General features: G+C 44.4%; 1 protein-coding gene across 1 annotated transcript; it reads right to left on the reverse strand.

The window, feature by feature from the left end:
* Nucleotides 1-44,774: 44,774 nt before the first annotated feature.
* On the reverse strand, nt 44,775-162,243 carry KLHL29 (kelch like family member 29). Its single transcript, XM_044289270.1, has 7 exons — nt 162,232-162,243; nt 160,688-160,886; nt 158,776-158,958; nt 154,106-154,286; nt 116,921-117,114; nt 58,335-58,479; nt 44,775-49,251 (listed from the first exon to the last, which is right to left on the reverse strand). Exons 1-7 carry the CDS (start codon nt 162,241-162,243, stop codon nt 49,068-49,070), a joined length of 1,098 nt encoding a protein of 365 aa, XP_044145205.1. The 3' UTR covers nt 44,775-49,067.
* Nucleotides 162,244-206,685: the final 44,442 nt, after the last annotated feature.

A 206,685-nucleotide genomic window follows, 5' to 3' on the forward strand; every position in this document is an offset into this window, starting at 1 on the left:
GCTCTCCTCCGCTCTATAATGTGAAGACTCCACCTTGCTGTCGACCCCAGGCATCAGATCTATCGATCAGTCTGTGTCCTTGGGGCAGTCGGTGTCTGGAGCTGCCAGACCTTTCCTCGATGGTTTCTGGCAAGGAAAATGGTTCAGAAGTTTTTTGTTTTTTTTTTTTGTTTTTTTCAGTTTCCCTACCAAGATACTTGGTGCTGGAGGCGATTGGCAGATCGGTAGACCCGTTCCATAGAACTAACATGCCTGTTAATAGCATTGGGATGTCCAGCAGATACTTCATCATCAGACTTTACATCTGTGTTATCTTCTTGTTTATTAGACCTGGCAATGCCCAGTTTTGAGTCTTTTGGCTTTTGAGATGCTTGGCGCTATAGTCTGACACCAGTGTTGTAACGGTGCTATTTCTAGTATGTCCCAGTTAAATTTTTTTATGCCTCTCAACCAGAAACACAGGGAGCAGATCCTTCTAGTATCTGACCCAACAACTACGCATGGTGCCCGACCCTTCAATATGCAATGGGGGGGGGGGTGGGGGGAGAAATGTCCATCTCGTATCGACTGATGATGGCCAGACTCACTCATAGGCTCCACGTGACCATATTGTTGGCCATCGCTGATATATTGTGGCCTACAGGCCATTTTAGAGTAAACCGAAGAAAATACATGGTTGTCCTAGCTATTACTCATATTTTTTTTTTTGTTTTAAATTGTTAAGGGGTTCTTAACATGAAAAACAAGTTACTCATGGATCCCCACTTTTTAGTTTCCTGCTTCTGATCTCTTCTTCCTAGTCCCTCTTGACATAGAAATTACCGATTGAGGCCTATCCCATTTCCTGTGTCAAGACAGACCAGTAATGCAGCCTAAGGCCCCTTGCACACAACCATATGCCCTCTGAAACATACGGTCTATGAGCAGGCCATATGTCCCGGAGGGCCCGCGGTGCTATTGTCCCACACTCATGTGATCCTATGAGTGCGGGACAATAGCCCCGCGGGCGGCCCGACGTGCACAGCATCATTGTAATCTATGATGCTGTGTACTTCCATGCGCACGATCAATACCGCTCCGGGACATATGGCCTGCTCATAGACCCTATGTCTCGGAGGGTATACGGTCGTGTGCAAGAGGCCTAAGATTGTAGTTTGTTTTTGTCGCACAACTAAGTCTGTCGCGCTACAGCTGCTCTCCAAGGAAATATATTGGGGCAAATTTAGTAACGTGATTTGGTACTAGAACGTGTCGTAACGTGCCAGAATGTGGCGCATCATGTTGTGTTAACATTTAGACCTATTTATGAAGCAAATGTGCCAAAAAGAAAAATCCACTTCGTCTAGCTTCCTGTTCTAGTTTTCTTTCCTGACAAGGGGGCATGGCATAAGATACGACATGCGCCAAAATGATGGCGCGTAGTAGCCAACCAACACAGTGTGTACCCCTGCACCAAATTTCATTGATTAACTACTCTGGCACCATCTGGTTGTATGCCACTGCGGACTGTCGCTTAGTAGTAGCCCAGGGCTAAGCGTTTATACACACGTGCAGTTTTTGGCACACTTGTTTTTTTTTCTTTTTAATTGCAGTAAAAAAAAAATTGTGCATGAATAAAATCTAATTTGATATGGGCCCAGTCTGATGCAGGGGGGTTGTACAAGATGGCACAGGTCTTCTTCAACTGAAGACCAAGCTGCAACGGAGGATGGACAATTCGCCTGGAGACTTGGCAGTACTTAAAGGGCTATTCCCATCTAAGCCATTCACTGCTGAAACCGGAATGCCGTCCTACGCGGTGGCCAAGGTTACGGGAGCGGCTGATCGGACTTGTGCTCGCTGTTTCTGTAGCTCTATACTTAGTTTTCCCGATAGCCCGATCTCATTATGGGAGAATACACTTCTAGCCCTTCTGTTCACATCGCAGCATTTTATTTGGTGTTATCCTAAACTGATGACAATGCAACGTTATACCTGTAGCATATTTATTTGCTTATATGACTGCATCAAATTTTTTTTAGTTTTTCTCATACCTCCACCCCTCTATTCATTCTTTTAAACAAGCCTGGCTGATTGAATTAACAATTTTTTGTAATAAAAACAAAACAAAAAACTGTCTGCTTCTGTAGTGAGAGGAGGTTACTTCAAAACCTCATTGTGTCATGATTTTTATTTTTATTTTTCCTGTATAGTCTCAGAGGTACAAACTTTCTATGGTTCGTTAAACATATTTTAATTTTTTTCTGCTGACTACGCTCAACCTGTACTTTACACCCAGTTCAGTTTTTATTTAAATCTTTTTTTTTTTTTTGTATTGAAAAAAATAAATAAATAAAATTGAAAAAAAGCTGCTGTTTATATTATGGGGTAGGTTTAGTTATGTTACTCTCCCCACCATTTTGATTACCGTAATAAAAAAAAAAATATATATATATAGCACATTTGCGCCATGTTGGGTAAAGTGCGCCAGTCACCTACACGCAAGGTAGCCATTTTTTGTATGGCAGAACTTTTTTTGGGCTTCTGCTCGGCAACTTTAAATCGTTCCTTGTGTAAAAAGAATGACTGGGCAATCATTCTAAATTTCTATAATATAGGTATGTATGCTGAACTTTTATAGCGACCGGGATCGGTGCGTTATTTGTGTGGGATTTTTTTTTCTTTTTTTTTTTTTCTTTCTTTTCAACATTGGAGGTATTAAGGGTCTTTGTTTCTCCTATCTTTGTAAGCAGGCCACGGTTTGGTAAATTTGTATATAAGAGGTTTATTTTGTATTTTGTAGTGTATTGTATTTTCCCCATACTTTTTTTTTATTTTATTTTTTTGCATTTTATGCACCAGTAAAGTTTTTGAATTTTCAGAAAGTAGTGTTTACTTGTATACAGAGTTGGCTGTGAAATGATACCTACTGCGTGTTTCTCTCCAAACCAATCTGAAATTCGCCGTCCCAGGTAGCAGGTTCCTGATGCTGTAAAGAAACGAGAAGCCGCTCAGAGTCTCTCGTTCTCAGCTAAAGCGCTCAGTGGACCGTAACTTTTCCAAGAGACTAAAATCCATAGCGATTCGTTATTTTACAAGAGCTCTGTCACCCCCTACCACTGAGAGCACGGGTTATTCTGTGCAACCAGCGAGATTATTAAATCAATGACCTCATCCCTAACAAAGCACCATGGGAATTGAGGCTAAGATGTCAGGCCGGCTTTTTCTTCACAGCTTAATTCCGAAAATGCAGTAGAAACTGCTTTTGAATTTCAACATTTTGCTAAGTTTTATGGCAAATTTAATAACGACCGCGTGAATGCTTGGCGATCTCCAACGTAGTTATTACTTCTGTTTAGTGTATTTTCATTTTTTTGCTTCGTGACCTAATTTTACAGCATCGGTTGATCAGAATTTACAAATACTTAGGCTTTACCTGCCACCTCTTGACCTTGAGTGACCTAATGCAGTCCTGTTTCACACAGTCATACTTATTCTCAATCTCCTAGCATCTCCTGCTGGTTCAGGGTCTGTACCCTTCTTGTGGTGTGTTGGAGTATGTAGGATTAAGCTGCACATGGCGTGTTCGTCTGTTGTCCTGAGTGACAACAGGGACATCTTGTACCATGCAGGGCACCTAGGAAAGGTCAGCCTAGTGGAAACCAGCTGGATGCTGAACATCGCTTTGGCTGTGACTGGAGAAGAGCACGTGGTTCATGAGGAAAGCAAAGGATTTGCGAACCTTTTGAAAACTATATGTAGATTTATATTTTGTGAAAAATAAAAAAGGTTTTTGAGAGAGGACCTTGACTTTAACAGCAGGTGGCCAGTTTCATCAATATTAGTCATTTTTCATCTTGGCGTTCACTGCAACAGGATTTCACGAGGGAGGACAATTATCTCTGCAGTACTACTTGCAATGAAGCGGAGCTGCAGGCTACCGAACTGGAGAGAAGCACCTGGGTTTTCAGATACTGGTATCATTCTGCCAGGTTATGTGACACACATGATGATCCTGAAGTATATGGTTAACCTTTTGGTTACCTTACAAGTCTACATCACTACCTACTTCTCATTGACCTCTCAAGATATGATCTGGGAAAAACTCATTGATCGCAACTCTTTGTAAAGTATGTCTTCATCAGTGGTGGCTTTCCTTTGTTTGTTGACTTGCCATACTTCCTCAGGACCAGCAATGTTTTTTTTTTTTTTTTTTCCCCCCCCCCCCCCCAAAGAACTTGAGTTTTTAGTATGGAGCTTGACGTTGACCAAGCTCTAGTTATTAAAGGAACACTGCAGACAAAACGGATATGCTGGTAGGAGCAGAAGGGGTGGAGCATAACACAAGGAGTTTCTTGTGTTTGATCTCCTTTGTCATGCTCCTTCCCATTTTAATCCCCTGCACATCCAAGGTGGTCCTTAAAGGTGACCCAAACCTTTGCTGAAACCGCAACCGTGCAGCCTGGCTTCTCGGAGTGTTCTGCACCTTCAGGTTTTATCGGATCTGCTCGTCTTTTCCACCAGTTGAAGGTATACGGGATCCCTACTCTACACGCTGGAAGAGCTGAGCAGAGCCGATGAAACCTGAAGGTGCTGACCAGTCCAAGAATTTCTGCTCCACCATTGTAGTTAGAAACAAAGGTTTTAGTCCCTTTTTAAATTGTCTCCAAAATTGAAATTTTTTGAGGTTTTATTTTTTTTTTGCCATCAAGTGTTGCTTGCTTCATAAAATGTAGAATCTGTTTAACCCTGTGGTGACCTCAGAGTATCATAGATATCTCACAAGAAGCCCTGCTCTTTGTGATTTTCTTGGTGCTATCGCATAGCTAATGTTATATCAAGATTGCCAAATTGGCTATGTAACCCAAGGTTTCTGATGCCCAAACTGTTTGATCTGAGGAAGTGTAATTTGTCAATGGCCATATGTATCGTAACTAACCTCTATGGCTTCTATGGGGCCTAGCTCTGGTTGGCCCTATCCCTTTTTCATCTTGGGTAGTGTGAACTTACTTGTACATGGTATTTTCTAGCAGTTGGCAAAAGTGAATCTGGAACTGGTCAAGGGTGACACGGGTTAAAAGAACTGAGAACGGGGCTGAGGTGTACAGCTTTACTGGGATGATGGGCAGTGCATTGGATGCATTGCTAGTCTTCTCTGTACACTTACCTACTAGGACTTTACCAAGTGTCATTATTATTTTCCATGATGTTGCTGTCTACTTACAACATACCACGCTGTGTATATAGTTGTGTCCTCCTTTTATGCTTGAATACTATCTCTGGTTACTTGATTTTTTTATTTTATTTTTATTCCCCCCTTTCCCCCATATTGCCAGTGTTTTCTAGGTTACTCTTTGTGTTTTTACTATGTTTGCAATAGCCTGTCTGTTGGAATCTTGGAAGCTTGGCTCCGGAGCTTGACATCCTTTTTTTTTTATCGTGATCACAACATAAGCTTGAATTTGTTGGGAATATCCCTGTACACTTTTGCCGTTGTTACTTTTTATTATATTACTGTGCATATAGTTCTCATTAACCAAGACATATTTTCTGGATTCTGTAGGGTTTTTATCCAAAATGGTATTTAATGTTGGTTTTTTTTTTGTTTTTTTTTTCTGACTTATTTTCTATTAGTTTTTGAAGTAAGTTATTTAACAAAATAAAAAAAAGTTTGTTTTTTTGGGAAGAAATTTACTGTAATTTGTAAGATAACTGCTGTGACATACTTGAATAAAGATGAATTGGGGATTGTGTGTTTTTACTGCTTGTGGATGTCACCAGAACAATTCCTTGCTGGGTTTATAAATGCCGAAAGGGGTTGGCCACTGTAGAATTACTTTCCACTATATAGTGGGAGGTAGGGGAAAAAAAGTTTCCTAATATACTTTTTTTTTTTTTTTTATAAATCTGAATGGTAATGGTTTTATGAGGGCTCCCCTCCAGCCAGTTCGTCCATGGCTGCACGTGACATGGAGGAGCTTTAGAGAAAACTCGTCCATGGCTTTATTCTAACTGCACATGCGCTGCTTTTTCCTAATAAGAGCAGCGCATGCCCAGACTGGTGCGCTCCTTGCTCTGACAGGAATAAGCTGGTGGAAGAGACAGTCTGAGCAGGGACCATGCCAGTGGCAGACAGGGCATGCACTGCTCTTAGTAAGATAAGCAGCGCATGTGCAGTTAGAATAATGCCATGGGCAAGCTTTTTCTAAAGCTCCTCCATGTTGTGTGTAGCCATGGATGAACTGGCTGCACGCAGAGCGGGGCTGAGGGGCTCGGGGCTCGTTATAAAACCATTACCATTCGTATTTTATTTAATAAAGTATATTAGGAAATTATTAAAAAAAATTTTTTAACCCTACTTCCCACTATAAAGTGGAAAGTACTTATAGTGGCCAACCCCTTTTAAAGGGGTTTAAGTTATGGTCTGGCTGATTTTTATTTAAAGAGGTTATCCCATGAATTAATGTAAAAAATAAATAAAAAAAAAATGAAAATCGGACAATATATAGTACATGACATCTCTTTCTAACAAAGCTAGAGCGAGCCCTGTACCTCACATGGATCCAGAGATCTCCACATTTATTGCTATAATCAATCTGACAGATTAAGGGGTGTGTCTTTTCTGCTGTAGGTAAGGGGGCGTGTCTGTGTTCTCCCTATCACAGCTCAGGAGGAAGTTGAAGGATGAAACTGAGCATGTGCGGCCTTCTTAATTTGCCGGTCAAAGAAAAAAGAGCAAGTGGCGCTCTACCGATACATTTTACGGAATAACTCAGTGGCTATGCTAAATTACATGCAATTACAAAACTATTCAGACCTGGGTGCTGGTTTGAAAACTGTAGAATATTTTTCATGGGACAACACATTTAAGCTGGAGCAGCGCTGCAGTGACGAGAGATCAAATATGATGTTGGCAGTTCTCTGTAGCTCTGGTGCCGACTTCCGGAGGTAGAGCAACATAGAACAGTGGATAGTTGAAGGTGCATGGTGTTCGACCCCTGCCGATCGGCTAGTAATGGCCTAGCCCAGTGATGGCTAACCTTGGCACTCCAGCTGTGGTAAAATGACAACTCCCAAGATGCTCCCCTTGCTTGGCTGCTCTCAGAACTCTGTAGAAATAAATGGAGCATGCTGGGAGTCGTAGTTTCACCACAGCTGGAGTGCCAAGGTTAGCCATCACTGGCCTAGCCTAAGCATTAGCCATATCTTAAAAAAAAAAAAAAAGGCCCTTTAAGATAAATGTACATAAAGAAGCTGTGTGTATTTTGACCTCCCCACTGCGCAGCTGTTTTTGGCACCAGAAGAAACCTCAGTCCACATTGTAATGGCTGTGTCGGGGTACTACAGCAGTCAGGTGTATGGGAGCTGAGCCGCAGTACGCAGTGGACCGAGCCTTTTACGTCTGGCTCCATCCAATGTGTTGTTTCCCGTGCTAGCAATTCCCGCAAAGCTGCTTGGATGGGGTGGCAGGTGCTTCAGACCCTGACCGATCTGATATTCATGACCTGTAGGATAGATCATTAGTATCCAGAAACTGGAAAACCCCTTTAGGCTCTTCCTACATTACCCCTGCTTTAAGATAATTGGCTGTGTGCCCCTCCTGGTGAATTCTTCAGACAGTTAACCATGGACAACCATTAGAAGACCTAGGACGCCTGCTTGTTGGATTTGGGTCTGATTTGATGAGATGTTAAGACATCCAATCAAGCAAATGTATATGATAGACATTTAAAGGGGTTGTCTGTTTTTTTTTTATACACTATTGATGACCTATCCTCAGAATAGGAGATCAGTATCAGATCGGGGGTCTAACTCCTGGAACCCCTGCCGATCAGCTGTTTGAAGAGAAAGCAGTGAGCTTCTGTAATTACAAGTATTGCGTCCCCATTCACTTCCATGGGAAGGGTCCTTCCTCTTTTTGCCCTTGAACAGACAGAGCCAGTTTTAAAAGTGCAATATTTAAAGGGCATCTGTCAGCAGATCTGTAGCTATGACACTGGCTGACCTGTTACATGTGCACTTGGCAGCTGAAAGGCATCTGTGTTGGTCCCGTGTTCATATGTGCCCGCATTGCTGAGAAAACTGAAGCTTTAATATATGCAAATGAGTCTCTAGGAGCAACGGGGGCGTTGCCGTTACACCTAGAGGCTCTGCTCTCTCTGCAACTACAGTGCACTCTGACAGCGCCATATGTGCTGATATTTTAACTGCTGGGCCCTGTCAATCAAAGTGGAGAGGGCGCCCCAGTTTCAGAGAAGGTTGAGCCTCTAGGTGTAATGGCAACGCCCCCGTTGCTCCTAGAGACTCATTTGCATATATTATAACTTTATTTTTCTCAGCAATGCGGACACATATGAACATGGGTCCAACACAGATGTCTTCAGCTGCCAAGCTCGCATGTAACAGGTCAGCCAGTGTCATAGGGACAAATCTGCTGACAGATGCCCTTTAAATATTTCATTTTTAAAACTGGCCTCTAGAGCAGTCAGTCGCCTGCCTAAGCTTGTTTGCTGCTGCTCAATTTTTAGCTTTTCTGTATAGATTGGGACAAAGGTCTAGATAACAGACAGCATAATAACATTATTACCGAAATACACAAACACAAGGCTCAACATGCAGGGGTGCACCGAGTCTTTCTTCTGCCTAAGGCAAAAGGTGAAGTGGCGCTCCCCTTTCCTTCCCCTCTGGCCTTAGATTTTAGACTTTGCCTTGCAAAACCAACTGTGTAGAAAATTTGGATTTTGTTGTAAATTTTAAGACTTGTCAAACTTCCACTATGTGTATTATCTTTTGTGGTTATTAGTGAAGGCGTTAAGGGGGTCATTTATGAAAATATCCGTCAATTTTTGGCATATATCTGTTGTAGATTCGGTCGCAAAGGGGATTTGCGGCCAAATCTGCAACGTCTCCATCTATGCCACGTACACCAGTTAAGGGGGGTGGCGCGTGGAATGGGGTCGGGCCGTCTCATTTATAATTTTCTACACCTGTTTTAGGTGTAGAAAATGATCTAAATCTACATCGGCAAAGGAGCTGGTGTAGATTTAGGCTGGCGGAGGATGCGCCTAATGAGTTTCACCTGTATACACAATGGCAAAACATGGCCAACAAGATAAGGTGCTCATGTAACTATGTTTAGGCACAGTGCCTTTAAGGGGATGTATATACTGTGCTCAACTATTGATGATGTGGAAAGTTGGGCACAACTACAGTAAGCGCTTCAAGTGCGGAGGCAAAGGTTGGTGTAGCCCAGGGATCAACAACCTCTGGCACTCCAGCTGTTCTGAAACTACAACTCGCAGAATCCTCCTTCCACTTCTGTAGGAGTTACATGAACAGCTGAGTAAGATTGCATGCTGGGAGTTGTAGTTCTACAGAAGCTGGAGCACCGAAGGTTGCTGATTAGTGTTGAGCGAACTTCTGTTTTAAGTTCGGCGTCTAAAGTTTGGCTTCCGGTTAGCGGAGAATCCCGATATGGATTCCGAATTCCGTTGTGGTCCGTGGTAGCGGAATCAATAATCGGCCATTATTGATTCCGCTACCACGGACCACAACGGTATTCGGAATCCATATCGGGATTCTCCGCTAACCGGAAGCCGAACTTTAGACGCCGAACTTAAAACAGAAGTTCGCTCAACACTATTGCTGATCCCTGGTGTAGCCGATCCGATCTGGGTCTCCAGGGGCAGGTTCCAGCCAACCACTGTATCAAAGGAATGCAGAAGAAGAACAAACAGTGGACTACTTGAGTCTCATTTTTGGATAATGGCATATATATACAGAACAACAGCAGATACGAAGATCTACACTCTGTGTACAGGACAAGAGAAGTAGTACTGTGCAGTGTCCATATACAGTACCTTGAAACAGTATTCATACCCATTGAACTTGTACACATATTTTCTCATTGCACCCTCAAAATTAAATACATTCTATTTGGATTTTATATGATCGACTAACGCAAAGTAGCAAGTATGTGTGAAAAGAAAATTATACATGGACATAAAGAGAAATTATGGAAATGATGAATAAAATCAGGAAAGTGTGTCATGCATTTGTAGAAGTGTGGAGTTAATGACTAATCGTGGACAGATTTGCCCACCTGACCTGTGGTTCTCTGCATCTCCTCTAGAGTGACCATGGGACTCTTGGCTGCTTCCCTAATTAGGCCCCTTTCACACGAGCGAGTATTCCGTGCGGGTGCAATGCGTGAAGTGAATGCATTGCACCCGCACTGAATCCTGACCCATTCATTTCTATGGGGCTGTGCACATGAACGGTGATTTTCACGCATCACTTGTGCGTTGCGTGAAAATCGCAGCATGCTCCTCTTTGTGCGTTTTTCACGCAACGCAGGCCCCATAGAAGTGATTGGGGTTGCGTGAAAATCGCAAGCAAGTGCGGATGCGGCGCGATTTTTACACACTGTTGCTAGGAGACGATCGGGATGGAGACCCGATCATTATTATTTTCCCCTCACCTGTGACTGCACCCTGTGCGACTCAGGACAGGAAGCCTGAGAAGATAAAAAGGACACACCTCCACCTAACACCAGTTCAGGTTTCCTGTCCTCCGGATGGGAGATCCTGAGAAGCAGCGCAGCTCGCTGCAGAAGACATACCTCGAAATAAGCACCAGAGCTGGGGAAGGTCTGTGGCTAGTGCCGTGGGAAGTCCTATCCCTGGGGAGCGGTAGTTCTGTGGCCGTGCCGAAAGCCGCTCCCCACAAGTCTGCATGCACTCTCTCCGGTCCTGCGGGGAGCCGCTGTGGCCGTGTTCAGGCGGCTCCCCACGCTCTTCCCAATTCCAAGATGGCATCCGTGCGCATATGGGCATGCGCGGGGCCGTCTTTTCAGAGATGTTGGGGGCGGGGCTTTAAACTATAAATGCGGCGGCAGGTTCAGGCAGCCAGCGGGGGCACATTTTTGGATGTGCTGGTGTAGCGATCCTGCTTACAAGCATGTCGGAGCCTACAGATGGACGCGCTGAACTCCAGGAACCCTTGAGGCCTGCAAGTCCGGTACTGGTCTGAGGACGGGGAAAAGCAAAAACTTTCAATGGGTGAGAGCATTCCTTTTATTTACTAATGTGGTGTTTCATATGATTGATTTTAGATCCCTAAGCCACCTAAAAAGTAGTCTTCCAAGACAAAACACAGAGTGTGCGGAATGTAAAACGTCCCTATCTGCATCTTATCAGAAATCGTTATGCTCAGCGTGTATAGATAAACTGGTAGCAGAGCAATCCCAGACCCTTACTAGATCCATGAAGTCTATAATCAAGGCATCCTTCAAGGCATTCAGTAAAAGCCGTGCCAGGTCCCCAGATAAACCAGGGAGAGACACAGAGTACGACAGTATAGAGATGGACTCATCCGACGATGACGGAGAATTCGGACAGTTATTTGCTAGTAATTCGGACTCCTCGGACGAAGATTATTCAGGGAGATCCTTCTTTTCCCCTGAGGATACGCAGCCGTTACTAAAAGTAGTCAGAGCAACTATGCAGTTGGAAGACATTAAGCAGACCAGATCAGTTGCGGACCAGGCCTTCCAGGCATTAGGCCCTAAAAAGCATATGGTTTTTCTTATTCATGAAAACATGCAGGCGATTATTAAAAGAGAATGGAAAAATCCTGACGGGAAATTCTTCTTACCCTCCTCGGTGAAAAGGAAATATCCTTATGAGGAAAAAGTCTCCTCCAGCTGGGATAGGGCCCCTACGGCAGATGCTCCAGTCGCTAAGATAGCAAAGAGATCTGCCCTCCCCTTTGATGATCTGGGTTGTCTTTTGGACCCGTTAGATAAGAAAGCAGACATATATCTAAGATGGGCGTGGGAAACTTCTGCTACTTGTCTTAGACCCGCAGTTGCAGCCACTTGGGTATCCCGGTCCCTGAGACTATGGATTGAACAGCTAGAGGCACATCTTAAAGAGAAAAAGCCTAGAGAAGAAATCTTAGCTTCTCTTCCCACCTTCGCTAAAGCGGCGGATTTTTTTAACTGATGCATCTACGGATGCTATGCGCTTTGCCGCCAAATCCTCAGCTATGACAAATGCGGCAAGAAGAGCCATTTGGCTTAGATCATGGAAGGGTGACCAGGGGTCTAAGGCCAGACCCTGTGCCCTTCTGTGTGAGGGCGATAGGTTGTTTGGGTCCTCTCTAGATGACATCTTGGAGAAGGCATCCGACAAGAAAAGAGGATTTCCTGTCCCTCAGAAGAACCCCTTTTTTTTCGTAAACCCCAGCAGGGTTTTAGAAGACAGAGGGATAGGTTTCAAAGAAAAACTAGCGGCTTCCTTTTTAAATCCCAGGATAACAAACCAAAGGACAAGCAATGATGCCAATCTCCAGGTTGGGGGAAGACTCTCTGCTTTTCTCCTGGCTTGGTCGAACGTCACCCAAAACAAGTGGGTTTTGGGAGTGATAGCAGAGGGATTCAGGTTGGAGTTCCGCTCCTATCCCTAAGTTTTTTTTATCCGCACTCCAACTCCGAAGGATCCTCTAAAGTCCACAGTTTTAGAGGCAGAGGTTCAGTTATTATTGGACAAAGGAGTTGTTTGCCAAGTTCCAAAGAAGGAGGAGGGCAAGGGGTTTTACTCTCCACTCTTTTTAATAAAAAAAAAACAATGGGTCCTTTCGGATGATTCTGAACCTGAAGCGTCTGAACAAATTCCTGAGATACAAGAAGTTCCGGATGGAAACTATAAAGACGACTATAGACCTGTTATACAAAGATTGCTGGATGGCAAGTATAGACCTAGAGGATGCCTATTATCACATCCCAATTCACTCTTCCTCCCAAAAGTAAGGGGCTGTTCAAGTAAGGGGCCAACTTCTGCACCTGCAATACAGGGCCCTCCTGTTTGGGGTCTCTCAAGCCCCGAGAATTTTCACCAAGGTTGTGGCGGAGATGGTGGCATTCCTTCGATTGTCTGGGGTAGTAGTAGTACCCTATCTGGACGATTTTTTGTTCGTAGCCCAGACAAGGGAGCAGTTACAGACAGAGCTTGTCCTGGTGTGCTCTCTGTTGAAGGATCTGGGGTGGAAGATGAATCAGGAGAAGTCTTGTCTAACCCCTTCTCAAATTTGCACCTTTTTAGGAATGCAGCTAGATTCTACGGCTCAGAAGACATTCCTCCCTCAGAAGAAAGTATCCTCAACAATAGAACATGTTTGGTTCCTTTTCCGATGTTCCATCAGAGAGGCGATGGCAGTACTGGGGCACCTGATGGATACAATTCCCGCCGTACCATTTGCGCAGATCCACACAAGACCGTTACAGTCGGATATCTTAAAGAATTGGAATGGTCTCCCACAAACACTAGAGGAAAAATTTCATCTGTCCTCCAGAGCAAGGTGTTCTCTTCTGTGGTGGACGTCCGAGAAGAACCTTTCGGCAGGAATGCCTTGGTCGTTCACAGAGCCCATACTGATAACGACAGACGCCAGTCCGTGGGGTTGGGGAGCTTACTCAGATGGAAAATACTGGCAGGGAAGATGGGATTTAAGAACCCGGTACTGCACGTCAAATTACAAGGAGCTCAAAGCAGTAGAAAGAGTCCTAAAGGTGGCAGTTCCAGATGTCTCAAACAGAAAGTTGGTCTTTTACTCGGACAATTCAACGACAGTGGCCTATATAAATCATCAGGGCGGAACAAAGGTACTATCCCTAATCTTCCTCTGCCAGGAGATTTTCAAAATAGCAGAAGACAGAAACCTGGTCTCGTCCGCAATACATCTGAAGAGGAAAGAGAACACTGTGGCCGACTTTCTAAGCCGAGTAGAACTCAGTCAGGCAGAGTGGAGTCTGAACGAGGAGATTTTTTCCCAGATTGTGACAAAGTTTGGGACCCCAACTATAGACCTCTTTACCACTCGAAAAAACAGGAAGACAGAGAGATTCTTCTCCCTAAACTACACAGAGAATCCTACAGCGGTAGACAGTCTGGCTCAGGATTGGAGCCAGGAACTCGGCTATGCCTTCCCACCTATTTCCCTAATTCCACAGGTTCTGAAGAAAGTACGGAGGGAAGGAGCCACCATAATCATGGTAGCCCCAAAGTGGCCCAAGAGAGTCTGGTACTCCACCCTCTTAAGTCTAGCCAGAAGCCCCCCCTGGGTGATCCCTCCAAGGAAGGATCTCCTTTCCCAGGGGCCCGTATGGCATCCCAATCCGGGGATTCTTCAATTGGCAGTATGGAGATTGACAGGGACATCTGGTTGAGGAGAGGGCTTTCTAGCAAAGTTGTTTCCACCCTTCTAGGCAGTAAAAAAACTACCATTAAGGTAAGAAGAAAATGAATAGCGTTGCGGCACTCACCAGGATAAAAAATCTTTATTGTGGCTTCCTTAGAAGAAGATACATGTGGGTCCAGAGGCGGATACACTGTTGCGGGCGGCGACGGCCGTTTCGCGCGTGGGGTCGCGCTTCCTCAGGCCGCTGAATACGTCATGACGCTAGTGCGTTTTATATAGAGGCAGACAGGGCACGGCCGGCGCCGTCATCCACAGCTGTTCGCCCCTGGAAGTAATGACGTCTAAAAACAAGCGCACAGCAGTGACATAGTAAGTACCAACAAGGTAGTAGCACAAATACATGATTCAATGTGTTGATCTGCATGCATCTCCACATGACGGGGGGTGCACGCAGAAGTCCGGATACTTGAAGAGGACACGTATTAAGACAACATGTATTATGTATCCCTACGCTAGGAGAGAGGGGGCGCACATTATAAGTATGGAAATCCATACATTACATAAATAGAGGGATCGAACATTGCATCACAAACATGGGATAGGAATAAAAAGAAATATAGAGATGAAGGCCAACTCGTAACTGAGCATAGAGGAACAAGGACATAAGAACATATATATCAACTTATGATGCGGGTTGTTGTTTACAGGAAGACAGACATGTCATTTCTGTCATTCATGCCTGCTGGGCCCATTGCGCCTGTCTGAATGATCCACCTTGCCTCCCTCTGCAGGAGTAGACGATGCCGGTCCCCTCCACGAGGGATAGGACGGACATGTTCCACCCCCGCAAAGGAGAGGCAACGTGGTTGAGCATTATGGGACGGCCCGAATATGATCAATAAGGCGGGGGCTAGCCTCTTCCTGATCTGATGGACCCAACATGCTCGCGTATCCGTTCAAAAAGGGGACGTATGGTTTTACCCACATAGAAACGTCCACACGGGCAGAAGATCACGTAAACAACATAAGGGGTGCGGCAATTGATGAAATCTCGCACAGTGTGCGTGATGCCTCCAAAAATTAAGTACTTGCTGCATATATTGAGTGTACAAAACGAGCAGTGACCGCATTTAAAGTTGCCCTTAGGTTTAGCTAACCACGTCTCGTTCTTAGGTGTGGAAAACACACTATTGACGAGTTTATCTTTTAAAGTAGGGCATCTCTTAAATGCGATCAGGGGTTTTTCGCTAGTTACACTGTCCAGGGAGGAATCCCCCTTTAGAAGGTCCCAATTCTGATTGATCACTTGCTTAACCATGTCTGCCGCTGCACTGTATTGAAAAGAAAATGCAAAACGCGAAGGCGCAGAATTGACTGTTCTCTCTCTAAGTAGGGAGGCACGATCCAACTTAGCCGCCCTACGCATGGCTGTTGAGACATCATTCGACGGATAGCCCCTATCCAGAAGTCTCCTACGGAGTTCCAATGCCTGTTTAAAGAAACTTTCATCCGTATCATTAATCCTACGGAGACGAATGAATTGACCGTAAGGAACAGCACGCTTGACCGAGGTAGGATGAAAACTGGTCTGGTGGAGGAGGGAGTTGGTGGCAGTGGATTTACGATGGCCACTAGTGTGTATAGTGCCATCTTTAACGGTAACTTGTACATCTAGAAAATCTAGGGATTCACTGCCAAATTTGGCAGTGAACCTCATGTTCATCCGATTGAGTGTATTTAAATATTCTACAAAAGCCCAACACAACTCCTCACTCCCCCGCCAGACCATAAAAATATCATCCACGTACCTCAGGAGAAGGTGGATATGGCATAGATAGGGATTATCCGTCGAAAAAATGTATGTCTCTTCAAATACCGCCAGGTACAGGTTTGCAAATGTGCACGAAACCGGGGTGCCCATTGCAGTACCTAGTACCTGGCGGTACCAGAGGCCATCAAATTGGAAAACGTTATTGCTCAAGACTAGGTCTAAAGCTTCAAGAACAAAATCAATAAACATAACACTTTTGTCAGTTTTTTGTAGGACCGTATTAATCGCCCGGAGGCCTAAATCGTGCGGAATACGGGTATACAAGCTCTCGACATCGAGAGAGACCAGGTGAAAGTCCTCCTGCCACTCAAGATGATTAAGTGCGCGGAGGAAGTCACCTGTGTCTTTTAGGTAAGTGGGGGTGCTACCTAGCAATGGCCTCAAGAGCCAGTCCACGTAGCCAGAAAGGGGTTCCATCACTGAACCGATCCCCGCAATGATGGGACGGCCGGGGGGTCGGGTCAGTGATTTATGTACTTTCGGTAGAAAATACCATGTGGGGGTAATGGGGAACATTGGTATTAAGCGATCTACCATGTTTTTAGGAAGGAATCCTTTAAGAATATAGCGGTTAATAAAGGCATATAATTTTGATGATATGTCAGGTATTGGATTTCCCTTCAATTTAGAATAAACTGAACAATCGCTCAAATGCCGAAACGCCTCCTCCTGGTAAAACTCCCTAGGCATCAGGACCACATTCCCTCCCTTGTCGGCCGGCTTAATGACCATACTGGTCTGTTTTTTCAGCCACAAAAGAGCCTGAGATTCCTCTATCGAAAGATTGGAGGGTGCTGCCGGATACACCAGCGCACGAATATCTTTTAACACTCTTTTGTGAAAAAGGTCTATGGGAGGAAGGAAGGTGGACCTGACGCCCCCTGTGTACTTGTTCAAATGGCCCCCAGTGGCCACTGGTTCATCAAAACCAGTGTCGGATAAAAAGTGTATGCACTGCAATTTCTTCCTCAGTGAATCTACCCGACAGATGGAAGTCGGTAAGGGACATGGTTGCTGGAACCTCTCCCTGTAAAGGGTTAATGCCTGCAAGAGGAGGTTTCAGCAAACATTTTTTTGAGATATAGCTTACGAATAGATAGAAAAAGATCAATCTCAAAATCAAGAAGGTTGAACTGCCCTGGTAGGCTGTATCCCAGCCCTCGATTGAGGAGTGGGATACAGCCCGGTGGCAGTTCAGAGCCCGTAAGATTGATGACAATATTATGAATCGGTGCATCATTGAGCAATTCAGTCTCTTTTATTGTCGCCAAGTCACTTGACGCCTCCTCCGTGTAGACTTTCGGGTCTCTCTTGCTGCTCCTGGAATGTCGGCCACGCCCCCTTCTCGTCCTTTTTCTAAAGGGGCTGTCTCTTCGCCCGAATTCCCTTCATTGCCCTCGGATAAACTGGATTCGGAGTCAGTGGCCCAGAAGTTGTTACGGCCTCTGCGAGGTGTGCGTTTAGGGCGGATCTTTCTTTTGCTCCAATCAAATACGCGATCTTGGTCATAATCTGTTTTGTCACGGATAAATTTGTCCTTTTTACGGTCCTTGACCTCTGCTTGTGTGGCTAATAATTTTTTATTTAATCTCCTCGCAAATCCTGCCATCTGTGATTCTAGGAGCCGTTTCTGAAGCTCCTCCCGTGCTTTAGCTAGCTCCTCTATAACCACCGCATATTCCCGTTGATCACGGGCTAAGACAAGCTCCATGAGCTCCATAGAAAAACGCTGGTGTGCAGCTTTCCACTCCCCTGTGAATTGGGGGTCATCTTCATATTGGACAATGTCCTTAAACAGACGCAAGCCCCTGGGGACTCGTCCGCTTTCTTTGTATGACTTGAAAGATTCAATCGTCCAAAAAAGTCTTACTTCTTTGTCCGCTAGTTGAAATATTCTGGTTTCCAGATTCTTTGTGCTAATAGCGAGTACGTAGTCCTGCTGGTCGCAAATAGCAAAAAAAGTATCCGCCCCTTCGCGACCCTGGATAAGACCACATGCAGTGTCCAATGTAGAAGGTAAAGCCGGATCAGCGGTTAGGGTGGTATCGGCGTGCTCTGCCATCATGTGTATAGTGGTACAATTAATGCGAGAAGAGAAGAAGAAAAAAACTACAACAGCCAGAAAGTATAATAGGGTTTGGAATGTCTTTTCTTCCTTTCTAGGTTCTAGCCCTGATCCATTTAGTCCTCCAGAAATCCCTAAGATTTTAGACTTTTTACAAGCAGGTTTAGACAAAGGACTCAAGGCCTCCACCTTAAAAGTACAGGTGTCTGCTTTGAGCTACTTTTTTGACTTCCAATTAGCAATTCACCCGTGGGTCAAACGTTTCCTTTCTGCCGCTGCCAGTATCCGTCCTTCTGTAAGACCTCTTTCCCCTCCTTGGGACCTGAACAAGGTCTTGACAGCCCTAACCGATAAACCCTTTGAGCCCTTATTGGAGATCCCAATTGACATCTTGTCCATTAAAATGGCTTTCCTCCTGGCTATTACCTCTGCTAGGAGGATCTCGGAGATCCAGGCCTTCTCTGCATATCCACCTTATACTGTCATCCAGGATAACCAAATAGTTATCAGGCCCCTGCCTTCTTTCCTTCCCAAGGTTGTCTCTGATTTTCACAGGAGCCAGGACATTGTGTTTACCTTCCTTTTTTCCTAACCCCTCCAATAGCACGGAAGAAAGGTTTCATTGCCTGGATGTTAAGAGATGCTTGTTGGTCTACCTTAATGTTACGGCTCCTTGGAGAAAAGACGAGAACCTCCTGGTCCAGTATTTAGGAGGGAATAGGGGGGAAAAAAGCATCCTGCGGGGTTATTGCTAGATGGGTGAAGAAGGCCATAGCTAGGGCTTATATTTCCTTGGGTCTCCCCCCTCCTTCAGGTTTCGGGGCCCATTTTACTAGGGCAGTGTCTACTTCGTGGGCTGAAAGAGCTGATGTGTCTTTAGCTCAGATTTGCAGGGTGGCTACCTGGAGCTCCCCCATACCTTTCTCAAACATTACAGATTGCAGCTCCATTCTGATGCCTTTTTTGGGGAAAAAGTCCTTCAGGCTGTGGCCCCCCCCCCCCCCCCTAGGTTCTACTTTATAGTTTATCTCGCACAGGGTGCCTTCATGGGTGAGGGGAAAACAACATTGCTTACCGGTAATCGTTTTTCTCGATACCCATTGTCACTTCTCCCCGGAGAACAATTTATTTCTTCCACTGGTGTTAGGTGGAGGTGTGTCCTTTTTATCTTCTCAGGTTTCCTGTCCTGATGGGCACAGGGTGCCGTCATGGGTATCGAGAAAAACGATTACAGGTAAACAATGTTGTTTTCCCTTATAACATGGTTATAAGGGAAAATAATAGCATTGTGAATACAGAATGCATAGTAAAATAGCGCTGGAGGGGTTAAAAAATAAAAAAATAATTTAACTCACCTTAATCCACTTGCTCGCGCAACCCGGCATCTCCTTCTGTCTTGATCTTAGCTTTGTGTAGCAACAAGGACCTTTTGGTGACGTCACAGTCATCACATGATCTTTTACCATGGTCCTGTTGCTACAAAAAGCTAAGATGAAGACAGAAGGAGAGGCCGGCTACGCGAGCAAGTGGACTAAGGTGATTTAGCGCTATTTTACTATGCATTCTGTATTCAGAATGCTATTATTTTCCCTTAGAACCATGTTATAAGGGAAAATAATACAATCTACAGAACACCGATCCCAAGCCCGAAGAAGTTCGGGTTTGGGTACCAAACACATGTGATTTTTCTCACGCGAGTGCAAAACGCATTACAATGTTTTGCACTCGCGCGGGTGTTCTTGCAACGCACCCGCACATTTTCCCGCAACGCCCGTGTAAAAGGGGCCTTAGTACCTGGGCTGTCAGTTTAGGTGGATGGCCATGTCTTGGTAGTTTTGCAGTTCTGCCATACTCCTTCCATTTTTAGATGATGGATTGAACAGTGCTTTGCGAGATGTTCAGAGTTTATATTTTTTTTAAGCTTAAGAGAGCACCAAACATGGGACATTCAAAGGTGGAAGAAAGTTTTATTCTCTGATGAGAATTTTTTTTACCTTGATGGTCCTGATGGTTTCCAACGTTACTGGCATGACAAGCAGATCCCACCTGAGATGTTTTCTACGCACCACAGTGGAGGGGGCACCATAATGGTCTGGTCTTGGGTGCTTTTTCCTTCAGTGGAACAATGGAGCTTCAGGAAGTGCAGGGGCGTCAAACGGCCGCTGGCTATGTCCAGATGTTGCAGAGAGCATTCCTCATGACTGAGGGCCCTCATCTGAGTGGGTTTTCAACAGGACAACGTTACAGTACACAATGCCCGCAGGACAAGGGACTTCTTCCAGGAGGATAACATCACTCTTTTGGCCCATCCTGCATGTTCCCTGATCTAAATCCAATTGAGAACCTTTGGGGATGGATGGCAAGGGAAGTTTACAAAAATGGACAACAGTTCCAGACAGTAGATGGCCTTCGTGCGGCCGTCTTCACCACTTGGAGAAATGTTCCCACTCACCTCATGGAAACGCTTGTATCAAGCATGCCGAAACAATTTTTTTTAAGTGATCAACAATAACAGCGGAGCTACTCATTACTGAGTTCATGTTTGGAAGTTGGATTTCTGTTTTAGGGGGGGGGGTTAGTTTTTTGTTTTTTTTTGGAGATGTGGTCCTAAACTTTTGATCAGCTGAAAAACAGCCTGTTTCAGTTTATTTGGTGTCTTTATTAAATTGAATGCTCAAAAAATGTTTAGTCTCACTCCCATTTCTTCTTGTTGCATGTTGCAGCTCTACTTGGATCCTTGTTAAGATCCAGCCATGCTAAATATGATTTTTTGCCATTTTTCAAGTAGTCTTAAACTTTTGATCAGGACTGTATAACGTATTATGATAGAAGTCTGAGATATACCAATACTGGATAACCAGTAAAAAAAAAACGTACGTAAAGCAACTAGAATGAAAAAAAAAATATAAATACAAAAATATGAGTAACTGTTTCGCAACAACCAGTTTATATAGTGTTACAAACAAAAGCTACTGGTTCCCATAGGTGAGTGAGAGGGAGCAAATCTGACAATAGGGGATCTGTAGGAAATCAAATCCCAGATCGAGAATGTGATAGCTAAGGCAACCACACTGATAAGAACATTTGATCTGGAGCAATCATCCCAATTACAGAGCCCTTTAAATCTACACAGTTGGTCCACCTTATAGCTCCATTGCTTGGGGAGTCAGACCCCCTCCACCGCAGACAAATGAGTAGCTTAGCTGCTTGAATGAGCCAAACTGCCAGACATCTTTTGGAAGGTAAAAAGTGAGCTGTAGGGAGCCACAGTAAAATTCTTTGTGGTTAAAGAGAGATGGAGATATTACAAATAGTGTTACTTTCTTTGACTTCCCAGAATTTCGTGATCTTAGAGCAAGTAAACCAAATATGGAGATAACAGCCGACTTCTCCCCCTCATCTCCAGCAACTATCAGAGTCACATAAATTTGCTCTTTTAAGAAATCCAGGTGTGCAGTACCATCTGGTTAAAAGCTTAAAGGCTATAAAATACTCCAAAAAATATATATACGACAGTTATCCTTTAAATATTTAGGACTTATTGTAGTTAATCAAAAGTTGGAGATGTCGCTAAATCTATCAGAAACCCGAAGAAGCTCTGGAAGAACCTCTGTCGGATTGGTGATAAACGCAACCAAATCATCTGCAAAACAAGCTGTCGACTGGCAGAAGACACCCACTTGGCTTTTGATTACGGGAGAGGTCCGAATAATTTGAATGAGCGTTTTCATTACTAAAATAAATAGTGCAGGAGAAAGGGGACAGCCCTGCCTGGCCCCGTGCTAGGATTGGAATAAAGGGAAAGAATGGCTGAGATAAAAGGGGTGGGAAATCTAAATTTCTCAAACACTGCTCTAACATAATCCCAAGAGATCCTATCAAATGCCTTCTTGGCATCTGTGCCTAGAAGGATCAAAGGGATATTATGTTTTTTAGCAAAACAATTAGCATTAATTAATCTGTTAAATCTTCCCTCCAGAGATTGCGCCGGACAGAAGGGAGTTACAGACATCTAGGCAGCAGTATGTCTTTGAATTTTTTATAACATGTAATCGGAAAACCATCCGGTCCCGGGCTCTTACCAGAAGGAATGGAATCGAGAATCTTAGGCTGGGTTCACATCACGTTTTTTCATCTGTTTAATGCATTAAAAAAAGTATACGTTAACGGATGCCTCAGACTGATGACATACAGTAGCATCTGTTCACCATAGAACGTGGTGTACTACGTTTTTGTATCCCTTTCCCCCCCCGATGTACTGTATATGAGTAAATAGGGCAGTGAGTCCCCTTCTAGCCTCCTCGGACAGAACTCAAGTTCTCAAGGAAGGGTAAAATGACATGCATCTTAGGAGGCGAAGTGTGGCAGGAGATATCTGACGCTAAGTTATACAAGGAATGGTAGAAATCTTGAAATTTCTCAGCAACTTGTTTGCTGGCAATTACCTTGAGTCTGTAATTTTGGAGATAATTGTCTTTTCTTTTTGCCTTCTCAGGGACTCAATCAGTAGTTTAGAGCCTCTGTCACATAGTGGTTATAGCTGCAAAGACGTAAAGCTTTGGCAGCTTTAATATTAATCACAGAGTACCTTCCCCAGTATAAAACGTAGCCTTTACTGATGATCCTTAAAAAGCAATTAACAATGAGGCTGGGCAAGACAAGGAAGGAAAATTGACTCACACTTTCCCTATCAAACTATAGGCCCTGCCTAGCAAAACAGAATGGCCGCCCCGATAGGAGTAATCCCGTGTCAGGAACATCCTGATAAGGCCCTATATGTCCCTGACAAGGGATAAATACTGCCACCAGAGAAGAGACCTAGTATGACTACAGTCCAATAGTAACGTTATAAGTCAATGTATGTATCAGAAAATAAAGTTACAACAAAAATAATAGCACATAATAAATATATGCTCCCAAGTAAACCAGTAGTGTCCAGGTTTTGATCACTAGTGGAAAAAAGGAGCACATACCATATGTCCCAGGAATACAAACTTTGTCCCGACTATTTTCTCTGAACTCTGAACCGTCCTCTGGGGTCAGTTCATTAGGGGACCACATATAACAAAAATACTCCCCCCCTCCCCCAAAAAAAAAAATGAAATGGAGGCAAAAATATGTGTGTGAATTAGAGAGCATCATGGACAGAGACCAGACTTTCCATCAAGATGGCACCTCTGCACCACCAATGCTCCTGTGCTAGGCAGGGCCTATAGTTTGATAGGGCAAGTGTGAGGGTGAGTCAATTTTCCTTTCCTTGTCCTGCCCAGCCTCATTGTTAATTGCTTTTTAAGGTCACAAATTGGGTGATTTTATTGATCATCAGTAAAGGTTAGGTTTTACGCTGGTGATTACATTATAATTAAGTTATATTAGTAACTACCTGACATCTGATGTCTATCTATCAGAACTGCGAAAAAGCCTTAATATTAAGTAGATCTCTAAGTTGGTTCATGAGAGATACAAGTTAATTTTACAATGCGACTGATATAATTTACGTTTATTTTCAATGGCAAAAGTGAGTTTTAAGGCTATGTACACCTTTGGGGGCAATTTTTTTAATTATTGAATTGTACTCATTTTGAGCTAAAAATACATTTTTAAATTGGTCTTTATTAAAAATATGGAATCCTTTTTTCTGTACAGAGTTGAGATGCTCTAGTAGCACCCTTTGGATTTTCTGTCTTTTCCATCAGACCAGGAGCTGACGGGCTCCTTATCTCTGCTCTCTGACCTCATAAACACTCATTAAAGCGCAATCCTTATCTTACTGATAAGAATGTGGCTTAAATAAGTGTTTATGATCTCTTAGTAATTTAGAGATAGGGTTTATTAGGAGACAACACAAAGTGAAAATGAAAGTACCGTTAACCCTTTGTGATAGAACGGTTCAATATTTTTAATAAAGGCCAATTGAAAAAATTATTTTTAGCCAAAAATGAGTAACATGTAATCATAAAAAAATTGCCTCCGAAAGATGTACATTTTAACTGCCGTTCACTATCCCTTTTCTGGGCAGAACTGTTATTAACCACTTTAACCCCGCTAGCTGAAACCCCCTTAATGACCAGAGCACTTTTTACACTTCTGCACTACACTACTTTCACCGTTTATCGCTCGGTCATGCAACTTACCACCCAAATGAATTTTACCTCCTTTTCTTCTCACTAATAGAGCTTTCATTTGGTGGTATTTCATTGCTGCTGACATTTTTACTTTTTTTGTTATTAATCGAAATTTAACGATTTTTTTGCAAAAAAATTTCATTTTTCACTTTCAACTGTAATATTTTGCAAAAAAAACGACATCCATATATAAATTTTTCGCTAAATTTATTGTTCTACATGTTTTTGATTAAAAAAAAAATGGTTTGGGTAAAAGTTATAGCGTTTACAAACTATGGTACAAAAATGTGAATTTCCGCTTTTTGAAGTAGCTCTGACTTTCTGAGCACCTGTCATGTTTCCTGAGGTTCTACAATGCCCAGACAGTAGAAAAACCCCACAAATGACCCCATTTCGGAAAGTAGACACACTAAGGTATTCGCTGATGGGCATAGTGAGTTCATAGAACTTTTTATTTTTTGTCACAAGTTAGCGGAAAATGATGATTTTTTTATTTATTTTTTTCTTACAAAGTCTCCTATTCCACTAACTTGCGACAAAAAAAAAATTCTAGGAACTCGCCATGCCCCTCACGGAATACCTTGGGGTGTCTTCTTTCCAAAATGGGGTCACTTGTGGCGTAGTTATACTGCCCTGGCAATTTAGGGGCCCAAATGTGTGAGAAGAACTTTGCAATCAAAATCTGTAAAAAATGACCGGTGAAATCCGAAAGGTGCACTTTGGAATGTGGGTCCCTTTGCCCACCTAGGCTGCAAAAAAGTGTGACACATCTGGTATCGCCGTACTCAGGAGAAGTTGGGGAATGTGTTTTGGGGTGTCATTTTACATATACCCATGCTGGGTGAGAGAAATATCTTGGCAAAAGACAACTTTTCCCATTTTTTTATACAAAGTTGGCATTTGACCAAGGTATTTATCTCACCCAGCATGGGTATATGTAAAATGACACCCCAAAACACATTCCCCAACTTCTCCTGAGTACGGCGATACCAGATGTGTGACACTTTTTTGCAGCCTAGATGCGCAAAGGTGCCCAAATTCCTTTTAGGAGTGCATTTTTTGACATTTGGATCCCAGACTACTTCTCAAGCTTTCGGGCCCCTAACATGCCAGGGCAGTATAAATACCCCACATGTGACCCCATTTTGGAAAGAAGACACCCCAAGGTATTCCGTGAGGGGCATGGCGAGTTCCTAGAATTTTTATTTTTTTTGGCACAAGTTATGGACTCAATATGCCCCTCACGGAATACCTTGGGGTGTCTTCTTTCCGAAATGGGGTCACATGTGGGGTATTTATACTGCCGTGGCATTTTAGTGCCCTAAAGCGTGAGAAGAAGTCTGGAATATAAATGTCTAAAAAATGTTACGCATTTGGATTCCGTGAGGGGTATGGTGAGTTCATGTGAGATTTTATTTTTTGACACAAGTTAGTGGAATATGAGACTTGGTAAGAAAAAACAAAAACAAACAAAAAATTTCCACTAACTTGGGCCCAAAAAAAGTCTGAATGGAGCCTTACAGGGGGGGTGATCAATGACAGGGGGGGGTGATCAATGACAGGGGGGTGATCAGGGAGTCTATATGGGGTGATCACCCCCCTGTCATTGATCACCCCCCTGTAAGGCTCCATTCAGACGTCCGCATGTGTTTTGCGGATCCGATCCATGTATCAGTGGATCCGTAAAAATCATATGGACGTCTGAATGGAGCCTTACAGGGGGGTGATCAATGACGGAGGTGATCAGGGAGTCTATATGCGTGATCACCCCCTTGTCATTGATCACCCCCCTGTAAGGCTCCATTCAGACGTCCGCATGTGTTTTGCGGATCCGATCCATGTATCAGTGGATCCGTAAAAATCATACGGACGTCTGAATGGAGCCTTACAGGGGGGTGATCAATGACGGAGGTGATCAGGGAGTCTATATGCGTGATCACCCCCTTGTCATTGATCACCCCCCTGTAGGGCTCCATTCAGACGTCCGCATGTGTTTTGCGGATCCGATCCATGTATCCGTGGATCCGTAAAAATCATACGGACCTCTGAATGGAGCCTTACAGGGGGGTGATCAATGACAGGGGGGTGATCAGGGAGTCTATATGGGGTGATCAGTGGTTCATAAAGGGTTAATAAGTGACGGGGGGGTGTAGTGTAGTGTAGTGTGGTGCTTGGTGCTACTTATTACAGAGCTGCCTGTGTCCTCTGGTGGTCGATCCAAACAAAAGGGACCACCAGAGGACCAGGTAGCAGGTATATTAGACGCTGTTATCAAAACAGCGTCTAATATACCTGTTAGGGGTAAAAAAAATCACATCTCCAGCCTGCCAGCGAGCGATCGCCGCTGGCAGGCTGGAGATCCACTCGCTTACCTTCCGATCCTGTGAACGCGCGCGCCTGTGTGCGCGCGTTCACAGGAAATCTCGCGTCTCGCGAGATGACGCATATATGCGTGACTGTGCGCAGCGCTGCCACCTCCGGACTGCAGATCTGCGTTAGGCGGTCCGGAGGTGGTTAATGAAGATCAGGAGATTTATTGAATTCAAAGAACTCCTATAGGAAAAGACGTATTTTCTGAATTACCTTAGGGGTACATGCACACGTTCAGGATTTATGTGCGGACAATCCGCACTGAAATCTGCAGGTGTATGCAGGGAAATCCGTGGGGTCAATTTGCATCAATTGGTTTAATGGAGAAAATCCGGTCAGGAAAAATAAAATAAATTGACATTCTGTCAATTTAAAAATCCAGACTGCATGTCAAAATCCACACGGAAGAAATCTGTATCATGTGTATGAGAATTTCACACTCTCATACAATACAATGTACATCACCTACGGTGCGGATTATCCGCACGCAATCCTGAACGCGTGCATTTACCCTAAGGTCTTGCATCACAGTTTCATTCAAAGACCACATGGCATTATATGGCTTGAGCACTTGATCAGAGAGATCAACTCCTCCCATATACCAATAGTAGTCGACGATACAATCGGGCTTGAGGTCCATTGCCGCGGTACCTCGCACAGGGACAGGGGTGGTGCTGTTACCGTAGATTGTGGACAGTACAAGGACATCCCTCTTGTCCTCATACCTGAGCTGCAACAGGTTTCCAGTTGTAAGGGCACGGATCGCACCCCTGGAGATAGGTACCTGGAGGGGGAGGGTAGGGAGGCCGCGTTGAGTTTTTCGCACGGTCCCACAAGCGAACGTGGATCTGGCGGCAAGGGATTGGAACAAGGGGATACTAGTATAAAAGTTATCCAAGTATAGGTGGTAACCCTTATCTAGCAGTGGGTGCATAAGGTCCCACACAAGTTTCCCGCTAACATTCTGGGGGTTGAATACGGGAATCTCGACCCTCGCACACACGAAACTTGTTAGTGTACCCTGAGGTACTCTCACAAAGTTTGTATAGCTTCACACCATACCTCACCCGCTTTGAGGGAACATACTGGCGGAAAATGAGTCTCCCTTTGAACGGAATGAGAGACTCATCAACCGCGACCTCCCTTCCAGGTACATAGCCCTGTACAAATTTGGCCCCAAAGTGATCGATGACCGGCCGTGTCTTATACAGACTGTCATGGGCAGGATCACCTCGGGGGGACATGCTGCATTATCTGAATAATGCAGACATTTCCGAATGGCCTCAAACCTGGAGCGTGTCATGGCCGTACTATAGAGTGGGGTCTGGTAGAGGACGTCCCCACTCCAGTAATGCCTGACACTAGGTTTCTTGACTAGGCCCATATGCAGCACGAGGCCCCAAAATGTCCTCATCTCGGCTGCACTGACCGGAGTCCAGCCACCGGGCCTAGCCAAAAAGGGGTGCTGGGGCACAGATCGGGTCCTGGTGGGCAAGGGGCACAGAAGGGGTGATGCTGGCACAGATCGACGACGACGTGCAGGCAGAGCTCCAAGACACAAAAGGAGGAGGAGGAAGAGGAGGAGGAGGAGAGGAGCGCTGGCAACATTTGAATCTCCCGCCGGCCCACCCACCAACCAATCAACCAGAGGCGATCCTGAGAGGTGATGTCACCATCACCTCTCAGGATCACAGGATGGTGATTGGTGGGGTAAAATCACACCACCGATCACCATCCTTTTCCGGGTTATCAGGTCACCAGAGACCCGAATAACCCGGAAACGCAGAAAGCCGCAGGACTGAATTGACCTGCGGTTTTTTGCGATCGCGGACATGGGGGGGAGGGTCACAGGACCCCCCCGACGCATCTAGCCAAGGTGCCTGCTCAATGATTTGAGCAGGCACCGGGTTCCGATCACCACCCGCCGGACGGCGATGATCGGAACCATACATGACGTACCGGTACGTCATGTGTCCTGAAGAGGTTAAGAGTACCCATCAAGGAATCAGCAAGGGTATGACAATGGGCTGAAATATGGTAGCTACACTTTCCCCTTTGAACAGAATACACATTGAAAAATGAATAAAAAAGTCAAATAGTTTAGCAACTGTGACCATCACTGATAACATTTCAAGTGCTTTGGCCTCAACAGGCCTCCAATGGAACAAAAACAGTAAAATTACTGGTAACTAGTGAAAGGGCTAAGCTCGGCATAGTAGAAGAAACATCAAACCTGACACATGGCAGGAGGGTAGAGATATAGGTATGTAAACAAGTGACAGCTTAATGAAGTAGTGTCCAAATTAATTCTCCTCGGGATGGAATTTCCTGTCCTCTTTTTGCTTTTGGCTCTTTTTCCAGGCCCGACTTGTTCCCACGTCACAATTGGAGCAATAGAACGGAGATCAGCAACGTCTTGGATTTCCGCCCAATCAGAAATCTGCATAACTGATTCGTCCAATTTCCATTATGCAGGAGTGAACTCCCCTACATAACGGGAACGGGACGGATCCGTTTTGCAGCCCATAGACTTCTATTATGACGGAATGAAGAACGGAATACCTCTAAAGGCATTCCGTTATGCATTCCGTCATAGAATTGCGCTATGGTCCGTGGTAACGGAATCCATAATGCAATTCACCTTTTACCAGTAAACGAAGCGTGAAGACCCCACTTACTGTATATTTATTTCTTACTGTTGCTAAAGTCCTGATTATCGAGTGTTCGGTGAATACAGGAAGAATTTCTACACGCCGATTATAATTCTTGTATAACTAAGCAAAGGCGATTTATTGCACCTGCATAGAGCCATTCAGTCTATTAAAATTCCAGCTAATTTCTGCCCTACACAGCAAAAGAGTCCCAATTTCCTCAGAGGTTTTTATGCTAATAGAATAAAAGTGAAGACGGTAAATCACTGCAGGACAAATATGAGATGTCACTTTTCCCCTGGTTCGTCCACCGCCCTCCGCACTCGCTGTCTGCTTTCTGCTGCTGCAAGGCTCTTTTATTGCTGTGCCTGGCTGACACTCAAACTCAACACTATGGCGTACAAGATTGAAGATTTTCATGCGTAGAGCTCTAGGAAGGGCTCGAGGACAAGCCCTACAAGAGGAAATTATGAATATGTAAATTTCTGTAATGTTCCCTTAATGGGATATTAAGTTCAATTTGTAACCATTCAAAGTGCTTGAATTTCCCATCTCTGGTTGGAGTGGAGAATGTAGTTAGTAGGTGACCTATTAGTAACATAGTTTATAAGGCTGAAAAAAGACATCTGTCCATCCAGTTCGGCCTGTCATCCTGCAAGGTGATCCAGAGGAAGGCAAAAAAAAAACTGTGAGGTATAAGCCAATTTTCCTCACCTTAGGAAAAAAATTCCTTCCCGACTCCAATCAGGCAATCAGAATAAATCCCTGGATCAACGATATCTCTCTAGTAGCTATAGCCTGTAATATTATTACACTCCAGAAGTACATCCAGGCCCCTCCTGAATTCCTTTATTGTACTCACCATCACCACCTCCTCAGGCAGAGAGCTCCATAGTCTCACTGCTCTTACCGTAAAGAATCCTCTTCTATGTTTGTGTACAAACCTTCTTTCCTCCAGACGCAGAGGATGTCCCCTCGTCACAGTCACCGTCCTGGGGATAAATAGATGATGGGATAGATCTCTGTCCTGACCCCTCATATATTTATACATAGTAATTAGATCTCCCCTCAGTCATCTTTTTTCTAAAGTGAATAACCCTAATTTTGATCATCTTTCTGGGACCTGTAGTCCACCCATTCCAGTTATTACTTTAGTTGCCCTCTTCTGAACCCTCTCCAGCTCTGCTATGTCTGCCTTGTTCACAGGAGCCTAGAACTGTACACAGTACTCCATGTGTGGTCTGACTAGTGATTTGTAAAGTGGCAGGACTCTTTTGACGCAACCCAATATCTTATTGGTTTTGGCAGCAGCTGCCAGCGGATGAGAGCAGTGAGGGATAAACCCTGGTGAAAATGTAGGTTATTACATAAACTGTGAGGGTGGATGAGATACCAGTGGTGACTAACAGGAGGATCATATTAATCATGTCAATGCAAGTCTATGGGGAGGAGTAAGCAGGAGCTGAGGAGACAGGCACAGACACAGAGACTCTACACAGCTACATAGGAAGGTTATAGCTAGGGATGAGCGAATCGACTTCGGATAAAACATACGAAGTCGATTCGCATAAAACTTTGTTTTAATACTGGACAGAGCCGAAGCTCCATACAATTTTAGAGTGTATTGGCTCAGATGAGCTGAAGTTATTTTGGGTGCAATGCATTTTGACTTGCTTCCGGATGCAATGCGTTTTTCACTGAAGCCCCATTCATTTCTATGGAGCCAGGGCTGCGTGAAAAACGCAGACTATAGAACATGCTGCGTTTTTCACGGAACGCAGAACTGATGCGTGAAAAAAAACACTCGTGTACACAGACCCATTGAAATTAATGGGTCTGGATTCAGTGCAGGTGCTATGCGTTCACGTCACGCATTGCACCCGCGTGGAAAACTCGCTCGTGTGAAAGGGGCCTTAGAGTAATTTTATGCTAGAAAACAGTTTGGGGTAATTGGATAGGTAAAGGTATGTGGGATTTTTAGGGATGGTCACCCCGAAACAGGACATACTACTCTCTCGCCACTTAAAACGAAAAGTATGGGACATTAATCTCTCTAGGACAATGGAAATATTCAGTCCCATAACTTCAGACTTGCATGCAGCTTTGATGTGTAGACTGAGACAGAGTCAACAGAGTCACCTCATCATTATTAGAGGGTGTGGTATTTAAAGAGGTTGTTCACCTTTTATGATTTCTTTTTATAGACCACCTCCCCTTCCAGCTTGGTCGGATATGCAGTAGTGATCATACTAAACTGAGTCACTTAGTTTCGGTTCCATTGCTGCCCCACCATCTCTCGGGGCTCCCCATATCAACATTCATTTTGATGCAGGGCATGTGACCACTGCAGTCAATCAATGACAGCAGTGATGATGTGTCCCCCATGTGGCATGTGATCCAGTGATGTGCCACATGGGTGATACGTGACCACTGCACCTAATAAGTAGCGTCAATGCTCACATGCCCTACATCAAAACGTGAAAAGTGAAGAGCTGGCGTGGCATCATGGGAGCTGAAATCCAGTGGTGGGTATCAGGTAAGTATGATCACCTACACAGGTCTGGCCAAGCTGATGGGTCTGTAAAAAAATAAAAATAAATCATAAAGGTAAACAATCCCTTTAATGACAGCTCTGTTGTACTGCTAGACATTTTAAAAAAGCAGGGTGGAAACACTTTGTGCTAAAGAAAGACTCTGTGTACAACTCCCTGAGCGCCAGAGGACGGGCAATACCCCTTCTCTTTTGGAGCACTATATTAGCTTATTTTCCAGCCACTATCTCCCATTCATTTGAGCTTTCATAAAGCGCACGCTCCCTGCTGCTCATTCTAGACATTACAGGGAGAAGCTGCATGCCTCCAATATAGCTGCCGGGGAAGTTTAAAAAAAACACATATTATTAATTACAATTTGTGATATAATATTCTGAAGCATTCCATTTAAAAGGAATCTGTCATCAGTTTTATGGTGTCCTATTTGAGGCAAGTATAAGCTGAAGACAGATACCCCGTGCAAAACACTGGGTCACTTGAATTGAAGCAGTCATTTTGCTAAAATCTGTATTGATCAGCTTCAGTGCAAGCCGAGTACTGAAGTCCACTCAATATACTTCACGCGCTTCGGAGTCCACACATTAGTGAGCTCCCGACTCTTACCCCCCACCACTGATGGCTATAGGAAGAGAGCTGTCAATCAGCAGTGGGGGATGGGTAGTGCCAGGAGCTCATGAATATGAGGGCCCCCTAGCGCTTGCAGTGTATTGAGCGGACTCTGCTCGCATTGGAGCTCAATACTGATTCTGGCAAAACGACCCATCTTTCTGCTGAGTATCTATCAGCCGTTTTGAACATGCTAGATAGGGTCTGGGGAGTTTAGGACAAACATACCCTTTCTCGTGTTTTTTTTTAAAATCAGGAGTAGCATGAATATGAGTTTTTTTCCTGCCAGGTTCTGCTTCTGCAAGTGCCTAGGAGGCGGAGCTATACTGTAAAGTGCTCTCTGCTCTGAGTGACAGCAGAGGGGAGGGGGTGTGAAGCAGCTCAGTGCATAGTGCACTTTACAGTGAAGCTCCACCTCCTGAAAACTTGCCGGAGCAGAATCGGGCAGAATAAAATTCTTGCTACTCCTTATGAGAAAAGCTCCATAAAAGTTATGTTTGTACTGCTCGCCACAGGCTCTAACTAGTGCTGTCAGCAGTTTAGCACGGTCTAGGACAGATTCCATTTCAGATTTTTTTTTAAACTGAATTTTTATTCAATTATTCAAAATAAGTAGTATATGAACAAATGCTATCGTTTTCATAAAAAGTAACAGCGCGATTCTCATTTCTTTAATGATTTTATCTTGAAGACAGAATTTGGTGTAAACACACAATCTGCTCTGGTCAGCTGCATCTAGGGGCCCTTGATGTGTAATTGACCCTCTAAGAGCCAAAACTGGCCTGTAATGACGCTGCCGGCAATGTAGCAGCCGTGTGAACTTTATAACTGGCCCTGCGCTGATCAAAGTTCAAAGCCCTGGACCTGTCTCACCGAGTTGATGTCTGAGGTACTCAAGTATTTTTCTGCTGTAGCTTTCATCATAAATTCAGACTTCCTATATGATGAACCTGTGAACTTTTATCTTTGAGGTCGAAAAATGGTTAAACTTTAATCTCCTCTAATATTTATTGTCTGGAACTTAAGAATCAAAAAGAGGAAATATGATTTATTGTAGCAACTTGCGGATCCTCTCGCCGGTCCAAGTTCTGATATAGTAATGGGCCCCAATAGTCATTTATTATTATTATTTATTATTAAAGCGCCATTCATTCCATAGCGCTGTATATATGAAAAGGGTTGCACATACATTTACGGTCATTTAAACACCTTTTGGGGACAATGACTTTTTTTAATTTACAGTTTTCTTATTTAATTTTTTTTTTGCAGTTTATTGTATGGTATTTTCTATTTTATTATTATGTTTTTATTGTTATTTTTTTTTTAAACTTATTTTTTAAGATATATTTGCCACATATGTTCCCCAAGAAGTCATTAAAAGAGGCTCTGAGAGACACTGACACTTTTTTTTTCTTTTGTTTGCATTTTATAATATTTATTTTTCTATTATTTTTTAACTTTTTTTTTACTACACTTTTGCCACATATGTCCCCCAAGAGCTCATTGAACACTGACACTTTTTTCTGTATTTTGCACTATTTTCACTGTAACTGAGACATCCAAAGGAGCCCCAGTTACAAGAGAAAACAGACACTTTTGGGGGTTTTGTACAAAGCAGAGCTGATCAGGGTCTGCTTAGACCCTGCAGCTCTGCTCTTTCCTCATAAGGCAATCACATGATTGGCATGGCTTCTTCTTCTAAGGAGGAGACAGAAGTGGTAATAAACAGCTTCTGTATTCTCCTTGGGTCCCGGGCTGTCATCGATAGTGGGGGACCTGACCTGCTCCTGCGGCTCTCTGGTCAGAAACACAGCCGACGGTGCAATAAGCTGTGTTTCTGTACAGCAGGATGGGGGCCATTTCTTGTAGGATGATTGCAAATAACCAATTAGATCTCATTGATAATCTGTCTTGTGTGTACAACTAAATCAAATGTTATCAGTGAAAGTGAATTTGTTCTGTATAGATGGAGGCTGGTCCTCAGAATCACATTCCTTGTTCGGTCCAAGGAACCTCAGTTCAATAGGATCTTAATATCTTACATGGCAGATTGCTTTGAATTCAGGGTTGAACATCCCAGAACCACTATAGGAAATGAGAAACCTGCTCCTATGTGTAGATGCTAGTCAGGGTTGGACTGTCCCACCAGAGTACCAGAGGATCCTCTCTGAAGCCATAGTGGACATCAAAGGTCCAGGAGAAAATCCCATTTGGAGCCACTAGGGTCTATCAAAACATTAGACATTATTGATGCCGTCCGGATTTGGCCCAGATAATTTCCTCTGGTAGTCCTGAAGAACCCTAGTTGCCTGTACAATAGCAGGAGTCCAAGCACCCTTAATCTGCAACAGGACTAAGCATGTGTGACCACCGACACTGTACACATGAGATGGACAGTCTGAGAGATAGGCGCGTAGCTTATAGAGAAAGCAGGGGAAGCGGCTGCTTTGGAGCCCGACCTCAGAAGGGGCTCAACCAGGATTAGGACTAAAATATTTTGTCAGGATCCCCCTCAACAGTATTATACACTGACTTTATATACAGTAACAGTATATACAATGACAGGCTGATCGGGTCCCAGTGTTTAGGAATGCCAAAGTGGTATGTTGTAACCCTAATAGTTTGTGTCACGGTGCTCCTACCTGGATACTATAACCCCCCCAGGGTTAGGCTCCATAGCAACAAAGGAGTTGTAGTTGGAGTAAGTAGAGTCCAGACTTGGTGAAGTTTAACGGTTTTTACTTGAATAAATTTGCAATAAACTTGTGTCATCCAAACAATGCTTGATCTTTCTCTTGGCTCCAGCAGGCTAAGGGTGAACTGGCAGGTAAACTTAAATACTTTGCTTTATCTCTCTGCTGCTGTGCTATTCTCAGTCTTCAGTCTGGTTCCTCTCAGCTTCAGTTACTGTTTCTTAAGAAAGTGAGGTATCCTGTGACCCGTTTTGCTGAATAGGGGTCTTTGGCTCCGTTTTGCGTCTCAGAGGTACGAAGTCCTTTTATATATCAAGAATGGGCTGCTCTCTGAGCTACTTTCCCAAAGCTCCTGCAGCAGTGAGGGGGAACGTTCCCTCACCACACCATGCTACTTTGCTCTCATACTTCAACTCTCAACTCCACTTCTCAACTTCTCCACTCTCGACTCATCTATAGCTTCCTCCAAACCCTACCTTGGTGGGAAACAGGACTAGCTCACCTCTGCCTAAAAGAGGGAGAATGGAATGGTAAGTTCCATTCAATCTAAAGGTACTCTCTGCCAGATACACTGTCACCTGCTGGACAACCAAGCACATTATATGTAGTAACCTACTGTATAAGGCACAGTATCAGAGGACCTGGAAATAGATACACAGATGAGATTTTCTGCTAGCCATTAGACACAGTAGCTAGGTGTAAGAATGGTAGTGCCCTCTCTGGGATACTACACATGCAGTATATATGTGAAGAAAATTGATGGAGCGGCTGCCGGGACTGGTCTGGGAGTTGCAGAGAGAGCTGAGCCTCTAGGTGTAATGGTAACGCCCCCGTTTCTCCTGAAGGCTCAATTGCATATATTAAAACTTTTTTTCTCAGCAATGAGGACACATATGAACATGGGACCAACACAGATGCCTTTAGCTGCCAAGTGCACATGTAACAGGTCAGCCAGTGTCATAGGTACAAATTCGCTGGCAGATGCCCTTTAAAAATGTTGCACTGCAAAATTGAGGTAATATAGTAAACAGAAAAGGGAGACATCTGACTCGGCCAGTGCTGAGTATATCAGGAAGAACCGGCACACTTATCAGGTATAGAGGAGGAGAATATTCATTTTTAAAAGACAAAGAGAAGATTAAAGACCCAAAAAACGAATGCTTATGGAGTAATTGTGATATATACGTAATATACTGGCTATCTACAGCCACTAGAAGGAGCTTAAAGGATAACTGTCACACTTAGACCCTAATTTCAATTTTCATATATGTAGTTACTAATACCATGATATTCCAGAATCAGTTACTATTAGACTGACTTACCCCATATTTAATAAGATTCAGCCCTTAGCAACCAGTCTGCATAAAACTGCAATTTCACTATTCAGTTAAGATGGCCACCACTGCCCTCACCCTGAGGCTAATCCCGCCTGCCCTCACTAGCCAGTAACAATAGCCCCCCAAAAGGGTCAGTAACCAGAGCCCTCCCCCTAAAGGGTTAATCTCCTGCAGCACAAAGGGGTCCTCTTACCACATGTTGCTTTCATTTATACACTGAGCAGACGGCAGATCTCCCTTCCCTGGTCTGCGCTGCTTCAACTCTGCCTTCTCCAGCTCTGCTGAGTGAGGGAGCGTCTGCCAAGCGCAGGGACAGGGAGAAGTGCACACAGCCCAGGCACTGTTATCAGCTGCTGGGGAGGACCTGGCTTTAGTCATTTACACACAGTCCCTGGCTGTCAGTAATCTGACCTTGCACGCTGCGTGCTTCTGCGTCCTCCGTCCTTCAACACATAGACGGACCATGCCTAGCAACACATAGACGGACCATGCCTAGCAACCCTATTTTAAGCACAGGTAAAAGTAGGCAGTACAGGGAACAAAACTGTGGAATTAACGGGTAATTGAATATACAGTGAAAAGTTGAAATAGGGCCACCAAGGAGATATTAATCACCACAATCCAATACTCAAAAAAAAAAAAAAGATGACAGTTATACTTTAAAAGCGCAGTGCATATAATCAAACTCAATGATAAGAAAGTATGCAGTAAGCTCCCTCTAGTGGTGGCTGTAAGTAGCCCATATTGTCTCTTTTGTATTTATGCCAGGAATTTGGAGCTTTAAATAAGAAAAATAGAGCTCTGACTGCTATAAAAACATATTAATAATTTCTCCGCACAGAACTGTGACCCTAAAAGGCACTTGATATTAAAAAGTGCAGCTTCACTGGAGGTTATGTCTCCACATTTAGTTCCTGCTACAGCGGGCAGGATGTCAGATGCTTTCGCTTATTAGTCGTTATGGGCAACAGCAGTGATTTCCACTATAATCCAGCAGAAATCTTGTTCTTGTCCTGCAGTTATTTCTCCTTCCCACAGGATCCACAGGACAATCTGATTTTATCAATTCATAGGATAGCAAGATGAGTGATGGAGATGCAGCTGAGGTGTGTATTATGAGGTTCTGCAGCAGCTGAGGTGTGTATTAGGAGGTTCTGCAGCGGATGAGGTGTGTATTATGAGGTTCTACAGCAGCTGAGGTGTGTATTATGAGGTTCTGCAGCAGCTGAGGTGTGTATTATCAGGTTATGCAGCACCTGAGGTGTGTAGTATGAGGTTCTACAGCAGCTGAGGTGTGTATTACCAGGTTATCCAGCACCTGAGGTGTGTATTATAAGGTTCTGCAGCAGCTGAGGTGTGTATTAGGAGGTTCTACAGCAGCTGAGGTGTGTATTATGAGGTTCTGCAGCACCTGAGGTGTGTATTAGAAGGTTCTGCAGCAGCTGAGGTGTATTATGAGGTTCTGCAGTAACTGAAGTGTGCATCATGATGTTTTGCACCAGCTGAAGTGTATTATGAGGTTCTGCAGCAGCTGAGATGTGTATTATGAGGTTCCGCAGCAGCTGAGATGTGTATCATGATGTTCTGCAGCAGCTGAAGTGTATTGTGAGGTTCTGCAGCAGCTGAGATATGTATTATGAGGTTCTGCAGCAGCTGAGATATGTATTATGAGGTTCTGCAGCAGCTGAGATGTGTATTATGAGGTTCTGCTGCAGCTGAGATGTGATCATGATGTTCTGCAGCAGCTGGGGTGTGTATTATGAGGTTCTGCAGCAGCTGAGATGTGATCATGATGTTCTACACAGTTGTGTTACCCTAACACTTCCACTGCAGCTGCTTCAGAACTTAAAGGGGTATTCCCATCTTAATGATCACTGTTAAATCTGTTAATGATTTGACAGTGATCATTTTTCTAAATACATTTTATTACCGAATTCCCACCCTTTTTCAGAAAATAAGTCCCCTTTTACCTGATGTTGTCTTTTGTCTCACCTGGTCACGGCCACCTCTCCTGTTGAATCCCGCCGGGCTGCGCTTGCGCAGAAGACCGAAGATTCTCTCCCGGCCGGGCAATGTCCTGAACGCGCAAGCCGCCACGCATGCACCATGTTGACTTCTTTCTGGCCAGTATAGTACAGAGCTGCGAACGCGCACGCCAGCTCTGTACTATACAGGCCAGGAATAAGTCACCATGGCGCATGCGCGGCGTGCATGCGCGTTCAGGACATTGCGTGGCCCGGCCGGGAGAAAAACTTCAGTCTTCTGCGCAAGCGCGGCCCGGCCGGGAGAAGACGTCACTCAAGCCTAGCCGAATCCAGGAAGTGGACGTTGCGCTGGACGAAGGTAAGTATTAAAACAGAAGATGGGAATACACCTTTAAGACAGTCACTTACAGGAGTGGGAACGTCCTGCAGAACTGATCTGCAATAGATTGCTCCTGTGGTTAGAGATAATCGGTGTAGTAACGCTCGTCTCTGCATAATTGCCAGGTTCTTAGATCAGAATGTGATGTTCATATAGGTTTGCATTATATACTGTGCATAGTCACCAGGTAGGTATGTACATTTATCTCCTTGATGTTGTAGTTAGGTTGTGTCTTATGCAGCAATTTTATGGCATCAAAAATGAGTTATAATTTACAACTTTTCACATTTCCCAGCTCGTGAAAAAAAAAAAAAGGTTGGGCGATATGTGGGCGGGCGTATCAGTAGGGTGTGTGACCTGGCAGATTCTCGGAGTTCAACCTCATAGCTGCTGCACATTTGATTTTCTGGAGCACAGAGTAGCAAAGGGTGCGCCAAATTTATGAAGAGGCGCCTCCTAGTAGATTTGGCGCATCTCACTCTGAGGGCTCATGCACACGAACGTATTTTCTTTCCATGTCCGTTCCATTTTTTTTTTTTGCGGAATGTATGCGGAACCATTCACTTCAATGGGTCTAGGGAAAAAAACGGAAATTACTCCGTGTGCATTCCTTTTCCGTATGCCCATATTTCCATTCAGCAAAAAAATAGAACATGTCCTATTATTGTCTGCATTACGGACAAGGATAGTACTGTTCTATGAAGGGCCAGCTGTTCCGTTACGCAAAATACGGAATGCACACGGATGTCATCTGTATTTTTTGCGGATCCGTTTTTTGTGGACTGCAAAATACATACAGTCGTATGCATGAGCCCTGACGCGTATGAGATGCCAGTCTTAGTGAATCTGCCCTTATCACTGACTGTGTATCCCGGCCCCGGCTGTAAGGCTTTCATTTATTTCTCCTGTACTCGCCCTCCACATAAATGCTTCTTTCTATTCATTCTTGGACGGTCTGGGCAAGTTCACAGAAATATTAGTGTGAAAATGCGTTTGTCTGGATGCACTTTGCAAATTCCAGCCGTGCTTTCACATTTCCCGGAACAGTGACATATCATGCGGCCTTGATCTGCGACCTTATAATAAGTGCTGCACTGCATTTCCTACATTATTACATGAAGTGCTATTAAAAGCAGGTTATATCCATTCATGGGGGTCTCATGGTGAGAGTGGTCCCAGCACTGAACTGCTTCCAGTCAGAGCATTTTCCTGCAGTCGCCACTAGGAGGAGCTCAATGAATAGAGAATTTAAATGGGTTTTCCAAGTATTTTATACTGATGAACTATCCTCAGAATAGATCATCAGTATCTGATCAGTGGGGGTCCGACTCCCGGGACCCCCACTCATCAACAGTTTGAGGAGGCCACGTCATTGCAGCCTTCTTGCAGCTTAAAAAAGCACAGCGCCATCCACTGGATACTGGCTGTGCTTGGTATTGCAGCTCAGCCCCGTTCTCTTGATTGAGGTGCCTAGACCACAAGACCAATGAACGCAATGACAGAGCTGCCTTCGCAAACAGACGATCGGCAGGGCCTCCACCAAACATATACAAATGGAAAAATTGTGTAAAAAATGGTGTAAAAAGTGTAAATATTATTTTTTATTTTATTTGATAGATTATTAGAGCTAGGCATGTATACCCGAATACCTAAATATCTGTAATTACCTTATAATAACAGCTTTCATTAATGTCCCCTGTCGCTTAAAAGACTGTTGCTATGGCTTGTCTGTCTTCCCTTTAGTGTATGGAGATAAAATTTAAAAAAGTGCTGGGGGGCTTGCCCAAGGATAGTGAATAGTTTAATAAAAAACTAACAAACAAACATGTAATATTGGCTTCCTGTTGCCACCGGTAGGGGAAGCTCAGTGCTATAAGAATTCATACAGTTACCTTTAAGTTCAATACAAACTGGAAAAATCTTAGCATTGAGCTCCTCCTAGTGACGGCTGCAGGGAAATACAGTGGATTTATGTCAGTTTCAGAATTATTTCAGCCTTGGGCCCCCTCTCAGAATTGGTGTGGTCTGCATGATGGGAATGCCACTGCTTAACAGCCAAACGGCCTGCCTTTATGGTGGGTATGTCTTTGATCTTAGGCAACAACTGGTGTAAAGTAGAGCTGGTCTAGTTGCCCATAGCAACCAATCAGATTCCACCTTTCATTTTCCAAAGGAGCTGTGAAAAATGAAAGGTGGAATCTGATTGGTTGCTATGGGCAACTTAACCAGTTCCACTTTACACCCGTTTGATAAATCTCCCCCTATGTGGTTCAGAACCACTGCAGTCTATGGGGTTATTCACACAAACATTTGGCCAGGGAATAGCAGCCATCAAAAACATGACATGTCCTATTTTTGGCCTTTTCACTGCCAGATGAACCCCACTGAAATCAATGGGACGATTTTAACGGCTGCTTAGACCGGAGTGCACCTGTCTAAAGGCCATTAAAAAGGGTGAATTTTTTTTTTTTGCCTTTTAAGGGTTAAAATAAAAAAAATGACCTCATCCACTTGCATGTGCCCAGACAGTTGCTCTTTACTTGATGCAGAAGGAGCTGCACTCCCAGCGTGATCGCTGGAAGTGTATGACAACGTCATCACGCAGGAAGTGCAGGTCCTTCTGCATCACGTGAAGAACGACTGTCCCTGCGCGTGAAAGTGAATGAAGTAATGTTTTTATTTTTTTGGCATACTATGGGGGACATACTATGGGCCACTAAGGAGGCCATTATTAATGCTGGGGGCCACTATGGGGAACATTATTACTGCTGAGCACCACAATGGGGGACATTATTACTGCCGGGGGACATTATGTATTCTGCAGGGGTTGGGATTTAAATAAAAAAAAAAAAAGCCAGTGAAAATCATCTATTTTTTATGGCCATTAAAAACAGCCAGAAAATGGATGCAACAATGGTTGAAAAATGACTATGAAAAACTGACGGTGTGTGTCGCATGAATGTAGCCTTAGTCCTACTTGTCTCGAGGAGCATATTAGATGTGCAGTTATGAATCAGGGTTCTGTAGGTCCATACCCGATGTTCTCTGTTAGTTCCTCAAGTTAGTACAAGAAAAGAATCCCCTGCTCAGATGCTTTAATTTAGCTTAATATAAATACATATTGATTAAAAAACAGACCCAATGCAAAATCTGTAACAGCCCTCCCCACTTACCATGTGCCATTTAGGACTCATCAGGCACCAGAGCTGGGGGTGGAACCCCCTATGTTAACACCTCTGGACCCTCTTTTAACGCCTCTGGATTTAAAGGTTATGTACACATTTGAGGGCATTTTTGGTTAACTATTGCAATGTACTCATTTTGAGCTAAAAAAAAAATCTTTTTTTTCAATTGGTCTTTATAAAAAATGTTGAGCCCCTTTCTCTGTATAGCCTTGAGATTCTCTAATAGCAGGATCTGAATTTTTTACTGTTTCCGGTCACCTCTGCTTTCTGACCTTCTAAACACTCATTATAGCTCAGTTCTTATGTGGCTTAAAGGGAACCTGTCACCCAAAAATCGCCTATTAAGCTGTTTACAGTACCTTATAGTGCTGTATACTCGGTTCTTGATGCACTTTTTGTTCGTTTTCCCGCATGTCTGCTCATTCAGAAATCGTAGTTATATTCAGCTGCTGCCCCGTGCTGCAAGTCAGGCTTGAAGTCACGGGGGCAGCGGCCTCGGCGTCTTACATGGCCCTCTCCCCGCCCCCTGCCTCTGTTACTGACAGCCGAACTCCGAATCCGGGACCGCGCTCAACGGCCGCATGCGCAGTAAAGGGCGGCAGGAGCGCGGTCCCGGCTGCCGCGCGTACTACGCGCCGTCTTACTTTCGCCGCACTGCGCATGCGCCCGACATCCTGTATCAAACGCGCCCGCGCCCGGCATCTGGGCGCGGGCGCGTTTGATACAGGATGTCGGGCGCATGCGCAGTGCGGCGAAAGTAAGACGGCGCGTAGTACGCGCGGCAGCCGGGACCGCGCTCCTGCCGCCCTTTACTGCGCATGCGGCCGTTGAGCGCGGTCCCGGATTCGGAGTTCGGCTGTCAGTAACAGAGGCAGGGGGCGGGGAGAGGGCCATGTAAGACGCCGAGGCCGCTGCCCCCGTGACTTCAAGCCTGACTTGCAGCACGGGGCAGCAGCTGAATATAACTACGATTTCTGAATGGGCAGACATGCGGGAAAACGAACAAAAAGTGCATCAAGAACCGAGTATACAGCACTATAAGGTACTGTAAACAGCTTAATAGGCGATTTTTGGGTGACAGGTTCCCTTTAAATAAGTGTTTATAACCTCTTAGTAATTTAGAGATAATGTTTATAAGATGACTGGCACAAAGTGAAAGTCACTGTTAAAGAGGAAGGATGCTGTAAAGGTCAAAGTTAAGGGGGTGGGCTGCTGTGGAGGTCCAATTTTAAGGGATGGGGCACTGTGGGGGGGTCAGTGTTAAAGGGTGGGGGGCTGTGGAGGTCACTGTTAAGGGGGTGGGGTGTTGTAGATGTCACTGTTATAGTGGATAGATTAAATATACCTGGGTCCTTCAGCTAGTTTTTTTTAATAAAGACCAATTGAAGAAATGATTTTTAGCCCAAAATGAGTAAAATGCATTTATTTAAAAAAATTTGCCCCGGAAGGTATACATCGCCTTTAAGAATCGATAAGAAGCCAGGTAACGCTCTTTTCCTTTCTGGGATTTGCGTCCCCACATATCCCATGGCTGAACTTGATGGACTTGCGTGTTTTTTCAACCCTATTAACTATGTGAGGAACAGCAGGCAGCTGAGTTGCATTACCATACACTGCCTGTGGACAAGGGTGGCACTATTTCTGGGGGGGAAAAAAATGCATAAATCCCTTTTAAAACACAGAAAGGAAAGTGACCATTCAGAAAAGGAACATGCTCAGCCAGGAAATAAAGGAGACTATGGGACGTCAGTCTAGATCTATAAATATATTTATTATAATATAACAAGATCTTAACCAGTAACATAAACTATGTACAGTACCATTACAGATAACCCTGTTTGTCTATTATTCACAGAAATCGATTTGCTTCGATGTGTGTGTGTGATGCTGACCGGCATTATGTGTGAGTCCATTCTCGTATGCTAGCACCTCCTTTGGAGGTAAGACACACTAACTGTGAGAAATGAAACATCCTGCACCAGGCAGATTGAAGCTCGTTCTCCTGGTGGAAAAGAAGGATGCAGAAGGTACATAATAACATTGTGCTTTTTGTTCTCCTTCCATAGATAGAACGGATAGTACAAGAAAAAAAACCGCCTGAAATTCAATTCTGTCATCCTATAAATGCATTTTGCAGAGACGTAAAGCAGCAGAGGACATTTTATGAAACATTTTTTTTTCTGAACCAATGTTCATGAGAATTCAGCCTGAAAAATGATTTCAGTCCTTTCTAACATCCATCAGGCACTGATTTTTGCCTTGTTCACACTAACGCATTTTAGGTTCTAATCTCCTGCCAATTTTTTCTAAACCTATATTGTGAAGAGAAAGGAGTGAAAAACAAATAAAACATTTGTCGTGCTTTAAAAAAAATAAACCAAACAATTCTGAAAAAAAAAAAGAATTGATGGAAACAAGGACCCGAAATGCGTTGATATGAAAGAGCCCTTATTGTGAGTTAACAGGCTACATTCTTGCGGATATTGGTCCAGGTCACATATTCGTGACACCTGCAGGCTGTATACACTGAACACTTCTTCTGTACACAACATATCTCCATGCACAACATGATGGATTTTTCTTTACTTATTAGTGGAAAAAAACATCAAAAAGTTCATGATTATTCTGGTTTGAAATTATTTTAGTTCTTTAAAAAATAATTTTCCGAACTGTTTTAGTTTTTTTTTGTTCAAATGATAAAGATTTATGCCATTAAGCGTTTTTCATGCGTCCAAAATATTCAGTATAAACGTAAATTATGGGTACACTGGAAATGCACTTTTTTTTTTTTTGGTATTTTTAAAATATTTTCAAGGATGATGAAATAAAATTAGCTAAAATATTAATGCAGATGTTCCAAAAAAAGGGATAAACTTTCATAAAATGTAAAATAGACCATAATTTTCCCCCAAACAACAATAATAAGGATAATAATAAAAACATTATTTTGAGATGATTAAATACAGCAATAAAAATATCCCCCAAAAAACTTCCTCAGAATATATTAATAGAATATGTAATAATGATTTGTATCATTTATATTAATTAAACTTTTTTTTTACCATTATCTTTTAGCCTTTATCGATTTAAATTAAAACAAACAAAAAAAAAATCGTATTTGATTTTAAAATAAAACGTTTGGACCAATAATACATGCACAGGATTTTTTAAATATCTATTCCGACCATCCGAAACTCCATAGGATTTCCCATATATCTGGACTCCAGTGGTCTTGACAGAAATGTGGTTGCGCCTGTTGTAAGGAGGTGTATTTTTTATCCACAGGGGTGGAGCTTAATTCTGTCTATATTATATCCAAGGCAAAAAGAAGAAAATATACACAAAAAAAGCAAAAACAGATGATTTATGTGATAGGGTTCATGAAAATGTACATAGATTGTACTGAAATTCTACTGGTTTACAAATGTCTTCAAGGATTTTTCCATGAGCAGTTGGCGATACTGTTGAAAACATTGAGCTAGTCTTGTTAAATCCTTCAAAAACTCACTTTGATACGAAACATTTTAATTATAAATATAATATATATGCAGTCTTTATATATATATTTACTAGCACAGTAGCAGAAAAATCAATTTCATTAAGACCTGCAGGAAGACTAATATTTTACTGTAAATCTGTGGTCTAACCAGTTATTTATTTTTCTCTTTCTAATATAAAAAAAAGGGGGGAAAAAAACACACAAAAGACCCAGAAAACAGTTTGTCATAATATTGAAATTGGATTTTGAAAAATGATTAGATTATTTTTTCTCACTTCTTGTGATCATGGCTATAGCTTGCAATGCTTACCCCCAGACCTGCTGCAGAAATATTTTTGAAAGAGGAGGCAATTTGTGACCTGAAGCAATGTTCTCTGAAAAATGACCTATGAATTCAGATGAGCAAGTTAGAGGGGTTGTCATGTATAGTTTTTTTTTTTGTATTTTAGCCGAAGGGGTTAAAAAAAATAAGCGATCCTCATTGATCCTATGCCACTACCGCCCCAATATTTACCGGCTTCCCACTGGTCTCCACAGATTGACTAACAGGAAATGCTTGCTCAGCCAATCAGACCCGCCTCAGTCAGTGATTGGCTGAGCAGGCATCTCTTGCCATTTCCTGTTTGTCAAGGCGGGACTAGGAAGTGGAGACCAGCAGGGACCCATTAAGCAGCGGATATAAAATAATATATATTATATAAAATGTAATTTAAAAAAAAACTTTACATTCCCCAAAAATTTTTAGCCTATGAAGCTTTATGGATATGGCTGCAGATTACAAAATGGCTGCCTAAAAAATTCAAAATGCAATATTCTGTTTATTAGCACAAGGGGGACCGGAGCAGGAGCTAAAGAGGTTCTGAAGAAGACAAAATATTACAAAAATACTACAGATAACAGTCTATGCTTAAAGGGGAGGAGCCATGTGTTCTAAATGAAACCAGGTGTTTTGCATGCTGTGCGGTTTATAGCTTCAGTGGTATCTGTGGTCTGCTGGTGTTTGGTTCTCTGCTGAGTTCCTGCCATAACTACTGGAAAGTTAAGTGTTTCCTTTCCCTTTTGCATTTTGTTTTGGTTTATCTGTGTGTTGCTTTTCCCCTGCCCTTTGTTGTAGGCCTGAGCGCGACTCCTGGTCGTCCTTCTTTTCTGGAGGAACAGGTAGTCTCTGTCCTGTCACTATCGCCAGGGTCTTATAGGGTGAGTTAGGACTCTAGGTACTCCTGCGTATGAATTCACCTACCTTTGGGGTCTGTTCATACTGATAGCCAGTCAGGACTGTGACTAGGGATTTGACTAGGAGGTGTCCTCCTTTCTTCCCTAGCTTTCAGGTCTTGTTCCTTGTTCCCTCTCCTTCTTCGTCTAATGTGGTGTCTCCCTCCCACACATGGGCGTGGTTTACATTAGCCCACCCACTTTTGGCCCAGGACAGCCTTAATTTGCTGAGAATGTCTCTGAAAATCAGGGACAGTTGGCAGCTATGTTTTTAGATGATGGTTTCTCTGCTGCTGTGGGCCATTACAGCTGAATGTATGGATTCCCACCTGTCGACATGTTGATAAAACATGATCTACTTCACTTTAGATGAATATCCTTGAAGTACAGCGCGGATCTTAAAGGAGCCATCCCAACTATACAGCAGTGAGCAGCCACACAATTTCCCTGCAGCGGCCACTGCAGGAGGAATGTAGTATTACAGGACATCCATTCAAATGAATGATCAGTCATGTAAAAGAGGGCCACAGTGAGTCCTCCACTGATAGATTACCCTCTATGGCATCCATAAAATAGGCCCTAAGGGGGACAAATCCTTAAAGGGGGTTATTGGATTTTTTAATTTTAATTTCATGTCACCCCACCCTTGATTAGAGTAACAACTTTTTCATTGCTTAACGGGACAGCACTGTGCTCCCGGCCAATAATATGGTTCTGGCACTTCCGGGACCACATGGCGCACACTGTGCACAGCTAGCACTGTGGCAAGAGATTCCTTCTGTGGGTTGTAACCATGATAGGATCACGTGCACAATGTACGACACGTGATTCCCGGAAATGCGGGGAGAATATAGTTAAAACGGGAGTGCAACGCTAGCCCGGCAAGCAACTTTTAATAGGTACCAATATAAAAAGTGTTACTCTAATGAAGGGAAGGTCGGGAAGGGCATGGAATTAAAAAAATGGATAACTCATTTAATACTCCACAGTGTCTGAAAGATTTCCCGTCATCATTTGCTCTTGACTTGATTAAATGACCATGTTATTGGGCCAGCAAACAGGCCACCGCTAGCTAAGCAATTATTTGGCTTCAGCCTTGAGGCCCCCTACTAGTCATAGTCTGAAGGCTCCTAAAAACAGGAGGGACCTCCAGGAACCTCCAAGAAAGCAGCGCTAACTGGATCAGCGCTAACTGGAAATGAGCGCTAACTGGAATGCTGCAGCCCTGGCACCAATATGTGCTCTGAGGGGGCCACGATGCATCACGGGAATGGGTGTGGCTATGCAGCAAAGGGGTGTGGTTTCCAAAAGAGGGTGTGCCTTTGTCAGGCGGCTGGATGAACACATGGTATTTTAACAAAGAGCCACAATACATGCCCGACCGCTTATCAGATGCAGGAACATTAGTATTGGACAGGTGAAAAACAGTGGCGTAGCTATAAGAGAAGCGGCTGCTTTGGGGCCCAAACTCAAAAGGGGTCCACCCAGGTGGATGACTAATAGATTTTTTTGTCAGGGCCCCCCTCATTAGGACCTAGTCTGAGAGGGCGATCTTGACTAGCCACAGGAGTGGGGGTTGCATGAGAAGAGGGGGTTGAGAAGAAGTTGCTGGGGGGTCTGTTACAAAATTTGCTATAGGGACCAATCATTTCTAGTTACGCCACTGGTGAAAACCAAACCTTTCCGATGAGGTCAAAGTGAAACCGTCTTCAGGTATCGTAGAACTACCTTTTCCAGAGACAACTTTCTACTCATGGATGCTGAGAGTTGTAGTTCCACATAATTTCAGAATTTTGACAAACTGTTTTTTTTTCTTCCTCCTGTGTGGCTAACGTTCCATGTAAGAATAACCTAAAAAATAATACGGCTTCTTTCGAAATTCTCTGTGATGAGATGCTTAGCTGTACCGAATAGTCATCTAAAAAATCCCAGCCTTACACCTAAAAGTAAAATACAGATCCTCATCCGCTGCCCCGCCCGATCCCTATCTCAACTGAACCCATGTAAAAAATATGGGACTCTATTGCACCTAGGGTGACAACAAGCGTCACTACGCCACCTAGTGACACATTTGCCAAGTTCACATACATATTATACATAGTTTGGAGATCAAGCGCTCCGGCATCACCCAAAGGTGAGGATGATCTTCTACATTCAATGTAGACTTTATTGAAAATCCGTAGACAAAAATGAAAAAACATAAAAACAAAAATCTTCTTTTTATCCTTTTTTTCACTCCTTCTTATGAAATCAAAGGGTTAAAGCCGCTGAAGTGAAGAAGAGGACTAACCGCTTTATCTCTGGCATGGGAAGGGTTAAAACCAAACCAATAAGAGAAAAAAAAATTAAGAAGTTCAAACATGTCCACCCGTCACCTCAGTTCATCGATCTCCCGCCTGTCAACCACTTTGAATGTATTTCTTTATCGCTACACATCCATGGCGGAAGAGTGGGCAAGGCATGTTGGGTAATAATGTCCATGTGTTCGATTTGGGGTCGTAATATTCCATGTTCCCAAGAGCTGGTCCTTCACTGCTGACGATGCCGCCTGTTGCATATATCTTCCCGTCCACGACCACGGCGCTGAAAGAAGAAATAATATACCGCTCAGCCAAAAATATCCCAGATAAAGCTGCCGACATCCATCTTTAATCTTACAATTAACTGGTCAGTGTATAACTAGACTCCAATCCCATCCAAAGCTGCATCCAAAATGGTGCTGGTCTTTTCTTAGTTCCCAGGCTTTGTTACTGGAAATCAGCTGTACACACTACATTACAATACAGGACGCCAGAGTACAGTACATGAGACAGATAGAAAGTTAGATAGGTAGATAGATATCAGATAGATACATAGATAGGTAGATAATAGATATATCTATTAGATAGATAATATGGTAGACAATGAGATAGATAGAATGATAGAAAATTCTCAACTTACAAATTTGACTGCTATATTTGGTCAAACATATAAGTGACTTAAGGGTAAGTTACAGAAATTGTTCTTCAATTTAAAAAAATCTAGAGCGCTGTATTTTTGCAGCACAAAATGGCGCCTGCACTATACATTACAAATAGACAGGCGCCATATTGACCACATATAGAAGTCACATATTTACCACATATAGCAATTTCTTAGTTGAGAATGTTATATATTTAGTTTTTTCATAAAAAATAGAGAAAAAAGCGTCACTCACCGAATCTTCACAAATCGTAGCTTTATTTCGGGTTGAAACATAGCGGATGCGGGTCACAATTGCAGCAAAGTAAGGCCTTACTTTGCTGCAAATGTGACCCGCATCCGCTATGTTTTAACCCAAAATAAAGCTACGATTTGTGAAGATTCGGTGAGTGACGCTTTTTTCCTCTATTTTTTATGCGATTATTGGTCTGCTGGTTCTGACTGAGCACCCCCTGTTTCACTGCATGGTTGCTGAGAGAAGTGTTGCTGACATTGGACTGCCGGCTGTGATTTCTTTTTGTTGTATATTTAGTGTTTATTTGGCATTAATGGCAGCCAAGCTCATCCCAGAGGGGTCCAGAGAGGGGTTCACCCAGCTTTCACTGTCCCTGCCTCTTTCTTCGCAACTGTCCCTACCTTTGTCCCTTTCTTAGCCTCAGATCTTCCCCCACCTCCATCAGCCTCAGATCAGCCTCCTTCAGACCCCCCCTCAGATCAGCCCCAGACCTCAAATCAGACATTCAAAAAAATAAAAAAATAAACTTACCTCTCCAGCTCCGGACAACGCTGCCTCTTAGCAGATTCACTTACCCTCCTTGGTCTTCTTCCCGCAGCGCTGTACTGTGACCTGACAGCGCACAGTGTCAGGTCATAGTGCGCGTCTACGTGTCAGGACATAGCGTAGGGCCGGAAGAAGACCAGGGAAGGTAAGTACAGCAAGCAATGCGCCATTCTTACCTTCCTGTGCCTCCTGCATGCTGATGACCACTTCCATAATGGAAGCGGTCATTAACATTTTCTGGCAGGGGGCCACATGAAATGGTCCCGCGGGCTGTATTCCCCACCCCTGCTGTAGATAGATCCTGTAGATGGATAGATAATGTGATAGATAGATAGATACAGTCATGTGAAAAAATTAGGACACCCTTTGAAAGCATGTGGTTTTTTGTAACATTTTTAATAAAAGGTTATTTCATCTCCGTTTCAACAATACAGAGAGATTAAAGTAATCCGACTAAACAAAGAAAACTGAAGAAAAGTCTTTTCAAGATCTTCTGTAAATGTCATTCTACAAAAATGCCTATTCTAACTAAGGAAAAAGATAGGACACCCTTGCCCCTAATAGCGAGTGTTACCTCCTTTGGCTGAAATAACTGCAGTGAGACGGTTCTTGTAGCCATCTACCAGTCTTCAACATCGGTCTGAGGAAATTTTACCCCACTCCTCAATGCAGAACTTTTTCAGCTGTGAGATGTTGGAGGGGTTTCTTGCACGTACAGCCCTTTTCAAGTCACCCCACAGCATCTCAATGGGATTCAAATCTGGACTTTGACTTGGCCATTCCAGGACTCTCCATTTCTTCTTTTTCAGCCAATCTTTGGTTGATTTACTAGTATGTTTTGGGTCATTGTCATGTTGCATGGTCCAGTTCCGCTTCAGCTTTAATTTTCTAACTGATGGTCTCACATGTTCTTCAAGCACCTTCTGATACACAGTAGAATTCATCGTGGATTCTATGATGGTGAGCTGACCAGGTCCTGCTGCAGCAAAGCAGCCCCAAACCATGACACTTCCACCTCCATGCTTCACAGTTGGTATGAGGTTCTTTTCTTGGAATGCTGTGTTTGGTTTACGCCAAACATGTCCTCTGCTGTTGTGTCCAAATAATTCAATTTTGGACTCATCTGTCCAAAGAACATTATTCCAGAAGTCCTGGTCTTTGTCAACTTTATCTCTGGCAAATGTCAGTCTGGCCTCGATGTTTCTCTTGGAAAGCAAAGGTTTCCTCCTTGCACACCTCCCATGCAAGTTAAACTTGTACAGTCTCTTTCTGATTGTAGAGGCATGTACTTCTACATCAACAGTAGCCAGAGCCTGCTGTAGTTCTCGAGATGACACTTTAGGGTTTTTGGAGACCTCTTTTAGCATCTTGCGGTCTGCTCTTGGGGTGAACTTGCTGGGGCGACCAGTCCTGGGCATGTTGGCAGTTGTTTTGAAAGCCCTCCACTTGTAGACTATCTTCCGGACAGTGGAATGGCTGATTTCAAAATCTTTTGAGATCTTTTTAAATCCCTTCCCAGACTCATAGGCTGCTACAATCTTTTTTCTGAAGTCCTCTGACAGCTCTTTTGCTCTCACCATGGTGCTCACTCTCACTTCAACAGTCAGGAGCACACCAAACTAAATGTCTGAGGTTTAAATAGGGCAAGCCTCATTCAACATGCAGAGTAACGATCTACTAATTATGTGCACCTGGTGTGATATACCCGTGTGAGATCTGAGCCAATTTAAGAGGGAATACATGTGAGGGTGTCCTATCTTTTTCCTCAGTTAGAATAGGCATTTTTGTAGAATGACATTTACAGAAGATCTTGAAAAGACTTTTCTTCAGTTTTCTTTGTTTAGTTGGATTACTTTAATCTCTCTGTATTGTTGAAACGGAGATGAAATAACCTTTTATTAAAAATGTTACAAAAAACCACATGCTTTCAAAGGGTGTCCTAATTTTTTCACATGACTGTAGATAGATAATGTGATAGGTAATGAGATACTGTAGATAGATTAGATAGATAAATAGATAGTGTGGGGACTCGCTCTGGTAGACAGAATTAGCGGACGCAGTAAAGAGGCAACAACAAGTTCTTTGGATAAAACAGTTCAGTGTTTTATTCACACTTTAGGCAAGTGACAAAACAAGCAGTCATAAACAAGTAAAAAGTCACCTTGCGGTGTTAGTGGTAATTCACACCATGCGGCAATTCTGCCTCAAAGAGTCCTTGAGCATAGCAGCACCAACTTGTTTTCACGCCAAACAGGTAGCAAGCCTTAAAATCCGGTCCGGTATTTGACCTCACCTCCCCAGCCCAGCAGCACATGCTGGAAGGAAAATACCTGTTTTCAACCTCTCACTGTGTCACATACACCCCCCCCTCCCTTTGTTCAACCCCGAGGTGGCGAACACACGCCAGACAGTGTACCCGGGATAGGGCATCCACGTTTCCCTGTAACCGGCCTGCCCTGTGTTCCACCAAAGTTTTGTAGGGAGAGAAACCATCGGGTTACCCGGGCATTTCTGTCCTTGGCCTGGCTCATCCACTTGAGAGTGGAGTGGTCAGTCACCAGGCGGAATTTTCTCCCCAATAAATAATAGCAAAGAGATTCTAGTGCCCACTTGATGGCCAGGCACTCTCTCTCTCCACTATACTATACCAGGTCTTGGATAGGGTGAGCTTACAGCTGAGGAAGACAACGGGATGCGCCTCCCCATTGACTTCCTGAGACAGTACAGCACCGAGGCCTACTTCGGAGGCATCGTTCTGTACTATATACTCCTTTTTGAAGTCAGGCGTCACCAAAACGGGGGACCCACACAGCGCCGCCTTCAAAGCAGAGAAAGCCTATTCCGACCGATCATCCCAGCGAACCATCGTTGACTTGTGTCCCTTCAAAAGTCCTGTCAAGGGCGCGGCTAGAGTAGCAAAGTGGGGAACAAACCTCATGTAATAACCCACCATTCTCAGGAATTACTTTATTTACCTAGTGGTGGCAAGTCGGGGCCAATTCCGTATCGCCTCTATTTTGTTTACTTGGGGTTTAATCACTCTGCACCCAATGACATACCCCAGGTACTTAGTCTCTTCTAACCCTATCGCACATTTTTTGGGGTTAGCTCTTAGGCCAGCTTTCCGAAGGGAGTCCACTACAGCCTGCACTTTGGGTAGGTGACTTTCCCAGTCGGTACTGTGGATGACAATATAGTCCAGGTAAGCCGAAGCGTACCGACGATGTGGACGAAGGGGCACCTTGCAGACCAAAGGGTAAGACCTTATATTGATACAGTCCCTCAGGCGTGATGAAGGCAGCTTTCTCTTTGGCAGCTGCACCTCCTCCGATATGGCTTGTCGCCGAGCCTCGAGTACCCGGTATGGTTTTAATCTGACTTTTGCCTGAAGTTTAGTGACAATGTCATGCTGGATTATGGAAGTGCGTCCAGGGAGGTCCGAGAACACATCTGTGTTCCGACTAACGAACTCCCTGGCCTCCTGAGTGTGTTTAAAGGAGAGGCTGTCAGCAATTTTTACTGTGGCAGCCGCCTTTCTTGCATCAGACAGAGGGGCCGGTACCTCTTCTCATCGAAAACCCGGCCGCGGGCTGTCTTCTGTACAGGTTTCCCTATCTTTCCACAGTTTGAGTAAATTCACATGGTACACCTGCTCTAACTTTCGACGCCCTGGCTGGTGTACCTTGTAGTTTAAATCTCCAATTTTCTCGAGTACCTCGTAGGGCCCCTGCCACCTAGCCAGGAACTTACTGTCCACGGTCGGCACCAGAACCAAAACCCGATCACCCGGGTTAAAGATCCGGACCTGAGCCTGCCGATTATAGACCCGACTCTCGGCTTGCTGAGCTGCCTCCATTTGCCTCCTAACAAGAGGCAACACTGTCTCTATCTGATCTTGCATCTGGGTAATGTACTCAATGACACTTTTATGTGGAGTGGGTTGTTGTTCCCACACCTCTTTGGCCACGTCCAAGAGACCGCGAGGGTGGCTGCCATATAGCAGTTCGAAGGGCGAGAACCCAGTAGAGGGGTACCTCTCGCACTGCGAACATGAGATAGGGCAGAAAGAGGTCCCAGTCCTTCCCATCTTCAGACACTAACTTTTTCAACATATTTTTTAATGTTTGGTTAAACCTTTCTACCAGACTGTCCGTTTGCGGATGGTAAACGGACATCCGTAGTTGTTTTATGTGCAGCAACTTACAGAGTTCCCTCATCACCTTGGACATAAAAGGTGTCCCTTGGTCGGTCAGAACCTCTTTAGGTAGTCCTACTCGGGAAAACATCTCCATTAACTCCTTACCTATGAGTTTGGCTGAGGTATGTCGCAGTGTCACCACCTCCGGGTACCGAGTGGCTAAGTCTAGAATGACTAAGATGTGTTGATGCCCTCTGGCGGACTTCGGTACTGGGCCTATGAGGTCCATAGCTATTCGGTCAAACGGTACTTCGACAATAGTGAGAGGTACTAGGGGACTACGGAAATGTGGCTGGGGGCTAGTTATCTGGCAGGTCGGGCAAGACTTACTAAACTCTTCCACTTCTTTGAATATGCTTGGCCAGTAAAACCGCTGTAGAATACGATCCTGAGTTTTCTGCAGCCCCAGGTGACCCCCGAGAACGTGTTGGTGGGCTAGATCTAACACAAGCTTGCGATAAACCTTGGAGACTACCAACTGTTCAATAGGCTCACCCCGTAGTTGGTTCACCCGATACAACATGAACTGATGAACCACAAAACGGGGCAACACTGTCTCTGCCCCAGGTTGTAATGGTTCACCATCTTCTATTAACACATTTTCCCAGGCGTGGGATAGGTTGGGTCCCGACGTTGGGCGGTACCAAAATTATCCCTGGAGACATTGAGGTCTGCCAATTCAGGACCCGGCGGCAAGTCCTCCATGTCTCCCACCATCACACTTAGCGGGATTGTCTCCCCCTCTTCCACCAAAGTGGCGGTCACCCCTACCTCTGGCCCTTCAGTCTCAGGTTCCCAGGGTTCTGGTCTCCCCCTGACCCGGGCCTCTCTGCTAGGGTTACCCCTGTCTTATGGGTATCAGTCACTCTCATAGCAGGCCACAGTGCCAGGAAGCCCGGGAAGTCTATCCCTATTATGAGTTCAGCCACCTCGTGGGTTCATCTACCAGCCACCGTGGTTAGTGACACCAGCGCGGTGGGGTAGTCTTTTAAGTCTCCGTGGATGCACATCACCCCGACTTTCCGGCCAGTATACTCAGTGGACCGCACCAGGGTAGCCCTTACTAGGGTCACCAGACTCCCTGAGTCCAGCAGAACCTCCGCCGGAGTGTCTCCCACTTCCACCTAGCACAAGTGATCTAGAGACTCTGGGGTACCTGTTGCACAAAGTCTCCTGGCATATAGCGACTGATGGTAGCCATAGTTAGTGTCCATGGGCTCAAACCGATGGGGACAGTCAGCCCTTACATGGCCAGGCTCCTGACACCGCCAGCACACTATCGGAGCCAGGTCCACCGTTGGTACATCCCGGGCGGGTTTTATCGGCTCAAATCTCCGGGCCTGGGGTGGAGATTTCCGGGGTTTGCCGACCCCCCTCCCGACAGAACCCTCCTTTAGATTCCTGGTAGCGTCATAGCATTTAACCAGGTCCACCATCTCAAGGGCATTGCCAGAAGACACCGAACTGATCCAGTGCTGGAGAGGGTATGGCAAAGCCCTCCAGAACATATCAGCTAACAGACGATCCAGCATACCAGTGGGACTCAGCACGTCAAGCTGTAGCCATTTTTGCAGGAGGTGAAGTTATAATACTGGGGTCTTGCAGGCTCAGCTGGGTTGTACCCCCACTGATGCACCCGCTGGGCCCGGACCAACACATTCACCCCCAGTCTTGCCAGAATCTCACCTGACTTATTTGACTTTCTGGTAGTCGGCAGCTTGATCGTCTGGCAAGTCGAAATACACCCGCTGGGAATAGGATGCCAGGAACGGTGCGACGACCTCAGCCTATTGGTCATGGAGTAGCTTTTCCCTGATGGTCACTTTCTCGTACATCGCCAGGTAGGCTTCGATGTCGTCTGCGGGGGTCATCTTAGGAATCGCAGCACGGATTGCTTTCCGGGCATCGTGGACGCTCGGGGTTGCTTTTGCTGTCTGCAAAGCCATCACGTGTTGTAGCAGCAACTGGTTAGTCTCCTGCTGCTGCTTATTAGCCTCGCATTGCTGCAGGTTTGTCTCTCGCTGCTGCAGGTTAGCATCCATGAGGGCCTTCACAACAGCCTCCATTTTGTCATGGGGCACTGGTTGTAATAGAGCTGGTTTAATGTACGACATACAACCGTGGCTGAAAAATGCAGAAACCAAAAATATTGGCGTTCATGCCAGCCTCACTGCTCTTGCCTGCATCCTCCACCAATTGTGGGGACTCGCTCTGGTAGACATGATTAGCAAACGCAGTATAGAGGCAACAACAAGTTCTTTGGATCAAAAAGTTCAGTGTTTTATTCACACTTTAGGCAAATGACAAAACAAGCAGTCATATTCAAACAGTCACCTTGCGGTTGTTGGTGGTAATTCACACCATGCAGCAATTCTGCCTCAAAGAGCCCTTGAGCATAGCAGCACCAACCTGTTTTCACGCCAAACAGGTAGTAAGCCTTCATCCAGACCCAAGGCTCCCAGATCCCAATGCAAAGACCTTGCTTCTGAGCCCAGCTGCCTATTTAAGGACAGCCAGGTGCTGCCAAAACCAGGACCGGCACTTAAAATCCGGTCCGGTATTTGATCTCATCTGGCTGTAAATCAGCCCAGCAGCACATGCTGGGAGGAAAATACCTGTTTTCCCAGACCAAACCTCTCAATGTGTCACAATAGATAGATAGATAGATAGATAGATACTGTAGATAGATAGATAATGTGATAGATAATTTGATAGATAGTAGATAGATAGGAGATAGACAGATAGATAGATAATGTGATAGATAGATATTGATATATACACTGCAGAAAGATAGGTGACATAGGTGATGTAGATCATTAGCGATGATATAGATAATAATAAAGTTCTGGAAAGTTTGGACTAGAACATATCTCCGGCCTTTGTGTCCTGACGTTTCCTTGTTCTTGCAGAAGTCGGAGAATTCTCCGCAGTTCTGGGCTTTGGGGACCCCGGTTGCTGCTAACGAGTGTTTCTAGTTCATCATGCAGGAGATAAATTTGGCTGTCAATCTGGCATGAGAGCAGAGCATGCTGGGAAGCATGCCGCCGAGCGGCGTATACATTATCACATAAAATGAGGTGTAGCTTCAGATGGGGAAGTCACAGGGGGCCGCGCTGACAATGATTTCTACATGTCAGACAAGCATCCGTGACACGTAAACACATCCGACTCCCCAGCATGCCCGGTACCGGTGCCGGCGCCATCAGCACGCGCGGCGCCCTCCATTTATCTCGCCGATATTCCATTAAGGAGAGGAGAATGATATGATAAATATTTAGAGAAAACACTGTCTTGTAAATTATCAGGAGAGCAGCTGCGTATCCACGTGCAGCTGGCGCCGCACAACAGCAGCAGATGGAGCCTGTCACTCACACTGATTGATGGCTCGCGGGAAGTTTACCGGAGAAGCGTGGAGCAGGACAATATCTGACCAATCAGTAGATACACCGCGGTATATATCGTGGACTGACAACCTCTCAGGGAGCTACACTAGAGCACCCCCGTGGTCTCCAACCTGTGCCTCTTCACCTGTTGTAAAACTACAACCCCCAGCATGCTGGAGATCCATAGGATGTACTGTATATATTCACTGTCTAATGAAAAGTTATACAAATGTGTAATGTACTCTGCGTATCAACTCCTCATAGTGGTCAAAATCTCTGCTTGCTGTCATTGAAAGGGATCTATCATGTTCACACAGCTTTTATACACGTCAATATTTGTCACCTGCAGAACTGCCTTGAGTGGTTCATGTTGGGTCCGGCCTTGATGTTTCCCTTCTCGGGGTCGTAGATCGTAGTTGCTCTAGCGTAAGCTCCTCCCAGAATGAAGATGAAGCCGTTCAGAGTGACCGCCGGGGCGTACTTGTTATCTGTGAGCGAAAACAAAACTTACTACTGTGATCTTGCCATTAATTGAAATATCCCAAATACCATGAAGATACATTTCAGCCACACCAAAGGGAGCGTTAAACAGCACAACAAATTCAGCTCCAACTGTTGCATTAAAGCGGTGGCACAGAACTGCAGTGAATATGGTTGAGTTGCAATATATTAGGCCTAGTTCACACGAACGTATGGCTTTTATAGTTTTTTGCGGTCCGTTTTTCCCGGATCAGTTGTTCCGTTTTTGAGTTCCGTTGTGTTTCCGTTTTTCCGTTTCTGTTCCGTTTTTCCGTTTCATTTTTCCGTATGGCATATACAGTATACAGTAATTACATAGAAAAAATTGGGCTGGGCATACCATTTTCCATAGATGGTTCAGCAAAAACGGAACAGATACGGAAGACATACGAATGCATTTCCGTATGTATTCCGTTTTTTTTTTGCAGACCCATTGACTTTAATGGAGCCACGGAACGTGATTTGCGGCCAAATATAGGACATGTTCTATAGTTCAACGGAACGGAAATACGTAAACGGAATGCATACGGAACACATTCAGTTTTTTTTGCGGAACCATTGAAATGAATGGTTCCGTATACGGAACACAAAAAAACGGCCCATACACTCGCAAAAAAAACGTTTGTGTGAACTAGGCCTTAACCTGTGGACAGGTGTGGCGCTGTCTCATCCTGAACATCCTACATTCCCTGTGATCAGCAATAAGATCTATCACTTAAAAATGTGTTCTCAATGCCAAGAACCCCCTGGTGAAATAAATGAAAGTACTCCCAACAAGGCTATGATCATACATGTGCTGAACATATTAAAAGTCCAGCATGAGAGCCCCCTTGACATGTATCCCTTGGTACACCTAAAACCAAGCTGTCTCAGACAGTCCAGCAACACAACAGGACTTATGGTTAAAGGGGATGTCCACTTTGCAGAGTCTCTTTGTGTTACAAAGGTCCTCTGATGATAAAGTAATCGCTGGAATCTCGGCAATCATTTATAATCTGATGGACGACCTGCCAGCAAGTGTTTCATTTCCCTGCAGTGCCTCCACAGGAGATAAAAGGCATTGCACAGTTCCCATTGAAGCTCAGAGTTCTCTACTGGAGATAACACAAGTGAGCATCTTGCAGGTGTCATGACTAGGGTTGGCATGACTCCATCACTCCGTTAACCACCTGCGGTGTTCCACTGCTAAAGGGGTTAAAATGTGTTTTGGTGCAAATTCTGAATGTATGCTGCAGAAGGAGACAGACCATTAGAAACTGTTGCTAGGTGGGGCTGTGTCACCCTTCCCATAGGGAGGACTAAGGGAGAGTTCACATCACCGTTATTTGTCCGTTTTTCTGATCCGTCAGAAGAACGGAAAAATAAAGAAAAAACAGATCCTGTTGCACATTTGGCATTTGTTTGAGCCATTTCCATCTGAGATCAGTTTTTTTAGACGGAAAAAAGTCCTGCATGCAAAAATACAGTCGTGTGAATGGGGCCTTAGGGCAAATTGTAGATCCGCAAAACATTGATACCGACCGCATGCGTTCTGCATTTTATGGAACAAAACAGCTGGCCCCTAATAGACCAGTCCTATCCTTGTCAGTAATGAGGAGAATTATAGGACATGTTAAATTTTTTTGCGGAATGGATCTTTTTGCAGAGAAGATGTCCTGACTGGTACTGACTCAGGGGGACAAATACTGTAGGTCAGGGTACTGCAACCACCAGCTGCTTTACAACCTGTTCCACTGGTGGCACAACCAGTGGGAATAGCATGAAAATTACTGAAAGCACATTTCTCGAAGGCTCTCACCCCTACAATAGGCCCCCAAAGCATCATCCAAGTTCTTCTTACAAAGACAGTGTCCCTAACATCACCAACCATAGACACTTAAAACAAGCGTGGGCCGTTTTTGGTCCAGACCTCAACAGTATAGCTTGGCTCCTCCTCACAACTTTAACCAGTCCTCTTTCATTTTATTAAATTCTCACCCCTCCTACTTCTAAGATCTCCTTCTCACCCCCTTAATGGCCACCAGCAGTCTGACCTAGAATGTGAGCAGGACTGGTTGCCTCCACTTGCAGAACTGCCTAGGTGAGTGCCTCACTACACTGCTCTATTATAGATGGTAACCATGAAATCCTGCCTGTGATATGCCACAAAGGCTGAGCAGCCTGACAGGAACACTCACCAATGTGCCAGAGTGTAGTGAGGACCCCTCACTCCCCTAGACAGCTCTACAAGTGGAAGCAGCCAGTCCTGATCACCTTTAATTAAGGAGAAGTTGCTTTCAGCCATTTCAAATCACTCCTGGAGAACCCCTTTAAGGGCTCATGCACACAAATGTATTTTCTTTCCATGTCAGCTTCGTATTTTTTGCTGACCTTATGCGGAACCATTCATTTCAATGGGTCCGCAAAAAAAATGGAAGTTAATCCGTGTGCTTTCTGTTTCCGTATGTCCGTATTTCTGTTCTGCAAAAAAATAGAACATGTCCTAGTATTTTCCGCATTACGGACAAGGATAGTACTGTTCTATCAGGGGCCAGCTGTTCCGTTCCGCAAAATATGGAATGCACACGGATGTCATCCGTATTTTTTGCAGATATTTTTTTGCGGACCGCAAAATGCATACAGTCGTGTGCACGAGCCCTATCTGTGCAGCTCAGTGGTCACCACTTTTGTCTTGCAGTGCAGTGCTGGGACCCTGGGTTTGAATCTAAGGCCAAAATCTGCATAGACTTCGTATGTTCTCGTCGTTTTTGCATGGATTTCCTCAAGGTTCTCCAATTTCCTCCTGCATTAGAAGACCATACTGATGAGGAATGTAGACTGTGGGCCGCACTAGGGACAGGGACGTACAGCACTGTGGAGTATGTTGGTGCTATAGAAATTGATAAAATAATTCCCTTATTCATGTATGGGCCTATAAGGCTGCATCCAGTCCATATCTCTCTAAGAACATTCAATAGGATGGAGGCGCGAGATACCTCCGAGTCATTGAAGGATATGGGCTCACACCAGACGTCTGCTCTAAACCATAGTTACATATACAGTATAGGCTGAGAGACTTCAAGAGGCAATCACCCCCGTAGTAAAGCGAGAGGGCCCTGATATCATGCAGAGTGCAACTTCTCTTTGAAGAAGAAGAAAGGCCGTTCAAGTCTCGGGAGAATCTACTTTTCATTGTACAGTATTTTGCCGGGGTCAGACAGAGCAGCGCTCCCAGCAGCTTTCTATTCCATCCACGTCGTGGATTTCTGATCTACACTGTACCACATAGAAGGACGGAAATGAGGATTTGTAATTCTCCCCCACGCTTCCAGCTCCGCTCCTTTTCCACACATTTAAATTTCATCTGTCCTCAATTCCACGCTACAAATCTGCTCTGATCTCTGACACGTTCATCTCTGGTTGTAGAGTAGAGCGCAGAGCATAGAGCGTCTCTTCTCTGAAGTCTCAACCTATTGTATGTGACTAAGCGGAGCCTGGGCTGGAGTTATCAAGATCTCATTATACAAGAAGCGGCATTAGTGGCCCACACACGAGCCGCGATGAACCAGGCCCTTATTATTCCACGGTAATGACTCATTAAGACTCTTTATTTCATTTTCCTCCTCGCCCGCCATGTTTGCATAATGGGATTTCTTCCATTTCTACCTTCTGTGATAATTCCTATGACATCAAGGATCATGCGGTCGCTTTTATTCAATGAATGTCTAATCTGGAGAGAAATTTCACCCAGAAGTGAAGAAAATATACACCCTCGAATCTCCAATTTCCTCCCAGATTCGGTTATAGAAAGAACCAAAATCCCTCCCCATAATATACAGCACAGATATTACATAACCAGTGCAGGGAGGAGGGCTAGGCAAAGTGGGCAGCTGCCTAGGGCAAAGAGGAGAGGCATGTAGGGGTTTTTTCGGAGGCTTTAATATTGATGGCCTATCCTCAGGAAAGGGTCAGACACTTCCTAAGCCAGTGGTGTCACATTAATTAATGGACCTGAGATGTAATACCAAACACAGTATAATGTACGGCGCTGTGCTTGATAAGCTATGAGGAGGCCGTGATGCTCCGGTGGGCACCGTGGTCTCCTTTAAACAGCTGATTGGTGGTGGTTGTCTGGAGTTAGACCTCCAGCAATCAGATATTCAAGACCTATCTGAGGATAGGTCATCAATACTGAACTCTTAGAAAACCCCAGTCAAGTGACGAGCTGGCAGACCAAACTACAGATAGGTTGGCGAGGAGAGAAACTAGAAGTATGTGTGGGGGGCTTTATGAAACCCCAGCCTCTGACAAAGGAAGTACCAATCCTACCACTGTTAGATGCACACGTATATTCTGATAGTAAAGCACTGTGGAATATGTTGGCGCTATATAAATAAAGATTAATATTATTATACACCAACCAGCCATAACATCAAAACCACTTTCCTAATATTGTGTTAGTCCTCCTCTTACCACCAAAGCAGATCTTACCCGCCAACGCATGGAGTCTACAAAATCTCAGAAGGTGTCATGTGGTATCTGGCAGAAAATCCTCTAAGTCTAGTAAGTTGCGATTTACGGCCTCCATGATTGGAATTGTTTTTCCAACACGTCCCACAGATGCCGTCTTGGAGATGCTCCAACCAAGTTTGGCCCATGTCAAAGTTGCTCAGATACTTACACTTGCCCAATGTTTCCTGCTTCCAACACATCAACTTCAAGAACTAACCGGTCATCTGCCTCCTAATATATCTCACCCCATGACAGGTGCCATTGACATGGGAACGAGATAATCCATGTTATTCACTTCACCTCTCAGTGGTTTTAATGTTATGGCTGATTTGTGTTTGTTAGCTTCTCGACTTAAGGCAAGTGTATTATTAAGTCAAGCACCATCTGACTTCATGTCTGGGGTCTAGCATTTCTGTAGATGTTGTTCGATGTCTGAAGAGTTTTACAAGTTCTATCTACCCAGTGTCAGTACCAGAGGATCCTCTGGTGGACCCAAGCTCTTACACCAGAGTGGGACCCAAAGGTCCAGGAGAAAAAAAAGCTGGCTTTGGAGCAAATAACTTGGCACTAGAGTCTATTTCTTTGAATTAATACCTATTTTACTTTATTGATGATATGGGGGTTGGGCCCCGAGAATAATTTCCTCTGGTGGGCCCAAGAAACCGCAGTCAAACCCTTCTGTATCTACCATACAAAGACTGCTTCTTTCTGCTGCAAAGACTTGTTTTAGGTTCCTCCTAATCAGGCGATTAACTGTTTGAAGAGGACGCTGCCCTCCTCACAGTAAACCAAACAGCGCCGTACATTGTCTAGTGGCTGTTCTTGGTATTGCAGCTCAATCCCATTCACTTGTAATTGATAGGCGTAAAATTACATGCAGAGGTAGAGGCCGCAGCGCTGTGGACCCTTCCAACAACCGATCGGCGGGGGAACCGAACCGATCAGATACTGATGATATTTAACTCCCAGAAATCTCTTTAAGGCCTCTTGCCTATGAATGTAAGGCCTCCGTTGCCCGTGCTGCGGACCGCAAAATGCAGATTGCAGACCCATTCACTTGAATAGGGGTCCGCGATCCATCCGTTCCGCAGAAAGATAGAACAGGTTTTATTTTTTTGTGCAACGGAAGCATGGAACGGAACACCACAGAAGCACTCCGTAGTGTTCCCGTGGGGTTCCGTTCCGCACCGCATCTCCGGATTTGCGGACCCAATGCGTGATGCGAAATGCACACGGCTGGTGACCCGTGTATTGCGGAACCGTCGTATGCGGTCCGCAGCACGGGCACGGAGCCCTTACGTTTGTGGGCAAAAGGCCTAAATCTTTAAAAAAGTCTAACATATATTATAAGATCCATCAAACAAATGAGTATTTTTTTAGCGAAGTTGCATTTTAAGTTTTAATTACCCATCTATGTTTCTCGTCGTCAGCCCTCTGGGCTCAGTCACGGGTTTTGCTGACCACCAGCACGCGCTGAATGTCACCGTGAGGAGACTTTTACTTACACTTTGCTTCCATTATTAAGGTTACTGGGAGCTGATCAAACACCCGGTATGACGGCATAGTAATTTCACTCTATTCCCACCGGGGCTATATTTACTGACCCTGATACGGAGAATGCTGCTTAACAAACACTTTGCTGCCTGCCCGCGCGCTGTAACTCCTGACTAATTAATGCTGTTAAGTAAAGCATTCCCTGTAAGGAGCACATTTAGAGGGCATCGTTTTACTGCATTTCAATTATAAAGACGGTAAGAGTCCATCCATGGGGTGTTCAGACTATGGAGAAGACCTCAGCGGACACAGAGACACTTCTGCTGACGGCCTGTGTCTACCTGTTGAGGCTCATCAGTGCAATATAGGAAACAGGCTGCGGAGTCAGAGCCATATAAAGGGGTGCCATGTCTAACAGGGTGCTACATAAGCAAAAGGAGGATCGAGATGCTCCGCTTATGGTGCAGGACCGTGTTAACTTGGACATATTTGCTTGAGCTGATTCTCTTGTTCTCAACACTCAGTAGCCAAGAGGATAGGATCATCCTTTTGACCTGGGCCCTCTCTCTTAAAGGGGTTACCCCATGAATAATGTAAAACATGAAGTCATATAGGACACGGCAAGCTCTTTCTAACAAACTTAGAACCAGACATGTACCACACATGGATCCAGAGATCTCCACATTCATTGCTTCACTTGCTCTACTAGATTTATTTCAAGCTGGCAGTTCAGGGGGGGTGTCCCTTCTAGGGGAGCGTGTCCTTTCTGCTACAGCTGATGGCAGTTGAAAGATGGAACCGAGCATGTGCTTCCCTTTTAGTGAGCTGGACAAAGACTTCAGTGAAGTTGGTGTTGAGGGGATAGCGCAGGAGTGTTTGGGTGATGGACCCTTTTTGGGTATTGACCCTTTTACGATTTAGGTTTGTCGGTATTTATTAGCCAGTTGCACCTAGTTAATAGAGTTATCCCATAATAAACCAGACATAATCTAGTATATAAAAACATCCCAACATTTCCTTGGTTGAACTTGATGGACTTATGTCTTTTTTAAACTATATTGACTATGTAACTATTAAAAGGGTTGGCCCATCACAGACAATGGGGGCAAATCGCTAGGATATGTCCCCATTGTCTGACAGGTGCAGGTCCCACCTCTGGGGCCCGCACCTACGCCAAGAACGGAGCGGGGAGAGCGCTGGTTGCAGGACCCCAGGTTTCACAGGGTCCGGCCACCGCAAAACGCTCTACCCATACAAGTGAACGGGGGCGCACTTTGCTTGCGCGGCCACCGCTCCCATTCATTTCTATGGGGCTGATGGAAATAGTCGGCTATTTTCGGCAGCCCCATAGACAAGAATGGAGGACGGCTGCGCATACGCAGTGCGACCTCCACCACCTTTTTCCGCTCCGTTCTCTGTGTAGGTGAAGGGACCCACACCTATCAGACAATGGGGGCATATCCTAGCGATAACCCCATTGTCTGTGATGGGAAAACCCCTTTAACTATCTTTCAGCCCTGTACCTCACATGGATCCAGAGATCGCCCCATTCATTGCTCCAATTGTTCTGCTAGATTTATTTCAAGATGTCAGATTAGGGGACGTGTCCTTTTTTCAGAGGGTGTGTCCTTTCTGCTGCAGCTGGTCGCAGTTGAAGGATGGAACTAAGCATGTGCTTCCATCTCAGAGAGTGGACCAGAGAATTTTGAAAAAGAGCAAACAGCAGGTGGCGCTATACAGATAGATAACTCAGTAGCGATAATACATTTTTAATTACATGCAATTACAAAAGTATTCAGATTCAGGGGCTGGATTAAAAAATGTTGACTATTTTTCATGGTAGTCACATGGGCTACTTCTATGTAATTTATGCTCCTGATGACTATAAAAAAAAATAAAACTGTTCTTGTTTGGCCACTATGTTTTTGGGCATAGTTCACTGGCAGGAAAACTGAGGGGGGATGTGGACGCACCACCAGAAGACCAACTGTTTCTGCACCAAAGGATGACCGCTTGTTATCGGCCATATTGGCAAAGTTCCCCATTGGTATAATAGAAAAAAGCATAGACAGCTATTTCCTAATATACAAGGAGAAGTCAGATTCCTTTTAGCGCAGGATTGGGCACTGGCTTTTTATGATTGATGCGCCATTGCAGAATACAGGCTGCTGTAACAGGGTGTCTATATTCTGGTGACATGCTGACGGCTTCATGCTGCTTCTGCCTTCTGCATTTGGGCCCAGAAGCTTCATATTACGCATATTTATACAGACAGTGCCCCTCAATGTATCACATGCAGCACCCTGATGTCTATGAGGTGCCAATGTGTGGTGATTGTCACGCCCCCCTTTACTGCACGCACATGTAAGGCGACTTTCACACTCGCGTTTTGGCTTTCCATTTGTGAGATCCGCCCTGGGTCCAAAACGGTTCAGTTTTGCCCTAATGCATTCTGAATGGAAAAGGATCCGCTCAGAATGCATCAGTTTACCTCCGATCAGTCACTATTCCGCGCTGCCTGCATCGTTTTTCTGTCCGCTTTACGAAACTGAGCCAAACGGATCCGTCCTGGCACACAATGTAAGTCAATGGGGACTTATCAGTTTTCTTTGACACAATCTGGCACAATAGAAAACGGATCCGTCTCCCGTTGACTTTCAATGGAGTTCATGACGGATCTGTCTTGGCTATGTTACAGATAATACAAACGGATCCGTTCATGACGGATGCGTGCGGTTGTAATATTGTAACGGATCCGTTTTTGCAGATCCATGATGGATCCGCCCAAAACGCGAGTGTGAAAGTAGCCTTACATACGATGCATGGATTGTGGATATTTCTTTTCTTAGATACAATGTAAACAGTTTGTCGGAAGTTTAATTAGTGCCACATGTTGTTATATGGCAGATTACTGACTAATATCTTACCCCAGGGATTAATTACGAGGCTCTACACAAAACGCATGAATATTTCAATATACATAAAAAAGAAGAAATGTCCACGAACAGCTGCGGAGCTTTGGATCTGCTTTGCTGTTGTGCAGGATGGACCAAGGAAACTAAGGCTCTGCTCACAGCATGGGTGTGCCGTATGACAGATGTATGTACTGCTATTGTAAAAAAAAGTATAACTTTAAAGGCTATGGACACCTTCAGGGCATTGTTTATGATGGCAGTTTAATCGTTTTGCGCTATAAATCATTTTTCCCATTGGTCTGCATTAAAAATGTTCAGCGATTTCTCAGGGGTTAAAAAATCAGTCTCTTTGCAAGCTGTCAGTTTTCTTTTTTCTTTGAATCCCGTCATCTGACAGCTCATGTGTAGCTCTTACCTCATAAACACTCATTATAGCTCATAAGAATATGGCTTAAATAAGTGTAAAGCAGGAGTGTGGATGCAGGAGCCGGCGAATGGCCGAGACAATAAGTCTTCCTGCCATAGACGTGCTCAATACCTTACTGTTTGAGTCCACGATACCTTGTTGTTTGAGCCTTGTGGGTTCTAGACCTTCTAAGGCTACTTTCACACTAGTGTTGTTACTGGATCCGGCAGGGTTCAGCAAAAACGCTTCCGTTACTGATAATACAACCATCTGCATCCGTTATGAATGGATCTGGTTGTATTATCTGTAACATGGCCAAGACGGATCCGTCATGAACTCCATTAAAAGTCAATGGAGGACGGATCCGTTTTCTATTGTGGCAGATTGTGTCAGAGAAAACGGATCCGTCCCCAATCACTTGCATTGGGGATCATGCCGGATCAGTCTTGCTCGGCATCCCAGGACGGAAAGCAAACTACAACATGTTGCGGGTTTACTCTCCGGTCTGGGAACGCAACTAAATGGAACAGAATGCATTTTGGAGCATTCCGTTCTGTTACGTTTTGTCCCCACTAACAATGAATGAAGACAAAACTAAGTGTTTTTTTCCGGTATTGAGACCCTATGACGGATCTCAGTACCAGAAAACTAAAATGCTAGTGTGAAAGCACCCTTAGATGTCTGGTCTCTTATCTTCAGGGGTATTCTTAGCAGTGTTGCTTCCTTGGCAGTCTCAAAGACAGAGGTCCTATAGCCTGGCCCGTGCAGGAGTTATCAGCACACACGTCTCTCCTGTAGCTTCTCCTCAGACTAGACGACACTAACTCCTCACCAAGGGGCGAAACCAGTCCATCCCCCTGGTAACCTAAACACAGTCTGCCAATACTTTAGCTACCGAGTTCACATAAACACAATAAATCACAAGAGTTACCTTAAAAACATTGCTTTAACTCTTTTAGCTTTAGTTAACCCTTTGCAGTAGTCTTCGGGGTGCATCATATTCTATTGATCATCTAGTCAGGATACCCAACTCTAACTCTAGTTATGTGTAATCCATCTCCGCTCTTGTGTCTGAACTTACGATTTCCAGACTATCAGACGGAGTCACAGTGCCCTGATGGCGGGAAATGCTGAGGTCAGGTAGAAAAGCGCCAGATCAGACGGAGGAGTCGTTGGCGGAGTACTCGAGAAACGAATTGTCCAGTGACGTCCACAGTACTAGAGTGATGGCGGACTTTCAGATTTCCTATTCCAGTTGACATCTAGCCAGGATGTCCAATAATCTAGAAGAATTTCATATCTTGACTCATAGGGAGTCACTTCCAATAGGTGGCGCTGGAGAGATACATCTTACACCATATTATGCGTAATCTGGTGCTTTTATGTCTGACCTTAGGATTTCCGGACTATCAGATGCTTAGTTCTGATAAATGCTAAGTTCAGACATAAAAGCGCCAGATCAGATGGATTAGACATTGGTTGAGTGCTCGAAAAGTTCTGACTGTACAGTGACGTCCAAAATACCAGTCTGCCATCCCACAATCAGATTCCTTAGTCTGTTGCACAGTCCATCCAGTAATCCGGTAAATGAAATATTCGTGTACTCAGGGTTTCCGGACTACCAGAGGCATCTGATAGTCCACAAATGCTCAGGTGAGAAATAAAAGTGCCGTACCAGATAGATTGCACCCTGACGTCCATGATACATGTGGGATGGCGGACTATCAGATTCCTTAGTCTGTTGCACAGTCTGCCAGACCATCCAGTAATCCGGTAAATTACATATTGATGTACTCAGGGTTTCCGGACTTCCAGAGGCATCCGATAGTCCAGAAATGCTCAGGTCAGATAAAAGTGCCAGATCAGACATTGATGGAGTGCTCAAAAAGTTCTGATTGACCAGCGATGTCCATACACTAGTACCGGTGTGATGGCGGACTGTCGTCAGGAGCTTCAGTCCAGTAATATAGATGCTGTGCCTATGTCTATCCTATCTACTCTGGTTCTATTATGTCTGACCTTAGCCTTTCCGTACTATCAGATGCTGTAGTATTGGAATTCTTCTGAAATTAGGTGTAGTAGTCATCATTTTACCTACAGTGAGTGCCGCCAACCTCCCAAAACCTGATACGGCAGAAAATCTTCATCTGAGAGGACGGTTTGGGTGGAACAGTTATCCCATTTCACGCTTTTAGGAAACCACTGAGCGAAAAATTGCCAGGAATTAATATCTATTTTCTGTCCTAACAGTAGATGGCCCTGTAAGCCAGGCATAGAGCGGCGGACATCAGGACAGGGGTGCCGTGTGCCCGCTGTAGAGACAGATTTCACATGGACGTCTCCTTATTAAGGGGACATCTCACAGGCTGCGCGGCGCCATCCTCAATGATCACTGACAACGAGGGGCGTAGAAACGACATAAAACCTGATTTCTCTCTTCTGTCCCATACACAGAAATCCAATAGTCACATAAAGAGAGATCTAGAGCCAAGAATGTATTCAATTTATAGCGCTAAGGTATGCTGCAGCGCTGGATAACGGATACGTACGCTGAGCTCACAAGCAGCTAATATTCCTAGCTTGTAAGGCCAAATTCACACCTAGTATGGTCAACACTAAAGGAAGCTCCCCCTAGTGGTGGCAGCGGGCAGTCCGAATTATATAATGTATCTCGAGATGTGATGCGTTAAGGACATTGTGGTTTTGGGAAGCCTCCTTTAAGGGCGGAGTTCTAAAATATTATGGGCGTGCCCTTAGATTATAACAGACATGTATTGCCATGTATAGTTGTATCCGTACCACACATAATATTCTGTCACATGAGCTTTCCCATGCCGGGCACATATCAGCTAATTGATGGCGCCTGGAGCAATAACATTAGTAGCCCCAGATATCAAAGAGCGCTCGCATCCCTGGCGCACCGCCATCCCTGGCACTCTACCCTGCCTTCCTCCATGCCATGTCTCATTATGTTAAACAGCAAGATGCGCCGTGCATTATTTATCTAAACACCGCGCCGACAAAAAGCTGTTACACACCGCATCGCGAAATAATGTCATACTGCGCTCTAATATATTACCCGTACTATACGCAATTTAAAGGGGAGCTCTCGACACTGGTGAAATATCACATTGGCAGATGTGCAAGTTTTCTCTGTCACACTAATGGTTAATTTTTTTCTATTGGCTGTGTCCATCTATAGGGGTGATTAATTTTTTTTATCTCAATAGGCTAAGCTAATACTTAGAGGGGTATTCAATGATATCCACTGATTTCAGCAGAAGTTGTGCCCAATGACAAACACTGCTCTGCTACACAGCAGTAATGGTAACGTGTCCCAAACCTACATATCCTGCAGTTGGCTGTTCTGGAAAAAGGATTCTGACGACTCGCTTTATCTGAAGCCGAAACAATCTCTGCAGCAGGGAGCAGGCGCGGGGAGAAGGACAATAGATGTCAGGATGCCAGCGCCCTGAGAACAAAGTGTATATTATCTCCACACACACATGGAGCAGAACCTCAAAATAATCTGAAATTAAAGGCCACAATTCTGTGCCGGAGTTCTGTAATACACTGACAAATAAGATAAAGGTCAAATTCTGTCTGTCCACAGCCACCACTAGGGGGAGCTCAGGAGCTCACTGAACATGGATTAATACGCAGCCAGTCGATTTTGTGCCAAAGGTAGCATCAGAAGCCATCAGAGGGAAGCAGGACAATATTTCACAAACTAGAGGGGGTCCGGAGCTGTCTTTGCTACAGAATAGGTGGACTCAGGGGTGGACTTTACTACCACACAAACCAAGAAAGTGCTTGAAAAAATGACTAAAGGGGCAGCTGCACAGAGGCCCAAGGAAGGAGGGGGCCCTTCCCAGCTACAGAACAGGCCCTACTGCTAAACTGGCCTAGCAGTCCAATGGGGACGGAGCTACCTGGTGTGACGGGCTGCCCTCAGGCGTAATCAAATTTGACACTCCACAGACTCTGAAAAAAAACTACATCTGCAATCTAATGTAGTTACAGTCTCACCTGCTTCCTTTCTCTTACTGCTTTGTGTCAGTCTTTACTGTAGTTCTAACATACTATTCCTTACAGAAATTTTTGGATGACCAGAGGTACAAATCCCCTCCAGGACAGGGCAATGCTGCAGTGCAAGGAAGTAAAATCAGACTTCAGCCTTGACGTACATGAGTACAGGGAGGATATCATGTGCATTATGGCACAAATGTGCACCAAATGAGGCCAGGCCTCTTTTTCTACTACTATAGTGTCAGTCTGTACTGCAGCTCTTTCATTCTATTCTCAAATATAAAACTATGATGGCCAGAGGTACAGATGGGATTGTGCATTGGATTGTGCTGGCACAGTGATTACATGGTAGGACGAGTCGTCACAAAGCAATCATCTGAATACGGTGAGGACGTCATGTGCAGAAAAATGAATGGAGCAAATGAAGCTGCTTGTGGTCCCTGAATCCCTGAGCGTGGTGTGCACAGCGCTCAACATCTCTGAAGGTCAGGAGACAAGTCGGCCGCTTCATTAATCACAGGCCTGGAGACGCCACTCTCTGATTCTGAGATTTCTTAGGAACAATGGGATCTGATAACAACTAATTCAGTCCCTGCAAAGGATAGATGGAGAAGAAAGGCCTGAGAGGCCGCCGGCGAGAGGCACTGTGATATATACCGCATCCATGTCCACTAGAGAGGCCCTCTGATATATACCGCATCCATGTCCACTAGAGAGGCCCTCTGATATATACCGCATCCATGTCCACTAGAGAGGCCCGCTGATATATACCGCATCCATGTCCACTAGAGAGGCCCTCTGATATATACCGCATCCATGTCCACTAGAGAGGCCATCTGATATATACCGCATCCATGTCCACTAGAGAGGCCTTCTGATATATACCGCATCCATGTCCACTAGAGAGGCCCGCTGATATATACCGCATCCATGTCCACTAGAGAGGCCCTCTGATATATACCGCATTCATGTCCACTAGAGAGGCCCTCTGATATATACCGCATCCATGTCCACTAGAGAGGCCCTTTGATATATACCGCATCCATGTCCACTAGAGAGGCCCTCTGATATATACCGCATCCATGTCCACTAGAGAGGCCCTCTGATATATACCGCATCCATGTCCACTAGAGAGGCCCTCTGATATATACCGCATCCATGTCCACTAGAGAGGCCCTCTGATATATACCGCATCCATGTCCACTAGAGAGGCCCTCTGATATATACCGCATCCATGTCCACTAGAGAGGCCCTCTGATATATACCGCATCCATGTCCACTAGAGAGGCCCTCTGATATATACCGCATCCATGTCCACTAAGAAACTTCTAAAATGGCATCTGACAGTCCAGAAATTCTGATAGTCTGGCAACCATTTACAAAAAGTCAACCCGCCACTGACTTCTGACGCTGGAGCTACTGCAGAACAGCTTATCGTCAGGGGGCGCCGGACCACCAGTCTGAGGATAGGCCATCCATAGTAAAATCCAAGAATAGACCTTTAACGTGGCATTTGTGGTACACTATAAGACATTTAGCTCGTCAGGTGATTGTTAAGACCCTTGGACGGTGCAAAAGGGTCTTAACGGTGCTGCCATAGATAGTTTTGTGTTCTATATTTTTTTTACCACCTTTTTTTTTATAGGATATGTAACTTTCTCTGTAGAGCAGTATGGGAAAATACAAAAAAATAAAAACTTAAAAACACACTGGCACTTGTGCTTTTTCAAGCAGGGCAAAAAAAACAACAACAACAAAAAAGCCAGTAGATGTCTATGGGAGAAAAACACCAGCCTTGAGGGAAAAAACCCATAAATACCACATTTACCATAGTCAAAAATACTACTCTAAAACACCAGATTTCAAGGGTCAAAAATACCACTGTAAAAAAAACAGTTTTTCTCCTAGTTTATACGCAGCAACAACAAAAAATTAGCAAAAAAAGGCACCGTTGTCCGAGTTGTATATACTCACCCGTTTTTTCCTCTACCTCTTCCTGCGCTGTGCTCTGGTCCTCACGGCTGCAGCAGTGAAATTCTCTGCACCCAGGTCACCACTGCAGCCAATCACTGGCCTCAGCAGAGATGTCCTGGTCAGACAAGACCTTCAGGCCTCATTCACACAAGCGAGTTTTCCGTCGGGGAGCGATGCGTGAAGCAAACGCATATGGGCTGACTCCTGACCCATTCATTTTAATGGCACATGAGTTTGTCATACATCATTTCTGTGTTCGAAAAAAATCGCAACATGTTCTATATTCAGTGTTTTTTACGCGGCCCTGGTCCCATAGAAGTAAATGGGGCTTGCGTGAAAAACGGAAGACGTCTGGATAAAGTGCTTTTTTTTACTGATGGTTGCTAGGAGATGTAGATTGTTATTCTTCAGGATTTTTCACACACATGAAAAACGCATACAAAAACAGATTAGACCCGCACAGAAAAAACTGAAACGCAACGCAATCGCAGGCAAAACTGACTGAACCTGCGTGCAAAACCATCAGTTTTTTTCTTGAACAGATCCTGACACAATCTGCATAACTCGTGTGAAAGAGGCCTTAAAGGGGTTGTCTCATCTCGTCGTTACTAAGGCGAGATGAGACACAGTCCCGACCACCTACCGGATGGGGAAACGGCACAGCCTTAGGAATGGTGAGATGAGACAACCACTTTAAGATCTCGGCAAAGGTAATACTGTATGTCACAACTTTTTTCACTTTGTTTTTTATTTGCCCAAAAAATGGTCTGAACAGTCACACTGCTTAGATCCAGATTGCATTAAATTATCAAATAATTTATAATTTGGGGTCTAATACGCAGGTACAAACCAAGCAGGACCTTTCGGGAACATCAAAACTTTCTTTGTGGAAGAGTTATTAATTTATGAATTATTGATCAAAAATAGAGACGTGTAAGGAGCAAAGTCACGGGTTGTCTCATCAAAAGAGGCATGTTATTGGTGGTAGTCACCAAGGACATGGAGACTGAGCTTATCTTTAGCCTATGAAGGCGTCCATTTTGGGGGTGGGTGAGAAAGGTTGGTTTATCCGGTTGAAGGGCCACCAAAGCTGGGTTGTTGGAGCCTAAGCCCAAACCTGGTCGGTAGGATTGCTGGAACCTAATTAGTCACTGGTGGCTTGGTGGCCGAGGAGGTTGTGACCTGAGGCCTGCCTGTACCTGGTGGGTTGGCCCATGAAAATGAGCACAAGTGAAGTTGGCGTTAGGGGGATAGTGCAGGAGTGTTTGGAGGATGGACCTTTATTGGGTATTGAGTCTTTTAAATCCGTTGGGATTTGGGAGACAGCTGCACCTAGTTAATTTGGTTGTAGTTGAGGTATTTTGGGGCAATGTGAAGCTAAAACTGCTCCGCAGGGGTGGGCTCTGTGTAATAGCAGACATCCTAGATCAGTGATGACGAACCTTTTATAGACCGAGTGCCAAAACTGCAACCCAAAACACACCTATTTATTGCAAAGTGCCAACATGGCAATTTAACCTGAATACTACAGTCGAGTATAGTATATCCTCCATGTAGTATAATAACCTGAATACTACAGTCCAGTATATCTTCCATGTAGTATAATAGCCTGCCTACATTCAGTGCACTGCCTGGGCTGTTCATAGTGCACCCTGCGCTGATAAATGGCAGGATAAGTCTAAGGCATACTGGCACACCATAAACTTTTTCCAGGGTGCGGGTGCCAACAAAGAGGGCTCTGAGTGCCGCCTCTGGCACCCGTGCCATAGGTTCGCCACCACTGTCCTAGATCATTGTTCTAGTCTATTCCATACCAGTTAAACTATAATGCCACGTAGTGTGATAGACCTGTCAAGCTTTGTACCCACTGCGTATTTTGATACCGCCAAGCTTGCTAAGAAGTGGTAAAGTAAGAATTGTGTTGTTTCTTCTGCCTGCCTGGGCTTGTGTCCTTATTTAAAGGGGAACATTTGGAACATGATCTCTGACACATCAGAAGACATCAGTATTTTCCCATCACTGCATAATTTTCAGCCTACCACTATTCTGTACATATCTGTCAGTTCTATAAATTAAACTGCAAATTCACAGAGGTGCCTGGGATTTGGAGTTAATGAGGCAGCCCTGGGTGGCACAGGAAGCAGGTGAAGCTCGAGAAGCAGCCACACGTAATTAAACAACATTGTGTTTGCTGCTTATCTTAAGAAATAAACAGGTTTCTCCTCAATATGTAGATCACGACCAGTTAATATCATGCCTAAATGGTGTCCCTGCAGCTGAAAAACCCAAGAACTGTAAATCCCTGTAATGAGCTGATCTATGTTCACACCTAGCAGGAGACAGAAGCCGTTTGGAGCTGGTGGTATGTGGATGAGCGGGTTGCCTTCGGCTGCCACCTACTGAGATGTAAAAATCTGCCTTCTCTTCACTTTCATTATGTGCTTTGATTTCTCTCATACTTGTTTTTCATGTGTAGAGGGAAGTTAGACATAAGCCACTACAGGAAAAGCTGTTGTGGGTACAGAACCATAGCAGAAGACATCTGCTCCTCAGTGCTTCATTGTAGATATGGAAGTAGGACAGGAAAAGTATGAACACCATAGTACTTAAGTGTTGGAGACTATTTTCGAAGAGAGAAGCTTTTTAGTATTCTGGACTGAGAAAACCCTGCCTATTGGAAAAGATGGTTATGCACGAAAGGAAAATGATGGAGTATGGCCAGCATTGAGATGGACAGAGACAATCACAGGCACAGGACATATGTGGCAAGAGCGGGAGAGGTGCTTATAGGGTAGTAGTTACTTAGTGAATTGGTTTAGAAAGAGGTAATGATTATGCTCACCAGGGGCGTAGCTATAGGGGGTGCAGAGGTAGCAGTCGCTACCGGGCCTAGGAGCCTGAGGGGGCCCAAAGACCCTTGTGCCATATAAGAGGACACTAGTATTATAGAAAGTACATGCTGGTCAAGTTACACCTCTGGCTGAAGGGAAGGGGTTAGGTCAAGAATTTGGATTGAGGGGGGTGTCGTTTCAATTTTTGCCTCAGGTGGCACAAAGGCTATGTGTTTCCCTGTCCCTTGCCACAAAGTACTGAGGGAAGGGGGGCCCAAGCTGAACTCTTGCATCAGGGCCCATGAGCCTTTAGCGACGCCCCTGATGCTCACCTTTTCGTATTGTGCAAGCATAGGCACAACACTAGTGTAGGCATATGTTTAAATCGTGGTCGGTGCTGCCGGTATCGTTTGCTCCTCACTTGTGGAGTTGCCAGTCCTCCTGGAGGAGTGATGAGAGACAATAAAGGGGTGTGGAGTATTGGTGGTCCACCGTTTTCGATACCTCCTGGCGCAATAACACAACCTCAAATGGTTGGAGACAATTCTTTTTATTTACATATACGTGAGAAATACGCGCTATGCAAGTGTGAGCGCGCGCGGCCGGCGTTTCTTGTCCGCAGCGTCAGCGTGATCACTGGCTTCAGACGCAGGAGAACGCAAGCCAGTGGTCACGCTTCGCCCCCGACCTCACCAGCATCAGGTATTACTCTATTTAGGCACATTATCCAGCGGCACAAATATTATATTACCTCAAAAGAAACACCGGGGGTGCGCGCACACTTGAAATGGCTGGCGCATGCGCAGTGTGAACAAAGCTGCCGGCTGACTGCGGGAGATGGGATCGCGCAGTAACATGGAGCGCACCGGGCATGCGTGAGACTTGCGCTATTCCAGCCTCTAGGCAGGATGTCAATCAAAGTAAAGAGGACGGGTAAGGGGCGGACCTTTTTTTTTACTTGAAGCGGGGAGGCCGTTGCCTCCTTGACTTTAAGCTGACTCTGAAGATAGCGAGAAGGGTGATTAAAAATGCGTTTTTTTTACAGTATGCAGCTACTGATGGAAGAATGAAAAACATCATTGTGAACACACTGGGGGCTACTGTAAGGTAATGATATCGGTTTTATATGTGTTTTGGAGGTGATAGGTTCCCTTTAAGTGCAAGCTCCAGCACACACCAAGGCTGGAGGACAACCGACTCCAGCCTGCCAGCCACAGACAATATAAACACCAAGTGGCCACCCAGCCAAGAAGTTAAAACCTCAGACAGGGAAGGAACTAAGATATAAGGGGCAGTGCACACATATGCAGACATACCGACACGTTACCCCTGGCAACAGCATGCACGGCTAACGTGTCACTGCGTACAGCAACAAAACTGTGACAACACCCCTCTATAGACACAGGACATGGCATTGAGAGGTGTCATCTTCAGGAGCATGGATCCACTATAGCACTACGGCTCAACCATGGCACGGAGTCTAGGGTGGCCATAAACATTAGACAACAGTTGGTTGTGAATGTTCCTTTCATAGACATGACCATACACATTCTAGTCCATTACAGTTGTTCAAACTGGCCATCCACATTCAATGACGGAACATATTTCGTCTGACTATCGGACGAAACACGGCCGACTTCTTTTCAAGCGATAATGCTCTTCGAATGGTCTGCTAAAATGATCATTTGTTGGTAAATTTCAACCCAATGAACGTTCATTTTGGTTGAAATCATCAGTTTTGTTCAACTGTAGACTAATTTGTATGGCCAACTTAAGGGATTTTGCAATCTTCACCTTAAAAAAAAACTTCTCACAAGGGTATGGACTTTGTTTATTAATCGCCAAGTTTTGTTACTGGAGTAGTCTAAAATAACAACTGGTCATGACTTTCAACTGGTATTACCAAAGTGAGGTACCAGAATTGATAAACATAAGCGAGGTTACATCTGAGTTCTAGTCAAGTCAAATCCAAAAACGCAAATGACTTCATAAATTGTCCGGAACCATAGAACCTGAGGCAAAGTTTGGCATTTTTAAGCAGGGTTATATAATCAAAAGTGATCAGCCACGGCATTGCTCCTTTGAAGATGACCTATCCTGTTCATGTCCTCATAGAACTTAAACAGGCAACATACCTTTTGTCACTCTGGCTTTTTGATTTTTAGCATAGCCTTCCCCGTTTGGTGAATTGCATTGCAGTTTTAGTGCCCAAAATCAGTTATTTGGCAAGTGGATGATCTTCACTGCCCATCTGACAATTTACTGCTATTGGATGCAGAAACTAACAGCACTGGATGGAGGCAGAACATGGGAGGCTACAAGAAAAATTTGTTTGATGTCTATGGGAATGTAAACACATTAAAAGGGGTCAGCTGGCCTTTTACTATTAAAAAAAAAAAAAAAGGCTCCCATTGTGTAAATAAAAAAAAAAAAGAGCCAATACTCACCTTTCTGATCCTCTGTTGCTCCTGACCTTTGTGATATTTTATGGTCCCCTACCAGGGTCTGCTTCCCTCTCCCTCTCAACACACAGGAAACAACTGCTCAGCCAATCACTTTTCGTAGTGGTTACCTCATTTAGCCAGTGATTGGCTGAGCGAGAAGGGTCAGGAAGCAGAGACTAGTTGAAGACCATGAATTGTCAGAACAGGAGAAGAGGGGAATCGGTAAGGTAAGGTAGAAGACTACAATTAACACATGTTGTTCTGGAAGACTAGAACCAATTTTCCTAATGTATCCTAGAATAACCCAATGTTTCTTCAAATTCAGCTGTCGATAGGAACTCATTGAACCCGCTTACACACGGAGGCATACAAAAATTGCTATCAATACCGAATGTATTTTTACCGAGTAAGAACATTTATTTTTTCTGAATAAGCGGGGAAAAAACTTTTTTTTATCAGATACAGTAGCTCTAAATCCCAGATGAAGAGTTTCATAAGCAGAGACTCGAGCTGCACAGATATGCCCTAGAGGCAGGTAACAAAGAAAGCAGCCAAAAAGGCTTTTTTATTAGATACAATAACATCTCCAGGTCCCCAATGTTTATCTCCTAACTCAATTTTTCCCCTCTACTTCTCATTTTCTTATTACACATCCTGCCGCAGTTTTCCCACAATCAAATTGTTCTTATTATTTTTCTAAGCCAGGGCGGGGGAGTCTGGACAATAGGCCTGTTTGCTAATACTACTTAAGGCCAGAAGGTACGTTGAATGAGAATGTAAACGTAAAGAGCTCATACGTCTTAAAAAACTCCTAGGTTCGGCTTTTATGAAAGTTTACCGTTATTACTGCTTTAACTTTTATTCTCATCTGACAAGGGATTTCACAGGCGCAAATTCTTGCAATGCAATTAAAATGTATTTCTTTTGCATAAGGACGTGGTGTTCACTGGGGAGAGTTGGTCGTCTGTCCTTCAAAGTCTAATGCAGTTTTTGCAAGGTCATAAAAGACCCATGTTCTCCGGAGAGTGCCAAAGTCTATCTCCCTAATGAGCTGAGAATTATGGGATGATTTCCCTTAAAAAAGATAATATAGTTCCATTGTTGGGACTGTTAAATTAGCTTCTGAAGACAATTAACCATTTTTCATACAGAAAAGAATATTATCAACTACTGTAATTACTGTATTCCCCCTGGTAGAGCTGAAGGGTAGAGTGGCAATGCGGGCCAAGAACACCCTCAAGAACAACTCATATCATACGTATAGTATACTGTCCAAGGAACTCAGGATATAGTGTCAAAAATGGACAAAAAATGGCAGAGATATTAAACCGAAATGTATGCCACATCATAGTCAAGAAGATCATCATCTTCAAGCAACCACCAATGATCGTCAACTTGAAGGCTCTACAATAATCTGACCTGACAATAATTATCTGTTGCTGACCTCACAATTGACTCAGAATATTCAAATGGAGGATTAGGCTTTGTCTTCCCCAAACTTATAAAATCGAATAGACAACTGGATTTACATACAATGCCTATAAGGCCACCATGGTAAAAAAAAAAAAAAAAAACATACGCCGCATATGTTTTTTTGTGTGGTGGCCAGCTATATGGGAATACGAAGCAGTCATGCCAACGCTAATCAGCCTCGAGTTTTACAAAAGGAATTTTTTTTCGCCATTTGTCATGGTCATAGGGGTTTGTGGACTGGTACTGAGCATGTGGCAGGCCCATTTCCCACGCTAATCGACAACACCAAATGTAGTGTAAACATAACTTTGTAAATACCCTGGATTACCAAACATTTAACAGTGTTCACCAGATGACATTACCTGGGCCCAGTGTTGCTCACAACCCAAGGCCCTCTTGATAAACGCCAATTACCACATAAGCTCAGTGAAGGAGGAGATAAGATATCCTGGAGGAAACCAAGGTGAACACAGGGAGAACATATAAGCTCATTGTAGCGCTGTTGCTCTAATTTCCACTTTACACCTACCTAGAGGGGTTCTCCAGGATTTACATATTGATGACCGATGCTCAGGACAGGTCATCAATATGAGATGGGTGGCGGTCTGACTCCTGGAACCCCCACCGATCAGCTGTATGAAGAGGCCATTGCACTCTGTGAGAGCTTAGGCCTCTTTCTAGGCCATGTGATGCAACGGTCATCAGTCACATGGTCTAGGGGCAGGTCAACAACATTCAAGTGAATGGGGTTAAGCTGCAATACTAAGCACAGTCACTATACAATGTACAATGGTGTGCTTGGTAGGCTGCGAGGAGGCCATGATGCTCAAGGGAGAGCTGTGGCCTACTCAAATAGCTCATTGGCGTGGTTGCCAAGTGTCAGACCCCTGCCGATCTCATATTGATGTCCTATCCTGAGGACAAGTCATCAACATGTAAATCCTCGAGCACCCCATTAAACTTAATTTTTTTATTTATTTGTTCCTGCCGCCTTGATATTCCCTGGCACACCCATATGATCTTTGGCTGGTGCCCCTATAACAGTGACATTTACTATGATCATCACAGTGTCCTAATGGCAATGAAAGATACCCTGCCACATAATAGTGCCTCCATGTAAAAAACAAACAAACACACACAAACACCTTCCTTTCTGCTGCATAGAGATGTAATACAGTTTCATATTTGTCACAGACTATATGTTACCCCCATCTGGTTAAACAAATGTGGATTAAGAGATACCTCCAAGTGCCCTCGATGTGATACTGTAGGTGCGGATTATCTGCACATGTCCAGAACTTAGAGAATATTGGAACGGTATTAATAAATTCCTTATTCATAAACTATAAATACGGATTCCTCTTGACCCACAATTGTTTCTATTGAATGATATTTCTACAATAGGTAGCCATAAACATCAAAAAATGTTGTTTGCATGCTGGGAGTTGTAGTTTCACAGCAGCTGGAGTGCTGAAGGTTGCTGACCCCTTATCTAAACCGAGAACCTTCGACCAGCTCAGTGAGGCAGGTAAAATATAAGGAAAAGAACAAACAGCAGGTGGCGCTATACAGATACATTTTGTTGAATAGCTCAGCGACTATACGAAATTTGCTAAATTTTATAATTGCATAATTACATATACTTTAATTACACGCAATTATAAATGTATCCAGGTGGTGGTTTGAAAAATGTAATATATGTTTCGTGACACAACCCTTTTAAATCAAAACTCAGGCCCTACGTTCAGGCAAGGAAAGAAAATTGTCTGCTTTTCCAACACCGGTGACATAAGACCCTGCCTAGGAGCCGGCGTACGCAGAGGTAAAGACCTGACATTACGTTATTAACCTTCATTTTTTTCCTTTTCCACTGGCTCAAAACGTTACTAAATATTTACTGCCTGCTAACGCGGCTGAATGGCCAAACACGCGTGAGGTATACGGTTTTACAGCCATAACGTCTCGGAATATTTTGTCTTCCTATTGGAGATTTTACCTTTTACAAGTTCGAGGCATGCAGTCCTTTATTGCCTTAATTTCTCCAAGTAGGGTTAACCGGGCAGACAGCATTGCTACCAGTCATCCGCCAGCAATAGGTTTGCATTGGATAAAGTAAATAAATGGATCTTTCTGACACCCTAAGTGATGTTCTGTCAGGTGCTGCTTCCATACACAGTACTTTTCATTACCGCCTGCTCCTGCTGCAGTCCGCTAATCAGCAGTCTGCCTCTCGGCGCACGTCCGCGCACTGCGGAGATGCAACGTGACTCGGTCAAGAGTGAGAAATCTGTAAAAGGCATTCTGCTAAAACAGGCCCACCCCGAGGGTGTTAATATTGTCTTCAATGGGTTCATTACACTTTTAATACCTTAAGCTCTGATTGAGCATGTAGTGCTGACATATAATTAGCCTGCCAATACTCCTCGGTGCCTCTCAGATGGAATCAGCAGGTTTGAGTCCAGGACTGCTACGCTCTGAAAATAGCTGCCTGCAGAAAATAACGCAGAATATTTCACATAGGACGAGGCGGCGGTGTACATGGAAGAGAGGGGCCCATAGCGAAAATCTAAATTGCCCCAGAATAAGGTGATACTCCTTTTATTCCCTACATGCAGTCTCCCGTCCCGTAGGAGCCCCATGGCCTGCTTCTATGATACCTGCACTCATTCCCATGGTTCACAAAATTAGGCTACTTTCACGCTTGCGTTGTCATTCCTCTGCCAGATTTCAATACCGAAAAAAAACAAAAAACGTTTCTGTTTAGTCCTCATGCATTCTGAATGGAAAGAGATCCGTTCAGGATGCATCAGGATGACGTATTATTTTTTATTTTTTCATTTTTATGACTGGACATAAAACCGCTGCAAGCGGAAAGCGAGAAAAACCGCGGATCCGGCACAGAAAACAATGTAAGTCAATGGTCACGGATCGTTTTTTTTTTTAGGAGCCTAATTTTAGGAGCCAAAAAAAAACTGATCTGTCACTAAATACATAGAAAGTCAAAGGATCCTTTGGTTTCACGCAACCGCATCCTAGCGGAACAGATGCTTCCTGATGTGCAACATCAAAACGGATCCGTTTAATTCCAGTATTGATATCCGTCAGATGGCGCAAGTGTGAAAGTAGCCTTAGGCCTCTTTGACACGGGCGTGAGTTTTTTTGCCCGGATAAGAGCCGGGTGCGTTGCGGGAAAATGCGCGATTTTTTCTGCGCAAGTGCAAAACATTGTCATGCGTTTTGCACTCGCGTGAGAAAAATCGCGCATGTTTGGTACCCAAACCCGAACTTCTTCATAGAAGTTCGGGCTTGGGATTGATGTTCTGAAGATTGTATTATTTTCCCTTATAACATGGTTATAAGGGAAAATACTAGCATTCTGAATACAGAATGCATAGTAAACCAGCGCTAGAGGGGTTAAAAAAAAATAAAAAATAATTTAACTCACCTTAGTCCACTTGCTCGCGAAGCTGGCATCTCCTTGTGTCTCCGCTGCTGATGAACAGGACCTGGGGTGAGCTGCTCCATTAAATACAGGTTAAGGACCTTCGATGACGTCACTCCGGTCATCACATGGTACGTCACATGATCTTTTACCATGGTGATTCACCATGGTAAAAGACCATGTGATGACCGGAGTGACATCATCGAAGGTCCTTAAGCTCTATTTAATGGAGCAGCTCACCCCAGGTCCTGTTCATCAGCAGCGGAGACACAAGGAGATGCCAGCTTCGCGAGCAAGTGGACTAAGGTGAGTTAATTTTTTTATTTTTTTTTTAACCCCTCTAGCGCTGGTTTACTATGCATTCTGTATTCATAATGCTATTATTTTCCCTTATAACCATGTTATAAGGGAAAATAATAATGATCGGGTCTCCATCCCGATGGTCTCCTAGCAACCATGCGTGCAAATCGCACGGCATCCGTACTTGCTTGCGGATGCCATCCGATTTTCACACACCCCATTCACTTCTATGGGGCCTGCGTCACGTCAAAATCGGAAAATATAGAGCATGCTGCGATTTCAACTGAACGCACAAGTGATGCGTTAAAAACATCGCTCATGTGCACAGCCCCATAGAAATGAATGGGTCAGGATTTAGTGCGGGTGCCATACGTTCGCCGCACGGATCGCACCCGCACGGAAAACTCGCCCGTGTGAAAGGGGCCTTAGAGGTCAGTAACTTGCGCCCTTGCAGTTGGAGCACTGTGTATTCAGTTCATATTAGGCTTGAGTACTGCGGGGACAATTGATCTGATGTGATTTTGTTCTAGTCTATAGTATACAATAAATGGTTCAGTACGGTTACACTGACAATCAAACTTGTGGACGAATGAAGTTTTTTTCAGCTCGTAAATAAGCTGCACTAAGGGCTCAAAATGCGTTTTATGCTGCGTTTCAAGTTCAGACATCAACCCCTACCTATCAATAAGTGATAGACAGCCCCCTATGTACAGTAACATCATAAACAAAGAAAACACTGACAATCAAACCAGTGGACGAATGACGTTTTTCAGCTCGTAAATAGGCTGCACTTAGGGCTCAAAATGCGTCTCATGCTGCATTTCAAGTTCAGACATCATCCCCAACCTATTAATAAGTCATAGACAGCCCCCTATGTACAGTAATATCATGAATAAAGAGAACACTGTCAATCTAACTGGTGGAAGAATGTAGTTCTTCAGCTCATAAATAAGATGGACTCAGGGCTTGAAATGCATCTCATGCTGCGTTTCAAGTTCAGACATCATCCCATACCTTTCAATAAGTGATAGCCAGCCCCCTATGTACAGTGATATCATGAACAAACAGAACACTGTCAATCTAACTGGTGGAAGAATGAAGTTATTCAGCCTATAAATAAGATGGACTCAGGGCTTGAAATGCGTCTACTTGCCAATAGGGTTAAGAGGGTCACTGTACTTTTACACAATTTCATTTCATTAAGTAGAGAATAGTGTAACTAGCAAATTTCTAAATCACTTCATTTAAAAATTCTGCCTGCTTTCATCTGAAAAAAAAAGCTGTAAAGTCATGGCCACTGACATAGAAGACGGCAGAGGCACCAGCGACAGGCGTGACAGAGCTAGCTGAAATACTGAGCCTTATAAAAGAACTGCTTCTACACTGCAAGAAAGTTTAGACCAGCACATCCAAAGTCACAGGTGAACATCCATAAAGCTAACATGCAAACAGCAAACAAAATATGGCAGCACACTGTTATACATGCAAACACTAGAACTAGGATTTAGAGATTATTCTGGATTACAATGGTACTCCCATCTGCCCAGGGCTTCTGAGCAGAATATAAATATAGCTGGTTCCTACAATGGCCTGAACATTGTAGGCTTAGGTTAGGCCCAGGAGAGGCAGTTCTGTTAGTATTAGGTACCCATCTGAAGAAGCCACCTTGACACCGGTAGATGGGCCTGACACTCGTTTGATCAACAATGTGCGCAAAAAGCTTCAATTTTTCATTATTACTATTGTAATCCAAAATAATCTATAATCCCTAGTTCTATTGTTTGCATGTATAACAGTGTGCTGCCATATTTTGCTTGCTCCTACACAGCTTCTGTGCGTCACAGGAGCCTCCTGTGTGTCTGTGTGATTTATCCCTTCTTATCTGTTCTCTGAGCTCCGGAGCTGAAAACATAGTGAGAAGTAAGGGAAAGGATGTCACAGCAGTACAATGCTGACAGAACTCAAAGATGAATGACTCCCCCTGCTTCTGAGTGAAATGCATCTAGCTGTGCAGCTGAAACAGAGAATACTATGGCTGAAAAAGGCTTTAGAGAAGCCCAAAAAAGATCCACTTCTTCACAGTTATGATTGTGCAAGGAAGTACAGCCATGATGTAAGCTGTTTATGAAAACTCAGGTTACGCTTTAAAGGGGTTTTCCGGGTTCAGAGCTGATCCTGGACATACCCATTAGTGATGGACGAACATCTGCCGGGACAGTTCGCGAACGCGATCGCGCGGACACAATCAAATGTTCACGAACCACAAGTTCGCTGCGGGTCCCATTCATTTTAATGGCAGGCGAACCTGAAAAACCTTCAGCTCATATTTGCAGCCAAGAAATAATTACTAGCAGTGCACAAATAGTCCCACAACATGGACAGTGACATACCAGATGTATTATTCCAATTTGCGATCTCCATTCAATATTTTTTTCAATGCGAAATATCGGCAATATAATTTTCGCGTACGCGCATGCACAAATGCACTATACAGTACCCAAATGCACGATAAAGAAAGTGTATTGGTATGTAACACCCCGCTTGAGTCATTTATTTTATTTTTTTTGGGGGGGGGGGGGGGGACTGGTCTATCAGACCAGTAGAAATGATTTGTTCCAATAACGCTTGTCCCTCTATATACCTGCAGTATCGCAGCAGAACCGCACACAACTGCCGCACAATACAAATGGACTATAATATACTTTCTAACATAGAAAGCATATTATAACATTGTACACAGAAGGCAATCCATTAGAATATACATAAAGATAAAACGTAACCTTTAATAATGTTACTATGAGGGTCCATTCACAGGTCTGTAAGTGTTTTGCGGATTCGCAAAACACAGACACCGGCAATGTGCATTCCGCAATTTGCGGACCGCACATCGCCGCCACTATAATAGAAAATGCCTAATCTTGTCTGCAATTGCGGACAAGAATAGGGCATGTTCTATTTTTTTGCGGAAACGGAAGCACGGATGCGGAAGTGCGGATCTGCAAATGCTGATGCGGACAGCACATTCCGGCCCTATTGAAAATGAATGGGTATGCACCCGTTCTGCAAAATTGCGGAATGGATGCGGACCCATTTTGCGGACGTGTGAATGGAAAAGATATCCCTCAAAATTAAAATAAATTTAATTATTAAAGTTAAGCAAAAAGCATAGATGTGGTCGGCAATAACAAGTGCTCGGCGGCACCAAATCAGAAACCATATGTCCTACCACAATCCGGGGGGTTCCAGTGCACATCCATGAATCCCGGAGCGAAAGCAAAAAGACATCCATCCCTGGGCTAGATGATGATGTGGTATTGAAGGACAGGGTGGGCAAAGAACTGTCCCTGATATTGCCCTACAGGGGGGTGCTATTCTGGCCCTGATAGACTAACCACAGACCACCCGCCCTGATGAGAGCGACCCCGTCCGGAACCTTACCCTATATAAAAATGGCCCTAGTAAGCCCCTAGCCCCTAGGCCCCTGACATCCAGGTGATCACTATATAGATCTATGTGTTTTTGACTCATTATAAAAGTATATTATAAGTATATCGCACCCCTCTGTGTATCACACCTATCGATAGCACACCTATACTAGTGCTTAAAAGGACTTTTGTGGCCCTATTAGCTAGCGTTTGGTGTCCCTAACAGCCTGTCCCTGCTCCACACAGAAACCTCTCCCTACACTGGCAAAACACTGAATGTAAAATGGTGGCCAGATCTGGTTTATTTATAAGGTAGGGGGTACGTCCATGTGCTTAAATGTCTCAATTGGCTGTCCTGTACCACCTGATGGATGTGTCATGGGTCAAAGTTCTTCACAATGTAAAAGAATATGGCGGGCGCGAATATCTCCATATGTTCTCATGTTCGGCAAATCGCGAAAATGCAAAGTTCGCCGCGAAACGACCGCCGGGCGAACCATAAGGCCATCTCTAATGCCCATAATTTCACCCAGGCAGCACCCCTGATGTTAGCATCGGAGCATCTCATGCTCCGATGCGCTCCCTTGCCCTGTGCAAGGGATCTTTTGTTTACAATAACACACTGCCGGGCAGAAGCTTTCGCCCAGCAGTGTGTTCGGTGACGTCACCGGCTCTGATAGGCGTGCTTTAGTGCTGCCCTAGCCGTTTTATGGCTAGGGCAGCGCTAAACCCCGCTCATCAGTGCCAGTGACATCATCGGGCTTCCTGGCAGCCCCATGGAGAGCGGTTCGTCACCGGAACTCCTGAAAATGCTAAATCACGCAGGGCAAGGGAGAGCTTCGATGCTCAAGTCAGGGGGGCTTCCTGGGTGAAAATCGAGGTATGTCCGGGTTCAGCTCTGAACCCAGACAACCCCTTTAAGTGTTACACTATAAATTGCTGTCTATCTCATATCTATTGTTACAATGGCATTTCACTTGTTGCCATTGGTCCATGCGCTGGCGCCAGCTTTTTGTGGGTTTGATTTTGGGCCATTGTGTTAAATGGTGGTTCATGCTTCCACTGATGGTGTGTCTTTGCGTCAGCTTCTTATGGGTGTGAATTTTGGCCAGTACTGCTAGGGTTAACCTTCCTTGACCTGTGTGCATGCCTGTTTGTATAATGAGTTCATTTTCCCTGCTATATTTTTCCTGAGTTGTATGTCCTGCACCTAGTGGTGCAACACGTTCTATTTGTATCTGTTCAGATTCTGTCTGCTTGTCTGAATTCTAACCTAAGTTCTGTTTGCCATCCCCCAGTGTCTGTTCCATGGATGAGTAAGTACTTTGTTTGCCTGACCTTGTCTGGTTCAGTCTATGTTTGCCTTGGATTCATGTACTCTCTCAGCCTGTTCTCTGCCTGGTTCTTTCTGTGTGCTTTTCCTGTGCCTCTGATGTATTGCTCTGAACCATGTGTGTGAGCTGTCGAGTACACTGGGACTATTTCTAGAGGTAGTGGCCTGGTGACTCCCCTGCAGTGAAGTCCAGATCCCTGTATAGGGGTTAAAAGGTGAATACCAGAGGACTACTGGAATAATGCCCTCAGGACTAGCCCAAAGTCAAACCAGTTAGTTGGCACAGTGGTTCCACAACCATGGCCCTTAACATCTATCTATCTATCTATCTATGGTGGGCAGGCCTCAGGAATCAGAACATGTGGACTTGCACAGATGATGAAGTATTTACTACGCATATTATGGTGGAGGCATAATTCTCCGAACTGGACAGATCCTCTCCTCAGACTTTCCCGGGAGATGTGGCCTTCAGGTTTATTATCTGATCTTTTTATTTATATAGTAAGTCCAATATCATTCCGAGTGTTGCAGGTAGGAAGCCATCTCCCAAAGCAATAACTGGCTTAAATGGATTACCAAGTGTTTAAAATATTGAGCTCTGCTCCATCGTGATGTTGTAATAGCAAATATGGATTATTTGTGATTACCGGCACATTGCCTGGTTACTAAACGGAATGAAAGGGAATTTAGTCGGCAGCAAAATATCAGCTTGTTTCTGCAAGGGCCGAGGTGACAGGATTCACAATATTCCTCTTCTAGTACACGGATGCAATCCGAATACACACACGCTTCTCTAGTGTGGGCTGTCACATAGTCACCGGTGGTTCATAATATTCCCAGTGACCGCTAACAGTGGAAAAGTGGAGAATCCCATAACACATCTGTGTAGAAAGGCAGTGTAATGTACACTACGTGCAGAATTATTAGGCAAATGAGTATTTTGACCACATCATCCTCTTTATGCATGTTGTCTTACTCCAAGCTGTATAGGCTCGAAAGCCTACTACCAATTAAGCATATTAGGTGATGTGCATCTCTGTAATGAGAAGGGGTGTGGTCTAATGACATCAACACCCTATATCAGGTGTGCATAATTATTAGGCAACTTCCTTTCCTTTGGCAAAATGGGTCAAAAGAAGGACTTGACAGGCTCAGAAAAGTCAAAAATAGTGAGATATCTTGCAGAGGGATGCAGCACTCTTAAAATTGCAAAGCTTCTGAAGCGTGATCATTGAACAATCAAGCGTTTCATTCAAAATAGTCAAAAGGGTCGCAAGAAGCGTGTGGAAAAACCAAGGCGCAAAATAACTGCCCACACTGCCAAGATGCCACTTGCCACCAGTTTGGCCATATTTCAGAGCTGCAACATCACTGGAGTGCCCAAAAGCACAAGGTGTGCAATACTCAGAGACATGGCCAAGGTAAGAAAGGCTGAAAGACGACCACCACTGAACAAGACACACAAGCTGAAACGTCAAGACTGGGCCAAGAAATATCTCAAGACTGATTTTTTTAAGGTTTTATGGACTGATGAAATGAGAGTGAGTCTTGATGGGCCAGATGGCTGGATTGGTAAAGGGCAGAGAGCTCCAGTCCGACTCAGACGCCAGCAAGGTGGAGGTGGAGTACTGGTTTGGGCTGGTATCATCAAAGATGAGCTTGTGGGGCCTTTTTGGGTTGAGGATGGAGTCAAGCTCAACTCCCAGTCCTACTGCCAGTTTCTGGAAGACACCTTCTTCAAGCAGTGGTACAGGAAGAAGTCTGCAAGGTAAGAAAAACATGATTTTCATGCAGGACAATGCTCCATCACACGCGTCCAAGTACTCCACAACGTGGCTGGCAAGAAAGGGTATAAAAGAAGAAAATCTAATGACATGGCCTCCTTGTTCACCTGATCTGAACCCCATTGAGAACCTGTGGTCCATCATCAAATGTGAGATTTACAAGGAGGGAAAACAGTACACCTCTCTGAACAGTGTCTGGGAGGCTGTGGTTGCTGCTGCACGCAATGTTGATGGTCAACAGATCAAAACACTGACAGAATCCATGGATGGCAGGCTTTTGAGTGTCCTTGCAAAGAAAGGTGGCTATATTGGTCACTGATTTGTTTTTGTTTTGTTTTTGAATGTCAGAAATGTATATTTGTGAATGTTGAGATGTTATATTGGTTTCACTGGTAAAAATAAATAATTGAAATGGGTATATATTTGTTTTTTGTTAAGTTGCCTAATAATTATGTACAGTAATAGTCACCTGCACACACAGATATCCCCCTAAAAAACTAAAAACAAACTAAAAACTACTTCCAAAAATATTCAGCTTTGATATTAATGAGTTTTTTGGGTTCATTGAGAACATGGTTGTTGTTCAATAATAAAATTAATCCTCAAAAATACAACTTGCCTAATAATGCTGCACTCCCTGTATAGCGGACAGGACATCCTGTTGCCACTCTGATAAATGCAGCCACATGCGTTGAAATGGTAGTCACCCAGACAGGAAGTCAAGTGGTTTCTAGGCAACATGAAATATGCATCTATCTATAACAGGTATAATTGGCCAAATAGAATTTGTATCATTTTGACAGAAGAGTGCTGGATTAATGGAGGCCATATGGGGCATGTACCATGGGATCTAGAAGGCCTCTAACTCCCATCTTAGACATCTGGCATCTTTATTGATATGGGTAGTATATATACTGCTCACATTTTGGGATCCCAAACCCTATGGAATCTCATATCAACGTATATAATCTATCTGTCCATCTATCTATCTATTTATCTGTCTGTCTATCTGTCAATATCTATCTATCAATCATATCCTTCAGTCTTTAAAAAAGTGATCTGCAAAGACAAAAGCAAGTCTTCAAAATCTAATATCTTCCCTGGAAATTCAGAGCAGTCAGCGGTCAATACAACTAAATTAGACTCCATTTTCCAATAATCTACTGTGTTTGTGACTTTGTAATATGTATTAATCAGTCTAGAAGGTTATGTCCCTGCCCTTCCGGGTCACGCTCGGATACCTCCAGGGCTCATGGTGCTGAATTAATGAGGGTAAACTTCCCTGCACAATGACAAACAATTAAAGCATGAAAAACTCAAGATCTTTTTAGATCTAATTTTTTATAAAGCTTAAACCCCATCACATTCACATCACGTCCACCTCTTGGCCACCCTCTATAAGCCAGGGACACTAACAAAGCACAACTTTCCCTCTGTTGAACCTGTTCTGTCTATGTATTATATGGTCGGCAATTCTTTTAAAAGGGTTGGCCACTTCTTAGCATTTTTTCCTAAATGCTCCTTGTAACGAAACGCCTAGCACCCCGACCGGGTACCTCCGTCGATAGATGCTCCTAGTGCTTTCCGAGGACTCCAAGCACTCCACTTGACACCGTACGCACTGCAGACCCCACGAACCGCCGAAGCTTGGTTGAGGTCTCACCGTCTCCTACCCACCCTGGACCTACGACAAGGCTCCTGGCTCCAGTGGGTGAACCTCTTCTAAATCCCGAGAGCAGGAACAGCTCTTAAAAGAGCTAGTAGTTATGCCAGGGGAGTATAGCAAATCTTTAGCGTATAGCAATCCCCCAGTTTTGATCAGTTATCCAAACACCAGTCTCAACATGATGAAGGATAAAACAGGAACTCACTGTACTTGCACGTACAGCCTCCTTTTATTCACAAACCACAAACATAGTATTGCCCACAGGGTTTTGAAATACAATCAATATATTACAACACATACAATGTAAGTACAGCAACCAATTGTTCACGCCCCTAGGAGACCAGAAGGGAGACTGCGACATAGGACAGATATGTAGCAATTCAGGATACAGACACAACACATCCCCACAATGCATCATGGTTTCCTCCTCTCTGCCCTGGAGACACCCGAGGAGCAATCCAATTATCTCTTAGGACAAAGGGAAATCGCCAATACACATGTAGAGACAACAGGACAGAAATCACCATTTAAACACACAATGGGACAATGGCACAATAGAAACACACCCAGCATATTCCTCCCCTCTGTCTAGGAGACAATTGAGTCAATTTCTGTATCACCCAACTATCTCCTAAGCTGAAAAGTTACACCTCTCATAAATTGCCACAACTTTGTGAGCCTACTTTGTACATACACATAACCCACATCAACCCAACCAGTATAACTTGGGGACAAACCCATCCAAAATTCACTTGAATAGGTTCAGGGGTTTTAAAAGTTAGTAAAAGTATCTGAAAGGGCCGTAATCCTGGGGCAGGAGGCTGGCAAACAGCCCCCTCCAAAACACTGTGGCGAGGTTTGTTTCGCCACACACTCCTGAACTACATAATGTGGCATTGGAAGCTGTCCAGAGGCATTTCTCACACCTCATCACTGGTCAGAAGGCCCCTGGTTGTCCATCCATGACTGATGTAAACAGTACAAAAGAGGATGCAGCCACGGAATGCTAGGAAAGCGGTCACGTTAGAAAATTTGACGTTTGTCACCATCTTGGTTGCTATGGTTTGGGTTGAGCATCTCTGTACTGTTTACATGAGCCATGGATGGGCAGCCTGGGATCTTCTGACCAGCGATAAGCTGTGAGAAATGCCTCTGTACAGCTAACAGTACAACATTATGTAGTTTAGGTGAATTCAGGAAAAATGTTAAGAAGTTAGATACATCTTAACTCCTCTGAAGTTAACCCATAGCAATTTGCTAGTGACTGTGACGTCTTTCAAATGAAAAAGACCTGTCATGGTAAAATAACCTCTTTGAGGGACAGCTATGTGATATGGAGATCCAATAGCCTTGAAGACCTAGAAGGTCTCCACCATCCAGCCTCCCAGCCCTGGCAGGGTCTTCCACGTTACACAGCATTTTCATGCATGGGGGAGGATCCATAGAGTGAACTTGATGATTGAGGTGGTCCCACAGATGCTCAATTGGGTTCAAGTCTGGGGAAATAGGAGGCCAGGGTAGTACTTCAACGTTTTGGTCATCCTCTTCCAACCGATGTCGGACATTTCTAGCTTTGTGATAGGTTGCACGTATGGGAAGACAATCAGCATGTATGGGTATAGGTGATCTGCAATAATGAATTTATACCCAAATCGGTTAAGAGTGCCTTCCACATCGATGAGTGAGCCCAAAGGATGCCCCAAAAAACATTTGCCAGATCATAAAGTTGCCACCACCAGCTTGTGTTCTTCCAGGAATATTTGCAGGGTGTTTGTTCTCTGATGTTTCTCGCCAACTTCCATCCTTTCAATGTAGCAGAAAACGTGACTCATCGGAAAAGGCCTTTGAAAATTCAAGCCTTTTCTGCTGATGCAACTTTTTTAGCAGAGGAGCAGTGACTATCTGTCTGCTTCGGAGCCCCAAATTCCATAGGGTTTGCTGAACTGTTTTTTTTAGACAAATCTGGTCGCCTCCTGGATCTTTTTGGCGGTGCGCTCGTACACTACAGCATGTCAGTCCACCCTTGCTCAACTTCATAACCGACATTCACATCTAACATCAATAGCACATAGTGCTCTGCAGTTTCCATTTTACTTATTCACAATGGTGCCATTTGTCCACTCATGATACACGTTCACCACAGCAGCAGAGAACAGTTCACATACTGCCACCCTTGGCCCAAAAGTTAATAATCATCCCTTTTTACAACTCTGATAAATCGTCCCTTTACCCATGACAGCAACAAGGGATATGTGTGCAGACAGCCTATCACACACCTTTTATACCCACCAAGCCAGCTCATCACACCTTATATACCCACCAAACCAGCTCACCACACTTCCTTCATGAGCTACAAACTGCCGACGTTCAAAGTAGGAAGTGGTCAGAATAATGGGACTTGACTGAGTAAATAGGGGCGGTGTACTTACTGTTCACATCTGAGACCCCCATCAGTACATTGATTGCTGTTCGGTGAGCCTATCCAGCGTAGAAAAGATGGAGAAGTGGCAGCAATATATTCATGGATTTCCCTTTTGGAGTGTAAGGGGGTCACTGTTCATAAATCCAGAATGCCATGTGCGTGCCCAGTCACCTCTCCTACTGTACACGTGATAGTGGTTTAGGTGGGGTCCAGGTCCTAGAGGTGAGATTGGACCCAACCCTACTCTGACCCTGAGTGGAAGCTTTACTATATTTACAGGGGTATTTCCAACACTGACATTTACTACCACCTCTGTGACACACCGATGTAAAGGAGCCCCCCCCCCCGACTGACCTAGTGGGCATTCTCTAGCCATTCCCACTTCTTTGGGAGTGCTCCATATAAGTGCATGAGGGCAGTCATGCATATGTGCGGCCATCTCTCCATTCCTTCTGTACCTGGCTGGTGAGGTGGGTTTTAGGTTGGGGATCCCAATCTACAAACTGAGTTGGTGTTGGCCCCTGAGGTGGGACCCACATCTATCAGACATATCCTGTGGAGATGAGAACCAGAACTAATGAGCATTAGAAACGGACTTTACTAATTGAGTGTATGTAAGGTGACGGTAAGAAGCTGCATTTTTCTCAACAGAGAAAGAAACCAGTTAATGGAGCAGAATACTAGAGAGCGTTCTTTCTTTTAGCGCATCTGGTGAGACTAACCATCATGTTACAGGAGACCCCCTGGCATGTCACTATGTCTGGGCAGACCACCTGCCGCTTCTGCTTGTCTGACGAAACCCAATACAATCAGAGAGAACATTCTGTACACGAGAAGTTACCTTATCGAGATAAACATGCAGTATAAAGCTTAAATGCTTCTCAAAAGGTGGAAACACAGACCTCATGATAACTACTATCAAAGTCACGAACCTAATCAGCTTAAAGGGGCACTTCCATCACCGAATGCCCCCTTCCCATCTACCATATCGAGCCTCACTGTTCCTGGAACTTGTGATATGCTTAAACAGTACTGCTCGCTGTGCTATACTGTATCTGTAACTCCCATAGTAGCTAAATTCTCATATATAGGAGCAGTATTATAGTAGTTACATTCTGGTACATAGGAGCAGTATTATAGTAGTTATATTCTTGTATATAGGAGCAGTATTATAGTAGTTATATTCTTGTACATAGGAGGCAGTATTATAGTAGTTATATTCTAGTACATAGGAGCAGTATTATAGTAGTTATATTCTTGTACATAGGAGGCAGTATTATAGTAGTTATATTCTTGTACATAGGAGCAGTATTATAGTAGTTATATTTTTGTACATAGGAGGCAGTAGTATAGTAGTTATATTCTTGTACATAGGAGCAGTATTATAGTAGTTATATTCTTGTATATAGGAGCAGTATTATAGTAGTTATATTCTTGTATATAGGAGCAGTATTATAGTAGTTATATTCTTGTACATAGGAGGCAGTATTATAGTAGTTATATTCTAGTACATAGGAGCAGTATTATAGTAGTTATATTCTTGTACATAGGAGCAGTATTATAGTAGTTATATTCTTGTACATAGGAGCAGTATTATAGTAGTTATATTCTTGTACATAGGAGGCAGTATTATAGTAGTTATATTCTTGTACATAGGAGCAGTATTATAGTAGTTATATTTTTGTACATAGGAGGCAGTAGTATAGTAGTTATATTCTTGTACATAGGGGCAGTATTATAGTAGTTATATTTTTGTACATAGGAGCAGTATTATAGTAGTTATATTCTTGTACATAGGAGACATTATTATAGTAGTTATATTCTTGTACACAGGAGCAGTATTATAGTAGTTATATTCTTGTACATAGGAGGCAGTATTATAGTAGTTATATTCTTGTACATAGGAGGCAGTATTATAGTAGTTATATTCTTGTACACAGGAGCAGTATTATAGTAGTTATATTCTTGTACATAGGAGGCAGTATTATAGTAGTTATATTCTTGTACACAGGAGCAGTATTATAGTTGTGGTAGGGGCTGAGGTGTACATTGGCGTGGAGTCGGGAGGGATGCCTATCACCCTCCGAGATCTATCTGGCTGAACTGTGCCTGGAGCCAGTGCGGGGTAGGCCTGAATAAGTGGGCCACCCAAGAGAGTGGAATGAAAGAAGAAGGGTCGGGAGGGTGGGGCATGAAGCAACCGTCCTCAGGGTGAGGACGCGTGAGAAATATATAGTCAGCAGCCCCGCCCACAAATACAGGCTGTAACCAGCCTTAATACTTGTGGTAGGGGCTGAGGTGTACATTGGCGTGGAGTCGGGAGGGATGCCTATCACCCTCCGAGATCTATCTGGCTGAACTGTGCCTGGAGCCAGTGCGGGGTAGGCCTGAATAAGTGGGCAAGAAGAGTACCCACGCTGTAGGAGGGAAATGGTTAATCGGGCCGACCGACGTGGGAGGTAACAAGGGCCTGAGTGATTCAGGCCGGAGCTGGGCTGATAAATGACCTGAGCGATTCGGGAAGGCACAGGGTAGTTAGAGCCGTGACGGGTCAGGAGACGGCGGAAGAGCAAGCTTGGGTGGTCCAGGATGAGAGAGGCAACGTGGGCCTGGGCGATCCAGGATGAGAGAGGCAACGTGGGCCTGGGCGACCAAGGATGACTGAAGTAGAGCGGGTCTGGGTGATCCAGGATGACAGAGACCGAGCGAGCCTGGGCGATCCAGGAGGATAGAGGGAGAGCGAGCCTGGGCGATCCAGCATGACCGAGGTAGGGCGAGACTAGGGGATCCTAGACGACGGAGGCAGAACGAGCCTGGGTGAACCAGGATGACAGAGTGGCAGAGTGACAGAGTGCCAGAGTGAGCCCGGGCGGCAGAGCGAGCCTGGGCGATCCAGGATGGCAGGAGGCAGACCGAGCCTGGGCGATCCAGGATGACAGGAGCAGGGCGAGCCTGGGCGATCCAGGATGACAGGAGCAGGGCGAGCCTGGGCGATCCAGGATGACAGGAGCAGGGCGAGCCTGGGCGATCCAGGATGACAGGAGCAGGGCGAGCCTGGGCGATCCAGGATGACAGGAGCAGGGCGAGCCTGGGCGATCCAGGATGACAGGAGCAGGGCGAGCCTGGGCGATCCAGGATGACAGGAGCAGGGCGAGCCTGGGCGATCCAGGATGACAGGAGCAGGGCGAGCCTGGGCGATCCAGGATGACAGGAGCAGGGCGAGCCTGGGCGATCCAGGATGACAGGAGCAGGGCGAGCCTGGGCGATCCAGGATGACAGGAGCAGGGCGAGCCTGGGCGATCCAGGATGACAGGAGCAGGGCGAGCCTGGGCGATCCAGGATGACAGGAGCAGGGCGAGCCTGGGCGATCCAGGATGACAGGAGCAGAGCGAGCCTGGGCGATCCAGGATGACAGGAGCAGAGCGAGCCTGGGCGATCCAGGATGACAGGAGCAGAGCGAGCCTGGGCGATCCAGGATGACAGGAGCAGAGCGAGCCTGGGCGATCCAGGATGACAGGAGCAAAGCGAGCCTGGGCGATCCAGGATGACAGGAGCAGAGCGAGCCTGGGCGATCCAGGATGACAGGAGCGGAGCGAGCCTGGGCGATCCAGAATGACAGGAGCAGAGCGAGCCTGGGCGATCCAGGATGACAGGAGCAGAGCGAGCCTGGGCGATCCAGGAAGACAGGAGCAGAGTGAGCCTGGGCGATCCAGGACGACAGGGAAGACAGACAAAGGACGTATGCATGATACCTGAAGAATCCGGGAAGCTGATGAGCAGCTACCTCTGAACGGGAGGACTGAACCGCAGCCCTGTTTGTTATAAGAAAAGATTGCCCAAAATGGTACGTTAGGAAGCCGGAAAAAGGCACAGCAACAAAACCCCACGACTAAACAACATCCATGGAGTTAGCTACCCCGGAGGGGATGACCTGTGTTACATCTGGCAGCAGCAGTGGGAGGTGCAGTTTCTGGTTCCAGTCGAGGAGGCAAAGAACGATTGTGCAGCGATTGAAAGGCACTTGTGGGACTAGGGGTCCACTGTAGGTTCGAACCTACTTAACCTGGGCCAGCAGTAGCACAGACGATTGGAACCAGAACCGCAGTTCCAGACCCCGCAGCAGCGTCCGCGAGGCAGCACCTTAAAGATCACCCCGGTGTCCGGTCTGTCCGCTGCGTTCCTAAAGCTTCTTTTCTCTTCCCCCTTTTTTTTTTTTTTTTTGTTTACCGGAATGGAGAAACAGGCCGGCCAGCCCCGTGCCAGCCAACCAAGGCTTCTCGGCTGGAATGTCCTGCAAAACAAATGAAAAATAGAAAACAATACATGCAATTATACCTAATTACAGTTGTGGATGCCCCCAGGTCCGGTGTACTAAAGAAGAACTTGTACCACTTAGATTTAATATTGTCATTAATCTTAAACATCGCCTTAGGAGAGCAGGGAAGAGCAGGAAGATACAGGACCGGAGGACCGGGCGGGGAGCAAGGAAGGGTGACAGGGGCAGGATGGCCTGGGCGAACCGGGATGACAGAGGCAGAACGGGCCTGGGCGATCCAGGATGACAGAGGCAGAAAGAGCCTGGGCGATCCAGGAAAACTAAGGATGATGAGGGAGAGCAAGATAAGAAGCATGGAAAAACAGACAAAACATGTGTGCGTGATACCTGAAGAAATTCCGGAAGCTGAGCCGCTACTTGGCTGAAACGGGAAGACCGGATATTAGACGGTACTGCAGCCCTGTAAAGAGGAGGCTCCCCCCGCCTGTTCATGATGGAAAAACTTATCAGCACTCAAGTATGGGCAATAAGCAATGATCAGCACCCAGGTGCAACACGGCGGTGCCACACGCATGTGCACAGAAGGGGCGGCGCGGGACAGTTCGCGCCAACCCTGAGCGTGGGAGGGCGGCACTACAGCGGTGCCACACGCAGCGCCCAGGAGGGTGGCAGACACAGCCGCCAACACGTGTGCACAGGAGGGCAGTTACCATTCATATAAATAAAGTGCTAGTGCAATCACATATAAAGACACGGTACAATCAGTGCATATACAAAGTGCTATCCTGTCCACAAAGTAGCGTCACAGAGCCAGATTAACGACCCTGGACCCTACGGACACTATCAAGCACACTACTTTCTAAATTATCGTACAATCAGCAAAAGCTAGGGCGGTAGACATACGGCGGATGCACAGGTGCAGGAGGCGGCATGGCGGGTGTCGCAGACATGCGCACAGGAGAGCGGCCGAACCCGGCCGAGCCGTAAAAACGTGGTGTAATGCACCTGCCTGCTGGTCGCACAAAATCAAGCAGAGACTTTTTTTTTTTTTTTTAACATTTCCATCTTGGGGCATATGCACTTCATGGCTAGCTGGTTGATTAAACCGAATATGGCGCCAAAGACAGTGTTGAAACGTCACTTCCGGTCCGCGTGTGTCCATGCGTTCCAACGTGGAACGCAAACCGGAAGTGAGGACTGAAACTAGAGGACCAAGGGGACGTTAGCACTCTGATCCACGAGGACATGGAAAATGTAAGACACCTTTTGTATGACTGATGTTTTCGCTTGTGATTATTCTGCTGAAGGACGCAAGCTTGACCGCCGGCAGGTTTTACTTACGCACGTACGTTAACCGGCGGCCGTGGAGTGACGTCACCCCCAGAACTCCGCCCACTGGAACGCAAGTGGCAGAGCTACGGGGAAAAAGGCATCCGTAGACCTAAAATAAAGGAGACCTAAAATAAAGGATAAAGGGTAAAAATAAATAAACGATACATCTGCTAACTGAGTGAGGGATCCGGTGCGCGCCCCACGCTGGAACGCCCGCTGGGCAGGTGACCGAGGGCCCGGGCCCGGCTGGATTCCGGCGCGCGCTCCAAGCTGGAACGCACGCCGAACACATGACCGGAAGCCCAGGCCCGGCCGAGAAGCTCCGGCGCACGCCCCCCGCCGGAACGCACGCCGGCCCGGGACAGCGCCCAACCCAGAGGACGGGTGGGACCCAGGGAGGAGGAGTACGTAACCGTCGCTCGGAGGAGCCCCGGAAGTGACGCGCTGCGAACCGGAAGTGACGGCCGGACCATGGAAGCTGCATGAAGCAACCGTCCTCAGGGTGAGGACGCGTGAGAAATATATAGTCAGCAGCCCCGCCCACAAATACAGGCTGTAACCAGCCTTAATACTAGTTATATTCTTGTACATAGGAGGTAATTTTTATTTGTATAAAACAAACATAAATACAAAGATACTTTCTCATCATAATAAATCAAAGATCATTTAGTATCAGGCTACTTTCACACTCGCGTTTTGTGCGGATCCGTCATGGACGAATCCGTTCCGATAATACAACCGTCTGCATCCGTTCAGAACGGATCAGTATGTATTATCTTTAACATAGCCAAGACAGATCCGTCTTGAACACCATTGAAAGTCAATGGAGGACGGATCCGTTTTCTATTGTGCCAGATTGTGCCAGTGAAAACGGATACGTTTGGCTCTGTTTCATCAGACGGACACCAAAACGCTGCAAGCAGCGTTTTGGTGTCCGTCTCCAAAGCGGAATGGAGACTGAATTGATGAAAACTTAGGCATTCTGAGCGGATCCTTTTCCATTCAGAATGCATTAGAATGCAAACCGTGAACGGATCTCACAAACAGAAAGCCAAAACGCGAGTGTGAAAGTAGACTAAATCATACATGTTCATAAGAAAGTAAAATGTATATTAACTGTAACTTAAAAGTACATTTTAGCTAAAGCAGGAAAAGAAAAAAAATATATAAAAAAAGTCAAATAAAATAAGAAAGCAAACACAGTCACATCATACAACTGAACCGTCAGTCTAGATGGACGTTCCTCCATAGTTTTATATTTTCCCCTTTTTTCCTGACCTCTAATGACCGGATCCACCTGAGTTCTGACATGGTGAGGGTTATAGCTGTGGTATGATGGAATGGCTCGCTGTGGATGGACATTTGGGTTCTGGTTTGCCAGTGGTAATATTTGATGACGGTGATTATCAGATACGTGGTCCCCCTGTCGATGTTATTCACATGAGATGTCACCCCATAAAGGATTTCTGGGTATTTTAGGGACTGTAATGACGGGATTTTGCGCCTGGCGGCTATGTCATGCCAGATTTTCCGTCCACCCCAGCACTCTGAGATAAAATGAAGCATAGTCTCCTGCTGACCACCTAAGGTACACATGCGATCTGACACACTAAGAAATTTTAGATTCCTCCTGACAAACAGTTTTCCCTGCAATGAGAGCCAGATGATATCATAGAATTTAGGGGGCAGCCTCAGTCCATTAAGAAGCCTCAGACTCGTTAGCTGTAAACAATAGAAAGTCCTACATACTCTGGAGTATAGATCTTTCCTGGTTTTACTCTCAATGAAAGACTTGTCTATACCCCATTTCTTCAGACATCTTATACCATAGTCCAGGTATTGGGGGAGGTAGTCACGAGTCAATCGGCCCCTCTTGAGACTGCAGCCTCCCATCCAAGATTCTGCAAAAGGCAATATCCAATCCCTGATACTATTCACCCACATGGGACTGTTGTTTGAGTCCAGGTCACCAAAATTAGCTTTAAGAAACATGGAGTCAAAGAAAACCCTTGGATTTAACATATCCAGCCCACCCTCTCTCCTCTGTAGGTAGGTAATCCCTCTTTTTACTGAGTTCAACCTGTTCCCCATAACAGCTGGAAGAATAGGCTAAAGAGCCTAGCCGAAGAAAGATTCTGGCAAAGGAAAGACGACAGAGATGTACAAGAAGACAGGGACCAGGTAAGTCTTCAACATAGCAACCCTCTCTCTATAGGTCAGCCTCCAGTTCTTCCATCGCTGAACCTTTACATTTCTGGCATCCAAATTTTCCTCCCAATTTAGTTTGGCATTATCTTCCCTATAAAATTTAACCCCAAGGATTTTAATATGGATGGAGGTCTTCGCAAACTGTGGCAGATCAAAATTAGGGTCAGTATCCAATGTCCAGAAAGCTTGACTCTTCTCAAGGTTGACCAGAGACCCCGAGGCCTCTGAGTAACTTCTAATGGCAGCAGATAACACCTCCACCTCACGAGGTTCAGATATCACCACAGTCACATCATCCGTGTAGGCAACAACATCCAGGGGCAAGCAGTGGGGGACCGTCACCCCCTGAAAATCACATTGCTGCAGTGATCTCAGGAACGGGTCTAAGGCAAACACATACAGCAGTGGACTCAACGGGCAACCCTACCTCACCCCTGCCTCAACCCTGAACGCGTCACCCTGCCAACCATTGATCAAAGGAAAGCTCTCTGCCTCTCTATACAAAGTTTTCAGCCAATCTACAAATTGTCCCGGAATACCGTACTTTGATAAAGTGGCCCATAGATACTCATGGTCTACTCTGTCAAAGACTTTAGCCTGGTCCAGACCTACAACATACCTCCCACACTTTAGACCTCTCAAACATCTCCCTTATTGAGATGACTGCTCCAGAGATGTTCCGCCCTGTAACTGTGCCAAACTGACAGCCTGCCAACAGTGCCCAGGACAAACAAACTAACCCAGAGAACAGAATTTTTGCCAAAATCTTCCTGTCGACATTCAAGAAGTCAATCGGCCTCCAGTTCTTGATGTCACTAGGCTCTTTCCCTTTAGAAATCAGAACTAACGAGGACACCCTCATGGATGGAGGCATCAGGTGGTTTTCTAGACAATTTCTGTACACATGGTGCCTTCTTTAGATGTAATTTATCAATGGCCACTTTAACCTCCTCCACAGTCAATTCTTCTGTTAAAGGAGAAAAGTCCAAATCTCTAGTATCAGGCCCTGAGTTGCTTCCAAGAATTGGGTCACTTTTTTCTTATCCATAGCCTTCCTCTGAAACAAGTCAGTATAGTACGATCTCACCACCCCCAGGATAGGATACCCTACCGAGATTCTTGTAAAACACCCTGGGCGTGAGTGAGAGGCTCCCGGCAATTCTTAAAGGGCTCAGGAGCCTCGAAGGACCCATAATCCTGTTCAGCTACTAGGGAGGTGTACCTGCTGTGCTGATACTGCCTTATCTCAGATTTCAGCCGGTCAATCCTTTGTTGGTCATCCCCAGCCGCCGAATAGAGTGACTCCAATTCTTTGCGCAGTCTCAGATACTGGCCATATTTACTCTTTCCCTTCTTAATTGACAGTCTCTGTAAGAGGGCCCGGATCTCCTCCTTGACATCCTTCCACCAGTCAGCCATGTTATCATAGAAATCCACTCCGTCAAGTTTTTTCTGAAAGAAAGAGTGAATGTATTCCTGGACAGAGCTATCATCTAAAAGACTAGAATTCAGTTTCCATAGCGCTCTACCAAGATCTGGATGCTTAGTGGCACCCAAACAAAAGTACAAGGCCAAATGATCAGAATAAGGGACTGTTTTGTCCCTTCTTTCACTGATGGCTTCAGTAGGAATCACCAGAGCCAGATCTATCCTACTACTGCGTCCTGCACCGGTGTAAGTGAATTTTGGACTCCTACCACCCTGTACAAAAACATCAGACAGGCCGGCCTGCAGAATAATATTGTTTAGGACCTTACAGTGCCTAGTAAGGGGTCTACCACTAGGCCTGTCACTGGTTGTGGTGGTGACATTAAAGTCTCCAACCATGATAACAGGAATAGATGTGAATAAGTATAGCTTAACATCATTAAAATACTAAGTCCTTTCGCTCACTGTCTCTTGCCCATAGATGGTAATAAGCCAGTCTTCTACCTCGGATGGTAATCTCTAGCAGCAGGCACCTTCCCATCGAGACCTCCATTAGTCTATGTAAAATTACATCACGGGTGTTAAACAGGATAGTAACCCCGGCATAAGGCTCCACAGACATCGGCCAAAAGGACGGACCAGACTGCCATTCTCGCTTTGCCTTTCATGTGAGAACTAAGGTGTTTAAGTGTGTCTCCTGTAAGAAAAAACCATTGGCCTTGAGGTAACAGGTGTTCGTTGACGGCATGTTTGGTCTTTCTAGCTCTTATGCTATTGACATTACTGGTGACCACTTTAAGATGGAAGTCTGCCATCAGGAGAAGAAGAAATATAACCCCATCATCATAAATCAGAGTCAGAGTTGTCTTGCTGACTACCAGTTTCCATATCCCATACAGACTGTGACTCGGCATGAAGAGGTCTCCTTTTTGTGGGAGGATCCCCTCCTGGGTCGTCATCACATTCCGCCATCATACGCTTAAGCTCTCTCTCTCTTTCTGCCTCTCCATCTGACTCGGACAGCACACTTTATCTGTTGGTTGTTACAGTTACATCAGCCTGTCTGTCCACTCTCATTTCAGAGGGTTTTTGGACGGTGGTCCATGCACCCTCAGGCCTGCGGCTGGACTTATCTTTTTTTCGTTTTTAAGGAATTTATTTTTCCCAGTGGTGGGTGCTGGGGCAGAGACAGACACTGGATGCTCTACAGGCTGCTCCACAACCTCCATGTCCCCCTCGTGTTACCTGCCTGCAGGTGGTCCGGCACAGTACCACTCATGTGTGGGGTCTCTGATACTGTGTACAATGACCCTGACAACAGCGCTTCCTCCTACTGCTCCTCATCTGGGACATCTGTCCCTTCCACCAAGTGCTCATCAGGGAGATCTCTACAGATGTTATGCCACGCTTCAGGACAGCCTCTATGGGGGTGACCGATCTTACCTCACAGGTTACACCTTATGTTTTGGCAGGTGGCACTCACATGGCCGATGTCCCTGCACAGGCTGCACTTCATCATGGTGCAGACATTCGCTACGTGACCCAATTTCCCACACTTAAAGCATAGCCTGGCATAGAAACAAACACCTTTATCCCTGCCAATAAAGAAGGAATTAGGAAGGTGATGGGTGATGTTCTGGTGCTGGTGTAATGTAACCAGGACCCTCCACCCCCCAGATTCCATCCTCATCCCTGGTTTTGGTCAGGTTTGACTTGAGGTCACACCTCCTTAGCCAGATAATAATATCCTGAGGGGGGACAGACTCATCCCAGAAAATGATGGTAACATTTACAGTGTCAGGCTTAGAGATGGGAATAAAGCTGAACTTATTCTACCCCTCAGTATCTCTGACCCGGTTGTAGAGAGCCCAGAACCGGTCTAGATCAGACATGAGCTTGAAGCTAATATCATAGCCCTGTCTGCCAGGATGTTAGTTGGCAGGAAGCCCATCTGGGTACACAACATGTCTCTGACCACACACCTTCTGTCAGGTAGATCTTCTTTTGCCCCTTTATGTCTGAACCTTCTCTTAAAGGCCTGGTCTGTATATCTGGTGTTAGAGGGAAATTATGGAGAACCCCGACTCCAAGCATTCCCAGATGTCTGACCAGTTCTGGTGTCCTGTGGGGGGCGATGTGTGGGCTGCTGACCGCCCGTATTATGGGGCTCTGCTGCCTGTTGTGTAACTAAATCGGGGAACTCTTCAGCCTGAGACTGCACTTCCCCCTCCCCACCATCAATACCAGGGTTCTCTATGTTACCAGCTGCCATAGATGACTCCTCAGCTGGGACCTTATCACTCACAGAGACATCAGCAATATCAGCAGCATTACAGTCCTCAGTATTAACCCCCTGCACATCACAGTCCTGAGCGTCCTGCTCATATACACCCTGAGGTGCTGCTACAGTGCTACCTGCAGGTGTCAGTCCACGGTTCTCATGCAGTGGACTGCCACCTGGGAATTGTGGTGTCTGCACTGCCACTTCACTGCTGTTATCAGGTAAGAGTCCACAGTTTTTATTTTGTGCAGAACTTACTGCTGGGATTTGTAGTACCTCACCGGGGGCTGATGCAGGACTTGGCTCTTGTTGCTCAGATGTTCTTTTCTTGTACAACTCTCTCTCTCCTCAAAAGGAAGAGTTGCTGGCTGTAATATGTGTCATATGTGGGACTGCAGGGTTTCAGACCTAGATGTTGATGTAGTCTCAGAGTTCTTGTCTTTCTCAAACCTCTGCTGGTTCCTGTATGTCTCTCCCACTGGTCCAAATTTCTCCAAGACAGAGTCTATCTCCTGCACATTGTCAGCAAGTTCCTTGGCCAATGAGTCCAGCTTCTTGTCCAGTAAGGCCTGCTTTCCTGGGTTTGCAGCCTTCAGTTTGTATGTGCAGACTATCTGTTTTTGCAGGTACAGTTTTTGTTTTTTCAGTGTCTCCATTTTCCTAACCAGTGCTGGGATCTGATCAGCCAGGTGGAGCTCAGGTAATTGCTCTGGAGGCCTCTGATTGCTGCTGGGGAGTTTTGCATGGTGTTTGCTTGCAGTACAGGTTCCTGTAGGTACATTCTCTCCATTCTTTCCTGGCACAAGACTGCATTTTTGGTGCCTAACCTTGCGGTCCCTGGAGTTTTGCGGCTGCTGTCGCTGCTCTTGGGTCACAATCTCCTGATGGGCAACTGGATCTTGGATGTGTAGCATAGACGGCACTGGTAGCACCTTGAGGTCTTCCTCCATTACTGCCTTTGATTTCCTTCACAGCTTGCATGCCCCCAGACCTTCTGCGTTCAGATTCTATCACCACACGCTGCTGCGGATTCTCTTGGATGGTTTGCTTTTTCCTCTGCCTTCCTGGGGATGGAGGTGGATTGTCCACCTGAGGCCGGTAATGGAGACTGTCTCACCTCCTGCACACTCTGCATGGTTCTTCCTTCTGGACTCTCCAACAGTTTGGTCTTGCACACAGGTGACCCTTCATTCACACTGGCAGGTGATTTCACCAGGCTCTTACTTCTTGCATCTTCTGGTCTTACACTGGAACTGTTACTGCTGACATACTTTCTATCCATAGAAACTTTGGAATTTACATCCCCTGATTGAGTTGTCTGGGTATTGTTTCACAGATTTGGCCTAGAAGCATGGGTCTTGCTTGGAGAGCTTCCCCTCCCGGGGTGGCCCCTCCCTGGGCTTTCTCCAGGCATCCAAAGACTCAGGAGAGCTACTAACACACAACCTCTCAGCAAGGAGGCCGTATTATAGTACAACCAGACCGAATTTTGTCCCTATAGGGCCCTCAGGATACTGAACAAAAATGTAACATACGGTCAATTAACCAAAAATTCCTCTTAGGGGTCCTATTGTTTATATTAAAACTACAAACTTTATTAGTGAATAATTAAAATACTACTCTGAGAAAACAATACTATTGAGTGGTTTAAGGAGACAGCTGAGGGCTAGGATATCTTCACTGTCTATCTGAAGTGGTCTCTGTTACTAGGCTATACACTCTGTTTAAAGGGTAGGTGGTCTACCAATTACTCTATAGCTATTGCTAGCAGTGTATTGATTAACAGGTGCTAGATACTGTTGATCTACTTGAAAGATAATGGCACTACTCCTCAACCTATTTGAGTGTATAGCCTAGTAACAGAGACCACTTCAGATAGACAATGAACATATACTAGCCCTCAGCTGTCTCCTGATTGTTTTAAACCACTCAATAGTATTGTTTTCTCCGAGTAGTATTTTAATTATTCACTAATAAAGTTTGCAGTTTGAATTTAAACAATAGGACCCCTAAGAGGAATTTTTGGTCAATTGACCGTATGTTTAATACATTGAAGCAGTATTATAGTAGTTATATTCTTGTACATAGGAGCAGTATTATAGTAGTTATATTCTTGTATATAGGAGCATTATTATAGTAGTTATATTCTTGTACATAGGAGCATATTATAGTAGTTATATTCTTGTACATAGGAGGCAGTATTATAGTAGTTATAGTCTTGTACATAGGAGGCAGTATTATAGTAGTTATATTCTTGTACATAGGAGGCAGTATTATAGTAGTTATATTCTTGTACATAGGAGCAGTATTATAGTAGTTATATTGTACATAGGAGGCAGTATTATAGTAGTTATATTCTTGTACATAGGAGCAGTATTATAGTAGTTATATTCTTGTACATAGGAGCAGTATAATAGTAGTTATATTCTGGTACATAGGAGCAGTATTATAGTAGTTATATTCTTGTACATAGGAGGCAGTATTATAATAGTTATATTCTTGTACATAGGAGCAGTATTATAGTAGTTATATTCTTGTACATAGGAGGCAGTATTATAGTAGTTATATTCTTGTACATAGGAGCAGTATTATAGTAGTTATATTCTTGTACATAGGAGCAGTATAATAGTAGTTATATTCTGGTACATAGGAGCAGTATTATAGTAGTTATATTCTTGTACATAGGAGGCAGTATTATAGTAGTTATATTCTGGTACATAGGAGCAGGATAATAGTAGTTATATTCTGGTACATAGGAGCAGTATTATAGTAGTTATATTCTGGTACATAGGAGGCAGTATTATAGTAGTTATATTCTTGTACATAGGAGCAGTATTATAGTAGTTATATTCTGGTACAGAGGAGCAGTATTATAGTAGTTATATTCTGGTACAGAGGAGCAGTATTATAGTAGTTATATTCTTGTACAGAGGAGCAGTATTATAGTAGTTATATTCTGGTACAGAGGAGCAGTATTATGGTAGTTATATTCTTGTACAGAGGAGCAGTATTATAGTAGTTATATTCTGGTACAGAGGAGCAGTATTATAGTAGTTATATTCTGGTACATAGGAGGCAGTATTATAGTAGTTATATTCTTGTACATAGAAGTAGTATTATAGTAGTTATATTCTTGTACATAGGAGCAGTATTATAGTAGTTATATTCTTGTACATAGGAGCAGTATAATAGTAGTTATATTCTTGTATATAGGAGGCAGTATTATAGTAGTTATATTCTTGTACATAGAAGTAGTATTATAGTAGTTATATTCTTGTACATAGGAGCAGTATAATAGTAGTTATATTCTTGTACATAGGAGCAGTATTATAGTAGTTATATTCTTGTACATAGGAGCAGTATTATAGTAGTTATATTCTTGTACATAGGGGCAGTATTATAGTAGTTATATTCTTGTACATAGGAGCAGTATTATAGTAGTTATATTCTTGTACATAGGAGGCAGTATTATAGTAGTTATATTCTTATACATAGGAGCAGTATTATAGTAGTTATATTCTTGTACATAGGAGGCAGTATTATGGTAGTTATATTCTTGTACATAGGATGCATTATTGTACTAGTTATATCCTTGTACATAGGAGCAGTATTATAGTAGTTATATTCTTGTACATAGGAGCAGTATTATAGTAGTTATATTCTTATACATAGGAGCAGTATTATAGTAGTTATATTCTTATACATAGGAGCAGTATTATAGAAGTTATATTCTGGTACACAGGAGGCAGTATTATAATAGCTGTATTCTTGTACATGGGGGTTCTGGGGACCTGGACTTTGAAGTCAAGACTCTTCCCCCATAAATGTAACTGGTATTTAGATGAAGCATAAAGGACTCAGTTTACAGATATTTCAGATTTTGGGAAGTTTTGGAGCATGTACATGAAAATGGTTACTGTTTAATAGAATTCACAAAGGTCAAATCGAAGTTTAATTACAAGATAACAATAACTGGCTTCTGGATTTTTTTTTTCTTTTTGATGGATTAGCATATTTCCCTCCGACGGCGAACCAGCAAGGATCCTACATTTGCATATTTCCGGCTCCAGATAATGACCTATGCCAAATCCAGCTGTGCACAAAGCCTTTATCAGCAGCCGTCACACATTAAGTCCGGGTTACCTGGGTGCTGCTATGTTCTGCTCAGACATTGTGATATCAAGGCATGGATGCCCTGGGAGCCCCAGTAAGTGACAGATGCAGGATGGAGATAATGACTGCACTCCATTGTCTTTCTGCCTGATAGTAAATTATAGATCACTATAAAGTCTCCCTGTGGTTTGTGCTGTTTACTCGACATGGATTCACATTTCTTATTAGGAATCTGGGCAATAATTTTATAACAAGGGCTCTGCATTCTAACATTTGGTGGTCTCTCTAATATTCACCAGTCCCTCTATCATAAAGAGGTCTTCCGGGGCCAATATATTGATGGTCTATCCTGTGGATATGAGATTGTTGGGGGTCTGATACCTGGCACCCCCTCCCCTTGGTCCAATCAGCAGTGAGCGGTACCAACAGGTTCTAGTTGTAAACAGTGCAAGTAGCTGGAATACCACAGCACCATACACTGTGTAGTGGCCATTTTGGGTATTGCACCACCCATTCTAAAAGGGGTTATCCAGAAATTGATGATCATCACCTATCCTAAGGTTAGGTCATCATTAGAGATGTGCGAATTTCAGGTTATGAAATTCGTTCACACTTCGTTTACTGGTAAAAGGTGAATTGTGTTATGGATTTCATTACCACGGACCATAACGCAATTCTATGACGGAATGTATAACGGAATGTATTCCGTCATAATAGAAGTTTATGGGCTGCAAAATGGATCCGTCCCGTTTCCGCAGAGGAGTCCTCTAAAGGCATTACGTTATGCATTTCGTCATAGAATAGCGTTATGGTCCGTGGTAAGGGAATTCATAATGCGATTCACCTTTTACCAGTAAACGAAGCGTGAACAAATTTCAAAATATGAAATTCGCTCATCTCTAGTCATCATTATCACATTGGCGGGGGTTCGAGTCCCGGCACCCCCACCGATCAACCATTTCAGAGAGCTGTCACACTTACCGTAGCGCTGGTGATTGCAGCCGGCTCCCGTACATCTTATTATGGCAATGCTTAGTTATTGCAGTTCAGCCCCATTGACTTAAATAGGGTTGATCTGTAGCCAGGCCATGTGAGCGATGTACGGTGACGTCACATGGCCTAGGAAGAGGGCCGACCTCTTCTAACAGCTGATCGGCAGGTGTTGGACCCTTGCCGATCTGATGACTAGGGGATAGGTCATCAATATAAATTCCCGGATGACTCTTTTAAATAAGAGCATAGACTGCAGTACCAGAGAATGGCCACTACACAGTGTATGGAGCTGTTCCGGGTCCGCACACTATTTACTTCTGAAATCTTCAGCTGTCGCTAACAGCTATTCGGTGGGGGTGCCGGGTGTCGTACCCCATCAGTATCAAAAGGATGAGATATGGTTTATCTAAACCAGACAACCTTGGATTGGAAATAGTGTAATTCAGCAAGCCCCATCATTATTTCCCTTGGAAGCAAAAATTGTGGACCATCCAGACTGCCCCCACACACATAAGATGATCAACTATCCCATACAGTCTCAGTGAATACACTAACTACTTGTATAAGAGCAGCTGTTCTGGCACACAAATCCCTAAACAACGGACTTCTCTACGATATCCATAGGACAGGAGAGCGTCTTTTGCAATTTTGAGTCCATTTTGTAAAAATAAGACATTTTGCCATATACTTATTTTGTGGCCCACCACTTTTGTTATTCTATCAAGATAGTGACCACAGTGATGACACATCAAATGACTACGATAGCCAATCAGTAGTGATGTTTTGTCTACAGTGACGTCACTGCTGCAGCGATCACCTGACACTACTATAATTTGGATTCTATATTTAAAGGGATTTTTCCATCTCAGAGATTGGTGGCACATCCTAGCAATATGCCACCAATGTCTGAGATGTGTATAAGTTCTTTTAGTGCACTTTTGAAATGCACTTCTCATGTCCATTTACTCCTCGCTGCTCTGGATACTTTTCCTTTGTGCACTATGTCTTTATTATTATTAAGAATATAGGCAATCATTCACTGGGCTGTAGGTTTGCCGCCTTACATTTGCTTTAAATTACCTTCAATTACTCATGTACCAATCTGATTTCTATCATCCAAATTTGGGCTCCTGGGATCCGCATTCATTTTGAAGGCCATGCATTGTTTTCATGCATAATGTTTCTCATGTATTTACAATAAAGCCGATTTTTTTTAACCATTTTGAGCATTTTCTGAAAGCTGTAAGGCATTTCCTGATCCTGAATGTTTTTTTTTTGTGGTTCCATATCGGAACAAACCTGACAAAACACATTATCTCCGTTCTCGTCGATCTCGCTGCGCCTTTGTTATGGAAATCTTTAAGTGCTTTTTTGGTTCCAGGTAAAAGGAATACAGAAGACTGTTTGCAGGTTGATTAACAAAACGTCCCCACTGTGACTTGTCTTACACTGAGCGCATCGCGGGACGGTCGAGCGCTGATTGTATTGCGGCAATGCCCTGGAGGATAATGTCTCATTAGGACACCACTGGCTTCTGTTCTGCTATTCAGGACAGGACATGCACAATGGCTCGCTGCAGAAAAGGGTTCACGCACTTACAACAAACGCCAAAGTCATTATCCGCAGGGGCTTATACTTCAATCCAATGCGCTCTCCGGACTGTGGTGTGTATAGATATGTAGATATAGCTCCATCTATAAGTATACATAGTCACACGGCTATAATAATTACTCATTCTGCAAATGGCTGGTTTTCCGGCTGCATGTAAATAAAGAGTAATCACTGTAAAATGGAAATTCTGTAACTTGTATCAATGTATCGTATTTTTCGCATCATAAGACGCACCTGATGATAAGACGCACCTAGGTTTTTGTGGAGGAAATTAAGAAATTAAAATATTTTAAACCAAATGGTGTGCTTTTGGTGGGTTTTGAACTAATGAGAGGTCTGTGGATGGCGCACTGTTATGGGGGATCTATGGATGACACTGTAGAGGACACTTATAGGGACATCTGTAGAGTACACTTATAGGGGGATCTGTAGAGGACACTTATAGGGACATCTGTAGAGTACACTTATAGGGGGATCTGTAGAGGACACTTATAGGGACATCTGTAGAGTACACTTATAGGGGGATCTGTAGAGGACACTTATAGGGACATCTGTAGAGTACACTTATAGGGGGATCTGTAGAGGACACTTATAGGGACATCTGTAGAGTACACTTATAGGGGGATCTGTAGAGGACACTTATAGGGACATCTGTAGAGGACACTTATAGGGACATCTGTAGAGTACACTTATAGGGACATCTGTAGGGTACACTTATAGGGGGATCTGTAGAGGACACTTATAGGGGGATCTGTAGAGGACACTTATAGGGGGATCTGTAGAGGACATTTATAGGGACATCTGTAGAGGACACTTATAGGGACATCTGTAGAGTACACTTATAGGGGGATCTGTAGAGGACACTTATAGGGACATCTGTAGAGGACACTTATAGGGACATCTGTAGAGTACACTTATAGGGGGATCTGTAGAGTACACTTATAGGGACATCTGTAGAGTACACTTATAGGGGGATCTGTAGAGGACACTTATAGGGACATCTGTAGAGGACACTTATAGGGACATCTGTAGAGTACACTTATAGGGGGATCTGTAGAGTACACTTATAGGGGGATCTGTAGAGTACACTTATAGGGACATCTGTAGAGTACACTTATAGGGGGATCTGTAGAGTACACTTATAGGGGGATCTGTAGAGTACACTTATAGGGGGATCTGTAGAGTACACTTATAGGGACATCTGTAGAGGACACTTATAGGGGGATCTGTAGAGGACACTTATAGGGGATCTGTAGAGGACACTTATAGGGACATCTGTAGAGGACACTTATAGGGGGATCTGTAGAGTACACTTATAGGGGGATCTGTAGAGGACACTTATAGGGGGATCTGTAGAGGACACTTATAGGGGGATCTGTGGAGGATACTTATAGGGGGATCTGTGGAGGACACTGTTATGGGGATCTGTGGAGGACACTGTTATGGGGATCTGTGGGGGACACTGTTATGGGGATCTGTGGAGGATAGTGTTATTGGGGGATCTGTGGAGGACACTGTTGTGGGGATCTGTGGAGGACAGTTTTATAGGGGGATCTGTGGAGGACACTTATTGGGGGATCTGTGGATGACTCTGTTATGGGGGTATCTGACCCCATTACATTGGGACCCAGTTATAGCATTAATGAAGAGGGCGGGGCCGGAGCGTGACTGAGTGACGTGTGCTGCGTGCGTAGCGAGTACTGCAGAGAAGAGATTACTGCTAGTTTAGCAAAGCAGAACTGCTAGGGGCTGCTGCATACACTTTATATGTGATGGCTGCTCTGACCGGGCCCCGCTACTACCCTGATAGCGCCCCTGTTTACATGTCACTGGCCCATCGCAGGCCGCTATGCCTATGTAGCACAACACAGCCTTTGATGTGTTGGCCATGTAATACTGCTCTATTTGCTTTATAAGATGCACAGCCACTTTCCCCCCTTTTGGGGGAGAAAAAGTGCGTCTTATAAAGTGAAAAATACGGTATATCCTTTCCCCCTATTTTCAATATATTTGCTTGCTGACCGTAAATAGGAACATTCTTGTGTGCATCCAGAGCTTGAATCCCTATACAGACCTAACACTTCCTATAGCTGACAGTGTTACAATTAGGCCTCAATAGGTAAATTGTGGATCCGCAAAACACGGATCCCAGCCGCGTACATGCTACCATCTTTTTTCAAACTCTTCTCTGCAACCCGGCCAAGAATAGGACATGTTCTATCTTTATTGCGAGGCCGCGAAACGGACATATAGATGTGGACAGCACACGGTATGCTGGCCGCATCTATTCTGGTCCAGTTGAAATGATTGGGTCTGCATCCGATCTACAAAAAATGCAGATCCGACGTGGACCGAAAATACGGCCATGCACATGAGGCCTTAGGCAATCCTCTGTGAGCTAAATAGCCTACACTCTTGACTGATACATTTTAACTGCACTGATACATTGTAGCAAATTCCCTGCACCCTGGTTTGGTAACGCTGGAGAGCTTTGGAGAGGGCATTAAAATAAGGGATGAAGCCCATAAGCAGGGGTAAATTGGATATTGAATCTACATAGAAAAATCCCAGTGGGTTGGTCAGCAGCTCCCTCCCTGAAATTGCTCAGTAGCTTAGGACCAGGCTGTCACTGAAGACCCCTAAGGCCACATGACCGTGTCCATACTGCGGTCCACAGATCCACAGATATAGATACCTTCCATGAGCATTTTTTTCACTCCCATCACTAGGAATGACTAGAACAGGACATCGTCTATAATTTGCGGAACGGACATATAGACATATGTCAGTTTTTTTGTGGTTCCATAGAAATGAATGGGCCTGTGTACAATCCACAAAAAATACGTACGCCGATGCAAAATACATGCACATGGGCTGACCTTTGTATTACCTGTGTATCTATGATATGCCTCCAGTGCAGGACATTTTGGGTTGCACTTCCTACATTGCATTAAACATACTACATGGCACAACAGGATGACATTTTGCTACATGATGACATCATCAAGACTTAGGCTGAAACCAATGAATCTGGGGCGTTTCAGCTTTAACCACAATGCTATATGCAGACACCCTAATACTTTATGGAGAAACTTCACCTCTTCCAGGTCCCAATAATGAGAACTAGTCCTTGTGAGAGGCCATGAGACCAGGGCCGGTGCTACCATAAGGCAGACCAAGCGGCTGCCTTAGGGCGCACCCTGGGGGAGGGCGGAAAAATGTGACATGGAGGGGGAGAAATGTGACATAGGGGGCTGATGACTGACATGGGGGCATGATGACTTACATCGGGGCATGATGGATGGGGGCTAATGGCTGACATGGCGGCATGATGGCTGACATGGGGGGCTGATGGATGGGGGCTGATGTCTGACATGGGGTCTGATCTGAGGTCTGATTAACATTAGGGGTCTGATTGGGGCTGTGAACTCAGGTCTGATTAACATTGGGGGTCTGATTGCTGGTCTGACCTGAGGTATAATGGAATTTTTTTTTTCTTATTATCCTCCACTGAAACCTAGGTGTGTCTTAGAGGGCGAAAAATACGGTCCTCAAACCAGCGATTGTGTGAAGCAGAGAGAAGATACCAGGACCACACAGAGGAGAAGCGAGCTGCTGCAGACGGGACCAGGGCCAGGTGATCTGCGAGGGGGGGGGGGGGGGCGCCAAAATGTAGCTTCGCTTGTGTTGGCAAAAATCCTTGCACCGGCCCTGCATGAGACATCACATAGGATCTTACCGATCATGGGCGATTCTATAAAGCTCCATGTGTTGGTCTGAGGCACATAGGACTGCAACACGCCGGCCGCCCTGCCCGCTTCGTTCACTCCGCCAAACACGTAGATCTTTCCCCCGCACACGGTGGCTGCTGCAGAGTGGACCGGTTTGGGAAGAGCAGCGACCGTCTCCCACTGGTTGACAATCGTATCGTACCTAAGGAAGACAAGATGAACGGCTGTTAGAAACAATGGAGCCCGTAGCTGAAGGACGTGCAACGGGGGCTGTGGTGTAGAAATGGTGTAGAAATGGTATGGAGAGGTTAGGATTACAACACGAGGTCTCGAAAGCTCTTCTGCTGGGTAACCATGGACCATACCAAATACCCACATGAGGATATTTCACAGTGTGGCCTTTTCTTGTATCACCTGATCCTCAGGAATCTATTTGTTTGTTATAACACCATTTACACAAGTTTTAGGTCTGTCTCACAACAAGATCTGCAGAATTTGCGCACCAGATTCGACATTTCTATCAGTGTTTTTTCCCATAGGCTTCTCTATAGGAGTGGACATTTTTCAGAAAAAAAGGCATGTTACAAATGTAACAAAATAAGAAAACAGAAAAAATAATTAAAAAAGAAAGTGCAAATATTGCTTGAAATTCATGCATTTTTTTTTTATAAGCATGCCAATGAGGCTGTATGAGTGTTTTTTGTAGGAGCGAGGGTGGGACAGAGCTTAGTATAAGATATTTGTGCATGTCCTGTGCAGGACACGGCTTTGTAGAAATGTTCATGTGGTTGGGGCTATTGGGAGTATCGATCGATTATGCCACAGTCCTGTGTTGGGACATCATATACATACAGCAACCAACCCTGTATAACATCAACTTCACTTATTAGATAGGTTTCTGTCTACCTGCAGCCACCACTAGGTGGAGCTCACTGCATAGAAGCGCCCACTGAAGACATATGGGGCAGATTTACTAATACTCACAGCTCAGGGGATGAGTCCTTTCTGCTTCAGCTCTCTCCTTATCACAGCTGAGGAGGTGCGTCCTTTCCAATGCAGCTCTCTCCTTATCACAGCTCAGGGCATGTGTCCTTTCTGCTTCAGCTCTCTCCCTATAACTGTCACAACTTTTAACAATATATACCACTGGTGGCAATTCTAAGTGAGCATATGAGACCATTAGGTGGTCTTGTACATTACTATGGAGATTAAACACCAGGGGGTGCCATTATGATGAAGTAAAGAGAATATCTGACAACTGGAGCATTTTTGTAACAGTAAGTAAACTACAAAAGGAACACTTTTTCATGATGAGTTATATTGAAATCTCATTCAATTGTGACACGACCCCTTTAAAGGGGTTGTCCCACGACAAATAGTCTCCATTTTTCAAACCAGCAGCTGGATCTGGATACTTTTGTAATTGCATGTAATTAACATTTTTGTATAGCCACTGAGTTATTTACTGAAATCTGTCTGTATAGCGCCACCTGCTGCTTGCCCGTTTTCTAAATTCTCAGTCCAGCTCACTGATGATGACCTACATGCTCAGTTCCTTCCTTCACCTGTCACCAGCTGCAGCAGAAAGGACTTACCCCCTGAGCTGTGATTGGGAGAGAGCTGCAGCAGACAGGACACGCCCCCCTGAGCTGTGATTAGTCGAGAACTGCAGCAGAAAGGACACGCCCCCTGAGCTGTGATTAGGAGAGAGCTGCAGCAGAAAGGACACACTCCCTGAGCTGCCAGCTTGAACTAAATCTAGCTGAGCAATTGCAGCAATGAATGAACAGATCTCTGGATCCATGTGAGGTACAGGGCTGGTTCTAAGTTTATTAAAAATAGCTTGTCATGTACTACGTGATGTCCGATTTTCATTTTTTACATTAATCATGGGATTAGACGTTAGCATTCATGACATATTCAGTGTAAAATATTTTCCATTTAAAATGACCAAACAAAGGCAGTTTTTTAAATTAGCCAGCGTACGGCATTCATGGCACATCCGCGCTCGGTCCACAGTCTCTCCGTGAATTCGTCTGACCTTTCCTTGTAAATCAATAAGGCAGCTCTCCAGCAGTAACTATACATGGATAAGCTGTTATTTTACTTAAACATTTTATTCAGTGGAACTGATCAGATCCGTTAAATAGTACAACATGATGTCTCTCTCAGACGACCATTAATTGTCTTGCTTTGGTCTTTAGCGGGGTGAATAGAACAATCTCGAGGCTTCCGCTTCTACAAGTGAAAAGCATGGGCTTTACTTAAAGAGGTTGAGAAGATCATGGCTGCTTTCTTCCAAAAACAACCCAAAACACAGCGCCACGCCTGGTTGTGTGTGGTATTGCAGCACAGTCCCATTTAATGTAATGGATATAAGCTGCAATACCAGGGACAGCCTGTGGACATGTGTGGCGCAGGGCTTTCTAATCCTGTAATGCTGCACAGTGGCTAGTACTTAGTTGAAGTTTTTTTACTGATGACTTATCCTCCAGATAGGTCATTAGTATTTCATCATGGGGGTCTGACACACGGGACCCCAGCCGAAGAAGGAACTGGCCCTCACAGTAGTGACGCGGCCTTCTCACAGCTTTCCCTGGCCATGTGTCGTCACACTCATTGGTCACATAGACTAGATGCAGCTCAGTCCCATTGAAGTGAATGGGGCTGAGCTGTGATACCAAGCACAGCCACTATACAATGGACGGCGCTGTGCTTGGTGAGCAGAGAGAAGGCCGCGGCAGTTGCCTTCTCAAACAGCTGATCGGTGGGGGGCCTGGATCTTGGACCGCCACTAATACAGAGAATAGGTCATCAGTAAAAATATCTTAAAAAACGCTTTTAATTTTCTTTAGCTTTTTACTCCATTGTGGCAGAGGTGAGATCAATGACTTCATCTCAGTTTTAGTGTCTACTGGAGTCGATGGGAGTCAGAAATATTACTTCTGTGTATTTGGAGGTGTAACATGAAGCCCCAATGCAAAGCCGAACCCTTGACCTATAAATGTACCATTTATAATACTGGTGCCTTCTTATGTGGCAGAGGGACCTTCAGGCCCTCTGTTTGGGAACATGTGCAACTGCTACATCTACCCTCCTATGACCCTGTCTATGACCTTGTCTCCCTGCCTTTTCCCATTTTACTGCAGCTCTGCTTGTTCAGGTTGGCTGCTGTATGTAAGCTTAAACCCACCATAAGTCCATTAGAAAGACAGTACATGAAGAGCTGCATCGTTAGAAACTATTCAAGCAAATAAGCCGTCAGTTAGGAAATTAAGATTATCAAGAACTTTCCGTGCATATGTCAGGCACGAATGAAGAGAGTTTCTTGGAGTTCTCCAATTGTTTATAGTCTTTTAATATATTTAAAGTAGGACTTTTTGTGTCTGAAGTAGTGCACCTTAAATTTTTGGTCAAGTATGAAGAGCAACAGGGTGGTGGCACCTTCTTCTCTCAAAACTGCCAGAATCTTTTGGAGATTCTAGGAGTTACCAGTTTACAAAAACAAAGGTGTCTCCCTCAACAATCCACCTACTTGGCCTAAAACTTGAGCAAACCATGAGTCTGGTCATGGATCAAGCCAACTAAGTACATGGTGTGCTCTGCAAGCAAATAAAAGGGTTGTTCTTTCAAGTGAAGATTTTCAGGTGGACCTGCCACCTTAAACTGTAGATTAGAATTCATGAGAAATATAGCCATCACATGTATTTACGGCTGGAATCATACATATCAGGCAGTAGACTCATGAAGTTTTTGACAACTTAGCTAATGATAATGATAAGAGTATTCCAACCCACAAAATGGTATCTTACAAAATGTGTATCATACCCAAGGTAATTTTTCTATGACAGCACTTAAACTGGAGTTGAAGCCAAGGCCAAAACTCAATACTGAAAACACAATATGGCTACCCCCCTTCCACTATGTTGCCACAACTCTACCATACTGGGAACCTGTTCCCATTCCTTGCAGATCATAGTAGATAGTGGAGTTGTCTACTGCTGGGAGTATTTTATCAGGGGCATTCATATATGCACACTTTGAGTCTAGATAAAGGACTCTGTGGAGTGTTATCTGTTTTTAGATGATGGCACCATGACACCATAAGGGGACTGTCTAAGGTGGTATTATCTCGGTGGTCTACAAGAGGATGAATACAGATTCCTCCAGTTATCTTTTCTTGTTTTTATACTAAAAGCTTTCATTATTATTGGTGACAGTTCCTTGGGTCTCCAGGGCAAAACAATAGCATTTACAGGCACCTGGGCTAGTGCACAGAATAGGAATCAGTCTCCATCGGGATAGGCTGAAGCAATAGCAGATGCTTTTGCAGTAAATCTCTACTTCTAAAGACTGGTGCATTGCTCAAGTCATTGAAAGGACTAAGGTAAGTTAATAATACTGCAATTTTTGGCCACTGATGTATTTCCCAACATCTTATAGATGGACCTGAGGAATCTTAGGAGCTTTGCAGCCAATATGCCTAGAAATGTGCTGTTGGCGCCAGAATTTTTTGGTTTGTGTCCTGTTGACGTCTATAGAAGTTTTCATTGCTGGACTGCTAAAAATAAAAGGAGGGTAAAAGTGGGTTGTAAAAACTACTATTTTTATGCTCTCATCCAGGAATAATAGTGGACCCTCCAAGCACCCTGGGTACTACTATGGCTTCTACCTTTAGTACTTGAATTGCTTTGTATCATCCTAGCATAGTCATCTCCCAAGCATATGTCCAATTAACAAGGACTTCTAAGATTTGCCCACAAGTTTTTTTCCTTCAATGAGTTGTTCAGGATTTTAAAAAACATAGTTGCTGTTTTCCAAGACCAGCACATTCAGTCTCTACAAGTTGTATCAGCAGTGTCGGACTGACCCACCAGACTACCAGAGAATACCTCCAGTGGGCTCAGGCTCCCAAAGGTCCAGGAGAAAGAAAAACATTTGGAGCTGCCTTTCGAGCCAATCACTTGCCGCTAAAGTTTATTTCTTTGAATAAAAACCTATTCAACTTTATTGATGATATGGGGTTTCGGCCCAAGAATTATTTCCTCTGGTCAGCCCATGGAACCCAGTCCAATGCTGTGTATCGGGTATTGTAGAACGTGTGCACAGAAGTGACACTATTTTTGGAACAAAGCAGCTATGTTTTTCTAATCCTGTACAAATATTTTATACCAACTTTTGCCATCAGTTCATTACTGTTAGGATTTGTTTCCTTTGCCAACATGAGAACCATTTGTTTTCTGGAAACAAGGACAAACATTGAATGTGACTCCACCGTCTCCCCTCACACTGTTGGCTGGGGCCATATGCCTAGCGTTTTGGGAATGGTGGACTGGAACCGGTCTTTACCAACCAAAATCTTCTTTGAATGCCGATTCACACCAACTCAACCTACTGGCAATTGTAGTCAATGTGGTCACCCAAGTCAAAATATTGGCAAACATGGATGTTTTTATTCAATATAAATGTTTTTGAGATGTCATCAAAACACATGTAGTAGACAGACTGAATTTATTAGCAATCAGGAGTGTAACTTTAGGGGAGGCTGCAGGCCTAAAAGGAACCCTTGCCTCATATAAAGAGATCAGTACTGTAAATGATGTTTAATAGTGGGCAGGCCCCTGCTACTGATCTGTCATTGTAGTCCAAGACCCTTTTGACCTTTCCTTTCCTGACTACGTCCATTCTCATGCACCTTTGGTGCCAATTTTAACAAATGTCAAGACCTAACATTTTACAGTTGTGACATAACTACAATAGCAAATTAATATAATGTGTAGTGCCCTGGAACAAGGGTACTTTGGACTATGGACATTTGCTCCTATTTCTACTATGCAAAACCATCAACTACCTACTTTATTGCACTTTAAAGGGTTAACTTGCACTGTGATTTATGCTGTTGTGTGCACTTAACTGTTTCATATTGTTGAACTGCATTTACATGTTTATTGTAATATATCCTGTTCATTTGTACAATTATTACTCCATAGCCACACTGCATTGTGAACAGGGTTAATTCGCAGCCAGCTAATACTGAGAGACTTTATGACTTTCTACCTATGCATAAAACCAGACACACTGACCTTCTGACTATCTGGTTTATCTCTGTTGTTTATCTCTGAAGACTTGTTTATGTCTGGAAAAACTGCTTAGTCATTCCCATAGACTTGCATTGAAGCTCTATGCAAACCTATGATAGGCAGAAATTGAAACAATATTTCTGTTTGTGCTGTGATTCTCCACTCCACCCCTCCCACTAGAAGGTTCTAGTTCAGCTAGGAACTGTATATATGGAGAGCAGTCAGAGACCCTAGTTGTCTGCAGATAGGGACCAGCGTTTAGTAGGAGAGATGGGGATGCTGAGCCACAGACCCCCGTTTACCAGCCCGCTGATCAGGGCTCCAGCTGGACAACTGAGCCACAGACCCTGGGCCACCATACTTTGGCCAGGGAGCCAGCCTTCTGAAAGAATGAGGGACAGCTAGCTCAGGTCTTTCCTCAGCATGAAACCTTATTCTGCCCAGGAGGAGACTGGAAAAGCTCAGTGCCTTGCCTGTATTGTTTTGCCCTTGAGTTTTCCAGTAAAGAAGCACACTGGTTTACTGCAGACCCTGACTCTCTGGACTTATTTCCCACGACGCCTTAACATTCATTCTGGGGAGCAACAACACGTGGTGACACCTCGGCAGTGTCTGGGGGACTCAGCTTAACATTGTGGCCTTCCCAAACCGGCCACTGCAAATATGCTTTATAAGTACCAATAAATCCACATAGGATAGTATTTAACTAAGAAAACTAGGTCCTTAGGGACCGAAGGGCATCCTTTTCTACCTTAGGCAGGGCCCATGAGTAGACTCCCAACTGAGGAACAATCACTTGGCTGCTGAGCTTCTCACAACATGTGACATCACAGCTAAAGGCACAGTGATGTCATTAGCACCAGACTCAAGGTCCGAGGTCTTCCGCTACCTCTAGCATATATAAAAATATTATTTTGTGCAGAGTTCTTTAACACAGAGAACTGATTTTCTTACTTGTTCCTTATTGCTTGCGTTATTCATCCTGCAGACATGTTCAAGATGAGCGCTCGCTGAGCAAATGATTACAAGATGGCAGCGTATTCCTGCCTGGACACGGGATCACTGATACACCATCAGAGCGCTAAATTAGTTTTGCAGTGGATGGTATTTGATTTGATTGGGTTGGTGACCGTAAAGATGTACAGTTAATAAACTGTAGATGAAGATTTATTTTAGACAATGCCACAAGTTCACTTGCTTGCTTTTTTTTTTTTTACTTCCGAGATACAGTAATATGGCAGTGATTCAAAAGCCACTTGTAAAATGAGCCTGGGAGACGGCAGAAATGATTATGCTTTTAGCCGTCAAGTAGATCTGTGTAATGGTCTGCTCTTTAAACTTGCACTTTCTTTAAGATGTGTAACATACTGCAGCCTTTCCAGACATTGTGCTTTGCGACATTACTGAGATAGGAGGCACAGGATACCTCACGGATGACCATTTTAACTTAAAGGGCTTGTCTGGCTATATACCGGTATATTGATGACGTATCGCCAGGATAGGTCATCAATATCTGATCGGCGGGGATGTTGGATCAGGTGTTTGAAGAGGAGGCTTCCTGATCAATACACTACACGTCGTCTCCTGTGGAGCGGCGGCATACTGTAATTATAAGTACTCGCACCAGTCAAGTGACTGGAGCGAGTACTTGTCGTTGCGCTGCACCGTTGAAACTTCCAAGACGATGGGCAGTGTAATGAACAGGAAGTGGCGCTCACATGGAGTGGCAACCTGATCGGTGGGGGTGCCAGGTGTAGGACCCAGGTCGATCAGATATTGATGACCGATCCTGAAGATTGGTCATTAATATATATGGCAGGACAACCCCTTTAAAGGGGTTATACAGCCTGTTTATATTGGTGACCTATCCTAATATGTGATCGGCAGGTGTCCACGCGAGCGCTGAAGAGGAGGCCGCGCTCCATGCAAGGTCTGTTTTCTCTTCATTACACTACGTGTCGTCTCCCTTGTAGTGGTGGCTCCTTTCAATATTGTAATTGCAATGCACTTCTGAGACGACAGGCAGTGTAGGGTCTCGTCCATATTTCCGTGTCAGTGTCACGTCCGTGAAAAAAAGTAACTGTCAGTGTATCATTCGTGAAGGATCTGTGGTTGGTCCGTGTGTCTGTTTTTACCATCTGTGTGTCATCCGTAATTCACTGACGTTGCTCAGCTGAAAATGATTTTTTAAAGAATCTCCTATCAGTGAATCTCCTTCAATGAAAAATGGACGCAACATGGATGCCATCCATGTTGTGTTCGTGATTTTCACAGACCCATAGACTTCAATGGGCGTGCTCGGTCTGCATCACAGATCAAAATAATGCATGTCCCCGTCATTTTTTTTTACTGACCCACCGTCAGTAAAAAAATACTGAAATGTGAACAGGCACATTTAAATCAATGGGTACATGCAGAAAATGCGGGCAGCACACGTCAGTGAAAAACGGAAATGTGGACGAGGCCTAATGTAGAGGAAGCAGTGCTCGCATTGAGTGCCGCCTCTTCTTCAAATAGCTTATCGGCGGGGGGGGGGCTGGGTGTCGGACACCCGCCGATCGGATATTGATGACGACTAGGTATGAGCGAATTGACTTCGGATGAAACATCCAAAGTTGATTTGCATAAAACTTAGTTCTAATACTGTACGGAGCAGGAGCTCTGTACAGTATTAGAATGTATTGGCTCCGATGAGCAGAAGTTATTGCTTCGCGAAGTCTCGCGAGACTTCATGCAATAACTTCATAAATTAATTTGTACTGTAAAAAAACATTTCCCAAACTCGGGTTCGGTTCAAAGGTACCACTTGGGTGCAGGAAATGTTTTTTTACAGTACAAATTAATTTATGAAGCTACTGTGCGAAGTCTCGCGAGACTTTGCGAATCAATAACTTTGGCTCATCGGAGCCAATACATTCTAATACTGTGCGGAGCTCCTGCTCCGTACAGTATTAGAACAAAGTTTTATGCGAATCGACTTCGGATGTTTCATCCGAAGTCGATTCGCTCATCCCTAATGACGAACTTTCCTGCAGCTAGGTCATCAATACAAACAGGCTGCACAACCCCTTTAAGGGAAGGTTCACAATGAGTTTTTGGGAGGAGGTTTTCAGGCAGATTTTTTTGTATCCAAAACCAGAAGTGAATTTAAAAGGAATTAGAAATATAAAGGAACAACTTATACTTCTCATTCCTGCCGGATCCACTTCTGACTTTGGTTAAAAAACCTGCAGGAAAAATCTGTCTCAAATCCTTCTCCATTTTGCGCTAATATTGAAACTGAAACATTTGCAATCCGTCATTTATTTCTTTTTTAGTACCGTTTTGTGCATACAGCTCCTATACAGACTTATGTGTTTCCATGGTTACAGGCTACAGATAAGCCATATGTTGTCAGATACTGCAGATCTTTATTCATCAGGTAAAAGCATCAGTGATGTAGATACCAATACCATTGCTTTTGGGCAGCAGATCAGGATGTGTCACACGGTTAAGCCAGTTCTCTCTGCTTTGCACTGATGAGGGACAATCAAACCTGATTCAGCTGAATGCAGATGGGATGCTGGCTTATTTATTATCCAAGTTGTGTCTCAAGGCCTGTTTAAAGGGTTGAACATTGTCTTACAGTATAGCTGCCTTACATCTGGTGGAATCAGAGTCAGAGCTTGTTTACATCACTTCTTCCCAGAATTCCAGAGGAGCATGTATGGCCTGTAAGAAGACTCATCATGGGAATGAAAGGCTCTCTCCCCAAGGAGAGATAGTACCCCCCAAATGGAAAAGAATATTCCAACACAGTCTTACAGGTGACCCATGTCTATGTGGCGTTCTAAAGTATCCTCTATATAGAAAGTGATGGTATATCACTAGGATATGGCCTCACTTTCCCATTCGTGGGTGTCTGACTGCCAGGACCCCCACTGATCCTTTGTGTGAAGGAGCTTTCAAAGATTTTGCTTGCATTGCTGTTGGCCAGGAACATCTCTGTGTAGGAAAATTGATGAACAGAACAGTCCAACACTGGAATATCCCTTTAAAGAGGACTGATCACCTCTTGTCTGTCCACTTGCATTGCTCATGTGATAACAATTCTGGACTTTCGTCTCCGCTCAAAAATCATGTTCTGAGCGGACACAGAACAGACCCCATTATAGTCTATTGGGTCTTTAGACTCCATTACGCTCAGTTAGGTCTCAGTTATCTGCAGAACCCGTCCTTTCCGTTCTCCTGATCCTCAAGAGATGTGAAAGAGGCCTAAGTTCCTTCTATCAGAAGCACTTTGGTGGAAAACGTGCTTTCTTGGCTGTAAAGTCTCAGAGATGAAGGTTGTCTGAGTTCCGGCTCTGAGGCGCTTGCACATGTAGCACAACAAGAACTAGACTCCACGAACTAATAAGGGGGAGGACCCAGGTACATCTCCTGGCAACCTAACAGGATCAGCCAAGAGGTTAACCGTTAATTGCCCATACAATGTCAGGTGTATAAATGTAGCAGATCACTACCTTTAACTTAGTAATGGAACATCATAGCAATTAACCCTTTGCAGTAACCCTGTTCTAGAGGACAGCAAATGTATTCTAACACGCAGGTTGTGCTGCCTTCAAAAATACAGAAACCCTTGCAAGGCGGGTGAAAATATGACAAAACAGTGAAAGTAACAGAATGGTGAAAGATTCCTATGAAACTGAAATAAACACAAATCTGAAGCCATGAAACGTCTGTATGAGCAGAGAATGAAATTGAGCAGCGGCAGAGAGGAGGCTGGAAATAAAGGCTCTGCGCACACATCCATTCTGGGCAATCTGCAGATCATTTACAATATTGCCAACGAAATGATCACAATTCCCGGCACATCCGGCCTGACCATGAGCGAGACTTCAGTCGTCAGTGATCAGTCAGTGAATGGAGCTCCGGCTATTACCGCAATTTATGGCTAAACTGTCTCCGTGTGTGCAGAGACACCTGCAATATTTAACAGAGCAGAGACCCAACCTGGACGGATCCTTTTTTCCTTCCTGAACGTTTCTACACATTTGCCAAGATCTATTTTAGTCTCGAGGAAGCTATAACATTCGAGAAATAATTTATAGAGTTTTCTGGCTTTTGCAATTCTAATTGAGAGCTTTCCAGAAGCTGGAACGGCTCCACTTCTACATTAGGGAATTGAACTATTAGCAATTCCCTGACATGTTCTGTATCCTTTAGTAGCATGGCTCTCTGTATAAGCAGATGCGAGTTATCGAGACGGAGACAGAAATCAAAGGGCACCATGGTAAAACTCAAAATGGTTTTGATGATGATAAAATTCTGGCTGCCTGCTGCCACCACTAGGGGGAGTGTTCTCCACACAGCTTACACTGAGCTTGTGAAAATCTGTATGCAGCTCCTAATGTACTTTGGTTGTGGATTTTCATACAAACGACCGTGGGAACCAGCTGGGTTAAAGGGGTTAGTCACTTTCTAAACACTGTTGACCAGTGTGTATGTAAGATGACTATATGGCGCCTACTATTATAGCCTTTTCCGTTTGCTAGATTTCCTAAGCCATGCCTCCCTTGTTGGGCATATCTTCTGTGCTGTCTGCATAGAGGTTCGGTCCATAAGATGGCGCCGATGGAGGGTCATGTGAGCAGACACATCACTCAGCCTCCTCCATTTTTTCACATGGCACCTGAACTTAACTTCAAACAGAGCAATTGGAGCAATGAATGTGGAGACTTCTGGATCCATGATAGGTACAGGGCTGGTTCTAGCTTTGTTAGAGATTGTCATGTACTAAATGATGTCTGATCTTCATTTTTTATATTAATCATTGGATAACCCCTTTAAAGAGCACAGCAGGATCAACCCTATTAAACCTGTTACGCTACCTGGTAGGGTTGATCCTCATGATTAAAATGCTACCGGTCTATTGAAGATGACGTGCAGAGTTCCCAAGAAATGCCTTTATTACATATGTAAATGAAGGCTTCAGTGCACTGGTCAGCAATGGAACACTGAGGAGGTGCACCGAGGGACGAGGCCCCAATGCACTGAAGCCCTCATTTGCATAAAGAATAAAAAAAATTCTTCTCAGGTAGGCCCAAAATGATCATGTTAATCAGCAGGCTTATCCCTACCAGACAGTACGCAGGGTTGATCCTGTTGACAGGTACTCTTTAATGTCTGCCAAGCCAGCTGATTTCAGTGGGATTGGCTGACCGTCTAGTGCATATGGCCTCCCGACTTTCCAACCATGGCAGATGTTGGGTAAAATAAGGATTGGTCAGTTACATTTCAACATGCCCAATCCTTTTGTGTCTAGCAGGTGTCTGGCATCGGGGGGATCAGGGGTTTGGAAGAAATAGATATTGGCCGAACACCTGATGATACCCACTGATTTTGGTAGGACTGGTCGACCATCTAATGCAGGGATGGCCAACCTGAGGCTCTCCAGCCGTTGCAAAACTACAACTCCCATCATGCCGGGAAAGTCTACAGCTATCAGCCTACAGAAGGGCATGGTGGGAGTTGTAGTTTTACAACAGCTGGAGAGCCACAGGTTGGCCATGCCTGATCTAATGTGTATAAAGGTCCTCCCAGACAATAGATGACAGGTAAGGTAAGGATTGGGCACTTAGATTCCAACATGCCCAGTCCTTTTGTGTCTGCCAGCAGAGGGGAGGGGGTTGGAAGGAATAGCTGTTGGTAGAAAGCGTGCTGATTTGGGTGGGACCGATCGACCCCTAATGTGTGCGGAGGGCCTCCTGACTCTTTCCCAACAGGAGATGTGGGGATAAGACAAAGATTGGGCAGTTAGATACCAACGTGCTTTTGTGTATGACAGTGGGGAGAAGAGATTGGAAGGAATAGCTGTCGGCTGAATGCCCGCTGATTTTGGTGGCTCTGGCATACCATCTAAGGCAGTGGTCCCCAACCTTTTTTGCACCAAGGACCAGTTTCATGCAAGACAATTTTCCCAGGGACCGGGTGGGGGGTGGGCGGGGCTGACCGATTCACGCGCATAACAAAACACAAGGTGCATATTAAAATATATAACACTATATAACGACTATATAAACTGACTATGGTCTCTGCTGCACTGGTCTCTGCTGCACTGGTCTCTGCTGCACTGGTTTCTGCTGCACTGTACCGTATTTTTCGCCCTATAAGATGCACCTAGTTTTAGAGGAGAACAATAAGAAAAACATTTTTTTCATTACACCTCAGGTCAGACCAGCAATCAGACCCCCAATGTTAATCAGACCTCAGATCAGACCCCCAAACCTTTAGCCATCTATTAGCCCCCAATGTCAGCCATAAACCCCCCCAATGTCAGCCATAACCCCCCCCCAATGTCAGCCATAAGCCCCCATTAGCCCCTCATGTCAGCCATAAGCCCCCATTAGCCCCTCATGTCAGCCATAAGCCCCCCATTAGCCCCTCATGTCAGCCATAAGCCCCCATTAGCCCCTCATGTCAGCCATAAGCCCCCCATTAGCCCCTCATGTCAGCCATAAGCCCCCATTAGCCCCTCATGTCAGCCATAAGCCCCCCATTAGCCCCTCATGTCAGCCATAAGCCCCCCATGTCAGCCATAAGCCCCCCATGTCAGCCCAATGTCCCCCATTAGCCCCTCATGTCTGCCCAATGTCCCCCATTAGCCCCTCATGTCAGCCATAAGCCCCCCATTAGCCCCTCATGTCAGCCCAATGTCCCCCATTAGCCCCTCATGTCTGCCCAATGTCCTCCATTAGCCCCTCATGTCTGCCCAATGTCCCCCATTAGCCCCTCATGTCTGCCCAATGTCCCCCATTAGCCCCTTATGTCTGCCCAATGTCCCCTATTAGCCGCTCATGTCTGCCCAATGTCCCCCAGGTCAGCCATCAGCCCCCAGTGCAAATAAAATAAAATAAAACACTTACCTCTCCTGCCCCTAGTTACCATCGCGATCCTCTTCATTCATTCTGCTGTCGGCTGTGTATCGCGGCGCACAGTGTGAGGTCACAGAGCGACCTCACGCTGTGCGCAGCCCTGCACAGCCGATAGCCGAGTCGAGGACCAGGAAGTGGTGAGTACAGATCCTTCACCGCTTCCTGGTCCTTCTGTACTAATGAAGCGCTTCCATAATGGGGGACCGCTAAAGGGGACCGCTGATCTAAGGTGTATGGAGGACCTCCCAACTGTTTCCAAACAGGAGATGTGGGGTAAGATAAGGATTGAGTAGTCAGATTCCAGAATGTCCAATCCTTTTGTGTCTGACAGCGGGGAGAAGGGGTTAGGAGGAATAGCTGTCGGCTGAATGCCCGCTGATTTTGGTGGCTCTGGCAGACCATCTAAGGTGTATGGAGGACCTCCCAACTGTTTCCCAACAGCAGATGTGGGGTAAGATAAGGATTGAGTAGTTAGATTCCAGCATGTCCAATCCTTTTGTATCTGGCAGTGGGGAGAAGGGGTCGGGAGGAATAGCTGTCGGTTGAATGCCCGCTGATTTTGGTGGCTCTGGCAGACCATCTAAGGTGTATGGAGGACCTCCCAACTGTTTCCCAACAGGAGATGTGGGGTAAGATAAGGATTGAGTAGTTAGATTCCAGCATGTCCAATCCTTTTGTGTCTGGCAGCGGGGAGAAGGGGTTGGGAGGAATAGCTGTCGGCTGAATGCCCGCTGATTTTGGTGGCTCTGGTAGACCATCTAATGTGTATGGAGGCCCTCCAGGCTTTCCCCCAAAGACAGATGTTGGGTAAGATATGGATTGGACTGTTGGATTTCAACAGGTGTCTGGTGGAAGGGGGTAGAGGGTTTGGAGGAATAGATTTTGGCTAAACACTTATTTGGTAGTTCATCCCTAGCTTCAGTGTCGACAGATTCGGCCTCATACACACGTTGGATTTTAACGTATGATGCCTGGATGTCTTTCAGCTACCAGGGAACAGCAAATATTTTTTCCTATTGAGCCAACAAGAAAAGAGCAGGAACTAATTTGATCGTAACGAGCAGCTTTATTGTCATCCAGACCAAGAAGAAAATACCGGTAAATATTCTTAAAAGCTGGTGACCCACCTGCACCCGGACGATCGATGCGTTTATCACTCAGGCTATTATTTTAATGAAACTGTCAGATAACAGCGCGAGAACAAAGCAGCTGTCTCTGTCTGAAGAGACACAAAATTCGGTCTTTTTGTGTGAAAATTTCTGAAAGTATCCTTCGCTGCCCACCATATTGATCAGCGCATTAATACCGTGTATAGGTGGCAGACTGCAAGATGAATAGTGACTCACTAATCGATCTGTGAAAAGTGGAAATTTCCTTCGGCAGCGGCTGGGCATTACGGAGAGCCCTCAATACATGGCGCAAAATAATATTCTCCGACTCGTTCCTACTGCCCGGTCAGGATGAGGCCTCTGATTCTGCCACCTGCTTGGTTATTGGCTGGAGAGGAAAGTCAATGGGCACTGTATGAGGTGACACCAGAGCCTCGGTGTCCTAAAAGGAACCAGCACAAACCTCTACATGAATACTAAAGATTTCCTATTAATTTGCCACTAGGGGGCGCAATTACAGCTCCCTAAATTACTGTTCAGGAAACTGCCACAAAAGCTATTCTGTGACTAAAGTAAGTGCCCTGTAGAAGTGATGGTCTACACTCAGGATAGGCCATCACGATCTGATCTGTGGGGGTCCGACAACCCGCACCCCTGCTGTTAGCTGTTCTGCTTTAGCTCTGGTGCTGGAACTACACAGCGCCATCCCGTTGTGCAGTGGACAGAACTTTTACTGCAGCATTCACTTCAATGGGGGCAGCGCTACAGTAACCAGCGTCCTCCACTACACACTGGAGAGAAATGTGTTGTTCCGGTGACGCAGGACAGCTGATTGACAGAGGCGCGGGATGTCAGACCTTCGCTGGTCAGATAATGATGTCTTCTCCTGAGGAAAGTGTCCTCTTTACACCAGGCACCATACAGTAGAGTGGCTCCCCTGATAGGAGTTCAGCTATGCTGCGTGGGGTGTGTCTGTCAACAAAGTTATTGACTATTTCCAATAACAACAAGCAGAATAGTGAGTGCAGCTCTGGAGTATAATACAGGATCAGTACAGGATAAGTAATGTACATACACAGTGACTCCACCAGCAGAATAGTGAGTGCAGCTCTGGAGTATAATACAGGATGTAACTCAGGATAATTACAGAATAGGTAATGTATGTACACAGTGAAACCACCAGCAGAATAGTGAGTGCTGCTCTGGAGTATGATAAAGGATATAACTCAGGATCAGTACAGGATACATAATGTGATGTATGTACACAATAACTCCACCAGCAGAATAGTGAGTGCAGCTCTGGAGTATGATAAAGGATATAACTCAGGATCAGTTTTGGATAAGCAATGTAATGTATGTACAAAGTGACTCTACCAGCAGAATAGTGAGTGCAGCTCTGGAGCATAATACAGGATCAGTACAGGATAAGTAATGTATGTACACAGTGACTCCACCAGCAGAATAGTAAGTGCAGCTCTGGAGTATAATAAAGGATATAACTCAGGATCAGTTTGAAATAAGCAATGTAATGTATGTACACAGTCACTCCACCAGTAGAATAGTGAGTGCAGCTCTGGAGTATAATACAGGATCAGTACAGGATAAGTAATGCATGTACACAGTGACTCCATCAGTAGAATAGTGAGTGCAGCTCTGGAGTATAATACAGGATGTAACTTAGGATAAGTAATGTATGTACACAGTGACTGCACCAGCAGAATAGTGAGTGCAGCTCTGGAGTATAATATAGGATGTAACTCAAGATCAGTACAGGATAAAAAATGTAATGTATGTACACAGTGACTCCACCAGCAGAATAGTGAGTGCAGCTCTGGAGTATAATACAGGATGTAATGCTTCCCCCTAAGTGAAAGGGTGAAAACATACCAGCTACCTTTTAGGACGAGTTCACATCAACATTACAAATTCCATTATTGCTTTTCGTTATAATGGAAAATAACGGAATTTGTAAGCTGGAATTCAACATGGAAACCTTTAGAGGCATTCTGTTTTGATCTGTCATAATAGAGGTCTATGGGCAAGCAGAACAGATCTGTCTGGTTTCCGTTGTCCAGGACAGGACTTTGTTTTCCCCCACGGGTGAACAACCACTTTAAGGAAATTCCAGTCTAATAGCTTGCAGTGTGGTGTGAAACGCTGCACAGATTTGGGATTTCACGTGTGCAGGGTCTTTGTCTAAGACAAAAGCTGTTTTCCAGCTGTATTTTTCCAGAACCCCTGCAATGTCCATTGGAGAAAAGCAGCCTATAAATCCTATTAGCGGTGCGGCTTCCTCCGGTACAGCGAGGGCCTCATTGTGCGGGGCGCATCCACAGATCAGCGCTCACTAATGACTCTCATTTCAGTGGCATTAGCTCTCTGTTTCGTGAATAATGTCTTGATTGTTTCTCCGAAAATTGAAAATCCACAAAGCAGAGACGGGATGTTTGGGATGGAATTCTCATAAGCGCTGATATGATCCCTCGTTAAATATAATTACTGATTTAAGACAGGCATAAACTGCTCTTTTCAGGGATTATATTGGCCAAGTCATTTTAACCATTCGGCTGATTTACATGGCGTTTTCTTGTCACCGCCGCGTGGCAACAGCCACAGACGCCATGGCGCTGTAATATTAAAAAGCCGCGTGATATCTGGATTATACTAATTTTCTGCCCTTTACCAATGAAAGGGGGTCTTCTCGTGAATAATATTCTACAGTTTTTAAACCAGCACCTGGATCTGAATACCTTTGTAATTGCATGTCATTAAAAATGTATAACTACTGAGTTATTCAATGAAATCTATCTGTATAGCGCCACCTGCTGTTTGCTATTTTTCTTATTTCTCCGTCCTGCTCACTGAGATGGAAGCACATGCTCAGTTCCATCCTTCAACTGCCACCAGCTGCAGCAGAAAGGACACACTCCTGGGAAAGGGCATGCCCCCTAAGCTGGCAGCTTCAAATAAATCTAGCAGAACAAGTAGAGCAATGAATGTGGAGATCTCTGGATCCATCAGAAGTACAGGGCTGGTTATAGTTTTGTTAGGGCTCATTCAGATGATTGTATGCATTTTGCGGACCCGCAAAACATGGATACTGGCCGTGTGCATTCCGCGTATTGCGTTCCGCATTCCTGTGATAGAAATGCCTATTCTTGTCCGCATTTGCGGACAAGGCTAAGACATGCTCTATCTTTTTGCGGGGTAGCGGAACCGAAATACTTGTGCGGCCCCATTGAAATGAATGAGTCTGCATCCGTTCCGCAAACTTGCAGAAGGGATGCGGACACATAACTACGGTCGCCTGAACAAGCCCTTAGGCCTCTTTCACACTACCGTTTTTTTTTCCGTTTTGCGGGGCGTTTTTGGCGTTCCGTATACGGTCTGTATACGGAACCATTAATTTCAATGGTTCCACAAAAAAACGGAATGTACTCCGTATGCATTCCGTTTCCGTATTTCCATTTTGTTGAAAGATAGAACATGTCCTATTATTGCCTGCAAATCACGTTCCGTGGCTCCATTCAAGTCAATGGGTCCACAAAAAAAAAAACGGAACACATATGGAAATGCATCTGAATGTCTTCCGTATCCGTTCCGTTTTTGTGGAACCATCTATTGAAAATGTTATGCCCAGCCCCATTTTTTCTATGTAATTACTGTATACTGTATATGCCATACGGAAAAACGGAACAGAAACGGAAACGAAAAACGGAACAACGGATCCGTGAAAAACACTGAAATAGCCATACGGTCGTGTGAAAGAGGCCTCAGAAAGAGGTTGTCATGTACTAGATTATGTGTGATTTTAATTTTTCACATTAACCAGAGGATAACCCTTTTAATGTCGGTAAGTAGTTTCTAACTTGTATAACATTCTTGAGGGGAATGTCCATCTTTATTTATTTTTTTTTATCTAATTAGATGCAAAATTCGGTATCTGACGTATCTTTAGAGCAGCCTGAGCTTTGGTTTTGTCAAATGTTCTGAGCTCCAAATTCTCTGCACAGGCAAAGATTTAGATGGTAAAATGATGTCTTGAGAGCTGACTGCACCAATTATAAAACAGTATGCAGAAAGCTCCTGAGCTCCCTCTAGTGGCAGCACATTGAGATAAGAAAGGTTGTCACAGACAGTACATGTGTTCTGCTTACAGTTCTTTCAAATTATTATTAGAAAAACCCATTTAAAGCTAACCTGTCAGCACATCCGTGCTTCTTTAATTGCAGACCTCATTATCAATAATTGGTTGGAGGCTGAAGGGATCAGCTTTGGGGATGCGGTGTGTTAGGTCCCTACTGATCGGGCATTGATGACCTCTCCTGAGGATGACTGGAAAAACCCTTTAATACATTTGGTACAGGAATAGATTTGCGCTAACATTTGTTCCATTTTCTGGCTTTATAATAAATAAATCTGTCTAAAAGTTATAAGTCACACCCCTCTTGGTAAACAACACTCACCTGTTCAACTTTTGGCAAGCAAGGTATTAAAAAAACTATATTTTTGGCACATTTTGTGACTTTTGACGCAAGTTGTGATTTTTCAAAGTCTACCGCAAAACGTTTATTAACTAAATAAAGGGTTGTTTTTTTTTTCTCTAGAAATAGCGCCACCACTGTCTACAGGCTGTGTCTGATATTACAGCTCAATCAAGTAAACAGAACTGAGCTGCAATACCAGATACAACCTAAGAACCGCAGTGGCAGTGTTTCTGGAAATACAACACACCGTTTTCTTCTAATTTTACTAAACCCCCTTAACTCCAGATTACATGTGCCGATCGATCACAGGTAATTTTATTGCCGTGAATGCACTACTACTAACTGGCTTAAACCTTAAAGGGGTTGTCGTGTTTTCAGTTGTCATTGGTCGTCCACAAAGCGAGGCACTGCGTTCTGCAGAGTTCACATTGGTCAGACTCCTGCCATTCACACGCTCCTATACAAATGTCACCAATGTCCGTTGTTGACATTTTAATGAGACAGTCCTCTATTTGGTGTACTGCCCCTTTAAGAACTCTCCTATCTCAAAAAGTTGTACTGTAAAATGAAATCCTTAGGAAAACAAATAGATTCTCAGAGCTGATCCGATCTCCGGAGACAGGCATTTTTTTTTACTGTACTGTGGAAACTAAATTATGTATTTTAATTGTCACCAATTGACCGGTACGGTGGGAAAAATAATGAGAATTCAATAGAATTTGTGTTTGCAGCTTCTGCGGCGCTCATTTCACAGCTCATATTACTGCTGTGACAGGCTGTCAGCGCAGAGACTGATTAATGAGGCAGACTCCTCTCTTCCCAGCACCCTGGACTCCAGGCCTCACTATTGACTTGACTGCTAATTGTCTTCATTCAAAGAATAATTTACAAATGATCTGATATCTTACAGGGAAATGATGAGAGTTTCCTTACAGCAGGTGAGCTCCGACTCACAGTTCAGGTTTTATAGATCTGCCTGCTGTGCTGGTTGTCACTGGCTGCTGTGCTGGTTGTCACTGGCTATAGTGCTGGTAGTCACTGGCTGCTGTGCTGGTTGTCACTGGCTGCTGTGATGTTGTCACTGGCTATAGTGCTGGTTGTCACTGGCTGCTGTGCTGGTTGTCACTGGCTATAGTGCTAGTTGTCACTGGCTGCTGTGCTGGTTGTCACTGGCTATAGTGCTAGTTGTCACTGGCTATTGTGCTGGTTGTCACTGGCTATAGTGCTGGTTGTCACTGGCTGCTGTGCTGGTTGTCACTGGCTATAGTGCTAGTTGTCACTGGCTGCTGTGCTGGTTGTCACTGGCTGCTGTGCTGGTTGTCACTGGCTGCTGTGCTGGTTGTCACTGGCTGCTGTGCTGGTTGTCACTGGCTGCTGTGATGGTTGTCACTGGCTGCTGTGCTGGTTGTCACTGGCTGCTGTGCCGGTTGTCACTGGCTGCTGTGCCGGTTGTCACTGGCTGCTGTGCTGGTTGTCACTGGCTATAGTGCTGGTAGTCACTGGCTGCTGTGATGGTTGTCACTGGCTATAGTGCTGGTTGTCACTGGCTGCTGTGCCGGTTGTCACTGGCTCAGTAGTTATGCCCACATTGTGCCCCTGCACAGTAGTTAGGCCCACATTGTGCCCCTGCACAGCACAGTAGTTAGGCCCACATTGTGCCCCTGCACAGTAGTTAGGCCCACATTGTGCCCCTGCACAGCACAGTAGTTAGGCCCACATTGTGCCCCTGCACAGCACAGTAGTTAGGCCCACATTGTGCCCCTGCACAGTAGATTTGCCTCCACTCTGCCCCCATGCAGTAGATTTGCCTCCATTGTGCCCCGACACAGTAGTTATGCCCACATTTTCCCCCCACAAAGTAGTTATGAAGACATTGTGACACAGTAGTTATGGACATATTTTCCCCACACAGTATTTATGCCCACATTGTGACCCCTAACAGTAGTTATGCCCCTCTGTACTCTCAATAAAATAAAAAACAGTAATACTCATCTAGCCCCGTTCCGCAGATCCTGAGCTCCCCAGCAGAGCGATACGGTGACAGATCACACCTGCTGGCTTTATACGAGGAACTCAGAATGATTCTCTGCAAGGGCCATCTGTCATCGCATCATGCCTGCTGGGGGGCACAGGCCAGAGAATGGTCAAGCAGGCGGCTGATGGCTCCCTGCTTCACCACTGTATTCAACTGTATCCACAGGACACAGATAGAGTTGAAACTGGCACATACCTCAACCTTCCCGGGACAGCCACTGAAATCCAGTAACAACCAGCACAATAGTATCCCATACTATTGTGCAGGTGTCACTGGCTATTGTGTACTGTGCTGGTTGTCACTGGCTATTGTCAGCTGTGCTGGTTGTCACTGGCTATTGTCAGCTGTGCTGGTTGTCACTGGCTATTGTCAGCTGTGCTGGTTGTCACTCGCTATTATGTACTGCACTGGTTGTCACTGGCTATAGAATACTGTGCTGGTTGTCACTGGCTTTATTATACTCGGGTGGTTGTCACTGGTTATTATGGATAAAGTACTGGGTGACACTATATTGTGCATTACACTATTTACTGGGTGATGCACATTGCACTGGTTGTTACTGGATCAGTTCTCACATAACACCACTGCGAGGGGTCTTCCTCATGTTTTATTTCCCAGCGTCTGGAATTGTTTCTCTGAACATTCATAAGGTGGGTCCCATGCACAATGCAAGGCCACGTCTGCGGATCACGCACAGTCGCTGTCCCTAAGGGTTTGTATTACAGAGCTGTAGGCAGTTCTTGTGCCTTCATGTAAAATCGGAGGCAAACAAGGGTGCAATATGGCTGACAGAATTCTACTGGTGCCGCATTATGTATTCTCATCACACAGGAGCCTTAGGCTAGTAGGTGGTTCTTTAAGTTTCTTTATTGCATACATTACAACCAGGGTTTTCAGATGACTAGATAATAGACCAGTAAGAATTTAGCAGAATTTCAGAAAAAAACATAGAAAACAATAAATGAAATATAATCCATAGAGAAAATATTGTAAAAGGGCATGATAAATACAAAGTAAAATAAAGTAAATAATTTTTTTTTTTTACAAATAAGTGAAAAATAAATTATTTATTTAAAAAATAAAGAAGCAGAAACAAACATCTAAAAAAACAGCAACAAAAAATGTGGCGTTTAAAAAAAAAAATATAGAAAATTATGTGTGGTTTATGGGTGGTTTCACATATGCCCTTTTGATATTGTTTTTATGTGGTTATTGAAGCCAGCATCAGAATTGGACCATAAAGAGCGCATTTGTTAAATCCGCTCCTAAAAAAAATCTCCAACAAATCTATATAAAAAAATCCAACATAAACTATATTAATATTCCAAAATAAAATATATTTAAAAAATCCCCAAAATATATCTTTTTTTTTTTACATTTCAAGGTATTTAAACATTTGCAACTAACAAAAAGAAAACATTAACGCTCTGCCCCTTTGGCCCACATTGCCTCTGCTTGGCTGTTTTAGCATGTGGAATTTGGATCTCATATACTTTCAAAGGATCCATATGCCAAGCAGAGCCAATGAAAGCCAAAGGGGCAGAGTCGAAAATAAAATAAATAAATAAATAAATAAAAATAAAAATTCTAAAACAAATAAATGAAAAAAATACATAAAAAAATAAATTACAAAATAAATACCTAATACAAAATGTAAAAATTAAAAATAAATTCAATAAAGCGTAAAAAAATTTAAAAACAAAACACCAAAATGCCTTTATTAAGTGCAAGGATTTTTATTCAGCCTGAAAAATGTGTTTGGTCCACACAGTGAAATAAACCTATATTACAAGGACAGAGTGTTCAGAATATTTCCTTTGTTTTGCAGAAGAATGATTTTCACCTCCAGAATCCAGAGCCGACTAAATATGGGAAAGGTGGAATATTCAGAAGCACGTCCAGGGGAAGAGCCGCCAAGAACAAGATGGCTGACAGAGGAGACCGGGCTCTTGAGGTGCTTGGATGTGATACAGACTCTTGACCCTCCATCTTATTATAAAGTCCAAGTTTGAAAGAAAATGAATGCCGCAGATTGTGTTTTTCTCCTACACGGATGAACGGCCAAGCCTTTTATGACTGCCTGTTTGCTTTGGGTTTGGCTAATTTCGATATTCACAATCGAAGAGGGGCCAGGGAACGGAGGGAAACTTCAGCCAAGCTCGCCTCGGAGAGCCAGGCAGAAGATGAACTACGTCGCTCACCAGTAGGTGTCACTTGGACCATGCACAGGCGATGCATAAAGTCAATGGGACAACCAGGGTCTGCTTGATTTACCATCTAGAATGAGATTTCACCCATGATAGGACACAGCTGTCAGGATGGAATTGGCAATTGTTTTAGTGAAAAAGTCACGCTGATCTTAAAAAAAACTCCAGACTGTAATTGTCAGCTAACGTGATTTTTCCTCCCTTTATTCCGGGAGCGAAGGGAGAACATTCAGAAAGTGTCAATTATATTTCCTCTTATAGTTCAATGGCTCTTCTATGAATAATAGAACAGATGAATTAACTATCAGTTTAATATTTTAAATATGTGTAGAGTGTGGAGGAGATACCGACATAGCAGTGCTGAGTGTGTAACACTGCACCATTATCTTTGATAGGCTTTTTTATTGGTATATTTTTGGCTTATCAAAAATAAATAGCATGAAATTCAAGTCTTCATTTCTTTTCTCATACAGAAGTCTATGGGAAAGCCTCTGAAAAAACTCCACACCTAAAGCATGCTGTGATGAAAAAAAAAAGCATGAAAAGCAGGTAGTGTGGTTTTAGGGTGTTTTCACATATGTCCTTTTGATACAGTTTTTATGTCGTTTTTGAATCTAGCATCAGAACTAGATTATAGGTATATAAAAAAGATTTGACTTTTTCTAATTATTTTTTTTAATCCACTCCTAGTAGCCTTCAATACCCGTATAAAAATAAAAACATTAAAGCGGCACTTATTTGTCTATTAGTCGGAGCGGCTGCAAAGAGTGCCTGGTTCTGGTATTCAATGGCAGCATGTAATGCTTAATTTCCCCTGCGGTGGTGCTGCAGGAGAATTTAACACCTGATTTCTCCCTGGAGATTAAAGATGATCACTGATTGATCCCACCCAGGACTCTCTGATAAACCTATTTTTGAAGAATTGTCCTCCAGCAACCCAACAACATGAGAATATATATATATATATATATATATATACAGTACAGACCAAATGTTTGGACACACCTTCTCATTCAAAGAGTTTTCTTTATTTTCATGACTATGGAAATTATAGATTCACACTGAAGGCATCAAAACTATGAATTAACACATGTGGAATTATATACATAACAAAAAAGTGTGAAACAACCGAAAATATGTCATATTCTAGGTTCTTTAAAGTAGCCACCTTTTGCTTTGATTACTGCTTTGCACACTTGTCATGGAACCATGAACCAGACGTACAACAAGAGATAAGTGGAAATAAGAAGGCTTTATTGAAAATCAAGCTGTAAGCAAAAGTCCAAACGGATGGCTAAACCGAAGCAGGGTCTTGCGTAGACAGAGGTCAGGAACCAGGAGGGTAGTCAGACGAAGCCTGGATCAGGAACCAGCAGGGTAGTCAGACGAAGCCAGGATCAGGAACCAACGGGGTAGTCAGACGAGGCCAGGATCAGGAACCAGAAGCAGCAGCAGTCTTAGAAGCATGTGAACACAGGAGGACCAAGCAAGGAACTGAAGCCACAGACCTCCTATATATATGAGCTAGGCATCCAGCTCCTCCCAGTGGGAAGGAGAAGCCGCAGGGTGGGAGGCTACAAGAAACCCAGAAACCAAGATGGCCGCCAGCACATGTCAAACGAAGGAGAACAGTAAGAAGGTAAGACCATGACAGTACCTCCCCCTCAAGGGCCCCTCCTCCGCGGAGTAAGGAACGGTTTCTGAGGGAAGCGTGCGTGGAAGGCTCGGAGCAAAGCAGGAGCATGGACATCTGCGGAGGGAACCCAGGAACGCTCCTCTGGACCATAACCACGCCAATGGACCAAAAACTGCAACCGACCGCGGAACAGGCGTGAGTCCAGGATATTGCTCACCTCATATTCCTCACGATTGCCCACTTGGACCGGACGGGGCCGAGGAACCGAGGAAGTGAAACGATTACACACCAATGGCTTCAACAGGGAGACATGAAACACGTTGGAGATCCGCATGCCAGGAGGAAGCGCAAGGGCATAGGCTACCGGGTTTACCCTGCGAAGCACTCGGAAGGGACCAACAAAGCGAGGCGCCAGCTTGGGAGTGGGCACTCGAAGGTTGAGGTTGCGGGTGGACAACCATACACGGTCTCCGACCTGGTAGGAAGGAGCGGGCGCTCGTCTGCGATCAGCCTGGAGTTTCTGGCGCTGCGCAGAGACCTCAAGGGACCTCTGGATCTGTACCCAAGAAGCACGTAGGACGGAAAGGTGATCCTCCACAGCCGGAATATCCTGGGGAGAGAATACCTCCGGTAACACGGCAGGTTGGAACCCATAATTGGCCATGAAGGGAGACGTCCCAGAGGAAGAGTTCACCGCCGTGTTCCTGGCAAACTCAGCCCAAGGCAGGAGGTCAACCCAATTGTCTTGGTGATCGGAGACATAGCAACGAAGGAATTGCTCCAAGGCCTGATTGGATCGTTCTGCGGCCCCATTGGACTGAGGGTGGTAGGCCGAGGAGAAAGAGAGATGAATCCCCAACTGGGAGCAAAAGGCGCGCCAGAACCTGGACACAAACTGACTCCCCCGATCCGACACAATCTCCTTGGGCAAACCGTGCAACCGGAAGACCTCCCTGGCGAAAATCGTGGCCAACTCTTGTGCAGAGGGTAACTTCTTGAGAGGAACACAGTGGCACATTTTGGAAAACCGATCCACAATCATGAGAATGACCGTATGGCCTCGGGATGCAGGGAGGTCCACAATGAAATCCATCCCCAGGTGTGACCATGGGCGCTCCCCGGTGGCTATGGGTTGCAAAAGGCCCAACGGAAGGTGCCGAGGGGACTTACTCTGGGCACAAACGGAGCATGCCGCTACATATGCGGCGATGTCGGAACGTAGAGAAGGCCACCAGAACAGACGTGAAACAGCCCAGGACAGCTGATTCTTTCCAGGATGCCCCGCGGCCTTGGAGTTATGGTAGGTTCGCAACAACCGAGTGCGCAACTCCTCAGGCACAAAACACCTGCCGTTGGGTCTCCCAGAGGGAGCACCAGATTGAGCCGCCAAAATCTGCTCACCCAGGGGAGAGGTCAGGCTGGTGCGAATGGCTGCCAGGATCTGATTCGGAGGTATGACCGAAGTCGGAATCGACTCCTCCCCGGACAGCTCGGAGTACTGCCGTGATAAGGCATCCGCTCTGATGTTCTTGGAACCGGGTAGGTAGGAGACCACGTAATTAAAACGTGACAAGAACAGAGCCCATCTGGCCTGACGTGGTGTCAATCTCTTGGCCTCAGAAAGGTAGGTCAGATTCTTGTGGTCCGTCAGGATGAGAACCGGAACCACCGATCCCTCGAGCAAGTGCCTCCATTCTTTAAGGGCCTGCACGATGGCCAATAACTCCCTGTCACCAATCTGATAGTTGCACTCCGCGGAAGACAGTTTCCGGGAGTAAAACCCACAAGGAAGCAGAGGACCCTCTGGTGTTCTACGCTGAGACAGGAGGGCGCCTACTCCCGTCTCAGACGCGTCCACCTCGAGGACAAAGGGCAACCCAGGGTTGGGATGCGACAGAATCGGAGCCGACACAAAGGCGGACTTTAGAGCCTCAAAAGCTCGGACGGCCTCGAGCGGCCAGACCTGGAAATTACTGCCCTTCCTGGTCAGATCCGTGAGAGGCTTGGCTAGCATAGAAAAGTCCCTGATGAACTTCCGATAATAATTGGCGAAGCCCAAAAAGCGCTGCAGGGCACGGAGACCACTGGGCTGAGGCCACTGTAAGACAGCCGAAACCTACTCAGGATCCATGGAGAACCCCTCAGCGGAAATGATGTAACCTAAGAAGGTTACCTGGGATCGGTGAAATTCGCATTTCTCAAGCTTACCGAACAGCCTGTTCTCTCGTAACCGTTGCAACACTCGTCTGACATCCATAATGTGGGCCTCCATGGATTCAGAATATACCAAGATGTCATCCAAATAGACCACCACACACTGCTGCAACAGGTCACGGAAAACATCGTTGATGAATTCCTGGAAGACTGCGGGCGCATTGCACAACCCAAAGGGCATAACCAAGGATTCATAATGACCGGTCCTGGTGTTAAACGCGGTCTTCCACTCATCGCCCGCCTTGATCCTTACCAGGTTATATGCCGCCCTCAGGTCGAGTTTGGTAAAGACCGTGGCCCCTTTGAGGCGATCGAACAGCTCGGAAATCAAGGGTATCGGGTAAGCGTTCTTGATCGTGATGCGATTGAGACCCCTGTAATCGATGCAAGGCCTCAACTCACCGCCCTTCTTTTTCACAAAGAAAAATCCAGCCCCTGCCGGGGACGAGGATTTGCGAATGTGTCCGCGTGAAAGCGCCTACCTCACGTACTCCTCCATGGCCTCATTCTCCGCTACCGACAGTGGATAGACTTTGCCACGAGGAGGAACGGCACCAGATTGTAACTCTATGCCACAATCGTATGGGCGGTGCGGAGGTAGGGCAACCGCGCGCACCTTATCGAATACATCCCGGTACTCTTCGTATTCAGGAGGCAACAGAGAGTCCGAGGAAGTACACAGCAACTTGACAGGCCCATGGATGCAACTAGCCCCACACTGCGGTGACCACGAGAGGATCTCGGCCGATCTCCAATCGAAAGTCGGATTATGCTTCTGGAGCCAGGGGTACCCCAAGACCACCGAGTAGTGTGGAGACGAAATCACCTGGAGACAGACCGACTCTCTGTGAACGGCACCAATGGCTATCCCCACTGGAAGGGTCTCATGAGTCACGTGTGGCGGCAGAAGGGGTCTGCCGTCTATCGCCTCAAGAGCCAGTGGGGAACCTCGAGGCTGCAGAGGAATGGAATTGGCGGCAGCGAACACACTATCAATGAACAAACCACCAGCACCAGAGTCCACCAACGCCTGGGTCGTCACCGAGCCCCCGACCCAGGAGAGGACAACAGTGATCAGTGGTTTGTCAACACGGGAAACCGGGGACGAGGAGACTCCACCCAAGATCTGCCCCCGACAGGATCTCAGGTGCGAGCGTTTCCCGGACGGTTCGGACATGCCAACCGAAAATGCCCACCGAGACCACAGTACATGCATCGGCCCTCGCGTCTCCGGAGTACCCTCTCCCCCTCGGACAGGCGAGCAAACCCCAGCTGCATGGGTTCACCCCCAGACAAGTCATCCCCAGGAGGCGTGGGAGGAGAGGGAGGCACGGGTGGGACAGCAAACGTAGGCGCCAATCTGTTAGAAGACCTCCGCAGGCTCTCCTTAAAGGAAGGTCTCTCCCTGAGTCTGGTGTCAATCAAAATCAGGAAAGAAATAAGAGACTCGAGCTCCACTGGTAGGTCCTTAGCTGCAACCTCATCCTTCAAGGCATCTGAGAGACCATGAGAGAAAGCAGCGACCAGAGCCTCATTATTCCAGCCCACCTCTGCTGCCAGGGTACGAAACTCAATGGCGTATTCAGCTACGGATCGTGAACCCTGTCTGATGGACATAAGGAGCTTCGCAGCAGAGGCAGCACGAGCCGGCACATCAAATACCTTCCGAAGAGAAGCAACAAAACCGGAAAACTCGGCAACCACCGGATTGTTGTTCTCCCATAAAGGGCTGGCCCAGGCCAAGGCCTTGTCCGAGAGCAGCGAGATCAAGAAGCCCACCTTTGATCTCTCAGTAGGAAAGGCATGTGGCAGCAACTCGAAATAAATGCCCACCTGGTTAAGGAAACCTCGGCACTGAGTTGGCTCTCCCCCAAAGCGCTGTGGAAGGGGGGCAGAACCGGTCATACCCCGAGACACCGCAGGCGCAGCAACAGGTGTCGGGGTAGACTCTGGCGCAACATCCGGAGCGGCAGTAGGAGCGGGCCCAGGAGCGACAACCGACCCATCGGTAACGGAAGCGAAATGAGCCGTGCGTTCAAGCAGGGTTTGCAACGCCACAGCGAACCGACCCAACAGGTGATCCTGCTGATCAAGTCTGGCAACCAGCGTAGGTAGCGAGGATGGCCCTGTACCGTCAGAATTCATGGCTTGGTCCTAATGTCATGGAACCATGAACCAGACGTACAACAAGAGATAAGTGGAAATAAGAAGGCTTTATTGAAAATCAAGCTGTAAGCAAAAGTCCAAACGGATGGCTAAACCGAAGCAGGGTCTTGCGTAGACAGAGGTCAGGAACCAGGAGGGTAGTCAGACGAAGCCTGGATCAGGAACCAGCAGGGTAGTCAGACGAAGCCAGGATCAGGAACCAACGGGGTAGTCAGACGAGGCCAGGATCAGGAACCAGAAGCAGCAGCAGTCTTAGAAGCATGTGAACACAGGAGGACCAAGCAAGGAACTGAAGCCACAGACCTCCTATATATATGAGCTAGGCATCCAGCTCCTCCCAGTGGGAAGGAGAAGCCGCAGGGTGGGAGGCTACAAGAAACCCAGAAACCAAGATGGCCGCCAGCACATGTCAAACGAAGGAGAACAGTAAGAAGGTAAGACCATGACAACACTCTTGGCATTCTCTTGATGAGCTTCAAGAGGTAGTCACCTGAAATGGTCTTCACTTCACAGGTGTGCCCTGTCAGGTTTAATAAGTGGGATTTCTTGCCTTATAAATGGGGTTGGGGCCAATAGTTGCGTTGTGGAGAAGTCAGGTGGATACACAGCTGATAATCCTACTGAATAGACTGTTAGAATTTGTATTATGGCAAGAAAAAAGCAGCTAAGTAAAGAAAAACGAGTGGCCATCATTACTTTAAGAAATGAAGGTCAGTCAGTCCGAAAAATTGGGAAAACTTTGAAAGTGTCCCCAAGTGCAGTCACAAAAACCATCAAGCGCTACAAAGAAACTGGCTCACATGCGGACCGCCCCAGGAAAGGAAGACCAAGAGTCACCTCTGCTGCGGAGGATAAGTTCATCCGAGTCACCAGCCTCAGAAATCGCAGGTTAACAGCAGCTCAGATTAGAGACCAGGTCAATGCCACACAGAGTTCTAGCAGCAGACACATCTCTAGAACAACTGTTAAGAGGAGACTGTGTGAATCAGGCCTTCATGGTAGAATATCTGCTAGGAAACCACTGCTAAGGACAGGCAACAAGCAGAAGAGACTTGTTTGGGCTAAAGAACACAAGGAATGGACATTAGACCAGTGGAAATCTGTGCTTTGGTCTGATGAGTCCAAATTTTAGATCTTTGGTTCCAACCACCGTCTTTGTGCGACGCAGAAAAGGTGAACGGATGGACTCTACATGCCTGGTTCCAACCGTGAAGCATGGATGAGGAGGTGTGATGGTGTGGGGGTGTTTTGCTGGTGACACTGTTGGGGATTTATTCAAAATTGAAGGCATACTGAACCAGAATGGCTACCACAGCATCTTGCAGCCGCATGCTATTCCATCCCGTTTGCGTTTAGTTAGACCATTATTTATTTTTCAACAGGACAATGACCCCAAACACACCTCCAGGCTGTGTAAGGGCTATTTGACCATGAAGGAGAGTGATGGGGTGCTGCGCCAGATGACCTGGCCTCCACAGTCACCGGACCTGAACCCAATCAAGATGGTTTGGGGTGAGCTGGACCGCAGAGTGAAGGCAAAAGGGCCAACAAGTGCTAAGCATCTCTGGGAACTCCTTCAAGACTGTTGGAAGACCATTTCAGGTGACTACCTCTTGAAGCTCATCAAGAGAATGCCAAGAGTGTGCAAAGCAGTAATCAAAGCAAAAGGTGGCTACTTTGATGAACCTAGAATATGACATATTTTCAGTTGTTTCACACTTTTTTGTTATGTATATAATTCCACATGTGTTAATTCATAGTTTTGATGCCTTCAGTGTGAATCTACAATTTTCATAGTCATGAAAATAAAGAAAACTCTTTGAATGAGAAGGTGTGTCCAAACTTTTGGTCTGTACTGTATGTTTCTAATCACAAGGAAACCATTACTAGAAAAGTAGAGCTTTTATAGCTACGAAAGGAAGCGCCTCTTTATTTTTGTCATAATCCAAAATCCTCACAGGATTAACATAACAATTTGGTGATTTGCATATTGGGACCCAGCAGGAATGGATATGGAGCTGGTGCGCTGCTGATATCCCAAGACCAATCATCTTTCAAAGCAACGTAGATATCAGTACATGATAGAACATTTCTACCTAATGTTAAGTTCCTTCACCAACCACCAGAAAATTGCCTTTCATTAGCACCATTGCTCCCCCTCGGCTCGGGCGAGTGCGCATGTGTACTGAATGGGCCTATCTGCTTGAGAACAAGATCAATTGTTTTGAAATCTAACTGCCTGATCCTGTTCTCTCCTGACATCCGCCATAGGTGATGAGTTGGGAGTCTAGAATGCATATTAGATGGTTGGTTGGTCGGTCCCACTGAAAATGGTAAGTTAAGCCATTACAAATAAAGGCCAACTTAAAGGGGTATTCCAGCTTTTTGCATCTTTTTACATGAGGCCAGTATTGCACAGTTCCTAAACAAAAAAATCCACTCACCTGCTCCCAGGAACATGGTTCCAGCATAGAACTTCCTCTTAGCGATGCTCCTTCTCTCAGGCTTGTACACATCCGTACAGGGTCACGTGCGACACTGTGGCCTCAGTGGTGACATGTCCCCAAGTGCCACATGAACCAGTGGTGATATGCCACTTAGGGACACATCACCGCTGAGCCAGTCATTGGCTACAGCACTACATGAAGCTGGAAGCATTACTGGGAGGATCCTCTCTGCTGGAACGAGCGTCGGGAATTGGTGAATGGATTTCTTTGTTTAGTTTGTTTTTTGTACAAACCATGCCACTGATGAACGTGATGTCACATGGCCTAGGCAAAGCTGGAGAAGGCCACAGAGCTAATGTGAGTGCTGGTGCTTTCTTAACCTGTTGGGGACACAGGGCATACAGGTACGCCCTGATGTCACGGTACTTAAGGACACTTGGTGTACCTGTACGCCCTGTGTATTTCCGATCACCGCTGCGCGGCGGGCGGTGATCGGAAGAGAGTGCCTGCTGAAATCATTCAGCAGGCACTCTGTCACAATGCCGAGGGGGGTCCTTTAACCCCCCCCCCCCCATCCGTATCGGCGATCGCGGCAAACTGCAGGTCAATTTAGACCTGCGGTTTGCTGCATTTCCGGGTTATTCGGGCCTCTGGTGACCCGATAACACGGAAGATGATGGTGATTGGTGGTGTGATAATACACCACCAATCACCATCCTGCGATCCTGAGAGGTGATGGTGACATCACCTCTCAGGATCGCTTCCTATTGGCTGCAGGGCGGACGGGTCGGTTGACTTCCTGCAGCTCTGCTGTCCTCCTCCATTCTGCCTCCGGAGCCGTGGTAGAGAGGAGCCTCGTGGAGCCCAGCACCCCTCATCTGTGCCCAGCACTCCCCATCTGAGCCACCACAGGTACCTAGGGACAGGTTTAGAGACAGCTTAGATTAGCTAGGGAGATTAGGGAGAGTTTAAAAAATAAAGTTATTTTTGCATGACCCTGATCGGGTGTCTGGGGTCCACAGCACACTCAGCTGTGTGACCCTAGACCCCCCAGGGGTGCTGCAGCTTGCCCCCCTGTCCCCCACACACACACATTTTTTGGGGGCGCTGTACTTTTTTTCTTTTTTTTTTTTGTGTGCGTGCGCTGACTGTGGCCGCCACTCAGCGTCCGGCCACTGTTAGCGCATCGCCGAACCCACCGCTGATCAGCTTCGGACCGCTGATCAACGAGTTTGAATCTTTTTTTTTTTGTCACATTTTTTGGGGCTTTTTTTTTTCTGTTAGGTTTAGGATAAGTACGCGAACACTGTGCCCTCTCACACACGCACACAGGGAAATTCCTCCAGTTCTATGAGGCAGTCCTTAAAGAGGACCTTTCACTAGAATAAAACATCTAAACTAACTATACAGACATGGAGAGCGGCGCCCAGGGATCTCCCTGCACTTACTGTTATACTGAGCGCCGCTCCGTTCTCCTGGTATAGCCTCCGGTATCTTCATATGTTAGGCTCCACCCAGGGGAACCTGCCGGCGTCTCCTCCCATGCTGTAGCGCTGGCCAATCGCAGCGCTCAGCTCATAGCCTGAGAGGCTTTTTTTTCTCTCAGGCTATGAGCCGAGCGCTGCGATTAGCCAGCGCTACAGCATGGGAGAAGGAGACGCCGGCAGGTTCCACTGGGTGGAGCCTAACTATGAAGATACCGGAGCCTATACCGGGAGAACGGAGCGGCGCCCAGGTATAACAGTAAGTGCAGGGAGATCCCTGGGCGCCGCTCTCTATGTCTGTATAGTTAGTTTAGATGTTTTATTCTAGTGAAAGGTCCTCTTTAAGGCCCTGATCTTTTCTGAGCGGGAAAGAGCAGGCCGGAGTACCTCGGGAACTGGAGGCACTTGGATCGTCCCTGGCCAACACTTTCCAGGTGTGGTCCCCCATACTGGAAAGAAGGGACGGTCCCAAAAAAAATGTATTTTTATTTTTTGACTGTGTTTATCTGAAAAGTTAGGTCATGTGTTATTTTTATAGAGCAGATTCTTATGGACGTGGCAATACCTAATATGTCTAGTTTTTAAAATTTATTTAGGCTTTAACACTATAATATCCTTTTAAAAAAAAAATAATAATAAATTTAGTATCTCCATAGTCTGAGAGTTAGGGGCTCATTTTTTGCGGGATGAGAGGACGGTTTTATTGGCACTATTTTGGGGTGCATATCACTTTTTGATCGCTTGCTATCACACTTTTTGTCACCTTACATCACAAAAAGTGTAATAGCGAGCAATCAAAAAGTCATATGCAACTCAAAATAGTGCCAATAAAACCGTCCTCTCATCCCGCAAAAAATGAGCCCCTACACAATAGGCTAAAAACTTTTTAAAAAAACTGACTCTCAGACTATGGAGATACTAAAAAATTTTTTTAACGATTTTTAGAGGTATTACTATGTATTATAGAAGTAGAGAAATTGAAACTTGTAAATGTGCAAATTTTTCCAAATATTTGGTAAATTTCGTATTTTTTTATAAATAAAAATAATTTTTTTAGACTCCATTTTACAAGTGTCATGAAGTACAACATGTGATGGAAAAAATGTCTCAGAATGGCCTGGATAAGTCAAAGCGTTTTAAAGTTATCACCACATAAAGTGACACTGGTCACATTTTTACGCCCCTATGTGATTGATAAATGAGCCTTTTAGTGATCAATGGGCCAACATTCTTACAAACGTTCTTCCGGCCAATCACGGACCCATGTAAAAGGGCCCAAAGTGATGTAAAGGGCTCTGAAAAGAAATGATAGCTAAATATTCCTAATTCAAGATTAATGGAAGCGTATCACTTTAACAAGGCTGAATCTAAGGTAGGAAACCTTTAACATCCTGTCCTCCTCAGTAGGGTCACTTCTTCGCTCCTTCAACTGAGAAGTTCCGGCACCCTCTTAACCATCACTTAACAAGCAGGTCCGGGTGCACCAGCCTCTGTGCGTGAATTTCTTCCAGTAATTGCCTGGTGGCATAATTTTGCTCAGAATGTCAATTTTATGGCCATGGGCACATCAAAAAGTCAGATTATAAAATCCAATTAACCCCCCCTTTTTTCTCTGTAAAAATATTTGATCTCAAAGAATAAACCAGATGGGACGTATAATATTAGCCTGTTTTTTCTCCTGTGCTGTCTCTGCTCATAAATCACCACACAGATAACTGCAGATTAATTATAACTTCAAGCCTTGCAAATCCCATCAGAAAGGTTTACAGGGTCCCTGTTGAGTAACGCATAGATATAGAAACCGGGGCTCGGTGGGATATTATGTAAAAAACTCCCTAATTGGACAGACTTTAACTCCTTTGCAGCCTCTTACTTGGGCCTTGAGGAGCCAGCGGGAGACCGTAAGAACAAATTCACACAGTAACCCAAAGTTCTGATAACAACTAATTAAAATGTTCATTACTGCACAGATGGAATATCTAAATTTGCCCGATCTCCACATATAACATACAGTGGTGGGGGTGAGATATTTATGAATATACTAAATCAGTCACAAAGAAGGCATTTTTGATAAATATAGGTTACCTATTTCCATTCTTGAATAGAAAAAAAAATTCTACAACATTTTCCAAACCCGGCAAACATGAATGTCCCAAAGGGTTGGGGCTTTAGTAGAGGGCGGAGCTTGTGAAAATAAGGACATTGACTTAATTGATTGATGGCTATGGCCATACATGTTGGATAAATACTCGGACTATGGTCATGTTTCTTTAAAGAGGTTGTCCAAGATTTGTTTCATTTGTACCCCAGCCTGGAATCCATACACATCTGCTCCCTGATGCTAAATTCTGGCTATGGTTTCTCTTTACTGTTCTTCTGGTCCCTGCTTGTAAACGTGGTCTTCTGGTCCCCGCTAGTCACGTGCTCTGTTGCAGGCAATCACTGGCCTCAGCGTTGTTTTGTCCCCAAGTGGCACGTCACTGCTGGATCACCTGCTGTTTGAGGACATATCGGTGCTGAGTCTATTCATTGGCTGCAGCAGCGGTGGTGGCCCCACCTTTGCAGAAGTTTACAGACAGGGACTGGAAGACCAGTGAAGAGAGGCAGGGAACCGAAACAGAGTGGTGTGGAGCAGGTGAGTATGGATTTCTCCACAGGTATTCCAGGCTAGGGTGCAAATTAAAATAAAAACAGGACAACCCCTATAAGGAGTTGACTATTTTTGATTACCATTTTTCATACTACATACCTGTAGGATCCCTCCAGATCAACTCTAATACCCAAGAGTCTCATCAAGCATAGGTTGACTTTCAATGCTAAATTCCAATTTTTTAGCAAAAAATTGTGACCAATTATAAACCCTTTCAAAAAGGGGAAGGTTGTGCAAGGGTCAAAGATAAGGATCACCTCTTAGAGCAACCCATCTGTGCTCCAGTGACATCCTAAGCTGTTGGCCAAGCATCAACCAAGGTCCATGTTTGGTTCTCCTAGAATGGGGATTTGAGGTGGCACCAAACCTCAGAAAGTCCACAGGTTTTTCATACAACTACGCAGACCTCCCACCATGATTCTAATACCTTTGTATATAATAGGTTGAAGATTTTTCACGTGCATTTTTAGTTGGATTTCAGCATATACATGTATTTTGTGCTAAAATCCACCCGCAACCACACTTATTTGTTTTCAATGGCAAACCCCATGTGGTAGCTCCAACACTTGTGGATTTTTCTACTGCCGATTTGAAATCTGTGATGCGGAAAAGATTATTGACTTGTCAATTCCTACTGCAGACTCAATGAGGAATGGCCACATGCTGATTAGACCCATTAAATTAGCCTATATCAGGGTGTGTCTCTGCGGCATGTCAAACATGGAAGTCATATATAGAATAAAAATGGTGAGGAAAATCTCTTACCTTTCAACATGGTCAACATTGCCAGTTACACCAAGGCCACCAATTGTATAGATTTTGCCATCGTATACCAGGCTGTTGTGCCGACACCTTGGGACGATCATCCTGGAGACCAAATTCCAGTTATCGAGTAAAGACATATAGCACCAGACGTCTGCAAGGGTGACCCCGGATTCCATGCCCCCTAAAGGGTTCAAAGAAAGAAGTTATTGAGTCGGGGCATGCAACTTACATGTCCTATATAACAGTCGGAGCTGTAATATTGGAATTAAGGGGATATTCCCATCTCAACATCCACAGGCAATGCCATACCTATCCAATTGCTGTGGGTCCCACCTTTGCAATCAGAACCTATCTGTTGAGAACAGGACCCATACTAGCAATCTCTGTGAATGGTGAGGTGGTTGCTCATGCACAGCTCTCTCCCTTCAATTCTATGGGAGTTTGAAAAGTAAAGTGCACTGTGTTTCAATAAGTTATTGTGTATATCCAATGTGATAAGAAAAGGAACAATATCACTGTACTGTTTTTGTTTCTCCAAAATTTAAAGCTAGGCTGGGAATTGGACCATACAGGGGACTGTATTAATTGCTTCTTGTGTTGACTAGGTAGAGGATCAGCCCATGCTGGGAGAGATAACCTGCTCTATCGATATTCAGAAACTTGGTATGGCATGCAGGGATTTTCTGACATGTAAGTAAGTCTCTGTGTGATGACTTGATCCTCCCCAGTCTCACAGAAGAAGGAAGGATCAGAGCTCTTCTCATATACCAGCAGCTAATAGAGAGTCCAGGGACTGGATGATAGCTCGCTGCTATGAGGGCATGAGAAAAGTTGGTTGAAATGAAGATCATATGTTAATGACAAAGGGAAATCTATGGACCATTTTTCTCCCTGATCTGTCCAATAGATGAGGCTATTTGATCACCTTTTGCTCTGCAATGGAGGTAGGAAATTAGTTTTTCTATCTCATCGCATGAAAAGTAACATATCAAACATGCAAGGAATGCAAGGAATCCATGCAGAGACAAGGAGAACATGCATACTTCAAGAAGTGCTTGCTCTGGTTGGATTTGAGCTAACGACCTCAAGGCAACAGTGCAAACCATTAATAGCACTGAAATTGGTTAGTTTCATTGCATTTTTATATTTTGTGTGCACATACAGGCACCTAAAATAGGCAACTATGATGGTTTCTGGAACCATACATAGTCTTGACTGATTTTTTGATTAAGCAGCCAGATCTATATATGGCTAGCTGTATTATGAGATTTCTCAATGACTGGCTTAGAGTATCTATGGTTGGTATATCTGTGGTCTTTTAATCTTAGAAAAGAATACTAAGGAACACCTAATCCAACAAATCCTATGGTTATTCAGTCCCTATAACTAGTTTGTTCCAGGACCAGTATTATTTATTACAAGCCACTATGTCCACCAAAGGAGCGTGGAGCTCCACTTGTGAAGAGTTCACCTACACGATATCAGCATATAATATTTAAAACTGATATCTGGCCTCATCTGTCTTTCACTTCAAGAGTCATTAGATTGACCCATGTTGGACTCAACTGCACAACCCATAGAGCAATGTGTATATGAGACTATATAGATTGTATTGTAGGACATCATTTGCTAAAAAACCTAAGCCAATGAACTGGCAACCCTTGCACAAAACACTGGGATAAAACAACTTTGATCAAGTCATCTCCATCCAGTGAACTGAAGACCTTACACACAACACTGGGATAATACAAATTTAGCCACATAATCTCCATCCAGTGAGCTAATAGACCTTACACCAAACATTGAGATAATACTACTATGATCAAGTCATCTCGATCCATTGAGCTGGAAGACCTTCCACAAAACATTGGGAGAATACAACTTTGGCCGCATCATCTCCATTCATTGACCTGGATATCCTTCCACAACACATTGGAAGAATACAACTTTGGCCACATCATCTCTATTCATTGACCTGGAAGACAATCTACAAAACATTGGGAGAATACAACTTTGGCCACATCATCTCATCGAATGAACTGATAGACTTTTGACAAAACATTGGGATAATACAACTTTGGCCACATCATCTCCATTCATTGACATGGAAGACCTTCCACAAAACATTGGGAGAATACAACTCTGGCCACGTCATCTCATCCAATGAACTGGTAGACCTTCCACAATACATTGGCATAATACAACTTTGGTAATTTCATCTCCATCCAGTGAACTAATAGACCTTCCACAAGACATTGGGATAATACTGCTTTGGCCATGCATCTCCATCCAATGAACTTGTAGACTTTCCATAAAACATTGGGATAATACAACTACGATCTTATCATCTCCATCCAATGCTTACGAAGAGACAAGGGTTAATCAGCAGTACTCTGATCTAAGAATTGAGTATTTAGGAAAACAGAGTTATACAGAAAGTGAAGTGAGATCCTTGAGTGCAGCCTGCCTGGAGCAAGTCATGGAAGCCTCCGACTCTATGCCGCTGAGAATAAGCCAGCCTAAAGCTTTCTCTAGCTAGTGTTGGATCCTGTGGAGCTGATTAGCATTTCTTATTTTACAAATGTTTCCTCAGTGTCTGAGCTCCCTCTAATGCACACAATTGGTGTGGGCAGATCCTCATTAAGCAGCTCGAGCAATAGAATTTAATTAGCCTGCAGACAAATACACAAACAAAAATCCTCCTGAAAGTGCATTTTCTTGCTTGGCTGGTCTATGCACCAAGTCAGTTGACCAACGGGCAGGGGAATGTGTATGGCAGAATAAATAATGCATGTAATGACTTTATCCTTAGCTTCAATACAGACTTAAAACTAGGATCAGTTTAATACCATCTGTACTGTGGTCCCTACTGACGGACATGAGAAAATGAAGACTTAAAAGCCTGTTCATCAAGGCTTCATCGCACACAAGTACAGACACTCTGACGAATACAATCACATAATAAGACTTTTATCGGGCGCATAAACATAAAGCTTTCATGAGCAGACCCCCCACATGGCAGGGATCGCTATACCCATAATATAAATGCTATAAAATACATAACATTTTAATGTCTGTGCTGTGGAGCGCCTTGGGAGGTTGAAAGAAATGGAGATGACCCCAAATGAGATATTACATTTTAAAAGTGTGACTTGACCAATTTGATTTAACCAGCTCTGCATCAGTAAAAAGGAAGAACTGACACAAGGAAAACGTCATTATAGAAAACTATAGTTAGAATCTTATTTAACTGCAGTCTGCTTAGCCTCCATATATCTTTCCACCATCCTAACCTCCTAACAGTCCAGTTAAAATTGGAAAAACCCTGCCAAACATGTACACTTTTTTATTGTAGATTTTTAATGTGTGCCTGCAGTGAATCTTGTTGGCGCACAGCTCAGGGGACACTATTGCATTTTTAACCCCTTAGTGACATTATTAATTTTAGCCTTAAGAACCAATAGGAATCCTAGCGAATGCTTGTAACGAACTTCAAGGTTTTATTATTTCATATTATATCCAATTGATACATGGACGCGTTTCGGCATATCCAGCTTTCATCAGCTGCTGATATAGTGCTTTCATATGCTGGTGAAAGATGGATTTGCTGAAACGTGTCCATGTATCAATTGGATATAATATGAAATAATAAAACCTTGAAGTTCGTTACAAGCACTCGCTGGGATTCGTTTTACTTACGTTGTGGTCTCGTATCCTCCCCGTGCGGGTGTACCCTTGGTCCAGATGCTGGCTATTCCTTGGTTTACCCATGATTATTCCTGACTCGATTTCTAACAGTGATATCTCCTCTGTTGCTGTCATTCTGGAATGTCAGCTTTCAAACAAGTCCAGTTGCATGTTTCTAGCTGCTACCATTCAGGAGATAGCAACATCTAAAGCAGCTTTTCCCCCTCCACTTTCTGCCTGAGCCTAGCTTCGGCAGAACAGTTAGCTACTTTTCCCATGGCCCGAGCTGGACTCCGGCAAAACAATTAGGTGGTTAAAGAAGCTACTACACTAACAATAATATCTGCATAATATTCAACCCTTAGAGTCCCATACATGTATGGCGGAAGGAGGGGAAATAAATATGGAACCCAATCATGAGTGCAGTGGGCAGGGCTCTATAGGAACCAGGCTTGCAATGTAGTACTATCGAACTACAATGTAAGCTAAAAGTGATCTGAAAATCGCATATTGTAGCCTCCTAGGGGAGGTTAAAAGTTAAACAAAAGTTACAAAAAAGTTAAAAAAAATATTTAAAAAATTCAAATCGCACTCCTACCTTTCCCCAGAATTATGGTTTTCTAATGACAAGTATTGCTTGATCCCTCGGTGCATTGGTGTCTCTCACCCTTGTACGTTAGCCGCCAACTACACAAAGACTATTTCAAGAGAGAGCGACCTGGTGGCTCCTCTACAGCGAAGTCCAGATCCTTGTATAGTTTTTAAAGGGTGAATACCAGGGAATCTCCAGGATAACACCCTTAGGTCTAGCCCAACACCAAACCAGTTAGTTGTTACAGTGGATCCACATCCACTATCCGTTATACCAATTTGGTGCTTTACCCAAAAATAATTTGCAATCCATTTAGGGGAGTGTTACTGTGCTCAAATATAATATATATAAATATAAATTATTTGATTATTACATGAAATAAAGTTCTTACCTGACAGATAGATATTGTCCCCTGCGCTCACAACACTGAAAAATTCCCGGTCATAGAAGGGTAGGCTCGCCAGTGGGTACCATTTATTGATTTGTGGATTTAAACAAGTGACAGCTGTCAGTGTCCTCTGATTCATTCCTATCATTTGCCGACCCCCAACTAAAACAATCACTTCAGCCACACCTGCAAAGAGGGAAAGAACACATCAAGCTGCGGTTCCAATGTGCATTTGATAAGCATATCTGCATTTTACTGAATTAGACCTTAAAGCATCCTTTCATAATAGCAGCAGCAGGGGGGTAATGTGCTGATCTTGTGGGAAGCAGTGACCTGTCCACTCACAATTATACCAGTGAGGACTAGACTATGTGGCAGAAAAAATGTCATGACATAGAAATGGATTGAACACTGTGTAGCTCACCACGTCCTGGGAATGGCATGTGCTGATCTTGCAGGGGAAAGTGACTTGTACATAGACATGATTAAGTGAGGAAAAGACTGCATGTGAAAAGGACAATGGCATGCCAAAGACAGAGTGAACTTTGTGTCGCTACCCAGGCGAGGGCAATTATAGCAGCAGGAGAGGATTGGGCTGATTGTGTGGGAGGCAGCGACCTGTTCATTTTTGTGATTTAGTTAGTAAGGACTGGGATGCCTATTATAAATGTCAGCAAGAACATGAGAATGGTGACAGCAGCAGGCAAACAGAGACCTGTACACTCAGATGATGCAGAAAATGTATTCAAGCAGGAAGTTAAAGACAGACATTTAAATAAGGAACAGCACAGATAACATCCTTCAAGCTGTACCATTATATTACAGTATATATTTACTATTTGTACAACACAACAAACTATCGCAAGACTCATGAACATCATCTCCTCAAAATCTGTAACAAATGTCTTAAAGGGACTGTTCACCTTTAAAAACCTTCAGCAAAAATACTTGTTAGGGACATTGGTTAGGGTTATGCTGACATCTTGACTCTTTAGATGTGAGCCTGTGAAAAACCACTGAATAGTTTGTCCATTGATACAGTAAGTTAAAAGAGACAACTCTAAATACCACTAGGTTGTCCACAAAAATAAAAATGTCCACCCCTAGGTTAAGTCATTGACCTAAAATGGACACAAAAGCAATCAATATAAGACACCATCACCATGAAGTAATGAAGGTATAGGTCTATGTCTACTGGTCTTTAAAAGCTATGGACACCTATGAAAGCAATTTTTTTGATTATTGCATTGTACTCATTTTGAGCTAAAAATCATTATTTTCATTTGGTCTTTATTAAAAATGTTGAGCCCCTTTCTCTGTACAGCCTAGAGATTCTCTAGTAGCAGGCTCTGTATATTTACTGTGTTTCGTCAAGCAGCTAAGCTCAGCTTATCTGGGATCTCTGACCTCCTAAACACTCATTATAGCTCAGTTCTTATCTTACTGATAAGAATGTGGCTTAAGTAAGTGTTTTTGAGCTACTGGTAATTTAGAAATAAGGGTTATTAGATGACCAGATCAAAGTGAAAATATGATTCTCACAGCTAGACAGAAGTTAACCCAACTGACAAAATGATTTTAAGCTCAAAATGTGTAAAATGCAATCAAATTGTCCCCGAAGGTGTCCACAGCCTTTAAATTTCATCTTTTGCAGCTATGCATGTATTCTTCATCCTCTTAAGAAACCTGCCCAAAGTACAAGCTGAACCAATGGCAAGTCTTCATATTCTCCAAGAACCACTGATCAGTTACCCACCAGTTATACATTCTAACGTGGTTGTCTTCTCCTGTGCTGACCAACTCTCTTCATGTCTATGCTTCACTCAGAGTTCTACCCTACAGTTCACTAGATTTCCATCCATCCAACCTAACAAGGACAACGAAGAAGAACCATTTCTCCCACCATTTTCATTACCTGCTGATAGTCTTGGCCTTGTGCGTGGAGTTTGCATCTCTTGCCGGGCGTGAGGAAGCATGTGATATCTCTTTGCCTCATTGACTAAATCCCGGCAAGCCTCTGATGACTTTATCAGCTCCTCATTGTCGACAACATTGAGCAGATAGCTTGGATGGATGAAGGGAAGGCGGACGACGGCCAACAATTCAGCAGAATGCTGAAAAAGAAGATTCCACAGAACATGTTCAGTGTCAGACTTTATCTGAGATAGCAGCTCCTTTCCTCTTTTCGTCCTGCAACAAAGAATCTGTTACGGTACAAAGGGCTTGGAATTGAATGGTCTCGGGATGTAGGAACCGCACAGCAGGTTTACTAACATGTATTCAAAGAGGATGGGGTCTTATGTCATTCATATTACAAGTACAAATACAACCAGCTTTAACAAAAGGTTCAATGAAAAAGTACGAGAAGATAGGAAATGGATGGTGTCTCGTCTGTGATCTAGAAAGAAAGCAGGAAGGAACAGACATTTTGGTGGTCAAAGGTGGACTCTTGTTTAATGTTTCCAATAATTTTTTTATGCAAATTGTAAAAAATGTATTTCAATGAGTCTGACACACAGATAGGTAAGGAAAGACATTGCCATGTTTTCCACAGTGATTACATCGGCTGCTAAAACAAGCGCCAATCCCTGATGCTTGCTAATTAGGGGCGGATTGGCCACAGACCTTACGTCGGGGTGGAGTAGGGATGGGGTCATTATTTTTTTTGTGCTGTACCATGTATTTGGTTCTGCTGGGGCAGTATTCTGTGCTGCACTACAGTATTGCTGGCCCCACGTACTTATATTGACCCTGTCTTCCGCGTGCAGAGGTTTTCTTCCGGACGATTCTCGGCATATTTGCCGGAATGCAGACGGAGCCTTACAAACTTCCGGCAGTGCCAGAATACACAGAGATCCGGCAGGCTGTTCCCTGCCGAAACAGCCTGCCGGATCTCCACAGCTAGTGTGAAACTGGCCTAACGTTCCCAAGATTTGCTTTTATACATCACAATAATCAGGTGAGTTTTTTCAGTAACTTGATTGTTGTTTCATCCCCTCATGCTGTTTTATACCAAAAAATAGGGAAATGCCCCGTTTACTTCAGTGGATGGGCTGCCTTCGACTGATGGTTTTTGGGTCAGCATGAAAGATGCTATCAACGACAAACACATTACAGTTCACCGTTTGATCGCTGCATATGTTTACACTAGTCAACGACTGGGAACGAATGTTATCGTCCTGGCCTTTAATATATATAATCAGATTTAGCTGTCCGATTGAGTGATGGATATGGAATGCATAGATAGTATCAAATCAGAGTTGCCAGCTTACTGTAGCTCAGCAACCATTTAATTAAGCTGTGGTATGCCGGCATTGCCACCACACAGTGGATGGAGCATTCTGTCTCCGGCTCCTTTCACTGTTATCTTTCCACCCAAACAGTAGGTGTGCCCCACCGATCTGACACTATATCAGCAATATCTAGAAACAGGAAAAGCCCTTTAAAGGGGTTAGTTACCCAGGTAATCATTTTGATGACCTATCCATAGAATAGGTCATCAACATCATATAGGCGATGGTCCGAGTCCCGGCACAGTCGCCGATTAGCTGTTTCAGGAAGCTGCGGGGCTCATCTGAGCGCTGCGGCCTCCCAGGCGCTTAACAGGAAGAGCGCCATAAATTGGATAGCGGCTATGCTTGGTATTGCAGCTCGGCCCCGTTGACTTGAATAAGGCTGAGCTGCAACAAGGCCATTTGACTGACGTGCGTTGATGTCATATGGCTTAGGAAGAGCGCTCACGGAGAGACCAGCTTCTTCTAACAGTTGATCGGTGAAGATCTTGGGTGTCGGACCCCCACTGATCTGAGGATGACCTATGAGTCCCTGCTTCAGCACACAAAACACCGGCATAGGCGATCTTTGAAGTTTCAGAGATTCTTCTTTATTTCAAATATTTATGCATAAAGGATAAAAACAACGCATTTTGGGGAATCTCAAGTCCCCTTCATCAGGTTGGAAGTTACTATACCAGTGTTACTATACCAGTGTTTTGGGCGCCGAAGCCGGGACTCAGGGATTTTGACCTATGTATCTCCTTGTGAGATTGGGCATTTCATTCCTGCGGCAGCACACTCGACAACTGAACTTCTGGTACCAAAAATCTTACAATAAGGTTGTGCCTATCTCTAGCACAACCCTCTAAGGTGAGCCTCCATTTTTCACTCTATTGATCATACAAACGGTGTAGAACATACTACCCTATTGTGCGCCTTGTTCGTGCCCCAACTATCTAGGCATGCCCGAATATTTGAATTCCTATCCTGAGATTAGGTCATCAATATCAATTCGTGGATAACCCCTGGCCATACACATTACATAAATGTCAGCCCAATCCAGCTATTTCGGAGGGACTGGCCAACCATCTAATGTGGACTCTCTCCTGAGAAAAAAAGTTGGTGGAGATAAGGGTTGGGCATGTTGTATTTCAACAGTCCAATCTTTTTTTTCTGGTGAGACAAGCTGCTGCCGGATGAGCATGTAATGTCTTGTAACTGCTCAAAGTACCTTACAATCTAATATCTCTCCACCAGCTGCTGGCAGTACCTTTTTAGGATAATTGTCAGAAGATACACTGTCCCGAGGAACCCTACCAAAGACCCCAGAGCTAGGCAACCCAGCTGGGCCAATAAGCTCTTCAAGTGTGGTATCAGATGGGTCTCTGATGTGCAGGTTCTATGTCCAGAGCAGAGACCACCTTCATAGGTGGAGGTTCTATCTCTGTGTCCTTAGCACAGGGGACAAGTCATCGTGTGCCATATGCCATTAAATCAGGGGATTATATAAGTCAATCCAATTAACGAAGAGGCAAAGCAAATAAACAGCAGTATAAAACTTTGGCAATAAGTTTTTCTAGATATTTTCTGCTCTACTTTATTATTCCGCACAATCCCCTTTAGTATCCAATTGAACAATAATAGCTACAACAAGATGCAAATTAATCTAATTTCACAGGCAGAACCATTATAACAAGGACGCATTTCTTGAAAAGGAGAATATTCTCTCTATTCAGAATGCACTTCCATAACCCTCGGGAGCATATGGCAATCTCTAAGGCTTATTTTGTAATAAAGAGACACAGATAACCTTTGGATCGAGGAGGCTGTCTATTCCACTACAATCTGAAAAAAAAAATCCGCCAGTCACAAAGACATTGCATATAGTTGTGCGGGGAATGCAAATCTGTATAGCAAACCATAAAACAGCACACTTATATATGAGGAGAATATATACATTATTGGAATTCTCTTAAAGGAAACTCTTCACAAATACAAACTTCTGTGATTCGCTACCTGTGATGGAACCTACGACATAGGACTGTAGAAATCGTTTTTGTGAAGGGCGTTGTACGCTTTCACAGGATATCCCACTCGTGGGAACAATAGGGAGCATCTGTAATCTGTGTTGGAACCAGACAAGAAGTGCTCATGTTGCCTACAGCGCCTCCGCAGGGGAAATTAAGGATTGCACAATTCCCAAATAAGCTGTTTGTGTAATGCAAATATATGCTGAGCCCTGCAGAGGGAAAGATGCTTTTTCTACTCACTCTCCTTTTAAGGGAGACCCCTCTTTTAACCTACATGTCATAAGAGGGTATTTTATAATGTTTTTGTAAGCCAAAGAGCCCCATTCAGTGGAGTAGCAAGACAGTAGGGGAATGGTGGAGCCTGTGCCCTGGATGTAGGAGGGTGTGATGGGGTAAGGGGGGGACTCATAAGCCATTCTGATTGGACATGGTATCTAAGGGCTGTAAAATCCCATAATTCAAAACTATTTGATATGCCCATTTACATGAACTATAAGAAACTAATTAAGGGACCACAATGGAGCACCAATCCTCCCTCTAATGATGACCATGTACCTCAGATGGCTGCCTGTTGAACAAGCTATGATTTCCGATTCCCCCAGGCAAATGCATGTTTGAGCGTACATTTTCAACAGAGTGAGGGGTAAAACAAGAGGATTGGGCAAGTCCAATCCTTCTCTCCTCTGAGGGACCCCCATACCCATTTCTTGGTTGGCTGGTCCTGCAGAAATTGGAGGGTTTGGCTGATCTTCATGTAAACCCCTTAGAGCTGGCTTTTACAGAGGCTCTGCAGTCACCTGCCAATTGGGGCATGTCACTGCTGAGGCCACTGAATAACTGCAGTGGTCAACGTGACCAGTCATGGGGTATCATCAGTTCTGGAGCCTGGAAACAGAGAGGATGGGAGCCTCTGGGCTGGAACAGAGTGCCTTTCTAAAGGTGAGTGTATTTTATTTATTTTTTCAGTAATTATTTTCGGGGGTCAGACAACCCCTTTAAGTCCTGCTAATTGGCTGGAGGTAATCACATTCTAGATCTCCTTGCTTTTAAAAAATTCTAAAAGAAATCAGATGATCCCATCATTGCAATCCTTTAATCTGTACTCCTTGACTCCAGTTATACATAGATGCCATTTTTCTTGTGAACCTGCACAAATACTGTACTGTATGCAAGACCGTACAGCAGGGAAAGAGTAAAATGCAGTTTTGGAAGATTTCCATCTATCTAACGTCTTCGGTAACAACGACCTGCTTCGGAAGGAGAGTGTCGTCTATATAAATAACATCTGCTGTCATCTATACAAAGTAATTGCAACCTACAGTCATTGATTAATAAATGCTCTGTATAGGAAGTGACATTTGGTCTGGCATCAGGAGAATGTCAATAAAACAAGCAGCGTCTGTCCATCACTGGATGCAGAGCCTCCTCCAGGTCTCGAGATGACCACCTTTATTAGTAGGCCTCATATGTCATGGCATTATCACTTAGTTGGAATACTGATATTTCTAACATCACCTTTGAGGCCTGTGATTGGCTGCAGCCATTATGTAGGCAGTCATAAAGACCACCGGGAGGCACTAAAATGGTGGCCTGGCATGGCGGTGGATTTATTTTCCTGATCTCGGGAAAAACCCTTTCTTTGATATAGCCAGGAATAGCCACAGAGCTATTAGGAACGCCCCTGATGGGTCTATTTGTATAAGATACAACTCAGTTGGGATGGTTGGGTGGTATAATATATGATGGAAAATTATAATCTTAAAGGGGTTGTCTCAGAATGACAACGTATCACATATCCATGGGATGTGTCTCATTGGTGGGGGTCTGATCGCTGGGACCCCCACTGATCATCAGAATTGGGGTTTCAAAACCCCTGTTTGAATAGAGCAGTGGTCAAGCATGGGCACTGCTGCTCTACTTGGGTATCTTGTGTCTCATTGGTGGGGGTCTAATTGCTAGGACCCCCACCGATCTTTAGAATTGGGTTCTCAAAACCCCTGTTTGAATAGAGCAGCGGTTAAGCAGGGGCACTGCTGTTCTACTTGAGTATTTTGTGTCTTATTGGTAAGGGTCTGATCCCCGAGACCCCGACCAATCATCAGAATTGGGGTCTCAAAACCCCGGTTTGAATAGACCAGTGGTGTGGCATGGGCACTGCTGCTCTACTTGGGTATTTTGCGTCTCATCATTGAGGGTTTGATCACTGGGACCCCCACCGATCATCGGAATTGGGCTCCCGAAACACCTGTTTGAATAGAGCAGTGGTCAAGCATGGGCACTGCTGCTCTACTTGGGTATCTTGAGTCTCATCAGTGAAGGTCTGATAGCTAGGACCCCTACCGATCATCAGATTTGGGGTCTCAAAACCCCTGTTTGAATGGAGCAGTGGTCAAGCATGGGAAGGGCTGTTCTACCTGTATAGCTTTGACAGTACCATAGAATTTGGATGTATGCATACTTGACCGCCACTCCATTGAAATGTGGGACATGGGACACTGTTCACATGATTGATAAGGGACCCCTCACTGATCAGCACTTATCATCTATCCTGTGGATAGATAATAAGTTGTCAATCTGGGACATCCCTTTTAATGTAATAAGGAGGGAAAAATCTAAAAATGTTTTGAAAATAGGCAAAAACTGGGCGATTTTTGCATAAATATGACTTTTTTTTCCTGCTGAATTCCACGCAGCAAGTCACAAGGGTCATTCCTGTATCCTGGCTGGGGAGCCAGAGAGGAAGAAGGGGTTAATCCAACCGGCTCTGACTATGCATCGTAAAGTGAAAAGAACCGTTTGTTCTTGATGAGATATTCACACCATACGCCGCAAATGTGATCATTTTCCTTCCACACATTTAAACACCTTCAGGGCAAAAGTTGTCACGCTGTTTAAGTGTTTCTTAAAAGAGAAGTCATATCTGCATGTAGAGCTGACCTTTTAATACAACACGCTGCTGGCGAGGGGAAAAAAATAAAATGTTGCAAAATGGCCGTCATCTCGAATATAGCAACAATCATGATGGGTCTTTTTCGCAGAGCAGCAAGTGTTGGAACATGTGCACGCCAAAACTTCCCGTTACCCTTCAGTTCACTACTCCGGCTGTGCCTCTAAATGCCCAGACCTTGGCAGTGGCTTGGCATTTATCACATGCCGTTCCACCCCCTAGCTGCAACCTTGATACGGGCCATTGCCAAGGAAGAAGCTACAGCCTGAGGCGGCTTGTTGCTGTAAGAAGAGTTCCTCTGCCACATAAATGGCACATGGCAGGTTGGAGGCCTTTTACAGACTTTGCATTGGGGCCAAGGAGCTTCAAGTTGCGCCTCTGGCCGCTTTCAAGGGGTTTTACTATGGCTTTTAACAGATATACTCATGTAGTTTCTTACATCATGTACATCTTCCCTATGCGTATTCTTCTTGCATTTGGACTCTCCTGACCAATTTTCACCATGTAAACTAGTCACTCTGGCTTCCTTCCATCCTGTATGTAGCACTTCCTGTTGCTGTATCCAACCAAACCCAAGATGCACTTCTTCCTCCTCTTCCACAGCTCCAGTACTGCCCCTAACAACGCCAAGCTAGTTTATAGCTCCTCCCACCCAGCTAGTTACATGGACACTCCCCTATCACCACCCCTAACAACGCCAAGTTAGTTTATAGCTCCTCCCACCCAGCTACTTACATAGACACTCCCCTATAACCAGCCCTAACAACGCCAAGCTAGTTTATAGCTCCTCCCACCCAGCTACTTACATAGACACTCCCCTATAACCGCCCCTAACAACGCCAAGCTAGTTTATAGCTCCTCCCACCCATCGAGCTACATACACTCCCCTATAACCCCCCTAACAACGCCAAGCTAGTTTATAGCTCCTCCCACCCAGCTAGTTACATAGACACTCCCCTATCACCACCCCTAACAACGCCAAGCTAGTTTATAGCTCCTCCCACCCATCGAGCTACATAGACACTCCCCTATAACCCCCCTAACAACGCCAAGCTAGTTTATAGCTCCTCCCACCCAGCTAGTTACATAGACACTCCCCTATCACCACCCCTAACAACGCCAAGCTAGTTTATAGCTCCTCCCACCCAGCTAGTTACATAGACACTCCCCTTTCACCACCCCTAACAACGCCAAGCTAGTTTATAGCTTCTCCCACCCAGCTAGTTACATAGACACTCCCCTATCACAGCGCCTAACAACACCCAGCTCGTTTATAGCTCCTCCCACCCCGCTAGTTACATAGACACTCCCCTATCACTGCCCCTAACAACACCCAGCTAGTTTATAGCTCCTCCCACCAGCTAGTTACATAGACACTCCCCTATCACTGCCCCTAACAACACCCAGCTAGTTTATAGCTCCTCCCACCAGCTAGTTACATAGACATTCCCCTATCACTGCCCCTAACAACACCCAGCTAGTTTATAGCTCCTCCCACCAGCTAGTTACATAGACACTCCCCTATCACCGCTCCTAACAACACCCAGCTAGTTTATAGCTCCTCCCACCAGCTAGTTACATAGACACTCCACTAACACTTCTGCTAACAACACAGATAAAATGTATCTGTATAGCGCCACCTGCTGTTTGCTCTTTTTCCTTATTTCTTGTCCACCTCACTTAAGGTGGTCACACGTACTCACTTTAAATCTTCAACTGTCACCAGCCATATCTTCTGTTAGGACTGTGGTACTCAGTCCATATGTTATGTTTGCATCTATTGTTATAGTGCATTAGTTTCTGTGACTTTATAAATGTAGCCATGCACATCCGCATATTTTACTATCATATTGTGCAGGATGTTTTGTATCTTTTTTCCGTGATTTTTTTTTAATTTGTCTTGAAGGACTGGCAGCTTTATGTGTGAATGCGCTTCTATCCTGGGAGTAGCATTCATGTGCACTTTTGCCCCACCTATGCCACAGGCGACCTTGATTAGGTGGTACATATAGGCGTGTGTGCTCCTCCTCTCATTGGTTGCTGATGCACACAAAGGTAACTAGGAGCAGCACGCTATATGTGCAGGGTCTGCTCTCCTGAATGTAGATGCCCAACGGCATAGGTGGGTATAGCGTAGGACCTGCCTGACCTGAGATCACCTTGGCGTTGGTAGGTGGGCACAGATGTGTTTTGATCAAAATATATTGGCTAAGAGTGAGGGTTTAGTCCATATGTTATGTTTGCATCTATTGTTATAGTGCATTAGTTTATATGAATTTAGAACGGTGGCAGTTACAGGGAATGACCTACAGCAGAAAGGACACGTCCCCTGAACTTCCAGGCTGAAGATAATCTAGAAAAGCAATGAGTGGGGAGATCTCTGGATCCATGATAGGTACAGGGCTGGTTCTAGCTTTGTTAGAAAGAGATTGTCATGTCCTATATGATGTCTGATTTTTATTATTTACATCAATCATGGTATAACTCCTTTAAGATAAGTGTATTTTTAACTTTCAGTAAAAGTGCCTCCTGTGAACTGTTCCGGGAGCCCTCTCCTGCCTGATCAGAACCTAATCTGGAGCCCTTCAATCTACTGTAGTCTCCTGCCTTGAAGATATACGGCTGGTGTGACAGCGGAGATAGTTCTCCCCCATTCCTTCTCACAGATACAGAATTACCTCCCCTCAATCTGCAGGCGAGAGATATCTCTGGCTGGCGAGCAAAGCTAGATTACAATTACACTCCTTCCCCTCCATACCTTCCTTCGCCTTTATTCCCAGCAAGAGCGCTGTAAAACAGCTCCCACTGCAAGCTGGGAAATTAACCAAGCTTGTTGCCGCTATCTCCCCTTATTAGATTAGTAAGGAAATATAATTATATTACTGTATCGCCCGCTCCTCAGGAGCTGCTACAGTAGCTCATTGTGGAAGCTAATAACAGTGAAGAGATCTAACTATCTCTTATACAATCCAGGCTATTAAATCAGTGTCTTCGCCTCTCACTCCTCTACTCCAAAATGACTCTCACGTCTTAACCCATTCAGTGCCCCATGCGGCTGCAGCCTGGCAGCCTATTGACGCCCTGCTACGGCATTCTCGCCAGTCTACTTTTTTATGAACTGGGATCCATGCCGATTTAGGCCCCATGTACACAACCCTATCCGCATTTTTTTTAGAACGGATTTGGACCCATTCACTTCTATGGAGCCGCAAAACATGCGGAAAGGCACACCGTGTGCTGTCCGCCTCTGTACGTCCGCTCCGGCGGCTGTCCTATTAGCGAAATACTGCGGTACATGCAAATGCGAAAGTGTGGGGCGCACACGGCCTGTGGTCAATAAAGCGTCATCTCTGTAATAGTTCTACAGCTTTCTAATGTGCTTTGTGTTTCAATTCAGTGCCATTTTCAAGATCTGTGTTTGCTGTTAGTGAATGAGAACGCGCAGAGGCAGGAAACCTGTCCACAGCTGGTCTTGCTTTCAGCTAAAAAGTGGATACAGTCTAGACCAGGGATCAGCAACCTCCGACACGCCAGCTGTTCAGCAACTACAACTCCCAGAATACTTCATTCAATTCTGTGGGAGTTAGAAGAATAGCCGAGCATGTTTGCATGATGGGAGTTGTAGTTTCACAGCAGCTGGTGTGCCGAAGGTTGCACAGCAGCAGCAGCAGAGGCACGTTGGAGCTACAGATGCAGCAAAGGGTCACTCGGCCGCGTGCATGAGTCCTTAAAGGGAATGTATCAGCAGAAAATGAGCTCGTTTTTATGTTAAGCATATTATTTTTAGATTTTTTATTTTTAATGTCATCTATATTTAACAAAAAAAAAAAAGATCCTAAAATCCTGCAGTAGTCGGACTACTAAGCCTAATAATAAACTTCTGAACAGTTCATTTCTCAGCAGTCATCACAGGATTACAATGACAGATAGCGCCTAGATATATAGATAATATAGGATCCACCATTCACAGCTTGTTTACTCCCCCTCCCTGCACAATGACCTCTGCAGCGTTAACGTTGCTAAACACCTCATGTCCGCTATGCCTATGGACCAAGCATATCTCTAAATACTGTTAAAGGGGTTTTCAATATCAGATTAGTTGGGGCCGACCCCCCACAAACCGCACCAATAAGCTGTTTTCGGACAATCGCCACCACTGTAAACTATACAGTAGAGGGAAATGGAAGCAGAACTCCTGTGTAGATTCTGGTGCCACATACCGCAGCTCAATCAGCTTCTATTCACTTGAATGGGACCTGAGCTGCAGTAACCCGGCACGGCCACTGCACTGTGGATGGCTCCATCCGTTGTATAGTTTCTGGAGTCGGCGGCTGCCCAAAACAGCTGATTGATGGGGGTACATGGTGTCAGACCCCCACCGATCTGATATTGATAACCTATCCTGTGGACAGACCATCAATATCTAAGCTCCGGAAAACCCCCTTAACAGCAGCTTGGGCAAGATGGCGTCACATGCACAGATAACCGATTATTTAAAAAGGGAGTGTCCTTATCTGGTGGGTTAGAAAAGATAGGCGATGCATTCTCTTTTCCATCTCCGTCGGGCAATCCACTCCACTGACTCTGATTTTCCAGTTGTAGTTTTACCAGTCAGATAGATAGAACCAGCTTGGACACACAGAGTAGGTGGTGGAGACCCCGGGGGGAAGGGAGGGGGCGTGCCCCTCCTGCCTTTCCTATACTCCAACCCTGTGCATAAGCCTCTATTATACACCCAAGTAAAACCAGTGGCTTCGCTATTATGATTATTTGGTAGAAGGAGGACTATGGTGTCCATGAGATACTATAGTAAATGGGGCGAGACAAGCAAAAAGCAAAAGGGGTCAATGAAAGACATGCAGATAACATCGACAGCTTCATCCTTCGCTGTTGTTCTGGTGAAGCCCGAGTTACTACCAAATATCGGATGTATAATTAAATAGTAATGTTATTTTAATGGCGGGAGTAGGAATCATTTGTATTCAACGGAAAGCGACCTCCGCAGTAGATTTACTTGATTAATGATGAGACAGCAGGCCCGGGAGCGAAGAGATTCTCACTAAAGAATTTATCTTAAAGGGGTTGGCCAGGATTAGAAAAATATGGCTGCTTTCTTCCAAAAACAGTGCTGTATCTGTCCATAGGCTGGGCCTAATATTTCAGCCCGGCTCCATTAAACTGCAATACTACACACAGCCTTTACACCGGTGAGGTGCTGTTTTTGGAATAAAGCAGCCATGTTTTCTATTCCCGGACAACCCCTTTTAATGAGGTTTTCCAGGATTGTTATGGTTTTAACAGATGTGCTCATGGAGTTGCTTACATCATGTACATCTCCCCCATGCTTCTTTTTTTTTTGCAGTTTGGACTCTCCTGACCCGTTTTCACCATGTAAATCAATCCTTCAGGTTTGTTTGTAGCACTTCCTGTTCCTGTATCCAACCAAACCCATGATGCACTTCTCCTTCCTCCACCGCAGCTCCAGCACCTCCCCCTATAGCTCCTCCCACCCAGCTAGTTACAATGACACTCCCCTATCACTGCCCCGCCCATGGACATGACATCACAGGAAATAAGAAAGAGCTGCATGGACATAGTCATGTGACCACAGCCCAGAATAGGAGATAGGAGAATAAAAGTAAAAGAAATACACTGCAAAATACAGGGTGATGTGGCAAATCAGAAAACCCCTTTAAGGTTAAAAGGGGTTATGCCGTGATTGATGTAAAAATTTTATATCGGACATCATATAGTACATGACAACCTCTTTCTAACAAAGCTAGAACCAGCCCTGTACCTCACATGGATTCAGAGATCTCCACATTCATTGCTCTGCTAGATTACCTTGAACCTGGCTGCTCAGAGGGGGCGTGTCCTTTGTGCTGCAGCTCTCTCCCTGGAACTGCCCCAGCAGAACATATGGCTGGTGGCAGTTGAAGATTTAAAATGAACACGTTTGACCATCTCAGTGAGACGGACAAAAAAACTAAGAAAAAGAACAAACAGCAGGTGGCGCTATACAGATACATTTTATTGAATGTATTGGCTATAGTAAATTTTTAATTACATGCAATTAGAAAAATACTCAGATCCAGATGCTGGTTTGAAAAATGTACAATGTTTCGTGACAGAAACCCTTTAAGTTAGGAAAGGGAGGGAAGTCTCTCTGCCTTGGCAAGGTTTTTCAAAGTGGGTATCCCATGACAGGCGATAAATATCAGAGCCCACCTCTGGGATCCAAGTGGGGGTCCCAATACCATCTCTGAATGGAGCAGTAGTGTGCATGTCAACTCCACTAAGGTTACTAGAGGGTCGGACCAACAAGTGCTCTATGCTCCATACTGAGAGATAATTGTAGGACCCCATGGTCTCGTGAACATAGGAGGTCCCAGCAGTCAGATCTGGTAGTACTGGTAATCTCTCCTGTGGGTAGGTGATAATTTTGTGGGATAGCCCCTTTAAAAGGGCCAGGTTGAGGTGTAACTTGAAGATCAACTGTAATAGTGTCCCCCCACCTTTCATATTACTAGTATTATCTATGTGGACATGGGGCCTTTAGCATGTTAAGGCACCAGATCCCAGGGTGGATTGCTACCTCTGCACCTCCTCCTGGGGCTAGGGAAGCAAAATTAATTTTGTCCAGGGCGAGGGAAGTCTACCTATGACAATGCACAATCCAACTAACTACATCATCATCACCCATACAAAACTTTTCATCTCAACTGTCTTCTCCATGTTTCAGTTGGCCATTAACCATATTTAGATGAGCACCACTTAGGAGCAGATTTATAATTCAGTCCAATGTAAGCTCCTAGGCTCCCCCTAGTGGTGGCTGCAGGCCACCAGAATTTTATTATGTAACTCTTTAGTTGTATGTGCAGCTCTGTATGACACAGATACCTCTATAATGATACATTAAGAAATGAATCGTTAACAACATATGCATATCAAGAGCCTAATTGGCAAAATGTAGCCAGTCCACCTGTCACAACCAGACAGCTGAGAAGCTCTGACAGAGGTCTTTCAGAACCTCCTCCTTGACTTTGTTGTGGTATTCAGTTTCTCATCTCGTTAGCCTCTCTCAGCTGTCATGTGTTGGACTAATTGCTTCCCTTTAAATTCCTCCCCAGAATGCTTTTCTGGGCGGCTTATATTTCTTCCTGGAGTGTGTGTGCACGCTGGTCTTGTTCTTCTGTCTGCTACAAAAGCTAAGTGTTGAACATTTATCTGTTACTTTCTGTTTGCTGGATCCCAGGTGACCCTGACTCCCTCCGTATCTTGTGTAGGGAGCCGGTGGTCGTGTCCCCTCACTATCGTAGGGTGCTCAGGGGTTATATAGTCAAGGTACGTGGATATGCAAACCTCCACCATTCGGATCTTTGCATAGGCTGAGCAACCAGGGAAAGTGCCAGGTCTTCTGCAGGGGTCCCCCCTTGGTTCCTTAGTTTTTGGATCCAGCAAGTCATTTATGCATGTTGCTTTGCCTTATTTCCTGTACACCGTCCGTGACACCACCATGGGAAAACTAATTATTCACTCCGACTTTGCCTTTTCAGTCAGGATCCAGATCAAGTTTCATGCAATCACCACGAGATCACACTCTGTCAGCTCGCACTGAGATACGGCCTTGGTTGTCACTCTTTACTAAGAAGCCGAGGAACGCCGGGTGAAGAGAGCAACTTGAAGAGAGCAATTGTTGCTTAGACATTTACAAAAGAATCAATGTTCTTAAAATACTAGGAAATAAGAAAGGGAAATTGCAAAATGGAAATGTAAATGAGACTTCTTGAAGAGCCTCAGAAGTTCACATGTTGAAGCTGGAGAACAAATTAAGCGCTTATTGTGTATTAATATGCCTAGTGTGTGCTCCAGGTGCCAATGGAAGACTAGCGGATTAAACCGCACAGTAAAGAGGATGACAATGAAGTGTCGACCTCGACATATATACCGAATTACTGCTGCCTGCATGGGCCCCATAAAGACCCCGGTGCCCAAAGTTTTCTAAATGATAGGGGTTGGTACCTGTCCATATGCACTATTAGGTAGGGTGTCATAGAAGGGTCCCTCATCTAAATGGCTGATATTTAACACTGCATTTCCCCTGCAGTGCCATAGGAGGGATGTCAGGGTGGCTGCAGCTTCCCTGGCATCACCTGAAAGGGGTTGTGTTCTCTGATAAAACCCCTTTAACAAGATCATTATGGAAAGCAGACAATAGACAGAACCTAGACAGAACAGTATCTAGAGGACAGGGGGTCCATACTGGAAACAACTGGACCATTTTTTTAACACATGCAGTTTTTGTTTTGTTTTTTGCCATTTTGTGAATGATTCTCTGGTCTACTCTTTCCTTTCTTCTCTGCATGGGATGTGAGGCCTGTGAAAAGGGTAAGCCTTAAAGCAAGAATGGAAAGGAAACTGCAGAAACAGCGACACTTTTGGCTGTAGGCTATGTCAGGTACTGCAGCTCAGCTGCATTCAACTAAATGAAGCTTATCTGGGAGGAAAAAGAACCTTCCTTCTGCTCCTGCTGCGAGCCCAGGAAAGGGGAGAGGATAGGAGTTGTGGTAGTAGCAATAATAGAGGTTGTATTTACTCAGAAAATCGTTACATTTACAAAAAAGACCCTTAAAACGTCAATTTTATTAGGATTCAATTAAAATCCCCTTGTAAACCCACAGAAAATAGATAACTGTTAGGGGCAAAAAAATGGCCCAACAAATTTAGTAGATATAGTGGCCAAATGATGACAAGTATAATAGCAAAAATTCATAAAAGGAAAAGGGACAGGGTTATTGGACAGTGTGAATAGGAAACAAAGAGCGGGGAGCACTTTCCCTGTAGAGGCCCTAGGTGAACCTCAGCCCAGGGACAACCCCTAATGGTGGGGTCTCCCCGTCCTCGTGCCTGTCCTACAAGACCCTGAAATACCCTAAATGGTTTGGATTATTAATAACAACCGCCCGACGCGTTTCCACCGGGTTGGGTTCCTCAGGGGGTCGGTAAAAGTGTAAAATAGTCCCATTTAAATTGATAATATATTTGATATGGTAAGATGAACAAGAAATTCCACAGGTTAGGAAGACTTAGTAATGGGTACCAGATACATCACATGTTCCTGACGGGCTTTTGGGAGAGGATACAACCTACAAATGAAAAGACAAATATATGCGCCCATGAGGGAAAACCAGGTAACAACAGAATCGCAATATACACCATAGAAGGTCTAACTCACATGTGAAGTGCCCCATCAGTCGCCAGACTGCCTCAGGTAGGGTGCTCGATGAAGCAGTGAGGCATATTATTCAGGGGGGATTTTAATAGGATGCCAGAACACGCCTCACACATACCGGAAGGAACACTTCCGGTCGGTGAAACGCACGCCGCGCCTTTACTTCCGGTGTCGTGGAACGCAGGGGGGTAGGGACGGCATGGACCAAGTGATCCCTGAGTCTCCTACCCCTACAGTATGTTACACTGGGGTAAGGTGAGATGTTCTGTGCCACATCAGTATCCATCCGTAGGATGGGTCAATATTTATTCAGGATGGCTTTGACCTCCGCATTCGCCACGTCAAAAGTGGAGATGAGACGGGTTAGTGTCTGTTCTCCCTTCAATGGTCTTTTTTGGGTAAGTAGAATTTCCCTTTCCGAGGCTAGTGCATGTTGGAAAGCTTGTCTAAGGGTAGCCTTAGGATATCCCCTGTCAATCAATCTATTATATAATTTTCTCGATTCCAGATGGAATTCATTAGTACTAGAACAGTTTCTGTGCACCCGCAGGTACTGTCCTCTTGGGATACCCCTTTTCTGAGAAACAGGATGATGACTATCCCAATGCAAAATTGCATTGATCGCCGTTGGTTTCCTGAACATAGTGGTGGTGAGTCTTTCCCCTTGTTTATAGACCTTAACGTCAAAAAAGTGATACATTCCATCTGTATCTCATGTGTGAATTGAAGGCCTACCCCATTAATATTTAAAATTATATTATTCTCCCACCAGCCCAGGAAGAGGTTGGTATACGTGGGGGCACAGGGGCACCCCATTGCCGTCCCCCTGAGCTGGTGGTAGAACCGCATATTGAAGAGGAAAAAATTATGTTTTAGAAAAAATTCGAGAAGTGTCATGACAAGATGGCTGTAGGCATTGTAGTATGTCCCTCTTGTGCGTAAGTAATACGCTACCGCCATAAGTCCCTTTTCATGGGAAATGCTGCTATACAGGGATTCGACATCGATACTGGTGAGTAGGTAGGAGGGATTAATGACCAGCATCTCTACTTTGTTCAAGAAGTCTATTGTATCCCTCGTGTATGACGCAAGGGAGAGGACAAACTGTCTCACAACCTGCTCTAAATAGAGCCCACAGTTCTGTGTCAGGGAGTTGACGCCTGATACTATTGGGCGACCCTTTATGGACTTTGGGAAGTCCATAGAATGTGGCGATTTGAGGTGTGTTAGGTAGCATGAAATTGTATTCTGCTTCACTTATGACCTTTTTCTCCAGTACAGATTTCAAAATGACATGGAGTTCCACCAAAAATATATTGGTGGGGTCACCTGATAACCCTCTTTATTCTTAAGACGGTCCAAACACATTTTACGATAATTATCATGATCCATGATGACAAGGTTCCCGCCCTTATCCGACGGTTTAATAATGATGGATCTATCTCTCTCTAGTGTTCCCAAAGCCTCTAGTTCGATTGCGGACAAGTTTCTACACTGTGTGGTTGTGACGTTCAATTAGAAGGTCAGAAGTTACCAGTTGTTGGTTTTGCACTCTTACCATATATGCAATGACTTAGGGCGGGGACTATCGGGAGATCAACATACAACCGCTCACACATGCCCCTTTCTCCCCTTTTGGGTACACGCTGGAACACATGCGTTTCACCAAACTGGAAGTGATAAATGCTTTCCACAACACCGGAAGTAAAGGCGCAGAGTGCGTTCCACTGACCGGAAGTGTTCCTTCCGGTATGTGTGAGGCGCGCTTCTGGCATCCTATTAAAATCCCCCCTGAATAATAGGCCTCACTGCTTCATCGACCACCCTACCTGAGGCAGTCTGGCAACTGATGGGGCACTTCACATGTGAGTTATACCTTCTATGGTGCATATTGCAATTCTGTTACCTGTTTTTTCCTCATGGGCGCATATATTTGTCTTTTCATTTGTAGGTTGTATCCTCTCCCAAAAGCCCGTCAGGAACATGTGATGTATCTGGTACCCATTACTAAGTCTGCCTAACCTGTGGAATTTCTTGTTCATCTTACCATATCAAATATGAGACTTGTTTGAGATAGGGATTGGGGTGTCAAGATTGGTGCTAGTTCCACAGGTGGATCCACCAGGCCCTGTAGATATGCCAGAATTGTCTGAGATGGGAAAACTTCTATAAGGCTCAGTTGGTGAAGTATGAAAAATCAATGGCTGTACTTTTTGCATCATTGAGACAACACTGAGCTGAAACTGCTGTACAACAAATGTTGCATAGGATAAAATAGTGAAACTGCCGTGAAAGAAGATTACTCTTTAATAATAAATTCCCAGTACATTGATTAAAGTGTGCAGTATTGCATCAGTGAATCCTATGTTGTGATGGGAACATGCCTGAGGGAAGACTTGTTACCATTACATTCCAAATAGGACCCTTATTTTTATGTAATTCAATAATCTAACATATCTCCAGTAACGGTCGATAGGTCCCATCCATCCATCTATCCACAGGATACAAATCTACCATTAGTCAGGTCCTTATTTACTGCTATTATAACAGTTCTGTATTATAGCCAAACACTACAGGAGGACACATTGATGATGTCCGTTAAAAGGTCAAGATAACTGGATCTATAACCATGGGCCTCCTATCACTGGAAATCTCAACCTCTCTTTTTGAGATCTTAATCCCCATAAAGAAACTGAATAGACCCAATCTGGACCCCTAAACAGTATGGGTTCCAAATTTCCAGGGTATCCATGTTCCTGTTGCCAGTTCCCTGGTTGTCCTTCCTTGGACCACTTCTGGAAGATACTAACTACTGCATACAACCCATAAGATCTGCTGTTGTGGAGATGCTCTAACCCATTTGTCTAGCCACCAAAATTTGGCAAAGTCACTCAGATTCTTACACTTGCTCAAAATGGCTGGTCTTGTGGAGATTCCTGGTATGCAGTTGCTAACACCTACAAAAAATGGTCCAAGGAAGGACGACCCTTTCTAGACCCCTAAACAGCATGGCTTCCAAGAATCCAGGGTCCCCATGTTTCTGTTACCGGTTCACTGGTTGTCCTTCATCGGACCATTTCTGGTTAGTACTAAATACTGCATACAAAGCATAGGATCTGCTGTTTTGGAGATGCTCTGACTCATTTGTCTAGCTACCACAATTTGGCAAAATCACTGATTCTTACACTTGCCCAAAACCTATGGTCTGGTGGGATGTTCCTGATATACAGTGGCTAGCACCTACAATAAATTGGTACAATGAAGGACAAACCTTTCTAGACCCCTAAAGAACATGGGCTCCAAGCCTCCAGAGTGCCCATTTTTCTGTTACCGATTCAGCAGTTGTCAATACTTGGACCACTTTTAGTAGGTACTAACTACTGCATATAGTCCAAAAGACCTGCTGTTTTGGAGATGTTCTGATCCATTAGTCTAGCCATCACAATTTGGTCAAGTTGCTTAGATTATTACACTTGCCCAAAAGGGCCGTTCATGTGGGGAATTCCTAGTATGCAATGGGCACCCAAAGCTCATTGACCTACATTGAAAGACAAGGTAACCCCCTCTGGTACAATGCCACATTGGAGCTAGTGTACAAAAAAACGTGCCCAGACAAATGACTCAGATGGAATATTCAGAATAATGTACAAACCCTTAAAGGTGAGATCACCTCCTAAAAAAATATTATTTTTGACCCAATATCCTTTACATTAATACAACCCAGAGTGATATCCTCTGGATTTGATGGGCCGTGCAGACATCGTCACCATTGGTTAGTGACAGAACATAAATTCTATACAATACACATTTATTTTAACGCTCACACACCTCTGGATAGTTAACTTTAAAAGAAGAGCTGAGCTAATCCTGTCACAAAGACTTAAGAATGAAAATCCTACAAAACCACATTCTGACATTCACACTAATGAAATGTGCTTGACGCTCGTAAAATTCCAAGCTCTCCGGCAGCGTTTTCTAGATGGAACGGACGTTGGCTCCTTCACTTACAAGATATGGTTTATTGAACTTCACTGTATATAAAATCATTAAACAGTGAACAAGCCATTGTGGATATTTCAGAGCTTATTGGACTAAAGAGCTGCTAAACTGGAGGATATCTGGTGCCGCTCTACAAATTACATGTCCTCCTAGAAAGAAGCTCCCGAAAATAAAAGGACTTGCCTTGTCTTTCCTGACAGTTGACTTGTATCCCCCATTAAAACTTTGTGGCCATCAATCAGCTTTCCTAGACTTCTGAATGGCAAATCAGGAAAGAGTGACGAATGCAATGGGAACAGTTGCCACCTAGCTCTTATTACCAACAGAAGGCCACTGCTGGTATTTACCGTATGTTTCGCACTATAAGACGCACCTGGGTTTTTGAGGAGGAAAATAAGAAAAAGAATATTTTGAACCAAAAGGTGTGCTTTTGGTGGGTTTTGAACTACCGTAATGGTGGTCTGTGGATGACACTATTATGAAGGGTTCTGTGGATGGCACTGTTATGGGGGCATCTGTGGATGGCACTGTTATGGGGGCATATGTGGATGGCACTGTTATAGGGGATCACTGTGGGGGCATCTGTGGATGGCACTGTTATGGGGGCATCTGTGGATGGCACTGTTATGGGGGCATCTGTGGATGGCACTGTTATGGGGGCATATGTGGATGGCACTGTTATGGGGGCATATGTGGATGGCACTGTTATGGGGGCATCTGTGGATGGCACTGTTATGGGGGCATATGTGGATGGCACTGTTATAGGGGATAACTGTGGGGGCATCTGTGGATGGCACTGTTATGGGGGCATCTGTGGATGGCACTGTTATGGGGGCATCTGTGGATGGCACTGTTATGGGGGCATATGTGGATGGCACTGTTATGGGGGCATATGTGGATGGCACTGTTATGGGGGCATCTGTGGATGGCACTGTTATGGGGGCATATGTGGATTACACTGTTATGGGGGATCATTGTGTGGGTATCTGTGGATGGCACTGGTATGGGGGCATCTGTGGATGACACATATATAGCATCTTATGTGTCATCCACAGATCCCCATAATAGTGTCCCTGTGTAGTGAATGGGGGCCGGCATCTGTTTCTGTAATGGCAGCGGGGCCCGGTGCAGTCACTGTATTCTACTACACCGGGCCCCGCTCTCTGTGGTATATGGTAATCATATCTAACTTGTGGCTATTGTTTAAAGTATTCCAATCTTCTTAAATCTAGCGCTGTACTACTTACTACTAACTTCTTGGCAGTCAGGAGGCCGGGCGGACGGGCGCTCGTAGCGTAGCTCACTACGCTCACTGTGCCTGTGCAGCCTGCTTCATTCATCCACCCGGCCTCCTGACTGCCAAGAAGTTAGTAGTAAGTAGTACAGCACTAGATTTAAGATGATTGGAATACTTTAAACAATAGCCACAAGTTAGATATGATTACCGTATACTACAGAGCACGGGGCCCGGTGTAGTAGAATACAGTGACTGCACCGGGCCCCGCTGCCATTACAGAAACAGATGCTGGCCCGCAGCCCCTCCTGCCTCTCATCATATTCCCCCAGATGGTCGCAGCATTCGCCCCATAAGACGCACTGCTATTTCTCCCCGCTTTGCTTCTTATAGGGCGAAAAATACGGTACTTTTTCCTGGCACATAATAGGCTGGTAATTTTCTGTAGCCATGAAGGTATGAGAGACCTCCTTGCTACTAAGGGCTATATCTAAGGATAGGAGCCAGGTCTTGTTTTAATACCTTTAGCTCTCACTCTAGAACCAATTTCTAAGAATAATATCTCAGGCTGTATGGCGGCTAGCACTGTGATCCTGGTCTTGTTCTAAAAAATCTAGATTCCTAGCTTTAAAAGACATCTGTCAGCAGATTTGTACCTATGACACTGGCTGACCTGTTCCATGTGCGCTTGGCAGCTGAAGGCATCTGTGTTGGTCCCATGTTCATATGTGCCCACAATGCTGAGAAAAGTGATGTTTTAATATATGCAAATGGTCTTCATGCTCCTGCCTGATGGTGTTAACTGTGCCCTTGATGTTAAAGCGAACCTTTCACCTCATTTTGACTTTATAAACTAGCAACAGTACCTTATAGATTATCTTGAGTGTGTTGTTATCCATGTTAGTGCCGCTTTCCTGCGCTGTTTATTCATAAAAATATCGTCTTATAAAGTTCAAATTTCGTGCTCCAACAGTCAAGCAACAAGTCAAGGGGGTAGCCCTTCCCTCTCCTCTGGCCGTACCTCCCCTGCCCTAACACTGCCTCTATGCGCTGTAATTGACAGCCGGCACAGCGCTTGCGAATCCTGAGCATGCGCCGTCCTCCTCCTCCGCTTGATCCAGTCTTTCTTTCGGACACAAGCGCGATCCTGTAACAGAATCGCGCATGCGCCGTCCGCAATCCCTGCCTGTCTGCTCTCCTGTCTGCGCAGACAGGAGAGCAGACAGGCAGGGATTGCGGACGGCGCATGCGCGATTCTGTTACAGGATCGCGCTTGTGTCCGAAAGAAAGACTGGATCAAGCGGAGGAGGAGGACGGCGCATGCTCAGGATTCACAAGCGCTGTGCCGGCTGTCAATTACAGCGCATAGAGGCGGTGTTAGGGCAGGGGAGGTACGGCCAGAGGAGAGGGAAGGGCTACCCCCTTGACTTGTTGCTTGACTGTTGGAGCACGAAATTTGAACTTTATAAGACGATATTTTTATGAATAAACAGCGCAGGAAAGCGGCACTAACATGGATAACAACACACTCAAGATAATCTATAAGGTACTGTTGCTAGTTTATAAAGTCAAAATGAGGTGAAAGGTTCACTTTAAGTGTTTTGGCAGAGTGCAAGCAGGGGTGTGAATGAAGTGGCCGGCAGATGATGGAGTCAGTAACTAGGCCAGTTGATATCAATAAACAAGTCTCTCTTTACTAAAGTGCAGAATAGGTGTAGTAGTATATCCGACAGTAATACAGCACAGTTTCAAGTAGATCACAGTGCAATTCTTCCCAATAGCAATGTATGGATAACAGCAATGATGGGGGTTGTAGTGCTCCTTCTCTCTCTGTCTTTCTAAAGTGTCTAAGCAGAACCTTAGGCATGCAATGAGGATCCTTGTAAACGTCTCTGTAATTCCTGGGTAAAGATTTAAGACACAGCTGGTCAAGCCATCTTGAAGTGCGGAAGGTGCGCTAGCAATATTCCCTCTCACAGCAGCAAAGTCTCTCTCTCTCTCTCTGCCATAAACTTGCACATTACCTTGCTGACTGACTCCAATGCATGGCCTTGCAGATTCTGACCTTCTATCTTCTCTCTACTTTGAAAAGTTGCTATCTTGGCTGTAGATTGTCTAACAGATGAAGGTTCTCTCAGCTCAGGCCTAGCCCTGAGGAACTATCACAAGTAGGTCATCTCTCTTCTTCAGCTAGACTTTCATTACTCTGGCTGAACCAGGGGGCGGACCCAGGTCTATCTCCTGAAAACCTATGGGGATTAGCCAAAGTGTTAATCATAAACTGTCCATACAGTGCTATTATCTATACAAATACAGTAAATCATAAACATTTCACTTAGCCACAGTTAGCAGTTTACCCTTTGCAGTGACCCTATTCTGGGGTACTACACAGATAGTTATGGCGATGCAGGACGCTCAAAGAAAACATGCCTGCACCAAGCTAGTGGGACGATCGTTCGTCAGGCCAGGAGGTTAAAGTGGTGCAAGATAACCGCGCATATGAGTAACAGGAGAGTGAGCACACCTTTAATAAGGAGGTAGCTCGCTCTCTTCGGGAGGTCAAGAGACTTCAGAAGAGTGGTGTACTCCCAAGGAAAGTATGGCGTGCATGATGGGCTGCTCCATCCGTCCACAGGCTATCAGGCACCTTCTTGTTTAGTCTGTGAAGGATGTCAGCGATCACTGTCATCTAGTGAAGCCTAGATAATCAGATTCTCCTAATTGCTGCTTCCTTTGTTGTCATAGCAACCCACTACAGCTTTAACGATGTTAGTTACATAACAGTACTTATATTGTGTTCCCATTAAATCACTCAAGAGCTGCACAGCTTTTATGTCATTTATTGAAATTATTAATTCTCAGTATACTGTGTGTTTTTAAATGAATTTTAAGTTGGCCCCACCCCCCAGTGGGCGGTTTTGGTGCCAATCACCAAAATGTGTCTATAAGACTGTTTGTTATTATCCAGTGTTATTTTCACAATGTGTCCCAATAGACTATGGACACCTTTGGGGGCAATTTTTTTTTATTATTGCATTGTACTAATATTGAGCTAAAAATCTTTTTTTCAATTGGTCTTTATTGAAATTTTTGAACCCCTGTCTCTGTGCAGCCTTGAAATTCTCTAGTAGCAGGCTCTGAATTTTCACTCTGTTCCGTCAGGCAGCTCAGCTGACGGCTCCTTATCTCTGATCTCTCACCATCTCCTAAACACTTATTAAAGGTCAATTGTTATGTTACTGATAAGAATGTGGCTTAAATAAGTGTTTATGACCTTTTAGTAATTTAGAGATAAGGCTTATTAGATGACCGGCACAAAGTGAAAGTGTACGTACCATTCACACAATTAGAAAAACAGTTAACCCTTTGTGACAGAATGGCTCAATATTTCTAATAGAGACCAATTGAAAAAATGATTTATAGCCCAAAATGAGTAAAATGCAATCATTACAAAAAAAAATTGCCAGTCGCCAAGACGCGTTGTATTTGGATTTTTAACTGTATTCTGTTTCACTTGGAATAAAGAAATATTTGCTTTGGAAAGCGCTGGCAAGTGGATCTTTTTCCACATCTTGCGGTCCGTGGTGTGTAAGAGCGTGTTAAAAGGGGTTATCCAGAGGTTAATATTGATGACCTATCCTCAGGATGGGTCATCGATATCTGATTGGCAGGGGTCCAACACCCGGGACCCCTGCTGACCAGCTGTTTGAAAAGGAGGCATAGCTCCATGCAATTGCCGCTTCCTCTTCATTACACTGCACTTCGTCTCAGAAATGCAGTGTAATACAAGTGAATGGAGCGAGTGCTTGTAATTACACTACACCACAGGAGACGAGACGTAGTGTCATGACGAGGAAACGGTGCTCGCATGGAGCGCCACCTCCTCGTCTCACAGCTGATCGGTGGGGAGGGCGGGTGTCAGTCCCCCGCCAGTCTGATATTGATGACCTATCCTGTCCATCATGGGGGCCCAATTTAGATTCTTGTTATGGGGCCCAGTGATTTCTATGTACGCCACTGCTCCTTTTATCACATATTAACGGCCTGGACATGTTGGGAGTTCCTTCCTCTTATACCTCCTACTTTAATGTTCTCAAATATCACATAATAGCCTGGACATGATGGAAGTTGTAGTCCTCTCCTCATACTTCTTCCTTGTAATGTCCTACAATATCTCATAATATCAGCCTGGACATGCTGGGAGTTGTAATTCTCTCCTCTTATACCTCCTCCCCGTAATTTCCTCAGATATCATATAATAATGGCCTGGACATGATGGGAGTTATAGTTCTCTCCTCTTATACCTCCTCCCTGTAATGTCCGATAGCATGTTCTTGAAGGCAGTGAGGAAAGGCGCTATATATCGCAAGCAGATGCAATGTTTGGTGAGTAAAGCAATGATTTATGTTGTAGATTTGCAATGGGCGCCCCCCTCCTAGGGTTCTCCTATAACGCGAACTAGGTGTAGGAATGCTGAGTGGTATAGTGCGTCCTATCTGTTTCTTTATGTGTCACGGTGCTCCTACCTGGATACGGCTGAACCCCAGGCTTTGGCTCTGAAGCAATAAATAGGGGGAATAACTGAGGGATTTTAAGAAATAACTTCAGTCCATACTTTGAGATGAAGTTCAATGGCAGCTTTACTTGAATAAACATTTCTCCAAACAGTTTACAGGCTTTGTCTTGGTTCCAGCAGGCTTTAGCATTAAACTGGCAGTTAAACTCAACTCTGCTGTATCTTTTTCTCTCTGGATCTGCTGCAATGACAGGCTGACTGTATGACTTTGCTTCTTCTTGTATGCTGCACTTCTCTTTGTATGGTCTGTCTCTAGATTAGGCCAGGGAACTTTCCTCCTGGCTCCTGAGGCTCTAAGCTTTGGCCTCCATGGCCAGCAGAGCTGAGGGTTCTCTGGCTGACTTGGGCACGTCCGGCAGAAATGTGCCCCTGGACACCTGTCCGCTAGCAGGGGATAAGCTAGACTAGACTAGAAACTGGTCCCCACCCTTTCTGCAGGAAGTGGGACTAGACCACTTCTCCACAGAGGGGGGTTACAATAGAATGAAAGGTTCAATTTTATCTACATACAGCTCTGCCATTTTCGCTGCCACCTGCTGGTGAACCAGGCGCATTACATGACATAAACAGTTGCATAACAATAATAGGAATGCAGTGTGGAGGACATGAAATAAAATGCACAAGATGACATGAGGCTAGACCAATAAAGACAGTAGCAAGGTGAAGAAGTGGTAACACCACTCTGGGTGTTACAGATTTATAGTGTAATGTGGCTGATACTGTTATAAAGATAATGGTTTCCATACTGTGTGTTGTAGTATCGTGTCCCACTTTCCTCCTTTTTGGGGTTATGAAAGTGGCCCCCGTAGTGCCTGTACACACACAGTAATAATGACTACTGTGTGTGTGCCAATTGTCCCAGACCATAATGGATGTCTGTCATTCATTACACCCCAGGCCTCATTCCCTGGCTGTGCTTTCTCCAGCAGGCGCAAACCAATGATATTGACTGCTGGACTGGGTAGAAGGGCGCACAGGGCGAGGATCATCCTCCGGCCTGTCCTCATCTTCTCATCCTAGGAGGTGCAATTACATCACGCATGGCATCTGATGGGGAGAGTGGGATGTGCTCCGTTCATCGGGAGAACGGGACTAGGTGACTATTACAGATTTCTATTTTATTTACATCACTGAGGCCTTCACTGATATTAGGATGGGTGGGTGGCTGAGTGGGTGAGTGAGTGAGTGAGTTGAGTGAGTAAGTGAGTTTGGGTGAGTGGGTGGGGAGTTTGTCAAGTGTGGGCAGTCTTGATTAGTCGTGGGAGCAGGTGGTTGTGGGGAATTTGGCTGGGGATGGGGGGGGGGGGGGCGGCAAAAATATGCTGTGGGGCCTAGCCTATTCTAGTTATGCTCCTGCCTGTTTTCATCCCCAAAATTACTGTTGTAAAATGAAAGCAGAATGCTATTGGAAGAAAAAATATAATGATTCTTTTTTACAACAAAAGCCTTCAATTTTTACATTACGTTATAAAGTTAGAGCATATCTGGTCCTTAGCAACATGTAGAGCCCTCAGGAAACCATGACAAGCCTCTGTCTCTAGCGCCATCACATCATTATTTCATAATCACACAGGACATATGGGTAAATTGCAGAATAGTTTCTTTCTATCAGGTGTTAGTCATTGACGTCAAGACAGTGGATTTAATGAGGACCAGGTGGATGATGGGATTCTTTCTCCATCAATAAACTATTTAGATATCAATTTGTGTTTGTCACTGGATAATAAGAGTCAGATTGCTTCATTTAGGGAACTGCTGAAAATACGGCTCCTAGCAGAGGCTCAAAAAATCAGATTATGTTTGAAGAGCCACAGGTAAAAGCAGGAGCCCTCGCCTTGGCTGAAATGACAGTCACTGAAGAAGAGACGGGACTGTGGGTAGGGGGCAGCCGAGGAGACTGAGGAAAGAATGGCGCAAAAGTCGAAGAGGCACTGTTCACATGGTTTCTTTTGATGGATTCCACACCAACAAGCTACCGGCGGCCAAGTGGAAACAGTCTCCCATTGTTTTCAATGACAGGCTACCTAGGGGGGATTTGGGAGTGTTAAGTAAGTCTGTGCGGTCCAGGTAGTAGGGTCTTGTGACGGCATTTCCCTAACCTATTATAGCTCAATTGAACATAACTCACTGTATAATAGTGTTGCTATAATGTTGCTATAATATGTATAGTGTTGCTATAATATGATGCATTTAATTTGTACATTCGGGGCTTGTGAGCCCAGTCCATGGGAACTCCCCAAACCTGACGAAGAACACCTATTTATGAGCAGGGTTGACATTATCCAAGCGCATTTTCGGCCTGGGACTGCCTGAATTAGCTGACACTGTCAATGCAAATTAGAGACGGGCAAGAAAATTTGGGACAGTAGGCAATTAGGCTGCCCCATAGTCACCACATCATGTAAGTACAGGAGAGTAGACCCACAGCAGGGCTGGAAATCACAGCATCATAGTTTATTATGGTGCAGTGAATTTGGATCAGGTGAGCCACTGTCGGTCCGGGAAATCAGTCCATCATATGGACCGTATTTCCTGGACCACACCTGACCTCTTCGAAACTGGCCTTAGGTAGACTAGGCAGCCATGGGGGCAAGTGAATAGTTCAATGTATGGAAGTGAGAGATGTGGAGCAGGTGCTGAAGTTGGTGGACCCTGCTGCAGATACATGATGTGGGGCCTACCATGCCTTGGGAACTGTATACATGTGGAGGGAACATGTGGGTGACATAAGCAATGGTAGAGAATATAGAGGGGGAATCAAACTAATGAATGAAAAGCCAACAAATAGCATGTGGGTCTGAGGAGCTTCTGTTATCATCCCTTAGGCCTCTTTCACAAATCAGTGTTTGGTCATTGATATCCATCAGTGATTGTAAGGCAAAACCAGGAACCAGGAGTGGAGCCTACACAGAGATAAGGAAAGTTTTATATCGGTTCTGTGTTTTTGGCTTTGGCTTACAATCACTGATGGAAATCACTGACCAAACAGTGATCAAAACAATGACGTGTGAACTAGAAACTGTTCACGGGATGTCCCACTGCCAGGACCCTCAGTGATCAGCTGCAATCTGTGAGGAACCCGGTAAAAAGATTTCAATTCCTCAACGATGCCACCACAGGAGAAATCAGGTATTACATGATGCCCAATGAAATCAATCATTCTGGGTCCTCCAGAGAGAGAGAGAGAGAGAAAGAGACGTTCTTTGTAGCAGGTAATTGATAAAGGTCTAAAATTAGGGCTCCTCGTCCATCTATTCTTCTTTAGGAAAAATACTGTATGCAACCTGAATGATAAATGTATACAACAGGAAATATCCAGGCCTGGGTCTACCAGATGATCACCCCTGGCAGAAAAGGCTCTGCTGTTCAGGGATGAATGAAGCATCGGTAACTCATAACGTTCAATTACAGGTCGTAATTAAATACTAGATGACCATTCATGCCTGATAGGCCATGTGCATTCATTACCCAAATACCATATTTTACAACCCATTAAATAATGTGTGTAATTAGCAAGGATCTACTTTCCTCTGACCGTGATCTTAATACCAGAATAAAAATGTCCCCACCGAGGACATGCCTGGGTAGTTTTATTTAATGATGAGCATGAGAGCAGCATATATGAGGGTTTTCTATTATGTATCTATAAGGGGTGCACAGATTGTAGCTGCACCTGGATCCCTATACGGCATGCAACTAGAAGAAGGGTTGCGGTGCACTAGTGACAGCACCTCAAATCTCAGCTTCCATGGACCCTTGTGGATGTAATACGGGGGAAAAATCATATTGGCAGAGGCGTGGCTATAGTTGAAGCAGGGGAAGCGGCTGCTTTGGGGCTTAATACCAGAAGGGGTCCACCCATGAGGAGGACTAAAATATTTTTTTGTGTGGGCCCCCTCAACAGTATTATACAATGACATTATATACAGTGACACTGTAGGAAACGGAGAGAGCGGCTGCCGCGCCTTGTCTGAGAGTGCGATCTTAACTAGCCACAGGAGTGGGGGTTGCATGGGAGGAGAGAGTTGTGAAGAAGTTGCTGGGGTTGGAGGGGCCCCATTCAAAAATTTGCTGTGGGGCCCTGTCATTTCTAGTTATGCCATTGCATATTGGGTATTTTTTTTTGAATTCTGAGTGATGATATTAGGACTCCCTTCGACATGTCCCTCTATGGGGGTATTTGGACATTATAGTTGGGGACGGTCCATTAGCTAGACAGGAGAGTTCCTGGACTTGGCATGGTCATGTTATTATATATTTTTCCACTTGCTACTATTTTAGTGTTGGCACCTTCTGCAACAATATCAGTTTATTGCTGTTGGAAGTCTTTAAGCGGGGTCTGCCTTTAGAAACCCCAAGAAACCAGATGCTGTCACCAGTAGTAAGCATGTGTTGCAAAAACAGGGGACATTTCGAACTGTAGCTCAGTGAAGGTTGGGGACCCTTGCTATGATGTCTATATTTACAAACAGTGCATTTGGACAGGGGTTGCCTTCAAGCATACCAACACTTTCAGATGGCTTTTCAGAATAAGCCGCCATGTGTGTATATGAGCACAAGTGCTAATGCTGCCCATTATATGAATTGTACCTGTTAGCAACTGTCTCCTCTGCAGGATCCATCTATCATTCCCAGTTGTTCCGGAGCTATTATGTGGTGACTAGCTGCTATCATGTCTCCCCATAGACTACACGAGATTCTGCTCCCTAGCTCCCTCTCCCTCACTCAGAATCACCATAAGGGACACTGTAGAGAAGTACTGAGCAGTACTGATGTGAACAAAGCAAGTGTGGTGAGAAATAAAACTTACTATTAGCAGCTCTCTCAATCTCTCACTGCAGCTCACTCCTCCTCCCTCCCCTCTCCGTAGAATTCTAAAGACAGCTGTAATACGATCCCTCAGTGAGCTGACAATCTATCCTGGTGTCATTAGTCTAGTTTAGAGAAGGAGCAGGAACAGAGCTGAGAAGTAGAGAAAGAGGCATTTTTCTCTGATAAGATATATTGTCAAGTTTCTTAAATTCCTGTACAATTGATTTATGCAAAGCGGAGTGAAAAATGAGTGACCATTTAATGAGAAGTGTGCTTTAAATTGCATTTCAGCATTACATTACTATTATTTGATATTGCGTTGTATTAAATGTACAGAATTATGAACATTTCCATTAGTAACACTTCAATGAAGTCATTGTGGGTTGCCTGAGTTACTATATGACAATGATTTATCATTTATAAAGTACAAGAACTTAATGCACTTTTATTATTAAAGCTTCAGCACTAGGAAGAAAAAAGGATTTGTCACCTTCCTATGTGTCACGTTGTACCGAAAGATTTATGTTGTTAACATGACAGGAGAAGAAATGGCCTGTGAACCTGGAAATCTCAGTTTCCCAGAGCACGGAATGAGCGTTGCTGCTGATTTTTCTGGTCTACACACACACACAGCAGGGGAGGATTACTTAAAAAAAAAAGGCCACAAAATCGAAAAAAAGCAATGTTTTGAGGTGTAGTAACAATGCGGTAAAGCGGATCTGATTGTCACAGCTTTATGAAAGTGCAGATAAGATGCAGGCCGCAGCACGGTCCCCGGTATCATACAAGGATCAGGCTTTACTTGCCATGGAAGTCAATGAAGAGACAGATAAGAAGTATCTTACCATTACTATGATGATCTAGATCAATGTAAACAAGTGTAGTGACTGCAACAACAATGAAATCAATGACTGCAGCGATTCAAGACTGAAAGTGCACCCGCCTATAGACATCATGAAGGCGAATGGTGCAATATCTCAAATTGGTAAAATAAAATTAACATGAAAAATGGGTCCATCATTGAAAAATTTAACTGAGGGGCTGGTTAAAGGCATCTGCCACTGTGACATCTGCTGTCATGGGGTTTGCACAATCCACCGTACAAGTAAAGCACTGCAAAGGAGTGGGCTCAGGTGCTGAGCCTGCACCATTTTCAGAAGCTGCTGCAACTGGATATACAGTGAACTTGTAAGGAGACCGCAACACTCACTTGTCTTTTATGATCCAAACTTTATTCACCAGCTTAGTGTGATGTTTCGACCGCCATGGTCTTTTTCGCTTGAAAAAGACCATGATGGTCGAAACGTCGCACTAAGCTGGTGAATAAAGTTTGGATCGTAGAAGACAAGTGAGTGCTGCGGTCTCCTTACAAGTTCTATGTATTGCTGGGGGAGCTTTAGACTGGCACCCAACACTGCTGGCACCACCACTAAAAAGTTGTATTTCCCTTATTTTTCTATTATTGTGCTGCTACAAAAATATTTTTTATTTTCTATGTATATACAATGACCCGCAGGGGAAGCAAGGATGGGAGGAGTGGTAGTGGCCGATGAAGGTTGTAATAGCCTGCTCAGGTGAGCTCTACAGTCTCTTTCTAGGTCTACAATATGAGAAATCAGTATACAAATGATGAACGGCCCAGTGGGGATGGCAGCGGCGGACATTTAACAGGTAAGCTTTTTTTTTACACAACCCCTTGCTCCTCTGTCAGGTTTTAAAAAAATCTTGGAATACACCTTGAAAAGGAGAAGTTTGCATGGGTAAAACTCAGGGTGTAAATGGACTGTCACTAGAAGTTTTACTTCCAAACCCACCAATGGCCCAGATAAAAAATATAATACATATTTTAAAAAAAAATCCCTAAGGTTTTATTTCTTTAGGGCTCTTTCACACTTGCGTTGTCCAGATCCGTCGTGTACTCCATTTGCCGGAATGACACGCCGGATCCGGAAAAACGCAAGTGAACTGAAAGCATTTGAAGACTGATCCGTCTTCAAAATGCGTTCAGTGTTACTATGGCAGCCAGGACGCTATTAAAGTCCTGGTTGCCATAGTAGTAGTGGGGAGCGGGGGAGCAGTATACTTACCGTCCGTGCGGCTCCCGGGGCGCTCCAAAATGACGTCAGAGCGCCCCATGCGCATGGATGACGTGCCATGCGATCACGTCATCCATGCGCGTGGGGCGCCCTGACGTCACTCTGGAGCGCCCCGGGAGCCGCACGGACGGTAAGTATAGCTCCCCACTACACTTTACCATGGCTGCCAGGACTTTAGCGTCCTGGCAGCCATGGTAACCATTCAGAAAAAGCTAAACGTCGGATCCGGCAATGCGCCGAAACGTCGTTTAGCTTAAGGACGGATCCGGATTAATGCCTTTCAATGGGCATTAATTCCGGATCCGGCCTTGCGGCAAGTGTTCAGGATTTTTGGCCGGAGCAAAAAGCGCAGCATGCTGCGGTATTTTCTCCGGCCAAAAAACTTTCCGGTCCTGAACTGAAGACATCCTGATGCATCCTGAACGGATTTCACTCCATTCAGAATGCATTAGGATAAAACTGATCAGGATTCTTCCGGCATAGAGCCCCGACGACGGAACTCTATGCCGGAAGAAAAGAACGCAAGTGTGAAAGAGCCCTCAATTAGCCCCCGGTTCTTTGAAAAAATAAATAAAAAAATCTTAGAAAATCCTTTAAGGTCTCCATTCGTTTCGCTTATAGTCACAGGATGGTCAAAAGAGACTAGTATTCAAATGGGTTTTCCAGGAGCAAAATATTGATGAGCTATCCTCAGGATAGGTCAGCAATATTTGATCAGGGGGGGTCCGACTCCTGCCTATTTGAAGAGGCCGGTGAGCACTTCGGCCTCTTCCTAGGCCAGTGACGTCACGTTCATTAGTCACATGGCCTAAAGGGAATGGGCCTGGGATGCAATACCAAGCACATCCACTATACAATGCACGGCGCTGTGCTTGGTAAGCTGTGAGGAGGCCACGGCACTGACCCCCACCGATAAGATGTTAACGACCTATCCTGAGGATAGGTCATGTATAATTTACGAAATAGAGCCACATTGCTGCACACCATACATGGATCTGGGAACCGTCTATCCAAAATAATACACAACTGTGCTAATAATTCCAGCAGAAATCCTTCTTGATTGAGTCTCCGCAAAGTGTAATCTTCCAGGGGCCTAACAGCAACAACTGCAGGGCAAAGAAACCTGTCCTCTGACATTAACAGATGGCTGCGGAGACTGATCTAATAATGCCTGGTACCCAGGCTGCTCGCTGCAGTTATTAAACTGTTTATCATGTCCCTAACTAATAAAAAAAGGACTAATAACGCCAAAGACAGGCAAGACTACAACAACAACAAAACAAAAAAAAGTTCTTGGCTTTGCCCTGAGAGTAAAAACAAACTTCACGAAGCGGGCAGGTGGGTGACTCTGCAGCGTAGGCCGACGCGCCTTTGAAACTCCGCTGCTTATTTAGTTTACAGGGATTAGTGCTCAGAATGTCAATAAACTATCTATTAACGGCATACTAACTAATCTCGCTAATGAAAGGAGCTTTGTAGCCGCAGACAGTGTTATACACTTGTACACGGGTGCCCTTCCATCAGATGACAGCCTGTAATTGGCATACGCCGAGATCTGAGACAAAGCAAAATAAATGTGGGTATAAAATAAAATAGAAAAAAAATCAATAAAAGCAATAAAAGAGAAGAAAACAACACTGATAATCAGTAAGTGGCCCCTGGTGGCTCCCGGATGTCCTCAAGCACTGCGAATAATTTAACATCTTCTCCTAGCTCAATATATTTACCTCTAAATGACCCCGGGAAGAAAGAATTATTTTATTTTTGTTTAACTTTTCTTTTTTTTTTTTATTCATTCCATTGCGGTTTCGGGGAATTTTCCGTACTGGCTGAGAATTAAAGCTCTTGTAGGTGGCGAGCATCACTGCAGAGTAAATAGTATTAGCGGGAACTAGACTAAAATAGTAGCAGCTTTTTAGATTTTAATTCCCCCTGTGATAGAACCGCTCGGCCCGGCATCCATCAGTCAAACATAGCACTCGGTAAATAATGCGGCCCCTTGGTACCCGGTGTTTAGTAACAGAAGCTGTTTTGCTCCATGGTGATGTGATCAGTAACACGAAGTGGGGAGGGGGGGAAGCGAGCTGACTCCATTATGAGCTAATCATTTTTTTCCCAAGATTTGCTGCCAGCAAAAAATGAGACCAGCTTCAGGTAATACAGGTGGTTTCAGAAGGTCAGTCTCAGACGGACATGATGGCACTTTGACAAAACGTAGATCTCCATAGGGTTAACATGGGCTAAGTAGAACAGCAGGGGTAGGGGCATGAGGTAGGTGTTGTGGCCACGTACATATGATGAACTTATGGACTTAGTAGTACTTTGTATCTCCATAATACAGGCATTACAAAAACATTAATTTTAGAACAATGCAGTGACCCACTGGGTCACAGCTGTTGGTTGAACATGGCGTATTATATGTAATATGACATGTTCCTTGTGTTTCTGTTGCTTTACTCTATTTCATACTGTTTTCTACTATTTGTATTCACTGTGAGGCTTAGGCGTCCTGCATGCGACCGTATGTATTTTGCGGTCCACAAAAAACGGATCAGCAAAAAATGCATATGACATCCGTGTGCATTCCGTATTTTGCAGAACAGAGCAGCTGGCCTCTAATAGAACAGTACTATCTTTGTCCGTAAAGCGGACAATAATAGGACATGTTTTATTTTTTTGCGGAGCGGAAATACGGAAACGGAATGCACACAGATTACCTTCCGTTTTTTGCGGACCCATTGAAAGGAATGGTTCTGTATACGGTCCGCAAATCAGCATATGCAGTCCTGTAGCAACCACCGGCCACATTAGGGATTCAAGGTAAAGGCCATGAAGCATCCCAGAGAATGACTGTAGATCAGCATCTTTAAGAAAGGTTTAGAAGCAATAAAAGAGGGGGGGGGGGGGGATCTGTGAAGGTAACGCATGAGGCTCTTAGACTTCACAGCTATGTTGGAGTATGTATGTGCCCTAATAAAGACACACTTAATGACACTCTGACACTTGGAGTTTTCGCCGCTCCAATCTCTGCAGTCTTGTGCCGTTGACTGTTTTATGACCGCTGCCGCCGATCACTGGCCTCAGTGGTTAGGTATGCATTAATGGCATGTGATGAAGCCGGTATATGGCTGTCAGTGGTCATGTGAGTGATGAGCGGCACAAAACTGCTGAAGGTCCAGTGGAGCTCAGAGTGGCGGTGGGGGGGAAGGGGGTCGGCCACCAGGCATTTAAAAGGCAAGCTTTTGTTTTTGTTTTTGAGTGAATTTCACAGCCCCCTGCTTTCTGCCAAGCCTTAAACATTTTGTAACCCCCCACCTTTAAAACATAATATAATGATAAATATCACATTACAAAATGATATCATAGAATATGACAAACTCGCTATGAGAAAAGTCTCATTGTTTTGTACATTTTCAATATTTCCCATCATCCACTGCAGTAATTCAGCATCATCACTATTACTGCAATATAGATAAAATCACATATAGCACAAAAGCCCAGTCTTCAGTTAAAGGGGTTCTTGGCACTTAGATATCGATGGCCTATGCTCACGATAGATCACCAATATCAGACTGATGGGGGTCGGACACCAGTCACCCCCAACAAAACAGCTGTTTTGGGCTGCTGCCGGGGGCGGAACAGTGGCCGGAGTCATCAGCACAAGGTTCTGTGGACTATTTGGTGGCGGTACCAGGGTACTGAACCTCAGCTCCTATCGAAGTGAATAGAAGAATAGGAGCTGAGCTGCAGTACGTCGGAGCCACACACCACATAGTGGAAGGAGCCTTCTGTCTGATGTATAGTTAGGCTGCCATAAATAGTTGACCAGTAGAGATGTGGGGTGTCAGACCTTCCACAATCTGATATTGATGATCTGTGCTGAGGATAAGCCATCAGTACCCAAGTACCATGATACCCTAAAGCCTAAGAGAATAAAACCGAGACTCTAAGGTAGACGGGCTAGGGAGACAACATGGCGGCTACGATGCACTGAGCTGACCCCGGGGGAGTCCCTTGTACGTTGTACACAGCTATCACAGGTCCAAGTGACAGAAGTCACACGTCTCCTCAGCTTTCAGTTTATTTGCAGTCTATTTCAAAGGAAGGGATTTTAATAAAGCTGCGGCTAAGAAATTGAAATAACCTGTTTGCAGAGGGAGTTATTCAGAACTACAACACAATGCGAAGCGATAGAAATGTAAATTCAGAGCACTGGAAAATGAAGTATCACTTCATCCTTCATTGCACTTTGTAAATCCCATTTCTCTCACAATATATCATGTCCCCACCAGATATTCAAGCATATTTGCAAATGGCAATTTGGAGTCTCTTAGTGTGAATTTAATAGGGCAGAAGCATGGCTCTTCAGATCCTATCACGCCACCACGCAATCCAGCTTCACAGCACAGACCGGCAACAGGTTACTCTCTCCATCCTGATCTAATAGTAACATAGTTTATAAGGCTGAAAAAAGCCCTCTGTCCATCCAGTTCGGCCTGTCATCCTGCAAGTTTGTCCAAAGGAAGGCAAAAAAAACCTGTGAGGTAAAAGTCGATTTTCTTCATTTTAGAGGAGAAAATTCCTTCCCGACTCCCTGGATCAACGACCCCTCTCTAGTAGCTATAGCCTGTAATATTATAACGCTCCAGAAATACATCCAGGCCCCTCTTGAATTCCTTTATTGTACTCACCATCACCGTAAAGAATCCTCTGCTATGTTCTTTCCTCCAGACGCAGAGGATGTCCCCTCGTCACAGTCCTGGGGATAAATAGATAATGGGAGAGATCTCTGTACTGACCCCTGATATATTTATACATAGTTATTAGATCTCCCTCAATCGTCTTTTTTCTAAAGTGAATAACCCTAATTTTGATAATCTTTCAGGGTACTGTAGTTGCCCCATTCCAGTTATTACTTTAGTTGCCCTCCTCTGAACCCTCTCCAGCTCTGCTATGTCTGCCTTGTTCACAGGAGCCCAGAACTGTACACAGTACTCCATGTGTGGTCTGACTAGTGATGTGTAAAGTGGTAGGACTATGTTCTCATCACAGGCATCTATGCCTCTTTTTATGCAACCCATTATCTTATTGGCCTTGGCAGCAGCTGCCTGACACTGGTTTCTACAGCTTAGTTTGCTGTTCAGTAAAATTCCTAAGTCCTTTTCCACGTCAGTGTTACCCAAATATTTGTCACTATTCACCTTGTGCTAGGTATGATGAATGTTGTGCTAGGTATGATGAACCCGGGTCAACATTCATCTAATTATGATCACAATCAGGACAAATAACACCTCTATTATAAAGCTGGAGGCAAATAACAGCTCAAGTAATGTACACAGCTCAGCTCCTCCTCCCTCTCCCTACACAGTGACCTCCGCACAGAGCATGCTCACTACAATGTCCCGAATTAAGTCAATAGTCTGTTTTTCTAACTTAAGGTTCCTTTACATTTGCCAATTTTGCAGGCAATTGTCGGGAAGAAAGCGTTCCTTCCCAGCAATCACCTGCTGGTCAGTGAAGGGGACCAGTGCATTTACATGCAGCGATCTCCTCCTCAGTATGGGGAGGAGCGATCACTAATGCCATCAGTCGCCCCCATACAGACTTGTTGTTTCCAGGCAGCAATTTGTGATTAAATGGTACGATCTGCTGCCGGCAAACAATGATTTAGGTGCCTACACAAACGATCTAATTACCCGACGAGCGAGTGTTTCACTCCTTCTTCGGGTAATCAACGGCACCTTTACACCGGCAGATAATCGCTAATGAGAAATTATCTAGCGGATTCTCGGCCCCTGTAAAGAGACCTTTACTGTTCTAATGTCCATTATCTGCTGTAAAGCCAATCTCTGGATCTACGATAGCTCAGAGACATTGCTGCCTCCATAGTCATGTACGAAAATAGGATAAAAAAAATCTGAAAAAGTAAATTGAAATAAATAAATAAAAGATACCAGTATAGATTTCTATTAGAAAAAAATAAAATAAAAAAAAGTTTGTACATTACCCAGAGCGCCTTATCCTACTCATCCCCATGCTTCTGTGATGTTGGAAGCGCCATGGCACCCAGTCTTCTAGAAAGGCATATGAGGCACTTAGAGGGCCTCCACCAGACGCAGACTACTGGACCTCCATGATTTTATATGCTGCAGTATTTCAGAAAACTTTCACATTTTTTCATGAATCTACTACAAAAAAAAAATCATGACAAGATTTTCTTGTACAATGTGTCCAAACTTGTGACAAAACAGCAACTAGAAGGAGTGCAAGATGGCTAGTGACATCAAAGTTATATGATCATGGACCCAGGGACTGTGGAGAAGGACCATAGGAGGGCTGAACTGGTCATCTGGCAATGCCAGCGAATGCCAAACCACGAGTGCACTGCTGACACATACTGCCAAAATGATGCTATCAGTTACCGTTTCACCTCTGGGTGTCACACCAATAGGTCCTGACACTGTTCATCAGTGTCAGACTGAAGTCCCTTGGAGGAAATTATTCTGATGGACCACCCTCTGTGTCTATAGGACCTTAAGGCCTTAGGGCAATTTTTGACAGAGCTTTGGCCTACTGGAGGATTCTCTGGTCTGCCAGTCTGACCGTGCCGGTCATCATCACATAGAAGGTCCTGATGTTGAGTAGGACCAGGACCTAGTAGAGGTCTTGCTGATGGAAACTCAAACCTCCATCTGTTTGCTGCAGGGAAACCGGAAAGGGACAAGACTGTAATCAATTCCAGAGTAGCCCTCAATTTTAATGCAATTCCTGCAGTCCTCATTAACATTAGCAGAGAGCACCTTAGGAGGTCCTAATGGGGCACATAGGCAGCGAGAGTGTATGGCACACAACTCTGGGTGGTTGCTCCTAGCAACACATTTCCTTTCCAGTACTTTTTTATAAATCTCCACATCAGGATTTTCCTAGTTTCATCTGGAGGAACATATTGAGCAGACAGATATGAGAGAAGTGCATCATCTTCGGCTCATTTGTGCAGCCTGCTGGATACATTTGCTTTGTTTCCAGTCATTACCAACCCCAGCCAACAGGACGTCAAGCCGCTTGGACATCTTGCTTTGGTAACTTTCCAGTATCCTAATGTGCAGCCAGCGCTTTAATCAATGGCCAAGCAAGGAAGCATTCGGCTATACAAAACACTTAACAGTAGAGGCATAAACATACAAGGAGGATCCAACAATAAATGCATTTTTTTTTGTTATTTTGCAAACATCGATCTAATTACCAGCAATCGTGGAACTATTATTTATATGGGGGATATGTCTCTCTAACCCTGCATAGCTATAAGGGGGTGTAGAGGTAATATTTGCACCCATACCCTGGTACTTTAGGGGACCTAAAGGCCCTTTCTGCAAAATAACAGGGGAAAACCACCCAAATAGTCCCTGTTCACCCTGAGGTAACAGCTACTTCCTGGTTGTGCTGACTGCTAGTGAGACGTGTTTCTGACGCAATGACTCGATGGCAGCCATTTTAGGGTCCAAAAATGATAACTCCCTAGGGAAAACAAGCTTCTTTTGATAAATAAAGGTACTTATGAATGTTTTTACTATGAGATAATATTACTTTTTTAAATTTAGTTTAGTTTCACGGAGAACCTCTTTAATGGGGTTGTCTCATGAAAAAGTACCATATGCAAAAGTGCCATCATTGTGCCGGGTTAACGATGAAGTTCCTGGTGACAGGTTACCTTTAAAAAAAAAGTTTTTTATGGGAACATCTTCATAACTCATGTACCACCATGAAATTTCCAGTGAGAAACACTAGCAGTCAAAGAGAATGAATCGAAGAGCTTGGTACATTTTATCATGTTACTGTCAAAGGATGCCGTCTTCTTATTTAGTCATTTCATCAAATTACTGCCAAGACGGTGAGGCCTCAGTCAACTGTGAAGTGAGAACGTCAAGGAACAGCATCAACCTTATTAAAGCAAAGCATGAAATGCAACACTTAAGTTGTCCTCACACTACGTGTAAACGATGAACACAACCATTGGTCCCCCTGTCCCACAACAGTATCTTTTTGGCATACACCAGACCGGTATGCATTGGAATTCCATTGTTTCACTTTACTGGATTGTGTCATAGGATTGTGTCCTTCAGTTTGGGCTATACACAGAGAGACTCTTCTGATGTACACTACAAACAGAAGTCTCAAACACAATGTGAAAAGAGCATAATTACTACTTGTCCTGAGAAGTAAGTTCAGGACTGGAACTACCTACAGCCAAGCTCACTGAGGTCACCATGGACAGTTAAGCTTGAGGCAATTGTGGGCAATGCCAAGCTTCCTCTATAGACTGAAAACTGAAGGTGTCGACTGATTTGGCCTGTACGCCTCTACAGCCATTCTAGAGAATTGTGAGTAAAGACCCTTACCTCTTTCTCCACGATAATTCTCATGAATGAATGAGTCTAAACACCACCATGTTCAAAAACAGTAGTCTCCAAACAGTGGCTCTCCAGATGTTGCAAAGCTACAATTCTCAGGATGCATCTGCCCACATAATTTTGCTCTTAGACTATATTTGACTAAAGACTTTATAGTGCATATAACCGCTGGAAAGTTACAGATTCTCTTGGGGAGATCCAGCAAGAGGGCATCAACACAGCTAAAATGAACCCAACTCATCCTAAAGAAGATCAATAACTGCTAAAGATGGTTGCCCCAGATCTGGCTGATCACAACCAGCCATGTTCTAGTCCTCTTTAAAAGGATTGTCCTGTTTAGAAAATCAATTTTTCATAAACCCTATTAGGAAATTTCTGAGATAACAGAGGGGGTCCTCGTTTCAGTATCCTCACCTCCTGGCCAATGTGGAGAGTGGTTACAAGGATTATCTCTCACTCTGGAGGACCTATCCTGTCCTGCATTACACATTGATCTGACTGGCCTATGTGATTGCTTGGTTTCTTCTGTGGTGGCACTGCTTGGAAATCGAACACTTACCACTAGGTTTTCCCACAGATTACAGCTGATCACTAGGGCTCTCAGCATTGAGATGCCTTCTAAAAAGTAAGGATACTCCAAAGTAGAGAACCCCTTCAAGGACACTACCCATTTTTGGCTTTGGGTGCATTTTTCACTGCATTCTGAGAGCTGTAGCTTTTACTTTTTTTTTTTACCTTGTTGTTGTGAAGCCTTATTTTTTTATTTTGCTGACATTGCTGGTTGAGGTCTTGTATTTTGAATGTTCGATTTCTATAATTTGTGAGGACATAACTTTTTGATTTGAAATTATATACATTTTTTAATGAAATGTACAACATTTTTTGTAGTCCTCCAAACACCTTAAAGGGGTTGTTCACCTTTTTGCACATTTTCTACAGACCCCACAGGCTGGCCAGACCTGCGGTTGTAAACATACTTACCTGATTCCTGCTGGCTTAGGTCCTGGGTCTCACCGCGTCAACATCTGGTCTGATAGGGGGCATGTGACTGCTGCATCCAATGACTGGCCGTAGCTGTGATGTGTCACCCATGTGTCATGTCACTGGGTCACGTGCCATATGGGTGACACATCACCGCTGTGGTAAGTCACTGGCTGCAGCGGTAACGTGCCCTATGTCAAACTGGATGTTGACGCGGAGAGACCTGGGACCTGCAGAGCCGACGAGAATCAGGAAAGTATGATTACCACCACATCCGGTCACACAACGTGCAGAAAAGTAAACAAACCCTTTAATTTATGTCTTGGTCTTTTAGATTTTTTTTTTGTTCCTTGGGTTGTAACGATTAAGGGGATATACAAATTATGTATACTTTTAGGCTAATTAATGTGTCTAATAATTCCGATTTAAAATTTTAATGGGTCGGAATACCTACCAAGCATGTGCGTCCTGAATGGAAAGAGGATAAAGGAGCTGCAAAGGTTTATCTTCCCGAGAAAAAGGATCAGCCATGTTGAAACCCAAATGGCTGATCATTATCATCTCCAAGTTCTGCAGTGTGGGGAGTGTCAGGAAGACCACCATACACATTAGATGATGTCCAGGGTCATCCCTTAACATCATTAACCCCATCGATCACTATCGCTTAAAGGGGTTGGCCACTCTCTGGTTATTGTTGACCAATGTGTTTGTAAGAGGATTATATGGCATTTACCAATATAGTCTGTGTTAAAATTCTGCACCATTTCCCATATTTAATATGCCATTGTTTATAAAGTATTTTGTGCTGTCCACACAAAGGTCCTGTCCACAAAATGGCTGCTGATGGAGGGTCATGATGTGACCAGGCAAATCACCTCTGCAAGTTTTCTCCTTTTTATTGCCGATCTGAAGAGCAACAATTCACTTTGAATGGAGGAGACATCACATGGTGGTGATTTGCCCGGTCACATGACCCTCCATCAGCTGCCATTTTGTGGACAGGACCTCTGTGTAGACAACACACAGAATACCTTCGAAATATAGAAAATGATGGAGAATTTCAACAAAGGTCATATTAGTAAGTGTCATATAATCATCTCACAAACACATTGGTCAACAGTAACCAGAAAGTGGCCAACCCCTTTAAGCTGACAATCTGGCTTAGAATAGATCCTACTGTTGCGATGATGCAAACACTATCAATTGTGGAATTCCACGTTTTTCAGTCCTGGATCAGAGTTTCTCTGATCCCTGCAGTTACCACAAGGTGGCACCGCAGGCACAACCACTACAACCACAGTGCAGTAAATGTATGGCACTGAGCGATAATGACGAGCTTTCTGCACAACACATTTATGGTGCATGTGGCCACAAGGTTAAAGGGTCCGATACTGACCTATAGGTGGCACCAGAGGGAGAGCTATTGCATAGGAAAGTATGGAACTGTGACAGTATTCAGTATAAAGGTATCGAGAGCATCCAGCTCATATAGCGCCTGCTGAGAAGGGAAGGTCACCATTGACGGTATTATTATGGGCATGGCGCTCTTTCTCTCCATAGACGATGCAGAGCTAGCAAAAAAGTAAAGTTCAGGAGTCCCACAATGCAAGCGCAAGGACAGGAGGCCATTTTAATGTTGCCTTTAGTATGCCCCTAATCCAATCATACCCTGCCAGCAAATGAGTGTTGTGCTAAGTACAACATTATGGAGCAGATTAAACTTTTCCAGATGTGACATATTGCCTGGGGCTTCCGGCTCAGTAGTCTGCCCTCATTTCCGTGGAATATTACCTAATCATTCACTAATCCTCCGTCGTGCGCCTTTTCTTCTATCTCTTCGTGCAGTTGATTTCACGCAACTGTTAGTGATGTTGCTGACATATTTTTTCTAATTGGAAACATCTGTACCCCTGTACTGTAAAACTAAAGCACCAGCACAAATGCTCTCCACAAAATATTAAGTAGAGGGCTCGTATCACCAGTGCGGCCATTGAACGCCTAAATGGGATCTTACTTTCCAGTTGTTGCTCTTCAGATCGGCAATAAAAAGGAGAAAACTTGCAGAGGAGGCATTAACCTCTTTACTGCTGCTCAAGTCGTAGCGCCAGGACTACAGAACGTAGAGGGGAAGTCTGGAGAATCCGATAGAGAGAGAGATAATAAGATAGATGATAGAAAGATGGACATCTATCTAAAGCAGAAATCCGGCAGCACTACGTCCAACTTAAACAAAACAGGGTGCGCGCCCGAAGGGACTAGACTATGGCCCAATACGCAAAGTAGCAAAAAGGCAGCACTCCAAAATCAGTAAAAAATAAAGAAAACGCAATGTTACGTATCCACATTGGTGAATAAAAGCATTTTCTTTATTTTTTACTGATTTTGGAGTGCTGCCTTTTTGCTACACTATCTATCATCTATCTATCATCTATCTATCATCTATCTATCATCTATCTATCCACCTATCTATCTATCATCTATCTATCATCTATCTATCCACCTATCTATCATCTATCTCATATCTATCCATCTATCTATATATCTATCTCCTATCTATCATCTATCTATCTATCTATCCACCTATCTATCATCTATCTATCTATCTATCCACCTATCTATCATCTATCTATATATCTATCCACCTATCTATCATCTATCTATCTATCTATCCACCTATCTATCATCTATCTATCTATCTATCCACCTATCTATCATCTGTCTATCCTTCCATCTATCTTCTATCCACCACCTATCTCATATCTATCTATGTCATATCTATCTATCCACCCACCTATCTAATATATATCTATCTATGTCATATCTTTATATCTCATATCTATCTATCTATCTATCTATCTATCTCATATTTATCTATCCCATATCTATCTCATATCTATCTATCTATCTATCTATCTCATATCTATCTATCTATCTATCTCATATCTTTCTATCTATCTATTATCTATCTATCTATCTATTATCTATCTATCTATCTCATATCTATCTATCTATCTATCTATCTCATATCTATCTATCTATCTATCTCATATCTATCTATCTATCTATCTATCTCATATCTATCTATCTATCATCTATCTATCTATCTATTATCTATCTATTATCTATCTATCTCATATCTATTTATTATCTATCTATCTATCTTATCTCATATCTATTTATTATCTATCTATCTATATATCTCATATCTATCTCTCTATCTATCTGTCTCTCTATCTATCTATCCATCTATCCCAGGGGTGCACAACCTGCGGCCCGGGGGCCACATGCGGCCCTCAATACCATTGTATGCAATGAGATCGTTCCCACTAAATTTGGCAGAAAGCTGTATAGAGTACTCTTATATTATGCTAGGAAGGTTATCCTTCTTAACTGGAAACATCCTAAGTTTCCCACGGTGCAACAATGGGTGCGCTTAGTTAATGCTGATCTCGAACTATATAAATTTGTGTATGAGAAAAGAGGGACCCCTGACCGCTTCATGGAGATATGGGACCCGTGGATTGGTGCTCAAACTTTGGTACCATAGATGATGGACTGTTTGTTTCCGACCAATGAAGGTGTGTGTGACTGAGTGTGTGAGTGAGCAGTACTTCTTACTATCCTTAAAAAATTCATAATGTGTTGGGTATGGTTTCTCCTCAACCTGATATTTTCTTCAGACCCGATTGTGGGTCATGAGAAGCGGTCATGATTGTTCCCATGTCTATGATTTGTACTGGACTCGATTGATGATTGTCTGTATTGATGTGCTGTTATGCTTTTTGTTAAATCAATTAATAAAAAGATACTATTAAAAAAAAAATACCATTGTATGCGGCCCCCAACCACCTGGTAGCAGACATGTATGTCTATGTCTTGTGGCTGCTCACATGAATCTTTAATGTATTGTCCCATTAGATGGGAGTCCTGGAAGTGTAACTAGACATTAATAATATATACTGTATGTTCAATATGCCTTAAATATAGTATTTCACTTGGTAATACCCCTTTAAAGTTTATTTCCGGCCCTTGGAATTGGTTCAGGTTGACAATGTGGCCCCTAACCAGAAAAGGTTGTGCACCCCTGATCTATCCTATATCTGTCTATCTATCTATCTATCTATCTATCTATCTAATATCTATCCATCTATCTATCTTCTATCCACCCACCTATCTCATATCTATCATTTATCTCATATCTATCTATCTATCTATCTATCTATCTACCCACCTCTATCTCATATCTAGCTATATCTATCATCTCATATCTATCTATCTATCTATCTATCTATCTATCTATCTATCCATCCATCTCATATCTAT

This window comes from Bufo gargarizans, chromosome 4, assembly GCF_014858855.1.
Source record: "Bufo gargarizans isolate SCDJY-AF-19 chromosome 4, ASM1485885v1, whole genome shotgun sequence".
In the NCBI taxonomy this organism is placed as follows: Eukaryota; Metazoa; Chordata; class Amphibia; order Anura; family Bufonidae; genus Bufo; species Bufo gargarizans.

Coding starts and splice junctions, on each gene's coding strand:
- KLHL29 (XM_044289270.1), bottom strand. Junction 158,959..160,687: donor AAGGCCAAGACTATCAGCAG/GTAATGAAAATG, acceptor CCCTCTTTGCAG/GTGTGGCTGAAGTGATTGTT. Junction 49,252..58,334: donor CACTCAAGGCAGTTCTGCAG/GTGACAAATATT, acceptor TTCTTCTTTCAG/CGCCGTGGTCGTGGACGGGA.